This window comes from Canis lupus, chromosome 12, assembly GCF_048164855.1.
Source record: "Canis lupus baileyi chromosome 12, mCanLup2.hap1, whole genome shotgun sequence".
Taxonomy (NCBI): domain Eukaryota; kingdom Metazoa; phylum Chordata; class Mammalia; order Carnivora; family Canidae; genus Canis; species Canis lupus.
The window spans coordinates 17,150,088-17,438,445 of NC_132849.1; the positions used below are offsets into that span (position 1 = coordinate 17,150,088).

The 288,358-nt window shown below is 40.6% G+C and overlaps 3 protein-coding genes, 2 long non-coding RNA genes and 1 pseudogene across 17 annotated transcripts; 2 read left to right on the top strand and 4 right to left on the bottom strand.

The window, feature by feature from the left end:
* Positions 1–30,902: 30,902 nt before the first annotated feature.
* EVA1A (eva-1 homolog A, regulator of programmed cell death) lies at positions 30,903–79,537 on the bottom strand. Of its 3 annotated transcripts, none has more exons than XM_072769982.1 (4): positions 69,426–69,515; positions 65,823–65,883; positions 55,379–55,501; positions 30,903–32,156 (listed from the first exon to the last, which is right to left on the bottom strand). In XM_072769982.1, exons 1-4 carry the CDS (start codon positions 69,498–69,500, stop codon positions 31,783–31,785), a joined length of 633 nt encoding a protein of 210 aa, XP_072626083.1. In that variant the 5' UTR covers positions 69,501–69,515; the 3' UTR covers positions 30,903–31,782. The 3 variants fall into 3 exon arrangements, 2 of the variants coding, with proteins under 2 accessions (XP_072626083.1, XP_072626084.1); XR_012004286.1 differs by lacking the exons at positions 65,823–65,883; positions 69,426–69,515 and adding exons at positions 71,933–72,066; positions 72,191–78,227 and having other exon boundaries at positions 32,147–32,156; XM_072769983.1 differs by lacking the exons at positions 65,823–65,883; positions 69,426–69,515 and adding an exon at positions 79,416–79,537.
* On the top strand, positions 76,496–152,758 carry LOC140601264 (uncharacterized). Its single transcript, XR_012004287.1, has 10 exons — positions 76,496–76,981; positions 97,516–97,737; positions 108,853–108,956; positions 109,973–116,224; positions 120,976–121,176; positions 122,328–122,487; positions 133,072–133,152; positions 149,452–149,573; positions 151,014–151,062; positions 151,589–152,758. It is a non-coding gene; the product is annotated as an uncharacterized lncRNA (long non-coding RNA).
* On the bottom strand, positions 101,540–115,934 carry LOC140601265 (uncharacterized). Of its 2 annotated transcripts, XR_012004288.1 has the most exons (4): positions 115,864–115,934; positions 106,760–106,893; positions 104,574–104,732; positions 101,540–102,793 (listed from the first exon to the last, which is right to left on the bottom strand). It is a non-coding gene; the product is annotated as an uncharacterized lncRNA (long non-coding RNA). The 2 variants fall into 2 exon arrangements; XR_012004289.1 differs by lacking the exon at positions 104,574–104,732.
* On the bottom strand, positions 127,623–128,085 carry LOC140601259 (alpha-ketoglutarate dehydrogenase component 4 pseudogene; annotated as a pseudogene).
* A 99-nt stretch (positions 152,759–152,857) lies between the features above and the next one.
* On the top strand, positions 152,858–159,516 carry MRPL19 (mitochondrial ribosomal protein L19). The gene is made up of 6 exons (XM_072769981.1): positions 152,858–153,007; positions 153,180–153,297; positions 155,532–155,650; positions 155,855–155,989; positions 158,800–158,981; positions 159,132–159,516. Exons 1-6 carry the CDS (start codon positions 152,905–152,907, stop codon positions 159,351–159,353), a joined length of 879 nt encoding a protein of 292 aa, XP_072626082.1. The 5' UTR covers positions 152,858–152,904; the 3' UTR covers positions 159,354–159,516.
* Positions 159,517–169,538: 10,022 nt separating this feature from the next.
* GCFC2 (GC-rich sequence DNA-binding factor 2) lies at positions 169,539–220,208 on the bottom strand. 10 transcript variants are annotated; one of them, XM_072769973.1, is made up of 17 exons: positions 219,857–220,197; positions 216,135–216,233; positions 211,311–211,535; positions 210,297–210,394; positions 205,415–205,530; positions 200,386–200,572; positions 197,894–198,017; positions 196,862–196,943; positions 196,254–196,366; positions 195,099–195,298; positions 192,885–193,035; positions 189,052–189,173; positions 181,974–182,050; positions 179,744–179,810; positions 177,886–178,032; positions 174,306–174,430; positions 169,539–173,510 (listed from the first exon to the last, which is right to left on the bottom strand). In XM_072769973.1, the coding sequence occupies exons 1-17, from the start codon at positions 220,134–220,136 to the stop codon at positions 173,396–173,398; spliced, it is 2,328 nt and encodes a 775-aa protein (XP_072626074.1). In that variant the 5' UTR covers positions 220,137–220,197; the 3' UTR covers positions 169,539–173,395. The 10 variants fall into 10 exon arrangements, 7 of the variants coding, with proteins under 7 accessions (XP_072626074.1, XP_072626076.1, XP_072626077.1 ...); XM_072769975.1 differs by lacking the exon at positions 219,857–220,197 and adding an exon at positions 219,607–219,764; XM_072769976.1 differs by lacking the exon at positions 219,857–220,197 and adding an exon at positions 219,523–219,549.
* Between the last annotated feature and the right edge of the window lie 68,150 nt (positions 220,209–288,358).

Below are 288,358 nucleotides of genomic sequence, written 5' to 3' on the forward strand. Positions count from 1 at the left end.
ACCTGTAACCAAAGTCAGAATGAGCTTCTATTAAGTTTAGGGGGTAGGAAGAAACTCCCTCCTTTATGTAAGGACCTTCTTTATGAGTCATATAGACAATCAATCAGGAAGACTGCTTTGCTGTCAAATATCCTCTAAAAAGCTGCTGGAAATTTCACAATTAGCAATTTTTTTGCCCCTTTATATCTCTCCCCTTCCTCTGCTAAATTCGGAATTTGAGAGCTGCAGGCAGAAAGTTATAATCAATTCAGTTTGGTTATAAGATGTATTGAGTGGCTCCTGTAAACCAACACTATACTAAGCTTAGGATACAAAGCTGAGTAAAAATACATTCCTTTATTTAAGGACCTCATAGCCTAAGCAAAGATATCCTAAAGCCAGCACAAAGGGCCGCAAAAGATTGCAACTCAGGTCCTTGTTAAATGAAAATAAAAGTCTCCAGGCTTCATCCCAGAGATTCTGATTCAATAAAAGTTATCCAGGTAACTTTGTCATATAGTCTGAGTTAGGATTCACTAGTCTAGGAAAAAGATAAACATCCACAAAAGAAGTTATAATTCAGTGTTGTAAATTCTACAGCAGAAGCATCTATAAAGGGCAGTGGAGGCAAGCATTAATACTGACTGGGCGGATGAGTGGGAGATCCATAGGGTAGACACAGTATTTAGACTGGGCAGTGATGGATAAGTGGAGTTCATTGGAAGACAAAGCTGTGAGACTGAAGGGCATTCCAGACAGAGGGAAAAGCTTGAGTGCGAATGCTAAAGAGGGAAAGTATTTGTCATGTTCAGTGGGCAATTCATTGCTTGCTGTGATTTCAACACAGACAAAAAGGATGAGAGCAAGGGAGAATTAACTGAGAAGCCGCAGGCAAAAAGGAAAATGCTTCAAGCTATTAATTTAAATATAGAAATACTTGGGGCACCTGGGTGGTTCAGTTAGTTAAGTGTCTGACTCTTAATTTCGGCTCTGGTAAGGATCTCAGGATCTTGAGATCAACCTTTGCCTCAGGCTCCAAATTGGATGTGGAGTCTGCTTAATATTCTCTCTCTCCTTTTTCTCTCTCCCTCTGCCTCTACCATCACCCCCCCATGCATGCACATGTGCATTCTCTCTCTCTCTCTCTCTCAGAGACTCAAGACTGGAGATTTCTGAGGTGTGGCTAATTTGCACTTGAATTTAGGAATTGGAATTATGTAATGCATGTGAAAATCATTTGTAACTATACATATATATATATTGCTACACAAATGTTTAGATGGCTATATATTCATACAAAAATAGAGTGAGTTACGAAACGTGAGGGCAGATTAGTCCCAAGATAGGTTACTTGCTAAGGGTTAATCTTCCTTGTCGGGAATTTTAGATCCATGAGCTTACAGAAGCAGGAGTTGCCAGTATGTGTTGTCTAAAAAGGAAAAAGCTTCAGATATGATGTTTGGTTCATTAATTATTTATCATAGAAGTCTTCCACTGGGGGTGCCAAGTCATAGATCCCAACTCTGCTCAGAAAGTATCATTTGCCCCCAAGTAAGAGATTTCAGCCAGGAGATTTATGCTCCTAACCATTTACCATTCTTTCTTTTTCTTTTTTCTTTCATTGTGTTCAGTTTTCTGATTTGAATTTTTGAGGTACTTTGTTTTGTTTCTTTTTTGTTATTATTTTGTTGTCTTAGCTTGCTTCATTTAACTTTTTTTTCTTTATGAGGAGACTTGATTAATGTGACTGATGACCCATGACAAGGTAGGTCTCTATAAGCCCTTCCTCTTCTTCAGGAGACTTGGGACAGAAATGTGCCAAGGAGGAGAGATTCTCAGTGATAAAGGAATAGAGCTAGGCTAGTATCTTTGTCATCTTGGGCTACCAAAACAAAATACCATAGACTGAGTGGCTTAAACAACAGAAATTTATTTATTTATTTTTTATGATTCTGGAGGCTGGAAGCCTAAGATCTAGGTGCCCTCTTGATTGGTTTCTGGTGAGAGCTCTTTTCCAGCTTGTAAACAGCCACCTTCTCCTTTGTGTCTTTTCTTTTAGTACACTAATCCCATCATGGGAGCCCCACCCTCATGACCTCATCTGAACCTAATCACCTCCCAAAGGCCCCATCTCCAAATACTATCACATTGGGGTTATGGCTTCAGTGTATGAATTTGGGGGTGGAGGGAACATAATTCAGTCCTTAGCAGTCAGTAAAATCCTTCACCCAAAGGCCAACTTTTCTCATGCTGTTGATGGGGCTGATGGCCTGGGTGTTTATTATGTAGAGGCCACATGGGCTATGAAGTCTACCACAGAGATGCTATAGCCAAATTCATCATTATACTAGAAAATAGGCTTCTAAGGTGGTTGTGAGGGCAATAACAGACCCAACATCAGAGGTGGAAGAGTGCTTATCACTATAAAACTTCATTGTGGCATAGCCCAGGTGGCTCAGCGGTTTAGCGCCACCTTCAGCCCAGGGCGTGATCCTGGAGACCCGGGATTAAGTCCCACATCAGGCTCCCTGAATGAAGCCTGCTTCTCCCTCTACCTGTGTCTCTGCTTTTTCTCTCTGTGTGTATAAATTCTCTCATGAATAAATAAAATATTTTATAAATAAATAAATAAATAAATAAATAAATAAATAAATAAAACCACATTGTCACCTGGGACACCCTTCTGATGCTTGCTTTAGAGATCTTGTTAGTGTTTCCTTTTCAACTCAGAGAGGTCAACCTCTTCCCACGGCCTTGGCAGGACTAGTGGATGTAAGGATGGTGTTCTAGGCAGTATCCTAGCCATCATGCCAGTTTTCCAAAGGAGCTAACTAAAGCTTTCTATATGGCAGTAATAGCATGAACATGATTAAGAACCTCCCACTCTCAGGTACCAATGTCATCATGATCACCTGGGCCAGGAAGGCCAAGAGTTGGTGCAGGAGGCATTGCTGACAATCTTCTCAAGATTGTAATAAGTGGTCATACTTCTCATGGTTCACGGCCAGTAAAACCATGGCAGCATCAGCAGAAGGGGCAGAGATGATTGCCCTTTGGAGTCTACCCTTTAAGTGAGTCCAGGTTTCTATAAGGTAGTAAAGACACTAGTGGACTCCAAAACATATTTAACACCAATATCATCCTCATTTGGTGTTGTAAGGTGGAGGCATTTTTCCCATTGATCACAAGCTTCCCAGTCTCAGCTTATAAAGTGCCATTAAATTTGCATACACTAGAGCCACAGATCACGTGTTTGAGGTCAAAGATGATGACAATGTTGCTTTGCCAATGTTGAATGCAACTCTCTCTGGTGATCAAGCATCTAATATGGCCCAATCTGTTTATTCTGACCTTCAACACCATGTCTGAGAGATGCAGTTGGCACTTCATAAAAATGCACAGCTGACTGTTGAGTGAGAATGAGTTTTTCTTAAAGAGGCAAAGATGGCAACATGATTCCATGTACCTAATATAACTTTTCTCACATTTTCAATGAAATAACCAGAGAGGAAATCAACTGTATTAGCACTGAAGCCCAGTGATGTGTGCCAACACATGCTAGATATCTGAAGGAATTACTCAGACTTATTGTGCAGAAGGAGTCCTTGGGGACTGACAGGAGACCCTCAAAGCAAATGTAGGGGAGTTCACTGGGGAAAGAAGTTCCCTGAGCCAGAGCAAGCGGCCCCTTGTGGCTCACAAGAAGAGTGCTTCACCTGTCCGTTGAAGCCACTGAAAGGTTTTAACCAAAAAAAGTGATGAATTGGATTCCTATTTTTAAGAGACTTAGAGACTGGTTAAGGAACTGAACTAGAATGGTGGCAGTAGAAATGGAATAAAGGCATAGATTTTCCAAATACATTAAAGGTACAATGATAGGATTTGGTGTTGGAATGGATGGTAAAAGTAGCTGGGTGGTGGAACTGAAAGATAATTGTTAGTCACCTCTTTTTCTCTTTGTATACATCTTATAATTTTTTACAGTGAACACTGATTGCATTAACAACTTTTTAAAAACTGAAAAAAAAAAGAAAGAAAATCTTCCTGAATACACCAAAAAGGGATAACTAGATTATGTCCCAGATAGCTCCCAGAGAATCAACTTCCAAATAAGAAAAGTCGTCAAAAGAAAAGCAAAACAGATGAAACAGGAACAAGACTGCTAGCACACACATGTGGGAGGGCTCTCGGTATCCCTGTGTTTGCCGGGGAGTGATTGTTAGATTTTATTTTTCAGCACTGGAATCCTTTCTTCTAATAAAAAGAGCCTTGCATATAACAGAGATCACCGGAGCATTGCTCTGGTTAAAGGCATAGGAGGCCCTGAGCCCCACCTGCTGCATTGACGCCTGAGGTCATCCGCCCTTACACCCCTTCCTCCCGAACAAAGGCCCATGAAAGCAACTACTATTTGGCTTTTTCTTTTCATTTCCCTGGCTTTAGGGATTGAAGCAGAGGCAGCTCTGTTTGATCCACGTGATATGTGGGTGACAGACAAAGCTGAGTGGAAGCCGGGTTTCAACCTGCAGCCTGTCACAGCTGCATTACTGCATTACTGTGCACAGGCTAGAATAAATGTATTTTAAAGGCAGTGCAGCACTGATTAGAAAGATGCCCTAAATGGGAAAGCAAGAAAAAGAAACCTTTTGTCTTTCAGAGAAAGAAAAGACAAATGAGAGATGAGAACATGACTTGGAAGCAAAATGTCTGCCCTAGGTTGGGTTTAAACTATGTTTCTTTAATCTTCTGGGTTTTTTTGTTGTTTTGTTTTGTTTTGTTTTAAGATTTTATTTACTTATTCATGAGAGACAGAGACAGAGAGGCAGAGACACAGGCAGAGGGAGAAGCAGGCTCCAGTGCAGGGAGCCCGACTTGGGACTCTATCCAGGCATTCCAGGATCACACCCTGAGCTGAGGGCAGCGGCCCAACCGCTGAGCCACCCAGGGGTCCCCTTAATCTCCTGTTTGAATCCTTACCATGACAAAGGACATCCAACAAGTCACAGCACTGAAAGAGGAGGCCAGTGCAGAGAAGCTTTACCGGCCGGGCCACCCACCCCATTGGGAATCATTACGCTGCCCGTCTGTCACTACCCAGACAATGAAGGGACATAATTGTTCCCACCACATGGAGTTTGCAGCCCACTCTGAGGGCTTATGAAGAAGGCTGGGAAACCATATGTTTCAGATCGATGTATCAGGGAAGAGAGGAAGAAGAAATTCATGTGAGCACAAGTTAGGAATGGGCTATTTCATCATCACTCACTCCTCTCCTTCTCCAACCCCAGGTTTCTATGGCAGTTGTTCTGCTCTCCATGACTGCACTCCTGGCCAGAGACGATGCCCTAGCAGGGCCACGCGCAGACTCAAACGGCTGATCCTAACACCTTATCCTCACTCCCGGCTGATTTCTCCAGGGATGGCAGTCCAACCTTTGCCAGGCCTCCAAATGCCTCGCAGGGGTTTATGGACTTGAAACTAATAACTTCAGCTAATCTTTTTCAGGCAGCTAAAGAGGTAAGTGTTAAGACTTTATCTCACTCTTCAGTAGGTGGATGGATAAACAAACCCTGGTACATCCATGCAATGGAATGCTGCACAACTATAAAAAGGAAGAAACTAATGATGAACACATCCACTTGAGCTCTTCTCAAAGACATCATGCTGATGGAGGGAAGCCAGGCCCAGAAAGTTGCAATCTGTAGGATTCTATTTATACAACATTCTCAAAAAGATAAATTACAGTGATGAACACACTAGAGGCTGCCAGGGGTTATTATGGGTGGAGGGAGGAGATGGCTACAAAGCAAAGAGCCTGAGGCAGTTTTGAGGACCAAGAACATGTTTGTGTTCTGATCATGTGAGGGGTTACACAAATTTCTATGTGGGGGATCCCTGGGTGGCTCAGCGGTTTAGTGCTTGCCTTTGGTCCAGGGCATGATTCTGGAGACCCGGGATAGAGTCCCACATCTGGCTCCCTGCATGGAGCCTGCTTCTCCCTCTGCCTGTGTCTCTGCCTCTCTCTCTCTCTCAGTCTGTGCCTCTCATGAATAAATAAATAAAATATTTTTAAAAATTCTATGTGTTTCAAATTTTGCAAAATTCATAAATATTTTTCAAAAGAAAAAATCAGTTCGTGTGGTCCTTTTGAAAACAAAAGTTTTAACTGCTAAAAAAAAAAACTTTCTTATTTGCAAGGAGAGATGGCTGATCCACAAAAGGTAGAAAGTAGAAAATATTAAAATTACTCATAGGCAAAAAGGTATAAGAAAGAAATCAGAGTCCTTTTGGGTCCAGTTCTTCTAGCATCTGTGTTTTTATTCTTGGCTTCCATGAGACACACTTACATTCTTATCATAAATTGTTTTGTATTTCAGCTCGTTGAGTTAGGCTGTTCCATTAACAATCTGGAATCCTAACTAATTTAGTAAGAATCACTGGTTCAATGTCTCATTGGTTGTTCTGGAGCTAGTGGGTAGCCTCCCTCGCTACTAGCCTCACAGTAAACAGATACCTACTTTATGGACAACGTCACCTCAGCAATTATAAGCTTTACTACATTGATAATAAAACCCACATTCCAAATTGCTGACTCATTAAGCCCTAACCCTTGCCCAAAAGCCTCTCTCCCTAAGGTTGCCACATAATGCTGCGAGGGCCATTAAGTCTGAGACATTTTTAAGAGACATTTACTGTTATACACAGTTTAGCTGACCTTATGGGGATAATTTCCACAAAGCATGCCAGGAAAAGTCCCATGGTACTAGCCTGCTGGTGGAGTTTCCTTCCAGAGTGAAGGTGGAGTGAGGGAAGCCCAGTGTTCATACAGACCAACTGTTCTTTTCTAATACCCAGAAGTAACAGATACCTGGGGTATCCAACCAGCTTAATTTATGCCTCATGGAGATCTATTCTACCCTGCCTTGAATTCCACTAGAGAATATTATTCTCTAGATATGCAGTGAACGTATCCATTATTCAGGACTGCAGTTTTCCCCAGTAGTACAAAGGAGAAAAGGGAACTCTGCTAGGAGCATTCATTTGCATGTTTATTAGATAACTTATACACTAACTGTTAATACAGTAAGTGTATAAGGTAAGGTCAGGTAGAAATGAGAAATATTGAATTCAAAAGGAAAAAAAAATGTTTTTGTTTTCTTCAGTGTAGCCAGCACTTTGCTAGGAAACTAAGATGAATGAAACAATGGCCAAGGAGTTCATGGCCATATGGGGAAACAGACTTGCTGATAATATCTGCACATTGGAGGCAGACTAGTATTCCAAAGTGACACCTGGGAAGGAGGGAAGAACAGAGGTGGTACAGGGCAGCTGCTGGAGAAAGTGACACACGGATTTTAATGGATGAGTAGGAGTTTGCCCTGCTTGGAAGTAGGGAAGGGCTCTCTAGACTGAGGGAACACACAGAGTGCAAGTTGCATGAAACCGTGCGGTGGCGTTGGGAAACCCAAGGAGTCTGGAACATGCAGAGGTGCGAGAGAGGCAGGAGTCCCAGCAGGAACTGGGACTTTGTTCTCCAGGGAATGTGAGGCCGAGTGGGGTTTTACATACACAGGTGATATACACATTTTTGCATTTTTAGAGATATCACTCTGGCAGCAATGTGGATGACTGATGAAAGATGGGCTGAATCTAATGAGAAGAGAGTCAACTTTCTATAAGATATAATCCGAGTGAAAGAATGAGGGAGGGCAAAGTTAAGAGGATATATAGGCAGAGAGAATTGAATAGGTGGTGACAAATAGAGTCTAGAGTTTAAAGAAGAGAGACCAAGATGCCACTCATATTTATGATTAGGGATCACAGGCAGCTGGGGTATGATGGTGTCAAGGAGCAAGAGGAAAGATAGGAGGAGGAATGAAGCTGGGTAAGGTCAGGTGGATATGAGAAATAACTGAATTCAAAAGGAATGCTGTTTCTCTCCTCTACTGAGACAAAATAAATAAATCAGTAGGGAGGTCTGTCACTGGGATAGTTATTTTATTTTGTCTACATAGCAATGCACTGTGCATCTCTTTTATCCCTTGTAATTCATGTAGAAGAAACAAAGAAAGAGGAGCTCGAAGAGGCAGAATGAGGAACCCAGGGAATTTTTAGCAGACTGGGAAATAAAGCTTTCTTGTCTGAAACACTCCTGGCCAGCCATTAAGAGAGAGAGACAAAGCCACTTTGATATGAGCAACCCACCAGGTTGGACACAAGTTGCTAAAAGAGACCAATGATGAGAAGCTCAAAGGAGTGATTTTAAAATGCAGCAATCAAATCACTGTGCATAAGATGCGGTTTGGAAAAGTTCAAAACATTTCAGAAACAGTAGGCAAAGGCAAGTTCCTATTGACTATGAAATTTGTTCTTGGTCATCAAGATTTAGTGTAACCTTACAATCACTATTTTAACACGAAATTCTATTTTTCATTTGAAAATTTAAAAAAATATTGACTCGTATATGCCTTTTTGCTCCTGTAATAAGCAGAAAGATAAGAATAGCCACTCTGACAGATGGAGAGGCAAACATTTTATTTTAAAAGCTGATTTTGCAAAACAGAATTTAGGACTTAAAAACAAGTATTAGGGATGCCTCGGTGGCTCAGCAGTTGAGTGTCTGCCTTTGGCCCAGGGCGTGATCCTGGAGTCCCCGGATCGAGTCCCACATGGGCTCCCTGCAGGGAGCCTCATCTCCCTCTGCTTGTGTCTATGCCTCTCTCTCTCTGTGTCTTTCATGAATAAATAAATAAATAAAATCTTTTAAAAAAAAAACCAAATATCACTATATTTATATTCATAAGATTTATATTACAGTAGAAGCTCTCTTAAACAATCTCAGCAAATCAATAGCTAGACCAATATTCCCCATTCTCTTTGTAAAACACTCTAGCTCATACTCAGGCTGCCCCATTACTCTGTAAAATGCCCCACCCTTTGAGGTGTGAACTTACCACCCATCTTTGTTCCTCACCTAACTCCACTTGTTATTTTCTATCTACTATAATGAAATATTCCATAATCTGATAAAATATGATTTCAAAAAGAAAAAGTTGAATGCTTTAGAAAGATTCCATAAAGAAAAATGGCTTTAGAAAATTAATTCGGTTGACTGAGACCACCATGAATAAGCAAAAGGAGAAATGAACACCTAGAGAGAATATATACAAAGCTTTTTTGCAAGTGTTTCTTGGTTCTCATTCCACTTTATAGAAACTTAAAACTGGAAATCCCAGGTGGTTCATTCAAAGTATGACCTAAGCAAAAAAATCACATAGAATTCTAATTACTGGACCTAAATGTTTTAAAAGCCATAATTTATTTATTTTTTTTAAGTAAGCTTCACACCCAATGTGGGGCTTGAACTCATAACCCTGAGATCAAGAGTCACATGCTCCACAGACTGAGCCAACCAGGCACCCCTAAAAGCCATAATATTATATCAAAGATTGCCAGGTAAATACATTTGCATTTTAAGTTAATCTAAAATATTTGACTATTTACATACAAACGTGACCTTTTTGTCCTTTACTTTAACCGAAATTTTGACTACCTGTCCATGTGTTGGTCCCCATGACAACTGATGAGAGAGCATCCTTGTATACAGCTTCAGTTATCATCAAATGTTGATGACGTCTCCCAAATCTCCTACTTTAGGACCCATTTATGACAGTTCTTACTGGATATTTCCATTTGGGTGTACAAAAAATAAACTCAGTATCCCAAACCATATTCACCCCCAGCTCCCCACCTCGAGCCTGCTCGCCCTCCTGTGTCTCTTATCTCAGTGGGCCCAACCCAGCAGACTTCATTCCTTATTTCTTCTTAGCCCATCATCACTAATCAATCCCTGAAGGACATGTGCTTGTATGAGAGAGACGGAAGACTCTTAAGAACCCCTCACATCTACATCATTTTCTCTAGCCACACTGCCCTTCTTTTACTCCAGGCCACTGTCAATTTTCTCCTCGATTAGGGCATCAGGCTCCTAATTGATCCCTCTGCTTCAAGTCTGCTCCAGTTCATTCCTTCTCCTTCCCTCAAAGTGACCTTTCTAAAATGTAAGTGTGATCATGTGAATCCCTTGATGAGTTTCTTGATTAAAATTCTATGGCTTCTCTTTGTTCTTATGTTAAAGTGCAAACTCCTTAACATGGTTACAAGGCCCTGCGGGGTCTATCCTCTAATTATGGCTCCAAACTGAGATATTACCACTTCACTTTCACACTCTAAACTCCAAGTAGAATAAACTCCTTTCCCTTCTAGGGACATACTAAGTTTGCTTTCTCTCCTCCTGGGCTTCAAGTAAACTTTTCTTGGTACTCTTCCCTCCCCATCCTGCCCCATCCCCCAAAGAAGTATGTTCTCCTGGATTACTTCCAATCACCTAATAATTATCCATATAGGCATCACATCCACAAAACACCCTCAGGACTCCCATTTCATGTTCCTAAGAGTTTCCCAAACACCCTGTACCTTCCCATCGAAGCACTTGTTACTCTGTCTTGTGATTATCTGCTTATGAGGACCAGAGTGATGTCTTTTTCACTGCTCTAGTCCCAGCACCCAATAAAGAGAACTTTTTTCATAAAGGATATTGAATGAGTGATTGAAGAAAAGTGCCCCCACAAAGTGGCCGTGGTCTAACAATGGAACCTCCATTTTTGAAGAATAATGTCCCTCACTTTCCTTGGAAGCTTTACTTTCTTTATTGCTCCTAGTACTTATGACTCTAGTGCTTAGTGCTCTAGTAGTGAGAATCTATTCCCAAGGCCTACAAAGGCTACATATCCTGAAATTTTCCCTCATCATCTACTCTTTTCCTCACATAAAAATAATAGGCTTCAGCATCCTCTTTTGGCATATATTCAAGTCAGCCATGAGCTGGAAATGGCAAGTTTTTATTTTATAGCCCTATAATAAAGCTATCTGCTATCAATTATGGAGGGCATAGGATTTCATCTAATCCAGCGGATTGTATTTTCTGTGAGAGGAAATGAAACATTCTTGCATTCATTTATTTATTGCAAGTGAACTAAATACCTACTGTATGCATAGTCATTGGCCCACAATCAGATAATAAATGGGTCTGTCATAAACACTAAACTTACTTCTATGGGTTAGACAAGGCATATTGTGGAGGAGCTTAATAGCTTTTTGCCAGGTTAGGAACTCAACACTCATCATTCTGAGAATTTTCTGTAAAGGGAACTAACCAGGTAATGACGACTCCAGGGACAAACAAACAGAGATGGGTTTGCTCTCATTGACCAAATCTTGGTCCAGGCTCTCAGCAGTTGTCTATTCCATGATCTTACTAACTTGTTTCACAAGGTAGCCTAAATTAAGGGTTTTAAAAAATTAATGGCCCAAATTTTTAAATACAGATTAACTTGGGGGAAGAAATGATTGTGGTTAGCCTTCCTCTCTGAATGGGTTGGTTTCTTGCCTGTCGCCACTCAGGTATTTTGGTCACTTTCAGATCTATCTATTCCCTGAAGGCTTTTAAGATTGTGACCCGTTGTTTCAAGATAAAGTCTAAAGTTGGCATCACAGACCTATTCAACCTCTCCCCGGCTCACCACTCCAGCATCATCACATCTGTATCCCAGTGTTCTAATTTCTCTGAGTTAATGGAAAACAGCCACAACAGACCCTGCTTCCTCCTATCTCTCAACTCAGGAACATGCTGCCCCATCTGCCCAGCCAGCACCTGTTTACTAAGAATGAACAAAGAGGGCGCCTGGGTGGCTCAGTCAGTTGAGCGTGGGACTCTTGGTTTCGGCCCAGGTTATGATCCCTGAATCAGGTTCTGGCAATCTGCAAAGAGTCTGCTCGGGATTCATTCTCTCTTCTCCCTCTGTCCTTCCCCCCACTTGTGCACAAACACAGGTGTCCGTGCACGCAGTCACAATCTCCCTCTCAAAATAAATACATAAATAAAATCTTTAAAAAAGAATGAATGAATGAACAAAGGATTTGCGGGGTGGGGGTGGGGGGAGAGAAGCTATGAGAACCAGCTGTAGAAAGGCTACAGAATTTCTCCCCAGATAAGGCATTAGGAACCCTGCATTAGGAAGCCACAGAACATAATACCTATCTGTGTCAAACCCGTGTATAGCCTGAATCTACAGCAGAATTGGCTTTAGAATAAACTTCTCCAATACAGGACGAGGTTAAAGGTACTTTGGCTTTGCCTACTGGCTTTGCATCAGTTTTTCAAATTGCTGCATTGGAAAAGCTGGCGACAGCCTGGTGTTTCAGTCAGGTCACAGCAACACTCAGCTCCTCTGGGCAAAGGACAAAGGAAAGCAGAAGGGGCAGAGACTTGGTGACAATTCATTCTAGGTCAAACCGGCTCAAGATCAATTGCATTATTAAACTTTTTTTTTTTTAACCAAAGATAAAAATTATTTTCTTTCTCAGTATATAATGTGAAGATTAGTATTACTCATTGTAAGTCTGGGCAGCAGTTGTGTGTCTGCCCAGTAGAGGGAAGTCTCTCCCCAATTTAGAAAGACAGTATTCATTATGTAGTAATGCTCAGATTTGGTGGTGGGGGGGGGGGGGGGGATGAGAATAGAACTTATAAAATGGTTTGATATAAAATCATGCCAACCAAGGTTATGGGTGGTTTGAAGTCCGCCTAAATATAACAGACAGAAAAGGGAAACAGAACAACACAGCAACTGAGCTCCTTGAGATTCTTGCAAAGTTCTCTTCCATCCAGGCTATCTGGATTGCAAAAAAGATACACCTAGCCCAGTCCAAGAATAGAATGGTTAGCAAACGATACAGTGAATCTACCCTAAGAAGTTTAAGCTAGTTAGATGTGGAGGATTTCTACATTCAGGAATAGTGGTGGCCAATTGCATTATTTTACTATAGAATATATCTTTAAATAAACATTTTGAGTAATGATGCCTTGGCTAGTACCCAGGACTTTGAACCCATGCAACCTTCAGCACACCACATCCAATATGAAGAAGAGGCCTGACAAAGACAGGCCTCCTCTACTCTAAAATTATATGACCCCTTTAACACTGTCTCCTAATGAGTTAAGCTGACTTCATGAAGTCCCAAACTAAGGTTTGGCACCAAAACAGGCTTAGTGGTTTTCCTGGTCCTCTTTCCCAAAAGACTTAACTCTAAATTTAGTTTTCTAGGTCTTGTTTCTCTGACAGCAAATGAAGGTAGGCCAAACAAAAGGTAAGCTCAAGGACCAGAATAGCAGGGAGGTGGCTGCCCCCTAAAGATGGTGGGGCTTGTCTAAATCATTAAGAGCTATAGAGATAGTGCTTGAAGCCTAATGGATTTCCAAGTGTTTATTTTTTTTAAGTGCTTGAGAATCAACCTAAAATGGTATAGCCTATTTTATTTAATAGTAATATCAGCAAACACCCATATAGCACTTGCTATGCCCCAGGCTCTGTTCTGAGCACTTCTCTCATACTAACTCATGTGTTGCTCAGCATCCCTCTGGTACTACACCAATCTCCATGCTATGATTGAGGATACTGAGGCACATAGTAGTCACTCTGCTAGTAAGTAGTAGGGCCATGATTTGAACCCAAACATCTGGTTCCTAAGTCCTCTATTCTGGATCTCTAAGCCAGGACACCTCTCTAAATAGTACATCTTTAATTTAATATCTACAAAACATAACATCCTGTCAACTAGAAAATTGCTTTCCAACTTAACTTTTATGATTGTTCGTAAATTACATTTATTGAGGGATATACAGTTGACTCTTGAACAACACAGATGTGAATGGCACAGGTCCACTTATATGTAGATTTTTTACAGTACAGTACTGTAAATGTGTTTTCTCTATGATTTTCTTAATAGCATTTTCTTTCCTCTACCTTCCCTTATTGTAAGAATATAGCATATAATCTATATAATATACAAAATATGTGTTGACTATATATTATCAGTAAGGCTTTCAAAAGTAGGCTATTTGTAGTTATGTTTTGGGGGAGTCAAAAGGCATGTGTGGCTTTTCTACTGTGTGGGGGGGTCAGCACCCCTAAACCCTGCATTGTTCAGTGGATCAACATTTTAGTAAAGTTTGATGTAGCAGAGGAGGAGCTGGAACCTTCCAAGGTCTTAAAGTGGCTCTGGCCTCAGGCCCCAATAGCCTCAGTGAAGCCCTGGAGAATAAAGTGACAGAGAGTCACAGGAGAGAACTCTGCTCATGCTTAGGGCTTCTGCACAAGTGCCATTCTTGTCTCCTTGGCCCAGTAATATCCTTGCTGATCATCCTAGACTAAAGGCTGGCAAAATATTTCTGCAAAGGGCCAAAGAATAAAATATTCCAGGCTCTAATAAGAATGACAGAGACAATTTTGAAGAAGAAAAAAAAAACTGACAATATTTATCTACCAGATCTCAAAAGTGATTATAAAGCTATGTTAATTAAGACTGTGATAGTAGTGTGGGGTTAGATCAATGGGATAAAATAAGAAGAAAAACATTCCTGCTAAATAACATAGATGGCCTTGCAGAGCAGGGGGAGAAAGAATGGACTAGTTAATAAATGATACCAGGACAATTGGTTATCCCTGGGGGGAAAATAAAGTTAGGTCTCTAACTCATCTCAGCAATAAAAATCAATTTGACATGAGGAAAAAGCAGGAAGAACAAAATTTTTAAACTTTTAGAAGAAAATAAAAGAATATCTTTTTGCTCTCAGGGTAAAGGAAGGAATCTTAAATAAGACATGAATAAAGCACAAATCATAAGGGGAAAGACTGACAAAACTGACTCCAGCAAAATAAAAATTTATGTTCGACAGGAGACACCAACAACAAAATTAAAATTCAAGCCACAGACAGGAGATTTACAAAGCATATAGCCAACAAAGGGTGATATCCAGAATGTGTAAAGAACTCCCACAACTCAACGAGTGTAAAAACCAACCCAGTAGGGAAAAGGGGGAAGGAATATGAGTATTTCACAGGAGGGGAACCCTACAGGGCTAATAAATATGTGAAAAGATGATCACCATCACTAATAATCAGGGACATGCGATTTAATAAACCAAGTACTATTTCAGATACCAGAGTGACAAAAATACTACAGCTGATAGTACTATGTGTTGGCAAGGATGGGGAGAAAGGGGAGCTTTTCTGTGCAGATTCTGAGAGTATAAGCTGGCACAATCACTTTAGAGAAGAATTTAGCAAGATCTACTTAAGTTGAAGAGGCATAAAACTATGACCCCAAATTCAACTTCTAGGAATATACCTTTAAAAAACTCTAATCCATATTCCCGAAGAAAATATATAGAGGAATTTTTATTGCAGCATGGTTTGTAATAGCCAAAAATTGCATGTACATAAATGTACATGAATAGGAGAATGGATGCCTAAGTCGTGGTCTGCTGGAATGGACTTTGACACAGTGTTAAAAGTGAATGAAGTAGATTGAGATGTACCTAAAAACATAATGTCAGTGAGAACAGGCATACTGTGGAATAACACATACAGTTTTAAGATAGGGAGAACAGGACACCTGGGTGGCTCAGTCAGTTAAGCATCCGACTCTTGATTTCAGCTCGGGTTATGATCTCAGGACCCTGAGGTCAAGTCCCATGTCAGGCTTTGTACTGGGCATGGAGCTTGCTTAAGATTCTCTTTCTCCCTCTACTTTTACTCCTCTCCACCCCCTGCTTGTATGCATGCACTCTCACTCTCTCTAAAAAAAAAATAATAAATAAAATACAGAGAACATGCCAGATGTTATTTGTGGATTCATGCCTATGCAATAAAGTAAAAAACATGCAGATGAATAATACATTCAGGAATGCTACTTCAGGATGGTGGTTCTCTGGTGAAGGAAGGAGGGATGGCAAGGGGAAGGGAATATGAGGAGTCCTGCCTGTATCTGTTAGACATCTGATAAGGGTGGATGCTGTTTATCATATAATGTCCTTTTGTGTCTGGGGGAAATATATTGTAATAATAAAGAGGATTTAAAAGAAAACTAAGGTAAGATGTAAGGCCACAAACCTTCAATCGAGCACCAGAATGTCCAAAGATTTTGTAGTGGGTGGAGGAGGAAGAAGTTTCAGACAAATTTTGTCACTAATCAACAGATCCAAGGAACAAGGGTCTGTCAAGTGGTGGTAGGAGCTTAGTGAGAAATAATAGGATTGAAATACATCAATCAGGGTTTGCCTCAGACAGTCCCAATATATGCCTATTGTCCGGAGTGATTATTAATAGTGCCCCCCTTTCATTTTCAAAAGATCAATGATATGTTCGCCTAATAATACAGCACCTTCAGCTAGCTGCTATGCCTGCCAGATGATGGGTACCAGGTACGGGCCTTGCCTGGTAAGGTCACAAGGGCTCAATAGATGAATGATGAGCTGAACAGAAGCAAAACTCAAAAGAACAATAATAGTAGCCAGTCTTCAATGGATCTTTTATCTGAAAACTGAAGACCCCAAGGTTCTTTAGAATCATGTCAGATTAGAACATTGGTCTGTAGTCTTCTAATCTCAGAGACGTGGCTGATAGAGTAAAAAGGCCTATAGAGTTAGCTTACAGACTAGCAGAGCAAAAATTACCTGAATAGTTTTGAAAAATAGAGATCCCTAGGTTCCAATACCAGATTGATGATTTGAGATCTTTAGAGTTGTGGCCACAGAATCCATATTTTTTCCACTCTTCAGATAACTCTAGTACACAGATCCACAGAATTTTTGTCATGAAGATCAGGGCTCTAACAATTGTGCTACTTTAAATAGCTTCCTGATAACTAGTCTTATATACTCAATTTAAATCCACAGGTACCTGTCATAACGCATCCTCATCTCTTGTCTTAATGTAATGATTTTCCAGTCTTGTTATATACAACTTGCAACCAGTCCCTTCTTGTGGATGGATCTCCATATTCAGATTTAAAAGGGCTGAGACTCCGGGAAGAAGCATGCTGGCCATGTTTTCTCCTAGTCTTTATGAGAAGGCCTCCAGGAGTGCACTGGAGACAATGCCAGGTCAAGGAACACTTCCTTATTACCTTAGTCCAAACCCTCATGTCAAACTCCCACCTTGGTCATTGGGTAGAGGTATCCTGCTGTCTGGACGAGGCAGACCAAAGTGGACTCATTTCCCAAGACCTCATACTAGTTCCTATTGGGTTTCTAAGAGGGTAAGCTAGAAATTACAGACAGAAAATTTACCCAAGCTGCAGCAAAATTTATTGAGAAGTACTGTATAATTTTTTAAATATTTTTTTGCTTTTAATTTTTTTATTTGATTTGGTTTCATTTTTTTTTTATTTAGTTTGATATTTCTTTTTGAAAAGCATCCTCAGATTTTGCCAACGGTTTCCAGATTCCCTTTTGCATGTATTGAAGGCTATCTGAATATAGGAAGAATGTGGTTGTTAGCTGGATATGCTAGTCAGCAATGGAAGATGCACACCGCTGGGATATCAGCTGAGCCTGACTGGTTGCCTTTTCAGTTTGAATTTTTAATTCATTGGCATTGGATTCTTGAGGAACCAGGTGATATAGTATAAGATACATGGACTCTTAGAAATTGTTCTCATCTAATTGGGGAATTTAAGAGCAATGTCAGATGTATCTCTATGATGATTTTAGATACTTAATTTGTTGGATAGTCTCATTTCCCTGTTTGGCACTTTTTTATTGTTTGAGGATTGGGAGAATGGTAAACTATAAGTACCTTATTTCTCAAAGGCCTCTGAGAATTGGGTCAGGCTAGGAATCTATTAGAAGACACATCATGTCCTAAGAGAAACCTTTTTTCACTGGCCTGATCCGAACTGACTGATTATCTCTTAGAGGTGTGGTCTTCAACCTCCAGTGAACACTGAATCACCTTGTGGAATATCTGAACAACATTGATAACCTACCCCCCACCCCAAGCTAATTAAAAGATATTGTCTGGAGATGGGCCTTCAACATCAGTGTTTTTATAAAGTTCCCAGGTGTAGTAGGGTGACTAATTATCCCAGGACGCCTGAGATTGAGGGAATTTGGTACTAAATCCAAGATAGTCCTGGGAAAAACCCTGATGAAGGGTCACCCTTGATGAAACCAAACTGCCATTGTGACCATGGGTCCTCAGTATCTGCTCTGTGGTACCCAAGACAGACTTTTCAGATCTTTCTCACTAATGGGATTCAGAACTCCTGGAGATGAGATTAGGACCTGGATGCTGTTAACTGTAACCTAACAAAACAATATGAACAAGATGTTGGTAGATGCAATAAACCTGGCCTAAGGAGGAGAAAAGAGTGGGTCTACGCTACCTGTGACAAAAGGCAGATCAATGGGAAATTATTTGAGATTACATGAAAAGAAAAGTGGTAGGAAGGGATATTTTTCAAATAATGTTTTTTTTCTTAACCTTGTTTTTTCTGATTGCTTTTTATTAAGAGATTAATAAATCTCCCTTTGCAAATCTGATATTCTGGGCTATTCCTCATCTTGGGAGAGCTGGGTTTCTTTTGTTTCAGGTGTTCTGTTTGGGTATGTTCTGTGTGAGTCAGCCAGTAGGAACATCCTTGTGCATGTGATAGCCCTGGCACCATCCCCACACCTGGGCTCCACGATTTGTGCCTACCTGTGGTTCACTTTGGTCTTCCCTGAAGCCAAGTCGGAGCATTTGGGATTTATTGCACTTCAATGTAAAGGGCATCTCGGCATACAGAAGAGAAAGCCCGAGTCTTTTAATAGGAAAACAAACTGCAAATATTAGGTAGATTTATAGAAAATGCAGATGCATTTGGAGTGAAGGCGAGCTAGATTAGGTATCTGCAACGAGGGCTGAAGCTTCTGCACTTGATAGCTAGTGCCTGCCTAGGACTGCATATCCCCAACACTTAGAACAGAGTCTCTGTGATGGTTTGTTCGCCATGCACCATGTTCTCCTCTCGTGACTCTCCTTTCAGATAGATTTTTCTAATACTAGCATTTCCTAGGCACTGGGAAAGGAATCTCCTTGCTACAGAGACATTAGAATTCCTTGGACCCACCACATGGATTTCCCAGCACTCATGAGCAGGTTCTCTATGCCACAAAGTGCCCAAATTACACCCCTGAGGGCAAACAATTCTGAATCAGAGCAAAGATTACATTTATAGACACAACTCCCACTTTTCTCTAAAGTGCTTCTTCCAGTTATTAAGGGATATGAGTTGTTAACTAAACTGGAATTAAAATGTAAAACTTAATAAAAATAAACTTAAAAAAAAGAAGGGATATGAGTTGTTAGTAATAGGCAAAGATTAAACTGGGAGGAGATTAGGCAATGGGGAGGGAGGTTATGAGCTACACAAACTTCTGTGCAAATTTCTCTTGACCTGGACTTGAAACATCACATTGCCTACTTCTATGATAAGTACAGGCATTAATGAAGTGTCCTCGTATTCTATGAACATGACCCATCTCTGGAAACCTACACTCGTAGTGAGAGGAGGAGTCCTGGAAATAATTAAAGGAGACGATAAGCAATATTTCTTGAGTTTGTATCATATTCTAGACTTTATTCTTATTCTCCTATGCATTAACTCATTTGACTCTCATAATAGCCCTACAAAGTAAATGTTATCACCCTTATTTTACAGAAGGAAGGTGAAGCACAGAGAAGGAAATTAAAAAAAAATTTTGTCCGATGCTATATAACCAAGAAGCAGAGGGCCCAGGTTCAGAGCACGGCAGCTCCTACTCCTGATCTCCACTGGTTCCTGCTAGATTCCAGGGCCCTACCTCACAGCATAGCGTAAACTCAACTGCCGTACTGTTTATGTGAAGGGAGGGGGTGACCAGTCTGCTAAATGTTTGAAATTCTGAAATTGGAGAACTGAGAGAGAGAAAGAGAGGTTGACAACTAGTCAATTTTGGTGCAGCACTTGGGAACAATGCTTTGTACAAGCACCGTTCTACACATGTGGATGATTTTGGTTTTTCATCAGGGGCCTATATATTAGAACATAAAAGATAAACAATTGGGTTTCTCCAGACTGGTACACAGTCAGATGACATATAGCTCAAAGGTGACAGGACTTCTTGCCTGTCATACGCTTCATGGGACTTGGGGGAACAAGCACCCTCCAGTCCAGAGAGCTGCAGGGAGAAGTGATACATAGATAGAAGTCAGGTTTCTATTAAAACAAGATATTGAAGGAAACCCTCAGGAAAGAGGTGGATAACATAGGATAATCTTTTTTTCTTTTTTTCCCCTTATAATGCATCCACAAGGTGGAGTAGAAAGGTTTGGAAATAAGAGGAAAGAAAGCAAGGAGTGTGCAGGATCCAGATGCCAGGAGAGGGTAGCCCACCTGAGAGCTTTAGAGGCATTTGGTGTTCCACAGATGCCCTGGGGCCAGAGCACGGTTTGGTCCTGGCTAGTTTAGGTTGAGGTTGCAGGTGCTGGCATCAGGCCTGCAAAAGCTAAGGCAGGAGCTGGCCAGGTCAGCAGGGGATGCTTCCATCCTCATTTCCAACATACCTTCTTTCCAAGAACTGCAGGAAGGATTGAGGGTGAGACAGGGAAATTGTGTGAAGTAGAGAAAGCCCAGGGGGGAAATGGTGCCTTTAGGCTGCCTGCCCACATGCCTCAATTCCAAAAAATGTGACCAGCAAGAAAATAGATTTGCCCTCTACTCACTGTCATATACATGAGTAAAAACCAGACGATTTGAGCCAGAAGCTAGTGGGTACACCCCGGCCTCTCAGTAAAATATGGCACAGGTCTCTTTCCTTGTCCTCCCAGATCCTTCCCTGATACCTGGGGTCTTTATGCCAGCAAAGGGGTGCTGCAGGTCTTATTTTGGTTAATGCCTCAGGGCAGGATGTGCTGTGCTGATTTAGGGCAGAAGTCAGCTAACTAGGTTTTCACCTGTGATAAAAGACAGCCTCGCCTGCTTTTATTATTTTTTGTAAACTGTTCCACAATTTGATGCTCTGTTGAGAATGTCACTTTTGACTCAACTGTGGGACCTGACCCCTCACTGATCAATATTCTGCTCTGAGTTTCGGCCACCAGGAGGCCAGGCAAGATGAGAGAGCCCCTGCCCCCGCCAGCCTCGCGCCCCCTAGAGCCAGGGGGAATCTCTGTTTTCAGTGCGCTCTCAGGCACATTCCGGTTGGAGAACCACTGTCGGAATGTCCTGACCCCTTCTGTGGCTCTTTAATCGACGACTCCTTATCTTCTCCAAGGCCATTAGTAATTCACGTCTCAAAACCCATGCGAACGTAAGATCTGCAAGGAAAAGCCATTTGTCTGTCTGTTTACGAGTGTATCCCAGAACGTGCCACTTGTATAGTAGTCGCTTAATAAATATGTGTTAAGTAAATGAGATGTTTCTTGAATGCTCATGCTGTGTCAGACCCCGGCTAAGTGCTGGGCAGGCCACAGCACACCAGACCAGCACAGCCTGGCCCTCTCCCTCTCTGTTCACGGCTTCTGGGTAGGGGGAGGTCGGAGACTAAACAAGCAACTACAATAAAGTGTAAAGAGTATCATGATAAGGGGTGGTGAGAATAATAGCAGGGTTTGTAGATGTGACTCGGGGACAGCAAGGTCCAACAGTCCTCCTCTATCCTTCAGGTACAGGTGGCTCCCTTCCCCTCGCCCGACGCCTGAGAGCTCACACAGCCAGTCAGACCTGAAGGGACCCAGAGGCCAGGGACGGAGAAGGTGGGGGGCAGGTTGGGTGCCCCCTGTGGGAATGAAAAGAGATACAATAGGGTGTGGAAGAGCTCTGGGATGCGTTGGTGAGGACACAAGTCTGTTGCAATGTCAGCAGGAGGTGGGAAACTTTCCCAGTCCCTGCGACATCTGAAGCCTCACCCAAAGTAATAGTAAAAGCCAGAAAGTGAAAGAAGAGGGTGGGCTTGTTTAGAGCATAGCAAGAAGGGGCTGAGAAGCTTACATTCGCCCCCCTGGTGCCACAAGCAGGTAGGCAGGTGGAAAGAAGACGGACAGTGGGTGAGAATCTCACGGCCAGAAGTCAGCGTGGCTGTGGAGCCAGCAGGAGAGGGAGAAAGAGACCCAAGCCTTGTGGTCCTGTCCACCTCACCTTCAGTTTCTCCCTCTGCTTTTCACTCGGTACTCCATCTCTTCCTACAGGCAGGTTCTGTTCTCTTTGTTTTGAATAAAAAAGAAAACTGGAATTTGATCCTGCTTTCTTTCCTTTGGCTGCCTGTTATGAAAATTGTCCTCTTCTTTTTCTTGGCTACTAGGAAATTCAGAGCTAAAGTCAAAGTCCAATTAAAACAACCAGACTTCTCACTCAGTAAATTTGTTTCCTGTTACTTCTCCTTTTTAAAAAAGATTTCTCTATTCTATTTTAACAGCTGCACTGCAATTGTTTCTATTCTTGAAAGCTGCCTTAAATTTTTTGGAAATTTTATGCAGACACAAATTATAAATAAATCAAGCACATGTGTCCGTTTTCTCCCACACAGCAATCCCTTAACGTTCGCTCTATGTTGCCTCTTCTCTGGCCTTTCCGCAGTCCTCATAATAATCTCTAGTCACTCTTCACCGCAGGCACCAACATGTCCCTGGAACTTCTCATTCCCTTCATATTTGTCTTGATTTCCACTTGCTGGCCTTGCTTCTGGCTCCCACCTCTGCCCTGACTCCTAAGTTAGCGTTCATTACTCTTCCCTGGCTCTGAGGCCTCACTCTGCCTCCCAGATCCTGACCACCATGACACCCATTCCACTGGAGGGGATTCAGAGCCATATTCCTTTTCACAAAGGTTTCCCCCAGGGAAATCGAGTATTCACTGGGGGACCCAAGTGGGACTTGGTTCAAGGTTTCTAACGTTCTGGCCCCAAATCCCAAACAGTGAAATAACTTAAGCAAGGTCTCCCTTTGTTTATTTCCATCCTGCTGTTTGGTAAATGTGTGCTCATTCATTCACAACTAAGGCTTTCAAGCCCAGCCACACTCATCCCACTGTTTGACAGTTGTGCTTCCCAAACCCTTTGAATCTTAAATTAGTGTCACTACAATGTTATGATTCATTGCTTTCTCGCTCAAGATTGTGACTGTTTCTTTTAAGCAGCTCTTCCATTAAGGTGGAAGAGCCAGCATAGAACACACACATATGTCAGCCCAAAGCCCCAGCTCTGTGGGTGGTCCCAGCCTAGTGTTCCAAATACAGCCTCTAAGAAGCAGAGGAAAGGAAGGTTATGCTTGTTTATCTTTTCTGAAAATTTAGCTCTCAGTGGATGTCTGTGCTTGTACACATGGGTTATAAGGATTCTACTCTCCTTTCCTTTCACTAAAAGACAGTAAAAAAAAAAAAAAAACAATTGAAAGAGGTGCAATTGTCTGTATGTGATACTATCTCTGAGTACTCCAGTCCCAAAAATGAACTTTATCTCAGTCCAGTTTGACTAACATAGAGCGTGAAAACCATTCATTCATTCAATAAATGTTTGTTGAGGACACTGTCTTAGGAGCTGGAAATACAGCAGTGAAATCCTTGTGGATCTTACAATCCAGTGAAGAGAAGATAGACAGTACAACGTGAAAAATGATGTGATATTGGATTGTGCTAAGTGTTATAAAGAAAAATAAGACAATTTTAGATAGAATAAGCAAGAAAGGCCCTTCTGAGGTGTCATTTGAGCAGATATCTGAATGAAATGGAGATTTCCCCCCTTCTCTTGCCCATGGCAGACATCAATAATCAATCAGAGCCATCAACACTTTTCTGTGGAGCCATATGATCCTCTAAGCAGTCCAACCTATCACTGCCATTTGGTTGGTATTAACATGCATGCTTAGTCCTGTTTGCCATCCTGTTCTAAAAATACCTTCCTTTTCTAGAGAAAGGAGGAAAATGTAAGATAGAGAATGAATCTAGGGACCAGGTTTTGCCCGTCTTTAAGAACCTAATGATATAAGATCGATTATCTTCTTCCATTTTCTTGTCATAAATACAAGATGTTTCCATCCTTTTGCAATGTTTACTTTGTATGTTTCAGTTTCTAACTCAAGTCTCCAGTGTTTTATGACCCATTCACAGTCATAGGGCTCTGCAGCTACCTAGCCTGATTTATCCTATGTGCCACCTTAATTTGTGAATGCTGTTATGCTAAAGGAACATTCTCAGACTTCAACGTGAAGCAATTGTAAATAACATGTTTTCCCTGACAAAAATCTGTTTCCTAAATAAAAGTGCTCTATACATACATGGGCCAATTTTAGTTTTATTTATTGAGCACCCACTGGGTGTCAAGCACAGAATGGATAAGATACATAATGTCTTACTGAAATGTACAAATGCCATTGGAGGATAAAGCAAAGTACTGTATGGGGGAAATCCAAATCTTATCCTCTCATAACCTTTTTAAAGACCCATGACCTTACAGATCACTACCTAGTGATAGCCAGTGACTTCTAGTTGCCAGTCCAGTGACAGTCTTCATTCTGCTTAACTTCTACTTAAACCTGAGGACCATTCTTTTTTTCTCTACAATTCTGTCTCTCAGTTCCTATGACTAAGCATTGTTCTGCCCTCTGTTCCCTCCCATCTTTCTCCTGGGGACCTCAGTCACTACCAGAGATTTAACAGTGCTTCATACAGGTGAGTTTCAAATACGTATCTCTGGTTACAGCTTCTCTTCGGAGTTACAGTCCACCAAGATATCATTCTGGAACCTAGGATTCTATATGTTTGAAGTCAAACACATCATCGCTGCATTCACTAGGGTCTTGTCTTTTGTGAGCGACAGAAATCCAACTTAAAGTAGCTGAAACAGGGAAAAGAGGAACATATTTCTCTATGTAACCATACAAGTCCTGAGCTAGATCCAGGAACTCAGGGTTGTCGATAATTTAAGCTCATCCTCTTTTCTTCTGCTTCCCTTCGCTTTCCTCCCGTCTTCCCTCTCTCCCTCCTTTCCTCCCTTTCTCAGTCCATGTCTCTATCTCTTGTTTATGCATGTGTATGTGTTCACTTCCTCCTTTCTAAATCAGGCTCTCTCTATCAAAATATGTTCATATTATGGTTGCCATAAGCACCAGGCTTACTTTGATTACCTTAGCAAACCTAGAGAAAGAAGGAACTTCTCTTTCCCAATAATTCCATCAAAAATCCTACTATTCATTTTATTGAGCTAACTTGGGACACTGACCATCCTATAGCCAATCGCATGACTGAAATGTAGAGATATGCTAACTATTGATCTAAGTCCTTGGAAGCTATGGATTGGCTTCAATCACATGAATGGTAGTCTTTTATAGACAAGAAGAGAAAAAGGAGAAAGTATGCTGGATAGGCAAAAGCGACAGATGTCAACTACTCCCTCTAAAAATAAGTTTTCCCCACTGACTCGCTTTTTCTGTTAAAAGAGATTATATATGTAAAAACAGTATTTAAACTGTATTCCTTAAATGACATTAATCTTACTATTTTAATGCTATCACAAGTTTACATAATTCAGATTTCAACCCTCAGATCCCTCTTAGACTTCATATTTTTTCTCCCTTGTCCCCCATCAACACTTAATCAGTGGTCAGATATTCTTGATTCTGTAATGAAACTATTAGTCTTCTACCTAAACACCTTTCCACAAGACTCTACCTTCTCCAATTCAGATTAATTTTTTTGAAGTATGTGTTGATCATATAACCTTCTGGTTCATAAATCTTTCCTTGATTTCCATTGCGTAAACAAATGACCAGTCTTAGCCAGTTCTCAAAGTCCAACTTTCCAGAAATTAGATCTAACCTACCTTTTAGGACTGAATCCCCACCACTTCCCTAAGTATGTCTCATGCCTCCAACTAAATGCAGCTACTCACTGCCCCTCATTCTGCCTCTGAAGCTTTCTCTGGCAATAATCTACAACCAGGATGCTGTCCCTCCCCTTCTTTGCCCATGCCCTCACCACTTTTCAGGCCCAACATCAGGACCTCTGTGGATGTTCAGAAAGGAACATTCTCCCTAAGACTGAATGCTTCAGAGAAATAAAGGCAGCACCCTCTTACCCAGTTGTCTATAGGACTAGCACTTTGTGTCTTTTCAGTCTTACTTTCATCATATTGTTACCTCATCATTTCTTACCTCCCCTGCAGACTGAGTTAGAAGACACAATTCTCATGGTGTCTTGAACTTAAGTACTCAGTAAATGCTTGCTGAATTGATACCAGTGGAAAGTCTAGAATTCATGCCAAAGAATCTCAGTGGTAAAAGAAAAAAAGTGCTTTATAAACGTTCTATTCTTTCATAGATTTTCCTCATATTAATAAACTCTTCAGATATAATCAGAAGTTATTTTATTTATTTGTTCATTTTTACCAAAAGAACAAATTTTCCCCTATTGGCAGACCGAGTAATCTGGCAGAAAATAACAATCAACACAATTAGTATTGCCACCTGATATAGCAACAGCAATATGCCTAAATTGCCTCTGAATTTCAAAAGAGCTTCAGGATGCCAAAAAACTTAGCATTCAGTCATTCATTCAGTGTACGTTTACTGAGCACATACTAAGGCATGGCATTGTGCTAGAAATACTGAAAAGACAGATTTATTGACCTCATAAAACCCAGAATCTAGTTGGAGACAGACAATTAAATAAGAAATTACCTGCCAAATACCTTTTAAGCACTGAGTATGTAAAAGCAGTTAACTCAAGAACAAACAGCCTGCCTCTTTATTGCAATATGTCCAGATTGATCCTTGGGGCTCCAATTCAAATTCAACTAGGGAACATCAGCATTTTTATAATTTTCCACACTTTTAGGTTAGGCAAAAGGGCAGAGTTGGACATCCTGAATTTCAAGGGCAGCTTTAGCAGCCTGTGCTGCCTTCCTGGTCCCTAGAGAAATCTTGCAATGGTTCCCCTCACCTAGAAGGAACTGGGGAGTTGTGGGCTACAGGCATCTTGGGGAAGGACACATTGTGGGCCACTGCACTCACATGCAAGTTGGACCAGAAAAGCTTAAAAACTACTCAGATATTTGAGGAGACAATCCAAAAGTAGCTTTGGATTTTCATGCTTTTATAGTCATATGGTTAATAAAAAATTTTGAATAGTAGCATCTATTTCAGTATGGACCCAAGTGTCTGAGAAAGCCTCAGGAATTCTATGTACTGGTGGCTCTTCAAAGGCCTGGAATACAAGCAGGAACTCACTCCAAATTTCAGTTATTGTTGTTTTTGAAGATTTTATTTACTTATTAGAGAGAGAGAGTGCGCACAAGCAGGGGCAGAGGGAGAAGCCAACTCCTCACTGAACAGGGAGCCTGATGTGCGGCTCCATCCTAGGACCCCCAGATCATGACCTGAGCCAAAGGCAGACATTTAAATGACTGAGCCACCCAGACACCCCAAATTTCAGTTTTAACCTGTGTTTTGCATTCAGCTTTATCGATTTAAAGGAGGTGCTTCCGAAAGTGTGTTCTATGCACCCCTAGTCCCAAGGAGCGGTGATTGGTGAGCTTCAGGACATAATATGAGAACTCTTAACAGATAATTGGTGTGTTTAGTGAATAGTTTTTGAAACAAGGACCCAATTTTGAACTCTAAGGGCTGTATCTGCAACAAATGACTGGTTGCTAAGGATATCATTGTGTGCAAATTACAAAAAAAACATAATGAACAGATGGATTCTTGGAGGGAGAAGAATTGATCTGAACGTAAGAGGCAGGTGGAGATAAATATTCTGATTGGAAGAGAAGTCACAGAGTTTACACGGCTGACATAAAAATACATCCTCATCATTTTAAAGGGCTTCCATCCTTTATCTTCTTCTGCCAGTGGAGACACCATTAGATTTCAGACAGATACCTGGCTGGAGGCCATGTGAAACCTGAGGCTAGCTAATGTAACTATGTCTCATCTCCCAGGCCTGCCATTTACCTCCCCCTGACTTCCAGTCACATTGCCTTCAGCAGTTCTTCCTTCCCTGATTACAGTTGAGCTCTTCCTTGGGTGCCTTTTCCAAATGCTCTCTAAAATCTCAATCTGCAATCAGCTACATGTTCTGCACTCCAAACTTCCTTTTCAACTTCTCCTCTGCCTCTTACCCAGTTGCCTATAGGAATTTCCTAAATTTTCTGAGACTCTGTGGTGAAGTCTATGATTCTTCTACAACCCAAGGAACACAGGGTTGATAAACATATTGTTTCCTATTATTCCTATTGCTGCTATAACAAATCACCACAAATTCAGTGGCTTAAAACAACACACATTTATTATCTTATGAGTTCTGAAGCTCAGAAGTCCAAAATGAGTCATAGGGCTAAAATCAACGTGTTGGCAGGGCTGCTTCCATCTGAAGATTCCCGTGGAGAATCTGCTCTTTTTCCAGCATCTAGAGGTTGCTCATGTTTTTTGGTTCATGGTTGCATCACTGGGAACTCTGCTTCTGTCATCACATATTCTGACTCAAATCCTGCTGCCTCCCTCTTATAAGGACCTGTGACATTGGGTGTACCCAGATAATACAGAATAATCTTCTATCTCAGTAATATCCTTAATTTAATCACATTTAAGTCCCTTTTGTCATGTCAGGTAACATTCTTGCAGGCTCCAAGGATTTGGACATAGATATCTTTCAAGAGTCATTATTCAGCCTGCCACAGTTGAGGAGGGGATAGAATTCTGCATTTTTCCTATTCTTTATTGATCTTTCCAGACCATTTCTTTACAATAGTGTCAGCAAACTTTCCATAAAAAGCCAAATGGTAAATATTTTAGACTTCCTGGTCAAAGCAAAATCAAGGATATTATGTAGGTACTTATGTAACTTATCATTTAAAATGTAACTATTTTAAGAGGTAAAAACCATTCTTAACTTGTAGGTGGTACAAAAACAGGTGGTAGGCTGGATTTGGCCATGAGCTGAAGTTTGCAAAATTCTGCTTTTATGATTTTTTATAAAGTACTTCCTTAGAGGCTCATGCTATTCAGCTAAATCACTTCTACTTTATCCTGCCTCTGTCACTTACAGATATCTTGGTCACTCTTCAAATACCCACTGATGAATTGCCCATCTAGAGAAGTATTCAAAAAGGTAGGAATAGCTACTTGAGTCTTGGATATGTGAAAGTCTAATTCTGCAAAATAATAGTAATATCACAAAGAGAAAATACCTTTCTGTTTATATATCTCTCCTTCCCATCAAAAGTTCCTGGTTCAGAAATGCATTCTTTCCATTTGAGTAATTCGCTAGGGTATATCCACATATGATACTGAGTAAGAACATTTTTTTTTCATTCTAAAGACATATATAAGACTTGATGTCATAAACAGTATAAGGCATCAAATATTATCCATGAAAAGACCTGAGACTAGGGATAAAAACACAAATTGGGGGGAGTACAAAGGACAGATTTTAGTTCATCAACCTGTCTTTGACTATGTGGAGCTGGTTGCACAATTCTGATTCTGAACAGATTCCCAAAGAAGGGGTCTGGCCCCAGGCCCAGAGAAATCTTTCTTCTTAGAGCCTCAGAAGTTCCTTGTGTTCTTCAGATGGGAGCTGGAAGGAAAGGTCATTTTTAATTTCATTGATTCTGCTGGTAGGCCCTGATCTCTGCCTACTGCTGAAAGAAAGAAAACAAATAGGAACGGAGAGCTAGGAAAAGAGACTTTTACATGGCTCTTCCCTCTCTCAGGGACTGTCCAAATGATGTTTTTTCCTGTAGAAAGGAGATTTTAAAATGCATCTGAGGATCAAGTGGCTCACATCAAGTGAGGCCAAGATGATCTTGAAAATAGGAACAATGAAGGATAGATGATGTCATGCTTTTGGAGGCACAAGAGGCACACCCCCAGTAGTTAAGCCTAATTTACAAGTTTTTCTTTATTTGGTTCAAGTCTGAGGGACTGGATCATTGGTCATCAATGAGGTTAAGAATAGCCATTGCAATTTCAAGAAGGAATACTCATTCCTTATAAACCTGTAAAAAAAATTTAAGACTCGGGGCTGGATTAAACTTGGAAAATGCCCTGAAAGCCCAACCACTTGGTCACATCTGAGTTAATGTAAAAGAAGATGAGAGTCTAAAGTTGAAAGAGACAAGAAAATGATTAACAGTAAGAGGAAAGAATAAATGAAGGCAAATAAAACAGACCTCCATAAACTTAGGAAAAATCATCTTCGTTGCAAACATTTAAGGCTTTGAAGCTCTGTAGAACAGCATACTGCAATTAGCCCTATTTCCCATTCTCTGAGGCTTTCTGTTATTTCCTTAATTCAAACGTTATCTAATGAGAAGCTACAGTGACACATGTCCTGCATGCACACTGAGAATATCGAGGTAAGGTATACGATTGTTCCCTTCTTAAGACAGCCTTCCAAGCCCTTGTCACATACGGTGGGTTACTAAAGCAATAGAGACCCAGCAGAGGAAGTCTCCCAACCATCTTTTCAGGCATGGTGACGACTGGTGATGATGCCAATGGACACCAATGGTGCCAATGGACACCAATGGAGATACTCTCAGTAGGAAGTATCAGGAGCGTCTAGACAGACTAAGGAACCCACTGCATGTCAAGAGAAGGGATCCAACAGAAATAGAACTCACTATTCTTGTCTATAAGGCTGGAGGGGGCTGCTTCCTGTTTGTACTCCATTTCTAAATGTGGTTCAGACTTGCTCTCTTTCTTCCCTGCGGACTTCCTCTCTCCATATGGGGCCACCATTGTATTTCTTGCCTTGGCAACCACTGCTACATTTTAAGTCTATCATCTGCTTAGCAACTACTCAGCTGCATTGTAACTATAACATGCAACATACAGCAAATGAAAAGTCCTTAGTCACACAGGGGCCATTTCTTTATTCTCTAGTTTCTCCATTTCTCCCAATTCTCCAGTTGTTGATAGGGCCTGGCACAAGACCGTAGCTACCTATGTAAAAGGGCTGCCATTTAAGGTAAATATGACCACAGAGATAGACATGAAACAAAAAAGATTTTATGTAATATTTATTATTTTTTAAATCTCATCCTAATTTTGGCTTTATTCCTCCTCTCCCATTCCCATTCTTTTCTTGGAAATCCAAACTTTTTTTAAAAAAACAAAATGTTTAAAATCATAATTATCTAGAGTCATAACAAAATGTCTTCTTTCCGAAAGGGGTGAAAACAATTTTTATTCTTATGCAGCATCTTCAGATACGCGTGTTAATATATATTTTATAAACTATTTAAAATAAAACCCTTCATCCTTTGAGGTTATTGATATTTTCTAGCTCACTGACACATCTCCCATAATACATTAATTCTACCCATTTTCATGAATGAGGTGGGAACTCTACTAAAAAATAGGATTTTAATCCCTGAGGTGCCAGTTAAAATGGACAAGGTTGCCGTCGCAACACAAGATTGTCAAAAATCAGCCTTAAATAATAATCATAAATCACGCTAGCCGGATGAGAATCACCTCCGTAGCATGGGGTCGTTTAGAAAATTGCATTTACGGGGTTAAGTTCACCCTGCTATTCCTAGCCCTCATGCCATGATACTCTTCCTTTTGTAAAGGAATAACACACAGCAAGGAAGTCTGCAGAAACCTCTGAGATCCTCAGAAATCAAGAGAAACCACAGTCCCGTTTCTCTAATTCTCCATCCACGTAGTTGGAGAGGGGTCTTCAGCACCATTCCGCGACCTGGAAAGGTTGATGAACTGACTTGGGTTTTCTACTTCTGCATACATCTAGTCGGGAAGGGAAGCTCAGGCCCCCTCCCCCGGCTGCAAAAGTAGCTCTGCTCCAGGCCTTCAGCAGAAGCGCGTTCAGCCGACGGACGCCCGCGCGCTGCGGAGCCTGGCGGGGGCGGCCCGGGCGCCGCTAGTAGTAGCGGTTCAGGCTCCTGGTGCCGGGGCCGTCGGGCTGGCCGTTCATCCAGATCTCCCGGATGATGCGCTCCCGCTCCTCCAGCCGCTGCGCGCGCTCCAGCTCCTCGGCCGAGGTGAACACGTTCTTGTTCAAAGTCCTTTCGAAGCGGCGGTGTCTCCGGACCGAGATGTCGGACGCGGTGTCTGAGCTGCCATCCTCGCTGTCGCTGCTGTCGCTGCTGCTCCCCCGGTCCTGCAGGAACTTCTTGCGGGGACGCGGCCGGCAGTCGGTGCGGCAGGAGAGCCTCATCACCAGGGCCGCCAGCGTGAGCACCAGCCCGATGCACACGCCGGAGACGAAGTACAGAGCGGCTCGCTCGGGGTTTTCTGCAGGAGGAGGAAGAAGAGGCATTTGAGACAGGACGACTCCACGCGCGGGGAGCAAATAGGGCCCCCCTTGCACCCCCCTCACCCCCCTCAAAGCCCCGATGGTTACAAACATTGCCTTCCCAAGTGAAAGCTGCATCGTGTATTCAAAACCTCAATGTCAATAAATGGTGAATGTGGGTACAGGGCTAACTGGGATTCTTTTCCTATATTCTTGCAACTTTAAATTTGAAATGATTTCAAAATGGAAAAAAAAATGAAAGAAAAGTATTATTTAGGCTGTATTATAAGCAAGCAACTATACTTAGATGTCATTTGCTTAAGAGATTGTATGTGTTTAAGGCCTACTTTCACCTATAGGGGAAGATTCTTGGCTTCTGAATTTGCTCCTGCAATGCCTGAATAAACCTTTTAATCGCAGATGTAAGCAGCTTTTTTTTTTTTTCCAACAAATTTATAAATAAAACCAAGGACCAATGCCTCCTTTATTCTAACTATGCCATCATAGGCCTAAGTCAACAAATGTAGTCAGCTTCTAAGCTGTCCCCCACCTCTTAGTATGCAGACTCTTACACAAGCCCCTCCCTTTGAGGGCGGACCTAGTGGGCTGGACGCAGGAACCTATTTCTAAAAAACAATATGGATGAGTGATGGATGAGTCTAAGTTAAGTTACATAAGACTGACTTCCCACTTGCTTATGCCCTCTCTTTGGCTTTTCTCATTCACTTGCTCTGATGAAGCCAGATGCTACAGAGGGGCCCACATAGCAAGGAAGCAAGAGTAGCTTGTGGCGAGCTGCCTGCAAAGAACTGAATCATGCCAATGGCCATGGGAGTGAGTCCGGACGTGAATCGTGCCCTCCTGTTGCGGCCCTGGCCTTGCAGCTAAGCCAATCTCTGATTCCTGACCCTCAGAAATGACAAAATAAAGTGTTGTTTTGAGTCAATAAGTTTTGAGGTAATTTGCTCTGCAGCAATTGATAACATACAATCAAAGATGGAAAACCAGTGTAGGTATTTTGTGATGACCTTATCAGATGACTCTGGGGAGAAATGTGAGGTTTTCCTTGGTGAGAAAATAAAAGAATCATTCTGTTGATGTGCAATATGCTTAGTGGTCCCAGTGATGATCCCTGTATGATGTGCTCAACAGGATGAGAGCCTGTAGGTGAACAGCCTTCCCTTTGTGGGTAAGTACCAGATCATAGGGGCACGCCTGGACTTGGCTCCCAGGGCATGCTCAACCTGACAGGACTCAAGATGGCCATCAGCAAATTAGTCTTCCATAATCTATATTCACTGGTTAGTATGCATCAGAACACATATTGTTTTGTGGGTTTTTAAAGAATATAAGTGGGATCAAATATAATACATGTCCATTTTTTTAAATTTAAGAATATTTCTTAGAGAGATTTCCAGATATGCCAACAGCATTCTTTTTGACTGCTGTATAGACATATCAAAGTCTATTTAACCACTATCTTGTTACTATCACATAAATGGTTTACAATTTTTCACTATTATGAGCAATGCTAACATTGACATGCTTGTATCCTTGTACACATCTCTTTATATACATGTAGAATTATTTCTACAGGTTAGTTATCTAGCAACAGAACAATTGCATCAAAGGGCATGATAATTTTGAAGTTTTATGCATTCTAAAAAAAAAAAAATGTACCCAAGAAAGGTCTATCGGTCTAAACACAGCATATTGAATGCATGTGTTAACGATACCTCCTTCCCTCTGAAACTCCTTCCAAAATGACAGTGATGTGAATACAACAGATATAAATTTTAGGTACAAAGAGGAGAGGATAGAAGAAATAAAAGACACTAATAGCAGATACAAGAGTAGTCAACAAACAATGTAAATGTGGTGAAAGGGGAGTGATATCAATATCATAGCCGTGTAAAATATCCCTACTTTTTGTGTCCTTTTTTTTTAATAGTTAATTAAGCACCCATCCACAAACAAAAATGTCTCTGTGGGAGTCTTTGATCCAACAACATTGGCCAAGGAACCCAGGAGGAGTCTCGCCCACCCGCCCACTAGATCATCCAGTAATAGACCACAGACAGACTTTGGTTTGGACTGGGGAACTAGCAATCCCAACCACAACCCCTCCCAGCTGTGTTTGGGGAAAATTTTGAAAAGTGTTGACTTGGGCAAATAACCGTGGAAACAGAATTCCAGCACATAGCTGAAGGAAACAAACAAACAAAACAAGTTTCAAGGAACTTTTCCAGCAGTGCCCCTCCCCCCAGTAGACAGCACAGAACTGAACTATCCTGTGGCACCTCTCTGTGAGGGAAAAGGACAGCAGTGTGTGAGTGCCTGGCTACCCTAGCTTTGCCTGGATGCTGCATGGGAAACTTATTTCCCTCCAGCAACATCCAGAGTACTAAAGTGGGACCTCCATGACTGAGAGGGAAGATATTGGAAAAGAGGCAAGATAAGAATATTAAACGACATTATAAAGGGACATAGTTCATGCTGACTGTGCTCAGGATGTCTGGAGAAAGTCTACCTGCAAGTCTCTGGGAGAACCTCAGCCAAGGATCTTACTACCAGCTGGCAGACACTCCTAACACCTCAGGTGCTAAATTCATATCTTCCCTCACTCTAAGGTGGCTCCTTTCTCATGCTCCAATATTGGCAGCAAAAGTAACTTGGGTAAAGTGGAGTGCTATCTGAAAAACAGACCTGGATCTGTGGGCAAGAGAAAACACAAACTTGAGCTGTAGCACCATCTTCTGGAAAACAAAAGAGAGGTTCCTAGCAGCCAGCCAGGTGAGCTGTAAGATCCAGAGAAGACATAAAAGCTTAAGAATTCCGCCACAAGAGGGAGCAAGAAGTGTGGAGCAGGTGTATAAATACAAGGTCAGAGAGAACCCCAGATAAAACAGGATCAACAAACCATATACCACAACTAAAAATAACTAGTAAAGAGCTGAGGAGGTGTCTTTTACTTCAAAGGCAAAGCAGCAACACAAAACTACAAGGAACATGAAGAATCAAGAAGACGTGTCATCATCAAAAGATAATAATCCTTTAATAAAGATTTCAAAGACATGAAATCTTCTGCACTAGTAGATAAAAAATTCAAAATAACTGTATCGGGGCAGCCCTGGTGGCCAACAGTTTAGCGCCACCTTTCATCCCCGGGTGTGATCCTGGAGACCCGGGATCAAATCCCACGTCAGGTTCCCTGCATGGAGCCTGCTTCTCCCTCTGCCTGTGTCTCTGCCTCTCTCTCTCTGTGTGTCTCTCATGAATAAATAAATAAAATATTAAAAAAAAAACAAAATAACTGTTTCAAAGAAACAACGGGCTACAAAGAAACACAGGAGACACTTCAATGAAATCAGGAAAAAAAATACATGAACAAAATGGGAAATTTAGCAACGAGAAGAAACCATGAAAAGGAACCAGACAGAAATTCTGGAGCTGAAGAATTCAGTGATTAAAATGAAAAGTACAATAGAGAGAATCTGCAGCACAGTAGATCAAATGGAAGACAAAATAAGTGACCTAGAAGACAGTGCTTTTCAAATAACCCAGTCCAAGGCAAACAGAGAAAAAAGAATGACAAAGAGCAAAGAAAGCCTACATGATCTATGGGATTCAGTCAAATGTATAAATACTAGCATAATCAGTGTTCCAGATGGAGAAGAGAGGAGGAAGGGGCCATAAAGTCTGTTTAAAAATAATAGCTGAGGACGTCCCAAAACTGAGGAGAGACTTTGACATCCAAGTTCACAAAGCTAATGGATCACCCTATTATCTCATTGCAAAAAGACCTCCAAGCTACATTATAATGAAACTGTCAAAAATAAAAAAAAGAATCCTAAATGTATCTAGAAAAGAAAACTTATAGCAAAGGAACCCCTATTAGTGTATCAGTGGCTTTCTCAGAAACCCCACAGGCCAGGAGAGAGTGGAATGACAGTCAAAATATTGAAGAAAAAGTTGCCAACCAAGAATACTCTATATGGCAAAGTTATCCTTCAGATATGAAGAAGAAATAAAGACTTTCTCAGTGAAACCAAAGCTGAAGGAATCCTGCTTTACAAGAAATGCTGAAAGGAGTTTATCAAACTGAAGTGAAAAGATACTTATTAGTGACATGAAAACATCTGAAAGTATACAACACAGTGGTAAACCTAAGTATGCAGTCAGATTTAGAAGACTCTAATTCTGTAGTAGAATGGTATGTTAACCTCTAAACTATAGTATAAAGATTAAAGGAAAATATTGCTAAAAATAACTATTATAATCTGTTAATGAACACAATATATAAAAAGAGGTAAATGATGACATCAAAACTATAAAGGGGTATAAAAGGGTGGAGCTTTTATTTTTTTATTCTTTTAAGATTTTATTTATTTATTCAAGAGAGACACAGAGAGAGAGAGAGAGGCAGAGACACAGGCAGAGGGAGAAACAGGCTCCATGCTGGGACATGGGACTCGATCCTGGGTCTCCAGGATCACGCCATTGGCTGAGGGCAGCGCTAACCCGGGCTGCCCAGGGTGGAGCTTTTATATGCAGTTGAGCAGCTTTCAATATTTTACCAATGAGCATGATGTTAGTTGTGCATTTGTCATGTATGGCCCTTATTATATTGAGGTATGTTCCTTTTATACCAAATTTATTGAGAGTTTTATCATGAAAGGATGTTGTATTTTGTCAAATGCTTTTTTTGCATCTAAAAAATGCATGATTTTTTTTGCATGATTAAGGAAACATATGGAGATGACATCACTAATCTTAAGAGATATCTGCACTCCCTTGTTCATAGGAGCATTATTCACAATAACCAAGACATGGAAACAACCTAAGTGTCCATCCACAGATGACTGGATAAAGAAAATGTGTTGTGACCTTAAGTACATTATGCTAATTGAGATTAAATCAAAGTAAGACAAATATTGTATGATATCACTAATATGTGGAATCTAAAAAAGCCCTCCTTATAAAAAAACAGGGCATAGTTGAATAAGGGCTAGAGAGTGAGAGAATTGAGGATGTGTTATTTGAGGCTATAAATTTGCAACCAGTAGATAAATAAGTCCTGGAGATTTAGTGCACAGCATAGTGACTATAGAAAACAATATTGTATTAAAGACTTCAAAGTTGCTAAGAGACTAGATCATAATTGTTCTCACCATGAAAAACAAGATAATTAGATGATGTGAAAGACACTGTAGCTAATATTATGATGGTAATCATACTGCAATATATGAATGTATCAAGTCAACACCTTGTCACTTTAAATCTACACAATGTTATATGTCAGTTATATCTCAATAAATAATTAATTGATTACTTGATTTAAATGAATAAATAAATGTGCAGTTAAGGAGGATGAAACTGAACTCTGTCTAGCTGATATCCAGTAAGCACTGAGAGGATTGAGGGAGCTCTTGCTTTGAGGAGATTAACAGTTCAGCAAGGAAGCAGATCTACCCAGTCCAGTACTAAAGGGAAGAGCTTCTATAGAAGCATGAAGAGGGATCTCTGGAAACACAAAAGTGAGTGGAAAAGCTCAAGTTCAGATATGGGGATCTGAGAAGGCTTTCTAGAAAATATACCCAAATCCATGCTTTTACCAGGATGGAAAACCATGGGGCAGGCCTGCATCAATTTGAAACCTCATCTCCGTCATCTTTTAAACACTACTTACCTACCCTGCTGAATTGTGGTAAAGGTTAAAGGTATTACAGATGACCAGCATAAAGGGATTACCCAAGACCTTGGCAAAGATCGGCATTCAATAGATGATAATTCTATTTATTTATTTATTTTCTTCCTTCCTTCCTCCCTCTCTCCCTTTCTTCCTTCCTTCCACATTCTCTCTCTCCCTTCCACCCATCCCTCCCTCCATCTAATCTGTTTTCCTTCCTCTTCCCTTCCTCCCTCATTCCTTCCTTCCTTTCTCATCCCACTGTTTCTTCCCTGTGAGTGTGTCTCCATGTTTTTCACACCCTGCCATCACCACTCCCCCATTACATAGGTTGACTTTGAAGATAGTTACCCTGCTTTATCTTGGGAACCACTATTCTCCCTCTAGCTTAACTAGTGCATCCTATCCTGCTACTCCAACCAGAAAACATACTCTTTTACCTACAACTTTCTCAGACATGGATTCCCAGAAGAGCCCAGTAAAAGCAATGAGAGAGGGCAAGGGAGTTTAGTGGGCCTCAATGGTTCCTGAAGAGATGACTCAGGGCTGATTTTCACTGGCTGATATAATTTGTTTTGTTTTTCTTCATCAAGCTTTTGCAAAAATCGAAACTGTAGCTCTACCGTGGTTGTTTTTTCTAGTCTCTGCTCCAGGTCACTTCCTCTTGGCCAGTGATCCAACCCTGGTTTTAGCCAAATCCAGACAGCTGTTAATTGCCCAGGAAATAGAGTGGGGAGGGCTATTGTCGGTTGTTTTCCCTCAGTAAATAAAAATAAATGTATTGCTGTATCTTGCTTCCTGCAGGTCATTGTTTTCATGCGCAGGAAGAGGCTCTCTGTGGAGGTCCTGGGGCTAATTTCATTTGCACCCTCAGAGGTCAGATCATGCCCAGCAGACTCTATAGGAGAGGAGTAGCGCCAGCCCAGGCCAGATCAGCAGGTCTCTTTGCAAGTGTAACTGGTTTCCCTGCTTAGACTCTTGCCCTCAAAGCTTGCAATCCCTTGACTGGAAAGAAAAATGTTTGACAAATAGATTTTAAAGAGAGTAATGAGACTTTTGTAGAATCAGGAAGTATTCAGAGTATAATCTCTTCTCTGAACTCTTAAAGCACCGCAAGGATTCCTCTTTATAGGATTCTTCCCATCCTCATAGAAAAGCAAAGAGTCCCAGCAACACTTCTGTCCTCTCTGAAATGCTGGAGAAAGCTGCCCTCCTCTTCCATCTCGGACTTGTTCTTCCTAAGGAAGAGGGAGTGTGGGACAGTCGCTGCCCTCGGAGGCTGGCTCTGAAGTATACTCCTTGGCTTTTACCTCTTTCATCTTCCTTTACCCGTTCAGGCCATAGGCACTCCCAAAGGAGGCCTTCCTTTACCTTACCCATCAGCCACCCTGCTCACCCTCCTTCATCTACAGCAGGAAAGACCTATGGTCCTATGGCCCTAGAACTAAGGGGAGCTAGGGAGAAGGCCCTGAACATTCTTGGCTCTGGCTTAATGAATGCTGCAGTTGATACTCTATTCTGATGCTTTTCTGGCTCCTTGAGTCTGGAAGGGAGAAAGAATGTGACCAAGTAGCCCCTCAGATCTAAGCTGAACTTTATGTAGTTGTGTTATAATTAGTTATGTCATGACTATCTTTCCCATACAACAGTGAGAGATTTGAGGGCAGACTACCTAATTCACTATGGATTTCAAGAACATCCAGCACATTGTCTTGTTCAAGGTGTGTATCTCACGAATATTTATTGAATTACATCATGAACACACAATTTATAAAAGTCCAGTTAATAAACGTATTATACGTGGATTAAATATGTATAATTTGTGTGCACACATATAAATGTATACATGTATGTGTGTGTATAATGGTACAACTTCGAAAGAGTAAGGGATGAAAATATAAATCACCATAAGCTCACAACCTGAATATAGCTAGTGTGTCATGTAGTGAAGTGAATTTTCTTCTGTTCCTTCTTCCTATCATGTATGTATATATTTATTTATATTTACTTGGTTATGTTTATACAATTGGTATATTTTTATCTGCATACTTTTTAAACTTTTCTTGAAGACTTTTTAAGAGCAGTTTTAGATTCGCAGCAAAATTGAGAGGGAAGTACAGAGATTTCCCACATCCCCCCAGCCCCCACATACCCAGAGCCTTTTGCCTTATTAACATCCCCCACCAGAGCAGTACATTTGTTATAATTCATGGACCTACCCTGACACATCATAATCACATAAGGTCCATAATCACACAAGGTCTAGGTGCTGTACATTCCATAGGTTTGGACAAATGTATAGTCAGAGTACTTTTGTGTGTAATGCTACTTCCTTTCTTGCTTGTTTGTTTCATGTGTTGCCTTATAATGCATTCTCAGAAAAGGAATCTTTGTGTTGGGAGGGGATAGATATTTTTATATCTCTTGATAAATACTGCCAAATGGCTTTTCAAAAGTAGTACATTAAGTTTTCTTGCCATCAGCTACATATGAAAGTACTTCTTTTACTAAACCCTCCCCAGGAGGGTTTAGTCCAACTGTTAAAATGCGTTCTAATATTATAGGTCAATAAATGGTTACTTTATTCCACAAACATTTACTGTTAGTCTACAGTGCCTTTGGGGCTAAAAACACAAAGGTTCTCGACTCTCATAGGATTTCCAGTATAAAGGAAAACAGAAACTACTTTCTCCAAACTCCAAATTGAGTTATGGTGGGTTAGGCTCTCTTCAGAAGTGGTGCTAAGAGACTACCTCTCTCAAGGCAATCTCATAGGAAAAGTGATTCAAATTCTGGTTAACTACTACATAGTTCTCATACCACTGTACTTACACATTCAAAGAATATTGGTTAAATGAAAAAAAAAATGATTCCCCCAAAACAGCTGCATTGAAAAAATTACTGTAAACAAAGTTAAAAGACAAATGCCAAAATTATGAAAAATATTTGAACTATGCCACTGAGACGAGGAGCTAGTATATAAAGAACACCTAGAAAGGCCGTTAAGAAAAAAGACCAAAAACCAATAAAGAAAATGGACAAAAGATATGAACAGTTCACAGAAAAAGAAATACAAATGGCCCTTCAATATATGAAAAGATACTCACCCAAAACAAGACTTGGCAGACTGTGGCTCATAAGCCAAACCTGATCACCATCTGTTTTGTTGTTGGCACACAGCTGTGCCCATTCATCTATGCTTTGTCTATATCTACTTTCATGCTAACAACACAGGAGTTGAATAGTTCAAACAGAGACTGTATGACTCACATAGCCAAAAATATTTATTATCTGACCCTTTCCAGAAAAAGTTTGCTGACCTGTGACCTAAAGAAACAGAAATTATTTTTTTTAGAGATTTTATTTATTTATTCATGAGAGACACAGAGAGAGACAAAGGCAGAGACACAGGCAGAGGGAAAAGCAGGCTTCACACAGGGAGCCCGATGTGGGACTCGATCCTGGGACTCCAGGATCATGCCCTGGGCTGAAGGCAGGGGTTAAACCACTGAGCCACCCAGGGATCCCCAAGAAACAGAAATTAAATGACATTGAGGTATTACTTTTCACTTTTCAGATTGTCAAAAATCTAACAGTTTGAAAATAGTGTTGCAGGACCTTCTTACGCATCTTAAAAAGAGTAAATTGGTAAAACTCCTTCAGGGGCACTTTGGTAATACTGACCTTAACTAATAATTTATACACACTTTGATCCAACAATTCCACTTTTGGGAACTTATTCTATAAATGCACTTGAACATCTATGTATGCCCACAGTTATTTTTATTGCAACTCTGCTGCCCCATTTGAAAAGATCTGAACCAGTCCCACTAGCCAACAGAGGACTGGTTAAATTATGGTTCGTATGTACAAATGAATAGTATATAGTCATCCAAAAGAATGAGGAAGCTCTCTATACACTGATATAACACATCTTCATGATAACATTGGTGGAAAAAGCAAGTACAAAAGAGTATGTATGATATGCTACCTGTGTATATAAGGGAAGAGGATGAGACTGTATGTTCATATTTTCTTACCTGTGCACAAAGAATTCTGGGAGAATGTAGAAAGACTTGATGATGGCTCAAACATTGAGACTGGTTGGAGGATGGGGCAGTTCTGGGATAAGACTTCTCACTATACACCTTTTTCTATTATTTGATCACTGAGCCATGTTTATTCACTGATTAGTTGAATACCTAACAAATACCAGACACTATTCTAGAGGCTGAGGAAAGAAACAAAAATCTCAGTGTTCCTGGGAGCTGATATTCTACTAGGATAGACAGTAAATAAACAAGGTAAATGAATAAAACAGATTTATGTTAGATGGTAATAAGGTGATGTAGAGAAGAAAACAGTAAAAATAGGAAGGAGGTATGAAGTGTCAGACGTGTGCTAGAGGGGAGCAAGCAATTGGAGTAACCGATGGGAATCTGAGAAGGTGACTTTTAAGGAAGAAACTAAAGGAAATGGAAGAGTGATCAGGAGAATGGATTATTAATTCAAAACATTAAATTTAAAGAGCAATTATTCCACTTAATCTTGCTAACAACCCTATTGGAAGTTATTTATGAGGTTATTACTATTAATGAGATTATTATCCTCATCATAAATTATTATATTATGATATCAAGGGGTTGCTTGCACAGAGTTGAAACAAGAAGTGTTAGCTGCTCCAATCCAATGCTGAGACAGAGGGAAACAAAATGTGTGAGTACATGGAAGGGCACCTAAGCCAAGGTGGGGGAGTGTGGAGAGAGGATGCAGACCCTGCAGACTGTGAGGGAGTTAGCCAGTGCAGGATTGAACAGCAGAACTCTTAGAAAAGGAAATGGCTGCAAAAAGCAGAGGTAAGAAAAGGCATAGCAAATGGTTTAGGGTAATTGCAGTAAGGTCTTGGTCAAGGAGTTCTACAACTAAAAAGAACACTGAGAAGTCAAGTTCAGACACTAAAAGCCCTGATAAGCCAAATAAAAAAACTGTGGGTTGGAGAACTCACACTATCCCTATATCTCTTCTCCCTTGCTTGCCTCTACACCATGTTTTCCAACCTCAGCACTATTGACTTCTTGGACCAGTTAATTATTTGTCATGGGGATTGTCTTGTGCATTGTAGGATGTTTTTCCGTTGCTAGATGCTAATAGCAGCACCTCCCAACCCAGTTTTGACAACTAAAAGTGTTTCCAGATATTTCCTGAAGTCCCCTTTAGGGCAAAATCATCCCTGGTTATAAACCACTGGTCTAAAGGTTAAAGGTTAGTCTTTGTCATTTTTTTTTTCAGTTAGATGGTCGGGTAACACAGTTTTGGCCAAAGAAATGTGAAATCTACTGGAACGCCTTTCCTTTTGTCAACCATCTTGAATGACAGCAGGAGCAAGAGTAGCCATGTTGCAGCCATGAGATGACAAGCATAAAAGAAAAGACATGAGAATCACAGAGATGCTGGTCCCTACATCTTTGAGCCAATGGACTACCTACCTCCAGACTTCTTGTTATGAAGGTAAGATAACTCCTATGTGTTTAGGCCACCAAGTTGAGGTTTTCTGTTATTTGCAGCTGAAAACAATCCTAAGTATTATACAATAGTGTTTGGATTTCATCCTAGAGATAATGAGGATCCACTACAATATTCTTTTTTTTTTCCACTACAGTATTCTAAAAGATAAAGAAGAATTATATCATCAGACCTACAGTTTGGAAAGATCATTTTGCTACAAAACATAATCTTTGCTATGAAGCAAGATTGAAGGCAGATAGACCATGGAAAATGCTATTATGGCAAGATAAGCAAAAACAGAATAGAATTTGGATCAATTCAATGATGGTGAGAATAAAATGGAGGGGATCCATCGGAGAAACATTGAGAGACAAAATGGTCTGATCCTAAGCAATTGGATATGGGCAGTGAGTAAGATACACCAAAGGCTAGACATCATACTTCTGGTGTAGGTGATGTCCTACATGATACACAAAAGAAAGAGCAATTGACAAAGAAGGACAATATTTCACTGCAGGCCAGGTTGAATTTGAAATGCTTATGATACCCACTCAAGTTGTAATGTTCAGGGCATTTAGATACACAGATCTAGAAGTCAGAAAAGAATAAGGGAGTGGTAATTTTTAAAATACACGTATGATATAATTCTAAATTTTAAATTCCAATAAAATAATATTACTTTTTACAAAAGTGGTATCAATGAAGTATAGAATACTTAAACATACAGCTAAGCAAAATAAAATTTAAAATATACACACTCATAAAATTGCAGCATCCAGATATAATTTGCAATAAAATGTACTGTCATACACATATGTGAATGTACAAACATAAATGGCCTTATACTGTAGATGCACTATGGTAACAGGCTTTATTCACATAACAACACATCATAAACATCTTTCTACTTTAATTAATATTCACCCGTTTTTCTAATTTTTTACTATTATAAACAGTTCTGAGATTAACTGTCCCCATAGTAAGATTTTTGCCCATCTCCTTAGTTATTTCCTTAGGATAAATTACTAAATGTGGAATGCTGGCTAAATGGTATACATGTTTTTAAGGGCTTTTGACAGATGTTCCTAAATCGCTCTCTAAAGGGGTTGTAGCAATTTACAATCCCATAACACTGTGAGTACTCACTTCCCCACACTTTCTCCAAAACTAAAATTATATACATAACCACTCAAATCTTTGAGAGTTTTACAAAATAAAAATGTTAACCTCATTGCTGTTTTTATTTGGCATTCGTTTCATTGCTAGAACTTGGGCCGTGTATGTTTTATCAGCAATTTCTATTTTTTCTTTGGCAAACTGCTAATCCTTGTTCTTTGTCTACTATTCTTTGGGACGCTGATCTTTTATTGTTTGGTGAGAGCTCTTTATCTGTTATAAACTTTAACCCTTCTTCATTAGTGCTGCATTTTTCTCTTAGTTTGCATTTGCCATTTAATTTTAGGGTACATTTGGATAAACAGGTATTTGAAATTATTAGAATTATCAGGTTTGAAATGGCTACTCTGAAGAATGGGAACAAGATGTTTCCAAAAGCAAATACTTGAAAGGTTCAGCTGAGGTTTGATACCATGAATTTCTAATGGCTTCGATCTGCAAAGATATAGCAGCATTTGATTACTTCAGTGCAGAGGGTGAAAGAGAAAGCAGGATTTGCTTAGAGTTAGTGTTTTGCCTGTTGTTTTAATCAGAAGGGAGTTGTGTGCATTAGCAAATATGCTGCTGAAGTGATGGGCCACATGGACAAAATAAGAGGCAACTGATGCTCTGGAAGAAATCAGGAGGATCAGGGGCCCCTGTGTAGTTGAAGACCAGATACAGCTGAGTGAGAACATGAGAGAGCTACAAGATTTGGACATTTTCTACAATTTCCTTCTAACATACTTTTTATTATTGCTTCCAATCCATTTGTTCTATTTTCTTCTTTTAAAATAATTATTTTTGTATTTGTTGTAATCACCTTCATATTTTAAATTCTCTTAACTCATTTTTCTTTACAGCCAGGGATTGTTCCCCGTCACACTCCAAATTAATTTTTAAGCCAGCAAGTCTATTTACTGGATCTAACACATTTTATTTTAGCCATTTTACTTTCCATTTCTTTGCATTTTCTTTTTACTTCAGCCTGTATTTATTTAAAAGGAATGTTATCTTCCAGTGTCCCAAACAATATTTAATTCCAGAATATAGGGTGGGAAGAAGAAAGGTTGCAAGGGAAAGAAAAACAGGGCCATGCCCTCTTTCAACCCTAGCAAGATCACAAGACACATGGTAAACACTAGACCATTCAATGAGTTACCACGTTCAGTGGGCCCAACTCAGGGTCATGCTGGCCAAAATGGAAAACCTCCAGGTACCTCCTGTGCCAAGCAGAGCTCCAAAGTCCAGTAGCCTGTATCTCTCCCCTGAGATATGTTCTTGCAACAGCTGATTCGTAAGTGTCCATGGAGGCCTTGGAACCTCTGGGCCCTCCCTGCCACCACCCACTTCATTTGGGGGATGTCTCACTATAGACTTAAGAGGATCATCATTCAATTGCTTGTGAAACATGATTCTAAGGTTTCAAACATCTCTTTTCCAACCTAGTGCCCTTGCTCCCCAATACACCTTCAAGAAAGAGCAAAGCTGAGATTCCTCTGATGTGCGGTGCCCAGGGAAGGAGGTCCCAGGGACCAGACTTTCTTAGGGAGGTGAGAAGCTAACCACTGACCTGGTTCTTTGCTGACTCAGGAAGGGAGAACCCTAGCCTTGAGGCCTGTGCAGACTATATGCTGCATCTTGTCACCTCTGAGAAGTCCTCCTTTCTAAAATCAGGTTGCATGTCATCTAAGATCCTTCCTCAAAGAGAGGCCATGAGCTTCCATTACCCTCAACCATGGCCTAGATTTGCCATTGTAAGAAGAAAGGTCAGGTTTTACATCTGAACTCTGAGGCCACCACACATCAACCCTGACTAGAGAACCAGAAAGTAAAATCAGTCCTCTGATTAGAGGAATTCTAATCAGAACCTCAGCCCCTTCCTTTTTATACAACATCCTGAGACAACAGGCAAAACAAAACATTGTGAAAACAAACTATCAAAAAAAATTGTAAAACTCACTCAAGCAGCAGAAAATTGGTTTGGTCATTGAAACCATTGAGCATTTTCATGTATTTTTTTATTTTCAGCTTGGTTGAGGTATACTTTCAAGTATTTTTAAATGGCTCCTCTTACATGAATAGCATCTATTCTCAAGAAGGGATCTTGAGGAGACAGAAAGCCAACTTGCTAAGAGTATAACTTTGAATTAAGGACAGGACAAATATCAGGCTCTCTCAGACTCACACGCTTTGTGTCCTTGTGTCTCGTAGGAGGTTATCACACACGTCACACAGCCCCACAAGCACAGATCCCACACACACATACACGGGTGGGACTGAGAACCACTGCATAGAAACAGCAGGCAGGGGATACTCCATGAGCCTCTCTCACATGGAGTCAAATGCATAATGACAAGTAGACAATAGCCCTAGGCTACTTCATTCACTCACTTGAGCCCAAAGGAAACCAAACATTTTTAGCAAGATAAAGCTTTTAGTGTTCCACCCCACCAACACCGCCTGCCAAATTAGAGAATGCCAAGTTTGGCTTTCAAACCAGAAGATCTTTGATCTCACAATTCAGCACAACAGAGTCCCTCTGCTACGACTACGACTACGTAGCCTTTCTCTCCTAAGAATAAGGCCACTGATGGCCACCCAGGAGATAGCCTCAGCCCTCAGCCCTGGCCCAGCCAAGACTGGAAACTACCTGAGACAAAGGAATAGGCCGCTAGGATGTTGCTGAGCAAAGCCATGTCCACACACTCGGCAATCACCAGCTCCGTGCTACAGCAGAAGGGCAGCCGCGATGTGGCATCCGGAGGAAGCCTCCTGGAAATGCTTCAGCTGGATCAAGGTGGCACCTCCCTCTCTTCTCCTCTGTTTGGGAACACAAAGTGAGTGATGAGAACACATTCTACTTTCCTGAGGCCATGTTCCAGGTAGACTGAACTCAACAACAAAGATCCAGTCTCCTAAATGCCAGCCAGCCTTCCCAGACAGGGGTCTGGATCCTTGTCCCCTTTGTTCTAGTGAGTTTCTTGGCTTTCAAGGAAGCAGCAACTCCTTACATTTCTGTTTTTCCTAGACTTGCTCCTTTCTCTTCCCCATCTCCTCCCCAGTTCCCTTTTAACACTTTCCCCTCACCTTCCCTGGAACTTTTTATTGCATTCTGTCTGGCTCGCCTTGGAGGCACAGCCCATCATCACTTCAGTCACTCACTGTAACCCCAAGCGGCAGCCCACTCCTTACCTAGCTCTGCTTTTTCCTTCACTGACGGTCCTGGTGTACTTTGATCATTGTCTCATTGCACAGGTCATCAAATGTGTGTCTTTGGCAAGGGGTCAGAGCTGGCTGTCCCAAAACTGCCAAAGTGGTTCCAGTTCTAAAATGCCCACAAGAATTGGGAATTTGAGCCCACTCTCTGTCCCCAGTTCCAAGACTCCACCTGTGACCATGATGGGCCAACCACACATGCACACACACAACTGCCACAGCCTGCCCACCAGCATAACTGTCCCACAAAGGTTCAGAGTAGGGGCTTGGGATCTCAGTGTTAAGTGGCTTAGCCTCCGGCCGATGGAGCACATCCTCTCCCTATATGCTGCTGCTGCTGTGGCTCAGACCTGGCATTATCATTACCAAGTACAGTCAGTGAAGCTCTTGCTGAGATGAAAGGAGAAAAAAGTGGCAAAGACCCTGACAATTCTTATGCAATGCCGTTTAAGCTGAGGGCAGGAACTGAGTCACCATGGCTGAAAAGATGTCAGGTTGGGGAAAGCTAAAGAAGCAAAAGACTCCAGTCCTTGGAGAAGAAACAGGTTCCCAGGTGGGTCAGGGTCTCAGTAACATGTACCACACAAGAGGGTCTGGGGAGCTGCAATTCTGCAGGTGGAGGGAATGGGTCATAACAGAGAAGACAACTCACATTCTGGTGGATTCCAACAGGGTCAGGGAAAACCAAAGCAAGGGAAAAAAAGCCCAATCCACAGGTAAGAGAGAAATGACTGCAAGGTCCTTGGAGCAACCAGAGGCCCGAGAGTAGCAGGATGAGGAGCTGGAGCCTCAGGGGATCTGAGAAGGGGCCAGCTACTGCTGAGGGACTCTGCATCTCTGAGCCAGAGCCCTCGGCCTTCTTCAACAGCCATTTGAGTTCTTAAAAGGTCACAACCATATGACACAGGTGAAGAGTCGGAACCACCACTCTGAGCTCAGAGACTGTTCTACAGATGTGAGGACTTCAGGACCCAGGAAGAGAGTGAAGTCACTGGAAAATGTCTGAATGTGTAGTGGCACAAAGCTACTTCAGATCCATTCCCTCCTGTCTCCCCACTAATTCTACCATGGCACAAGTCTCACCATTTCATTTCTGAGAGTTTCTGAAGTAGTTTCTTCCTAATCCTTCTGCTAAACCCTTCTTTTGGCTCAGTCTAGCATACAATCTCACCAACAGGGTCATCTTTATAAAGTACAAATCTAATCACTTCACTCCACAGCCTAACCCTTTAACTAATCCCCATTCAACTTCTTAGCACAATACACAACCGTTTCCACAATATCTGACCCTTACCTTCGTAATTCACCTCCTACTTGAGTCTACACCCATACACATATACACAGAACTGTAGCCATGCCTAATGTCCAACATTACCAGCTTATTTTTAGTTCCCCAAACATACCACGTCCTTTTATCTTTTCATGTATTTGATCACACTTTTCCTTTTGCCTAAAATGCCTCCTCCTCCCCTTATCTGTCTAGCAAATGTTTCCTTTAAAGGAGAATTCGAAAGTCCTACAGCAAACTCAAAATCCCAGTGACTTTTTTTTCAGAAATAGAAAAATCCATACTAAAAGTTCATATGGAATCTCAAGGAATTTCAAATACCCAAAAGAATCTTGAAGAAAGAACTAAATTGGAAGTCTTAGACTTTCTGATTTCAAAATTTATTACAAAAATACAATAAGCAAAACAGTGTGGTACGGGCATAAAGACAGTATATGGACAGTAGAATAGAACAGAGAGCTGAGAAATAAACCCTTACCCCTTGTCAAATGATTTTCAACAAGGATGCCAAGACTATTCAATGAGGAAAGAACAGTCTTTTCAACAAATGGTGCTGAGAAAACTGAGTATCCACATGCAAAAGAATGAAGTTGAACCCTTACCTTCTATCATATTAAAATTTTAACTTGAAATAGGTCAGAGACCAAAATGTAACAGCTAAAATTATAAAACTCTTAGAAGAAAACACAGGAAAAAGGCTTTATGACATTGGATTTGAAAATGATTTCTTAGATATGACACCAAAAACACCAGCAACAAAAGTTAAAATAGATAAATTGGACGATATCAAAATTTAAAACGTCCATGCATCAAAGGACTCAGTCAAACAAAGTGAAAAGGCAACCCATAAAATGGAAGAAAATATTTGCAAATCATATATCTGATTGGGGGTTAATATCCAGATTATATAAAGAGCTCCTAGAAACTCAACAACAAAAAAACAACCTGATTAAAAAAACAGGCAACAGACCTGAACAGACATTACTCCAAAGAGGATACACAAATGATCAATAAGCTCATGAAAAGATGTTCAACATTATTAATCACTAAGGAATTGCAAATAAAAATCACAAATGAGATACCACCTCCTACCCATTGGGATAGCTAGCATTAAAAAAATAAATGAAGGAAGGAAAGTAGGCAGGGAGAGAGACAGAGACAAGGAAGGAAGGAAAGAAAAGAAAAAGAATGACAAGTGTTGGAGAGGATTTACAGAAATTGGAACCCTTGTATTGTGGGAGAGTAAAATGATGGAGACAGTATGGAAATAGGGTGGCAGTTCCTCAAAAAATGAAAACTAGAATCACCATAAGATCAAGCAATTTTTTGGGTATATACTCAAAAGAATTGAAAGCAAGGACTCAAACAGATATTTGTACACCACTTATTATAAGCATTATTCACAGTAGGCTGAAGGTAGAAGCAATTGAAATATTATCCACAGGTGAATGGATAAACAAAATTTTTTTAATAATAAATTAATTTTGTATTGGTGTTCAATTTGCCAACATACAGAATAACACCCAGTGCTCATCCCGTCAAGTGCCCCCCTCAGTGCCCGTCACCCACTCACCCCCACCCCCCACCCTCTTCCCCTTCCACCACCCCTAGTTCGTTTCCCAGAGTTAGGAGTCCATATGTTCTGTCTCCCTTTCTGATATTTCCTACCCATTTCTTCTCCCTTCCCTTCTATTCCCTTTCACTATTATTTATATTCCCCAAATGAATGAGACCATATAATGTTTGTCCCTCTCCGATTGACTTATTTCACTCAGCGTAACACCCTCCAGTTCCATCCACGTCGAAGCAAATGGTGAGTATTTGTCATTTCTAATGGCTGAGTAATATTCCATTGTATACATGGACCACATCTTCTTTATCCATTCATCTTTCGATGGACACCAAGGCTCCCAAAGATACAGATGCAATGAAACGCCGGGATACCCCGATGTTTCTAGCAGCAATGTCCACAATAGCCAAACTGTGGACGGAGCCTCGATAAACAAAATTTGGTGTTTATACACACACACACACACACACACACACACACACACAAATGGAGTATTACTCATAGCCTTAAAAGGAAGGAATTTGTGATACATGCTACAACATTGATGAACCTTGAGGACATTATAAGTGAAATAATCCAGTCACAAAAGAACTGTAATGAACTGGAATACTCTGGGATACCACATGTATGAAATACCTAGAGTAGTCTTTTTCATAGAGACAGAAAGTAGAGTGAGGGTTGTCAGGGGCTGGGGGAAGGGAGGAATTAGAAGTTATTGTTTAGTGTGTACAGGATACAAAGTTTCAATTTTGCAAGATTGCAAGATTGAAAAGTATTCTGGAAATGGATGGTTGCACAACAATGTAAATGCACTTAATGCCATTGAACTAGAAGTTTAAAATGGTTAAGCTGATAAATGTGTGTTATGTGTATTTTGGCATAATTTTAAAATAATAAAAAATGTTATTGAGGTTCAGGAGTGAATTCTGAAAGTTGCTCCAATCAGAGGATCTGGCAATCAAGTTTTGGTTTTAAGCTAACAGGAATGGTAGCAGAATTATTTTATACTGAAAATTGAAGTCAATAAAATTATAATTTATTTCACACTATTAATATAGCTTAATTTTTTTCTTTTTTTTTTAAAGATCTTATTTATTTGTTCATGAGAGACACAGAGAGAGAGGCAGAGACACAGGCAGAGGGAGAAGCAGGCTCCATCCCGGGAGTCCGATGTGGGACTCGATCCCGGGTCTCCAGCATCACGCCCTGGGCTGAAGGCGGCGCTAAACTGCTGAGCCACCCAGGCTGCCCAATATAGCTTAATTTTAAGTAAAAGATGTTATTTCACTTATTAAAAAAACAGATAGTAAATCATTGTAATTCATATTTAGAGATAAGAGGAAAAGCATATATCACATCAGTAGATGCAAAATTGTGTTTGTGTAATAGTCAATAAAAAATCATGATTGAGGGGGAAAAAAGAAAGGTCCACTTCAGTGAAGCTCCAATCAGACCCTTTTCTTTGGTTATCAAAGTATCCAGATATCTTTCTAATATTGCACCTATGATTTTGTAATTGGAATGATCGGTTCACAAGTTTTCTCCTAGATTGAAAAGGCATCTGCTGTATCTCTTGTCACCTAAAAATCTAGCATGGTACCTGATGAAAGGAGATTCTCAGTAAATGCTGGCTGGCTGAAAAACAAATAGAGTGTTCTGTGTAATATTCTAGGCATCAGTCTTTGAAGGGTGTTTCCAAACAGATCTGAAGGTGAGCTACCTAGAAAACCAGAGGATACCAGGGCTGACTGGCTCTGAGTGGGGTTCCAGGCAGGACACTTTGTCAGAACTATGAAAGGTTCACATACAAGAAGGAAGCTTTACTGTAGCAAAGAAATTCTTCCCACAGGTCTCCTTACACCCCAGGCACTAATGGGGAGGGTTGCAGGAGCTAGAAGCAAGAGGGATAAAAAAAGACAGGCCAAGGGTTAGGAAAGACAACCTCTGAATGGCCCATCCAAAAGAGCAACCGGGAAGATCCTCCACGGTCCACGTGGCACAAGTCAACCTAGAGCAGAGGTCAGTGCATCTTTATCTTTACCGTAAGGGGGCAGAGAGTAACTATTTCAAGCTTCAGGGACCATGTGGTCTGTTTCAACTACTCAACTTTGTCACTGTGGTACAAAAGCTACCAGAGACAATATGTAAATGAACAAGCGTGGCTGTGTTCCAACAGAACTCTATTGGCAAAAATAGGTGGTGGACCCAATTTGAGCCATGGGCCATAGTTTGCAGACCTCTGGTCTAAAGTCTTCCTACTTAATGGAGGTCCAAGGACCAGCAGCAGTGACATCACACGGGAGCTTGTTGGATCCATATAATCTCGGACAGCACCCAAGATCTTTGGAATCAAATTCCCATTTTATAAAATGCCCAGCAGAGTTTGCAAAGTGCTCTACCTAACCTCTGAGATCCCCTTCATCCTGAGCGCTAAGACTCTACAAAAGCACAAGCCCAGGAGGCACTTAGTGCCTTCTTCATAAATCTGACCCAGGGTACAAGGGCAAGTCCTCGCTGGCCCTGCACACAGGCAGTTCTCTGGGCAGTTACAGCACACCTTAGAGAGGACACCAAGACAGAGGGCACAACTCGGCCGAGGAGATTCTGCTCCGGACAGCTGCCAATGAGACATGGACTGCAGAAGCTAGAGAAGTGATGAACCCCAGAGCCGAACTGTAAATCCAAACCCTTCTCCCTGACTCTCCCTCAACAGGGATGGAACACCCCAGGTAGCTCCCAACACCTCCCACTGGTGATTTGCCCTATCATTAAAACTTTCCTGCATCTCCTATTGTGGTGGTGAATTTTATGAGTCAATATGACAAGCCATGGGGTGCCCAGATGAAACATCATTTGTAAGTGTCTCCAGACCAGGTTAGCACTCGAATCCATGGACTCACAAAAGTAGACCACTCTCCCCAATGTGGGTTGGCATCATCCAGTCTGTTCAGGGCCTAACAGAATGAAAGGTGGAGGGAGGAGGCATTTGCCCCCCTTTTTCCTGTCTTACTGCTTGAGGTGAGACATCTCATTTCATCTTATCCAGCCTCAGTTTGGACTTTCACTACTGGCTCCCCTGGTTCTCAGGCCTTCAGACTTGAACTGAATGATACTACAGGCTCTCCTGGGTCTCTAGCTTGCAGTTGAAAGATCCTGAGACTTCTCAGCCTCCATAATCACATATATATCTCCTACTGGTCGGATATATATATCCTCCTGGTTCTGTTTCTCTGGAGAACCCTGATCAATACACCTACCAATATAATATAAAAGTAAGCAGCATGAAGCATTCATCCACCCCCAAGTACAATTTTGTGCTCTGTTCCTCAAGGAAGTCCCTTACCACTGGTTAGCTCCTAGAATCGGTGACTCTCAACTTCGGGCAGTTTGCCCCCATAGGGGACATCTGGCTGTGTAGAAACATTTTTGGTTGTTGCAATTGCAGTGAGGGATGATACTGGCACCTAGTGGGTAGGAGGGAAGGCTATGCTAAACAGCCTATGGTGCACAGAACAGTCCCTCACAACAAAGAACTATCTGGCCCCAAAAGTGAATATATCAAGGCTGAGAGAGACCCTATTCTAAAACAAACATAACCAGAAGTGAATGGGTTCCAGGAGAACACCTCACTTTAATGAAGCCCTCAAGAGAACACATCAACCAATAGCAGTTTTATTAATTCATAACTGGAGAGTCAGCTGGCACAAGAGCTGAGTCAGGTCCCCTTCTAGACAAGTGGATCCTGAGGATTATCTTGGCAAGGACAAAATTACAACTACAGAGCTGCATATTTTCAAATCCAGGGCTTTCTCCTGATGATAACCCATTGCATTAACTGTATTCTAGGGGAAATTATGTTTAGAGGACACTCTAGGGCCAGTCAACCAGCATTACAGTACACTCTCTTTGAACATATCTCACCAATTCTTATAAATCTTACTGACAGCTTTCTCTCATCCCTGACTCAAAGCTCTTTTAATTAATTACCAACAAACTACAATACAATTGAAAAAACACAGCTGCTGGGATGCCTGTGTGGCTCAGTGGTTGAGCGTCTGCCTTTGGCTCAGGACATGATCCTGAAGTTCAGGGATCGGGTCCTGCATCGGGCTCCCCACAGGGAGCCTGCTTCTCCTCCCTCTTCCTATGTCTCTGCCTCTGTCTCTGTGTCTCTCATGAATGAATAAATAAAATCTTAAAAAAAAAAAAAGAACATAGCTGCTGTCCATCACTTACGTCTTATAATTTTGTCTCCCTAAACACATGCCGGTTTCTTGATGTAGAAGACAGCCTGTCTATGAGCACTGTCTCTTAGACTGAGTGGCTAATTATATGCATTGCATGCTATCTTCACTGGCTTTCATTTTATTTTTTTTTAAGATTTTATTTACTTATTCATGAGAGACATAGAGAGAGAGGCAGACACAGGCAGAGGGAGAAGCAGGCTCCCCACAGGGAGCTCAATGTGGGGCTCGATCCCAGAACCCCGGGATCATGACCTGAGACAAAGGCAGATGCTCAACCACTGAGCCAGCCAGGTGCCCCACTGGCTTCCATTTTAGAGGTAACCTCATTCCCAGGGCTGCGGAATCATATTCTCTGGAACCTTGATTCCACTCATTTATATTGAGTATAATCACTGAATGTATAAAATGAAATGTGCCAAGGGATGATAGATTTCATCTTATACTTCAGTAGCAGCGGTGACTAAGCCGTGGTGTGTAAGCCGCTGGGCAGATGACTCTCTCATTACATAGTGTGCAGGGTGGTAAAAACTCATTATCCCCTTAGCTACCTGGGGAGAGACGTGCTGTCAGGGACACAGGATTATCTGGCAAAAATAGTTCATCCCTGGTGATGTTGGTGCCAAGCAGTAGAGGTTCTGAAACTTGGTTGGCCTCAGTTGGATTCTCAGGCTCTGAAAGAAAAGAGAAATGGCACCAAAAAAACATCAGAAAACCATCATATGCTCAAGACATCACATCATGCCATCACATCATCACATCATGCCTTAGACATCACGTCATGAACCTAGCAGAAAAACCCTGGTGATGTTTTCCTGGACCTCTGAAAAGATGGAAGAGCGTCTCCTGAGAGGATAAAACTCACTGCCAGAGTTTAATATGGAATTGGAGCCAGACGGCCAGAGAAACCAAACTCCCAAGTTCATAGCAGAAAGGGAAGCAAGGGGTAAAAGATCAGAGATGCATGCTTCCTCTTCCCTCTTGCAGCCAAAGCCCACAGAACAGCTAGAGTGGGATGTGTCCACATGGCCCCGTCATCAGTGAAGTTCTCTGGAACAGGAAGGGAGGAAATTTGGTTCCCAGATAGCAGTGCCCAGATGGGCCATGAAATGAGTCTCATGCAGCACTGTGTAGGCACAAAAAACCTGGAAGTGCTGATATGTGGATTCCTACAGCCAGAAGTCTTAAGGCCTTGAGCTAGGTTCAACCCAGCTAGGGAGGCCAGCAGGGGCCTCTGAAAGACTAGATCCCACACAGCCTCTTTATGTTGTGAGCTTCACTGAAAAGCGTGTAGAAGGAATGAAATCTGTCCTAGAGCACTAAAGCAGTCCCCTGTTCTACACAGACATGTGTGTGCATGTGTCGGCATCACTTCCTGCCGACTTCTGCAGCATCTGACTTCTGCTCGTTTATTTACGTCTTATAGATACTTATCCTAGCCACCTCAGCCTCCCATAGAATTTGTGGTACCTTTCTATCTCCATTTTCCTGGTGAAGAAATTAAAGGAAGAAGGAAAAGGAAACTTGAAGCACAAGATTGACAGATCTTTAGAGACTCAGGCACCAAAGTGTGGAAATAGATCTTTGAGACCCACTCACCCCCACCCCAAACACTAGTAAAAAACACACATGAACTGACCCCAGTGTGGCCACATGGCATCTGAGATGCAAAGGCTTGAATGGAAAAAGAGCTCCCATACCTCAGGATAGGAAGAGGATACACATGGTCCCAGAGAAATCACCGAGTAGAAAGAAATCTGCTTTTCTCTACAGGACTGATAAACACCAGTGGGTGACATACCTAACATGCTAACACGCCAGCCACTTGGCATAGTTTGCTCCACCAAACTTCCCCTCCAACCTACTGTAGCAAACCATTTTCAGGGACACATCCTGGACCTTACTGTCACCTGGAAAGGCGCCACTTCTGAAATCTGGGCTGCGAGTTCCTTAGGGGCAAGGATTATGTCTTCCTTCTGCAACTTGTTCCCAGGGCCTCCCACAGTTAAGAGTACAGAGCCAATGTTGAGTGACCGTGGGTGACTCACTCACACTCAGAAATCTCACTCTCCAACCAGAACCTTCTATCTTCTACTTCTCTCACCCCTGGAATCAAAGTAACTTCTCTGAGACCTCAGACTTCTTATAAAGAAAATCTTTGGGATCTAGGACCAGGCAAACAAATCTTAGCCTTGAATCCAAAATCACATTACAAAACAGATAATTGATAATTTGGGCATCATGAAAATGAAAAAGATTTCTTCTGTGTTAAGAGGATGAAAAGAAAAACTATAGTGTGGGGAGAGAGGATATATTTGCAAATCATTTATCTGCCCAATGGAATAGTATCTAGAATATATAAAGAACCTTCAAAAATAGTGACAACACCAAATGTGGACAAGGATGTGGAAAAAATGGATCACTCATACATTGATCATGGGAATGTAAAATGAAACAGACACTACGGAAAACAATTTGGCAGTTTCTTAAAAAACTGGGTATGAAATTATCATGTAACCCAGCAACTGCGTTGCTCCTGGGCACTGATCTCAAGAGACATGAAGACTTAGTTTCACACAAAACCCACGTAGAGCTTTATATTTACAGCTTTATTTGTAATAGCCCCAAATTGGAAATAATCCAAGTTTCCTTCAGTGGGTGAATGTTTAAACAAACTGTGGTACATCCATGACCAGGAATACTACTCAAAACAACAACAAAAAAAAGACAAACTTTAACTCATGCAACAACCTGGATGAATCTTCAAAAAAAATATACTGAGTGAAAAAACTCAATCTTGAGAAACCTGGGTGGCTCAGTGATTGAGCATCTGCGTTTGACTCGGGTTGTGATCCTGGGGTCCTGGGATTGAGTCCTGCATCAGGCTCCTCGTGGGGAGCCTTCTTCTCCCTCGGCCTGTGTCTCTGCCTCTCTCTCTGTGTCTGTCATGAATAAATAAATAAAGTCTTAAAAAAAAAAAACCTCAATCAGAAGGTTGCGTATTATATGATTTCATTTGTGCAACATTCTTGAAATGTCAAATTATAGAAATGGGAACAAATTGGTGGTTTCAGGGGTTAAGGAGGGGGTGGGGTCAGAAGGGAAGTGAGTGCAGCTATAAAAGGACAACAGAGGGATCCTGGTGGTGATGGGAATGTTCTGCATCTTGACTGTATCAGTGTCAACATCCCGGTTGTGATATTGTGCTGCAGCCTTGCAGAATGTTATCATTAGGGAAACTGGTTAAATGGAACATAGGATCTCTTTATTATTTCTTAAAATTGCATATAAATTTGAAATTGTCTCCAGGGCCATTCTGAATCATAATCTTCACATTAAAGTTTAAGACGTACTGATCTCAAAGACTCAACCAGGGGGACCTGGGTGGTTCAGACAGCTAAGCGTCCGCCTTGGGCTCAGGTCATGATCTTGGGGTCCTGGGATCAAGGCCCGCATGCTCAGCAGGGAGTCTGCTTCTCCCTCTCCCTCTGTTCCTCTCCTCCTCACCCCAGGCTTGTGCTCTCTCGCTCTCTCTCTCTCTCAAATAAATAAACGTCTTTTTAAAAAAATAAAAATAAAAAATAAAAGACTCAACCAGGGCATTGGGGGAAATTCAAAATTCTTTCTTATGAGCAACAGTTGAAGGGAAGAAAATTTCATCCGGGGAAATCTTGGAGAGGGAGATGGTGAGAGGCTTCTTCTAGAATATGAAGGGATTATGCAGGAGAAGTTACATTTGGTGCATGTGGCACCAGTAAACAAAACACAGGCTAATCAGGGGAAAGTGCACAAGCTTCAGGACTGATCAGACCTGAATTTAAACCCAAGCTCCATCACCACCTATCTTGAAGACTGGGCAATTAGTTGACCTCCCTGACCCTCCTTTCCTTTTCATTAAAATGAAGCTGATTCCTACCTGAATCCGTCAATCAGCATCTAAGCAGAGAAAGAGAAACTGTTTCAAATATTGGCAACAAAAGGGTGAATGCAGGGAATGGATTGCAATGATAAAGACAGAAATTCAGGTGGAAGGTAACAAAGAAACTGAGGGATGAAGCCTCACATGATAGACAAGTCGGCGGGAGTTGAAAGAACTTCTCAAATTGACATCTTTTTAAAGATGAAATTAGTTGGAGTACGGTTGTATGGGATGGGGGGCCACGAGGCAATTGGGAGATCAGCAATGATGGGCAGCAGACAGTTGAAGGGACAAGGGGAGGAGGCAGTGTTACCCGGGGCCAGGGACACCAGGAAGAATCTGGAGCAGTGGAAATGTGGGCACCACTAGAGGAGATGCTTGAGGAAGAGAGAAAGGGAGAAAATACTCTGGCCTCCTCCTTTCCTCTGCCCTCTAGCCTCCCCCTGGTGCCTCCATTGGCCAAACCCAGCAGGAAGCCAGAGCACCCTGGGGTCTGAGGAAGGCAACCGCTAGGTCAGCCCCTGCTATCCAGGGCAAAACAGGGATCAGAAGACAAATAGGCCCAGATCTGGTGCATTTCTGGGGTGTCTGTGAAGATACAGAGCGTGTAAATGCCTGACATATAGTAGGTGCTAAATAAATGATAACTCTAACTTTTATGCGCCAATGTTATATGCTAAGCATTTAAAAGCACATTTTCTCATCACTTTATATCTAAATATACAGCAACACAAGCTGGGATATCTGGCTCATGCTACATGGACTCTGCCAAGAATGCTTTTTTTGTGTTTTTTTTTTTTTTCCAAATGAGCTACATATCTGAGAAATGTGAAAAGCAGCCCTGTCCTAAAGTTTCATTGTATAAAGCAAATGTTGAATTTCCACAGCTGCTAGCTTCAGCCTACCCAGAGGAATAGTTTTAGTGAAATATTAATCTCTGAGAAAGCCACATTGGGGTAAGATTGCACAGTAATTCAAGCAGCATGTGCAAAATTTATTTAGTTTTGGCCAGGAATGGTTTTAATTATGTGAAATCTTCAGAATGAGAAGAAAGTGACTGAAGATGTTTGACTAAATCAGTCACAGAGGCTTTGGATGCCCCCAGCTCCCTCCCCAGTTTCAGTTTATTTCTGCAGGCTCCAAACCATACACACAAAGGAAGCTCCCATGGAACTGGATGATGGCATTGCCAGAACCCAGATGCAACCAGCAGTAAAAACAACCAAGACAGGAAACATCATCAGTACCAGTAGCGCAGAGACCTCCGTGTAGCATGAAGGCCAGGTGTCCAGCTGTGGGAAGATAACTAGGGTGGAAGAGAGAGAGGGGTGAGAATCCAGAAAGAATTTTCAAACCCTGGGAGACAAGATGCAAGATGCTTTTTCATTGAAGGTCCCAGGAGGGTGTAAGGTGCAGAGTGTGCTCTGCACCTGCCGGACACCTCGCATATCCTGGAAGTCACCTGGTGACATGAGGTGTTGGACTTGAAGTAACACCTGGGAGTGGAGAGAGGGCCAGGACCCAGGTCTAAGGATGATACATGCCCTGAGGACTGGGCTTGGCAGGTAGCAGAGTTGAGCCAGTCCTATGGGCCTTAAAAATGGCCACTGATCAGAAGCCACAAAGTGTCCCTTAGGCTGTCAGGACAAAGAAAAAACCCAGGAAGTTATCTTTAAAGATGAGCATTCAGCCTCTGGGTTCTGTGCATAAATGCCAGGGCCCTGGCACCAGCCTAGAGGCAGGGGTCTCTGTCCCAGGAGGGCCCATGTGAGTAAGAATATAAGAAAGAAGACAGGAATTTGAGGAAGAGATGAGCAAAGGCTGGTTCTGTGAGAAGCTAGAGATGGACACCACAGTTCTCATCATCAGCCCTAGGTCAGCCCATCAGGGGGTCAGTACTTACTGCCTCAAGTCAGATAAGCCTGGGTGCCAAATTGGGGTTGGTCCTAGCCAGGGTGAGTGGCCTGACCTCAAAGGGGAGTCCAGAATGCTGAGATTGGACAAAGGGAAATGGGAGTCTCCACTTGGATTTCCAGAGATCTTTCCAGCCCAGCATGTCCTAAATTCATTCTCCCACCCACTCGTTTCCTCTTTTTTCCACAGTGTTCATAATACCCTGAGCCTCTCAGTGACTCAGGTTCAGATTTGGGGGTTATCTTGAGCCCTTCCTCTCCTGTGCCCTGAAAACTCTATCTCACATCCCTTCTGACTCTTCATGCTCTCAGCCACTTGCCTGACTCAGAAATGCCTCCCTTTTCTCCAACCTCCCCTCCCTGTAACATCATATCCTGGTGCCAGGCTGAGCCCTAGGAAACAGTGTTCTTTTTTTTTTTTTGGAAACAGTGTTCTAATAATGCCACTCCTGTATCCCAAAATCATCACCTACAGGGTAAAATTCTTTCCAACACAGCCCTGTGCCCAAGCAAATGGAATCACTCCCTTCTTTGTATGCTTCCCAACCGGTTCTACCTCTGGGCTTCACTCTGTTGAAGGTACTTCTCCATGTTATTGCATTTGAATCCTACCCATTCTTGAATATTGACGTCACATCACCTCTTGCAAGAACATTCTTTGATCCGCCCCTGCATACATAATCGCTCCCTCTTTCGGAATCCTGTAACCAATCTTTTGCATATAGTAAAAGTGTGTGTTTTTCATACTTTACAGTAAGCTATAAGCTCTTTGAAAAGAGGAGCCTTACATATTTTCCTTCATGGAGGAGGCACAGGAAGACCCAGGAACATTGAGTTTGACCAGACTGTAAGACATGTAAAGAAGTTTGGAGGAATACCAGTGGCAAGGAAGGCTGGAGGCACACTGTGATCCTGGAGTAGTAACTGCAGGTGTGCGGAGTCCTCAGCCCATGTGTGCCCTGACTGAGCGCACCAAATGTAGAGGGAAAGGCCCATGACTGACCTCTGGAGGAAACCAGCCTGCCAGTGTCCGCTGGAGAAAGAAGAGACGGACATGGGGACTGTCAGGTGCTGGTCAGACAGCTTCACAACATGTGAACCACACTGGGCATGAAAAGAATTCCAGCCCTGTTGGTCAGCCACACCAACAAACATGTGCGTGAGTAATTCTGACCAAATCCTGTGTGGCTTTGTCTTTAGAATTGCCAGTAGGGCCGGACAGGGTGGGAGACTTGTGGATCCTGGATGAAGGCCATTAAAAAAGGTGCCCCACTTGCCATCTTATTACTCAAGCAGAGACTTCGATCCACCACCAGAGGGGTTCCCCCAAGTCTAGTCTATCTGAGGCATCTACAAATGTGGGGACTCACAGAAATAATACCCCATGGAGGAGCACACAAATGGGAACAAGAAGCATTCCTAGACATCTGACTGTGGTCTCTTTGGGCCTCCTGGCCCCAAGCTAACTTCTCAGTCCACTACTATTATTAAAACCAGAGCACTCAGTCATAAGGGTGGAGCTAAAACCCTCACAGCAGGGATTCTGGAAGTCCCCTTTAGTCCCTCAGGGAGGGGCAGGAAAGAGAAATTCGAGGTAAGGGGTGTGCCAGCCTTCCTTGGCAGGAATCCGTGTCAATCCTGGGGAGGCAGGCAGCTTCCACCGGAGACCTTCCTGATGGCTCTTCGCCAGGGGGAGCTAGTCCCACAGCCACACGCAACCTGCTCCGTGCCAAGTCAAGTCAACACAGACAAATGGTGAGCATCTGGAAGGTGAAAACCCCTGAGCTGGGCAGACATCTACCCGATTCTAACGAGGGGCTTCCCAGGCCAGCTCTGCAGCTTCCCTGAAACCACTTTACTCCCATACACTAGAGCTCAACCTACCTGTTTCAGAGGTTCTACAAATGTTTGACTCAAATTACGTTTTTAAAAAAAATGTTTTTTTAAACCACAAGCAGAGAGAGTCAAGCATGTGACATGCCAAATGTGAATGACCTGTAGACCCCACGAGCTACAGGTTAATATGCCCACTTCAGAATAAAGGTTCTCCTGCCAAAACCGTGCATATGTTTGAACACATGAAATGAGTTAGGAAAGCCACAATTCCAAAAATGTCTTTTAACAATTCAGACCCAAGCAAGTCTTCGCGTGCTGTAAAATCATACGTGCAAGAATGCTACCACCACTCCGGTTCACGTGTGCCATACTCCATGAAATACCAGGCAAGCCTCAGGGATATCCATGGGGTGCATGCTCCCATAAAGATATAATAGTAAACTGTGCAGTAATGAGGGACCAAACACAACATGCTGCACCGGGTATCACTGGTAGCTTTAGTGCTTGTTTTATTCTTAGAGTGCTTGGCAGGTTTCTAAAATTCCAACTCAGCAATGTGGGGCCATGCTGTGACCATTCCTCCTATAGCTGATAAAGTGAAAGTGATAACTGAAGTTTGGGCTCAACATGCCAAATTAATCTTTTTCTCTTTCTTTGTTTCTTTCTCTCTCTTTCTCTCTCTCTCTCTCTCTCTCTCTCTCTCTCTCTCTCTCTCTGGCTGTGTTAAAGGTTTTAAGTGATACTAGAGAGAAACAGGCATTGAAGTTTCTGAAAATAATTTTAATAACATAATTTACAATTCATAATGACACAGTATGTTTGGGGGAAATATTTTCTGTCAAACAAAGATAGAAACTGGTTGAAGAACTTGTTTATCTATTCCTTTCGATTCATCCTTTATAATGAAGGAATGCAAACAGTTGTCAAGAGTGTTAGTGCGTCAACATTAAAACCAATTTTTCCTATATTCCTCTTTCAAGGTTTGGGTCATTTTAATCAGAATAACCTGAATCTGCAAGGTATCCTGTTGGCTTTTTAAAAAAATATTTTATTTATTTCTTCATGAGAGACACAGAGAAAGGCAGAGACACAGGCAGAGGGAGAAGAAGGCTCCCTGCAGGGAGCCTGATGCAGGACTCAATCCCAAGACCCCAGGATCACTACCTGAGCCAAAAGCAGGCCACTGAACTCAACCACTGAGCCACCCTGGCGCCCCTGCAAGGTACCCTGTTTAAAAGTGTTATCACTTCCAGTGGCTGGCAGTCCCAATTTTCTCAAGGCCGTACAGCTAGTACAGAATACAGGGATGCATCAATAGCAAGGATGCTCTGAGGCTGCAACCATCATCCCAAACCCTCCATTTCAAGTTTTCATGTTCATTCACCATAACAGTCTCATTGTTTCTGTAAATTAACTGCACTTATAAGCTAGAATTATCACATAAAATTACATATACCGCAAACTATTGGCTTTTTTCTGTTTCACTCATTGACATGCCATGTAAGATTTCATTTAAAGAGTTTTAATGCTAAAAAAATTTTTTAAACCACTGTGCCTTTCCATACATAGGAGAAACCCAATACATTCAGTAGGAAAGGGTTAAAGAAACATCTTCTTGATCAGAAGGGCAGAAACTAGATGAGAGTTGGTGTGCTTCCTCAGTGCCTCAGGTACAAAAGTGGAGCTCAAAAAAGATAGTTGAATTAATCAATGTAGCAGAAACGGTGCATCCCTGGCTCCTAATATTGGGAGAGGGAGACATTTTGGAAATAGAGACACAGAAAAGGCCATGGAGGCAGTTTTGCTTGTCTTAGCAGAACCATCTTCCTACAGGCAAGGAAACTGGCCTTTCTTTGTGGGAAGCCAAGCAGACCAGAGTGATGACAGTGAATGGGTAGCCACCTATGGACACTGACCATAGGGCCAGCAGAGCTGAGGTGTCCACACACACAAGGGAAAGAATGTCAGGAGCAGTGGAGGTCTCCGGACTTGAGGTAGAAGAGAAATGGTGGCCAGATATATGACTTGGGGGTGGTGGAGCAGGGAGTCCAAAGGAAAAGTGCACCTGGAAGTGAGCAGAAGCAAAGCACAGACTAGAAATCATTTATTCATCCACTCACTCATTCATTGATTAAGCAACAAGCATGGTACCAGAAGCTGGGGTAACAGAGATAAACATGCCTCATTCAGTGTCACTCTGGGGGAAGGGAGTATTGTTCCCAAAGGGGAGTACAGGGAGCAAAGAGAGGATGGGGGTCATGGAGAAGAGGCAGCCCCAGATGTGAGTCTCAAAGAAGAAACAGGAATTAATCAAGTGGATAATAGCTGATGATGGGGAAAGAGGAGTACATCCCAACAGAGACAACATTCATGTAGAAAAACGAGATTTGGAATGGAAATCTATATAGCTGGGGAACAGGAGGTGTGTCAAAAGAAATGGAGAACAAAGTGAAAGGAAAGAAACAGCAAGAGATGATGCTATTGAAGGTCCTGGTGTGCTCTGCTAGGGAGCTTGGACTCTTTCCTGTCAGCACCAGGGAGCCAAAGAAGATGCTATGCTGAGGACAGCAGAGTATTCAGAATCTGCATGCACACTTCCCTTTGCAATTGTTTCACTCCATTTGCTTGGGTGGCCTCTCACAAGAACTCCCTGAGAACAGAAACTGTCCTTGTTTCACCTTTTTTCATCTTTACATTCTCAGAGCCTAGTGTCATGCCTGGAATACAACACGAGCTCAACATTTACCTTATATGAACCAGTACATGAATGAGCAGAGGGCAAAGTAGGGAAAGGAGAGCCTAGGAGGACAAATGCAGTTGAGTATGGCCTGCAGAGCACTGCCAAGTGCAGAGGCTGAGAAGTCAGGACAAGAAACCATCTGAAATGTGATAAATGAGTAACTAGACACAGCAGCACATAGGGAAAGCAGACAGAAAAGATGACCACAGGTGAAAATACCCTGAAGCAGGATCGGTCACCTTGGCCTTAGGAAGTAGTGCTGAAATCCTGGGCCGTGGTATGGGTTGAATTGTGTATGTACCGTGCCATTTATTGGTGGGATATCATTTCTAAGGAAGGATTGCCTTTGGAGAAGGGTTAAGGGGCAATCGTAGGGGGCTTCATAAGGGAAGAAATATCAAAGAATAGGTAGAAGTTTTCTATATGGAAAGGGGATAAAGGTGTTGTGGGTGAAGGGAGCCTGGAGATGTTGCGGGGCAGGAGGTGGGGGGCAGTAGTGAAGGTGAGCCAGGAAAACAGGAAAAGGCCAACTCACACAACACAGACTTTCTCTTGGAGGCAGTTCACTGGAGGGAATGGTGAATTACCGAGGGGAGTGTTCCAAAACAAGTTACCGAGGGTCCATACCGAGGGTCCAGTAAGAATTTTCTGTAAAAGACCAGGGCATAAATATTTTAAGCTTTGCAGGTCATCTAAACTACAGGTGCTACAACTACTCAGCTCTGCCAGCATAGTGCAAAAGCAGCCATAGACAGGACATAAACAAGTGAGCATGGCTCCATTCCAACAAAACTTTATATATAAAAACAGCAGTGGGGCAGCCCTGGTGGTGCAGCCGTTTAGTGCTGCCTGCAGCCCAGGGTGTGATCCTGGGGATCCTGGATCGAGTCCCACGTCATGGGATGGAGCCTGCTTCTCCCTCTGCCTGTGTCTCTGCCTCTCTCTCTGTGTCTCTATGAATAAATAAATAAAAACTTTAAAAAAAAAAAAAACAGCAGTGGGCTGGATTTGCCTGTGAGCTGTAGTCTACCAATCCCTGCCCTGGAATGATAATTCCGGAATTATCACTCCAGGTGGCTCACTGGAGGTTGGACTGGAGGATGTGGAGAGAATGGAGGTAGGGAGGCCAGTAAGGAGCCATTGCTTTAATTCAAGGGAATTAAATGAAAGATCCTGGTGAATCTTGGTTCCAGGTGACATGCTCCAAGGTAAAAGTGACAGGACTGCATGACCAATTTGATGGGAACATGCCTCATTGTTTCTTTAATGCTCAGTGGACTAGGAAAAAAAAAACCCTAGACGTTCTGTGTGTGTGACTCAGAATCATGCGCATGTCCTATGAGGTCACCTGCTGGTCAGAAGGCACCATGCTAGGTGCATTACATAGATTACCTCATTGTGTTAAGCATAATTCTTAAGAATATTAAGTTGCATTTCCTATTTTGCAAACTGAAGTTTAGAAATACTAAGTTGTTTGCCCAGAGTTACATAGCTGGTACGTGGTGGAGCTGAGATTGAACCCGGGTCTAGTGTCAAAGCCTATGCCATTCCTAAATGTTGTCATCTCCCCTCCTTGCAGGGTGTGGCATGAAGCCCTACTGCCTAAGCCTCCCTTCTTTCTGTCCCTGTGAAGACCCATTCTGCCATTTAAACTTCTCAATTAGCCTCTGGCACGGCAAGGACCAGACGTGTGTTTCAGCTGCAGAAACTGGTAGGTGTGAGCTTATTCTTCTGTGTTTGACAGGGGACGGGCAGCAAAACTCAAACCCAGACTTACAACTTACAGCTCTAACCTGATGATTTGGGCACGTTACCATATGGAGAAGACAGTGTGGCATTAGCTTATGGATTAGGAAATCCGTGAATTTAAGTGCCTAGATTAGAATATTGTCTGATTCACCTCCTGACACAAATACCCAGGAGATGTTTGTCAGATTGAGGTGACAGTATCAGCTAACGGAAAACCTATAGGTTTAAACCCTAGAGGTCAAAAATAAATAAATAAATAAAAATAATAAAAATAAAAAAAATAAAAAATAAACCTTAGAGGTCAAGGTTAGCCTCTGAAAGGACAAACCTGACAAGGTGTAGCTAAAGAGATCAATTCAGTTACCATCTCCATCAGGTTGTCTAGAAACCCTACTGATCATTAATTCAATATCAGTACAGATTCAGCTAGAGACAGTGTCTGCGTTGAATATTTTAAATAGGGCTTTGGAGACAAAGAATGGAGATATCCAAGAACAACTGAATTATCTCGTGGGCACAGCAATTCTTTGTGAGACCTAGTGACCAGAATTGGGTCACATGTTAAGTGGAATGACAAAGAGACCACTGTGACTGACGTGCATCAATCGCATGACCCACACCAAGCTTGACTTCTCAGTGAATGCTTCAACCCAAAGTGGGGCTCCTGCAGCAAGGAGGAGGGGGATATGCCTTTTGGGGGAGATAAACACCGGAGTCTGCCACAAATGTTGATATGCTTTGACCACCAGCCTCTATTGCTTTGCTAGGGCTGCCATTACCAAGTACTGTACACACTGAATGGCTTAAAACAACAGGTATTTATTGTCTCACAGTTCTGGAGTTTAGAAAAGGTATCAGCAGGGCCATGTTCCTTCTGGAGCATCCAACCTTCTGGGCCATCGGAGTACCTGAAGGATCAGAGAGGCAGTATCCAGCACGTTCAGAAAGTAACAGCCTCGATGCCTTAGGTTCTTGCATTTGTATTTGACTTTTTAGTGAAATCATATTTTTTCACTTGTCCAATCATTTGCTTATTCAACAAACACCCTCATGCTAAACTGTCTTCTCTCTCTCCCTGCTGAAGCATCCTGTTCTTTCCCAGTACAGGATTTACCAAAGTTTGTAATCATGCATTTCTTTGTGTTTCTATCTCTTGAATGTCTGTCCCCTAACAACTATGAGCTCTGAGAGGGTAGCAACTAAGACTGTTGGATTCACCACCACATTACCATCATGTAGCCTGGAGCCAGGGACATGGTAGTTGTTCAGTTTGTTGAATGAGCAAATGATTGGACAAATAAAAAAACAATGATTTCACTAATAAGTCACAAACAAATGAAGGAACCTAAGGCATCGAGGTTGTTACTTTCTGAACATGCTGGATACTGCCTCTCAGATCCTTCAGGTACTCCCATGGCCGAGAAGGTTGGATGGGCTAAAGCACCACTGATAGCTCTGTGGATATTTGGAGCGTGTATGCAAACCCTCATTCTTGGAATCAGTGTGGAACATGTACATGGCCTCCTCTCATATCAGTAAATTCAGATTCTGTGGAATTGGAATAAAGCCATATGCAGGATTATATCATTGAGTCCACGTTTGCTGAACTATATAGTATCCTCACTGTACCCTCCTGAAGAAGGACCTCCTCTATTCCTTGTCTATTGAGGAAAGATGGGCAAGATTCCTGCAGCTTTTTCCCTCTTTCTTTAGGGAGAGTGTCCTGCCTGTCCAACACAGCCATCCAGGCAAAGGGTAAGGGACCTGGGTGGAACAGGGTGGGGTAGGAGTTAGGCTGGAATGACCCTTCCTTGGATCACTCACACCATGTCCTCTAGTACCAAGGGAAACTTCAACATTGAAATGTGACTCTTGAAAGATGTACTGTTTCACTTTTCTTGAAATCTGAAGCTCAAGAGCAAGCACATAACTCAACTGAGTTGGGGAAAAAATACCCCAAGGCCATTTCCAGTGTGGCCTTTCTGATTCTGCACAGTATCTCTGTGGAAGCCCGATCCATAAAGGCCCTCTGTGAAGGTATGTGCATTTCTCTGAGATGTATCCAAGAAGCGCAAAGATGCCATTTCAACCAAGGCAAATTTATGAAGTTGGCAGCCAAACCTTAATTGTAGCCTTGAGCCTCCGGGATGTCAGCACTGTGAACTAAGGCAGAGCTGAATTTTTTGTTTAAGTCAAGCTTTTAACCCTCTGTGGTGTCTACCTCTGGTCTGAACAATGAAAGAATCCTATGTATGAAAACACAGAGATTGTCTTTGGCTCTAGATCAATGTATCTTCTTAGGGCCTGTTGGACCTGTGTCCTTTAAGCCCGGTAACAAAGCATTTATAAGGAAATGTCAGCCTTTTCCATTATTAAGAACTTCGGTGGCAAGAGCCAAATCATCTAGGGTTGTTCTTAGAGTTCTCACCCCAGCAAATCACCTTATATTGCATCTTCCAAATCCAATAAGATCCAAGCAACTCTGTCTCCTTCTGTAGATTTACCTTCATCCCCATCTCCTTTCCCTCTGCTCAGAAGATCACGTGTCTCATGTCCATGTCAAAGTCGGTGCCCCTCCCCAGCCCCACACTGTGCTGAGCCCCTTCCTTCCTCTCTAGGCTTTGTGCCATCCACCGTCCTTACCACCCTGGTGTCTCCAGAGCAGACGCCAATTCCCTGTGCATGACACGGAGCCCCAGCACGCTCTGCTCTCTGAGAATATTTCAAAGACAAATCCAGTAGATGAAGTATAATATGTGAATCTGATATGATCTGGATTTAACACATGATGATTCACACAGGGCTTTGTGAAAAACATTTTCTCTACCCTCCCTAACCAAAATTAAAGATCTGAAACACCTATCAGGGGCTTCTTCAGTGATTTCCAACCACCCACATGGAAGCTGTCTAGAACATGGGAAAAAATATTAAAAACCTGTGTGAAAAAGAAAAATGAACATGGAGATACTTCTCCCAGTGTGTATAGTGCATTTATGGCCATTCAGTGGGGCTCACTCAGGCTCTGTCCCTCCCTTTGTATATGTTAACATGTTTTTCCATCTCTGAAACCCTCCCTCTACCCAAAACCTCTTTTTACTTCCAAAGCCAAGCTTCTGGAAAGAATTGCCTCTACTTGGTATCACTGCCTCCTTACCTCACATCTGTTCCTTAACTCACCTCATCTTTCAGAGTCCCCACACCAAGTCACCAATAGCTCCCTAATCCCAAAGCCATGGATATTTCACTTCTTTTCTTAGTGGATTTCCAAAACATTTGATGTTATGGATTCCTCCCTTCTAGACACTCTCCTCTCCCGTGTTCCATTCTCCCACCTCCTCCTACCTCTCTGCCCAGTCCCTCCCTGTCTCCCATCACTTAGAGGCCACCCACCTTGACAGCAGTCTGGTACAGATAGCACAGGTCCGGATCTGACTGTCTGGGCTAATATTCCAGGTCTATTACTTATTGCTACATGACCTCAGGCAAGTGACTTACTCCCTGTGCCTCCATTTAGTCATTTATAAAACAGGCACAATAACAGTCTTCGCTGGCAATGGTTGTTGAGAGGAGTAAGACACACAGGTATTTAGAACACACAGGATACACTCAGGAAGCATTAGCCATTGAATTCCTCTTCCTATCCACTCTCTCACCTTGGGCAACTGAGCCATGACTTCATTACCTCTTGTTAAGTTTGCCCTTGAACCTTCTTTAAGACTTCTTTCCTGAATGTCAAACCCATAAACCATTTGCCCACTAGACATGTCTCCCTGGCCATCCCTAAGATGCTTCAGGTTCAGTTTGCCTGAAACTGAGCCCATCATTTTTTCCTGAAAATGCTGCTCCCCTGCCCACCTCATCCTCTTCTCTCCCCACTCCTCCTCCACCTCCTTCACCTCCTCCTCCTCACCATTAAGTCTCCTAATGAATAGCCTCACTATCTTTCCTCTGGTTGCCCAGAACAAAATCCCAGAGTCATCCTAGACTCCCGCCCTTCCCTTACTCCCCCGCGCAATCAGTCACCAAACTCTGTCAAGTTTATTGCCAAAGTATTTCTTGAGCCTGTGCCCAATTCCCGCCCACCCCCCGAAGGCCAAGGTCTCTAGAGAGAATTTTCACCACTATAATCACATACTGACTATGGATCAATCACATTAGCAGACACTTCACATACTTCATCTACGTTGTGCTGAGCGCCATCCTTCCATGAGGGAGAAATCAGGAGTCCCTGTCTTCAGATGAGAAGACAGAGGCTCAGAGATGCTTAATAAAAAGCTGCTACTCAAAGATGTTGTGGGGCAGGGATGTGAGACGGAGGTCTGTCTGACCCCAAACCTGGGGCTTTTACCACTCTTTAAGCCACAGTGGTCTCCTAACTGGTCTTCCTGCCCTACCTTCTTCCTCTCCAACATCTACTCTCTAGCCAGACGGGTCTGTTTTTACAATGAAACACTGAGCCAGCCCGTCCTCTGTGTAGGAGAGGAAACTATGGTAGCTCCCCAGTGTATACAGAATAGAATCCGCATTTCTTCAGCAAGACGCTTCCTGGTGTGATCCCTCTGCCCATTTACAGGTCGTCTCCCTGCTCCCCATCCACACTCTCTCCTCTGCTTCCTTGGAGCACCCTCTACATGCTCACTGGGTTGCGGGTACTTCCTCCTGGTCTGCCTGCCTGTGATGTCCTTCCCTTCTCATTGGTCTGGACCCCCCATCTCAGCCTCCCAGACACATGTACTCTCAGAGTCACCTGCTACCCACACCGTGCATGGGGACACCTGCATGGGCTCACCTGCTCGGGCTGCCCCCCACACTCAATGATTGCCTCTCACACAGAGCTGCAGTGCGACACAGCAGTCACTGAGGGGGCACCTGCTACATGCCAGGGCTCGTAGTAGCCTCCAGTGATCGGGAATCAACGGAACAAATGGCTTGCATTCACAGAACTTACTTCACTGAGGGAGACGGATAACAAAATGCTGTATTCCTATCTCTGAGCGTCCTATGTCCATGCTGGCTTGCTGAGCTTCTCGAGCAAAAAGAACGTCTTGTCCTTCTCCATGTCCCCAGGGCCTGGGACTGCACCTGGCACAAAGGGTGTCAGTACACACTAACAGCTCGAGCTGAGCGGACACTGCAAAGCCACAAAGCTGTCTCTGTGAGCACACAAGCCTATGTCCCCAGGGACACCCTTCCCTTTCATATGCACCTTTTCCAGACTCTAGATGTCCAAGTCATTTTTCTCCATATTTCTGCAAGATCCTCCTGGTGCACCCGGCTTTGACACGCAACAGGGTCTGATGCTGGAGAATTTCCAGGCCAGCCATCCCTGTTCCACATAACTGACCTGCTGAGAGACGAAAGGACCAGGCCCACACAGCAGAAAAGTGGCAGTGCTAACTCTGCTTCCAGTGCTCATTCTGCCCCCCCACAGGCTTGCCAGCACATCTCACCATAGCAGGGAAGGGAGCTGCCACCAGAGGGTACTCAGCCAAGTGGCACAAGGGATAGGAGCTTCGAGAAAATAATGAATGTGCCTCCCAGTAAGATACCCTTCCTACCCCCTCCCATGGGCCACTGTGGCCTGTCTTGTCCTGACAAGGTGAGCGAGTAAAAGGACAAGTCAGCTGTGTTTGTGGAGGTGCCCACAGGAAGACAGCTTTAGGCAGCCCTTTTGATCAGGGATCCCTGTGCAGAAACAAGATCCCCTGACATCTGCTCCCTGCAGCTACTGACCAATCGAATGACACGGGCAGGAGGGCACAGGGCAAAGGGGAGAGGCTTACTTACAGCAGGTGTTTTGTAAAAAGCCTTCTTTCCCACATAAGTTTATGGTTATTTCTCTGCTAAGCAGCATTTCCACCTCCTCTCTCCTTAGAGGACAAAGTGCAAGCTGCCCGGATGATCAAAGAGGAGGCCAGAGGAGGAAAACAGAGGTGCTGATCCCCAGAGCAGAGAGCTTCCAACTGCTTCAAGCTCCCAACAAGGTAAGGCCTGGGACATCAGGTAGGGGAGAGGAAAGAGGGAGAAATGAGGAGGATGCAGCCATCCCCACCCCCAACTCAACCCCCTACATACCTGGACTTTGCTTCTTGCAAACTAGATTTCCTAAAAGCATCTTCAATGATAATATGACTGTCCCAAAACTGTCTGGGGCAGTGGTGAAAGGCTCAGAGTCCAGGGGCCTGATCAGACCCCAGGTCTGCCTGACAGCTGTGGTTGGGATCCTGATTCCTCCTCCAATACCCACCCCAGAAGGTGGTTGTAAGGAGCAATGAAAGCAAGTAAAGTCCTTAACACCCGATCTGGCATCTACCCCAGGGGCTACTATTATAATCGCCGACTAGGCACTTCCCCTGGAGGATGATGCTCCTCAGAAGGGACCATCCTGCCCTCTGGCTCTGTTCCTCGACCCCATGATGGAGGCTGCCTCTGTACCCACGTCTTCTCTGGCATGGCACTAACACACTGCTGGGTTGGTTGGTTTTCTTGTCTATCTTTCCATTCAGGCACGAGCATCTTGAGGGTCGGGATGTGACTTTCATGCTAGGGCTTTCTTCATTCATCACTTAACTAAGTCTCTCCCATGCCAGGGACCCACTGAATGGTGAGTAGATGAGGGAAGTCTTGGGATGATCTTCAGAAACACCTATATCCACGGTCCAATCAGCAAGCATATGTACCCATCACCTGTGGTGAGCCTTCTGCGGAAGGCTTTGGGGTCAAACAGCACTGCAAATGTGAAGACACTTGGCACCCAGGCAGTGTGGTAGCCCTGGCAGTTGACCTACTAGGCCACATGCTGGATTTTATGTAAAACAGAGCTGATCAACACTCCACCACCACTCCTCCCTCTCCTTCCTATCCCCCACACCCCACTCTAAGTCCAGAGAAACCTAGCAATTGTTTCAGACTTGGATGCTCTAAAGGTAACGTTTCGAAAGCCCAGCCTCAGGAGGGGCCGTCCACACAATTCATCAGCCAGGGCTTTGGAAAGGAAACAAAGCAATCCACTACCATCACTGCAGGTTTGTTTGTGACTGTGGTTTCTTTACTTACTGGAGGCAGTGTCCCTCCCACGGCCCCTGGGCTCTGGTCCCAATGCCCTGGAGGAGACAGGCCAGTAGAGACAGGAGCGAGAGTCATCATTCAAAGAGCTCAGTACACCTGAGCGGAAAGTGCCCACTGCATTGTCTCCCAACAAACAGGAACAGACTGCTGTCCTGCTGAAACATTAGTCACACGCCCCACCCAAGGCCCATCACCAGTCCCCATCTTCACATATCTCCCCATAAGTCAGGCCCTTCCTTGGCTCTGTACCATGTACACGCAGTTTCCCATCTGTCACACCCAGGCTCCTCAGTCGTCCCAAACCCAGCAAGCTCCTAGTTCTCCATTAAGACGTAACTCCAACATCCTCTTCTCTCTGAAACCTCTCCTGACTCCTTGGTGGCTGGTGCCTTCCAGCCCCAGTTCTCTGCTCACATCTCTTACTGCACTTGACACATGTGTCCCTCACACATCACAGACTAGAACCGTGCTGATAAGGACTGCGTCCTCTTCGTGTTCGTGTCTCTGGCACCCAGCACCAGTCACTTAGCCCACACGTATTCCAAACCCACCCTGACACTTCAAGATCCCAACCAGGTTAGTCTAAACCAAATGCTCCTTACTGCACCAGATTTTCACCTAGAGGCAAACAGTGAAAGTAGATTTTCCCGGGAACACAACCCGGAGAACCTAACCAGGGTAAGGTATCTTTCTTTAGAACCAGACACCAAGCAGGAACCAGCTTCCTTAAGAATCTGCCTGCTGGTCAGTTAAGAGGTGCTACTCAAGATCGCAGCCAAGGTGTGACGTCAGAGACCTGAAGACCTGGCTCTGGGCTAGTTTATCTACTGTACCAGACCTTAAAAGCCTCAGTGAAAATGCAAGCGATGCCCCAAAGATCTTGGGTCTGACTTTTACTGCAGTCATTAGTCACCCAGGGGAATCTGTTTCTCAGATCAGCCAGCCAGTCACCCAAGAGAGGGAATAACTCCAGGAGTCAGTAAGAGTGTGGTATCTGAAGGGGGAAGGCAGTGCTACAGGGAACCTGAGGGGTCTCTCATATATTGCTGGGCAGGGAGGTTCTCACTCTGCTCCATCCTCAAAAGCAACCTCATTGGGATCCCTGGGTGGTGCAGCGGTTTGGCGCCTGCCTTTGGCCCAGGGCGCGATCCCGGAGACCCGGGATCAAGTCCCACATCGGGCTCCCAGTGCATGGAGCCTGCTTCTCCCTCTGCCTGTGTCTCTGCCTCTCTCTCTCTCTCTGTGTGTGTGACTATCATAAATAAATAAAAATTTTTAAAAAAAGCAACCTCATTAGAGTATTTCTGTGACCCCTAACAAAACACCAGGCCTTGTGCATATACCTAACCTCATCCCACTTAAGTCTGGGGGACAACCCGCCAAAACAAGCAACTCAGGGACCATAGTTGTGTGGGTTAGGTGTGGATGAAGCCAGAATACACAAATGTGCAGGTATTTGTGCAAGGCCATCTGGCCTACAGAGCAAGTGGCCAAGGGAATAGGAAGGAAGGGGCTCAGCTTTCCAAGGCAGTGCTGCATTCAGGGAAGTAAAAGATTCCAAGTTGGGTGAAGTGATCACCTGTAAACCTAGTCTCCAGTAGCACACATAACTCAAATAGGAGGTCAGTGACCAGTTCCAAACCTGGTTCTCCGAAATCCCACATGGGTCATTACATTCTCTTAGCAAGTTTTACCTGTAATATATAAACAGCCTTTGTAACGCTTGGAGAGAACGCTTGGACTCTGCATCTGATCAAGGTGAGGTGGGAGACCCAGCTGGTGGCATTCACTCACCCACCACACATTCACTGACTGGTTTCACTGATTTTCACTGATGGATTTCACCAAGCTAGGCGCACACTGCAAGGGCCACGAGCTTGGAAAGGACCAAGCTGGAATCAGTCAGCTGATTGATCCCCAAGTCGGCACCTCTCTCCCCCAGGCAGGGGTACTGACTCCACTTAAGGCTCCATTTAGCATCAGGTTCACTGGTGCTGACCCAGCCCTGTGACAGAGGACTGACCCCAATGCACCGTCCCTCTGAGGCTGGGCTCTGGGCAAGGAGGAGAAGAAAAGAACAGGAGCCGTGAAAATCATGCACAGTCTCAGATCACAGGTGTGGTAGAAGTGAGAAATGCGATGGACTTCGGCTTTTAATGATGCACACAACAAACTTTGGCTCATGTTCACTGAGACGTACTACATGTGGGGGATCAAGCTAAGCCCTCTACCTGCGTGCGTACGTGCGTGTGTGCGCGCACACCACAGTCCAGATGTTTGTGTGAATCCTGGCCCTACCCCCCACTAGCTGCGTGACTTCGGGCAAACTGCTTAGCCTCTCTCTGCCTCGTTTCTTTGTCGGGAAAACAGGGCAATATCAGTTCAAACTTTAAAGGGTCATTATGAGGATTAAATGAGGTTAAAACATAAAATGCTAAACTTGAACCATGTCCTGCACGGAGTGGCAGTCGGGATTATCCCATTAGTTAGTCACACCAGCCTGCCGAGGGGACGGACTATTTCTTCCTATCTTACCAATGAGGCTTTGAGAGACCGAGTCCACTTGCTCAAGGTCCCAGAGTTAATAAGTGGCAGAGCTGGGATCTGAACGCAGGCGGCCTGGCTCCAAAGCCTGCGAGCTTCACCACCACCGTGAGTACGGCAGTGTGCGAGGTTCTGCGTACACAGAGACCAGCGTGGGGATGAGCAAGGGATCCCTATCCAGTAACCACTAGAGGGAAGATAGATGGAAGACAAGAGGCAGAGGAGGGCCAGAGCTGGGGCAGCAGAGAGCAACAGAATTGCTGCGGGAACTGAAGAATGCTACACTCCACTTAAGCTCTGGGCTCAAAGAACCAAAGAACGATGAGGAATTTGCCAAGGAGGAGGAAGTACACTGCAAAAAGTCGGGACCTAGAATGCCGAAACAGTAAGTTGGGTGGTGTGGCGGCCACCTCAAGAGGTGAAATAAGGGGGAGGCCAGGAAGGTAAGTCGAGGCCTAACCATGAACAGCCACGTGAGCCACGGCTGGAGGTGAGATGTTCCTCCGCATGACAGGGATTCTCACACCTTAACGTGTACAGGATCCGCCTCTGGTGCTTGTAAGACATGTGCAGGTTCCCTTCCCTTCGGTAAGCACTGGGGGGCCAACTGAGGGTATTAAGACAATGTCGTAGGTAGCCTGACCTGCTGTGGTTTTAACAACAGAATTCTGGCACTGGAATGAGAGGAGATCTAGGGACAGAGGCTGGTATAATCGTCCACACTGGAGCAGATAAGAGGATGAGAGCTGGGAATAACAGCACTCTTCATGAACTGATACATTACACCAGGGTTTCTCCACCTCGGCCCTACTGACATTTTGTGCTGGGTAATTGGTCGCCGTGGGGGGCTGCCCTGTGCATTATAGGCTCTTCAGCAGCAGCCCTGGCCTCTGCCCCCTGATGAATAGCATCCTCCCCCACTTACATGTTGACAGCCAAAAATGTTTCCAGACATTGCCAGATATTACTTGGGAAGCAAAAATGGAAACCCCAGTTGAGAACCGCTTTGCATCCTCCCATCCCTACTTTACAGAGGAGGAACTCCAGTGGAAGAAAGGTCAGGAAGGCCTCAGCCAGATTCAGACTCTGGTGGCCGGGCTCCAGGGCCTGGGCTCTTAGGCACCGAGCTTAACTGCCTTTCCCCGAAAGAGACTCAAGCCAGCTTTCTGGGGAGATGAGAAGCCCGGATGATGAGAAGAGGATGAAAGAGTGAGGTTCAAAGGTGAAACCTCAGTGCTGAACTGAACTGAAAAGATAGTGGGTAGTAAATAAATTTGAAAAGAATTAAGATGCATTTGCTCGAAACAGAAAAAGCCTGATTCTCCATGGTATGAACTGGCGAGAGATGATGGGTTTTGCTCACTCTGGGTTACGGAACCCCCTACAGGGCTGGACATGGGATGTGTCCAGCTGGTACCTGGATCCTGCGGGGGGAGGGGGGGGCCTTCCCAGCTATGTGGCCCTGGACACATTACTTAACGTCTCTGTATCTCATTTTGCCCGTTTGTAAAATGGGGGTGGGAGTCCCTACTCAGAGGCTTGACTTGAGAAGTTAGGCAGTTAATAAGCACAAAATGGCAAGCCAGACCGCCGAGAGCCATCCTCATTACCTCGCCGCCGCGCTCGCTCCCGCGGGTCCGGCCCCCCCCCCCCCGCCCCCATCCGAGCGGCCAGGAGACTCGGCTCCCTCCGCACCAGCAGAGCGTCCCCCTGAGGCTTTAGGGGGCGCCAGCGGCCTTTCCACTCCCCAGTGCGCTCCGAGGTCGGGGTCCTGTGCCTCCAAAAGGAGCGAGCTCCCGAGTTTAAGGCGCGCCACCGCGCGTTCGGGCAGGTGGGCGCGGGGCAGGCCCAGGGTCCGAGCGGAGCCGGACAGAAGCGCCGAGATTCGGGGACGACCCGCTCTCCCGAGCCGGGCTGCCGAGGCAGAGGGCTCAGAGTTCGGGGGTCGAGAAAAAAGAAGCTGGGAGCGGGGGAAGCCACAGGAAAATAGGAGGAAGGGGAGGCAAAAAAGAAAGCGCCGGGAAGCAGAGCTCCCTGGGGGCCCAGCCCGCAACACCTGGGCGGGGGGTCGGGAACAAAGCAGCGGCTTCAGGTCAGACGCGCTCCGGGTGCTTCCGAAGAGGGGGCGCTCGGGGGAGGCCCGGGACGGCGGGGGATGCCCCGCGCCCCTGCGCCCCGGGGCGCGCTCTCGGGCGCCTCTTACCTTCGCCGGGGCCGCCGGGGCCGCGGCGCGCACTTCCGGGGGCTGCGCTCGGGGCGCGCGGGGCCGAGCTGGGGGACCCGAGCGACCTCCGAGGGGAGGAGGCGGCGAGGAGGCGGCGAGGAGGCGCCCGGGGCTCGGGCCGGCTCGGACGCCTCGGAGGGGATCCCGGCGGGGGGCCGCCAGGGCGGGCGCGGGGCGCGGGGCGCGGGGCGCTGGGCGCTGGGTGCTGGGTGCTGGGTGCTGGGTGCTGGCCTCAGCGCTCGCGGGCGGCCGCTCGGAGCCCCGCAGACGCCGGAGGAGCCCGAGTCAGCGGGAGGAAAAGGTTGTCTCATTTCCTTCGGTCTCCCCGCGCCTCCCCCCGCTCGGCTCCGGACCTGCCCTCCCTCTCCCCCGCCCCCTTCCCCAAGCCCGCTGCCCCCGTAGGCGCTGGAGAGACGCGGATCCTGAAGGGCTGCGGCTTGCGGCGCCTCCGCCTCCTCCACGCCGAGTCGGCTCGCGCTCCCCAAGTCCCCTGCCGGCCGGCCGGCCCTCTGCAGCGCCCCGGAAGGCTCCCACCAGCCGTCTCCACCCTGTCCCGGAGCTCTAGCTGGGGACGAGTCCGGATTTGAAAGCAGACCTCCAAGCTCCCGCCGCATCCATCCTCTCATTCCCGTCCCATCGCCGGCTTTGAGCCCCTGTTAAGGCACCCAACCCGGACAGGACAGAAGCACTATGTTAAATGTGATTGGCGCTTTTTTTCCCCCCAGTGGGGGTGTTTAAACCCTGATGCATAACCTCGAAGGAATGTCCATTTTGATCAGAAGGAGAGCAGCTGAGGTCTTTGTTTGGCCTTGCTCTTTCAGAGTTGAGGTTTTGTTTGTTAAATTCAGCAACTATTTATTGAGAGCCCGATAGGCGTTGAGCAGGGCCCTGGAAATGCAGAAATGAACCCGAAGGGCATGTTGTTCCTAGACAGTCGTGGTGGTGAGGAGTGCAAGCAGAGAGGTGGTCCAGGGATGCTACAGTCTCTTACTTTAAGAGAGGTCAGGGATTGGAAGAGCATTCTGTGGAGTGAAGACAGCATGGGCAGAGGCAAGAAGGAATGAGAAAGCCCCCCCATCAGGAGGCCGGCTAGCCGAGATCATGGCCAGAGCTGGGAATGGTGGTGGGAAACAGGAAAAGAGCCAATCCATCAAGAAAGGATGGGAGCCCCAGGGAACAGTGGGGTGGAATTGATAGGCCCTGGTAACCAAGAGCTGCTGTAGATGAGGAGAGAGGGTGAAAGAAAGAAGTAACTTCCAGACCTCAGGCTGGAGTAACTGGGGACCCACCAGTGGAGGAACAGAATCCAGGGTGCCTTCTGGCGCCAATACCCAAATGTGTTCCCGAGATTGGTTGTATTAACATCAACTGGGAGCTTATTAGAACTAGGGACTTTCCAGTCCCACTTGACCTCCTGAATCAGAATGTGCATTTCAACAAGATCGCCAGAGATTCAAATATGCAATAGAATTGTGGAAGCACTGCTCTCTAGACCAGACTGTATACTGGAATGATCGTATATATTAGACTGCGAGGCCCCTAATGTATACTAGAAACACCTGAGGAGCATTAAAAATCAATATGAGGCCCCTGCTGCACCCCCACTAATGCTTATTTAATTGGTTTGCGGGTGGGGCTCCAACATTAGTATTTTTGATACGCTTTCCAGATGATCTAACACAGTCAGAGTGGAGAACCACTGTTCTAGACTTATTTGAGAGCTACTGCACTTAACCTTGAAATGCACTTCTTCAGAAAGGAAAAGAACACCCACGTGTAAATGAAAATATAAAGACTAGTTATCTCGCTCTCACAAGGAGGCGGTTGGTCCGCTGGAAAGGGCCCTTGTTTCCTAAACATATCAGGAGAGTAGATTCTAGCCTTAGATGGCCCTGAAATTACTCTCTGAACTTAGGCATGTGCTCCCCTCTCAGGCACCTCTCAGGTGTCACTCTCCTTATCTGTGAAAGACACACCCGACTAACTCCAGATCCCACCCCCCAGCTTGCAAGGAGCCATGATCAGAGCTTCTCCTAACTCTCCAGCTTTATCAGCAGGCAGATGGAAGGCAGTGTTGACAAGTGGATTTTCCTGGTGGAATAGTATGTGTGTCGGTCCCATGCGCAGCCATCCATGCATGATCACGGGGGACCAGAGGATTGTGTGCTGAGCACAGGGCCACTCACATAACTGGTGCTCAATAAATGTGTGCCAAATATACAAATAAATAATTAAATACACTGATGCCAATAAATGGCATTGGCTTACTATAGTCTGGCCCTAATCCTGGGCCTATTCATTTCTCCTCCTAAACTGGAGGAAGGACATTTGGCAATGCTCTGACCCATGAACCTAGCTTTGGGTTTAAAACTGCTGTTAAGATCCACTAACATTTGTTGAATACTTAGTGCCCACAGGCATTGGGCTAAATACCCTGCTTAGGATCAGCTCATTTCATTATAATGAAGAAGATACTGTTGAGCCCCTGCATCCCGCTGGTTTTAGGAATCACAGATACAGAGGGATATAGGGGGATGAAAGCTGCGTCTAAGGCAGCCCTTGCCTCTGTTGTGCAGCTCAACATAGGAGGCTCAGGAGCTCTTGGGAGTCTTCTAGGGGTCATTCTTCAGAACGTACATCCTTGCATAGAGACCACCTTTGAAAGGAATGGCTTTCGAGTGACTGCTCCAGGGTCCTACGGAAACAGATGCTCCCAGAAGCCACCTCAGGTAGCCTGTGGGCTATGGCCGAGCCCTGGGAAAGGCCTTCTCAAGACTGCTGGCTTCAGGGTGGTGCACAGACATCTGTATGTGTGTGCATTTGACATACACTAGCCTCTCAGCTGCCAGACCCTGTACCCAGCCTTTTCACCTGTATTTCTTTTCATCTTCACGCATCTTGACAGATGAAATGCTCTCCTTATTGTCTTGTTTTATAACTGAGAACACCGAGGCATCATGAAGTGAACACCTCTTTGTCCCAGCAGCTCCAGCTTCGTAGGGAGGACACCTTATTACCACTGCCCCTGCTGTGCACGTCCCCCACCAACACTGCCCCTTCCAGGGAAAAAGGAGTCCTTGTTTCAAGCCCCATTCATTCGTACGGCTACACATCATCAAAACTGCCTCATTTTCCCCACCGTAAAATAGTTGTCTGTCACTGCCTTTTTACTAAGGTGCTGTATGTGGCTGGACACCCCAGAGCCTGAGAGGAGATGAGGGGATATAACCTGTAAACTAAGAGAAATCGAAAGTAATTGGGGCTCTTTATCCCAGGATGAAAGGATCCAGTACTTCACTGATAGCACAACTATCATAAAAGAGGAGATCTGTTTTCCATCTCTAAGAGGGCATAATGCAAGAATAGCACTACATGGGGGCACCTGGGAGGCTCAGCTGGTTGAGTGTCTGATTTGCCTTAGGTCATGATCTCCAGGTTCTAGGATCGAGCCCTGCATTGGGCTCCCTGCTCAGCGGGGTATCTGCTTCACTCTCTCTCTCTCTCTCTCTCTCTCTCTCTCCCTGTGCCCCTCCCCACTGCTCATTTTCTCTCTTTCTCTCTCAAATAAATAAATAAAATCTTTTAAAAAAAAAAAGAGTAGCATTATACAGCGTTTCAGACTCTAGGTCAGAAGTCAAGAAGGGGCATCAAGCTCCCATGCCAGATGAGGGCAGGTGTTCGTGGCTGCCTTGCAGAGCTTGCTGCTCCTGGTCCCATAGGGTCCATAGGATTGGCCTGAAGAGTGGAGGTAAATGAGAACACAAGCCTGGATTGAGATCCATAGGCCTAGCTGGGCAGGGGCAGAGGGAGTCCGTGTGCATAGGTACAGTGTGCAGCTCTAGTTACAGCCAGGGGTGAGGAATTAGAAAAAGATAAAGGAAAAAAGAAAAGAAAAGAAAAAGATAAAGGTTCATCCCAGGAAACCAGGATCTGTGGTAACCACGGCATGGTCCAGGCCCAGGGCTGTGAGCTGGGCTCCAATGTGAACAGCCTTGCTGAGGGGGCTGCCAGCAGGCCTGGTCCTCCCTGCAGAGTACGCAGGGCTCCACCTCCCCACACGCTGATGTCGTGGGCTACAGCACATCCAACTCAGGAGAAGGTCTCTTCAGTTAGCACAAAGGAGATGTGGTCATGTTAACCATCAGTGAGGGGAGGCTGTGGCATTCTTTCAGGAACATCACGATGCCAGGACTGGATAGGAGGATGCCTATGTCTACGTCATCGCTGAGCCTCATCAATTAGCTTGAGTTTGACCAGGCCCCCCAGACACATTCCTGCTACTTGCACTTCCAAAGCTCGCATCCGTGTTTCTATGACAACAATATGACCATTTTACACAAAGTTCATTGTGGCCAATTTTTACTACTGGTTTTGCCTCAAACAAAAATATGACCTCAGATTTTGATTGTCCCCATTTTATTGATAAGGAAACTAAGGTACAACACCCAAAGGCAGACACCAAAATAAAGCCAAGCTACCAGCTGAACTAAGGTGATACTCTCAAGCCCCTATGTTTCTACCCCAAAATGAGCTGCAATGAGGTATGTCCAGATATGCCCTCACCCTAAACCATCTGGCCCCTGTGTAGCCCATTTATCTATCAATGTAGTTCGGTTAACTGTCATTTCCTGGAGACCACCTACCCTTCATGGGAAATTGTCCAGACACCATAGACAACCTACACTTGACACTCAATCCTCACTTGAGGAGTGTTTTAAAATAATAAGCTGCGCTTTAGACCAGACCAATTGAATCAGAATCTTTGGGGGTGGGTGGGACTTTTTTTTCCCTTTTAACTTCTACAGGTAATTAAAGCATGCAATCAGTTTTAAGAACCACTTCTGTAGGAAATGAGACAAAATCTAGGTCCTAACAGGAGGAGTTTACAAAACAGTAAGAACCTCAGTCTAGTAGTGGATAGTTTCCAAAAGTCATCAGGAAAAGGAAAATATTGAAATCACTCCCTTGTCCGAAGCACATTAAGACAATGCCAAATTGACAAAAACCCCTAGATTTATCTCAGCCTTGAGTGAGTGAGGTCATCCCCACATGGTCAAGGGTAGGAAATCTGGTTCTGTCCCAAGAAAGTACAAATGATTGAAACCAGAATCCTTGCCCCTTCTCCTATGGCACTGCTATTTACAAGAAGCCTTCAAAAATCTAGCGCTTAAGAATTCCAGAAGTAGTAAATGATCTCCAGGAGTGTCAGAGCAAGGCAGTCGTGTAAAAGGAATAATGCAAGACAAAGGAAATTGCCTCATGGCCCAATGAGAGGCTAATAGATGTGCAGACAGAGACACCAATGTGTCACCATTAATGATGTCACTTCGGGAAAATCAGGAGGCCGAATTTTTTTTTTTTTTTTTTTTTTTTTTTTTGATGCTTTGCCCTATGGTCATTTCGTATTTACTCATCTTACAAAAGTAAGCTTGAAAAGAAAATGTGTACTTGTTTAAAACGTTAGTTTGGAGAAGCAGGGCAATTTCTTTTCTGTCTTTCTTTGTTGTTGGTTAACTCACCGTCTCACTTTTGTCATTACATTCCCTGACAAAGTAATGGGATTTCTGTGAAAGCCCATGGATAGCCATTAACCAGATGGCATTTAAATTCATTCATTCCGCAACAGCCTACTGAGATGAAACCACTCGTCTTCATAGCATTGGCTACTAACACCTCCCAGGCACCAAAGGTCAGAGAATGCAGCACCGCACACGTACAGGCCAACCTTTCACCAACTTTTTACAAGGTCTAATGGATGCCTTTAGTCACCAAATAAATCAACGTTGACAGTTATGTCCTCTCTGAAGTTCTGATTTCCAGATGCAGACACGAAATTATAATATCCATGTTCCCAGGCTTTCTCTTTCTTTTCCCCAAGTGAAGTTTTACCTGTACAGAGGAATATGAGGGGTGCTTGGCACACCAGTCAGTGGTTTCAAAGACATTTTTTTTAAAGATTTTATTCATTTATTCATGAGAGACACAGAGTGGTAGAGACATAGGCAGAGGGAGAAGGAGACTCCATGCAGGGAGCCTGATGTGGGACTAGATCCTCAGACCCCGGGATCATGCCCTGAGCCAAAGGCAGGTGCTCAACCACTGAGCCACCCAGGCGTCCCTCAAAGAAATTTTAATAGAAGGAAAAAAACCTAGGGAATAGAAGCTATACAGATGAGTCCCCCCACGATGTGCTAATCACCTCCCCCACCTTTCTTAAAATGTTATGTGCTCAAAAGGGATGAGAAAATGAGAGGCAAGCATCAATTAAGCATGGTCTCTATTCAGTTTCAAAGTGGAAGCTTCTCTCTCATGGAATTATTTCCTCACAGGCCCCAGTCAGAGGAGTTGAAGTCTAAATACACTTGGCTCAACCAGTGTATCTTACTTGGAGTGCTGGAGTAGAAATCAAAATATTTCTCTAGCCAGTTGCTGCTGCCCAATACAACCTTACCTCTGATTAACGATGGGTCTTGAATCAAAACATATCCACCAATTAAAGCATAAACATAGCTTAGTATAAATTTTGCATTTTTTCTTTCCCTCCATTTTCCAGAGGGAGATTTTCATGTGCGGGCTGACGCCTCCTTTACTTTCTTCATCTCTGCCAACAGGGTTAAATAAACATGAACGGAACTTTAATAAATCATTCGTACGAACACTCTCCAACCAACAGGAATCCACTATAAAAGTGACAGGTTTCTATGATAAAAACATGAAAAGATGTAACTATGAAGCACGTCTAATGAAATTGCTAATAGCTATTCTCTAAGAAAATGGAAATTTGATCTTTGGCCACAGTATACGTGACCCTAAAAAGTTACCTATATGATAAATATCTTTCTACTTTTCTATTGAAAATACTGTGGATTCATTATTATAAAATAGAGACATCTTACTATAATTTTAGTCTCGTGACCTATTAAAAAATTACACTTCATACGTGGCCAATAAAGTCATATTTTTAGAGGAGTAAGAAACATTCTGTTCAAAACAGTATAAAATTTAAATTAAAGGGGTACCTGGGTCGCTTAGTCAGTTAAGAGTCCAACTCTTGGTTTTGACTGAGCTCTGTGTCAGGCGTTGTCCTCAGCTTGAGAGTCTGCTCTAGTTTCTGTCTCCCTCTGCCTCTGCCTCTTCTGCTCATGTGCTCAATCTCTCTCTCTCTCTCTCTCTCTAATAAGTAAATTTTAAAAATATTTAAATTAAAGTAGCCCAACCTACCAGCATAACTGAACTAGACCCTGAGTCCTTTCTCAGTACTTCCATATAAGACTGCCTGCAGTGATTCCAAATTCCTCCAAGACTTGTTTCCTATAATTGTGGAAGGTGTGAGCTTGAGAAATACATAGCCAAATTAGAATGAGTTGGTCTGAAAGATAAATGGGCAAACACAGGTCAGACAACAAAATGTGCCAAACTATTCATTTCTCTGAAGAGAGTCTGCTAACCATGTGGATGGTTGAGGGGACCCCAAACTACTGTGCATCCAACAGTGCATCCATTTAATCCGATCTCTGGTTCAGAAATTTCATGATAGCAAGTTCTGGAACATGGTGTCCTTATGCACAGGTGTGCTAGATCTAATCAAACCAAATGGATGGCAGCTGTTCATTAACCCTGTGCTTAAATTAGAGTGATTTCCATTACTAAACTGATATTTACAACTAGCAACCAGTCAGCCATCTGTGTCTGGGCACAGCTGATGGAGTTTGGGATCTACTTTGAGTGTGAACAAGGAGTCGAAGATTATGGTCCTAACAGAAGAAGAGACAAATAAATGAAAGGCTTGATTCATTTGCTTCACCTAAAATCCCCCACCTGGAATTCTTTAAATTGGCGATAATGTATTTACAATATGATCCATTTGCTTTATTTTTAATGGTTTACTGCACTTCTCAGAAGCATAAGGGTTTACTTGTAATGAGATGTACAGGGTGACAGAGCTTCCACACAGATGTGTGACCTGAACTCCCTCAGCACATGGGAAGTTTGGTCAGGTCAGGGGTCTTCCCTGTACTTCAAGCCCCTACTTGCCAGAACTTATTTTCTTTCTTTTCTTTTTCTTTTTCTTTTTCTTTCTTCTTAAAGATTTTACTTATTTATTCATGAGAGACACACAGAGAGAGGCAGAGACACAGGCAGAGTGAGAAGCAGGCTTCCTGAGGGAAGCCTGATACAGGACTTGATGTCAAGACCCCAGGATCACAACCTGAGCCAAAGGCAGATGCTCAACCACTGACCCACCCACACATCCCTTTTACCAGAACTTTCCTTCTCATTCTACTTCCTCTTCCCTTGTCTTTGATCTTCCCACTGCCTCCATCCCTTCAACTTTGAACATGCCTGAACCTGCTCCAGCATTTAAAGCACATTAATAAATTATTATTAAATGAAACTTTTCCTAACCAAATGTCTTGAACAAATGAGTATGTTTACTTCCATTACTTTCTTAACCTCCATTCAGTCCTCAGCTCACTGTGGTCTGGTCTGGCCCTGGCACTCCACTGAAGCTGCCCTCATCAAAGTCACCAACAGCCCCCAGATTTCAAACTCCAGTGGCTGCCCCTGAGCTTGTGTTGGTGACCTTCCTGCAGTACTGTTCACCTCTGGCCCCTTCTATCTACACATGCTTGACCTTTCATTTCTTCCCTGGCACATCTCATAGGTCTCCTCCTTCCTTTGTGATCATTCATCCTTTGTGAGTTTCCTTAGCTGGCTTTGCTTCATAACAAACACATCTGTCCTTGTCACTGAAATCCTTCTGGGCTCTCTCACCTCTTCCAGGATAAAGTCTAGATTCCTTAGCCTGGGATGCAAAGCCCTGTGGGTTGGCCCTTGCCTGCCTCTCCCACTCATCCAGAAACAACCTGTCATGCTTTCACCATATCAGCCTCTTCACAGACTCCCAAACCTGTCATTGCTGTTTCACGCTTCTGGACCTTTGTACAAAATGTTCTTGACTCCACCCCCATCTTCCCCTGAGGAATTTCAGCTCATCTTTTAAGACTCAGAACAAAGGTGAGCAATTCTGAGAAGGCTTCCCTGCCCTCAAAATAGAGGCAGCACCTCCCCTGGAGAATCTGCAGCACCGGTGACATGTCTACATCGTGAGCTCTGAGCTCATGCTTTGCCGGGATCCCAGTTCTGCCAGGGCAGTAGGTGATTGTTCATCTGGCTCCAGAGTTTGGCACCGTGCCTAGCACCTAGTAGGTGCTATTACGTGATTAGGGTGCAAGAGACATCCCATACTTCTATTTTTTTTTAATTTAATTTGATTTGCTCTGAGCTTCCTACTCTCTCCATACGGAAATGTCATCTCAGGCATTAATGGGGCATGCCACCTCCCCAGGGTCAAGAGAAGGTCCCTGGTGACTTATACCATTAAAAATATGCAAAAAAGTTCCCTCCAGACTCTGTGTATACTTGTCACCACACCTAGGTTTATTGTCCAAGCCGGCATGGAACCAGGAGGCAGGTTCTGCTGGGGCCTGGGACTTGGAATTCCTTTCCACAGACATTCTCAGGGCTGCTGCCCTTAATATCTAGTTATTTCTATACCCCCTTCACTCCTCCCCTCCCCCAGGCAGCACCCATCATGGGTGCTGTGGGAAAGCAGACTCCAGGTATTCACACTTTATGAACATCCCAGTGATCCCGTCCTTTCTTTCCTGTTCAGGGACTCCCTTAGCTTCCAGTCAGGATGCACACCCTCAGAAACTCGAAGCCACCCCTCCCCCCACTGCACCTCCATCCTCCCGCCCCCCAATTCTCACCCCCATGCCCAACACAGAACACCACTGCCATTCCCTTCAATGATTACAGGCAGCTAAAACAGAAACACAATGAGGATGCTTTCTGTTAGAAAGTCTGTCTTCATAATAATAATAATAATAATAATAAATAATAAATAAATAAATAAATAAATAAATAAATAAATAAATAGAAAGTCCGTCTTCAAAGACAAGGACACACCAGGATCTTCCCTACCTTCTTGAGGCAGAGAAGAGTACAGCCAAGAGAATAAGATAGAAAAATACATCTCAATAAATTATTCTGCTACACAACCTTCAATGACTTTGCTTCATCACTTAATTAAAGGCAGAAATGTCCATGAAAAGCAGTAAGAATGAACTTGCTCTCCCAAAGAAAGACAGCTCCACCTGGCAACCCTCCTCATTCAGACGAAGCTTCCTTATTCCTTCCCCAGGGAAAGAGACCTAAAGTCTCTGGGATCCTCTCGTCTGTGGCCCAGAACACCACTCACATGGCCAAGTTTATTTAAACTGCTGACTTGGATTGCTGACATGGGCATTTACAGCAGCTGCACTAACTCACTTTCTCTCATGGATGATTTTAATCTCTTTAATTTTTGCCCAGCCTGTGAGAAAACTGAAAGCATGGTTGGGAGGGGACAGGAGATAGGAGTTGCAGGTCAGGAGCTGAGTGGTGGTTAAATCCTATGGGAGGAAGCAAACGTGTGTGTAATCCTTTCAGGAAAACAAGCATTACTGGCGAGGAGAAAGCTGCCAATGTAACTTTGTTCCAAGAATAAATAGCACATTTTCCCTCAGTGTTTGCTTTTCTCTCTTTGATCCCCTGAAACCCTCTGGAAATGCTTGGCCAGCATTTTTTTCTCCCCTCTGAGCTGCGAAGAAGGAGCCACAAGCACTCTCTTGAGATTCCTCAAAGGGAGGCATAAGCAGGAGGCATAAGCTGGGGCTCCCATGCAATCCTGGAGCCAGGAGACAGGTAGAAGCTGAGGATCCAGGCATTTTGGTGAGGTTAAATCACCACAGACATGCCATGGTGTTTCCAAACATGTCATCATGATGCCCAGAAACTGTAAAAAGGGGAGTAATAACAGAGGGTCTCTGACCCAAGCCGCTGGGAGCCTTGAGAGTTTGCAAACGGAGAGCAAACGCAGAGCTGGCTGGGGTTAATATTTAGCTTTGATCCCAGGCAGTGGTAAATGCCTGCACACAGAGAGGCTGACAAGAACATGCCCTTGCCATGGGGAGTTTATGGTTCAAATGCTCTAAAAACCACAGTCCATAGCTGCTCGGTTTCCCCCTCTTTTCCCAGATAGTTTCACTTCGAGGGAGTTGTAGGCAGGCCAACACCGATGAAGGAAAAAGAAAGGCCTGGGTGCCAAACAGACCTGCATTCAGTTCTGGTTCTCCCACTTCCCCGGGGTGAAGGAAGGCTAGTACTCGGTTTCCTTGTCTGTCAGCTGGGGATGATAATGTTGACCTTCTAGAATAGTCACGGAAAATGTATAAAGTGATGCATGTAAACTCAGCGTCGTGCTTGACTCTCTAAGTGGTCAATACATGTCAGCTCCCTTCTACCTCTGTCTCCCCACAGTATATCATTCAAATAAGACAATACTTCCTGAGTACTGGTTAATGGTAAGACCTGTACCAGGCTTTTGCAGAAAGCCAAGAAAATTAAAAAAACAAAACACTCACTGGGAAGTTACATACAACATTAGTATTCAAGTCTGGAATTAACAGGTACCTGTGTTGTCATAAAACTGTGCAGGAGGCACTAATCAGTGGCCGATCTTAACAGTCAGCTCTTACGGGGCTCCATAGGGTAAAGGTATCTAAGGGAAAGCTTTATGGAGAGGAATGGGCTTACTCTGAACACAGAGGCAAAGAATAATCAGATGTATTTTGGAAACACTAGCAGATTTATGCTCCTTAGGATCCCCTTAGGGGAATTTTGGAAGCTACTTAGAAAGGAAATTGGGGAATATGATTGATTAAAAATGATGGCAAATTCTTTGTGGCTATTCCTATGGAAAGGTAGACTTTACTTTTCCTATTTTTGAATCTGAGCTGGTTCCAGATTCAAGACTGATTAACAAATAGAATGTAACAGAAACATGGGGTGCCAGTTTGAGACTTAGACTTGGGTGCCTCTTTGGGACTTAGACTTTAAGAGAATCAGTAGCTTTTGCTTCCTGCTTCTTGGAACTTTTGCTCTTGGGACACTGTCTCTTAGAATCCAGACACCATGCTGTGAGAAGCTCAAGCCATCTGTAGAAGCCATGTGTAGGCTCTTTGATCAAAGCCCTCACTGAGCTCCCAGCCCACAGACAGTATTAAAGCTAGCCATGTGAGCAAGCGATCTTACATATTCCAATCCAGTCAAGGCCCCAGATGACTGTGGTTGATACCACATGGAGCAGAAGATCCACTCAAGTGATCCCAGTCAACCCACAAAATAGTGAGAGACAATAAAATGGCCCTTGCTGTTAAATACAATTTGGGGCTGGTATGTTATATAACAATAGATAATTGAAACAGGAAAGTACTCATGGGAGGCCTTGGCCAAACAGCAAAGTGTATACTACTTCATCATCATATCATCATCCTTAAAACTGTTAATAAATGATTACTATGTGCCAGACACTATGTTATAAATTCTTTTTTTTTTAATTTTATTTATTTATTCATGAGAGACACAGAGAGAGAGAGAGAGAGAGAGAGAGAGCAGAGACACAGGCAGAGGGAGAAGCAGGCTCCATGCAGGGAGCCCGACATGGGACTCGATCCTGGGTCTCCAGGATCAGGCCCTGGGCTGAAGTTGGCACTAAACCACTGAGCCACCCGGGCTGCCCATAAATTCTTAATATAGTCTTAAAACATAACCTGCTTTCAAATTTGTGTGGTAGGTACTATTATTCATATTAAAGAGTCAAGAAAGGGAAAATTTAGAAAGCTTTAGAAAGTTGCTCAAAGATGCAATGGAACACCGGGACACCTGCACCCCGATGTTTCTAGCAGCAATGTCCACAATAGCCAAACTGTGAAAGGAGCCTCGGTGTCCATCGAAAGATGAATGGATAAAGAAGATGTGGTTTATGTATACAATGGAATATTCCTCAGCCATTAGAAATTACAAATACCCACCATTTGCTTCAATGTGGATGGAACTGGAGGGTATTATGCTGAGTGAAGTAAGTCAGTCAGAGAAGGACAAACATTATATGTTCTCATTCATTTGGGGAATATAAATAATAGTGAAAGGGAATAGAAGGGAAGGGAGAAGAAATGGGTAGGAAATATCAGAAAGGGAGACAGAACATGAAGACTCCTAACTCTGGGAAATGAACTAGGGGTGGTGGAAGGGGAGGAGGGCAGGGGGTGGGGGTGAATAGGTGACGGGCACTGAGGGGGGCACTTGACGGGATGAGCACTGGGTGTTATTCTGTATGTTGGCAAATTGAACACCAATAAAAATAAATTTATTATTATTAGAAAAAAGAAAGTTGCTCAAGATTATACAGCCATAAAATAGTAAAGATGAGGCTCAACCAGTCACATCTGACCACTCTCAAATCTGCCATCTTCTTTCTGCAGGAAGAATAAGCATTGGGCATGGTGATAATCTTGGGAGATACAAACAACACTTCCAGCCGGAAATCGGCAACCAGTTTGAAAAACAGAAGCTGAGGCCCCTGACTGACTCAGTCAGTAGAGCATGCAGCTCTTGATCTCAGGGTCATGAGTTAAAGCCACACATTGGGCATGGGGCCTACTTTAAAAACACACACACGTATACACACAAGCTGCCTGGGCTTGTCAAAATCCAGCAAAAAAAAAAATGACAATGAGTCTAACTCCATTATTCAGTGACTGCATAGGCACAGAAGACAGTATAGGAAGCAAAAGAATGAAAAATTTTTAAATAAGGGGTTGGTCAGGAAAATAGAAGCTACTTGTATTGGTTTCCTCTTCCTGCACCATCATACCCCTTTCAAAAATCTGAGTGGCTTAAAGTAACAATAACCATTGATTATTTGTCAGTTTCTAGGGGCCAGGAATTTGGAAGTGGCTCAACTGGGGAATACTAGCTTGGATCTCTCAGGAGATTGACTGGGGTTTAGATCATCTGAAGACTCACCTGGAACTGGAGGATCCACCTAAGGCCCCCTCACTCACATGGCTCTCAGATTGCTACTGGTTGTTGGTGGAGTGCCTCGGTTCCTCATCAGGCCTCTCCAGAGGCTGTTAGTATCCTTATGACTTGAAACCTGGCTTTTCCCAGAGTAAGCCTTCCAAAAGGCCAAGACAGAAGCCACAACGCCTTTGTGACCTAGTCTCGGAAGTCACACACCAACCCTCCCACCTGACTCTATGGCTCATGCAGAGCCATCCCTGATTCAGTCTAGCAAGGACTCCACCAAGCCATGAATACCAGCAAAAAGCAACCACTGGGGCTATCTTCCGGGCTGACTAGCACATTCCTTGATCTAATCTAAAGACTTAAAAACAGGACATTTGAGGATTTCACGTCTGTTTGCAGGACAAGAGAACAAAGGTCAAGGAGGTTATTTGTGATTATCTCAGCCTGTATCACCATCATAAGAGGATCTGAAGAGCTTACTTGGAAGCTGCTTCAAGTATCAGAAAATTTTGAGAAATTTCTACCATCCGTCTTGGCCAGCAACTCTGGAGCAAGAGATTCTCTAGAGGCCACTGTTGGCTATTTCTGCTGCCTATCGTCCCCAAGGGGTTCATTCATGGGAGAATACCCTGCAGCTTCTGAGACCCTCACATCTCAGCACACATGGCCTCCCCTACTCCTCTGCCTGCCAACCTCAGGCAAACGCCTTTCATTGACACTCCTCTGAGATCATCAAGAGAAAGCAACTCTGGGAAATGTCATTTCTGACCTTTCCTTAGTGATGCAGGGAATCTGTGGGTGGAAGCAGGTGGTGCTGATGCTGAGCTGGCCACAGGTGGTCCTGCCGAAACTTTAGGGGGTTTTCAGTCCATGAAACATGCATTATACTACACATGTTGGCTTGAAGTTCTACCTTCTGCTCCAAAGACAGTAAAAACAGTTTAAAATGTGTTTAAAGTAAGGTAAGGCACGCTCACAAACAAGGTAAACATTTCCATGAATGAACAGGGGGGTGAAGCCCCAAACCTTTGGATCCAGAAATGGCCAGAGAGGGTTAGAATTCTACCCCTTTAGGGATGTTATGGATTGAATGTTTGTATCCCCTCAAAATTCATACGTTAAAACCCTAATCCTCATGTGATAGGATTAGGCATGGAATCTTTGAGAGGTGATTAGGTTTAGCTGAGGCCATGAAGGCGGAGTCCCCATAATGGGATTAGCACCCTTAGAAGAAGAAAAACCAACTCTCAGTCTCTCCAGGAGCACACAAAGACGTCACGTGAGCACACGCTTAGAGGGCCACCATCTGAAGCTGGAAAGCCAGCCCTCCCTCACCAGGAACCCATCGGCTGGCACCTGGATCTTGGCCTCCAGAACTCCGAGAAATAAATGTCTGTTGTTTAAGCCATGTAGCCTATGGTGTTTTAACATAGCAGTCGGAGCTAAGACAAGGAATTTCAACTCTTGAAGGGTGACGGGACTTAAAAAACACCCCGTGCCCTGACAAGAGACCAGAGCTAGGCTTGCTGCATGAACGAAGGCTACTGGAAATTGAGGCTGTGGCTTGTTCAAGTGAAGTATCTTTGGCCTTGTTCCAAGTGATTGTCACCCAGCCACATCTTGAAGATGACATAGGCCTTACGAATATCATCTCCTCACTGAAATCCACAGCTTTCTTATATTAGTTTCATCTTCTTTTATTTTTTTAAAAGATTTTATTTTTTTGACACAGAGAAAGAGAGCTTGAGAGAGAGAGCACAAGCAGGGGGCATGGCAGGCAGAGGCAGAGGGAGAAGCAGGCTCCCCACTGAGCAGGGAGCCTAACATGGGGCTCTATCCCAGGACCTTAGGATCTTGACCTGAGTCAAAGGCAGATGTTTAATGACTGAGCCACCTAGGCACGCCTAGTTTCATTTTCTTAACTCTTTCAAATTATTTCATTGGATTTAGCAATAGATTTTACAAGCTTTGCCTCATTTCTTACATCCCATCTCTTTAGTACAAATTTGCATATCTTCTTGCTGAAGTATTTCCTTTAGTAACTTTCTCCAAGGGTCTATAAAAATTAAGTGCTCATGCTTTTTAGGTTTCTGAAAGTATCTTTATTTTCTCTCCTCTTGTACAATAACTTGATTGGGTACAGAATTCTAGGTTGGCAGAAATATTCCTTCATAACTTTAAAGGTAGTATTGTCTTCTGGCATCTAGTGCTACTAATGAAATGTCTTTTGTCAGTCTAACTAGGGTTTTTTTTTTTCTTTTCTATTAACTGGTAACAATTTCTCTTTATCCTTCAAGTTCTAGAATTTCCACTAATATGTCTAGTTGTGAGTTTATTTCATCCTACTCAGAACCCTGTCTGCTCTTACAGTCTTAAAACTCATATTTTTTTTATAGTTCTGACGTTCTGTTACTATTGCTTCTGATTTTCTGCCATATGCCATTTCCTTTATTTTGTACTTATTTATATCCTATTTCATTTGTGTTGGAAACTTTTTGCCTGCCTTCCACATCACATTCCTATTTTTAATCTCTTTAGCTCTATAGCTTTCCATGTGATTCCTACTATACTATATCCCAATTCATCAATTGTCTCTAAAGAGTTCCCAATCTAGAGCTTATCTTATGTATTGATTTGTATTTTTTTAAAGATTTTATTTATTTATTCATAAGCGACACACCGAGAGAGGTAAAGACATAAGCAGAGGGAGAAGCAGGCTCCATGCACTGTGCCTGATGTGGGAGTCAATCCCTGGACTCTGGGATCATGCCCTGAGCCAAAGGCAGATGCTCAACTGCTGAGCCATCCAGGCATCCCTGATTTGTATTTTAAATTTCAGAGAATATACTGACACTTCCAGGATTTCTGATTCTTCTTTCTTTTCTATGCCAAGATTTTCCTATGTTTCCTATGTTCAGGATTCATATCCAAATTGTTTTTGTTTCACAATTCCTATTCTCCTTTAAGAATATTATTCTGTTCCTTAACTCTTTGGATATTATATTCATTTATTTAATAATCTATATAGAGTGCTAGCATATATTATTATAATATTATACATTAATATATACCTAGAAAGGTACATAAATTAATATTATACATTAATTCAATATGCATTAAAACTACCTAGAAAGGTAGTTGAGTAAAAGTCAGATGTCCAGAGTAAGACAGTAAGAAAGAGAAAGACTCAAATTTATTATAATATTTTACTTATTTTTTATTTTTATTTTTTTTTTTTTTTTTTTTTTTTTTTTTTTTTTTTTTACTTATTTTTTAAAAAGGGTAAATTTGAAGGAAGAAGTAGAAGATATCTGTTACAATATTCTTATGAACTCAACTTATAAATTCTGTGCAATTCTAATCAGAATCTCAATAGGCATTTTCAATGAAATTTGTTCTTTTCTAAACTACATAGGAAAAAACAAAAAGCCAAGATGTGGCTAAAATAATTCTGGAAAAGAAAATTTGTTATAAGCTATCTAGGCTTACTGTAAAGTTAAGACAGCAAGAATAATAGCCCAGAGATGGACAAACAGATCAGTGGAATAAAATAGACCAGAAATAGACCTAGTATAAAGTAGATGTATAAAGATGTATAAAGTCCTTGGGTATGAAGTAGATGAGGCATTATAAATCAATGGGGAAAAGGCTATTTAGCATATGGAACTGAGACAACTTAATTTCTATCTAGAAATTTTCATAGCTAAAAAATACCATTGAATATCCATTTAAAACCATTCAAACATAAATTCCAGATTGATTTTAAAAAGGACAGTATCTGTATCACCTTGGAAAGGGAAGGAACCCCTAAACAAAGTACTAAAAGTGAAAATCATAAAAGCCCAATTAATTTGATTAAATCAAAACTGAAGCTTCAGGACAATAAAGTCCACTTTTTTTGAGAGGGACCAGTGTTTCTTCCTCATAGCTGCTGAGTCACATGAATGGGATGATTAGCATATGAAAACCAGTACAGGGAAAATGAAACAAAATAACACTGAGCTTCCATTTAACATTTCTCAATAGGACAAAAGCTAAGAAAGCCTGACATATTCCTCTTGGCTACAATAAAGAAAAACAGGAATTGTCAAAACTGCAAATGCAAGTACTATTTGATTCAAGCACTTTGGAGAATTGCTCCATAAAAATTGGAACCTGGAAGTTGACAACACAGGTTAATTCCTCAGGTGTAATCCTGCCCCTACACTCTAGAAGAGACCTCTGTTTGCAAGCATAAGATCTCAGAAACATCCCAAAGGTCCATCCGAAGGAAAATAGCTAAGTACTGATATACATAATAAGATATCATAACACAGTTAGTGACTGAATTACATATCTTATATATCAGCAAAAGTACATTTCAACAATATAATATCAAGTGGTAAAGTAGCATAACACTGTGTGCTGTATGAGACCATTTCTGTACATTTTATGAAAAACAATAATATATTGTTTGTGAATATATATGTATGTACATTTTACATGACAGATTTGTGGTAGTCCTTGCTTCTGGGGAGGAAAGGAGGTGAATGGAACTGGGGATGTGAGCAAAAAATAGTTCAACTTTATTGTAATATTTTATTTCTTTCAAAAGAAAAAGACTAAAGCAAATAGGACAATGAGTTTCCATTATTTGTTTTTGGAGTTTGGCACATGCTCATTCTCTGTAGCTCTTTTGTATTTTTTCCCCAATTAAGAAATAGAAGACCTACTGCCCTTGCTATCAGAACACGTGAATCCATCAACATGTTTCAATGTTTTCCTATGTTCCTATGTTTAAGATGCACTGAGTCAAACAGAAGAGCACTGAAGCTGGGCTAACCTAGAAGCCTCAGAGTTTCTAAGAGAAGAAGGCCATAATGGAGCGGTGACCCAGAGCTGGTCAGAAGGCTCATATCCTGCGAGAGCCATGCTAAATGCCACCAATCTGTCAACTTCAGCTGCCTTAAAAGGAGTCTTCTCTTCCCCAGAACCTATCTACCTCACACGTTGATCATGGCCAGGTAAATCCCTGGGCAAAACTTAGGAAAACCTGACCGGGGCTTCATATAGGATAGAGCCAAGTGATTCATAAAATTTGCAGCTGTACTAACTCTGAAACTAGAACATGGTTTCATTCGGCAGAGTTCCCTCAGAGCCAGGATTACTGAGGAGGGCTTTTTTTTCTTTAGCAAAAGCTCAGCCCCAAGGGATTTCATGACCTAATCTGGATGGTTCTCAAACTCTTTCTATACTAAATTCTAACCCTAATTATGCTAGAATGGTAAACTGGTTCCAATTAAGTAAAGTTAATTCTCCGGGCCGAAATCTATACCATGCCAAAGTACCAAAGGAACGTGCAGAATATGATCAAGGAAGTAGTTAGTAGTTCCCAAAAAATTAAAGTGGAGATTATTAAAATAGTATCCAAAATTTCAAACGGAGTGAAAAGCAGATCCCAGGAATTATACCAATTAGATGGAGTCTAGAACCTTTTAATGACTATGAAAATAAAAATATGACAATATGAATGAAAGACAATGTTCACATGAGTTTTGAAACCAGGCAGGCCTTAAAAGCCGGCTTCACCCTTTAAGAGAAATATAAAGTTGAAAATCTGTTTATCTTCCCTGAGCCTCAGTTTTCTCTTCTGTAACATGAGGTTATTAATATTTATTCCACAGGATTTTTTGTGAAGATTATAAGTGGTAATGAATGTAAGACATTAAGCATTGAAACTACAAGTGCTTGTTGCTCAATAAAAATTAGTGGTGATGATGATCATGGTGGTGGTGGTGATGATTTATAAGCATTGAGAGAGAATGCAAAGATCATTAAGGACTGGGAAAGATATATTAATAGTTGTTACAGATGGATTTCATTTACTATTTAACTTATGTCATTGATTGATAAACCAAGGAAATGCCATTAGCCCTAGTATGTCTTCATTTTAGCAGAGTCTTTCATTATATTATATGTCTGTATTCAAAATGATATCATGTTATCTATGAAGAAGAATCTTCGGTCTGTGCCAAGCCACTAATTTTATGACCAAGGTGCTGCCTCGTTTAATAGTTTATTGATAATTGATGGTTTGGGTCAATTTATAGTAAAGATATTTATACATTTAGGCCTCCCTATATTTGGGAGGCCAATCTGATTGGGACAATCTGTATTTTGTTGGAGATAACAATTGTATAAATTTCATTATCACCTCTCCTAAGGAAAACACTTTAATTAACATCTCCTAAAAGAAATTAAATATTAAAGAATAAGATTTTGTTGGGTAAGGCTGAGCTTTGGAGAGCCATAAACCATTGTAATGTAGAGATTTTTCCACTAATCCCTCCCATTGAGAATGCATGGGTTAAGATAGATCAATAACCCATGCATTTTATTTTATTTGAACAGGAAATATTCATATCATATGATATCATCATTTCCTCATGTTATTACCAACTTTTTATTTGATATTAACATTTTATTTGAATAGACATTCAGTATGAGGCAACAAAGTGATCTAGCTGCCAAAGGAGGTATCGTGATCATGCGCGTGTCAAAAAGCCAAGTGTTGAAGATGGAAGTAGTGGCAATTCTACTGTATTTTTTGTTGATGAAACTTCTTGAGTTTTGATCCAGTGCTAGACAGCAAACCACCAATGAGATTCTGACAAGCTGCAAGCAATCAGAGTTGTGAAGCTTTGCCAAGTATCACACAAGGAGCAAGATCATATGAGGAGAGAGATCATAGGAAAAAAACTCAAAGTGATCAGACTGAAGAAAAAGAAATGTAAAAGAAATGTGATAAATCCGAATATTTCAAAGAGGAAAACAGTTAAGCATCCTGCCCTTGGTTTCAGCTCCGGTCATGATCTTAGGGTGGTAAGATCGAGCCCTGCATCGGGCTCTGCACTAAGCACTGAGTCTGCTTCTCCCTCTCCCTCTGCTCCTTTCTCTCTCTCTCTCTCTCTCTCTCTCCAAATAAATGAATAAATAAAATCTGTAAAAAAATAATAATAAAGGAGGAAAATGCGAGGGGGGATTATGACTCAAGAATCCTACCCACAAGGCTGCCATTTATGAGTCAGAGTCAAAAAGACATTATTAGCTATGCAACGACCCAGAAAACACACAACTCAGCTCTTTTTCCGAGTAAACTACTATTACCATGTTTTAAAAGTTAAATCCTAAAAGTTTTATGGTATCCTGGATTGCATCCTAGAACAGAAAAAAAGACCTTGGTAAAAAAACTAGGGACATCTGGAAAAAGTCTATATTTGAGTCAATGTATGGCACCTATGTCAGTTCTTTTGTTAAATGTACCATGAGTCTAAGGGGTTTATTCAGATTTCTTTTTTAAATATTTGAATTTCATGTTGGAGAGACTTTCCTAGAGTTTGGAGTTTAGTTCTAGGCAGCAAACTACCAGCCTAGGAAAATAACTTTTGAAAGCCATATGCACAAAGATGTTCATTACATCATTATGTACACTCATGAAAATTTGGAAACAATGATATAGGAGCTATTGAATTATGGTACATCTCTATGATTACGTGTCTTGAAGCCATTACACATGTTTGTGAAGTTAGTATTACCATAAGGAAATATTTATGATGTAATATGAGATGGAAAAGCTGGATACAAATCTGAGTTGTAGCCCCAATTGCCGTGCAATCTAAGTGAATAGAGAAAAAAAAAGACACTAAAAATGAATACACATTTTCTCTGGATACTGGGTTCTTTTTCTTTTTCTCTAATAGGTATTATATGACTTTCATAATAAAAAAAATCCATAAAAAGATTCGAGCTAGTTTCATTTAAACGGTTTAGAGGCCAACCTCTCCCCTCTCTCCCCCAGGCTTTGCATGACTATATAATGTTGAAGGGCTGCAAATTAATGTCTGAGGACTGTACAGCATAAAAACACTCATAAGGATTTTTTTTTTAGAACATGACCTATGGCTTAATCCATTAGAGCTGAAAAAAAAAAGTCTGTATTGCTTCTAAACAGTCACAAATGGCTTAAAGGCAAGAGGGCCAGCAAGATAGAAAAGTATGCCAAAGATATCTCAACTGGAGAGGAGTGTCCCATTTATAAAGATGGAAAACAAGGCCAGGGGTGAGGGGGATTAGAATCTGTCACAGATCTTGGACAAAAAACTAAAATCACATTTTAGTGCAGACAAATGTTTGTAAAATAAGTGTGGCAATAATCCAAGTTGAAAAGCGTATATTTTAGGATGGCGTTTATCCAGAGTAAAGATTTAAGTTTCATTACCAACAATGCGTCATGCAGCCATCCCAAAAAGACCAAGGAAAATCCGAGTCAGGGAGCTGAAATGGCCACAGGCAAAACACAGAGCACAAAGTACACAGGGATTGCATTGGATCCTGTGCAGCCTTTGCTTGGATGAGCTGGTCATTCCCTCCATGGGGGCTCCTTACAGAATGCTGATGAAAACAGAACCTCAGGCACAAAGATGAAAGAGAGCATCATCCCATTTATATGGGGGGAAAGTCTGGCCAAATAATACCAGCACCTGCACCCATCCTGCACAATCATCCTTGGGCATTTAGTCGTCCTCCAACTGTTGTGGAAACCAGCCATGAGTCAGAATCCCTCCAAAGGCACCCGCATCCAGCTGGGTACTTTATTTTCCCGGTGATGGGCCACAGATGTATGTGAACTGCATGTAAGTGTTACTGATAATGCATTTGTTAGCCAGAAATATGGGCTTTTTAGCTCTAATACCATAACGCATCGTTTTTTGTTTTTTTTTTTTAGTTTCAGTTTTTAAAGATTTATTTATTTGAAAGAGGGAGAGAACATGAGCAGGGGTAGGGACAGAGGGAGAGGGACAAGCAGGCTCCCTGCTGAGCACGACCGCCCTCCCCACCCCCCCATGATAGTGACAAAGAGCAGAGCCCAGGACCCTTAGATCACCACCTGAGCTGAAACTCAACAGTTGGCCACTCAACCAACTGAGCCACCCAGGTGTCCCCTTAAAACACACTTTAATAAATTTTGTTTCCATAAAACAGTTAGAGGCCTGTTACTAATGTGAGTTCAATTTCACCCCTGTTAATTATGGAACTGGTATCAACAGGCTAGTTGTTATCAAACATAAGGAATATATTCGTAGTTTAGTCTACTAGGTTTATCACTGTCTCCAAAACCTCAGGATTATGACTTCTTCCTGGTGGATACACTTTTAACCCAAACAGTCAGATTGCTGGAAGCTAATGTTCAGCAGTTCTGAATATCTTGAAGTGTCCATTCCATGAGCAGCTACAGAAACATAAAGAATGATTCACATGCATTTTAAAAATCTAAGACTTTCTTTTAATACTGTGAATTCATTTCCATCAAATATCTGCGATTTCCACCAATCTGTATTCTCTCTGAATCCAGGGCAGTCTGATAAAGGAAGATATGTCCAATTTGATTTCAAAATATCTTTACTTCCTTCAATAAATGAGAGGTCCTCATGACTCTCTCTCCTTGCAGTTTCAAGGTTAGTGTATTCACATCTTGTCATTTCAACGAGGATGTAAAATTCTCCCAGCCATCAAGAGCCTGATAAATAGGGTCTCTCAGGATATGTTCAATTTCCTCAAATTGGTGATCTGAGAACAAAGTCAGTTAACGTCTTCTGACTACATTCAATAAAATAAACTTTTATTCTCTGCTTCAAGTTATTCAAATATCTCTCAAAATACCATCTGAAGAAAATTCAGCCTCGTTCCCTTTTTCTTTCTCGTCGTGTAAGAAAATAGATACCAACATTCACAGGAGAAAATTTCCAAATAGGTTAATGGAAACGATTCAAATTATCTCACCTATCTTCTCTGTTAACCTAAATGTCGATGCCAGTTCTACTTCTCATTGTGGAGGCTGGCCTGTGACTCGTGAACCAAATTTTTTCAAGGGATTGTGTATGTTGGTCGGTAGGGGCAAGACCCAGGATCACTTCAGGCCCAAATAACACATTGCCTGAAGCTCACTGAGATGCAGAGTTGGTCCTTGTTCATCGTGTCCCAAGCTTGTAGGTAGAAGGAGCTAACACAGAGTCCGGGCACCTGAAAGGGAGGCAGAGGGGAAGGAGAAATGAAGGACTGTTTGCTGAGGCCCACCACTCATGAGCAGGATTTTCCCTATTCACCGGAGGCATGGCCTCATCAAGGAGAAGTTGCAAGGGCACATATTTGTCATGGGCATGAGCAATTTACACAAATATTGCCCCCAGCCACAAGCCACAAAGCCAAGGCTGTTCTGTGAGATTTACGGTCTGTTTGTTTCCACTTCGCTTAGCCAGGTTTTTTGGAGGACAGTTTTGTTCCCAGAGGACTTACTAGTGAGGGCTGAAGACTGTTGCAACTTAAAAACTGACTAGGATACGAATATGTAAATGATATTCAAAAACAATGGACACATGCAGCTCCTAAGTCAGGATAGGGCCTTTGGGGAAATTCCATACACAATACTGTCAGAGATAAATCCAAAGATAGATTTTTTTTTTTTTTTGCACTGTCTGGGTTCCTTCCGTCTATCTACACTGTTTTATGTAAATAGTCTAGCATGACTGTGGCTAGATGAGAATATTTACATTAATGAGACAAACCCTCTAACCTCCCCGTACTCTGCAGCTCAAGAGAGGCATTTAATATTTCAGAAGTATCTGATGGAATAGTGCAATATAAATCACATCGGATGACTTCTGATCTTCTGATTCAAGATAGCTGACAGATTTTGCATGGCAACCTCTGCTCCAAATTCTTAGAAAGGCTTGTCCACTCTAAAAAAACAAGATGTGCCATCTGTGAACCAGAAATCAGGAAAAAAGTCACTAAAACTTGGAATTCAGATAGGGTTGGATTGAAGAAGAAAACCACAACCCCAATGCACACAGGAGAGGGCACCTACAAAACGCAAAGCAAAAATAGGGCACAGCCTACCAGGAGGGTAGGAAAGGAGGGTCCTGCAATCACTAACAGAGTTCTTATTTAGGCTTTCACAGTAAGAGACACCAAGTGTGTCTTGTTCCAAGTGTGTGGAATCCTTCCTCCTTCCATCTTCCCTTCTTCCCATCCAAGCCTCCCACTTGGATTGATCCACTTGGATCAGACAGCAAACAACAGAGCTATCTGTGCTTAGGGACGAGCATGTGTGTGTCAACAGAGAAACAGACTTTTGCCTTGGGCAGCTCACAACCCCCAGCAAGTATGCGGAGCTCTCTCGTGCCTAAGAGGCTATCAGGGTAACACACCTGACAGCAATTTGCTCCTCACTAGGTGCTCCGTAGGCATGTTGGAGTATGAGCCCAGCAGCGTGCAATGCCTCTCTCTCCTACCTCTCACCATGTGCTATGCAGGCTAGTGAGCAGGTAATGCATGCATCGCAGTTAACAGACAAGAACATGTACAAAGAATTGCTCACCATCACAAAACATCAAACATTGGAGGAAAGCTACACCTTCACAAAGAGCCACCAGACCCAAGGAATACAAGAACTTGACTAATGGATAACAGAGGCAATGAGGCAGCCAGAAAAAACAACCACAAACGAAGTTGAAAGAAATACTCAAAAAATCATTGCAATGAATGTGACAGATAAAGGAAGAGTATGCAGAAAAATGTAAGAAATGCCAATAAATCAATAAGAAAAAGATAAGCAGTCCAATAGGATAACGAGAAAAGATTCTAAGGAATTTCTAGAAATAAAATATAAAAACAGTTTAATTTCACTGTTAACTGGAGAAATGCAAATAAAGTATTTTCACCTTTGAGATAAAAGTTTCTTAAAATAAAAGGATGACAAAAATAGTGAGAAATGGCTGCTCTCATGTAATGATCTACTCACTTGGAAGGAAATTGAAGATATCTATTAAAATGAAAGTTCCAAGATGGTTTGTTTCCCATGGTTTGTGGATTCCAGCCAATACAGTGTGACGAAAGTATTGGGGGCTGCTTCTAACTTCCAGAAAATGTCCTTAAAAGAAGAGTCTTCTTTTTCTTCTCCCTAATCCATAGATTCAAAATATGTGTGAGAAAAGTCAAAAGAAGCTGAGATTGGGCAGAAGATGCAAACTAAGAGCTCTGGGAATTATGAAGGCCAGTGGTAGCTGATCACAGTGTGTACCACATGCTTCCTGGGTTCATTTTGACTTGCAGGAACTAAGTTTCTTGCCTGCAGTGGCCTAAGTAGGACAGGAAGTACAGGAAAGGTGAAAGACCACAATATAAAAGTGCAAGTGTGCCAGGGCATGGAGGAAATAAACCTATGAGCCCTATCTGTGAAAGGCAGCGAGAAGACAAACTTCAAGTAACCGTTGCCGGTAATAATGGAAGAGGCATTGACAAAAGGACAGGTAGCAACCACTGACTATACAGCTTTTAACTGCATGGGTCCTCTTATGTGTGAGGTTTTGTTTTTTTGTTTGTTTGTTTGTTTGGTTTGGTTTTTTCAAAAAATACAGCACAGCATTGTAAATGTAAAAAAAAAAGTTCCAAAATGTTGGCAAGTATGCGGAGGAAGGGCAGCCACTGTTGGTGGGAATGCCAGCTGGTACAGCCACTCTAGAAGAAGTATGGAGGTTCCTCAAAAAGTGAAAAATACAGCTACCCCATGACCCAGCAATTGCACTTCTAGGTATTTATCCAAGGATGCAAACATAGTGATCCAAAGCGGCACCTGCACCCCAATGTTTATAGCAGTAATGTCCATAGTAGCCAAAATATGGAACGAGCCTAAATGTCCATCAACAGATGAATGGATAAAGAAGATGTGGTATATAGAGACCTTGGAATATTACTCAGCCATCAAAAAGAATGAAATCTTGCCATTTGCAATGATATGGATGAAGCTAAAGGGTATTATGTTAAACAAAATAAGTCAGTCAGAGAAAGACAAATACAAATATGATTTCATTCATATGTAGAATTTAAGAAATAAAACAGATGAACATAGGAGAAGGGAAGGAAAAATAAAATAAAATGAAAATTGAAAGGGAGGTAAACTATGAGAGACTCTTAACTAAGAAACAAACTGAGGGGAGTGTTGGAGGATGGGGTAACTGAGGGATGGGCATTAAGGAAGGCACTTAATGTAATGAGCACTGAGTGTTATATGTAACTGATGAATCACTGAATTCTGAAACCAAATAAATAAATAGGCAAAAAAAAAAGTTCCAGAGTTTTGACAAAACCATTCCATTTTTCTGTATGAAATCTACAGAAACATTCACATATGTGCACAAATCACATGTAAAGATGTTTGTGGCCATTCTATTTGGAATACAAAATCTTGGAAATGACCTTAATGTCTTTAAATAGATAAATTATTACATATACTATTGCACATCCATGTTATAGAAAATAATGAGGGACGCCTGGGTGGCTCAGCAGTAGCATCTGCCTTCGGTTCAGTGCGTGATCCTGGGGTGTCAAGATCGAGTCCCACATCGGGCCCCTGCATGGAGCCTGCTTCTCCCTCTGCCTGTGCCTCTGTATCTCTCTCTCTTTGTGTCTCTCATGAATAAATAAATAAAATCTTAAAAAAAAAAATGAGATTTCTCTATACTGACATAGAAAGCTCTCTAAGATATGTTGTTAAGTGAAAAAAGAAATTTTCAGACAGTAGGTACACTAGATTCCATGTATGTAAAAAAAATTAAAATGCAAAAATACTACATAATTTTACAGGTACATTCATGTATACAAACATATGTATAAAAAAATCAAAGGAATACATATATAATTTTGATCACAGCAATCCACCCTGGAAAAGAGAATGGGAAATGGGAGTTAGCAAAGGAGGGACTTCAGCATTATTCGCAATAATCAAATTATCTATTAACAAAATATATATGCATATTACTTGAATAAAGTATTAAAGATATTAAATTCAGAAACCAAATTCAGAAACCAAATTCAAACATAGATCAAATAAGGAAATACTTAATTATTTGTTAAATAGTGAAATAAACCCACCACCTTGAATACCCAGAAGCATTGGGGACTCTTTGCAAAAAAGAAAGAAACACCTACTCAGTTCCCATTCTTCTCTTAAGGAAAGGAATGCGACCAGTGACAGGTCGAAGCATAGGTGCAGCATCTCATGCTGGCTCCTGAGACAACGCAGCACTTCCTCTCTTTGAATACCAGGGTTCTCAGCTTTTCTGCTACAAAATGAGAGAAAAATGAGCTCTGAAAATAAAATCTTAATATAGAGCACAACTTTGCTGAGTGTAGGAAACCCACGTTCATTTCACTGACAAAAGAGGATCTCACACCAGTGGCTTTTCAGAAAAGTCAAGAAACATGCCTTGTTAGAAAGCCTTTTATATTATTTATTTATTTATTTACTTACTTACTTATTTTAGAGAGGGAGGCAGGGGGAGGGGCAGAGGGAGAAGGAGAGAGAACCCCAACAGGCTCCATGCCCAGCCTGGAGCCCTACACGGGGTTCTATCTCACCATCCTGAGACCATGACCTGAGCTAAAATCAAGAGTTGGTGGCCTGGCCCACTGAGCAACCCAGGCGCCCTGCCCTTTATTTTTTCTTATTTTTTATTTTTGTAAGAAAGTCCTTTGAAAAGATAGTATTACACAATGTATTTTAGACATTTAAGTCCACTTTTTAAAAAATTAGTTTATGCCCCAGGATTCATCATTATCAGATCCCATGTGATAGGGCAAACAAAAGCCATTACTTTTCAACTGATAACATCATGTTCTCAACACTTACTGGCTGTTCTGAGACTACTGACACGTCCCTGACAAGTTTACTGGGGGAAAAAGTGTTCATTCATGCAAGACTGGCAATAGAACTTTGTGATTAAGAAGTCTTTAAAGAAGAAAAATATTTTATTTTATTTTTTTAAACATAAGTAAATTATTTTATTTATTTATTTTTTATTTATTTATGATAGTCACACAGAGAGAGAGAGAGAGAGGCAGAGACACAGGCAGAGGAAGAAGCAGGCTCCATGCACCGGGAGCCCGACGTGGGATTCGATCCCGGGTCTCCAGGATCGCACCCTGGGCCAAAGGCAGGCGCCAAACCGCTGCGCCACCCAGGGATCCCGAAAAATAATTTAAATTAGCTATGGGGCATGATCCTTCCCAGTAGACAGAGAGAAGAGGCTTCAGAATGATAAGCCTACCATCTCTGGCTTTATCAGTTGGTTAGCTAGAGTATGTTATAATACAGTCTTCCCTAAATTTCGGTGGCTTCAAACAATAAAAATTCATTTCTTGCTAATACCATATGTCCGCTGTAGGTCAGCTAGGAGGCCCTATACATCATTCTCACTCAGGGAACTGTGCTGTTAAAACAACCCAGAACATTGTCACTCACAATGTAGTTTGTGAGAGAGAATTCTGGTGGGTTTTGCACTTGTAATAAAATGCTCTGGCCCAGAAGTGACACATATCACTTCTGCTCATTAACCAGAGTTATTTATATGGTCCCATTCAATCATGGGGATCCAGGAAATGCAATCTTACTATATTACAAGAGGAGAAAGCCATAAATATTTAACAAACAACATTAATGATTAATGAATTCCTTTTATTTGCACACATTTGCCCATTCCAGGGACATCAGAGACATCCAGGCCAACACCAAGTTAAATGAAGTGTAAGTATTTTAAGAACACAGGATCCCCAGGTTGGCTTAACTGCAGAATAGAAATAACCCATCACACCCAGGGATTTTAATCTAAATAGAAACATTCCACTAATATCTAGTTTAGGATAATCTGTGCACACAGGTAATACTGGGACATTTTTCCCAATTGCAAACAACTCAGGATCAGTGACTCTCAAAGCTGGCTGATCTTCAGAATCACCTGGGAAATAAACAAACAAACACAAAGGAAATGTCTGGGTCTCACCCCTAAAGATTCTAATTCAATATATGCTGAAATGTGCCCCACGAATCTATATACCCAACCTCCAGATCCAGGGATTTTCACAATCATTAGATTTGGTAACTTTTGCTGAAAACATTTAAGTCCAGCAGACTTTGTGCCCCAAACATAGTGGCTTAAAATAGCAACAAGTGTTTCATTTGCTCAAAATCTGTGTTTTCGGCAGGGCTCTGCAGAGATGGCTATTTTTGTTCCATGTGCTTCTAGGAAGGAGTACTTGACTGGAGCTGAAGGACCCACTTCCACGTTGGCCACAAAATACTGAACGTCAGCAAGGGCTGTTGACCCAATACCTCTCCACGCGTGTCTGTGTAAGATGCTACTTGAGTTTCCTCATGGTATGGTGTCTGGGCTCCAAGAGTCCATGTTCACAAAGCAGGAAGTAGAACCTTCTGGTCTCCTAATGCCTGAGTCCAGAAACCGGTACAGTATCACTTGGGCAGCCTTCTATAAGCTAAGTAGTCACAGAGCCTGCCCAGATTCGAGGGGAGGGATACAGTTCTCCTCCTGTGGGTGAAGTGTCAAAGAATATGCAGCCATCTTTAATCTGTCATAGGCCCTGCTCTGCCCTTTGGGCCTCACACTTCTCACCTGTGAAATCAAAGACTCAAACTGGATTATCTTTGAGGGCCTTACTAATCTCCAAAGGCTATGAGTCACTGAATCCGATGCATAATTTGCTGACTGACAAAGAAGCCCAGACTGCGAGTCCATGCCCTTTGTAAACTGGCATGCGGTGACAGCTGAACAGAACCTGACAAACATGCAGAGCTCACGGGCAGCAATGAGCCTGGGCACTCAGGCCCTTCTGCATTTCCTGCTAAGCTCACCACTGTTTGTTTTCCTAAAACCAAAATTGTGTCCTAATTCCTAGAACCTGACAGCAGCTGCCCTGAGGGCTTCCTGACTGTCCACACCATTCTCACCCCATCTCTTAGGCAATAATTCCTAAATTAAACATACAGGAACTTCACAAGAAATCTCACCAGGAGATTGGCAAATCTCACAAGCGCAGCAAAGGGCTTCAGCGGGTGGGTGGGCTCTAGTCCCAGACATGGTCTGGGTGCAAACACCCCCAAGACCACATTCTAGAGCAAGAACTTGAGTAAAGTGACTTCATCATTTTAAGATTTATATTCGTCTTAAAATGACGATATAGATAGCACCTATCTTGCAGAGTTTTTGCAAGTTACTTGTAATAATGCATATTAATCATTTAGCACAGAGCCTGATCCATAGCAGGCACTTGATAAATATCAGCCATTGTTTTTTATTAAGTCATAATGCAAATAATCACTCTGGCTGTTGTTTGTTATGCATTTTCCAGAGCCAGAGAAGATGGGTCTTGCTGGAATGAGCAGGGTTAGCTCAGCACTGCCAATCTGCAGTAGGCCTGGCCACTGATTGTCGGGATCCCACAGGGGAAAAGAAAAGGTGAGGTGCGAGCGTCTCACTCCTGCTCACACTGTATCGGTGGATGGAGAGTGCCACATCGGCTGGGCATTGCTGGTCAGTCATTTACTGATCCCAGTGTGGACACACATCTCACATCCTAGCTCACCCAAGCTTGGAGATATTTGTTGAGTGTCCACCATAAGCCTATCAGATGCATTGGTTGCAACAAGGAAGAAACCAGCCAGGGACCCTGCACAATCTGTTATTTACCATATTTGAAAGGCACACCTTCCAGAAGCCCTTGGCTGAGTCATTCTGATCTGCCCTGACTTTCTGTCTCACATTCGAGACTCTGTAGCTTTCTCTGATACCCAAGAGCTGGCTTTGCAGCTCTCTTATGGCTGAGTGGGTATGTGTGATGGGAGGGGAAAGACTGTATATGCTCTGGACAACACTTTTATGGCCATATGGGAATATTTTGGTGATGTAGTAAAGTGTAATTCCTCTGTGTTATTACAAAACTGCCAGCTCATTTCTGAAGAAACGCAAAACACAAACAAGCCAGCCTTGTTTGCTTTATCAATGCTGTACTGTAGTGCTGAGTTTAGGGAGGCGGCTGCCCCAACAACATCTCTTAAAGTCCCTGCTGACTCCTACAAGAGATGGCTGCAGGGCTCCAGTGCTTCCTGAATAAGGGGAAAAAAAGCTGTGTCAAACGTGGGAGAGAGATTCAGACGTGAAAGGACCAGGCAACAAAAAATACACGCTGGTACTTCAGTGGGTGATGGTCAGCCCCCGGCAAAGGAAGGACACAGGCCAGCTCAGTGTCAGCCATGCCCAGAGTCCCTCTAACACGCATCACACTTTAGCCCTTTTTCTCAGCCACCACCATCCTACGAGGGATCCTCTGCCCTTTACAGCCCCTTGACCATGACTTCCCCTGGGAGTCTCTTCTCAGGCCCCTTGCCTGCTTGCTGTGATCACCTCATGCTTGTCTCTTTGATGGCAGATTCTAAATAAAGATACAGCCCGAGATCTCCCCTGAGCCTTCACTCCCATCTAACCAGAGGGCTCCTGGATACCTCCACCCAAGGTCCCATGGACCTTCAAACTCAGTGTTATGGGTTGAATTGTGCCCCCCCCCACCCCGCCCCATACCACCACCACCACCAAAGGCTGTATTGATGTCCTAACCCCAGTGCCTGTGAATGTGACCTTATAGGGAAATAGGGTCTTTGCAGATATAATCAGGTTCAGAGGAGGTCATGGCAGTGGGCCCTAATCCGATATGACTAGTGTCCTCAGGAGAAGAGGAAAGTGCCATTGGAAGACACATGCAGGGATCCCTGGGTGGCGCAGCAGTTTGGCGCCTGCCTTTGGCCCAGGGCGCGATCCTGGAGACCCAGGATCGAATCCCACTTCGGGCTCCCGGTGCATGGAGCCTGCTTCTCCCTCTGCCTGTGTCTCTGCCTCTCTCTCTCTCTCTCTCTCTGTGTGTGTGTGTGACTATCATAAATAAATAAAAATTTAAAAAAATTTAAAAAAAAAAAAAGGAAGACACATGCAGGGAGAACACCACGTGAGGACAGACACTGACCAGAGCCCTGCAGCTGAAGCCAAGGACGTCAAGGACACCGAGGACTGCCGGCCACCACCAGAATCTGGGGAGAGGGAAGGGAGGATGCCACCCAGAGTCTCAGAGGGAGCTGGCCCTGCCCACACCTTGATTTGGAACTTCTACCCTCCAGGACTGTGAGAAAATTCCATTTCTGTGGTTTGAAGGCATGAAGTTTGCAGCACTTAGCAGCCCTAGGAAAGGCATAATCTCAACATGGCCCGAACAGAGCAGTTCTCCTCTTTCTGCTTTTCTCAGACTTGCTTCTCTTCTGGTCATCCGTGTTGTAATAAAGAAAACCAGCTGCAGAATTGGAAATCTGAGAGTCCACTTGGACTCCCTCCCCGTCCTCATGCCAGCCCATCAAGTGCCCAGTCATGTCAACTTGACCTCTTTTTACTGCCCCAGTCCCTGCCCTGGCCTAGCCTGGTGCCTTCGCCAGGGAGGACTGTAGAGACTTCCTTCCTGTTGTGCACACTTGGCCAGTCTCCCTTCATCTGACATCATCTGACGCCCCCACCCTCACCTCCCCTTCGAGTTCTGCTGGTATGATCTAAGCCCTCTCATGTCATACCCCTGCTCGAACCTTCCATAGTACTGCCCCCTCTAAACTCTAAACTCACAGGCTTGGCTTTCAGCGACCTTTGTGAATGATTTGGTTCCGGAATAACTGCCTCCATTTATCTTCTCACATACTCCTTTCCCCAACCTTGAATTTTATGCTGGTGCAATATTAAATCACTTGAGGTTTTCAGACTATGTCATGCTCTTTGATGCCTCCATGCCCTTGCAGGGGCTGGTCCGTGTGCCAGAAACATCACTCCATCCTCTTATTTCCTGGTAAATTTCTGTTCATACTTCAAATCTCTGATTAAATGTTTTCTCACTTGTGAAACGTTCCAAACTTCCCCCACCTCCCCAGGCGATTTTGGGCAGCTTATGTTCCCTCAGACCTGTAATGATAATTATCTTCTTACATTATAACCGGGCTGTTTATATGCCTTTCTCTGCACCATGCAATTTTGAGGGCACAGGCTATGTTTTTTCCTTTTATTTCTAACGCCAGGTATCCATTTATTCATTTCATCCTTCTTTCTTGTATTCGTTCAACAAACATGTACTGTGTTTAGTACCTACAGTGAGCTAGACAAGGCACTAGGGATACCGTGACACTTGCTACTCCTGCCTCTTGGTAATTACCATCCACTAAGTTAACAGGGGACTAAGGGGGAAGCCCACAATGCCACAATACCAGAGACATCGGTACAGGAGCTATAAGAATGGGCAGGTGGGTACTTTGCCCAGCCTACGGAAGGAGGTTCAAGGTGTGCGGCATGAGCAGAGTGCAGTCAGGAATGCTCCTAGGCCTGCACAGCTGGAAAACAGAAGGGAGAAAGGCAGAACAAAAGGAATTAGAAGCTGGTACTGCCTGTGGACACCAGATCCCAGGGGCCTTGTAAGTCCATTAAAGAAAATGGACTGTATCCTGAGGGCCCAGTGAGTCACTGAAGTGTTCTAAACACTTTGTCCCTTTTTTCCCCCCTTTAAAATTGCCTTTACCCAATTGCTTTTAATTAAAAAAGCAAAAACATGATTCTTTTAATAAGCATAAAGGCCAAAGATACAGAAACAAGAAGTTAAAATTCATGCCATCCCATGCCCTTGCCTGGAGGTAGCACACGCTGTGAGGGCGCCCTTCTCCCACTGGAGTAAGTACCTGCAAACACAGAACGGGCGTGTGTGTTAAGTCTTATTTGCTTTTATTCAAATTTTTTATGAAAAGGGGTCATAGTATACACACTTTCTACAACTTGCTTTTGCACTTAATAGATTAACATCTCTCCGGATGAATATGTTGGTAAATCTAACTCTTTGTGGTAACTACATGACCTCCCACGGCATGGAGGCACCATGTTTATTCCATTATTTTGTTGGTGGTGGATGGCTATACATTGCCCTATATTTTGCCACAGCAAAGAGTGCTTCTGTCAACATCCATGTCCATCTATTCTTGGGTACTGGTATTTTAAATCTACTGGAATAACTGCCCAAAACAGGGTTGCTGAGTCAATGGTGGCATTTTGAACTTTAATAAGCATTGCCAGGTTCTTTTTCCTGGAGGTTTCAGCATTTCATATTCATATCAGCAAAGTGTAAAAGTGCTCATCTTCCTACATTCTCTCAAGCACAAGATGTCATTGGTGTTTTAAATTTTTGCCAATCTGACAAATAAATCATCAGATTTGACTTTCTCCGACCAATCCTTTTCGACTCCACTTAAATCTTTATTTTCTTTCTGTGAATTGCCTGTTCTTGTTTTTCCCTATGCTCCTCCTGCCTTTTGTCATTTTATTACCAGTTTACATGAGCTTTGAGTAAATTAAGGATAACATCTTTTCGTACATGCTACCCATGTTTAGCTGAATCTATCCTTTGTCATTTGACTTTCCTTATCGTGTTTTTTTTTCTTAAAATCTGAAAAAAAAAAGCAAGCATGTGTCCTTTCTCCCCCCTTCAGTTCTGTGGATTTCCACAATTATTAAAAATATTCCTTCTCCTCCAAAGTTACACAAATTTGGAAATTTGGAAAGTGAATTTTCCACTAAATTTTCCTCAAATATGTTTTGCGTTTATTTGTTTATTTACAGTTACATCTTTAAACCAAACCCATCTGAGATTTACTGCTGCCTATGAGAGCAATACGTAGGAGGTGGTGTCTACTTTGCTTTTTCTTCCCAGATGGAGAGCTGATTAGGTCAACACCATTTCTTGAATCAATCCTAATTTTCCCACTGAATTGAAATGTCAACATACTATGTCCATTCCTGAAATCTAGCCTCTTTCATTATTCCATGGGCCTATTCCATTATTCCATTTATTCATGTGCCAAAATATATTATTTCAATGACAATTACTTTATCTTAAATTTTAATATTTGGTGAGGTAAATGTTCTCAGTTTTCCTTTTCAGAATTATCTGTCAAAGTCCACAAGTGAACTATTACAATGATACAGTATAATTATGCTTTTTAATTAAATTCCTCTGTGTTTCAAAGAGGATGTGGTTAAGAGAGTCTCAGCAGATTCTGGATGGTGGCACGAAGGAGCACCAAGTCACTCATGAAGCCTCGGTCATCACAGGCACCCTTGAGAGCAGCCCCACACGCCACCAGTTCTCGCCCGCCAGACTATCTGAAAGTACCTCAGAACTCTGGACCTTGGTTGCTTTTTTTTTTCCCCACAAGTTCCAGGGATCACTTCACTCAGATCCTAGGGGCAGCCTGCCCCTGCCCTCCTCTGGCAACTCTGTCCCAGGCAAAGGGCTGCCTGCTTGGGGCTTTCCTTCCATTCAGGTTCCTACCAGCTCTCGGCCCAAAGGCATAGAGGATCAAATCCCTGCACCGCTAGCTGCCACTCCTCAGCCACTCAGGAGGCTTCCCTGGGCCATACTCCTTTTCAGCACAAACGCCCTCCTGCCTGCAGATGTCTCCCTGCTTCCAGGCCACCCGCTGATCTCTCCCTGGGGCACCCACCACCCCTGAGCTTTTCTGAGGTACAGTACTCTGGCGCCCTCCTCATAGGCATTGCGGATGGTAGCAGGAGGGCAATAAAGTCAGAAACATGGTGTTAGGGATTGAACTATGTCCCCTGAAAACTCCTGCCTTTAAAATCTAACCCCCAAGACCTCAGAATGTCGGTGCTTATTTGGAAATAGGGTGATTGCAGATATAATTAGTTAAGTCATTAGAGTGGGCCCTCATCCAATATGACTGGAAGCCTCATAAGAGGGGAAATTTCAGACTCAGAGGCACATGCACAGGGAGAAAACCTTGTGAAGATGAAAGCAGAAGTTGGGGTGGGCCTGCTAAAAGCCAGGGAACGCCAGAGATTGCCAGCAAACCACCGAAAGCTAGGAGAGAGGCTTGGGCCAGATTCTCCCTTACAGCCCTCAGAAGAAATCAACGCTGGTGACACCTTGATCTTGGATTTCTAGCTTCCAGAACTGTGAGACAATAAACTGCGTTCCTCAGGCCCCCTATTCTGTGGGACTTTGTTACAGCAGCCCTAGCAAACTAATACCCACAGCTGACACAGCTAAAGGCAGGCTGCCTCCCCTTTCTCTGATCTTTGCTAGGGTCAGATGACAAAAAGCTTCAAAAACTTATCTTGGGCCTCAAGGACACTTGGCCCCAAGAGCCTTGCTCTCACCTGGGATGGAAGCACCTCAGGCCACCCATTACCACCCCCAGCTCAGACCCTTCACAGAGGCTGGCTGAGGGCTGTGACTTCACAGTGGGGAGTGGAGCTCAGGAGGGGAGTGTGGAACCTAAGCTTCAGGAGTTCAGCAGGAAATGAGGAGTTAACAACAGTCCTGCAAACTACTGAAGCATGGCATGCTGAGGTTTCTGTGACTTATCCTCTGGTGCCTTCCCACTCTCTATCTGACTCTCTTGCACAGGATCCTCACTTCCTGAACTGTATGGAGATGACCTGTGGACATTTATTAGGACTGTGTCCAATCATTCCTCCTGCCACCCCAGGGCCTAGGCCAGTGCCTGCTTCACAGCAAGTACTCAATCTTTGCTTATTGGATGGATGGATGGATGGATGGATGGATGGATGGATGGATAAGTGAATGAACAAACAGGCAAGAGGATTCCTTGGGCTAAACTTTCTGTGGTACATGATTCACCAAAGCAGCTGTGAAGTCATTACCTCAAGGAGCTTCTGGGAACTGAGTAAGCCATTGAGTCCCTATGGATCCCTGTTCTTGCCACATGGACCCTGCATTCTTTCTCATTCTCTCTGGGCTGAAAGTTTCCCAAGTGCCAACCACCACAGCAAGGCTTCCAAGTTCCCTTCTATTAGTGCTCCCTCCTGGCAGCTCTTTACAACACTTTACACAAAGGAGGTTTAAATAGCCTCTGGCAAGTCTCCCTGGAATTCACAGCCAACCCCCCACCCCCACCCCAAAAGCTACCAAAAGCTTCAGATAAAACCTAAAGGGGAAATTCTGCATTTAAAAATGGGTCCCTTTTCCTGGGCTTTTGACAGCTTCTTCTCTTTAGAAAGCACAAGATCATCTTGAAACAACTGTCCCAGGGAAGACATGTGAAGAAACAAAACAAAATAAAGCCCCGAGGCCGATGTGTCATTGTATTCCAGAAACTTCCACAGAGGGGAATTGAGGAGGATGGCTGCCAGAGCCTGGGAGAGACTGCAAGAGACACTGGGGACTTGGGAACTGGAAATGGCAAGAAAAGTGCCCTGAGCTTGGCCTAACTTGGCTCTTAAAGAGAACCCCACCACTCATTAACCAGCCCTAAAACCTGCTAAGTGAAAAAGAAAAATAAATGAGCTCATTAAAGCCAGAAGGAAGGAAGACCTGGAGGCTTAACCAAGGAAATTCCCAACACCCAGTCAGAAAAACAAGGGGGTGTGGGGCACAATTGGGTTCATAGCCAGGGGTAGGGGCCGGCCCCCACACAGGGGGGTTGAGTCCTCTGGTAGCACCACCGTGGAGGCCTGGAGACAGGAGCCTGTAGGGGAGAGCTGTGCTCAGAGTGCGGCTGGCCGGGAGGCTCGGGGTGGTTTACCATCCAGGCGGTCCAGGTCTTTGGTCACACTGGCGGGGACGCCAGTTGGGAAACACCAAGGGAAGTTCCAGGAGCATGACAAATTCAGCCCGGACTGTGGTAACTGCCCATGACCAACACAGCCTCTGGTTTGGCTTATGAAGGCTGCTCATCACTTCATCTTCTCCCCCTTGCATCAACCACTGACTGAGGACTGGCCATCTGTGTGCGGGCACCGCGCCTCACACACTTTTGGACCTGACTTGGGCTCGCCCCCACTGCCCTCTCTAGGTGCCTGGCTCCTGGCCCAGCTTCTCCCCCTGGCCGTGACCCCCCGCCCTTGGAGGGAGATCCCTTCACATCTCCTTGTTCTCCAACGGATGGGGCTCTGATCATTCCTGGCATCTGCTTCTGTCTTGTAAAAGAGAATTCCCCTCCCACCATGGCAGCCCTAGGTCTGCACAAACAATGAATAATGCCTTGAATAATGTCTGCTGCATGGGGCCTGGACAAGAACAATGGGAACACAGATGAGGGAGTACCTAACTCCACCTGGTGTTAGGGGAGTCATGAGAAAAGTAAGCCCTCTTCTGCAGAGGAGATGGACTTTCCCCACATGGAGTAGGGTAGAGAGCCAAAGCAGAAGAGCAGTGGGGGCAAAGACACGGAGATGTGAAAGTGGATGCAGATTAACAAGAAGCCCACGTGCTACCAAGAAAAAGAAGCGGTTGTGCTCATTCTGTGCCCTTGTCCCCACCTACTCTATCTGCCAAGGACCATAAGTCAGAATGATTTTCATGGCTGACTCACAGGCAAAGCTATCACTTATCTAAACTTGGGATTTCGCAAGGACCCCCTGAAATAGGCAAGATCCATTCCTAGCTATCTTCTTGCCATCCTCTTCCAAGACAGATATCATTCTTGAGAGGCAACATAGCACGATTGGATGAGAATGAGTCGTAGAGTCATAGAGTTCTAAGAGTCCTAAGATCTGGATTGGAATCCCAACTCTGCTAATAACTAGCTATATGACACTGGATTGGTTCCTTAAGTTCTCTGAGCCATACTTTCCCCATCTATAAAAGGGGGGGGGGTAATAAATACCTACTGAATAGACATGAGGATTAGAAATAACATATGCAGTACCCCCCCACGCCCCGCCGCCGGATGCTTTGAGTTATGCCCACGTTCAAAGATAGCAGCCAGTGTTATCCTGGATTGTGGGATGTATCCTCCTGCCCTGCTCCCCTCAGTGCCTGGCTCCTATTCAGTAAAGTGAAGAGGTGGCTTAGTCACTGGAATGACATCCGGCACTCTGTGACTTCCATCTCTGCAGCAAGAACTCTAGGTTCCCCACTCTGCATCTCCACGGAGTCAGTCCACCCTTTGCCCTTGGAAGCTTTAAAAACGAATTGCCATGCATGAAGGAGCCCTTGGAATCTAAAGTCACTTCCTTAAGTAGGAGGGGTTGGACACTGCGCCAATTTCAAAGGCGCTCCCAGAGGTCTGCTCTGGAGGTCAGGGCTGCAGACTGTTCCAGATCTTAAAGCGTGTTAGACACAGTTTTCCTTTGAGGCAGAGTGACTTACAAGAGGGGGGGCTTGCGAAAGATTAAAAGATCACACCTGTAGTTCCCTGCTTTCGTGAGACAAGTGCCAGCCTCTTTCTTCTTGGCCTGGAGACTCAGAAAACCAACTTGGCCTTCATGGGCTGTTAAGCAGAGGTGGAAGGGAGGGGCAGGGAAGAGATGGGGCGGCCCGGACTCCCCTAACCGGTCACCCAGGGTACTTTTCTTAGAGGTCTAGGTGGATGCCAGGAGCTCGCTGCCCAGACCGGGAGACAGAACAGCTCACCCTGCGTTTTGAGTCGAGAACAAAGGCGCGCTCGATTCCGGGGAGCCTGCTGCCCCGGGGCTCCTGGGACCAGCTGGCGGCCCTGGAGGCGGGACTCAGCCTATGCGACCTCGTGAGCTCAAGCAGGGTCACCCCCGGCTGAGGGCGGGGGTGGGGGGGGGGGTCCTCGCCAGGCCCTGGGAAAAACGAGAGAGAGGCCCACGTTTGCACAGCAAGCTGATGGCGCAGTCTTACCCATTCCCATACTCTGCTGGGTTTAGTCCCAGCAATAGCCCCACCTAAAAATGATGGCTTAAAGGAGATCCCAGGTGAATGGAATAAAGACGGCTTCGACGTTAGGGCTGTCCAGTCCCCTCCTCCCCGCGGTTGTGGGATCCCCACTCTCAGAACAGTGAACTCCCCCTGCCTGAACTTGACCGTCCACTTGCAAAGGGGGGTTTTCAGAGACCTGGCAGACGGGACTTTGTCTGTCCTTGTCTCACTGGGCCCCACAGAGTTAGGTGTGAGCCAGGCCCCATATCAGAATTCACAGAGGAAATCTCCAGCAGGTTCTGTGATCCCTGAGCCCTGTCCCCTAATTGAGAATACAGAGAGGTCTGTGCAGTGTCAAGAGAGGAGGGGAGGCGCTGTGAAAAGATTTCTTTGCAGGGCGCTGTGGCCAAGTACCCACTTCCTTTTCAAGGAGTGTTGAGGGGTGGCCTCCTCCCCTTGAGCCTGACCAGGGGCCTTCCATAGATGCACCAGAAGATCCCACCCTGTGTTCACACAGACCGGGGGTGCAGAAAGTGCTCTGAGAGTTGAGGCAGCCTGGGCAGCGGGACAGGACAGGGGAGGCCGCACAGGACAGGGCTGCTTTCCTAGGACTCATCAGTGAGGACTCTGTGAGTGACCGGAATAGTGAGATTCCATGCACAGTGGGCCACCAGCGAACCAGGGGCTCAGGGGAATGACATCCAAAGAGACAGAACACAATGCCCACGTCACAGGGGCTATGGTCACAGGGAGCTGCAGGGGGTCTCTGAAGAGTCCATGAAGGCAGTACAGGTGAGAGCCTTTGCTTCAGATATCTGCCTCTTGAGGAGGCTCCCTCAGCCACACTCCCACCACAGGACACCCTGTCGTGACCCCTAGTTATTTCACCTTCAACCGATTACCAGCCTTCATCAGCACGATGTGGGGACAGGAGCTGAGAAAGTGAGAAGTTGACCACCGGCCTCTCAGCAGGTTTTCATCCATCTGCTACAGCAAGGAGGAAGGGACAAGATTGAATACTAATTTCCATTCTGATTTATTATTATTACTATTACACAAACTAGCCTTTCTAATTATTTGAGTGAGACCATTCACAACTGAAGTGACTACAAGATAGTTATTGCCTGAGTGAGAACAGAAAAGGCAAGAGTCCTGGGCAAATTTTAAAAGGATGGTAGGACAAAAATAAAAATGTATTTTGGGGAGGAGGGCGGGGGGTGGGGGTGAATGGGTGACGGGCACTGAGGGGGGCACTCGACGGGATGAGCACTGGGTGTTATTCTGTATGTTGGCAAATTGAACACCAATAAAAAATTAATTTATTATTTAAAAAATAAATAAATAAAAATGTATTTTGATCATGTCCCACCCAGGTTTGTTCAACATAGATGTTGCAATGTATGCAACAAATCTTTCCCAGGCCCTCTCTCTGTTCCATGCTCTGCTGGGGAACTAGAGCCTCTCCCCTCGATGGCCCCCCAGTCGTGTTAGAGAAAGTCTAGTGCCTCTGCTGTGACACTTAGTGGGAACAGGAAGTAGACCAAGGCCTGGGCATCACTGCAGCCTGGGTGCCCCTGAGTTCAGAGATCCCTGAGGCTCTCTCTTCCTCTCTCTCTCTTTCTCTTCCTCTCCTCACCGAGGACTCCGTGGTGATGGCCTGCCCTGTGAGGCTCTCCACGCTCCGGGAGGACGCCACCCTCCAAGGGCTGCCCCAAGCCTGGTACTGCTCTTCAGGGGCAAAGACTGAAGTGGAAGCTCTGGGTCTGAACTGGCCTGATTCTCCCTATCACAGCAGTCCTCGGCCCTCTCTGCCCCACCACCATCCCCAAGCCATCTGCCAGGTACCATCTCCGCCCCCCACTACTCACATCCCTCCTCTGCCAATGAGTGCCCCTCACACTCCCATCCAGTGTGCAGTCTTCTCAGGACCCTGACCTGGTTCCAATCACCTCCCTGCTGCTGTCACACAGATCAATCAGCAGTGACCATCGTCGGAATCCCCTCTCCCTTCCCTCACATCCTGCCCCCGCCTAGAAGAGAGACCGTGTTGTGATCCTCACTTTACAGGTGTCAGAGGCTCATGACAGGTCGTGACGTGAATACTGAGTAGCGGTGTCAGAACCAAAAGGGATGTCTCTGGTAAAGACTCTTGGAGGGAGGGACATTTGAGCTGAAACATGTAGGAGCAATCAGAGTGAGCCAGATGAAAAGGGAGATGGGATGGGAAGGTCATTTCGGAGTAGAGTTCGCTTGAAGGCAAGGAACCAAGAAGGGTCATGACCCATGACACACTGTAATTTCTTCACTAGGAGTCCTTAGGTGCCTCCTCATCATGTGGAGCAGAAAACCTGTCTGTCTCCAAGCCCTACAAAGCCCTGCTCTCTCTCCAGCCTCGGCCGTACCCCCAGCAGGCTCCCAGCACCCCAGATGCCTTGTACTTCTCTCTGTGCAAGTAGGACTGCTGATTTCACCCTGGGTCCCTCTACACGAGCATGTCCCCCCTGCCTTCCTGGCAAGATGCATCTCAAACTTCAGCGGCTCCACAGACCTCTGTGACCTCTGTAGACACAATTACACTTGCTTCCCTCGGACCTACACACGCTGCCCTGACACATGCATTTTTAGATTTGTCGACTGCCCCAGGGACTGTGAACAAGGTCCTCACAGGTCAGGTCAGCACATTTCCACTATGTGTCCCCGGCCCCCAATCCCCCCCACTCCTCCACCCCGGGAGCTGGGAAACACCTGGCACAAAGTAAGTATTCAAAAAAAAAACTAGGAGAGGGGTGAGAAAAGGGGAAGAGAGGGAAGAAAGTGGCCAAGGTATGTTGATTTCAAGGACCCACCACTGAGACCTAAAGTACTCATGCCTGTGTTGGAACTCAGAGACTCTTGTAAGGTTTCATTAGGATATAAGCACACCTCACTTTTGTGGACATAAATTTCATTTTCAAAACAAGATAAGGTGACAAGGGAATGTCTATATTTGCAGGGTTACATGGCATTTCAGAATCTCTGCCCGTAACGAACACATCCTTGGGAAGATGAAAAGTCTGGTGCTGTCCCACATCTACCGGCTCCCAGAGGCCACTTCAGCCAGCCTCTGAGACTTCACTGCACACAAACCACGTCTACTTTTAATGCTCCAAAGGGTACTTCTGCTTATTTGTTTTTCTTGCAAAATACCCAGATTAGCTTTCAAAATTGCAGCTACATCTAAAGCAAATAACTTAGAAGAAAGGCAAGGGTGGGTCACTGAATAATTATTACCTGGCTTGTCCCCAGCTGCGTGTATCTCGGCCCCATTCTCCAGCTCAGCCTGACATAGCTGCAGAGTTGTTCAGTAAATGGCCCTAATGTCCACCAGCAGGGTATTGGCCAAATATACTGTGGTGCAACCACAGGATTTACCACTCTGCAAGCATTGGAAATGTGTTGAACGTCCATGTTTGTTGACATAGGAGAATGCTCCTGACGTCTTGCTAGGTTGATACATACACAGTTCTTTGTGCAGAAAAAAAAGAATCTGAGATATGTAAACCAAAATAGTTATTATTTTTGTTTCCGTAATTTTAAGAATTTTTTAATAATGATCTCTTGCTTGTTTAATTTTAAAATTTTAAACTTAATGATCAAAGCAAAAAGATTAAATATATATTAGAATTCATTTATGCTCGGTCATATATATATTACAAGGTATTATATCACAAGGGAGATTTTACAAGGTCAGGAGGCCTACAGCCCCCAGTTTTTGTCACCTGGCAAGATGCCACTCCTATTTTAAGACTGAGCTTGGGGATCCCTGGGTGGCTCAGCGGTTTGGTGCCGGCCTTTGGCCCGGGGCGCGATCCTGGAGACCCGGGATCGAGTCCCACGTCGGGCTCCCTGCGTGGAGCCTGCTTCTCCCTCTGCCTGTGTCTCTGCCTCTCTCTCTCTGTGTGTGTGTGTGTCTATCATGAATAAATAAATAAAATCTTAAAAAAAAATAAGACTGAGCTCAATTGCTCCACTTCTGGGAATTCTTCTGACCAACTTTGTATAAATCCCTTTGGTCCACTGGGCCACCCCCTACACCCCAGCAACCACTATACCTAATGGTTTTCTCATAGCATGCTCTGAGCCCTTGGGAGGGGATTATTCAACCTCTGGTCCCTGGCTCTACTTGGCACATTGAATAACCAATGACCAAATACATTGATGTGTGATGTTGGGCAAGTCACTGCTTTTCCATAAATCTCAGCATCATCATTGAAGTGGGGGTCAATGTGCCCATCCCAAGAGTTGCTGTAAGGATTGATCTGATGCTCTGTGCATTGAAGAGCATGGTAGAGATCAGTAGACCCCATAGAGCATACTCAACAACCAGAACCCAGAGTCGACGCCACAATGTGTCTGCTCCCACCCTATGCTGCAGGCTGTTGCCTAATGAGACAGAGAGTTCCATTAAAAAATCACTTTGTCCAAGCTGTGAAAGGGAATTATATGCATGTGTTTTTGTTTGGTTGTGTTGTTCAGTGAGAATATAGCGGTCCTTTCGCCTCCAGCTCTCCCGCAAGATCTCCACCAGAGGGCAGTGCAAGCACAGCCAAACTTGGGCCTTCCAGAGCTGGGAAGGACCCCGGCTGGTAGAACTGGGTTCTTACCATAGCTAGCATCTGGCTTGAGCAACACAACTATTTTATTTTTGTTATTTTGAATGGAAAGTCTTCTAACCTATGTCATAAGTCAACAAAACACTGTAACAGACTTTTGAAAAAAGATTTTATTTATTTATTCATTTGAGAGAGAGAGAGAGAGAGAGAGAGAGAGAGAAAGCATGGTGGTGGGGGGTGGGAGGAAGAGGGACAAGCCGACTCCCTGCTAAGCACGGAGCCCCGACACAGAGTTTGATGATCCCACAACCTAAAGATCATGACCTGAGACAAAATCAAAAGTCAGACAAACTCAACCGACTGAGCCACTTAGGCACCCCTGTAAACAGACTTTTATAACCATTTTGGGTTGTTAGGCTCGCTGTTTTTCTTTTTAGGTATTAACGTCATACACAAATAGAAATGATAGCTAATATTGACTTGAACCTTACTATGTTGGAGACATCATTCAGAATATTGTACACATATTTGCTCATTAGACCTTCATAACAATTATAGGAGACGGGTGCTATCGTTATTCCCATTTTCCATATGAGGAAACTGAGGCCCGCAGAGGTTAAGTGAAGTGCCCAAACTCACAAAGCACAATATATAGACCCTAGCACTGTGGCTCTGGAGCCCACATGCTAAACATTGCATCACAGCTCTCCAGCCACATAACACAAAGAAAAGCACACGATGGAGAGAAGAGCTGTGTATGGACTGTTCATTTGTTTCTTAGTCCATTACGAAATGAGCACATACATATTATAGAACATGTTGAAAATAAAGTAGAGAGAAGAAGGCATCCTAGATCCATCAACCAGTGTAAATACTCTCATTTATTCATAATATCCAGTAAAATAATAGATAAATTTCATACACCAGTAAAGTCATCAGTCGATGTGTGGTAGTGAAGGAAATATGACAAAAAAAGGTTATTATTGTGGACAATGTCCACAATGTGTAGGACAAATCTAGCCAGATGACATAGTCTAAATCAGGATTGTGTGTCTCCTCCCTGCAACCCTGCAGGAGCATCACTGAGGGCTCCTGGCCATCCCTACATGTGCACTTACGATCGTCCTTTAAACACCCTAAAGTTCCCTCTGACTCCCTCTCTCCCTGGGCATGCTGAGAATTCCCTGGCAGAGTCTCTGCAGGAGGCACTTTTCTAGCTGAGCTGCTGCCACTCCCAAATGCTATCAAACATGAATGAAGATTTACAAAGCCACTAGGAATATTCGGGGCCCATTCACAGGACACAGTGGTCACTCCTAAACCTGCCCTCAAAACTCTTCCCTCTTTCTCAAGCTGGCATGCATTTGCTTTTGCTCATTCACTCATGCATCCACCCAGTGAATGTTTATGGAGTAACTCCTGGGCATCAGGCCCTCCACCCTCAAGAAACTGAGGCCTAATAGACAAGACCAATGGCAAAAGGTGATAGGACTGATCATTGTACAGACCAGGTGTGAACAGCCGCATGAGGGAAGGGAACAGGTGGCTGTGATTTCTCACAATCTCAGGCTTGTCAACTTGCAGGACATCTGAGGGAGATGAGAAGGGTCAGACGTCCAGAATGGGGAATGGGCCAGGGAAAAGGCAAGAGTGACTGTAGACAGCAGGAGGGGCACATGAAAGGCCTGAAACCTTTGGGATCTAGGGACCCCATCTCCCGGGCTACAGACGAGGGGGCACTTGCCAGAGATTGCACCTGCCCCTGGAGACTGGGGCAGGCACCAGGTCCAGGGAGGTGTGGGCTCCAGGCTGGTCTCATGTCCAATAAGAGGACATGAGCAAGATAGTCATGGGGAGGAACACAGCATCCTTGCCCTCAAGGAATTCACAATGGTATAATGAGATTATGAACTCCAAAAACTGATTTAGCCTGGGGGAAATGATGAGATGACAGAGATCTCACTAATATTTTCCTAGCAGGCTTGTGCAGATATAAACATGTTGACAACTACTTTGAGAATTTCAAGTTCCGTTTTCTGACTGTTGCCCTTCTCAGTAAAGATAGAAAGAGCAGGCCAGGGAATATTCAGTTCTGGGGACTACAGGAGCAGAATGAACAGAATACATAGGCCAAATAGGATAAGGTCTTCTTTAAGTTTGAATGGATGCTGGGGTTTTTGATCATAAATTATAATTTCTTTCTTTATTGGTTGCTAGCAAGGATCAAGAAGCTTCATGATTTACTACATCTATTAATTTACCATGTATTTATTTTTCACAACCACTGCATGTTTGACTTTCAACATAAGCTTTGGGCTCTTACCCCAGGGGATGACAAGCTACATCTCATGGGCCAAATCTGACCTGCCCCCAATTTATTTATTTATTTATTTATTTATTTATTTATTTATTTATTATTTTGTTTTTGTTTTTGAGATAGAGAGTTAGAAAGACAACATTAGTGGAGGGGAGGGGCAGAGGGAGAAGGAGAACTAGACTCCCCACTGAGCAGGGAGGGAGCCCAACGATGTGGGGCTCAATCCCAGGACCCTGGGATCATGACCTGAGCCAAAGGTGGACACTTTACTGCCTAACCGACTGAGCCACCGAAGCATCCCCTGCCCCTTGTTTTTATATCGCCCATGTGTATTAACCATGTATTTTATTTGCTCTATTCTGATGCTCTGACACCTGGGGCCTGGTGTTCCCTGGGTTAGCCCTTCCCTAAGAATTACAATTCTTAAAGACAGTAAACAAATAAGCACACTTTTCAAATATAAACCAGTCCAGAGCTCACAACCCCAACCACCTGCTTTACTGGACTCTCACACTCCAGGTCACCATCCACCCGCCCTCATCACCCCAGAACCTGGTACTAGATAACCAAAGACAGATCCTACACCCTAGAGCCAGTTTGAAATTATTCAAACTAGGCAATCCTAAACCTGCTTACCCTGACGCACTCATTCCCTCCCACAGAAACCACAGGGAAAGCTTTTGCCTGCATTTCCGTCATTCCTCTGGAGTGACCTTGGTCCTTCCCTGTGTGTGCTCCCCATACCATGACATAGTGGGCCCTCTCCTCTTGGGGACTGTAACAAACTATTTTTTAATGGCAATCATCTGATGTGCAGGCCCTGCCAAATTTTATTAAGTTCAAATAGATGCAGGGGCTTCTGCATCCATTCAAATTTTCTATTGATACGGTATATTTTAAAAACATCATTAGCTAAGAGTGGCTCTTACGTTCTTAAACAGTTGAAAAAATCAAAAGTAGAATACTTCATGACATTTGAATATATATGAAATTCAAATGTTATTGGAATCCAGTCCTACTCATTCATTTACATATTATCTCTGGCTGCTTCTTGCACAGTTGAGTAGTTACGACAGACACCTTAAAGCCCATAAAACCTAAAATATTTACTGTCTTCACAGACATAGCTTGTTGACCTCCATAACATAATCCATAGTTGTTTTATTTGCTCATTGAAGCTATGAGCTTGTATCAATTGACCCAGTGTTCTCTGTACGGTGCAGATCCCTCTCATAGTTTGAAAGATTCAGAATCTCTGGATATAGCTTTCTTTTTTTTTTTTTTTTTTTTTTAAATGTATACTTTAATAAGTATATAAGCAATTAGGTAAGCTTGTGAAGAAACTGACCAAGATAACATATATTAGAAGATACAAGTGTCCATCTAAATTTTCTATATTTTTTTTCTTTTTTTTTAACAGAGTATTTATTCAAGTTGTTTACTGTATAATTTCTCATGTGCCATTTTGGAAGTTCTTTATTGTAAAGACTATTCTTTTGTCTGATGACAAACAGCAGCCACACTGTCAGTGATTATTCCGGACCTCCACGTTGGATAAATTCAATTTCTTCTTGAGACACAAGTTTCCTTCTGTATTTCTGAGGTAATGTTTTTATGATTTCTGCAGTATCTGGTGGACCATGATGCATCAGCAAATCGGGTGATTTACTTCCCTTAGAATGCTGTGAAATTGAAGAAGAATGAGACGGTAGTCCTGCTGATCTCAAAACTTCTGATACATTAGGTTTAGGATTGTCTCTTCTGTCAGGGAACCTTATTAATGGTGTATGTGGCTTGACTACCTGAACGACCCTGCTGGCGGACGCCATCTTGCTGCCCATGGATATAGCTTTCTTTAGAGTCTATCCCAAATATCTGAGCCTCTAATGTCTGATTTTTTAAAAATTGTCCTCAATAAGAAGAACATTTTTCTTGTGACTCAGAACATCCAAATAGATAATAGAAACAAATTTCATGAGACGTTATTCATCCTTAAAATGTCTGGATCATTTTGATGGTTTCTACTCTCTTCTCCATTTTTAAAATACACTGCTCACAATCTACTGTTTTCAAAACCCACTCATGAGTCGATGTGCACATTTTAATTAACATCATAAATCTAGCTGAGTCAAATCCAAATAACACAAAGTGTTTCTCTTATAGATGCTCCACAGAGGAAGACAAATATAGAAACAAATAATAGCAATAAAGTACAAAAAACATAACACAAGTTTAAAAGAATGCTCTAGAAGCAAAGAGGAAAAAAGAGCTAATTTTTTTTTCTTAGAGCTGTTGGACAAGGTTTCATGGAGCAAGTAAGATTTGAATTTAATCTAAAAGGATGGTCAGAAAATCCTTGGTAGAGAAGGAAGAGAAAGGCAGGATTCATGCCATATCAGAAAAACATGCTCTCTAACAAAACCTCCCAGAAGGCCAAGGACAAGTCTTATTCCATTGTTCATTTCCAGCGCCTAGAATGTTTGGCACTCAGTAGGTAATCACTAAGTGTTTGTCGCAGGTTGACCTACTATGCCCCAGATTCCATAGTATCTGCTTCTAAATTTGAGTTTTTTTCTTTCTTCCTTTCTTTATTTCTTTGTTTCTTTCTTTCTTCTTCCTTTCTTTTTACCACTTTTCACTTCTATCATGTTCATTTTTTAAAAAATTCATGCAACTAACTTCTGTCCAGGGCATACTGGGAGTAACATTTGAAATAAAGGTCCCAAGTTGGTTCTATTGCTCTGATTGCCAGGTTTAATTCTTAAGAAATTCATCAAATCCATACTGGATGGCTGCCTTTCCACCTTGAATCCCTTTGTCTGGTCTACCATTTCCAGACTCAAGGACCACAATATGAGTTCTAAGACCTAGTGAGGCCAGAGAGGACTGCCTGCTCCACACTTCCTTTCCCAGAGCTCACCCTAGGCCCACTTGCCTCCTCTTATTACCCTGAAGCCAAGAGGAAGTGTGTGGATTCCTGCCTCTTGTGGGAACACTGGTTCCCACAAGGCTCTGCTCCTTATGTGATGCTATGTGCAGTCCGATGCCCTCTTCAGGATTCCTGCAGATTCTTCATGATCTCCTTGGCTGCTACCACTCCCTCCTGCCTTTTCCCCATTGCCTCTATTTATATGTCCTTCATCTTCCAAAACCCTCCCTCCTTTGTGATAAATTCCCTCCCCGAACCAGGCAGGAAGCAGGCATGGTTAGTTGATTCTAAGGAGCTAGTTATGTGAGCCAGTCTTACCCAAGTTTTGCCATGCCAATGGAGCTGGAGGAAAAATTGAAAAGCATCATGTTCCAGAGAGTTTCCAGGCCCAAGAAGAGAAATGTGTCCTAAGCAGGGACTTGAGGTGACCAAAAGAAGACAAAAAATATGGGCAAGGGCAGGATGGTCATTTGAGATGTGAGTGAAGTTGGCTCTCCTGAAATACGTTGTAGAAACACCCCATGAGATTCTTGTGTAGGATTTCAAGAATGAGACAAAGACAGAACCAAACATTCTATAGCAGAATTAGATTATTCCATAGCACAATGGAAGGCTTGATTCCTTTAAATGATAAAGATGGTGGGTTTCCAGGTCGTAAAGGATCAAGGAGAGGCACCAGGAGTAGATGCTCCATCACAGCAGCCTACACTTGGCTTGATATGGGTATCTCATGCATCTTCCATACAGGAACTGCTTGCCAGTGGTCAGTTAGGGTCAAATAGAAAGTCTGGACTGCTCAACCACAGTTTGATTCAAAGTAAAATCGTCAAACAAAACAAAACAAAACAAAACTTTCCACTTATACTGGCCTAGAAAATGACAACATTGAATATATTTCATCCCAATTAGTAGATAAAGGACCATGAACTTGAGTGACCCTGTGAAGATAGAGCCTAACAAAACTATTGGAATACTTTCCTGACCAGTGAACAATGGAACAGACATACAGACTCACTTAACCCTTAATTAGCATCACTACTTAAAAAATCACTAGCTGTTCCCCAACTGTAGAGTTTTCACTGAATTTTTCCCTTGGTATATGCTCTTTGCCTGGCAATTTAATAAACTTGTGTGCTTTTAAGTGCTCGATTGTTTTTATCCTATTTTTTTTTTGAGACTAAACGAAACATGAATTATGCTTTAATTGTACTGAGTTCTAGTACCTGTAGGATGAGTCTTGGGCAGAGGCTGCCAGGTGTGTATCTGAAGCTCGGTAGAGGTGTCTGGAAGGGAGAAGTAGACCAAGAAGCCATCAGCAAAGAGGTGTTAATTGAAGTCATAGATAAGAGAGTTCAAGCTCCAAGTTGGATGTAGAGATTACTTAAAAAATGAAATGAAAATCTAAAAAAAAAAGAATAGAATCTTGGCTATGTGGGAACATTTTGTCTGAGAAGATAAGGCTTCTGTGGTGCCCTGGGAGATTCTCTAGATGATGCAAAAGTAGAATGTGTGTGTGGATGTGTGACCCTTTCATTGAAAGCTTCTACTATTCTCTACTGGCAGTCAGTCCCCATATGCCCGGTTGCTTATAGTTTTAAACTGAGTGTGTTGTTTCTTTCCACATCTATAATTCTTTTTCCAGACCTCCTTCAGAAACAGTGGAGTCATGTGGCCATGTCATGATAAAATAAGTATAAAAGTTTCCAGGAATCTCCTCATAGGTTAGCATGGCGGTGCAGCATTGATAAGAAAACAAGATGTGTCAGGGAGGAACCTCAGTCTTTAGATTCCTATAAAAGAGGTGTAGCCTCATCTAGCTTTAACTTGGTTTCTATTTGGAGCCCCAGCACCACCAGCATTACTGCTGTTCCATAGGAAGAGCAGAAATTCAATCCCAGTAAATTCCAGTCCATCCCTGCCCCTCCTCACAGGTCTCTGACTCTGTAGTTGTAGAGAATTAACTACTGATTCCCTTGCAGGGGTGTCACTGCTTGCTCACTGGCCGCAGGTGCCCTAAGATCTCTCTGGAGTCCTATCACACTGTACTCTCCCCACTCACCCAAGAACTCTGCCCAGATAACATCATGCATGAGCCTTCTCTTGTGTAGGATTTCAAGAATTTGACAAAAAGATAGAGCCAAACAATCCTCTGGGCCTCTGGGACTCAGGAACTAGTGGGAGGCTGTGGCCATTTCTTTCCCCAAACTTCCTAACTCTTTACACTCTAACACCAGACCTCTCCTAGCTCCCTTACCCTACCCCCCACACACCCTCCCTCTCAGCCAAGGGAACTCTTCATTCTGATTTTAGCTCTACTGTGATATTTACCTTCAGAGGGATCTCACTTAATCTCCTTAGGGAGTTTGGGCTTTAGCCAGAGACTGGCATGCTATTTCCTGCTAATGCTCTTGCTTCTGAGACAATCAACTTAAACTAAGCCCAACTTCTTGGACAGAGGTGGTTTGGGGCACAATTCAGAAAATTTAAAAAGGAGGGACACCTGGGTGGCTCAGCAGTTGAGCATCTGCCTTCAGTACAGGGTGTGATCCCAGGGTTCAGGGATCTAGTCCCATATTGGGCTCCCAGCAGGGAGCCTCCTTCTCCCTCTGCCTATATCTCTCCCTCTCTCTCTGTGTCTCTCATAAATAAATTAATAAAATCTTTTTTAAAAAAATTAAAAAGGAAATATGCAAGAGGAAAAAATATCTCAAAATATTATTCTAATACTTATTTATTTGTATTCCCTCAGAAGTGGAACTTATGTCTAGTTCAGATCATTTCACTGTAGCTGAGACTCACATCAACTGCCAACTCACTACCTCTGCTCTTGAATGTCCAAGAAACACAATGATACAATGTACTTTGTGCTGTTTTGAGCATTAAGAATCTCCACTGCCATTGAACCCCTGCTCCAAAGGAGGATTAGAAATAACCTCAAATCTACACTTAAACCATACCAAGTTTACTCCAGTGTGGTAACATTGACTTTCTTTTTCTTTTTTAAGATTTTATTTCTTTATTCATGAGAGACACAGAGAGAGAGAGAGGCAGAGACACAGGCAGAGGGAGAAGCAGGCTCCCCACTGGGAGCCCTATGCAGGACTTGATCTCAGGATCCCGGGATCACGACCTGAGCCAAAGGCAGACACTCAACCACCGAGCCACCCAGGTGTCCCAACATGACTTTCTAGTATCTCTTCACCACAGAAAGGAAGAGCCCTGCAGTAGCTGGGAAGCTGGTTGCGGTGTGGCGAAGAGCTACAGAGTTAGGGTCCTGGTAGCAGTTGGATGATAATGGCTTCAAATTGGTTCTTGGGTGGTACTATGCTAATTAGGTACTTTAAGACTTAAAGTTTCTTTAAGAAATAATAGAGTTCAAAGTGCTTTGTTAATTTGCAGAATGCAATTGTAATAAATATATTTTTCTAAAGGTCGTTGGGGGTGGGGAGTGGGAGAAAGCTCCCCATCAACAACATGGGAATAGACTCTCCAGTCCCCAAAGAGGCAAAGACAGATGCTAGGACTACACCTTCAGGCACCGTTCATATAGTGCGTTATCAGAGAATTGTGTGAACAGCGTGAGCCAGGGGTGCCACCTGGTGGAGCTAGGTGCTTGCTGTTGGTGGTGGTTCTTTTCTTCCTTTAGGGAAGAATGAGAGGGAGAACAGAGCTGATGGATGCCTTTCTGACGTAATTGCTTGCGTTTTGCCCTTCATTCTCTTGGTTTGTTCCCTTCCCTTTTTAGTAAAGGGAAGAAGTAATATCTGGTATGTTCCTTTATTCCAGTTTTCTTATGCAATAGTAAGGGTGTATTTTGTAGCAAAATTCTCAAAAAGGTAAATTAAAGGTTTAATTCCTTCATGACTACTCATGCTTTACCAAAAATTTGCTTTCTCAGGCAAGGCACTTCTTTTCTGCCGTATAACAAGATATTGATACCACTTGTTTCTGAACCTGTATCTTCTCATTGAATGTCTACGTGAGTACATATGGATGTCATTATTTTTTAGTCTATGTATAGTATCTTAAGATAGGAGGAACCATGGTATATTTAGCTATTGATGTGCCATATATTTTTAGCCATCAGATTTCTTTCAATTCTTAATTGACAAACAGCACTGCAGTGAGCATTCTTGTGTGTTGTGTATATTTGTGATTTTTTGGGGGGAGTTAGATTAGAAGTGGAATTACTAAGTCAAAGAATATGTCTACTTTAAGTTCTGAGATACTGTCAAATTTCCTTTCAATTCAGACTAAAACCATATACCGTTAGCAGCGTGTGGGTAATATCTTGTCCTCACTCGTGTTTACTCTCTCTCTTTCAATCTAGAGAGGAAATAATCTTTCTTCTTTTTCTTTTTTTTTTTTTTAAGTAGGTTCTCCGCCAAACATGGACTTGCAATCACTTCCCTCAGATCAAGAATCGCATGCTGTACCTACTGAGCCAGCTAGGCAACCCAAGGGAGGAGATAATGTTACTGTTGCTCTAATTTTAATTTCCCTGATTACTAACTAGACGAAAATTGTTTTCTTTCTTTCTTTCAATATTTTATCTATTTATTCATGAAAGACACAGAGAGAGAAAGGCAGCAACATAGGCAGAGGGAGAAGCAGGCTCCAGGCAGGGAGCTCGATGTGGGACTCGATCCTGAGACCGTGAATCACGCCCTGAGCCAGGGGCAGGCACCCAACCGCTGAGCCACCCAGGCATCTCTGTTTTCATGTTTCACAGTCATTTATGTTATTTTTTGCCATGAATGTCTATTAATGTGTTTCATATATTTTAATATTCAATTGTATGTTTTTGTTTTTCATACTTAGGAGTTTTTTTATATATTCTTTCATTTTGTTTATGGCATCTTGTGTTCTTCAGAAATTATCAATATTGGTATGATCAGGTTTATCGATCTTTTTCATGCTTTTTTTCATTTTTGTTATAAGAAGATTTTAAATATCTTTTATACATATGTAACTGGAAGTCTATACCTTTTGACCCCCCCCCCTTCTCCCATTGCTACCATACTCACTCAGCTAGAGCAAGGCAGAGGGAGAGTGTGCAGATGGCACCCACCTGTCTCTGGCCTGGGAGGGTGTTCCAGCAGGCTCTTCGCCGTGTGTGTTAGATTAGATGCCTGTTCTCAGACTCACACTTTAATATATGCAAACAAGGGGCACCTGAGTAGCTTAGCCAGTTAAGCATCTGCCTTCAGCTCAAGTCATGATCCCAGAGTTGGGGGATCGAGCCCTACATCCGGCTCCTTCTTGCTCAGCGGGGAGCCGACTTGCTTCTCCCTCTCCATCTGCTTACCGCTCCCCCTGCTTGTTTTCTCACTCTCTTTCTGTCAAATAAATAAAATATTTTTAAAAATAAAAAAATAATATAAGCAAATGAGCCTCTTTCACCTAAAAGTCTGAGCCCTATCACTGTTTCTGCCCTGGGCCATGGGGCCGTAAGTCTCAGCCTATGGGTGCTTTAAGAGTCGAGTCTAGTCTTGTGCATCTCAGGCACACAAGCTCTTTGGTTTTCAAAGCTAGATGTTTGGGGGTTCATCTTTTAGATGTAGGTCTTAAAACTAAGGGTGCTGATGTAGGGTTGGAACCCTTCACTCCTCAAGGAGATGCTCCAGATTTTGAGTTTCGTGTCCACTGCTGGTCATTGCACTGAGGGTAAGGTTCACAGCAAGATTGTGTCCTCCCCGCTCTCCTCCCCACTTTGAGGTGATTTTCTTCTCTTTGCCCAAGGTGTAGTCGTTGTTCAACTAGCCTTTGGACTATTTTCAGAGGAAATTTTTTTCATGTGTAGCTATGGGCTCAGTATGTCCATAGGAGGAAGTGAATTTAGGATCTGCCTATGTCGCCATCTTAAACTGGAACCAATCAAAAGGTATGTGTGTTTTATATTTTCTTCTATGACTTCATAATTTTTTATTAATTTATTTAACCTTCAGGAGCCTACTTCCATAATTGGGTAAGGACCTATTTCAATCTTTTCCCATAGGTATGGACACAATTTGTTGTTGAGTAGTTTATACTTCTTTGAATTGATTTGAATAGCCAATCTTTTTCATGTGCTAAATTCCAAGGTCAGAAGAGATACCTTAGCTAGAGATAGAGCTGTCCTTTCCTAAATGCCAGTAGCCTTTTCTCCTTTGAAAACCCTTGGAAGAGAGATCAGTAAGGAAGTGAATGCAAGTCTACTGAAGAAATGATGAAGACCTAAGCCAGAGCAGTGGCAAAGGATCCAGAGGAGGGGGTGGGTCTGAGGCATATTTATAAAATAAAACCAGCAAGACAAGGTCTTGGATGGTTGATCCAGGGTAGGCAAGAGGGAGGAGTCAGTGAGCATTCCAAACATTGTAGTTTGGGCAGCCGAGTGGCTGAGTATTTCACCCATCAAGATAGAGATAAAGAAGTGGATCTGGGTAGGTAGGACGTGATTAATTTAATTTGGAACATGGTGAATTTGAGTTATCTGTGGGAAATTGTGTGGAGATGCCCAGCAAGCCAGGAGTCTCTGGACATGTAAGAAACATGTGGAGAAAAATCCCACACAAGAGACTGAGAGGGAACAGCCAGGTTTGGGAAGCACTCATGGCCTACATGGCCACAAGGACAAGTAGCACCTGTGGGAAATAACCCACTAACACACACAGACCTCTGGCCGCACAGTCTGTGGCTGATAGTCCTGGCTGCCGCAGAAACAGCATGCCCTTCCTAATGTGAGCTGGACCAAATCTAGGCAAGTGTAAATTTAATAACACCGGAACCTTCATAGCTTCTTTCTCTCCTAGGGGAAACAGTAAGGGGAGGAAAGATACTAAAACCAACTAATCATCAAGTTCTATCCCCATGTGGGTAGATGGCTAGGGATAGGCATTTAAGCCACAAGCCCTTCTCACTGATCTCTATCTGGGATAAATATGATGCAGATTATAATTTTTGTCAATGTCACTTAAAGTCCTCAGCAAACACAGCTTCAAGCTCCCCCTACCTACAGATTGCTGCGTGTAACTCCTGCAACAGAACCCAGGGGCTGCCACTAATCCTATCACTGCTGCTTCCTAGACCTCACATTCTTGTCCATAATGCTTCCTGGGATGTGTCAGCAATACTGAGTCCAGTAGGAAGGATTCTCAGAACATTGCTCCCAGCAGAGAAGGACTGGCCTGCAGCCAGCTATCAGGCCTTGATTTGTAGATTAGAAACGTGCCTGCCTCTAAATTCTTAACAAATAAATACCACTTGATATTATTCAGGAGGATAATTTCTTTGTTCACCTTTTTTGTTTCTTTCACTTGTTCTGATTGGAAGTCTCCTTTCTGCTGGCTTTGGAACACCCTAACTTTTCCTTCCACATGTCCCCTGTTCATTAGCCTCCCAGCTTTATGTCAAGGAGTTTATACTGGATTCTAAGACTCATCTTCTCTCTCATTGCCATTAACCATTCTCTCCCCAGACTCAAATCAGGGTAGACATCCAAGCTGTAAGACAAGTCTTTGCTGGGACATTCAAGGAGGGCTTTCCGAAGGGGGTGGCATCTGCATCGAATGGGGAAGATTGGACAATTTCTTGAATTCACAGCTTGTATTTATTTCAAAATATCTTTGCTTATTTTTCAAACTGCAATTCTCTCAACACCACATCAAATTCTCCTGGGGTACCCGTTAAAACCACAAATTCCTGTGCTTCTCCCCAGATCATTCAATCAGATATCTCAGAGTGGGACTTAGAAATCTCCAGAAATACCTGAACAATTTATGTACACAAGACCTGAGAAACACTATTATAGGCTGAGAGCTTTGATAATAATCCTCCAGTCTTATTTTTTAAAGATTTTATTTTTTTATTCATGACAGACACAGAGAGAAGGCAGAGACACAGGCAGAGGGAGAAGCAAGCTCCTTGCAGGGAGCCCAATGTGAGACTCGACCCTGAAACCCCGGGATCATGCCCTGAGCAGAAGGCAGACACTTAACCGCTGAGCCACCCAGGTGTCCCTCCTCCAGTCTTATTTAACTCAGCCTCAAAGTATCTGAGTAATGCATGTAATGCATGGTGTTTTTCTCTTCTCTTCTCTTCTCTTCTCTTCTCTTCTCTTCTCTTCTCTTCTCTTCTCTTTTCTTTTTTCTTTTCTTTTTTTCTTTTCTTTTCTTTTCTTTTCTTTTCTTTTCTTTTCTTTTCTTTTCTTTTCCTTTTCTTTTCTTTCTTTTCAACCAACAAGTGCAATTCTTTGGATATAATCTCAGCCAGATGCTCAAGACATGCAGTAGACCAGATCAGTGGTTCTGGTTGGGAAGGAGTAAGGATTGACCTTCCACCCTTAGACTCTCACATTCAGCAAATTTTCTCTCTTCCCTGCCGTGGAAAGCACTGATTTGGGGGAGCTGATAGACCTGACTTCAGCTAAATACTCATTTAGTTTAGTGAAAGTGACTTTGGACAAGTCAGTAAACTCTGCATTCTTTGCATATCCTGGGAGCAGTAACACCTAACACAAAGCTTTCCCCAGCATGGTCTTGACCTGAAGGCACTCGCTTGCTTGGCTGATGGTAAGGCCCATCAGAGGAAAGAGCTGGAAGTGGCATTAATTAATGCCTTTTTAGTTAGATTTCTGCAAAGATGTATTCACCACAAGTTCAAAGATGTATTCACTACAAAATTCTGTCTCCACAATCAGCAGCCCTTCACATTTTTTGATAAATTGATCAAAGGAATATTGGTGCTGTAGGCTAAATCTAGTAGCTTGTAATTGACTAGGAAGTGGTGTTTTGCTAATGTGGAACTAGGAGACTAAAGTTTTCTTTAAGAAATACTAATCAAAAGGTGTGCCTGAGTGGCTCAGTGGTTGAGTGTCTGCCTTTGGCTCAGGTTCTGATCCCAGAGTCCCCGGATAGAGCCCCACATCAGGCTCCCTGCTCATCGAGGAGTCTGCTTCTCCCTCTGCCCCTCACCCCACTCGTGCTCTAGCTCTCTCTCTCAAATAATAAAAATCTTTTAAAAAATACTAATCAATAGAGTCCAAGAAGTTTTTTTTTTTTTTTTTTTAAGTTTTATTTATTTATTCATGAGAAAGAGAGAGAGAGGCAGAGACACAGGAAGAGGGAGAAGCAGGCTCCATTCGGGGAGCCCAATGTGGGACTTGATCTTGGGTCTCCAGGATCAGGCCTTGGGCCAAAGGCAAATGCTCAACCACCGAGCCACCCAGGTGTCCCCAAGAAGTTTTTTATTGAAAACAAAAACAAACACACACAAAAAACCAACTTGTGGGGATCTCTGGGTGGCTCAGCGATTTAATGCCTGCCTTCGGCCCAGGGCATGATCCTGGAGCAGGAGACAACACAAACTAAGCCAGATCTCCTCTTGGTTTATCTATTTAGTTGTTCAACCCGAACACTTTCTTCCTTTGTAAGATTATCAAGAAAGATGTTGACGTCTTCTCGTATACTTTCTGCTCAATTCATTTTCCGTTACATTTTTAGCCTCACAAGTACATCTTTGCTAATGATATCAAGATATATAAATACAGTAGTTTCCTTCCAAGGATTGCACACAGATCAAGCAATCATTTTTCCCACATCTTTATTTATTATTTATTTATTTATCTATTTATTTATTTATTTTTAATAATAAATTTATTTTTTATTGGTGTTCAATTTGCCAACATTCCACATCTTTAATTTTGAAAGGTAAAATAGCATCTTATTTAGCTATTACAAAAAAAAAAATCACATGACTTCGTTGACTTCTATAATAGTGAACACTTGGTTTAAAAATACTTGCTTGAAAAAAAAAAAAACTTGCTTGAGGTTTCCTCAGGATTGGTTTCCTGAGGGCAGAAGCCTGAGCTCTCAGTGCCTAGCAGGGTAGCATATCAATATATATTTAACAAACTGAATGAAGGGTAAATGATGAGTAGATGATGGAGCAACATAAAGAGCTTTGAAATATGACACAGCTGGAGAAGCAGGGGCCTTCTGAGCTCAGAACTGAATGTGGTGTCTGCTATAGAGATCAGTCCTTATTCAAAACCATTTTGGGGAGACTTGCCGAGGTTTGACAGCATGCTGGTGAAAGGCAAGGGCTTAGAAGTGGATAATTGCAGGCTCTGTGAGGAAACTCCCAGCACATTCTGAGACGGAGGGCGTTAGCACCATCTCAGGGGCACCTGAAGTATCATCCTTAAGATTTGGGGAAATAGAGAACCCTAAGGGACCTTCCTAAGTGAGTAATCCCAGTCCCGAGTAGTAGGGCCAAGAATGTGTGAGGATTTTGAGCCACCCCTAACAGGAGCATCTGTGTCACAGTTTTAAAAATATTATTGCCTGAATGTGAGGTGTGGCTCCAAAGGTTGCCCATAAACCTTGCTCTCAACTTTGGATCCATTTTGTAGAACTAAATTAACCATGAAGTTGATGGGAAATATAAGTAGGAGGTAGATTTTACTCATGATTTATTTTTTCACCTTTCCTGTCCAACTCTTCTGAATAGTCTGGGGCCGATTCCTGCAGTCAGCTCCTTCCATGGTTGGCATCTTGCAGTGATTTCCCCATCCATCTTTCTGTACCCCCAACAGTGGGCAGACTCCCCTGCCCACACGTTGTGCATCCCTCCACACCCCAGCTCTCCTTCTTCACTAGCAGCTAGATCTGCTAATCTCTCTGGATCAGGGGGCTTCAACCGCTCCTCCAAACAGCTGTCTCTACTCCTATCTTCCCAGGGAGAAGCATATCTCCTTGGAGTCCTGAAACCCATGAGCTCTGGGTTTCCCTGGGGGTGGAAGGAAGAGAGGCCAACTCGCATCTTTAGACACACAAAGGAGGCTTGCCTTCCAGTGGGGGTGGGGGAAAAACACTAAGACTTACTAGCTTTGTCTCAGCAAGTTACTCTGTAACATCTCTGCATAGTATTTTCAATCCCTGGACTCTGGGGGTGCCTGGCTGGCTTGTCAGTTCAGCATGTGATTCTTGATCTCAGAGTCATGAGTTCAAGCCTCTTGGGCATAGAGCCTGCTTAAAAAAAAACAAAAATCAATCCCTCCACTTTCGTATGCTCTCTAAAAAGTACTAATTAATTTAACACCAGCAATGCGGCTTCCTACTAAGTGGTGCTCACTAAGGTTCACTCTCTGGAACTGTATCTACTGCCAGTTGTCAGCTTCCTCTCATCAGACATGCCAGGACTTTGGTGCTGGCTGACCATCCATCTGCTGTCTCCCCTCTTCCATCAGCTTGTCCACACACCCAGTTTCTTTCTCTCTGGCAGCTCCAGATGGCAGCTGCTTCTCTGGATACTATAGGGCTCATTTTACCTATAATTACATGTGCCCTAGAAGGTGCTGTTCACCAGGCCTCTGTCCTAGGTCCCCTTCCTGTCTCACATCCCCACCCCTCTGCCTCTCTCTCTCTCTCCTGTGTGTGTGTGTGTGTCTCACAGGATCACGCCCTGGGCTGAAGGGATCCCTCTTTCTTTCTTTTCTTTCTTTCTTTCTTTCTTTCTTTCTTTCTTTCTTTCTTTCTTTCTTTCTTTCTTTTTTTTTTTTCTTAAGATTTTATTTATTTATGAGAGACACACAGAGAGAGGCAGAAACACAGGCAGAGATAGAGGCAGGGTCCATGCAGGGAGCCTGACACGGGACTCGATTCCAGGTCTCCAGGATCACACCCCGGGCTAAAGGCGGTGCTAAACTGCTAAGACACCAGGGTTGCCCCCTTTCTTTCCTTTAAAAAAAGATTTTTATTTATTTATTTAGAGAGAGAGCATGCACACTCGTAAGCAAGGGGAGGGGCAGAGGGAGAGAGAATCCTATGCAGACTCCCCATTTTGTGTGGAGTCAGATACAGAACTTGGAGCTCCATCCCACGACCCTGAGCTGAAATCAAGAGTTGGATGCTGAGCCACCTAGGCACCCCTCCAGTTGACTTTCCTGCTTGGAGGTGACATATGCACCTCAAAGTCAATGGTTCCAAAGCAGCTTGGCCTGTTCCCCCAAATCTGCTCCCCACTCAAGCCCCCATTTCAGCACATGATGCCACCACTCACTGAATTGCCCAGAAAGAAATCAGAAGCTTCTCCACACCCTGTCAATTAGCAAGGCTTGTAGATTCTTTGTCCTCACTTCTACTGTCACTTCCCATTGGCCCTCAGATGCTTGCCATCTGATCCAGGGCACTGTCATGTCTTGCTGGGGTCACTGCGTCTACCTCTTAAATCATCTCCCGAAAGGGGGCTGCTATCCATTCTCCACTCTGCAGCTACAAAGACCTTACCAAAGTGCAAACCTGATCTTGTCATCTTGTTTTTTTTGTTGTGGGGGTGGGGGGCAGTGCTCGTCTGGGATATAAAACCCTTGTAGTTTTTTTTTTTTTCTTTAAATCTCTGAATACCCGTCAGTGGCCTCCTAAAGAAGAAATCATTATAACTTCCAAATCCCTTCATGCCCTGGTCGCATCTCCCATCCTCATCCTCTCAGGAGCTAGAACTTTCCGCCTTGCTGTGTGGCGCTGTATCCACCAGAGGACGCTAACCATCAGCTCTGTGGAGCTCTGCCTTTCAGGGCGCTGAGAATGCAGTGTTTTCCAGAGAGCTCGGGCCTGATCCCTGATGTCATCCATCTCGGGTTGCTGAAGGAGGCAAGGGAAAAAGAACTGAACCACTGAAAGAATATCATTTGCTCCAAATGTTATTAAAATAGGAAACAGGAATAATTAGGGACTCCATTGGGAGGGTGGTCAAGTTTGGTTTGCTATGTCCCAAGATCAAGGATGAGGAGGAGGAACAATCTAGAGAATATTATAACGATCTGATTTTTGTAGTAAGGATCTCAGTCATCATACATTTTTAAAAATATTGGCCACTGGTTTGAAAATATATTTATATTGTCCAAAACAGGAACTCAACTTTCCAGAAAACTTGTCCAATATAGTGGAGATTCCAGAACCACCTGTAAAATAGAGCATTCTACATTCATTCATCCATCTTCCAGCTGGAGTCACCTCTTTGTGTATCAGGGAGGGAGGGGAATAACATTCTCTAGTCTCCTGACTTCCTCAGTTATGTACATTGTATCTTCAGGACTCATCAATTCTCCTTCCTGCTGAGAGAATCCTCCCAGCTGGCCTAGTCTGAACAAAATGCTCTCCCACCTGCCTCAGCTCGCCTCCATCCCAGCAACCAACACTCTGTATCTTTCTTCAGAGTAAATTATTTCTCTACATCCATCTCCATGACTGGCTCACAGCAGGTGCTCCATATTTGGGGCTATGTACAATATCCAACACATGGACTGTGTGACCTTTGACCAGTCATTACTTTCCTGCAAGCCTCAATTTCCTTGTTGCTTCGGAATAACACAGTCTGCAATATTGTGAGAGGCTTACTCAGAGTTTATGCATATTCGTAATAATAGGATTAGTTAAGCAAAGGGCCGTCTGGAATATCAGAACCTGGTATATTTGCTCCAGGGTTTTTTCTCCAACATATCTCCTGGGGTATTTGCAGAGGGTACCATTCAGTCGAAAAAACACAAGCCTTCTGAAGGGACTCTCCAGAAAAACTGTGGTGTGGACCTCCAACTTCCCGCCTTGCTGTGTGGCGCTGTGTCCACCAGAGGACGGCCTAACATCAGCGTGTGGAGCTCGGCCTCTCAGTCCAGAGAATGCTCCTTTTCCCGAGAGCACAGAAGCAACCTGCCCCTCCCCAGCCATTTGGACTGAAAATCCTTATAAAGTGCATCACATGATGTAGTTATTAGAAGTACGTTGTTATCATGGCTTCCTGTGAGTTAGCTTCACCATTTCCTGTCACTGTAGCTATTAGCTTAATTCAGGACCAATGCTGCTTTTCAGTCATGTTGTAGAAAAATTTATGTAAAGGAAGAACCAGCCACAGTCTGTGCATTCATGTTTTAGAAATAAAGCAGATTGCTTTCCCATTTTATTATTTATTTATTTATTTATTTATTTATTTATTTATTTATTTATTTATTTTAGGATTTTATTTATTTATTCATGACAGAGACAGAGGCAGAGACAGAGGCAGAGGGAGAAGCAGGCTCCATGCAGGGAACCCAATGCGGGACCTGAACCCGGGTCTCCAGGATCACACCCCAGGCCGAAGGTGGCACCAAACCACTGGGCCACCGGGGCTGCCCTGCTTTCCCATTTTAAAACCAAAATACCTTATTTCAGAAGACTTAGATGGAAAAATCAAAAAAAGTGCAGAGCCTCCTGACCCCTTAGCCTCACCACTTTTGTCCTCTCTGCCTGTACTTAACAAGAGCAAAGATACTCCAGGTTTTGCGCTGGGCCTCAAAAGTGCAAAAGTTTAAGAACTATTAGAGGCACTAGAGCGATGAGTACAGCGATGAGCTTGCCTTTAGGGGGTGAGCAATCAGATGGGGAAGACAGACAACCAAGAGATGATTATGATCAGGTGTAACGAGCGATTTAATACAAAAATGCACAGGTTCTTTGAGAGCACGCAGTGGAGGCCAATTTGGCTTGAGTGATGAGAAATGCTTTTTGGAAGAAGGACCAATTAAGTTGGATTTTGAAAAATCATGTATAATGAGGAGGTGTGAGTAGAGGGAGCAAGAAACCAACAGACAGAAATATACCTTCCTCTTTCCATATCCTAATGGACAACAAAATTCTGCCCCCCCCCAAGGGTTTATAAGCACCCAGAACAGCGCCACGTACACAGTAGGGGCACAGGAAAAGTTTGTTAAATATACCAATATGAATCTCTAGATTTGCAGGCTACTGATGCTCCTATGATTTTTTGTCTCTATGCTACTAGCTTCCCGCAGGTGTTCATATGGCCTGCTCCTTCACTTGGTTCACATTACCCACTTCATTCTCTTACCTTTCAGAGCATTTACTACCCCCTGATATTATTCACTCTACCTATTGCCTGTGTCCCTCACAAGACTGTAAGTTTAATGAGGGCAGGGGACTTATTTTTCTCACTATGGCATCTCTTGTGCCTCTAACAGTTCTTAAAAGACAGCAGATGCTTGATAAATATTATGTTGAAAAAGAAAAAAGAATGAGCATGAGTCATCAACCCTCGCTTTACTTTGTGACTGAAAAGTACATTTTTTAAAAAAGCAAACAATGGAGTGAGGTTGCTATAACATGTTGGGACATTTATTGGGACATACGATATTTTATTGGAGAACTCACAAATAAAATAAGAGAAGAAAGAAACCCAATTGTACCCATTCAGCTCACATTCTCTTCCTCTTATTTATTCCAAGGAAAAGAAAACCACCCATGACAAGTAGTGGCTGTCAAAAAGGAAATTTCATGCTCAGGGGAAAGTGAAATCTCCCACCATCAAACCAGCATACTACAGCTTCAAGTACACTTTTCTTCCATAGGAAAATTGGAAAGACTGAAATGAGTTCACCCATCAGCATCACCTCAACCCTTTCTTGTTTCTGTGGTATTTTACAACTCTGCAAGTTATAGAAAACTGGTAGTAATTCAGTAATTCTTGTCCATAGAAAACAAATAGCGTTTGGTTAGACCTCAAATGTGAGGTCACCCAGTGGCATCTATTTGTGAATTCCCTCCAGCACTTCTTCTCTGAATGTAAGTGTGGGCAACTTTGAGTCCCCTTCAGACTAGTTATATAACACCCTATTGCTTTCCTCAATAATTAATGAGCTAAATAGGACATTTCACAAGTGTTTACTTTTTTTAAAAAAGATTTTATTTTTTTATTCATGAGAGGCGCAGAGAGAGGCAGAGTCATAGGCAGAGGGAGAAGCAAGCTCCCTGTGGGGAGCCTGATGTGAGATTTGATCCCAGGACCCAAAGGCAGATGCTCAACCACTGAGTCACCCAGGTGATCCTTCACAGGTGTTTATTTTATATTTGTATGAGAGCCATGATTTTACATTTTTAAAAAGATTTTATTTATTTGAAAGAGAGAGGGTGTGTGTGTGCAAGAGTAGGGGTGGGGGGATGCAGAGGGAGGGGGAGAAACTGAGAGGGGAGCCCGACTACAGGCTTTATCCCAGGACCCTGAGATCATGACCTGAGCTGAAGGCAGATGCTTAACCAACTGAGCTACCGGGTGCCCCATGATTTTATATTTTTAAAAGAATAATCATTTAACACTTGTCACATATTAGGAAAATATCACCAAAAGTATTATCATATTATGCAATGCACTTTTTCAGTGGAAGGAAAGTCATTTGCATTTTCCTGGTAAAGGGACTTTTTTTCATCCCTATGAATTAAGGGGATATAATGGGGGGCTTTACAAAACACCCCCTTCAGATAGCAAAACATCAACAAGGTATTCTGAATGCTGTTGAGAACTACTTTTTGGTCCTTAAAGATCGGACATTTCTCATGAACATGTTGCTGCTTGATAGCCAATCACAAGCTTGTCTCTTTATGCTGTTAATGCTATTCTGCAGAACATCCCAAGATAGTTTGTTTGTAGTGGATATCTACATGCAAAAGAATGAAATTGGGCCCTTACCTTACACTCTATAGAAAATTTATCTCGGGATCCCTGGGTGGCTCAGTGGTTTAGCGCCTGCCTTCAGCCCAGGGCGTGATCCTGGAGTCCTGGGATCGAGTCCTGCATCAGGCTCCCTGCATGGAGCCTGCTTCTCCCTCTGCTTATGTCTCTGCCTCTCTCTGTGTGTCTCTCATGAATAAATAAATAAAATCTTTTAAAAAAAGAAAATTTATCTCAAAATGGAGTAAAGACCTAAGACATAATAAGAGGTAAAACTATAAGACTCTTAGATGAACACATAGGAAAAACACATAATGATATTGGATTTGGCTATTTCTTGGATGTGACACCAACAGCACAGTCAACAAAATTAATAAATTGGACTACAGCAAAATTACAAACTTTGGTGCATCAAAGGAAACTATCAAGACAGTGAAAAGTCAACCGATAGAATGGGAGAAACTATTTAGCAAGACATATGTATCTGATAGAAGATTAATATCCATAATATAAAGAACTCCTACAACTCAACAACAACAAAAAACAATCCAATTTTTAAATGAGCAAAAACTTGAGTAGACATTTCCCTAAAGAAAATGTGAATGGACAACAACCACATGAAAAGATCCCAAACATCACTCATCATCAAGAAAATGCAAATCAAAATCTCAATGAACTATCACTTCACACCTATGAGGATGGCTATTTTCAAAAAAAAAAAAAAAAAAAAGGGAAAAAAACAAAAGAAAGAGAAAATAACTAGTGTTGGTGAAGATGTGAAGAAACTGGAGCCCTCCTACCTTGCCACTGGGAATGCAAACTGTGCAGCTGCGGTGAAAAAATTTGAAAGTCCCTCAAAAAGTGAAACATAGTATATGATGTAGCAATTCTACCCCAAGGTGTATCCGGGAAAGAATATACAGCAGGCACTGGGATACGCTTACATCAATGTTTCTAGCAGCACTATTCACGATAACCAAAAGGAAGAAATAAACCAAATGTCTGCCCATCAACAGATGAATGGATACACAAAATGTAGCATATACAAAGGGAATATTATTTAGCCCTTAATAAGAATGAAATTCTGATCATGCCACAACATGGATGAACCTTGAAAACATCATGCTAGGTAGAAGAAACTAGACACAAAAGGCCACACATTGTATGATTCCATTCATATGAAGTGCCTAGAATAGACAAATTCCTAGAGTGAAAAAAGTAGAATAGAGGTTACCAGGGGCTTGGGAGAGCGTCGTGGGGATTTAATGTTTAATAGGTGCAAAGTTTCTATTGGGGATGATGTTCTGGAGATGGCGAGAGTAATGGTTGTGCAATGCTGCAATTGAATTGTCACTGAGTTGTACCCTAAAAATAATTAGCAGAGGGGGCACTTGGCTGGCTCAGTTGATAGAGTAAGTGACTCTTGATCTTGGGGTAATGAGTTCAAGCCCCACATTGGAAATCGAGCTTACTGAAAATAAATACATTTTAAAAATAATTAAAATGGTAAAATTTATGTTATGTACATTTTACGACAAAAAAGAAAGAAAAGAAACAAATTGGCATATTATTGGGAATGGCACTGTTGAAAAAAAAATTAAAACAAGAGTCCAGGCATGACTCAAATAGTTATGGGAGCATGTGCCCAGGCACCATACTCTCCTGTTGTTTCCTCTTTGCATGGCTCTTTCCAGAGCTCCCCTCCCTTTACCTGCTTGCCTGGGAACCAAGACATTAGACCTGCTGAGCAGCTTTCATCTGCTGGAGAAGCAACCCCTTCTTCTCAGAACATACTTCCCTCACCATGTTCAACTAGATGAAGTTTTTATCCAGTTATTCCAGAAGCTTCTGAACTGGTCCCCTTGCTTCCATCCTGCACCCAACCCTCATCCATCCCTGCACCCGTCCTGCATCCATTCTCTGTGCTGCAGCCAGAGTGATCCAGCTAGTGTGAGACCATGGCACCCCTCTGCTCAGATGCTTCTACAGCTGTCCTTTCCACTCAGAGTGAAAGCAAAGTCCTCACAGAAGCTTACGAGGCTCAGCAGAATTTGGTTTCCCATTCTCTCTCTGACCTCATCTGCTGGTCTCTATCTTTTCGGGCACTCTGGCCTCTTTGCTATTCCTCTCTGTGCTGTGCAGGGCAAGGACCCTCTCAACTTAGGGCCCTGGTGCTTGCTGTTTCCTAAGGCTGGAAAACTCTCCTACATACCCATGTAGCCACATGACTCATTCCCTCGACTCCTTGAGGTCTTTGTTCAAAGATTACCTTCTTGGGCACCTGGGTGGCTCAGTTGGTTAAGCATCTGCCTTTGGCTCAGGTCATGATCCTGGACTTCTGGGATGGAGCCCTGCTCAGTGCGAAGTCTGCTTCTCCCTCTGCCTTGCCCCTTGCTCATGCTCTCCTCTCTCAAAAATAAATAAATAAATAAATAAATAAATAAATAAATAAATAAACAAACAAATAAATTCTTTTAAAAAGTCCTACAAAAAAAAGATTACCTTCTTAGTGAATTGTAAACCATCTCACTTAAAATTGAACACACCACTGCAGATCCCATCCTGCCTATTCCTTTTTGCCTTGTTTCCTCTCATAGGACTAACTAATCAGTATCTAGCACATAATTTAGTTATATTTCTTTATATATGTGTTTGGTACATTGTCTTTGTTCCCAATAGAGTGTAAGTTCCCTGAGGTAGGGAGTTTCTCACCTGTTTGGTTTACTGATATGTGACAAGTGCCTAGCGGCATAGTGCCTGGCACATAGTAGGGCTAACTAAATATTTGTTGAATGAATGGATGGCCAACTGTTGACTCCGCACAACGACCCACCATTAAAAACCTGTTGACCAAGCAAAGCTGATTATTGCTTATTGCAGCAGTAGAAACACCGCCTGATAGACTCAAAGGGAAAGGTAAGGCGAGACATTTGGAGTCATGGAGTCTATGCTTTCATGACTTAAAAGTATTTTTTCAAGGCAGGGAATGCATTGGAGTTGAGCAAAATTCCTGACATAATAGTTTAGGATTGGTGGACATGGCGAGGTGAGGATCTTCAGGTATGTTTTTATGAAGGAAATGTTGTTCTGATAAGTGACTTAGTGGTTCCAGTGAACTGTTTTCTTGATAAGAAGGCTCTTGCCCAGGTAGCAAACCACCCAGCTAACTTGGTTTACAACAATTATTTGAAGCACACAGGAAAGTTAATAGTTTACAATCTTGTCTTCTGTTAAGTTTCTGTTGATGCAGGAGGTCTCAGCTCTCAACATCAATTAGTGTGTACACCCCAGTGGATTCAAGCATATTTAGCCTTGGTACCTTTTGTGGAAACAGAATCTTGCCATGAAAGTCTAGTTCACAAGGGATCCCTGGGTGGCTCAGCGGTTTAGTGCCTGCCTTTGGGCCGGGGTGTGGTCCTGGAGTCCTGGGATCGAGTCCCGCATCAGGCTCCTGGCATGGAACTTGGTTTTCCCTCTGCTGTGTCTTCTCTGCCTCTCTCTCTCTCTCTCTCTCTCTCTCTCTCTCACAGAACGGATATATAATGGAACTGCTTTGGTAGAACTGGAAAAGCCTAGAATCTGGGGCCCTTGCTACTCCTGACCTCAGCAAAATTTGAAAAGCCTCTAATAACTTCTGCTTCCTGGTATTTATGATCCTATGGTCCTCTCCCTGTGAGCGTGAGCTGGACCTAGTGACTCGATCCTAATGAGTAGAACATGGCAATAATGATGGGATGTCACTTCTGAGATTAGAAAACAAAAAGACTGACTTCTGCCTTGCTCCCTTTCTGTCTCTTGCTAGCCAGCTCTGAGGGAAGCTGCCATCATATTATGCCCTGCGGAAAGGCCCATGTGGTAAGCAATTGATGTCTCCAGCCAACAGCCAGTGACAGCCTGCCACCAGACACGTGGGTGAGCTTGGAGGTAGGTCTCCTCCTACCTGGGCTCTGAGATGACTGCTTGATCATATCTTGATTACAGACTGGAGAGAGACCTGAGTCAGAATCACTCACTTAGGCCATCCTTGGATTCCTGACCCACAGAACTGTGAGATAATAAATGTTGGTTTAAGCTGCTAAATTCTGGAATACTTTCTCACACAGCAATAGATAGCTAATAGAGGGTGTGTGTGTGCACGCATGCGTATGTGTCTCTGTGTGTGTGTGTGTGTGTGTGTGTGTGGAGGGGGGGCTTCCGAGGTGATATCAGGATATTTTATCTAGCAGCATATATACCACAAGACTTCACATATAATGTGTTTCCTTTAGAGAATTTGTCATGACCCTGGGTCTGCCCTCTGGTTTGGAAACTCAGAAACAGTTTTGTCAGCTCAGCAAAACAGATTCATCTTTAGTCAGATTTACATGAACTGGGTTTATAGGACTTATATGACAACACCAAATGCTAGTTATTAATTTATAATGAGACAAAAAGTAATCATTCTGGCCAGCATAACAGAACACTTATGTTTCTCTGCCAAGCACTTTCCCTGAAGGCAAAATTCAATGTCAAATAAGAATGAGTGAGTTGCTTGATAAACACAGAACAATGGAAGTTAAGCATAGGTTTCAAATGTTTGGTGGCAGTAGTCTAAAGGGATCACCTCATGTTTAGGGATAATTTCATCAGTGGAACCAGACAAAACTCCAAAACTGTTGGTTAAAATCCCAAGAGGAACTCATCAATCGGCCTGGAATTTTCCCAAATCACTTGGTGAAAGCTCCTTCCCTTTGTGGGCAATGACTGACCAATATCTTGGCCGGGCAATGATTGGCCAATAGACCGGTTTTCTAGACTACCATGATGACCAACCCTGTCCAAAAGGAAAGATTTTTTTTTTCTTTGGATGAGTTAATACATGGATTAGCTTATAGTCTCTTCTTGTTGGTCTAGAAGTTGTTTTTCATCTTTAAAGTAAGTTTAATGCTAATTATATTAATATATTGTAATCCAGACATCTACTTAAGAACTTTATTTATGGATTGTCTGAATTTAATCTATACAGCAACCAAGTGAGGTAGGTGTACCAATATCCTAGTACCAAGAAGGGAACTAGGGCAGAGAGAAGATACTGAAAATCTCACAGCTAATGCATGTGATAACATTGTTTTGCCTGAATTTGCTTCAGATTGATTTCCTAAAAATGTTTTCCTATCTCCTTTGCGCTACACCGATGATTCTCAAACTTGAACAATCATCAGACTCACATGGAAGATTCCTTAAAGAATAGAATGCTGACCTCCACCCCCAGAGTTTATGACTCACTAGATTTGGGGGGACCTGATAATCTGCATTTTTAACATGTTCCTGATGCTGTTGATCCAGGGATCACATTCTGAAACCTTTTTTTTTTTTTTTCTTTAGGTTAGCAATATCACTCTTTTGGAACAGTTTCTTGCTTCCTATTCATTTTGTAAGTGCAACTAGAGTTATCTTCCTAAATTTACTTGGAAATATTTATCAAGTGTCAGGCACTGTACAAGGCATAGAGGATGAAATAATAAGCAATAACCTGAAGTGGGGTATTTGCCTAGAACAGTTTCTTTTCTTGGCTGAATACCATATAATGTTGTTCATGCTCTTCTCTCTGAGTATAAAATATAAAAGTAATATAACTGAAGTTCCCACAAAATGGTTTTGGCAGCTCTGTGCTCTTTGATTTTGCTCTGTGTAGTTCTTTGGTGGAATAATTAAAACTACAGCTTGTTCTTCACGCTAAGATAATGTCAGAGTGAACTGATGGATTTTTGGGTAAGTGGGAATATGGGAGGAGACAATAAGTTTCTTCAGACTCATTCTCCTAGTTTTGTGAAACTCTACAAAATCATTTTTTCATCCTTAAAAGGGCGGTACATCAGGAATGACTTGGAAATGTTCACAAAGTCCTGCCCTCCTCCTTTGAAGGTCTTACCTTTTCTTTCTCTGCTCTCACCTCATAGGTCCAGCCCCAGCAAGAGTGATGATCAAGCTGTTCTGGGCTTAGTTAGCCCAGGAAAATCATCACCACTACCAGTCACAATTATCTAAGTCTCTGCTCCCTTTCCCCTCTTCTCTTAAAGGTTTGAAGTCTCCTTTTTGGATGGGCAGGAAAAGTCTAAATTTAGCTAATCTGAAACTTTGGTAGTGCAATTCCTTGTTATTACGGGACAAATTCTGTTCTAATCAAGAAAGCTGGAATTTAAATAGCACTGTCTCTCCTCATGGCACCTTAAATTCTGTCCTTGAAACATGGCCCTCTTTCTCAGGCTGATGATACATCAGCTCATGTATCTTCAGGATGGCCCAATAGAGTACATGGGGTGGGGGTGTGGGGGGGCAAGCTACAGAGGCTATTTCTTTTGTTTTGTTTTTGTGGAGTTGTTTTTGTTTTGGCCATTTGATTTTTATTCCAGGGTCAACAGGAAACTAGGGAAGGCTTTATTTAAACTGGGCAATGATAAGGATGAGGTATGTATGTCTGAGCCATCTTTTGGGTCGATGCTTGGAGAACTGGACGGATTTGGAGGCAGGAAAACCACTTGCATGAGAATACAGGTGTGGTGGTTTGTAGTGACCCAGATTAGAGATACGGATGATGGGATGAGAAAGTATAAGGATTCCTGAAATATTTTATGGTGCCAGGGGTAGTTTTAGGAACTTTACCTAGGGAGAGACAGGGAGACATCAAGGAGATTTTCTGGGTGAAGCAACAGGTTGAATGTTGAAGCCATTACTTGGACAGCGGATAGTGGGGAGGCGGTTTGGAGGCGAACACAGGGGGCAAGAGGTGACCTAGTCCATGCACTCGGGCCCGAGTAGGATGCTGGAACTAGACAACAATCTAATAATCACACAAGTAATCAAAAATTAAATTAAAATAAAAACTGAACTGCAGATGAGATCCTAGGTGCCAATGGGAGGTACCTAGTAAGAGTAAGAGCCTATAATGGGGTTTTGAAGTAGCGAAGCCTGAGAAAGTGAAGACAGAATTGATTCAAAGAGAGAGAGAAGCTCTCCAGGCTAGAGAACACCCCCAAGGAGGGTTAAAACTTGTTACATCCTGGGGAACTAGAGAAATACGTCCTTTCCCTACAATACTTAGGCCGAGGTTGGGGTTAATGGGAAGAGTGGTGAGGAAAAAGTAAGGGTGGGATGGGGCGGAGGGAAAAAGGTCTTAGATATTTTGTCCCATAACAGCTGCCATCAACGTCAGGTAGCCGCGACCTCGCCGCACTGAGTATTGGGAGTTGTAGTCCGGCCCCCCTAGCGAGCAGGCATGGCGGCCTCCATTGCGGGAGCCTGTGGGGCCGCAGCGGGCCTGTGCCGAGGCTTCCGAGCCGCCGGGGCGCTGCTCCCTGCGCCAGCCTCCATCGCCTGGCGTGAGTGGAGTGGGGCTCGCAAGCTGGGGCGAAGGAGCCGAGGGCCAGGCTGGAGGGAGGCGAGCCTAGAAGTCGGGGGCGGCCCTCGCGGGACCGCGGGTTGGGGCCGGGGGCAGGGCGCCGCGGGAGCTCGGGGCGAGCTCTGTTGATGTCTGTCGCCCGCTTCCCGCAGGGGCCCGCGTGGGGCCGGGCCGGCCGCAGAGCACGGGGCCTTCTGAGCCCGGCGCGTTCAAGCCGCCGCCGAAACCGGTCATCGTGGACCGGCGCCGGGCTCCGCGTGAGGAGAGGAGGTGAGGCCCGCGTGCGGGCGCGGGTCCCCGTGGGGGACGCCCGTGGGGTCTGCGCGCTCGCGAGCCTGCCTGGGCGGGGGCTCGGCCTGCTCGAGCCTGTGGGCAGGACTCCCTCCTGGTTTCTCCCAAGCCCGCAGAAAGTCCCAGGTGTCGGAGAGGTATTGGGATGACTGGAGCACAAAGACCCTGCTCTTGGGAGCCTTCCGAAGTGTTGAGGCGTGAAACACCTAGCTCTTTGACATTCTTCAGATAGTCCAGGAAAAAAAAAAAAAAATCACATGTACGTGTGAGGCAGATCTGTCCAAATGTCGGCAGTTGGCGAAACAAAGTGAAAAGTGTCTGTGGGTGTTCCTGTTGTTGCTATTTTAATTCTTTTGGCGGCTTTTAACAAAATCTCAGGGGAGGAAATTGCGTGTTGGAGATCGTCGTCCTCAAAAAGACGCGACCGCTGGGGCCTGCGGGACGCGGCGGGTCAGCTTCGGGCTTCGCCCAGGCCTCGAGCTCAGCGCTGCGGGATCCAGGGATTCAGCCCGGGCGTCTGCGTCTCCCGCTCCCGCTGCCCCTCCCGCAGCTCATGCTCCGTCTGGCTCTCCTCTCAAATAAGTAAAATCTTAAAAACAAAAACAAAACAAAAAAAACATGAGCACTGATTGAGCTGTGGCTGGATCCACCTCCTCACCCCCTCGCCTGCCCCGTGGAAGGTGGGTTCTGCTTGCCTTTCCTGCTCCCAGAGGCCGCTCTAGAGGCAGAGCTTTGAGATGACCGTGTCGTACCGAGAACACATACGAGGTACATGTGACTGAGCCCACTTAGTCTTTATAAGTTTTTAGGATTTGGCAGTGGGTTTGGGGATCCCTTCGTCTTGCTGCCGCCCAAGACGAGCCTGTATGTAAGTTCACTCCGCTGTGGTTGAAACTGCCACCCGCCCACCTTACACTGACCTGCTGCTTTCCTCGATATCTACTTGCCCTTAAGAATATGGGGTCCAGGGGGGATCCCTGGGTGGCTCAGCGGTTTGGCGCCTGCCTTTGGCCCAGGGCGCGGTCCTGGAGTCCTGGGATCGAGTCCTGCGTCCAGCTCCCGGTGCATGGAGCCTGCTACTGCCTCTTCCTGTGTCTCTGCCTCTCTCTCTCTCTATGTCTATCATAAATAATAAATAAATAAATCTTTAAAAAAAAAAAAGAATATGGGGGCCAGTTTCAGAGTACACCTGGGAAGCTCCTGAGAGACTGGTGAATCAACATGAAGGAGAAGGAGGAAACTCAAAGGGATAATCATCACCAAATTTAATGAATTGCGCCATAGTAATTAACTGTTGGTGGGGGTACACTGGAGCTCCAAGTATATTGAAAATTTTATTTCTTGGGATGGGTAATAAGGACGTGAATTTTCACTGTAGTGTCATTTATGCTTTTAAAGAAGTGAGCTTAGAGAAGTTAAAGAAGGGAATGGGGAGATTACTTTTAAAGTTAGTTTGCAGTTACTAATTTCTAGATTTAAATTTTTCCAGTGTCATTTTATTTTAACACAGACAACTCAGTGCGAGGCTTGTGGTTTATGGCCATATGCATTGTAGTCTCCCATCCAAGTACTAACCAGGCCCGACCCTGCTTAGCTTCCGAGATCAGACGAGATCGGGCGCGTTCAGGGTGGTATGGCCGTAGACTGCATTGTAGTCTGACAGACATGACCACGTTTAAATCTTGCCTTGAGGGCACCTGGGTGGCTCAGTGTTTGAGCATCTGCCTCTGACTCAGGGCATGATCCCGGGGTCCTGGGATCGAGTCCCGCATTGAGATCCCCACAGGGAGCCTCCTTCTCCGTCTGCCTGTGTCTCTGCCTTTCTGTGTCTCTCGTGAATAAATAAATAAAATCTTAAAAAAAAAAATCTTGACTTGGTAAGTTTATAGCTAATATAATAATAGGTCAGTTACTTACCTTCTTTAAGCTTCATTTTTATGTGTGAAAAGATGATGATGACCCCATACCCACCTGCTTGTTGTAAGGATTAATTTATGCTCTCGGTTTTCATAAACCCTTAACACAGTGCCAGGTGAGTACTCGGGAACTTAACTGTTTTCATGAGCATTGACAACAATTTTGGAAGTAAATAATTGACTTTTCTTTAGAGAAGAAAGAATAAAACATGTCAACATAGTCTTTCATTGTTTTGGTAAAAATAACAGTTTTTCCTTTAAGGTTGCCTTAAATTTTTTTGTTTATATTTTTCACAGGTTCTTGAGTCCTGAATTTATTCCTCCAAGGGGAAGAACAAATCCTCTGAAGTTTCAAATAGAAAGAAAAGATATGTTAGAAAGGAGAAAAATACTCCATATTCCAGAGTTCTACGTGGGTCAGTAAGAGCTGGATGCTTTTATTATTAGTGGTGAGAGGGGTTCATTTTCTTTTCTTGGAGAAGACTGTTTTCCACATATCTATGTTTTGCCCAGATGAGGTATTTCTTCCTAACATATTAAAATATTTAGGAAGTTATGAGGTTACCTAGAAATGTTGTTTGTGTGTCATGTAAAAGTTCACTTCTCTTCTGAATTTCTAGGAAGCATACTTCGTGTTACTACAGCTGACCTGTACGCCAATGGGAAAGCCAGCCAGTTTCTGGGGATCTGTATCCAGAGATCAGGAGCAGGCCTTGGAGCTACTTTTATCCTTAGGAATACTATTGAAGGACAAGGTAGGTTTCACTTCATTAGTTTGATTTTCTGGAACATGTTCTCTCAGGATTCCATCTTGTGTTCTGCATCCTCGGATAAGACATCGGGAGCTGCCGTGGGGCCTGTGGCCTAAGAATGGTGGGAGAATTGAAGCTACTGGATAAACGGTCGATGCAGCGTTCCCATGAGGGTGGCTGTAGTACGGCCTGCGACCATTAGACTTTCCAGCCTCTGGCAGCATCACAGGAGGAGACAAGACACTGTAAGCAGTGTGGGGACATTCATTTTTGGAGTAAACGACCCATGAGAACATTAAGATAAACATAATGATGTCTGTGTGAGTCACCTTTTCCTAATATGAATGCCCCCATTTCGCTTTATATTATGACAGTCATCATAATAATCACTGTTTGATAAGAATCAGAGGAATCTTTAAAAAGGCAAAATTTGTTTGTTATGCCTAGTAAGAAAGAGGCCCAAGTGGCAAAATTCTAAAAATGGCAGGACAGTAAAGTTTTCATACTTAGAAAGTTGTGTGCTTCACAATCCCCGACAGTGAAGTATTATATTCAAAGACATTGAACAGTGAGAACAGTGACTGTCTTCCTTATTGGGTCGTGACCTGCGTCACCCTGCGTGGAGGGCTCAGCAGGACTTGACTGGTTGCAGAAATGTGTGCCTTTGATCAGGCCATGTGCTTGGAGAAGTCTTGTGACAGAAAGACGTGACCACAGGTGTGAGTTAGATGGACTTTGGTTTGATTTTCTTTCTTAAAATTGAGATAATAATAGTTTCTACCTTCCAGAGTTGTGGTCAGCTGTGTTTGATACTGTATAGGAAGTACTAGACACTGAATACTCTGAAGGTGTTCATTTCCTGTTGCCCTTCTCTAAAGTACTTTCAGGGACAGGTGGGGGCAGGGAGAAAGCAAAAACAACAAAATAAAGTATTTTTGACTTTTGCAACCTGCCTTGACCTTCCGCATGGGTACACCTTTGATGGTTCTTTTTAGCCTATTGGCTTTAAATAGCATCCATCTGATGATAACTTCCACATCTGTGCCTCGAGAATTGACCTTTTCCAAGTTGCAGATATGCACTTATAACTACCTCTTCAACATTTCCAATTGGATGTCTTTTAGGCATAGGACAAGCTCAGGGGGCACCTGGGTGGCTCAGGTTAAAATAAACATCTGCCTTTGGCTCAGGTCATGATCCTGGGGTCCTTGGACTGAGCCCCCTATCGGGCTCCATGCTCCACGAGGGGCCTGCTTCTCCCTCTCCCTCTGCTGCTGCTCCCCTCTGCTTGTGCTCAATTTCTCTCTCTCTCTCTCTCTGTCAAATAAATACATTTTTTTTTTAAAGTTCAGAATAGAATTCTGTTTCCCCTCACAATGTGCTGCTCTCAGATTTTTCTACATCCATAAATGGCACCACTGTCCACCCACTTAATAATTTAGGAGCAATTTTTAATTACTGTCTTTCCCACATCTAGTCAATCAGGTTTTCTTGGCTTATTCTTCAAAAAAATATATCCCAGTTTGGCTTGTTTCTCCATCTCTAGGGCTACCACTCTTGTCCATGCCACCACTGCCCCCTGTCGGCAACCGTGTTATCTCTGGTTTACTTTCCTGGCCCACTAACAAAATTGTTCCAGCCAAAAGAATCTATTTATGTTTTTTTCCAAATGGCAAATTTGTTAAGACTGCAGGGCCTTTGCATTTACTGTTCTTTTTGCCTTGAGCATTCTTGGCTATTTATAGTATCCATTTATTTACTTATTTTTTAAGATTTTTATTTTTAAGTAATCTCTCCACCTAGCATAGGGCTCAAACCTACAACCCAGAGATCAAGAGTCACATGCTCTACTGACTGAGCCAGCCCGGTGCCCCTCTAGTGTCAGTTTAAATCATTTTCTCAGAGAGGCTTTCCCTGACTATATACTACTTATTCCCCAGCCACAGTGTTATCACTCTGTTTGTCTTGACTGTATGAAATTACTTTAAATTAAGAATTGTAAATGAAATTATAGTGTGTTTATTTATTGTTTGTCATCTACTAGAATATAAGCTCTATGAGAGGAAAAGGATCTTAGCCTATTTTGAGTTTGCTATAGGTACAGTTCCTAAATCAGTACCTGGAACAGAAGAGGTATACAGTAAGTAATGGATTAAATAAATCCTGGCATTAAATAGTAGATGTTAATGTTGATCATATATATTTGTATTTCTCATGGGATTATTTCAGGAAACCTGAGAGTGTACTCTTTCCCTTAAGTGTTTGATACTACAGACGATGTATCTTCAACTATTACTTGTAGCATCTTGAGGCATTCAGAGCTGTTCCTAGCTTGCTCCATATAGAGAGCCCCAGCATGTTTTAAAACCCAGGCCATCCTTAAGAGGGGCTTCTAAACCGAAGTTAGAACAAAATTTTATTTATTCTTTTTTTACATCATTAATCATGTCGCCCTTAATGTAGAAGGCCAAGTTTTATTTAAATAATTGGGATATAAATAAGAACACCACAGAGAAGAATTTTCTCAAACTCTCTCCAAGTTAATACTATCAGAAGTGAAGAGCTGTATGACTATAGAAGACATTTTTCTTTAGACTGTCATTCTAACTCATTATTTCGCTTTTTAATCTACACGGACTCTAGTTTCTTTTTCTTTTAATAATCTTCATCTTAAAAATTACAGATTTACGTCACATTTCCTGTGTGTAGAAGCCTTTGCTAAGTTCCATTATGAAATAGTTTTTACTGTTGTATGAGGCATATGCATGCAGACATCTGGGTTTAGATTATAAGAATATATTTTCTCTTTTTAGGTGTTGAGATTTGCTTTGAACTTTATAATCCTCGAATCCAGGAGATCCAAGTGATCAAGTTAGAGAAACGACTGGATGATAGTTTGCTATACTTACGAGATGCCCTTCCCGAATATAGCACTTTTGATATGAATATGAAGCCAGTAGCACATGAACCTAGCCACGAAGTTCCTGTTAATCAGGTATAAGTTGTAGTTTTGGAACTGAAAGTTGTCTGTAGGATAAGAAAGAGTCATGGTAACAAAAACTTGTAGAATTTTTGCTTGTGACTGTCAGCCTAAAATTAATTAATTAATTATTTATTTATTTACTTATTTATTTATCTTCCATAGCTGAAAGTAAAAATGAAGCCTAAGCCCTGGTCCAAACGCTGGGAACGTCCAAAATTTAATATTAAAGGCATCAGATTTGATCTCTGTTTAACTGAAGAAAAAATGAAAGAAGCTCAGAAATGGAGTCAGCCATGGCTTGAGTTTGATATGATGAGGACATATGATACTTCAAAAATTGAAGCTGCAATATGGGATGAAATTGAAGCATCGAAAAAGTCCTGATTCTGAGAATCAGTTTGGTTATTTGCAGAGGATATACTGACTCCCGGAGAATTTATTTAAAGACCAATTTAATTTCATATATGAGGACATAGTCATTAAATAACTAAACATTGATTTGTTTATGAGTACTGTTGTAAAAAAATAAAATTAGCATACCAGCTTATTACTTTAGAGTCAAATCATTACTGAAATATTCTTAAGTGAGCCTGGATTCTGAACATGGAAGAGGCACGATTTTTTTAAGTTTGTGAAATAAATTATAAAGACAAAAAAAGTATGAAGAGTAATGATAAAGTGAACATTGATGTACCCACCTCAGGGTAAGAGGTAAAACATTTAGTAATCTCTAAGAAGGTCAAGAAATAGAACATTTTCTAGGATTTGAGAAGACCCTTGTGTGTCTGCAATTACATCCCTCACCCCTCCCAGATACAAGCACTGTCCTGACTTTATGTCAATCATTCCCTTGCTTTTCTTTTAGTTTATTACATACCTATCCATTCCAGAACTGCATATCTAGTTTTGGGAAACCTGTTGGCAGATATAAAAGGACAACATCATTATTACATGAAGCCTTCAGGGAGAGCGTTAAGTTTTTTGGTCACAGTCTGGCTGCATTTCCCCTGAGAGCTTACAAAAGTCACTGTGAGATGGCTGAAGTCATGAGAGTCCTGCTTCAATAGGGGGCCCACCACAGGACAGCTGGTGGGACTATAGCATAGGTAATTGATGACTGGTGGAAATGTGGTTGGAGGGAGTAGCAAGCTCTCTATTTTCTGGTTTTTAGCTCATGATGAATCAAACTCCCTCTCAGGACAGGTCAAAGCAATACTTCTCTAGGATAATGTGAGTATCCTTGCTGATCCGTGTAGCTGAAAGTGGAATGAAATTCCACTGGTAAAAACCAGCCTCCAGGTAATGTGGGCTAGGCTTACGTGAGCATGCTGTTCCTTGGGTTATCAAGAGTCCGAGCTCAGGGCTTAATGAGGGCACCCCTCAACTAGATCTACCCTCTGGTGCTTGGCTGCGTTGGGATTTGCATTCACATCTCTCCTGTGCTGATCTGTTTCCTGGATTCTTTTATCCCCCCTTTTATTGGTTACTAACTCTTTTTCTGGAGCATGCATTTTGGTAGCTTCTAGAGGAAGTATGTGTGGAGGTAAATCTTTCGAGACCTATATGTCTATCATATTTGATATTTTGTAGAATTCTAGGTGGGAAGTCATTTTCCTTCAGAATTTTGAAGATACTGCCACACTGTCTTGTTTCCAGTTGTGTTGAGAAATCCAAAACAATTTTGATTTCTGTTCTTTGCATGTAACTTGAAAGCTTGTAGACAGTCTTGCTCCTCAAGGTAATGAAATTTCACAGTGACGTGCCTTGGAGTGGGTCTATATAGATTTATCCTGTATGTTGGGCATTTGATGAATCTTTTCAGTATGCTAACTTGTACCTTTCAGTTCCAGGGAAAGTTACTGTTCACTGATGCCTCTCTTCTGCTTCTCTCCTTTGGGAGCATTTACCTGGTTGTTGGATCTCTGGGACTCGATCTCTGTCCCTCCCTGCCCCAGCCCTATCTCTGTCTTTTAGCTCTTTAATTCAATCTTCCAACCTTTCTTTGCCCTCATATTTCTGAACTTGAAGGTCCCTTTTTGATTTCTGAATGTTCCTTTTCTTATATAGTACTTTGTTCTTATTCTCTATTCTTGCCTATGGATTTGCTCTGTGACCACAGAGTATATTCATGATAGTGTTTGTGTGTTGTTGTTTTGTTTTTGTTTTTTAGAAATTATTTTTCTGCAGAATCTGTTTTCTTCAAATTTCTTTTTCTGTGTGTATTTTTTTCTTCCTGTTTCAGGCGTTACCAGGACACCTGGCAATTCTTGACTGTCTACTTCCGGTTGAAGAGTGGACTAAAAAGCTGAGTAGGAGCCTTGGACTTGCAAGAAGGGATTGTTTTCAGGGTTATTTGGGTGGACTTTTGTGGACTGTCCCACCCTCCGCGTGAATGTCTTGGTTTGGTCAGATTCTCCAGAGTAGAGGCTTCCAGTCACCTTCCTGGATGGTAAAGATCTGTCTGCCAGTGTTGTGGGAACTTTAGCGGAAGATTCTGGCACTGTACGCGTATATGACCATCTTGTCCATCTTGTCCATCTTCCCCCCTCCCCACAACACATTTTTGGCTTGCTACCCACATAGTGCCTGAAGTGCAGAAAACCCTTTTCACTCTCTAGAGGATAAACTTCTGGACTTTTGCTGTTGTAGGGAGGGCCAGACAAGCAATGTGAGGAATAGGGGAAGGGATATTAGAGATATAACTGCCAAATAGTTTTCATTAGGTTATTTTAACCACTGCCCTTAACTCCCCATTGCTGAGGCACTGGAACTGCTGACTGGATGGTTCTGAGGGGTGAATTAGGTTGATTCTCACCTTTCTCCGCGGGTCGCTTGCTTTGCCTTTCTTGAGCCTGACAGTCAATACAGATGCTTTGTCAACTATGAAAATGGTGTTCTGATTGTTTCTTGTCCTGTTCTCTCCTGTGGTTTTATGTCTCTTTCATATGAGAAGTGTTACGTGCTGCTTGCATCTTGTTCTGTTTTCTCCTTCCCTGTGGCTTTGTCTTTTTCCCTGTGGTATATTTTAGTGGTCATTTGAATCATTCATTTGACCTATATAGATTTCTTCTCCAAAAATTTTTAGATATTAATCTTTGGGGTTCTCAACATTCAGCGCATCCTTGATCTTTTTCGCTACTAGTTGTCCCATGGCCATCTGACTACTTTCAGAAAGCAGTGGATGTAACCACTTCTGTGGATAACTTGCTGAGATAGCTTCTCATATAAAGTTTTAGCAAAGGTCTGTATTTTATATTTTTCTTCTAACTTGTCAAAAGATAACCATTAAGACTTGTTCAGTTATTACCTCGATAAACACACTTCAACCTTGATAGAAGAGGAGATGAATGACACATTCCAAGATCCAAAGCGTAAATATGATCCGCTCATAAGTATATGTGCTCATAACAGCACAGCGAGTCATGTATTCCACTCTGTAAAATTATCTTTAAAATTTTTGGGAATTTTCCTCCAGCAACAAATCCTAAGCTATTAAATGTGTACAGGATAAAAATTTTATTGTAAGATATATAGTATAACATTTGCCATTTTAACTATTTTTAAATGTGTGATTTCTGTGGCATTAATTACATTCACAGTGTCCTGCAGCCATCACCACTATCTCTTTCGCCTCACCCCAGACAGAAACTCTGTGACCATCAAGTAAAACTCTGTTCCCATCCCCTTCCTCCAAGCTCCTGGTAAATCCCACTCTTTATTATTTTGTTCTAGATACTTCTTTTAAGTGGAATCACAATATTTGTACTTTGTTTTTGGTTTATTTTGCCTAATATGTTTTCAAGATTCACCCATTTTCTAACATACCAGAATTTCATTTCTTTTTTGGCTATATGATATTTTATCATGTAATAGACTTTTTTTTTTTTTTTTTTTTTTTTTTTAGTCCATTCATCTGTTGATGAACACTTGGGTTATTTTCACCTTTTGGTTTTGGTGAATAATGCTGTAGAATGCTGACAGACGTGTATCTCTTTGAGCTGCTACTTTCATGTTCTCTTTATATACCAGGTGTATATCCTGGAATATAATTTCTGGTTCATATGTAAATGTTCTTTCCAGTTTCTTCTTTAATCCATTGGTGCTGTTTAATTCCCACGTATTTGTGATTTTTCCACTTTTCCTTTTGTTACTGATTCCTAGTGTCTTTCTATTATGGTTAGAGAAGATACTTTGTATGATTTCTTTTAAAACTTAGAGTCTTGTAACCTAACATAGTCTGTCCTGCAGAGTCTTCCATGTGCACTTGAGAAAAATGTGTGTTGTGTTGTTGGATGGAGTGTTTTATGTATGCCTTTTAGGCCTGGTTGATATATAACGTTAAGTCTTCTTTTTCCATATTAGTCTTCTCAGTGTCTTACCAATTTTTAACAGTGGAATATTGATATTTCCAACAATTACTGTAGAACTGTCTAGTTTTCCCTTTAATTCTGTCAATGTCTGTTGGATTTGGGGGGCCCTGTTTGGGGCACAAATTATTAAATTTTTGGTGAATTGACTTTTATCAATGTGTAATATCTTTTGTTTCTTTTAATAATTTTTTGCTTTCAGTCTATTTTGTCTGGTATTACTAAAGCCCCCTGTGCTCTTGTTCACTTGCTGTTTACAGCTGTGCTCTTTTTCAGGGGCCTTCTGGCTTAGTAGAGCAGTAGAGCATGTGACTCTTGACATCAGACAAAAGAGGCTGCTGGTGTCCTACCAGTTTCCAGGCTTTGTTCACTTTTCTTCTGTTTTTTAATTCTAGCCCTCAGACTTGGTCATTGTAATTGCTCTGTCTTCAAGTTTGCTGGTTCTACTTTCTGTCTGCTCCAGTTAGCTATTGAACTCCACTAGTGAACTTTTATTTATTTTTTAAAAGATTTTATTTATTTATTCATGAGAGACAGAGAGAGAGAAGCAGAGACACAGGCAGAGGGAGAAGCAAGCTCTATGCAGGGAGCCCGATGAGGGACTCGATCCCGGGACTCCAGTATCATGCACTGGGCCAAAGGCAGGCACATAACCTCTGAGCCACTCAGGGATCCTCACTAGTGAACTTTTTATTTCAATTTTGTATTTATGGCTTCAGAATTTGGTTTCTTTTTATAAATTTCTCTATTTATGGATATCCTCATTTTGTTCATACATATCTTTTCTGATTTCTTCAATTGCTTGTCTGTGGTTCCATTTAGGTCTTTGAGCATATTTAAGAGAGTTGTTTTAAAATTTTTGTCTAATTCTGATGCCTGTGGTTCTCTGGGGGATGTTTTCTGTTGTTTCTTTGAATGGCCATACTTTCCAGTGTCTTTTGAATGTCTTGTGACTTTTTTTGTTGTTGTTGAAAACTGGACGTTTAAATATTATAACATGATTCTGGATATCAGATTTCCCTTCTCCAGAGTTTCCTTTATTATGATTATTGGACTGTAGTCCATTTGTTTACTGATATTTCCAAACTTTTTGGCAAAGAATCGATCCTTTATTGTGTTGATCACTGAAGTCTGTTTGTTAACTTGTATTTGGATAGTATTTCCTTGAAAGCCAGGAACTAGAACAAATGCCTCTCCTAGTCTTTGCCAGTTGTCTCTTTTTCTGAGTTACTCCCTCAACACGTATCCAGGCTTGCACTAAGTCCAGCAGCCTGACTTGAAAAGCTTAAGATCTTCTCAGGTCTTTTCTGAGCATGCTTCTTGCCCTCAACATCTGTGTGGCTTTCTGTATTTCCCTGTATATTTTGAATATTCTAATTTCCCAAAGTAACTCTCTTTTCCCCAGCTTTTTCTCCCAGACCTGAGGTGGTAAAACTGTAATTGTTATCTTTGCACCTAGGCCTTTGTGGATTGTTGGTTTGCCTTACGCCCATTTTGAGCAATGCCTGCTGCTTTTCTGGACTGAGTTTCAAGTTAGGGAAGACAGATGACTGCTTTGGTTCAGTCCTCAGATACCAAAAGAGAGGCTAAAATAGAGATAAACCATAGTTTGTGAGTGAGGTCTGTTCTCTTCCCTCCAGAAATAGGGACCAAGGTCTAGCACTGAGTATAGGTGCCGTTTTCAAGACTGCTGCCACATCAAAAGGGCAAGTAAAGATGCCACAAAGTTTTCCTATCATTGTGTTTTTTTTCCAGTTTTGTTGAAGTGTAGTTGACATCCAGCACTATGTAAGTTTAAGGTATACAGCATAGTAGGACTTTCATATATTGTGAAATAATTACCACAATAAATTTAATCCTTTCATACATATACCAAAAAAATAGGGAAAAATGGGTTTTTCCTTGTGATAAGTTTTAGCAGCATTTTCTCTCTTACCTGCAAATATGCCCTACTTCAGTGTTTATAGCCGTCGTGTTGTACGTTATTACATCCCCAGTACTCATTAATCTTGTAACTGGAAGCTTGTACATTTGACCACGTTCCTCAAATTTGCCCATCCCTCCCTCCCCCCTGCCTTTGGTAACTATGAATCTGATCTCCTTATGAGTATTTGTTTTACTTCCACTTTTAAGTGAATATAGTATTTGTCTTTCTCTGATTTTTTTCACTTAGCATAATACTCTCAAAGTCCATCTATATTGTCACAAAAGGCAGGAATTCCTTTTCTGTGGTGAGTAATATTCTGTGTATGAGGTGTGTGTGTGCGTGCGTGTGTACATACATAACACAATTTCTTTATCCATTCATCTGCCATTGGACACTTAGGTTGTTTTCCATGTCTTGGCAATTGTAAATAATGCTTCTGTGAATGTGGGGGGTGCAAGTAATTCTTTGGCAGTGGTTTTTGTTTCCTTCAGATATATGCCCAGAAGTGTAAATGCTGGATTTTATGGTAGTTCTATTTTTAATTTTTTGAGGAAACTCCATAATGTTTTTCACAGGGGCTATACTAACTTAAAAGCCTACCAACAGTGCACCAGGGTTCCCTTTTCTCCACATCCTCAAGGACATTTGTTTTTCCATGTTCTTTTGATGATGCCATCATCACTACCTAAGAGCTAGTGTCTCATTGTTTTGATTTGCATTTCCCTAATGATTAGTGATTTTGACTAATAATGGTTTTCGTGTACCTACTGGCCATTGTTATTTTTGCTTTGTGAAAAAATGTTTAGGGATTTTGCTTTTTTTTTTTTTTTTTTTTTTAGGTTTTATTTATTCATGAGAGACACACAGAGAGAGAGAGAGAGAGAGAGAGAGGCAGAGACACAGGCAGAGGGAGAAGCAGGCTCCATACAGGGAGCCCAACGTGGAACTTGATCCCGGGTCTCCAGGATCACGCCCTGGGCTGAAGGTGGCGCTAAACTGCTGAGCCCCCCGGGCTGCCCTGTGTGTCTGTTTTTATGCCAGGACCATGCTGTTTTGATTGCCCTGGTTTTAAAATATAGCTTGGGAAGTCTGATGCCTCCCATTTTGTTCTCCTTTCTCAAGATTGCATTTTTTTTTTTTTTTGGTGTCTTTTGTTGTCCATGTAAATTTAGGATTTTTTTTCCTATAAAAAATGCCATTGGAATTTTGATGGCAATTGCATGTCATCTCTTGATGGTTTTGGGGAGTATGGGCATTTTAGCAATATTAATTTCTCCAATCCATGAATGTGAGATCCAGTTCCATTTATTTGTGTCTTCTTTGATTTCTTTCATCAATGTCTTATAGTTGTCAACGTAGAGAGTTTTCATGTTCTGGTTAAATTTATTAAATGTTTTTATTGTTTTCTTATGCTACTGTAAATGGGATTGTTTTCTTCATTTATTTTCAGATAATCATTTTTACTCTGTAAAAACACTACTGATTTTTATATGTTAATTTTGTTTCCTGCAACTTCACTGAATTCATTGGTTAGATTTAACAGGTTTTGGGGGGAGACTTTAGGATTTTATACATATAAAGTCATGTCATTTGCAAATAAAGTCAATTTTGCTGCTTCTTTCCCAATCCTGATGCCTTTATTTCTTTTTCTTACCTGATTGCTCTGGCTAGGACTTCCAGTACCATGTTAAATAGGAGTTGTGAGAGTGGGCACACTTGTCTTGTTCCTAATCTTAGAGGGAAAGCTTTCAACCTTTTACCATTGAATATGTTAGATGTTGACTTGCCATATATGGCTTTTGACTTTTGACAGTTTATAATGTGTCTCAATGTAGCTTTATTCAGATTGAACCTATTTGGTTGGGGTCTTTTGGTCTTCATGGATCTGGATGTCCAGACCTGGTGGGGCGGGATTCAGGAGCTACACTCAGCAGTGGGAAGGGCTATTAACTGCTTCCCTGCGGGGTGGAGTAGGAGATCTAGCTCCAAGCAGCCTCCCAGGTGTTCCTGGTTAGTTCATCTACTAAGATGCAGCCAGAAGCTACTCAGCAGTGATAGGGCCTATGATCTAGCTCCCTGCCCAAAGCAGGAACACCTGCTCTAAGCGTCCTCTCAAGTGTTTCTAGTCAGGCTTCCTGGTCAGGAGGGGCCAGGAGCCACACTCAGTGGTGTTTTAAATTAGCTTCTCTGCCTGGGTGGAGCAGGGGAATTAGTTTTCAGTTTGGACAAGTAGGCTGTGGTCTTGATTCAAGCCAACCTGCACCCCAAGTTCTCTGGTTGAATGGTGCCACTGGCTTTGCTCTGAGAATGATCAGTTCTGTCTGCTGTACTCTCTGCTCAAACACAGCTGGAATATGCAACTTCCATGTGTTCTGACCTGGCTTTTCCCGTAAGCTAAGAGTGGGTAGGACTCCCAGTAGGTAAATACAGTTTGTGAACTGGGAGCACTTAAGCCAAGACATGGAATGAAGCTCAGGTGTGTGCTGTTATTTTTAAAGTTTGTTTCAGTAATGTGGTAATGTGTACAGCCAATGTGGGACTCGAACTCACGATCCCAAGATCAAGAATCACACACTCTTCAACTGAGCAGCCAGGCACCCATCAGTTACATGTTGTTATAAAAAGTTTCTATATATAAAGCAGTGACTTTATTCTTCACAGTCATTGGTTACATTAGAATCTTCTTAAATGATAGTGAATTGGTCAGTGGTGATCTCATATCAACCTTGGGAAACAGTTTAAGTTTGGCTTATGACTTCCAGAGGTGTAAACAAAAAATGGCTCAGGTCATGGCACTTTTGCAAAACAAGCGAAATTAATTTTCGCTTGTAAGATGAAACCAGTTTTGCCGGCTCAGAGAATTTTCAAGGCTGGTTTCCATTTGCTTTTAACAAGAACAACCTCTGATAAGTCAGCTACACAAACACATACTGTCTTCTAAAGTAATGTAACATGATCTAATGTTGACCCCGAACAACCTTGAGCTGGAAGCTCCAGTGGTTTGTGACTGGTGTCGAGTACTGCCCCCTTGAAGATTAAAAATCTCCCGCAGTGTCCTCGGAGTTACACCAGGGCCCAGGGCATCTCAGCTCAATTTGGGAACTGTGGGTCTGTAGTTACTTAATTCTGTCTCAATACCATCTATAGGAAAATACTGAATTGAATAGTCAACCTTAATCCTCTTTGGACATTTAATAAAAAGCCTGTAAAATCGGGGATCCCTGGGTGGCGCAGCAGTTTGGCGCCAGCCTTTGGCCCAGGGCGCGATACTGGAGACCCGGGATCGAATCCCACGTCGGGCTCCCGGTGCATGGAGCCTGCTTCTGCCTCTGCCTGTGTCTCTGCCTCTCTATCATAAATAAAAAAAAAGCCTTTAAAATCTTCATTGACATTAATTCACACTGCTCTAGACTAACTCCATGAGACTTGTCTATTTAAGAGAATATTGTCAACATAAATAGTCTTTGATTCTCTTATGGAATCTTTCTGGGGCGTTTCTGGTTAGATCACGCTGAATCCCTAACATGAAATCCTTCAGGACAGTGGTTCTAGGGTACTAATTCTTGATGGAATTTGTTAGGTTAGGTTTGTTTGGGTAGAAAACGGCTTAAAACCCACTTGTCTAATGGAGTACGATTGTTAAAAACAAAACTTCTGATATCCCTGTTTTCCTCAGTTAACATCCACTAATGACCTTTGAAAGTATCATGAAGAGCAATTAGTAAGGTCTTCAGTGGTACTCATTGATAACTGAGATCATTCACTATTTCAGACACTTACTTGTCTGACCTATATTTTAAAAAATTGGTATCACTGTAACTATCAGTAAAATACATAGATCTTAGGTTTTCCATTCAGTGAGTTAAAAACTGAATGTACTCTGGTACCCATCATGCAATCAAGTTAGAGCATTTCCATCACTACCAGAAAATTCTATTTTCATTCCTCCATCATTTTAATTACGTCTCTTCTTATATTTGTTATACATTGAATCATAAGGTATGTATTCATACCTTCTCAAGATTTTACTTATTTGAGAGAAAGCACAAGCAGGGGGAGGAGCAGAGGGAGAGGGAAAAGCAGACTCCTTGATGTGGGGCTCAATCCCAGGACCCCAGGACCATGACGTGAACCGAAGGCAAACACTTGACTGAACTACCCAAGCACCCCTAAATTTTGAATTTTGATGAAGTTCAGATTGTCCTTTTTTTTTCTTGTGCTGTGTCCAACCCAAGAAATCTTTGCCTACTCAAAGATCAAAGATATTTTCATACATGGTTTTTTAAAAATATTTATTCATGAGAGACAGAGACAGAGAGAGGCAGAGACACAAGCAGAGGGAGAAGCAGGCACCATGCAGGGAGCCTGACGTGGGACTCGAACCCAGGTCTCCAGGATCACACCCTGGGCCAAAGGTGGCACTAAATCGCTGAGCCATCCAGGCTACCCTCATACATGCTTTTTGTGTGTGGGTTTTACATTTATTATTATCTTTTAAAGATTTTATTTACTTATTCATGAGAGACACAGAAAGAGAGGGGCAGAGAGACAGGCAGAGGGAGAAGCAGGCCTCCTACAGGAAGCCTGACGTGGGACTCGATCCCAGGTCTTCAGGATCACACCCGAGGCTGCAGGCGGCGCTAATCCGCCGCGCCACCAGGGTTGCCCTAGGTCTCTCAAGTTTTAAAAACATCGTCTCAGCAATGTGTTGCCCTTTAGTGCCAAGAAGACATCTTGCGTATCTTTCTATAAATTTATTCCTAAGTATTTGATGTTTTTTGCTGCTACTGGAATGCTATGGTTTCTAAAATTTGTTAATTTGTTTCCAATCCATGCCCTGGGCTTTGATTTTTCTAAGATCTTGCTAATAAATTCATTTATTAGTTCCGGTTGATTTTTTGCAGATTGCATAAGGTTTTCTATGGAAACGGTCATATCACTTGTGAATGACTGTTCTAAACTCTTGTGTATCAATGTTTATGCTTTCTTCTTGACTGTATAGCTGTGACCTATGGGGCAATGTTGTACAGAAATGGTGAGAGCAGACATCCATGGTTTAGTATTTCACCATGAAGTATGATGTTAGGCACAGATGTTCTTTTGCAGATGCCCTTTATCAGACTGAGGAGTTTTTTACTTCCAGGGTTTGTATTATGAGAGGATGTTGAATTTTGTCCAATGCATTTCCTATAATCATTGAGATGATCATATGGCTTTCCTCTTTTACTCTGTTCATAAGTGAATGAAAGCTGATAAACCTTGCCCTCTTGGAACAAAACCTATTTGGTCAGTCAAGATGAATTATCATCCTTTTTATATACTACTAGGTTCAGTTTGCCAATATTTGAAGGACTTTTATTCCTATGTTCATGAGGGATATTGGTCTGTTATTTTCTTAAAATGTCTTTTTCAGGTTTTGTATAGTATTTTGGGGAGCCATCTACATAAATATTTTGTTACAGGCCTAAAAAATGCAGAATTCAATTGTTTTGAGGTGTTTTTTTTTTTCATGGCCCTTTTTGGGTTCCTAACAGCCATAATGAGTAAGTCTTAAAAAAGTCATCTGATTCTGTAAAAACTTCACATTATGTGAACAAAAAGCTGAAAAATCCCAGGAGAGAACTGAGCTGGGAGAAGAACTGCTATCTCAGTTTTGTTCTTGCTAGTGTTGCCTGCCTTCACATCCATCCCATGGTCACAGGAAAAAAGAAAAAATCTGCACTGGGGATTAAATTAAAAGCAGGTTTCACAAATGTTTTTTGAGTATTCTCAGAGTATATGATGGATAAAAATCTTGAGGTTCAAACTCCAAGAATAATGAAACCAAGTATTAGTGCAATTTAAACTACTGGGAGTTTGGGCAGCCTCAATGGCCCGGCGATGGCCCTGTGTCTCTGCCTCTCTCTCTGTGTTGGTCATGAATAAGGGTATTATGCTGAGTGAAGTAAGCCAGTCGGAGAAGGACAAACATTATATGTTCTCATTCATTTGGGGAATATAAATAATAGTGAAAGGGAATATAAGGGAAGGGGGAAGAAATGTGTGGGAAATATCAGAAAGGGAGACAGAACGTAAAGACTCCTAACTCTGGGAAACGAACTAGGGGTGGTAGAAGGGGAGGAGGGCGGGGGGTGGGAGTGAATGGGTGACGGGCACTGGGGGTTATTCTGTATGTTAGTAAATTGAACACCAATAAAAAATAAATTAAAAAAAATAAATAAATAAAAAATAAATAAAATCTTAAAAAAAATAAACTACTGGGAGTTTAAATTAATTTATAGTTTTTTTTACAGATTTATTTATTTATGAGAGAGAGAGAGAGAGAGAGAGAGAAAGGCAGAGACACAGGAGGAGGGAGAAGCAGGCTCTATGCAGGGAGCCCGATGTGGGACTTGATCCCAGGACTCCAGGATCGCGCCCTGGGCCAAAGGCAGGCACTAACCTGCTGAGCCACCCAGGGATCCCCTAATTTATAGTTTTGAAAGCAGTTCTAATACTTTCCATTCTATCAAAAGATCAATCTCTCTGCCCAAGTTAAAAATGCAAGGGAACCCCCTCAACACATCTTTAATTAAAAATGCAAAAGTTTTAGGGAAATTTCCAAATATAATTTTATTAATAAAAATTAAAATTTCATATACGCAATAAAGATCTGTCATTTATGTTAACATACACGTGTAAGTAGAGAAAAGATCTGAAAGGATAAAATTAAAATGAAATCAGCAGTTCCTTTGGGACAGTTAATTGTGCAGGAATGCTAATTGTCTTTCAGTAATGGTTTGAATTTTCTAGAAGACATTCTATTCCTATTCCTAATTTGCGTACTAAAAGAAAACTGTTCATACAGTGAATCACAAAAATCTTCATTGCAGTAGAAATAACATAACAATATGTTAAAATACGCACAGCTTCAAAACTAGAGGTGATAATGGCAGAAGCCACACGCTGCAGAAGCCACATACTCAAATCCTATATAATCAAATTTTTCCTGGTTATCTTTGGGGCAATAATTTATAAAATACATATTCAGGGTTGCCCTTGAGTTATTTAACAAATATATTTAAGAAAAGATTTCTAAATGAGAGTTTTAGTAATTTTTTTTTTTTTTTAAGATTTTACTTATTTATTCATGAATGACAGAGAGAGAGAGAGAGAAAGAGGCAGTGACACAGGCAGAGGGAGAAGCAGGCTCCATGCAGGGAGCCCAACGTGGGACTTGATCCCGGGTCTCCAGGATCACACCCGGGCTGTAGGCAGCGCTAAACCGCTGCACCACCGGGGCTACCCAGTAATTTTTTCAATTTCTTTTCATTATCAGAAAGTTTGTTTCTTGTCTAAGCCTACCACCAATGACAAAACCCTAACAAAAGAGTTACTACCTACAAGTACTTCCTTAGCACACTTCATACATAAAATTAAAATAAAAATATCAGTGAAAAAATATATCAGTGAAGAAACTATAATATAGGACAGGCAAAAACATCAGTATCTTTAAAATATAAAGTTCTGACAAATCCATAAGATGGATGATTTTTAAAAAAAATTATAAATGGACAAAAAACAAGTATTCACTCTCTAATAGCCAAAATGAAAAATTAAATGTTTTATATCTACTAAATTTGCGAGGAGTTAAAAAAAAGATAATGCCTATGCTGGGGGCGTGGGGTTCACTGCCCTCTGTTACACTTGTGTTGGCACAATACATTGGTACAGATTTCTGAAGGACAATTTGACAATCGATAGTTATCAAAAACCTTAAAATGTCTCAGTTAATACTTAGCAAATAATTCCAATTAAAATTTCCATTTTAACCTATTTGTAAAAAGAAATAGTTAAAATGAAGAGAACATACATATGTTTTTATGGTTCAGTACAGAACACTCACCAAAGTCCAAATAGCAAGGTTTCCCAACTTCATAAATTAGAAGTCAAAAGAATCCAAGGGAATAGGTTAAACAAACTTAAGTGCTCCTGTGTGCTTAATTCCTGCAAGCACCACAGGGGGGCAGCCTTTCATGATACCAGAAAGTAAAAGGAATGGAGGGATGGGGTCTGGCTCCACCTCATCCCCAAACAAAGGAGGCAAGTTTGATTATATTAAAATCTCATGTTAGTACTTTCCTACAGCTTGTTCAAACTTCAATTATTGATTTCAGATGGTCTAGGTGATATTCTTCTATGAAGGATTCTGCTTGATTCAAAGCTTTTATTTTCACCAGAATAGAAATTATTTCTTTGACTTCATCTCTGAAAAATAAAGGAAAATGTTTAGGAGAGCATAGTGAATCATTAGTCATTAATCTGAAACAAAAATTTTAAGCCAATATCTACAGTAGCATAAAATATTCAAATGTTACCTTTTCCATACAGGGTTTAAATGTAGATTAGTGGATGTATGGTAGCAAATTTTAACACAAATGACTATAAAAAGCAGTTAAATCTATCAGAAAACTGAGTTATGGTGTGGGGCTATCAGCTCGTATGGGCTACTCTGGTGGGAGCCTCAGTGGGAATATTTACCTACAGAAATGCTATGTATCTGGGCTATTTATTTATTTATTATCTGGGCTTTTTAAAATTTTTTTTTAAAATTTCATTTTGGAGAAAGTGGTTTATCAAAACACCACTTTACTAAACATTTAATGCTATTAGTGAAATATCCAAAACAGATCTAGCTATTGCTGGGTAAATAGCCTGCAGACCCGTTCTTAACTGCTGAGATTTTAAAATGGTCAGGAAAATGAACAATACACTTATTAAGAGGTTTTTTATTTATAGTTTCCTAAATTCCCCTGTGTGATAGTTTTCTGGAAATGCTTATTTTGGAAGACATTTACATTTAAAATTTGAACTATTAGGCATGAGGTATAAGTATAAAATAGTGATTCCAAAGGTTGCACATGAAAATATCTATAAATTCTATAGTGGTAGTCTCCACAGACTTTTAAAATTAGAATAAAAGTACAAATCTTTCTAAAAATTGCGGAGTGTAAAACAGAATCCTTGAATTATTCTTATGGAGATATAAATATGCAAAATTACCTGAATTCACTTCTAGATAATTTATGTGCAGACTGTAACAAAAACTGGATGAAGTTTCCTAGCTGAGGAATAGATGTTCTCATGGCAGAGTTTTGGAACCATTTTTCTGGTAATGATGCTGCTATCTGTTAATTAAAACACATGGTCAGTTTTTATTAATGACAGTTATCTAATGTCTTTTGCTAATAACATCAATCATTTCATTTAATCTTTATAGTTTACGGTTGAATACATTTTGAGAATTTTTCTTTGTCAGAGTTTATACTTCTTAGAGAATTGTATTTTAATGCCAACAGCTTAAAATAGACTATTCTTTATGACTACTCTCTAGGGGTATTTGTAATACTTTCTATACTCTCTATTCCCAAGCTATTAAATCTGTACAAACATAATGTAAAACTAAACACCAGAAATGCTTAAACACAAAACATTTGTAGTCAACATAAATATAAAATACATGCATTTGTATTATTTCATACTAAGAAATTGGGTGACCTAGCATATGATCTACATAAGGAATCAAGTAGGTGATTGTAAGATACATAGAATAAAAAAGTCATGGATTTTTTTTTGTTAATATATTGCTTTAAATGTTCATGGAAGCATACAGAGTTAGTTGCATTCAATTTTTCTTTTATGGGGAAAACACCAACACTTACCATTATGCTAAAGGAAATACATGATTTTGGGGAAAGTTTTGGTAAAAATAAAAAAATGTTTTAAGTAAAAAAACCTAAGAACACAAAACCTTCTTCATAGCAGAAGGAAGAATAAAAGAGAGAGAATGGGAGGAAATAAAAACCTGAGATCATAGTCAATGAAAGTTTTGGACAGATTATGCTATAATTGGTAAGGTCAAGATCATTATCTATAAAAGTAAAAAGCTGGGCAAAATACACCACATATACATTATAAAAATATTAAATGAAAGTTCTGGAAAGTACTATTTTGAAAACACAGTTGAGGAAAAAGACTTATCCTATTTAATCACCTTTTTCAATTATCCAGAAAAAATGTAGACACACTGCCTAGGGGAGAAATACTTATCTCTTCTTTAGGGTTTAAAAACCAGCCCTGACTGGACTGAAATTTAAAGTTATTTGCACATGCTTTTCTCTTGGTTTGCATCACAATCTCAATAAAATTTTCACAGAACTACCTAGTTTCCCCATAAATGATCAGAGGACTTAAAGCCACACTGTCCTGGCACGGTTTTATCTACCTTTTTTTTTTAAAAATAAGATTCATTTGAGAATGAGTGAGCATGTGTGTGAGTGAGGGTGGGGAGGGAGTGGGATGCAGAGGGAAAGAACCCCAACTTAGGGCTCCATCTCAAGACCCTGAGATCATGACCGGAGTCAAATCAAGAGTGGGCCACTCAACCACCTGTCACCCAACTGCCCCCTTGGCAAGGTTTTCTAGCCATAAGCTGTGGAGAGAATGTCCTGCATCTTCCCTACTTCTGATAGTAGACCCATGGTCAAAGGGGACTAAACTGAACCTGAAATACATAGCATGGACAATGAATTCAGTTTTGGGGAGATAATGTATTTTAAAACTATATGATGAAAAAAATCATAGCCCAAAATATCTGGTGGGTTAGGAATTGCTATCTAATGTTTCATGTTGTTTTTATATTTATAAACTTTTTTTCCATATTCTTAACTATGACTTTTATCTGATGAATAGGCAATGTTTTTGGATATTCAGGTTGTTTCCATTTCTATTATAAATAATGCTATAAGAATATTCTTTGTACTTAAATTCTGATAAAGAAACATGCCCCAAATGGAGTCATTTACTTCTTACAACAGCAAACCTAAGACTTAACTGCAGTTTCAACTCATCCCAGAAATGTTACTTTTTAACAGTCAATCCCCAGATTTCTGGATAGGCACTAGTGAGGTCATCTGCATGATAAAACCCATATCCCTGTCCTCTCCCCAAAAAGACCACGTCCTGGCCTGAAATAATCATGTTCTTTTGCTAATAGCTTTCTTTCCCCACCTGCTTTCTTATGAAAACCTTACATTTTGTACAGCTCCTGAGAGCCTCTCTCTACTTGATATGGAATACTGCCTGATTCACAGATCCTTAATAAAGCCAGTTAGATCTCAATTTTTTTCTTTAACAAATCTACATGTGCATCTCTGATTTATCTTAGCAATCTTACTTCAAAGCGTTTACCCTAAGTCAGAGGGGTATGAACCTTAAAAGTTTTGAAGCCATCATGCCAGAAGTCTCCAGAATTCTATCCCTCATTCCACCAGCACAGACTGTTTCTCAGAACCCCTGTACCACCCATTCTAAGTGGCCCTGAAATGTGCTGTCGTTTTCTCATGCTTAGGACAATACAAGGAATAAGAAAATAACAGCAAAACAACAACAACAAAAACAAACAAAAACCCCAAAAACCCCAATACCTGGTCAGCATAATAGGTAAAATAATATCCTTAATTATTTTGCATTTCTCTGATTATTAGTACTTGTTAATCATTTCCACATGTTTAGAAATTATTTTTACTTTTTTTTTGTGAATTTCCTGTCTTTTGTCCATTTTTAATTGGAATATCTGAATTGTTTTCTAATTTTAAAGAGCTTTTTAAAAGTGTGGACATTAGTCTTTGTTATGGCTTATAACTTTTTTCAACTCCCTTCCTTTTAAACGTTTCATTATAGAAAATTTCACACCAACAGAAGGAATACGTATGGTAACCCCAAAGGACCTATCTTCCAGTTTTAACAATGATCAAATAATCTTGATACTTTTTAATATTTATTTAAAAGATTTTATTTATTTATTCATGAGAGAGAGAGAGAGAGAGAGAGAGAGAGAAAGGCAGAGACACAGGCAGAGGGAGAAGCAGGCTCCATTCAGGGAGCCTGATGCAGGACTCAATCCCAGGTCTCCAAGATCATACCCTGGGCTGAAGGCAGCACTAAACCACTGAGCCACCTGGGCTCCCCCTCTTGATACCTTTTAAATGTTTTTTTTCATTTACTGAAGTTTTATACTTTCATCAAATCGCTTACAGTTTTTCATTTTTTCTTTTGCTTTTAAGTTCAAAAGGACTCCCTTACAAACAGATTAAGTTTGTCTTCTTAGTACAATATTTTACAGTTTCATTTTTATACTTTATTTCATCTGAAATTTATGCTGGTATTTAGTCAAAGTTGAGGATTTAAAATTCATTTTGTAAAGAATTAACCAGTTGGCCTGGCACCATTTATTAAATAATTTTTCTTTTCCCTGCTGGTGACAATTCAAACCAGTATACTAATTCTTAAATAGTGAGAGGTTGGTTGATTTTGAGTTTCTAGTCTATTAGATTGATTTGTTATTATGTGAGTACCACAATTTTATTTTTTTTATTTTTTATTTATTTTTTTTCACAATTTTAATTATTCTGTTATAAAATAGATTTTAAACTTTTTTTAAGGCGATCTCTACACCCAAAGGTGAGCTCAAACTCATGACCCTGAGATCAAAAGTCACATACTCTTCTAAGCCAGCCAGGCACCCCACAAAAGATTTTAATTGAATTTTTAAAAATGATAAAATTAGAATCTTCACAGTTACCTGGTTGCACTTTTTAACAACATCTGGCCCAGGTATGGCATTAAGTAGAGCTATAATAAGGTAACGGTTTAGTAGCTTCCCTAGACCTAGTTCTTGCAAGGTGGCATCAGGGAGGAGTCCATTCCAAAGAAGAATATTGCGGAAGAGCTAAAATAAAATAAAGTATCAAGTGAGTATGTACTGTTTCTCTAAAGGAAAACTGCAGTAGTCTCCAACAAGCATAAAATGTTTGTCAAACTATTTTAAACTCCAGTAGCACTGGTAAAAATATCAATTTTACAATCAATAGAAAACATTTCTGAATAAATACCTAATTCTTTTCAAACTTCATGTATTTGTTCATCCTATTTTTTTTAGGACTATTACCTAAAACCCATCTCAAATAACTTCACTGGAGCCTTTCCAGATCAATAATCTTCCTCCTCAACTCACACTCCCAGAGTCTGGGGCCATTGGGTACAAGACCACCAGGACACAGGGATTCATGAAGGAATACTGTTAAAAGCCAATGCCACCGTTACTAATGTGTGATCCTGAGAAACCATCAAACCTGACCACCTCACTGCTCTGATATGTAAAATTTAAAACCCTCATAAGAAATTCCAATAAAATTAATATTGGTTGCCTTCCTTCCTCTCAATCCATATCTTTCTGTGAATTTTATGGTGTTTTCCATTTTCTTCCCAGTACTATATTTATTACTCTAACATGAAATGCTTTTCCACACTTTGTGTCATTGTTGAGCTCTCTCTTCCTGGAAAGTCTTTTCCCTGACTCATCCACATAATAAATATGGATTCACACTATTAAATAATATGCCTACGGAGGTCACTCATAACCTATTAATTGTCAAATCCAGTAAACATTTTCAGTCTTTCTCCTAATTCTCTTGGGTGGCATTTAATACCTTGTCTTCACTCTTAAAAATCCTTTGCTTAGTTTCCATGATGCCACCCTCTTATGACTGCTCTAAGTTTCATAATTCTAAAGCTTCTCTGAAGACTTCACTTTCTCTGCCTGCCTCTTAGGTCAATGTTTCCCAAGGTTGTGTCCTTAGCCACCTTCTCATGCTTCACTCCATCTACTGAGAGGTTGTCATTCATGACCATGGCTCCAAATACTGCCTACATGTGGTTGACTCCCAAATCTCCAACTCCTATCTGTCCCCTGCAATTCAGACTCCTAAATCTACGCCTGTATTTTTCCCACAGATAACTTCAATTCACCATCTGAAACAGAACTTTATTTTTCCTTCAAACCTGTTCTTGTATCTCCTCCAATGCCCTCAAAGAATGTCACTGTAAGTTACCAAGTTGCCAAAGTCAGAAACTTGGCTAGCACCCTACATAATCTTCATATGCAATTATAATTAGTCATCAAGTCCTTTCAGCGCTTCATCCTAAGTGTCTTCTGAACCCAATTTCTTACCATCCCTCCTTATTACCACTGACTTAGCAATGACTTGATGCTTCATCTTTTAGACTAGGAGTTGGCCAACTATGGCTTGTGGGTTAAATCTAGTTTGGTGCCTGGTTTTGCAGAGTTGGCAAACTAAGAATGGTTTTTATATTTTGAAACGACTGGGGGAAAAAAGAAAGAGGGTATTTTGTAACATGTGAAAATTAGGACACTGAAATTTCAGTGTCCATAAGTAAATCTTACTGAAATATAGCCATGCTCATTTGCTTACATAATGTTTTATAACTGTTTTTGCACCACAAAGGCAGGGTTGAATAGTTCAACAGAGACATCAAAGCTTAAAATATTTACTCTTTGGTCCTTTACAGAAGTTTGATAATCTCAGCTCTACAGTATACTGGATTTAAAATAAAGTTTATTTTTGTATTTTTCTGCTTACCTTTACACTTGACCAGAACTGCCTTTCTTGGAACTTTGAATGTGGTGATGTTTTGTCTTCTACAGTGCTAATTTGAAACAGAGAAAGGACAAAATGCAAACAATAATCTTTCAGAACCAGAATCTAAAAAAATCAGTTTTTTAACCAACCAGATTACATCTTAACACATTAACAGAATGTAAATGGAGTGCTCTGATATCAAAATTATAATTACACTTTGATTCAACAACCCTATTTCTGAGAATACCTTCTGTGGGTATACTTGCACATGAACAGAGTGGTGGGTCTATACTTATCCAGAGCATTGCTGGTAATGCTTTACCACTCACATGCTTACCAGTTCCAGTACATTATATGCAGGCATATTCTGTAGCTTAAAGAATGAAGAAACAACTCTTGTGATGACATGAAAAGATCTCAAAGATGTACTAAGTCAAAAAAAGTAAGGCACAAGACAATGGTTAAAACTGTATTTCCTTTGCTGTAGAAAGCGGGGGGATGGGGATAAGATTAGAGTATATGTAAGTATTCTAACTGCATGAGGAAATTCTGGAATGGTAAAAAAAAGTTACTAACAGTGATTATCATTGCACGCATATATGTGTATGGAGGAGGAAAGGCAAAAACTGGATGGATGGCACGAGAGGGAGGGAGGTAGGACCCCATTTTAAATATAAATTTAAAAACTACATACTTATACTTTTGAAATAAATGAATAGATCTCTTACTTAAAACATTACAAAACAAACCTTAACAGTGCATGATTTTTACATGCAGATATCTCTAAACAATTCAAATTAGCCAGAAAGCTTAGAAGTTCCTTCTTTTCTCTCCACAAAAGCCTTCTATCCTGTAAATAGTCACTGGATAGCTTCAGTTCATGATCTAGTATTATAAACTAATGACTTCTTAGCAAATGTATCAATATGCATCAAATACTATATGCTTTGTGATACTGTATACAGAAAACCCTCAAGATTCCACTGAAACTACTACACGGATAAGTGAATTCAGTAGTTATAAGATACAAAATTAACTTACAGAAATTTCTACATAATAATGTAGAAGAAAGAGAAATTAAGAAAACAGTCCCACTTATAACTGTACCAAAAAGAATAAAATCTCTAGAAATAACCAAAGAGGTGAAAGACCTATACTCTGCTAACTATAAAACATGAATGAAAGAAACTGAATACAGTACAAACACATGGAAAGTTAATTCCATTTTTGTGGATTGGAAGATCCAATACTGTTAAAATGTCCATACTACCCAAAGCAATCTACAGATTTAATGCTATCCCTATCAAAATACCAACAACATTTTCACAAAACTAGAATAATATTAAAATTTGTATGGAACAAGAGAAAACTCCAAATAGTCAAACCAGTCGAGAAAGAACAACACTAGAGGTATCACAATTCCAGATTTCAAGACATAGTATAGAGCTGTAGTAGTCAAAACATTATGGTACTGGCACAGAAATAGACACATAGTCAATGGAACAGGATAAAGAATCAGAAATAAATCCACGCTTTATGGGCAACTGATCTACAACAAAAAAGGCAAGAATATACAAAAGGGAAAAGACAGTCTCTTCAATAAAAGTTGCTGGAAAACCGGACCACTTTCTTACACCATACACAAAAATAAAATAGATTAAAGACCTAAATGTGAGACCTGAAACCATAAGAATCCTATAAGAGAGCACAGGCAGTAATTTTTTTTTTTGACATCAATGTATCAACTTTTTTCTAGAATGTCTCAAGCAAGGAAAACAAAAACAAAAACACCCTACTTGTTTCCTAAAGCAAATCCACCATTCACAGCTAGTTTCTGGCTTTCTGTGCCAAGCACTATTCTGAGCACTCTGTTCATCTTCACAAAGTCCTGTGAAGTAGGCAGTAATACCTCATTTTGCATACAAAGACACTGATGCACACAGAGGTCCAAAGTCAGATATCTAGTAATGGTAAATTTGGGCTCCAGAATCTAGATTTAATCTATGATGCCATCTGTCATGTTCTTAACATAAAAAACCTATGTCCAACTGTGCCAGGTATCATACATGGCATAGAAAAAGTGTGCCATATTTTGTTGAAATCTCAATTTGCATCTTAAAAGGCATATGTATGTTTGAGAGAACATGTAATAGTTTCTTTTGCATTACATTCTTAAATCTGTGTTACGTGATTAGCTATTTCATATAATCTAGAAATTAACAGCTCTTACCTCTTTGGATACAGAGGAATAAAAACATCATCTTCTGTTGCTTTCTTCATTCTCACAACAATGGATTTAAGTAAATCCTATTATATAAGAAATTTAAAAGCATCAGTGATAGTCATAGTTAGAAGTCTATTTACCAAAAGAAGTAATGTTAACAGTAAAGTACAAATTTATACACATAGAATCAGGTGTTAAAATAAATATCAATCAGGTACAAAGAACTTTACACCCACGTTGGTGCATACAGCTGTAGCTAGTGCATTTTCATTGATATATAGTATATGCTGTCACATGAATACTAATGATGGGACATTCATATGGTTTCCAGTTTGGGGTCTATATTACATACAACATTGTATAAAAGTTCTTATACATGTCTTTTAATATATACAGGCATACATTTCTAACAGATACACAAACAAGGATGGAATTGCTGGAATTTAGTTTATTCTTATACATTCAACTTCGTACATCATGTCAAATTGTTTTCTGAAGGAGTGATATCCCATTTACATTTCCACCAGCCATGTATGAGAAATCCAGTCTCCCTACACCTTTACTAATATGTGGTATCCTTTTGTTTTTTAATGTCTGCAATTCCTGGGGTATGCAGTCATACTTTATTATGTTTTAATTTTTATTTTCTTGTTGAATAATGTGACGATGAGCATCCACTCATATTCTTTTAAAGATTCTTTTTAGATGGTGAGCATGCATGCAGGCAGGGGGAGGGGCACAGGGTTAGGGAGAGAAGCAGATTCCCTGCTGAGCTTGGAGCCCAAGGCAGGACCTAAGATCATGACCTGAGCCGAAATCAAGGGCTGGATGCTTAACCGACTGAGCCACCCAGGCACTCTGAGCATCCACTCACATGTTTTGCCATTTGGACATGACGTTTTGCTAAGTATCTAATTAAAAGGTGCTTGTTTATGTATTTGTTGTTGTTAAAGATTTATTTATTTGTGAGACACAGAGATAAAGAGGCAGAGACATAGGAAAAGGGAGAAGCAGGCTCCCTATGGCTATCCTGATGTGGAACTTGATCCCAGGACCCCGGGATCACTCCCTGAGCCAAAGGCAGATGCTCAACTGCTGAGCCACCCAGATGTCTCTAAAATTAGATTCTCTTATTAGTAGAAGCATTTTATATACTCTAGCTATGGGTCCCTTCTTGGTTTATCAATGTCCTTCGATATAATAAATTCACTTTGGCACATTCATTTTATTGTTTGTATATCAAAGAATGGGAGCAACCACAATATTCAATCACAGAGACTTTAGGATAACATGTTATATCCATCCATTGCAAGAAAATATTACTTAGCTGGTTTGTAAAGACTGTAGTAACATGCAAAATTAAATATTTAATGAGATAATGTTAAGGGAAAGAAGTAGGATACAAATGTACACATCCACCAGGATTATAACTCTGAAGTAAAAGGCTGGATGAAAATATCCTAAAATGGTATCAAGTCCTTGTATGAGGATGAAAAGGGGAATTAAAAATCTTTTTCATGTATTACTAAAATTTCTATAATAAAATCCTATTCTTACTCTTAAAAAGGAATCCACATTTGAAAAATAAAAATGCCAAACACACTAGAGTATTTTTCAAGTCGGTGACAATGTATATAGCACAAATTAAGCTGTCAAAAACCTTATACTGACCAAATTACTCATAAATGTAGAATTCAACCAAATATATTTTTTCCCCAAGTATATCTAACTGAAGTCCTATTTCTTTTTCCACTTAAAAATCTCTGACATATTCCTCCAGTGGCCACTTATCACTATTTAATGTTAAAAACAAAATTCACCTTTTAAAATCCCATTTCTAAAATATTTTGAATTATTTTAAAGGAATAAAGATAATTTTCTAGGTATTATCTCCCAAAGTAGTATCTGAACTTATTCAGATTACTAAATTAGTGTTTGTACTAGAAAAGACAGTTATGTTTTGTTTTTTCATTTAATTTACATCATGCTGAATATTAGCCTTGACCGATATTTCAATATTGTTTAAATTTTTGTTTCTTAAAAAGTAGTCTAAAAAAATGCTATAAAAGACCTTATTGAGTCAAATGATGGGAAATGGAATATGGATGGTAGATTAAGTATCAGGAAGTTTACTAAAAATGGTAAGTGTCCCATGGTTATTGTTGGGCTGGCAAGACCGCAGACCTCAAAATGGCCAACTCGAGGCCAGCAACCTCCCGATAACGCCACCTTGCCACCCTACCTAACTTAGCTTACAAAGACCTGCCCTAATCGGAATGCCGCCCTGCCCCCATCTTCCCGCCGAAAACTCTAGATAAACCCTCCTGCGGTTTGCCTTGGTGCGACTTCCCTGACTTCCCTGACTCAGGCCTCCTCTCCCAGTCACTGAACCTCCTGGGAGCGCTCCCCATTAAAGCACTATTGAACCTACCACCTGGCTCTGCTGTCTTTAATTTTGTCCGTCGATCATTAAAAAGAAAACCTAACAGTTATGTAATAGACTACCTTTATTCTTAGCAAATATGCAATTTACTCTCAAAGTGTTCAGGGAAACATATCATGTATACATACAATGGGACAGCAAATAATAAAGTAAATGGGACAAAATATTAATGATAGGTGAATCTGGGTGAAAGGCCTATGAGTATGCTATTTTTACTCATGAAGTTTTTGGTAAGTTTGACATTATTTCTAAAAAAATTATTTAAAACAAATTCATGTATTTTAAAACTCTAAGCTCATTACCTTTTCCAAAAATTCAAATACATTATTTGGTGGTGGGGGGAAAGTTCTCTGAACAGTAAAGTTTTAACAACCACACACACATACTCTGTACACTCTTTAAAACTGCTTTGAAAAGACTCTTATAAGCTTTATCTAGTAGTTTTTACACTGTTCTTTATATCCAGAGAGATAATTCTAGGTGGCTTGGGCAGATATTGAGGCCTTCAAGGGAGAGTGACGGCAGGTGCTCATCACAACAAAAGCAGCTTTGTTTTTGTGTGTTTGTGTATAGGGGTGTGTAAGATTTTATGTGAAAAAAGTTCTGTTGATAAAAAATCTGAAAACTAGCAATCTAAATACTTGATTTCATTTTCACATTTCCACTAACTGGTCAACCAACCTACGCCTAAAAACACGTAGTGACAGGGAATCATGATCTCCTGAGGCTGCCCATAACTTTGGGCAGCTATTAACTGTTAGATTAGAGCAACAAACTTCTATACCTTCCACTCCTTGGTCCTCCCTAATTTACTTCTTAGTATCATATATAAAACAAATCTAATCTCCCTTCCACATGACAATTCTTCAGATTTGAAGACTGATATCTCACTTTTCTAGATTCTCTTTCCATACCATCTTAGACACTTCCCATTTATTTAATATTAATACCCTTACATCCAGAATTATATGCAACATAACCAGGGAAGTCTTATCTATGAGCAAAGCATTTATCAACATTTTTACTCAAAACAGCACACACTCAGTAGAAAGAAGAACTCCCCTTAGGTTTTCTGCTACTCAAGTGACACAACTAGCTCATATTGGGTTTACTGTTGGTTATGTCCCTCTTTCGTTTACCTGTGCTGCTTCAAGGCTGTTTCTTTCCTATCTTTTATTTATGCAGTTGAATGTTTTAATACAGGGGTAGAACATAATATACATTTCTTTTACATCATGTATTTTGAAAGTCAGTGTCTGAAATCTTTTTGGATACTATTCTACTATCCATAAGTCTATGCAGAATTCCTAACTTTGTGCCACTGGCAAATTTTATTAGCATGCATTTTACATATCTTCATCCAGTTCAATATTGAACAGGGCCAATATTTAGAAGATATCTAATACTAAAAGACTCCCCCTAAAGATAGCCACATCCCTCTTGGTCCAGTATTCTGTATACTCTTCCAGTTTATTGTACCCAACTGTACCACTGCTAAGCTTATCTTTCCCCATTAGATCCACAGGAACAATCATAACACACTTAAATACACTTTCTACTCTAACTGCATAGTATCTTATTCATCCATGAAAGTAACTGAGATAATATGTGAAAATTTGCTTCGATAAACAATCACCTGCATTAAGGAACCCTATCAGTGATAGATTATAGTAATCACCACTTCAAGTGTTTATAATCTCCCTCTGTAATAATCTATTTTAGAATCTTAACAAGAATCAAAACCATTCTTAACTAGGCATTAGCTTACAGAAAAATTTACTTCTCATTTTGAAAATGGGAACTATTGCTGTCTGATTCCATTCTTTTAGAACCATTTTCATTCTCTTCAATTTCTTACACATCACTGAAAAAAATACAGTGATCTCTCTGGCAAGGCAAACTGTCTTAGTAGCCACGGATGCTATGTAGTTCAGTGACTCTTAAGTAGGAGTGACTCTTAAGTAGGAGTGACTGTGCTATGCCCAAGGAATATTATAATGTCTGGAGAGATTTTTGGTTGTCAAGACTAGGGAGCACTACTGGAATCTAGTGGTCAGAGGCCAAGGAAGCTGCTAAGCATATTACAATGCACAGGACAACTTTCCACAGCAAATAATTATCTGCTCCAAATGCCAACACTGTTGAAGCTGAAAAATGATGCAGTCCAGTCTTCTACTATCTACACAAAAACCCATTTTCAACATTCATAGTGGGAAGGTTTCCAGAACAAAAATTCCCAATCTAAAAACTTCATGAGTGAATCGTAACACTTTTGAAAGATTTTAGTTATTACAAACTACGAAGTGCCAGATCTACCACTTAGTACCCAAGCGACCTTTTTACAAGTGAGCGCCCTATGGGCCCCAGCATCTTCATCTGTAAAATGAAATTAAAGTCAACAGATTTTACAAGGCTCTGAAGATCAAAGGAAACAGTGTGAAAGTGTTTAATAAACAGTAAAGCACTATTTAGCTTATATTTAGGTTATAATTACATAATCCCATATAGAGAGCAAATATAAGATTCCATAACTACTTTCTTGTGGCTCTTATCTACTAATCCTGGTTCTATGCTCTGTAACAAAATAGATTAAATCCATTCCTCCTTCAAATACAGCATCTTCATGTATATCTTCTTCTAAGTTAAATATCTCTAATTTCTGCAATGATTTTCATGTTATATGTCTTTATCCTGTTGGAGGGAGGTGAAGAATGCCTTCCTCTCCATCATAATTGCTTAATTATACTTAAAAAAAAAAAAAAGTTCAATAAGATAGATTTTCATCTCACCATGATTTAGAATTGAGTTTTACTCAACATAAGACATAAGGAGAGACCTTTCAGAGGCTTTGGTGGGAGTTTGTTAAATCTTTTATTGTGGCATTCTTTATCATTCTGTTTGTTGATGAGAATGTTGTATATTTATACAGTTAAACCAGTAAACTAAGTATATTTTGACCTTTAAGGAAATTGAGGGAGACTGTCAGTCTGGAGAGCATCTAGAGTAGAATGACCAAGGTAGTTGAGAAGCAGGGAAGCATGTCGCATTCTTATTCTGAACACCATTAAATTTTAGCACTGGGGATTATTATGAAGGAGGAAAGCTGTAAGAAGAGGGAGAAGGGGGAAATCTGTATGATTCTGCTCTCAAGAAGCATGTAATTTTAAAGGAGATAAGATGTATATAAATTGTTATTTAAGGGGTGCCTGGGTGGCTGAGTCGGTTAAGCTCCCTCTTGATCTCAGCTCAGATCTTGATCCTCCAGGTCATGAGTTCAAGCCCCACGTTGGACTCCACTCTGAGCATGAAGCCGCATTAAAAAAGAAAAAAAAAACTTATTTAAAATAAGAAGGGAGAGGTGGGGGAAAGGCAAGGAACACTTATTTAACTCCTGCTCTGTACTTGGCACTCTGTTAAGTCTTATAACCTGTGTCATCTTACTTAGTTCTGAAAGCTCTGTTAAAAAAAAATGGGTGATAGCTTCTTTTTACAGATGAAGAAACTGAGTCTCAGAAATTTGTTCATAGTAATACCTTGAATTAGAACTATGATTTGTTGGGCAGCCCAGGTGGCTCAGCGGTTTAGCACTGCCTTCAGTCCAGGGGGTGATCCTAGAGACCTGGGATCGAGTCCTAAGGCGGGCTCCTTGCATGGAGCCTGCTCCTCCCTCTGCCTGTATCTCTGCCCCTCTGTCTCTTGTGAATAAATAAAATCTTAAAAAAAAACAACAACAACAACAAAAAAACACTAGGATTTGTTTTTGGTTTTATTTTATTTTTATTTTTTTTTTTTTTTAAGATTTTATTTATTCATGAGAGACACAGAAAGAGGCAGAGGCACAGGCAGAGGGAGGAGCAGGCTCCCCATAGGGAGCCCAATACGGGACTTGATCCCAGGACTCCGGGATCACGTCCTGAGCCAAAGGCAGACGCTCAATCGCTGAGCCACCCAGGCATCCCTAGAACTAGGATTTGAACTTTAATTTTACTTTAAAGCCTACACTCATGTCACTAACCACATTGCCTCCCCTGAGCAGCCCAGATAAAATACTATGAAATGTTCAAGTGGCATTTGATGAACTGGGACCTAGTGGAAAGTAAAGGATTTGAACAGAAAGGAATAATCTAATAAGAATAAAAATAATAATATGGGTCTTATTATATGTACATATATCCTATAATTAATAATAACTGCCATTCCTGTTAGTGTTCATAAATATGAAGGTATATTCTTTTATTATTATAAAGAAGGAATGATCAATCCTAGGTTTTTGTTTTTTTATTTTAAACATTACATTTATTTATTTGAAGATTTATTTATTTGAAGGAGAGAGAGCAGAGTTAGAGAGCATGAATGGGGGGAGCACAGAAGCAGAGGCAGAAGCAGACTCTCTGATGAGCAGGGAGCCCAATGTGGGGCTCGATCCCAGGACCCTGGAATCACGACCTAAGCTGAAGGCAGGTGCTGAACTGACTGAGCCACCCAGGTGTCCCCTCAATCCTAGTTTCTATAAATTGAAAGTAAATCTATTTTTCCCCAAATTGTTTTTTGGTAATTATTTCTTTTGCATCTTCTGTAAACAAAGATAACAAAATTAACCTATAAATAAATCATGAAGTTTACAACTCTAGAAATTATTACCTGTTTGCCTTTACTAACTTCATTTGCACAAGTGGAAAGTTCTTCATGAATCACTCTGCAGTTTGTTATTAAACTTGTTGTTTGTGAGGTCGACAAGGGATCCCAAATGAATTCTACAAAGTCTGAAACAAAGTTTCAGTAGTGTACAATTTATTTACTAGATTGCTTTACTTGTCACAAATAAACAGCTGAGGCCTTTAGCAAAGACTTCCATCCTACACAATTTAAAATCCATGCCAATCATTACTATTATGTATTTGCATACATCAATTTCCTTGTCCTTTTTGGGCTCTGTTGAATTTTTCTAACTCAGTCACAGCCATAGTTAAATCCACCTGTCACTGAGTCAATGGCTCTAACCATGTGGCTAAACCATGGCTAGGAAAAAAAATACACTTTAAACTTATCAAGGTAAAACTCCAGTAAGCCCTTCACTCTGCCTAGCAATCATATTGTTTCCCTGGCCCATTCCACCTCCCTCTCACCCAGATGATCATTTCATGTCTTTTTCTTCTCAGTATATGAACTTAGCTCTTCTAGACGACTATTTACTTTTTTTCTCTTTGCTTTCACCCTCATGCTGATGACTTCCTCAACTGATGGAAAACAGACAAGCAACTACTGCAGAATCTACACACTTACCTACATGTATGCCCACATACTCTGAACTTGTCTTCCATTCTTATGGATGAAGCACCTATGGTCTTCGCTAAGGCCAACCTTTTATTTGTGCAAAATGTCTCAACCCTTTTGGCTTACTGGAAGATCCTGTTTCTGGAATTCACCCTTTTAATTTCAGTATTGCTATCACTTCCACTGGATCTTTCCCATTAGCCTTAGAAGAATTATTCCCTTATATTGAAAATAATCACTCCCTTGACCCTTCTTTTCCCTCTAGTACTGCCTGATTTTCCTTCACTTTACAACAAAATTCTTCAAAAACCATCTCTAATTTCTCCCCTCCTTTTAACTCTTGAATTCATTTCAATTATTCAATTAGGCCTTATCTCCAACCATTCTACCTATTCTTACCATTGCAATGACTTTCACATTGCAAAACCTGATGGTTGATTCTAGTCCCCATCTGATTTATCAGCAACAATTGGGAAAGTTGATCACTACCCTTACAAACATTTCTTTCTTGGCATCCAGGATAGCATTCCTGGTTTCCCACCTACCTCTGTGGTCTCCTTTGCTGGGTGCCTGTCATCTCTTTGATTCATAAATGCTGGAGTACCTCAGGACTCAGGTCACTTAGCTCTTCTTTCCTATTTACATTTATACCTTAGTATTTAAGGTCAGTTTTATGGCTCTAAATGGTATCTATGTGCTGATAATTCCGAATTTATGTCTGCTACTTGGATCTCTCCTTTAGATTCACATATTCAACAACCTAATTGGCATCTCTATTTGGATAACAGGCATCGCAAATTCAACATTTGTCAAACTGAGCTCCTGATAACACCTCCTTACCCTAAATGTGGTCCTCTCAGTCTCTTCCACTTCAGGAAATGGCAACTTTGTCCTTCCACATGCCCAAACCCATGCAGTCACTTTTGATTCCTCTCTCTTTTACTCCACACAACCAATCCATTAACAAATTGTTAGTGCTCTCTTTAAATGTATGCAGAATTTGACCACTTTTCAGCACCTCCACTTTTAATACCCTACCCTAAGCTAGTATCATCTGTTGGATTACTGCAAAAGCTTTCTAAGTTTATTCAGTTTATTCTCAACACAGTAAACACAGTGATTCTATTAAAATGTTAGGCAGATAATCATTTCTCTGTTCCAAACTCTCCAATTACTTCTCACTCTTTCACTTACAGTAAGAAATTAAGGTCTTACAAATGATTATAAGGACCTATAGAACACAGATCCTGTCATCTTTTAAAAAGGTTTTTAGGGGGGTGCAGGGAGAGAGAGAGAGAGAGAGAATCTAAAGCAGACTCTGCGGGGAATGGGGTGGGGGAGCCCAACGCAGTACTTGATCCCATGACCGAGATCATATCCTGAACTGAAACCAAGAACTGGACGCTTGACTGAGCCACACAGGCACCCCAGCTTTTGCCTTGTTAATCTTGTTAATCTCTTTCTGCTCTCCACCCATCCTCACTCTACTATAGCTAAACTGGCCTATGTGCTGTTTTTCAAGCAAATCAGGCTGGCTCCTGCCTCGGGGCCTTTGCATTTGCTGTTTCCACTGCCTTGGGTCTTATTTCCCCAGATATTCCTAAGGCCCACTTCTTCCTTTCAGAGTCTCAATTGTGACCTTCTCAAGAAGGCCTTCTCTGGCCAGTCTATTTTAAATTGCAATTCTCTTTGATAATTTGTATCCTTTCTCTTACTTTTTCATCTTAGCCCTCATAACTAACATGTTCTAGGTTTTCTTTATCTTGTTTATTATCTGTCTTTTTCACAGAATGTAAGCTGCAGGAGAGAAGGAATTATTTTATTCACTACTGCATATGCTGAGGCAACAACAGTGCCTAACTCAGGGTAGACCCTTGTAAAATACAAGTTAACTAACAGAAAAAATGAAATAGGTTTTAAAAGAAAAACCCCAAGCCAGATGTGGCAATTGCTTGTATAGGGAAGAAAGATGGAGGAGTGAATGACTGAAAATCCTGGTTTGAATACATGGGTAGATGGAGATGTACCTTTCTAGGTAAAAAACATAAGAGAAGTAGAACTGCTGCAAAGATGGTAAGTATGATTTCACATGTGGACTTGGAGATGCCTATTGGGCATCCAAGTAGATGTACTCAGAAAGTACTTTGGTAAGAGAGATCTGGACTTGCTCTAGTTCTTTTGGATTTAAAATTATGTAGAGCAGCACTATCCAAAGTAACTTTCAGAATGATGGAAAAAACACATCATAACTGCTGATAGCCATGAGCTACATATATATGACTATTAAGTATTTAAAATGTCATTAGGGTGACTGAGGAACTGGATTTTAATTTTACTTAGCTGAAAATTTTAATAATCACATTTAGTCACTGGTTACCACACTGAACAACACAGATATAGATGGCACTAAAGGAGAGCATGACATTTTCCAAGGGGCTCATGAAGAGTAAAAGAGGGTCCAGGACAAAACTTGAGATTAAATATACAATACTAATTTCTCATAATTCTACTTATTTGAGGGACTTTAATTTTAAGTGATGTATTTGGAGATTTTAGAAGAGTACTTAAATGAGGCATACATATTCTGTGTTATCATTAAGAAAGCTAGGTAAAAGTATTAACTTTTTAATACAACTATGACTGTACTGCAAGATACACTGAGAAAAATCCTTAAAGCTTAGCCAAATTGGCTAAGAAGCAATACAAAAGTGGTTGCTTCATCTTTTAAGAGTTCTGGAGACTTTGGTATAAGAATCAATTCTCAGGGACGTGGTGAAACAGATCAAGTAAAATTTCGGATGAAACAAATCTTCAGGAAGCACAAACACCATTGTAAGTGCAGATGTGGGGAAGATGTAATAATGTTTTTTAAAGAAAGAAGAAATGAACAGAAATGGGGTGAAGTCAAGGGAAAGAAAGAAAGGAATAGGAATGAAAGTATGCCACTAATAAACGACTTAGATATTATAAAAGCAACACTACTGTCACAAATGCTAACGGCAGAGAAATACTAGCAGTTTGGTAGCCAATCACTTGTGCAAAGAAGCACTTTTTTAACCACCTTCAGTTACATTTATTGGTTTTTACTGCATATTTCTGCATTCAAAAACTTCTGAAAAAAATTGTGAATATAGCAGAAATTATTGATCCTAGACTCCGCCAGAGAATAATTTAATTTTATCAAGATTACAAAGCAGTACCTGTAAGTCGTGGAATAACTGTTTTGTTGATGACAGTAGGCAAGATTTTCTTATCAGAATTATCTTCCTTCTTTGAATCTTCCACACTGTTAGCCATAAATTTTTCTATAGATGTGAACCACGGCATCTGTTTTAAACCTATGGCATCAAACTTACAAATAAAATTATCAAAAATTTTAATACATCAAAAAAATTAGTTTATTTTAAAAATAATCATATTTTCAGTAATTGCCTGTTCTGAGAATCAAACATAATAATTCCATATTTTAATCCCCTGTATTTAGCCCTAGACCACCAACACTAGGCAGAATGACATGACAAATACATGATGTCTAAACAGTATGACAAGAAACTACATTCTATGCACCATTCATATGACAAATACTCCAAAAATGTCCACTGTGTTCAGAACCTGCCACACATTACTTTTGGGAACAAAATATATATTTGTAAGAATAGCACTTAAAATAACCATGGAATTTGTTTATAAAAAATCATTTACCTCATGCAAAAGTCATTTCTGGTTCCCTCAATTCTCATAGGCACAAATTTGTATTTATAGGTGGTTTAGCTTACTAAACAAGTAGCAGATGGCCAATTATTATTTGTGGAATCAATGAATGAACAGATCTCTGCTAAGTGTAACAGAGTACTCGACTCAGCTTGAGTGGTTAACAACTAGGCTGCTTTTCAACCAACTACTTAACATTTTCTTACAGATAAACTTAGTTCCTGTACTATGAATACTGCCTGGCCCTGAACCTAACACAGCAACAGGCAGGCATGCATGACTAGGGCAGAGAAAGAGAAAAGGATATGGCTGTCTCCTTCACGTTGTTAAATCTTTATCTTCGTTTCTCCTCTATTCCTACAATTTCACTTTCTCATTTGTTTCCTCACTAGACATATCCACATGGATGTTCCACACTATCAGTAAACCTTCCTTCAAAATCTTTTTCCCTCTGGAAATGCCTCATTTCTATTAATGGAACTACTACTGTTCTAATAACCCAGAATCAAAACACTGGGGCCACCTTTCAATGTGGTGTGTCAGGGTGATTCTCAGTATTTTACTAATTCTTTATTTTAATTCTAATACAGTTAATATACAGTTGTATTAGTTTCAGGTGTACAATATAGCAATTCAATGCCTCCATACATCACCCAGTGCTCATCACAGCAAGTGCACTCTTTAATCTCTATCACCTATTTCACCCACCCTACCCCCCTACCCTCCTCCTCCTTTCTGGTAACCATCAGTTTGTTCTCCATGGTTATGAGTCTGTTTCTTGTTTTTTTTCTCTTTCTCTGTAATCCACCCTTTCTCTTTCCTTTGTCACTACCACTCTGTACGAAGAATTCACTACCTTGGACTTGGGGTACAGCAGTAGCCTTTCAGTATTATATCCATCTCTCATCTTCCTTCCCTCCAAGTTAGCCTGCTGCTAGGACTTTGTAAAACATTTTATTACTTTCATAATGCGACTCCTCCCATTATTTACCAAAATAAGTTCCTATCTCTTTAGGATCTGAAACTCTATACAATCTCTACTTCCCGAACTATGATTTCTCCTTAAGGGCCTTTACAAAAAATTCCTTTTTGTCTCCTGTTTAAATCTCCTATACTTTTCAGTCCTCATTTAAATCCTCCCTCCTCAATGCAGCTTTCCAAACCAAATTATTGCCAATACCTTATCTCCAAACTTCAGTACTATTGGTACCTAAGTTGAATTTCCTCACACTAAAATTCTTAAAAGCTAATACTGGGCAGCCCTGGTGGCCCAGCGGTTTAGCGCCGCTTTTAGCCTGGAGTGTGATCGTGGAGACCTGGGATCAAGTCCCACGTTGGGCTCCCCGCATGAAGTCTGCTTCTCTCTCTGCCTGTCTCTCTCTGTCATGAATAAATAAATAAAATCTTAAAAAAAAAAAAAAAAAGCTAATACTATTTTTACATTTTTAAATCATTTAAAAATGGTTTTAAATTTATCATAGAAGTAGATAAAAAAATAAGTGTTTCCTTGACAGATGTTTAGTGCTATTCAGCCTTAAAAATAAAGGGAGAAACAAAAAGAAAAGAAACAAGAAAAGATGAATGCAAACTATTATCCCAAAGCACTATCAATTCCAACTGTATTTTAAAGCTAAACTGATAACAAGGGCATTTTAATAATGACCGTGGCAGAATTATTTCTTTCCTATGTTAAGCTTAAATACCTTAAGAGGATTCCAATCAATCAACTGAACTCGGATTAGGGGATTTAAAAGCTTCGGTATGCACAAACTAATGAAAGCTTCATAATAAGAATCAGGATACTTTTCTCGCCATTGTTGAAATTTCAACAAAATATGCTGGATATTACAAAAATCATCATGTACATCTTCAAAAATCTTCTTGTGGTCCTGTAAAATATCACCTGTAAACAAAATGAGTCTCTGTGTTTCGGGCATTTTAAGTTTGTGAACTTTATTTGCTTTCTATAAACACAGTCATGTACAACTATGTATGTAATCAACTGAGCTGAAAACTTTCCTTTGATGTTAACGTATAAATTAAAAAAATAAATCACTTTAATAGCAATAGGGACACTAACAAACTCCACCATTTATTGAGTCCCTGCTATTTCAGTGTATAACTATCTTCTCTACAAAGCAGGTGTTACTACCTATTCACAGACAAAAAACAAGCAAACAAACAACATGAGATTCAGGGAAGTCAATGGACCTGCCTAAGATCACACAGAATACAGCCCTTCTTCAAACCCATCTATTTGACTGTAAGGCCCACATTCTTTCAAATATACCATATTTTACTTTCTCATACCATTAAAATTTTTAAGTAACCTCTACCCCCACCATGGGACTCAAACTCATAATCCTGAGATCAAGAGTTACATGCTTTACCACCTGAGCCAACCAGGTACCTCTAAATGTAATTGTTTTCAATTGAAAACTATAATATAGAGTTTGTAGCAGAGAAATGAAATTAAAAATGTTCATCATTCCTTTACAAAAGATGAGAAAGGCTGAGGGAAAAAAACCGTAAGGATGTAGAATACTCACAACGTTCCTCCATTTTATCTCATTTTTCTCAGAAGTAGAAAAAGTGTTTTTTGTTTTTTTGAGTAAACTCTACCCCCCAACATGGGGCTCTAGCTCACGACCCCAAGCTCATGATCAAGAGTCAGTTCTACAGATTGAGCCAGCCAAGTGCCCCAGGAAAAGTCTAAAAAGGGGGTAAAAAATGTGTTCCTTTTTTCCCTGAATTTCAACTATTTTATATATTTTATGTATTTAAGGGGAATTACAGTAAAGTATTTCTTACCATTTCAATATTTCAAATTAAGACATATTAGAAACTTGATAACTAACCTTGGGTTTCTTGGAAGTCAATCATGTCTTCTGAAGACAGTTCATCATCACTAGATGTCCCTTCCTGGTGATCACAATTCCCACAAAGTGCCCTTGCTTGTCTTCTTCGTGACCTATGTTTTGCAATAAACCGAAAACAAAAACAGTTCCTGTTGAAAAGAAATGCTTTAAAACAAAAAGCAGGAGTCACCATTTATTTAAAATGCTCAGAATATAAACCACCTTATTAGCACACAATTTTATGTTAATATTTTTGGCATTTTAGCTTGATTAATCTTAACTGGTAGTTCTCCCTCTTTTTCTTATAGGACATTCTCATGGGCTACACAGACTTTAAAGAGGGGGTAACAATATAATAACGGGTAGCTGCTAGTTACAAAAAATTCCCAGACCAAGAAATACCATTTACCTGTTCCTTCTGACTGACCTAATACACCAGTGTGTCTTTAAACGCTGGGGTTTAGGACTGTTTAACTAAATCTTGGTTTTACGTCATCCTCACAAACTAATGTTCAGTTATGGTTAATTATATCATATGGGTTAACTATATTTAAGTAGCAAAAAATACTTGCTCAATGATGCTTTAAGTCTTCACTTTATATAGCTACCTTCGAGATTCAATCTCTTCTAAAATCCATTGAGTTTTTTCATCTATAGCCACGCTTTCATTTGTTGATGTCTCAGCTTTGCCTGTTAATGAATAAAATTGATTTCATACTGCAAATTCTTAAAAGAAATAAAGACACTTTGAAACCAAAGTTATATCTTGGGTATATATACATACAAGTGTATATAAACACACTTAATACGACTGAATTGCATATTTCATCATGCAATGAAATTTCAATGTTAGCTCCCAACCATAATATTAAAAGGCATTGAGTTTGCTAGCCTGACACCTTGGCTAGTGAATATAGTTCAGCACTTGAGAACACTAACAAAATTCTACCAAGTTTCTTTTTCGCATTTTTTTTTAGTACTTTTTACCAGTTTTTTTTCTGTGCCTGAATTGTTAAATTTGCATTACCAATCTTATTCATACTACGTTTTACTTCAGTATATACCATAATTTATAATTACAGGTCATGTGTTTGAAAGTCACTTTGCTTTAATCAGCTATTTGGTTACGATCCCATCTTTCACTATTCCCTGGACAGCACTTTAATCAAAGGAAGGCATCTCTGAAAATACAAAACCAGTGTGAGAACTAAAATCCAAATCTATTTTTTTTTAAATCCGAATCTTGAGATTTTACAGATGATTCTCTACTGAAACCTACCAAAATGTCTTTAACTTCCATAACTAATCTGTGGGAGGGCCATGAAATCTTTATTAAGTTACATTTCTGACACGGCCTATAGATTTATGTCAACTCATCTCAAAATAGTCATTATCTGACCATATATTCTGTCTCAAATACTAAAATGATTAGAAGTTATTTTTATTTTTTTTGTCTTAGACTTAATTCAAGACATTCTAAAGCCCTGGCTCTACATATTTTGAGGTTTTTAAAAATGGTAGGTGAAAGGTTAGTGAGAAGATATGCAAAAAACATTTTTTATACAGAATACAAATATTTATATTCCCCAGCTGATAATTCAGCTTAACGATAAATCATACTGAACACGAAATACACTAACGTGATAACTGTTGTAAATGCGTTGATTCACATTTTAGTTCATCTTGCCTGCGTTTCATAAAGGTCATGGCTTGTTTTAAAAGAAGTGCATGCATGGATGATTCTATTTCTTGGATGCTGATAATCTGAAAAACACATAAGTAACATTTTGTAGGTTATCAATAATGAATTATAAAAAATACATAAGCGTATGTATATGCTCAATTCCTTTGTATAAAGGAGCATTTTCAATACTACAACATTTTAATTAAAAAGAATTGTGAGATACAGATGTGGCTGCCAACACTTTTAATATTCATAAAAACCAGGAAATCAACTATACTAAAACAGTAATAAATATAATAATGAAAGCAAATGGGCTGAAGTCAGGAACATGGATAAGAATGGACAGATAATAGGGTTCTTTATTTGAGATACAAAGAGCAAGAGAAAATGAGGAGTTCAGCCATTTTTCATAAGCTGGGGGGGGGAGACTGTAAGAGGGCACTTGACGAAACTGATAAATTAAAAAAAACAGAGAACGGAAGAGACCTAACCAGACAAGTAAAAAAGAAACCTGTGAAGCAGAAATAACTGATTATTTAAAATCAACATTCTTGGGCAGGCCCCGTGGCGCAGCGGTTTAGCACCGCCTGCAGCCTGGGGTGTGATCCTGGAGACCAGGGATTGAGTCCCACGTCAGGCTCCCTGCATGGAGCCTGCTTCTCCCTCTGCCTGGGTCTCTGCCTCTCTCTCTCTCTCTCTCTCTCTGTGTCTCTATGAATAAATAAATAAAATCTTTAAAAATAAATAAATAAAATAAAAATAAAATCAACATTCTTGGGGCGCCTAGGTGGTATAGTGGTTGAGCATCTGCCTTGGGCTCAGATCATGATCCCAGGGGTCCTGGGATTGAGTTCCATATCAGGCTCCCTAAAGGGAGCTGCTTCTCTCTCTGCCTAGGTTTCTGCCTCTCTCTGTCTCTCATGAATACATAAAATCTTAAAAAAATAAAATAAAATCAGCATTCTTATATTTCTTGGGCAACAATCCCCTCACTTCAAAGATGTTCCATAGTAGCTACCATGGATATATCAATGTGTAGGGTGAGAGACTTTTTTTTTTTTTAAATTTATTTATGATAGTCATAGAGAGAGAGAGAGAGAGAGAGAGAGAGAGGCAGAGACATAGGCAGAGGGAGAAGCAGGCTCCATGCACCAGGAGCCTGATGTGTGTGGGATTCGATCCCAGGTCTCCAGGATCACGCCCTGGACCAAAGGCAGGTGCCAAATCGCTGCGCCACCCAGGGATCCTGGGTGAGAGACTTTAACAGAGTAATTCTTCATGGATCAATAAAGAAAGCTGTATTGTAATAAATACTTCAGAAAGTAACTACCAAGGGACAGTAAAAGGTAGACAACTTAAAAAAAGAGGAGAGAAAAAAAAATCCAATTGTTTGATAGTATTTTAAATGTAAATGAAAGCAGTGAAGAAAGTTGAATGTATTTTTTTAAATGACTCATTAAAAAAAAAAAAGATCAACTCAAGACCCCAATGTAAGGACTTAGTACGTACAAAACAAAACCTGAAATTATAAAAAGGAATGATTCACTGATTAATACAAAGATTTCAAAACATCAGGATATCAATAAAAAAAGTGAAATCAAAAGACAAACTCTAAGTTTATCTACATGAAGTAGGATAAAACAGTAAAAATTTTAAGTAGTAAGCAATTTTTACCATAGAAGGAAAAAAGAGGAAAAACACTGAACTAAAAGGATAACAGAGAGACAAATAATTTGCAAGAAATAAGACTACATGTGTTAATGAAACAAAGGACTGTTTTGAGATATATAAAATGAAACCATAAGAGTCTCTCTTTTTTTTTTTTTTTTTTTTTAAGAGTCTCTTAATCATAGAAAACTGAGTGTTGCTGTGGGCAGGGAAATGGGTGGAGGGATGGGGTAACTGGGTGATGGGCATTAAAGGAGGGCACATGCTATAATAAGCATTGGGTGTTATATAAGACTGATAAATCACTGACCTCTATCTCTGAAACTAATAACATACTATAGGTTAATTCATTGAATTTCAGTAAAAAAAAAAAAAAAAAAAGAAAAAATAAAATGAAAAAAACCCACCAAATAAGTATGTAAAAACAACCCATTTTTTAAACGAAATAAGCTAAAAATAAAACTAATATAATCTTTCTGGTGAATAATTAAGCAATGTTTCACAAGCCTCAAAGACATTTAAACACTTTGATTTCCTATCTCCTTTTAGGAATTTTTCTTAGATGGAATTTTAACATAATTTAATATACAAAACTTTGTAATACCAAAATAATTGCAAAAACCCCTAACTGCCCAACATTAAGGGGATCCTTAATGTCACAGTATGTCAAAAATGTGTAAGAAAACAGTAGAGGAAAGTATTTAGTTGTGAGATTTACTTATATATCTTACGGTAAGGGGATTTCTTTATAAAAAGGAAATATATTTATAACCATGTTACCTTTTCATTAAGACAGTCAATTAAATTTTCCACATAAACTTTCATGCTTTTATAGAATTTAAAATTTAGAGCTTGAGTTGATGAATTCTCTAGGTTCTGGATGGTACTCTTTGAGCTCTTGACATCTTGTATGTATTTTTCATATTCCCTCAGGTGTGAGCGGTGAGTATCCTGTAGCAATGTTAATCTAAGTAAACAAAACAAAGAAAAATGAAAACTGCTTTGTTTTTCCAACTTTTATTTCTACTACAGTAAGTAACAGTCTGATGAAATTTTTTTCAAAACTACCTTACAGACACCACCAAGGAAATGGACAATCACATAAACCTGGGTTTATGAGACTTGCTGCACACAAGAGAGTATCATAATGAGAAAGGTCTCAGGGGAAAAGGTAGGAAAGGACATTTAGAAGTTTTTAGGTGCTTGAGTTAATCAGAGGGTAATTTTATTTATTTTTAAATATTTTATTTATTTAGTTTTGAGAGACAGAGAGGGGACGGGGCAGGCTCCAGGCACAGAGCCTGATGCGGGACTCGATCCCGGGACTCCACGATCACGCCAGATCACGCCCTGGGCCGAAGGCAGGCACTAAACCGCTGAGCCACCCAGGGATCCCCCTATAGTGTTTGATTTTTAACTTTAGTCTTTAGACCATGAAAACGTAATTTCTTTTTAGAATAAAAACCTCAGTTAATTAAAAAAATTAAATAGGGGCAGCTCGGTTGGGCATCTGACTTGATTTTGGCTCAGGTCTTCATCTCAGGGTCATGGGATCGACGCTTGTGTTGGGTTCCATGCTCAGTAGAGTCTGCTTGGGATTTTCTCTCTCCTCCCTCTGCCCTGTTCCCTGCTCTTGTGCATTCTCTCTCAAGTAAATATTTTTTTAAAAATACACTAAAGTTAAAAATAAAATCTATCCAGATAAAGTGAAATGCTAATCTCTAACAGTGGCCTGCTACCTTTTTCCTATTCTATAATTCATGTAAGACAACGGTCTCAAATAAAATTTCAAAAAAAGCCAAAAAACAAAAAAACCCAAGTCCCACGTTATATGCAATTTTAGATGCAATCTGTGAATTCTAGCTCTTTTCTTCCAATTAAGGACTTTCAGAAAGATAGTAAATAATAGTGAGGTTACTACAAAAATAGTCTTGAATCAAGGCAATCTTCATCATTTAACATCAGTACTGAAAAACAATGATCTGGAACACAGCGTGGCAAGTTTTTCCTGTAAAGATCCAGATAGTATTTTAGGGTTTGGAGTTAATAGTTCCTATTGCTATGAACTCAATTGTGTGGTGTAGCACTAAAGCACGCACAGACAATACATAAATGCTCAAGTATGGCTGTGTGACAATAAAACTTTATTTACAAAAACAGGCAGTAGGCTGGTAGTTTTCTAACTCCCTAAGTATAGATAGCCTAATATCTAAAACTGGTACATCTAAAAATTTTTATATTTACTTCACTATATGATATAAAATGCTATAAAGTACTTCACAATGCAATATAATGTCCTTTTCTATGTCAAACCATTTAAATGAACCACTATGACCAATATATTTTAGCTGCAATATGATTATGGAATGAAGCTACTTTAAAGCTGATTTACACAAAAGATACAGAGAAAGAAAATTTGGAACCTATTACCATATATTAGAAAATAAATTCCCAAGTATTAAAAAAAAAAAACAACAGAAATGTTCTCTATGAACATCATCATTCCACTGTGTTTGGAAAAGATACTTGGTATTACTTCAGTCTGAAATTTGTTAAGGCTTTTCTGTTATTTCACATTTGATCTATCCTGAAGAGTATTCCACATGTGCTTGAAAAGAATGTACCTTCTGCTCCTGTTGGGTGGAATATTCTGGTTAGGTCTGTTTTGTTCAAGATCACTGTTTCCTCATTGATTTTCCATCTGATGTTCCATCCATTATAGATAGTAGGATACTGAAGACTCATACTATTCATTATAATATTGCTATTTCTCTCTTCAGCTGTCAATACTTGCTTTATATAGATGCTGTAATATCAGATGCATATATATTTATAATAGTTTACTGTTAGTATTTCTGATAAATTGATCTCTTTATATAAGCCATAATGTCATTCTGTCACTTATAATAGTTTTTTTAAAAAATATTTATTTATTTATTCACGAGAGAGACAGAGAGAGAGAGAGAGGGGCAGAGACAGAGGCAGAGGGAGAAGCAGGCTCCTCGCAGGGAGCCCAATGTGGGACTCAATCCCAGATTCAGGGATCCTGCCCTGAGCTGAAGACAGCTCAAACACTGAGCCACCCAGGCGTCCCCCTTATAACAGTTCTTAATTAAGCCACTACTGCTCTTTAGTTTACTATTTTCAATCCTTTCACTTTCAGTCTATATGTATTCTTAAATCTAAATGAGTCTCTTGCGACAGCATATATCCTGTCTCTTGCGACAGGATCTTATTTTTTTACCCACTCTACGTCATTTAATAACAGTTTAATCTTTTTGTATTTAAGGTAATACTAATACAAGAAGATCTTGTTATTGCCATTTTGTAAATTTTCTGTCTTGCATTTTCTGCCTTTTCTTCTCTTGCTACCGTATTTTGTTGATTTTTTTTTGTAGACACATGCCCTTAGTCTTTTCTCATTTTCTTCTGTGCATCTTCTATAAGTTTTGTGTGTTTATCATAGGAATCACAAAAAACATAGTTCTAATAATCTATTTTATGCTGATAACTTCAACTACATACAAAAAAATTCTACTTATTCCTTCATATTTCCTCCACTTGTTATTGATGTCACAAATCACATCTTAAAATTTTGTATTCAATAACAGTGTCACAGTTTTTATCTTTTAAATTCTATACCTAAACTAAAAGTGATTTTCACATCAATCTTACAATAGTACATGAATAGCTATTTGTTTATATATTTATGTTTACCATAGCTTTATACACACACACACACACACACACACACACCAAGGCTGTGTCAGAAATTTAGTTTATTACTTTTAAGTAAAGTCTACACCCAATGTGGGGCTTGAAATCACAACCCACAGATCAAGAATTGAATGCTCTATTGATGTGCCAGCCAGCCTTGTATTTTCATATGCTTCATGTTACTGGCTGGCTTTCTTTCATTTCAACCATTTTCAGTCCTTTTTCAAGGACTTTTAATAGCAATTTTTGTAAGGCAGGTCTAATGATAATGAACACCCTCAGCTTTGTCTGAGGTCTTTATTTCGCCTTGATTTTTAAAGGACAATTATATTGATTATAATAGTCTTGGCTGGGAGTTTCTTTCAGCACTTTTTATACATCATCCTACTCCTTCTGGCCTATAATATTTCTATAGAGAAATCTACTAATAATCTTATGGGGTTCCCTAGTATCTGATAAGGTGCTTTTGTCTTTTTGCTTTCAACATTCTCTTTCTGTCTTTTGGAAGTTTGATTATGTGTCTCAGTGTGAGCTTCCCTGGGTGCATCCTTCTTATAATCTTTTTGAGCTTAAAACTGCATGTCTATTTTCTTCCTCAAATTGGTAAGTTTTTGAACTTATCTTCAGATAATTCCCTGCCCCACTCTCTCTTCTCCTACTTGGAATTCCATAATGTATATGTTATTCTGCTTGACATATACAGTATGTCAGGCCCCTTAGCCTTCGCTTTTCTTCATCTTCTTTGATAATTTCAAATGACCGTCTTTGAAGTCATTGCTTCTTTCTTCTGTTTGATCAAACAGGTTGCTAATCCTCTCTACTAAAGTTTTCAGCCGCTTATTGTGTTATTACAATATAGTATATGTTTATTACAATTTAGTGTATATTGTTTAGCTCCAGAATCTCTGGTTCTTTTCCAGTTTTTCTTTGCTGATATTTCCACTTTGTTCATGTATTGTTTCCCTGATTTTGTTTAGTTGTGTGTATGCTCTTATAGCACTTTCAGCTTCTATAAGTAGATTATTCTGAATTGTTTGTCAAGTAATTCACAGATCTGTTTCTTTAGAGATGGTGCTGGAGATTTATCTTGCTCCTTTGGTTGGACCAGGTTTTCCTGTTTCTTTATGTCTCTTGGTATTTTCTGTTGTTGTCTTATGCAATTGAAAATGTACTTAAGGGAAATAGTTTCATAGAGGGGAGGGACATCACCCATCAGCCTGGCTAGAGATCTGAGGAACAGGGGGAGTCTCTTCAAATCTTTTATGGGCTTCTATATTAAATTTCCCTATTAGAGACGTCATGGGATTCTTCTTTAGGCATTCATAGTCTCTTGCTCCCTCTGGTGTTTGTCTGCAGTATGGTAGGCTTTCTGGCTCTGCCACAACTGAGTGGTCTTTAGCTCTCTGGGGCCCCAAGTCATCTAAGGTATAACAGTTCCTTATTATAGCTCTGAGACAGATGAAGCAGAAACAGTCCCTCAAGCAGTCCCTCCAAAAGCCAAAACACTGGAGGTATGTTCTACTTTTCTTTTTTTCCCTCTCAATGGAGAAGATGTGAGTTGAGCTCTTTCAGTCTCACAAGTAGTGTGGGCTTGTAAGAATGGTTGATGCAGTTAAAATGAAATGGCTTTTCTTACCCATTACAAGTGGATATCCTTGGCTTTGAGTTTGCCTTGCACAGTGTAACTTTCTAACTGGTTTCTGGAAGGTTTTTTGGACTGTATATTAAATTAGTGTCTCTAAAGGGAAATGAGGTCTGAGGCTTCCGACTATGGCATCTTACTGCCATCACTCCCAACTTACTACTTTTAAAAATTAAGGCTAACAATGCAGATAAAGGCTTATAAAAATATTAAGAAAAAAAGCAAAATTGGATTATTTACAGATTTCAACCATGGAGCATGTATCTATTAGAAAGACTAAAAAGACATACAGAAAAGAAAATCAGTTGTGTTAGTGTGGTAACACAGGTGATGATATTTTTTTCCCTACAAATCTATTTAATATTAATATTTGTACTGAATTAAGAACACAGTGCTTTTTTCACTATTAAATGTTTAGGACAAATGTATTTTAAAATCAGTATTACTTACCTGGTATTTAATTGTTTCTTTATAATTTCTAAATTTACTGGTGGAAATGAAATTGAAGTATCAAACTTCTTTAGTGTTTGAGGTTTACTGCTGTAGGAAAGATCTAGGTCTCGTCCCTAAAAATATGAAAATTTGTATTGTTTTAAAAGACTCATTAATCTTATAAATATTAATAGCACAAAAGCAAACTGGGTATTTCAATTTCTCACCAGATCTAAATTCCATGCCTTTGATGTTTTTAATAGTTACAATAAAATGTTTTTATAATTTTCTGTTTTAAGATACAGAACTTTAGGGGTGCTTGGTTGGCTCAGTTGGTTCAGCATCTGACTCTCGATTTTTGGCACAGGTCATGACATTGAGCCTTGCTTCAGGCTCAGGGTGGTATCTGCTTAAGATTCTCTCCCTTTCCATGCCCCCCCTTACTCTCTCTCAAAAATAAAAACAAAACAAAAAACGAAATATATAATTTTAAAATTACATGCAAGAAGCAAATTACAAAATCTTTTCACAAAAGCTTGCTTCTCAGTGTTTTAATTTTTTATTTATTTATTTTTTTATTTATTTATGATAGTCACAGAGAAAGAGAGAGAGGCAGAGACATAGGCAGAGGGAGAAGCAGGCTCCATGCACCGGGAGCCCGACGTGGGATTCGACCCCGGGTCTCCAGGATCGCGCCCTGGGCCAAAGGCAGGCGTCAAACCGCTGTGCCACCCAGGGATCCCTTTCTCAGTGTTTTTAAAGCTACTTTTGTTTATGACCTAATGTACTCTCAGAAAATTATGTTCTCCATCATAGAAGTATCCACCTAACTCTAGTCCAGTCAAAGAAAAGTAAATGAAAGTCTTCTGAAGGGTATATAGGTAAAGCTTTTAGTTCTGTTTAAGCTACTGTTATATCGGTTTTCTATTACTAGTCAAGGACCATATTCTATTCCCAGATGTACTAACTAGTACATCTTATAACATTTCATATTATTGTCCTCTGGCTAATCGTAGTTTATCACTACCACCTTAGAATGCTGAAAGAGTTCTGAAGAGTATGTTTTAGACACAGACATGCAAAGAAGTGGACCAGATAATTAGCCAAATCAGTGGCTTAACTATCCTTCTTATATTTTCCATAAGGCATCATCATTTCTCATATTAATTCCTTATTTTTAAAAATTGTTTATTTATTTAGTCATTCATTCATTCATGAGAGGCACAGAAAGAGAGACAGAGACATAGGCAGAGGGAGTAGCTGGCTCCTCTTGGGGAGCCTGATGTGGGTCGATCCCAGGACCACCTGAGCCAAAGGCAGATGCTCAACCACTGAGCCACCCAGGTGCCCCTTTCATATTAATTCTTAACCAATTCTCCCATTCATCTCTAATCACACCTGCAAATCTTCAAACCAGCCAGGCTGTTTCAAATCTTATGTCTTTACATCCAGATATCTGCTCTCAAATCCCTTACATTATACACATCTTTCTAAGACCCATCCAAATAGGACTGACTTCTGCAGAGGCTTTACCAAATCTCCCTATTCACCTATAAAACCTACCACTTACTTCTATGTGCCATCTCAGGACGCTGTACATAGTTCTGTCAAAGAACCTCTAAGATTTCACTACAATTATTTTGTTTGGCTGTCTCTCCCCTATAAAGATTGTACATAGTAGGGTCTATTATTGTTAAGTGGGATAGTGGCAGAATGGTGATCCCAAAATGATAAGTTTATGTCCTTACCTCCCAAACCTGTGAATTTTACCTTACATGGCAAAAGATGTGATTAAGGATTTGGAGAAGGGGCTTACCCTGGATTATCCAGATGAGTCCCAAATACAATACACATATCCTCGTAAGAGAAGGAGAGGGCATTCTGGGGCGCAAAAAAAGAGATATGAAGATGGAGCAGAGAGAGGAGTAGCTATGTGCCAACAGCTACCACAAGCTAGAACAGTCAAGGAATAGATTATCCTCTAGAGCTTTTGGAAGGAGTATAGCCCTATTAACACCTGGATTTTGGGTTTCTGACCTTTTGAAGTGTGAGAAAATAAAGTTCTGTGTTTTAAATCACAATGTTTGTGGTTGTTACAATAGTCATAAGAAACGAATACAGTGGCATGTGGTAGATTTTCAATAAAGAAACCAGTAAATGCACCCACAGTTAATAATAAAAAATGCAAATCAAATAGTCTGAGATTCCATTTTTTAGGTGCAACTAATCCTGCACCTAAGCTGCCAAGACTGCAATGAAACATTCTCATAATATCAGTGGTATTACAGATTGATCTAAATTTTCTTTAGAAAGCAATATGGAAAAATGCAGTAATGCCATAGAAATGTTCATGTCCTTTATTTGTAATACCACTCTTCGCCATTATCCTAAGTATCCTTCAACATACATCTGAACAAGAGAGAAAAAAAGGAAGGAAAAAAGGGCAAGCAAATATTTACCAATTCTTATTATTTCTTTTAAAGTTTTATTTAAGTAATCTCTACACCCAACAAGGGGCTCAAACTCACAATCTTGAGATCAGGAGTCAGATGCTCCGACTGAGCCAGCCAGGCACCCCATCTATTCTTATTAATAATGGAAAAAAAATTCAGATTGTTAATAACCTAAAATGTTTGCCAACAGGAGGAATGGCTAAGAAATTATGATTCACTGACTCTAATAAATATTTACAGTTTAAAAAATTAGTCACTATTAAAACTATGTAATAGAAATAGGGGAAAATATTTATAACATGTCAAGAAAAAAACCAGAATTTGAAATTGTAATGCATACTGTGGTTCTGAAATTACAGGCTAAGGCATCCCAATGAACTCAAAAGGATGCTATGAAATATTTTAAATATAAATATTTTAGGGAAATACATATTCATCATTTGTTGGACTACTAGTTTTAATTTGTTCACAGTTGCAACATTAGATCGTCCTAGAGTCCTTTGGTGGAGTCTTATTAGTGAAGGTGGGTTCTTGGTGGATATGATAAAAAGGAAGTAGTGACTGAAAATCAATTTGGAAAGGAGGTGAGAATGACAGTGAACAATTTGATTCCAAGGTCTGAGACATCATGCAGTGCCCAAGAGGTGCATCCCCATTACTAAATAATTGTGGTTATTAAAAAAATGAAATTAAAAGACTTTTTTCTTCAACTTATCTATGTTTTTTCCAAAAGATACTAAGTTATCAGGACATAAATATTATTAAATTCTTTGACTTGAACTACTTAATAAATGAAATTGTTTGGTACTTCTTTTGGCCTGGGGAAGCACCAGGATAAAGTTACTCATACTGAGGGCTCCACGAATGGGAAGTCTGGGAACTTCTGATATATATATATATATATATATATATATATATACACACACACACACACACACACACACACACTATGACTACAATTAAATATTTAAAAAAGGAATTATGCAAACTTGAGCAGTCAGAGTAAAGACTGTGGCAGTTTTTTCTAAGTATTTTGTTTCATGTTGTTTTGCTATACTGATTTTACTGAAGAGGGGAGGGGGTACCAAGTCTATTATTTTTACATGATAAAAATAGCCCTCTATATCATTGCTCTGGTCAGAAATTTCTAAATGTTGTTACAACCAAAGGCTTACCTTCACTTAACTTTTTACTTTTAATAACATGGAAATCTTAACAATACCTTCTTACTTAAAAGAGCAAATAATCTTTCAAAGCATTCTTGTTAAACAGATTAAAATATGAAACATTTATATTTGTATACTATCATATAATTTATAAGTGCTTTGATTTAAATTATGATTTTGAACTTTATAGCCACCTACTCATGTAGGTAACATTGTCTTCCCATTTTATTGATGAGAAAAGTTTAGAAAATTAAATAATTTGTTGTGCCTGGGTAGCACAGTTGTTTCAACATCCGACTCTTGGTTTTATCTCAGGTAGTGATCTGAGTTGTGAGATCAAGTCCCATGTTGGGTTCCATGCTAAATGTGGAATCTGCTTGAGATTCTCTCCCTCTCCCTTTCCAACTCCGCACCCTCCCCCCACTTGGGCATGTGTGCTTGCGAAAATAAATAAATAAATCTTTAAAAAAAAGGGCTAAATAATTTGCACAAAGTTGCACAAGTATTTACTGAGCACTCATAGTATTAGGCACAGAGGGATAAAACACTGAACAGTTAATAATAATTCTTGACCTCATGGAGCATGTATTTTAGTGGTAGAGCCAGAATCCAAATCTAGGACTCCTGACCTCAACAACAGTATTATTTTTATTAGTTTCGTTTTAAATCTATTTATTTGTTTAAACACTTCACATTTACATACCTACCGTATGTTACAATTACTATAAAATTAAAAAAATATAGTCCCCTCAAGTGGCCTATAATATGTAGAAGATATTTAACATTTAGTAGGAAGAGAACATAATATATAAGGTATAATAAGTTGAATGGTGGCCTCACAAAAAACAAGTCTATGTTCTAACCCCCAGAATCTGTGAATATCACCTTATTTGGAAAAAGGGTCCTTCTGGTCGTAATTAAGTGGAATATCTCAAGATGAGAATATCCTGGATTATCCAAGTGGGCCATAAATCCAATGAAAAATATTCTTATAAAATAGAATACAGAGGTACAGGAAAGGTGGCCATATAAAGAGGGAGATAGAGACAGGGGTTATATAGTCACAAAGTAAGGAACACCTGGAGTGACAGTTGGAAGGCAAGAAAGGATTCTCCTCTAGGGCCTTCAGAGGGAGCACAGCCCTGCTAACACCTTGTTTTCAAACTTCTAGCCTCTACAACTGTAAGAGAATAAATGTCTCTTGTTTTAAGCCACCAAGTTTGTGATAATTTGTTACAGCAGCCACAGAAAATTAATATATATGGTATAAAAAATTACTACCTCTGTAATTTTAACTGCTTTCCTCATTTGCTGCTGTTCCCAAATATCTTGATTTTCATCTTCCTGACTTTCTTCACTTGTTTCTTCATTTCTGGGTGCTAGGAAAAAAAAAAATTCATGAGTAGTCCATATTTTTCCATTCTATTAGCATCAGCTAACATTTTTGAAGGGCTTATAATGCACTGGCTTAGCAGCTTTATATGTGTTAACTTATTCTTCACAGTAATTCTGGGAAGAAAGCACTACTAACAGCCTTTTCTTTCTTTTAATAAGGAAACTCCTATCAAGAGATTAAATAACTTGTCTGGAAAATGTGCTGAAGCTGGGATTTGAATTTGGGCACCTGTACTCATCAACAAACCGTCCCAATGAAAACACTGCAGTTTCATATATGGGGGGGAAAAACTTAGAAAAAAAATGAAACATTTGATAATCCTCATTAGGAATTATAAATTCTATCCTAGAATCTAAATATTGAAAATTAATTTCTGGGTTATGAGGAAACCAAAAGTCTCATTCTGAAAAAATATTATTCAAAATGATAAAAATTTTGATAAAACATGTAATTGTTTATAAATAACGAATGTGAAAATAGTCCTATTAGATCTAAGGATTATTGGTAGAGGAAATTTTTCATCAGAGCAGGGGAGAGCTTAATAAATAACATCTAAAATCCCTATAGATGCTTCCATGTTAAAAAAAAATCTTTATAAAGGTGACAATGAAAGTTTTCAATATCAAAAATAAGACACTGTACAATTTTTTTTTAACTTACCAAAAAAGATCAAGGTCAGATAATAATGTTATTACACATTATTTGATAATAACATCTTAATAGATCTTTTAGAGACTATGATGTCATTTACCAAATTTGTATTAAATAAAAACCAACTTCTAACATCTTTTAAAGTATGAGATACTACATTCTGTTTTTATGGAAAATTTTAACATAATATTATATTTGGGTGAAAAATCCCTCAATGTTTATATATTGTAAATAAATTAAGTATGTACTTGTTTCTTCAGCCATTCTTTGTCTAAGGGTTTGAGGCTTTAGGGTAAATGGTATTCTCCTTTCATGGTCATCAGGCTCACTCTCAGGATCTTCATTACTATTTTTCTTCATCTCAGCAATGGTAGAGGTATGTTTTACATCCAAAGAGATAAAGTCATTTTGGGCCCTGGCCAATTCACGTTTTCTGCGAGCTTCCTGAATAAAAGCTGAATCAGGGATATTTACTAAAAGAAACAAAGAGGAAGACAATGAAAAACAAACACCAACAGAAATACATATTCCTTGTATTTAAAGAAAATAAAAAGGCAGTGTCTTTTCAATTTTTTCCAATTCTGGTATTAATGTAACTGTAGAACTCAAAACCTACATCAATAAGATTACTTTTATAGAGATTTAATGTAAATTAGAAAACGAACCTAATCTAGAAGTATCAGAAAATATAACGATACCACTTCAATGTATCTTCTAGCTCTCTTACTCATCAGATGTTGTTGCTGACTTTTTGCTGAAGACTATTTCTCATTTCTAGAAGCTCTCAGATTATGAGGGTTGGGAAGCGGGATAGAGCTGAGCATAGAGTTGGTTAGTCTGTGAGACCTGCAGAGGTTCGAATGATGGGGTACAGGCCAATCTGATGCACAAAGAATGCTGTATTATGCCCTTCTCCTCTCCTTGTGGTATCCAGGCATACAGGAAGTGAGAAAGAGACTAAAACCAGCACACAGCTAAATCAAGATCCTGTGGTGATTTCCACATGAATAAATGAGAAGTTACAAAAATTATAAAGAAAATAATCAGATTCATTTATCAGGTGAAAAATATTTAAATGCTGTCTTTTAATAGACCCATGTTTTAGTTTTTTTTTTTTGTTTTTTTTTTTAAGATTTTATTTATTTGACAGAGCACGCACTCACACAAATGCAGGGGGAGCAGCAGGGAGAAGCAGGTTCTCTGCTGAGAAGGGAGTTTGATGCTGGCCTCGATCCCAGAACTCTGGGATCATGACCTAAGCCAAAGGCAGCTTAACCAACTGAGTCACCCAGGTGCTTCTAGGTTTTATTTTATAGCATATAAACCACATTAACGTGTATTATTCCAATTCAAAACAAGTTTCTTCATGTATGATCTAAGCTGAAATTTCTCTTTACTTTCTGGAAAAACTTTCTAGTATTTAAGCAAAATACTAAGGTAAACAAAATGGTAAAGGAAATTTTCACTATTTCAAGCACTTCACAATGTTAATTAGGGATGTCAAACGACCAAGGCTCAAGTAAAATGTTCTAAACTTTACCACAAACTGTTCCAAATTCTTTGAAAAATAAACAAAACAAAAAAAGATGTCCTATGCTTGGAGATGTGGAAATGTTCCAACTTTTGGAAAAAGAGAATATAGAAATTACTGACCAATATGCTTGACATTGGTGCTAAGGAAAACAAGTTCTTAAATTATGAAACAGTAACAGGTGAGGACTAAAAATCAAAATATATTCACTAAGAACAAGGAATATCAGGGACGCCTTGGTGGCTCAAATGGCTAAATGTCCAACTCTTGTTTTTGGCTCAGGTCATGATCTCAGGGTTCTGGGATTGAGCCTGCGTGGGGCTCTGTGCTCAGTGCAGAGTCTACTTGAGATTCTCTTCTTTTCCCTCTCCCTGTCGCCATACCAGTATGTGTGCTCTCTCTCAAATAAACAAATGAAATCTTAAAAAAAAAAAAAAAAAAAAAAAAAGGAACAAGGAATATTGAATCAAGTGATTTACTTTTTATGGACTAGTACTAATTTATAGATTAGTATCAGGGAAATGATGCAGATCAGATGTTTCTTCATTTTCCCAAAGCATTTAACAGATGCATGTTTTCATTGTGAATTACATTAAAATGTGTGGGGAAAATCACATAGTGCACTTGATTTTTAACTAGTTGAATAATTACCCCCCACCCCCCCAAATATGTTGATTATGAAGCACTGCAGGGATCTACTAGAGGGCTCCATAGTTTGTGTTCCTGGTTTAATGATCTTAATGTGATGTGGACTAAGATAAAAAGACATGTCTTTAAAGCTGGGAGGAACAGCTAAATATAACCTAGACTCAAGACTCAAACCTTCACAACAGGTTACATGAGCATTTCTTGACTCCTCATTACACATTAGAGTCACCTAGGAAGCTTGATAATCTACTGGTACCCAAGCTCCTCATCCCAGAGATTCAGATTCAGTTGATCTGAGGTGGGGCTGAGCAGCACTATGTTTTAATAGCCGTCTAGGAAATTTTAATGTAAAACCAGGGTTAAGATGATACACTTAGGTTCAAATACTCAAGTGTATGAATACAAAAGCAGAAATACTGGAAGTGATTCATCTGCAAATGACTTGGTGGGGCTTAATAAATCATAGGCAATAGACTCACTAGTAAAATACTAATACTAAATAAAACTAATCCTCTCTCAAGCTACAATAAAGAAGGAAAAGTTCAAGAGAAGAGTTATTATCCTGTCCTGTCTATACCCAACACCTAGCTCAAAGCAGATGCCCGCCACATGTGGAATGAATAAAGTTAGCATATTGCTTTACAATAAAAACATGCAGATTTATAAGTTAAATAATTTTCACATACATCATCTTATTTAAGGAATACAGGTTAATATCATGCCCCATGTGTAACATGCAGTATCTGCAACAACTCAAGAGAGATATTTTCCACTATTGGATCATTCTAATAGTTCCACTGTTGGAACAAAAAATAACTGCATTCCTGGGTCCACAAACCAATCCACAGACTTCTCGCATTCCTTCATCTTTTCTTCTCCAGAAGAAAAAAAGTTTTTCACAGGACAAATCTTCAACTTTCAGGGTTTCTAAAATGAGCTTTTGAGGAGGGACAATTCTTCACTGTGAACTGTCCTGTACTCTGTGAGACATTTATCATTTCTTGCCTCCAGAGCACTACATGCCAGTAACACCTCTGTCACATGATAATTAAAAACTATCCCATAGATGAGCACTGGGTGTTATGCTTTATGTGGGCAAATTGAACTTCAATTAAAAAAAAAAAAACAAACTATCCCATACATCTGTAAACACTGTCCTCTCTCCTTGCACGTGCAATCCTGCTAACACTTTACAACTACTGGCTTATACTTTCTAATCCATTAGTTTCTATAGCAGCATTGTATAATACAGTACACACTGGCCATATGAGACCATTTAAAAATTCAAAATCCAGTTTCTTAGTTGTATCAGCCACATTTCAAGAGCTTTATAGCCACATGTGGCTAGTGGCTAATATACCAGACAATGAAAATATAAAAATTTTATTATCATCACAGAAAATTCATTTTTTTTTAAAGGTTTATTCATTTACTTATTTATGATAGACACACAGAGAGAGAGAGAGAGAGAGAGAGAGAGAGAGAGAGACACAGAGACACAGGAGGAGGAAGAAGCAGGCTCCATGCCGGGAGCCCAACGTGGGACTCGATCCCGGGACTCCAGGATCGCGCCCTGGGCCAAAGGCAGGCGTTAAACCGCTGAGCCACGCAGGGATCCCCTCATCACAGAAAATTCTAATGGACATCATATGTAGAGTCTACACAAGGCATCATTTATCTATGAAGCTTCAATTCTTATTTTTTTTTTTTTTTTAAGATTTTATTTATTCATGAGGGACAGAGAGAGAGAGAGGCAGAGACACAGGCAGAGGGAGAAGCAGGCTCCACACAGGGAGCCCGATGTGGGACTTGATCCCGGGTCTCCAGGATCAGGCCCTGGGCTGAAGGTGGCGCTAAACCGCTGAGCCACCAGGCTGCCCCGAGGCTTCAATTCTTAATACTGGTTTCATCACTAAGTACTTCTACTTCTGTAACTTGTGAAGTTGTGTAAGAAAAAAAAATTATAAGAGTTACTAGTTCTTGTTTTTAATAAGTTAATAAAACACATAAGTCTTTAAAAATGTATTTAAACAATTATATCTCAAGTTAATTTGTTTCTTTTATAAAGCTACATATTTTTATTTTCTCAGAAGGGGGCTCAGACTTAGTAAGACTGTCAAGGGTCCACAGCACAAGTTCTAGATCCCTGAGACTGAATAATAGGCCAGAGAAATATTTTCAGCTTTGTGAGCCATAATGTATGTTACAATTTCTAAACTGTCACTGTAGTGCAAAAGCAGCCACAGACAACATGTAACTAATGAGAGTGGCTGTCTTTTAATAAGGATTTACTTGCAAAAGCAAGTGATGGGTCATATTTGGCTCACAAGTGGCAATTTGCCTGAACTGGACGGATCTTTCTAAAATACAAAAATGGTCATGCCATTTATTTGCATAAAACTTTCAGTAGTTCTCCCAAACTCTGTATTATCTGACTCCAATTTGTCTTTTTTATTGTTGTTATTCCTGTTTCTTAAACTCCAACCAAATCTTTTCGTTTTAACATCTGTTTTTAGTTCTCTGCACATGCTATGTTATCTTCCCTAGAGTTTTTTACATTTGCTATATCCTGTACCCAAAACATCTTCACTAACAAATTCTTATCATCCTTCAGATATTGGCATCAATCACCCAGTGTAGCACAGTGGTTAAGAACACAGGTTCTAGAGCAGATTGCCTGGGTTTGAATTCTAGCTCTGCCTCTTACAAGCTGTCTGACTTTGGGCATGTCATGTAATGGAAAAGAGCAATTGATTTTGGCACTCTGACAATTTTGGTAATGATTTACTTGCCCCATACTTCACTACAGCTGTGTTACCAAAAATAATAATCACTGGTATAGAAGATACTGATACTAGAAATAAAGTTTATCAAAATTACAAAATTTACTAACCTATTGATGAAAATTCTTCTTCCAGAGAGCTAGAGCTGTTGGATGATGAATTCTGATCATCTTTACTTTCTGAGGAATGATGTGTTTCACCCTCTTCATCTGTTGAAAGATCAACCATTCTGGATTATAACAGGACATTTTTTGAATATAACAAGAAAGAGTCAAAAGATAGTGGAAATCAGTAATTGAAATTCTACACAACACATAGCATTATACACATACAGTGTTTTAATTTTTCTCCATGTATGTGAGGTGTATATACAGATCTTTCTCCATTTCCCTTCTTTCTGAAATCAATGGATGACCTAATAAATGCATATATTTACCCTATTTATATGATCTACTTATCTAATAATATTCTCTTAGAAGATGCAATGAAAAAGGAAGGAAACAGAGAAAAAAGATGATGACAAAAAGTGAAGGAAGATTTAAAACAAAAAAGAAAAATAATGGTAGTGAACAAGTTCAAAAAGAAAAAATCCTGATGTACACTTCCTATATGCTAGGCACACTTAAATCTGTTTTACAAGGTCTATGTCATACAATTACAGAATTTCACAATTATATAAAGTAAGTACTATTATTGACGAGGACATTAGGAATTGGAGAGGCTAAATAACATGTCCAGTGTCACAAAGTTATTCAGTGGAGAAGCAGGGCTTTCAATCTAATTTTATTTAATTCTGGAATTTAGATTCTCTTCATGTCCTATTTCAATGACTGGTGGCAAGTAGTACCTGTAATGTGCACTGTGGTCAAATCACAGATCTCTGTTTCCACTAAGTGATTCTGGGAAGGACAGTCTGTCCAGTAATCTATTAAGCAAAGAGAACACCCATAAGGGTATTGTGAGGGCTGAATAAAATGTGAAAGAATCATAGTATTATTGACAAAAAGGACTGGTTAATTTATAATTATTTTGTATTTTTTATGAACAACTTTAAAGCTTAAGATTACATAAATAGTACTCTTTATCTTCAAAATATCCCTTAATTAACAGACCTATATAGAATTTTAAAAATCTAAAGATCAAAACTTAGAAGACAAAGGAATGTAACTACTGATTACATTGTTCTTTGCTACTATTTAACAACTCTTCTACCTGTTCTCAAAATGGATTAACACTAGAGGGGTGGTTCTCGAGAGCATGGTCCATCAACCCCTGGAAGTCTGTAGGACCCTTTCAGAAGGTGAGTTCAAGACTACTATGAAAGTATTGAAAGTATGAAACACAGTATTATCGTGTTATTTGCCCTTTTTAGTCTGTTGCTATTTATACAATGAAGCAAAAACAGTGGTGGGTAAAACTCCTGCCTTCTTTTTTTTTTTTTTTTTAATTTATTTATGATAGTCACAGAGAGAGAGAGAGAGAGAGAGAGAGAGGCAGAGACACATGCAGAGGGAGAAGCAGGCTCCATGCACCGGAAGCCCAACGTGGGATTCGATCCCGGGTCTCCAGGATCGCGCCCTGGGCCAAAGGCAGGCGCCAAACCGCTGCGCCACCCAGGGATCCCAACTCCTGCCTTCTTAATATGAATCAAGACAGTGACAGCAATCTGTAGTGGGGGCCATTGTATTCTTCACTGCCATGCATTGCCAGGAAAACAAACAGGTAAACTTACCATCCTTAATAGAGCAACAAAAAGTTATTAAATTTATTCAATCTTGACCTTTGAGGACACATCTTTTAAATAGTCTATGGAACAAAACGGAAGTGTGTATTAAGCACTCTGGGGGGCATACTGAAACATAATGGTTGCCTCACTGAAAAGCATCTGTATGAGTTGTACGTTGAACTAGCCACTGTCTTCAAGAAGCAACAGTTTTATTTGAAAGAATGACTGACAAACTCTAGTTATTTCTACATGTCTACCTGACACATTTTCTCAAAAATGGCAAAGATGTGCCTATCACTTCAAGAATTAGAGATTTCAAGTGAAAACTCGAATTTTGGAAAACTTATATGCTACACAGTGAACTTAATATCTTTCCATCACTTAACGACTGATGATTATGAGAAGTAACACAGTAACATTAACAGATTCTTTTGGATATTATATAAAATGTACCAGCATTTGCAAACCCAGTGAACCAAGAGTTTCCAACAGTCAATGCAAGATTTTACCAATTGTGCATGGGTAAAAGATTCATTGAAAATGCAAAACAGACCAATGGATTTTCACGTAATGGAGTATAAAAAAACTGACAAGTATGATTTCAGCTGCCATGTTGCAAAATGACCTTCAAGAAACTATTTTTTGTTGATTTTTTTTTAATATCAAAACAGAACACCCTCAGTCATCTAAAAAGGCTATTAAGTATTCCTATTACACCACAAACCTGTGGTTTTCTTTTCATATTTCAAATGAAACATCACAACAGATTGAATACAGAAGCACCTTTGAGAAGTCGGCTGTATTATTCGTTGAAGCCAGACATTAAAGACTTGTAAATTGAAACAATGTCATTCTATTTTCTGGAAGAGTGTCCCCCCTCAAAAATGTTACCTATCCGTACAGGTAATGGTTTAATTTAGAAAAAGTGAATAAAAAATTATCTTAATCTCTACCATGGTAAATATCAATAGATACAATCTACAGAAACAAAAGCTCTTTGGGATAGTCTCATAAAGGAGATATTAAGACCAAAAAGTTTTGAGAACCACTGTTTTAAATGCAAGCAAAAAGGCAACTCCTGGCCTCAATTCTCCCAATTAAAGTTTGACCAGGTGACTTCCATAGAGTAGAAAAATACAAAAAGTCTTCAAAGCTTTAGACAAACAGAAGGTCCTAATGAAAGAAATCACCAAAATCACTTGTACTAAAAATAGTGGTGGAGAAAAATTCTACCTCAATACTAACAGAAAACTGCATTTTTATTAAGCTCCAATTCAAAACGGAACAACTGTCAACAACTTTACGTTGCTTAAATTCTGTATTTAAAAACGAAAGGGTACTTCAAACTACATTGTACTTAACGCCATATACAGTCTACAGCGTCATCAATCCATTATGCTACTTAGTGACGTAGCATGTTATTTTTTTTAAAGATGTTATTTATTTATTCAAGAGAGACACACAGAGGCAGAGACACAGGCAGAGAGAGGCGCAGGCTCCACGCAGGGAGCCCGACGTGGGGGACTCGATCCCAGGACCCCGGGATCAGGCCCTGAGCCGAAGGCAGACGCTCAACCGCCGAGCCACCCAGGTGCCCCTGGAGCGTTATTCTTATTTCCCTTCTTGCAAATAACTGATGAAAAACAAAACAAGCACAAGAAAACGTTCCAAGTGTCTGCTACCTATATTCTTCTAATGTACTATTCTGGTCAAAGTGTTTTCTGGAAAAATAATTGAGGATGTTTCCAAAAGTACGTAACACTTTCCCCTACCTCAAAGTACTAGGAAAAAAAAAATTTTTTTTTTGACTTCTGTGACGATTTAGGTTCTTCACAAACAGCAAATACTGCACTTACAACTGCAACCGGTGGGAGTTCACCCGATGGTGCAAACGCAGAGGAGCCACAAACCACGCAGGGTTCCTTCCAGCCCCCCGCCCCACCCCCACGCCGCCCAACGCGGACATGCGGGCAGCGGGCGAGTGGGTACCGGAAGCCGTACCAGGACCGCTCCAGGACCTTCCCCAGAACCCCGCGGGCCTCGTCCCCGCCCCCACCCCCACCCCCGTCACTTCCGGCGCCCCTCCGCCCCGCTCCCCTGCCTCACCTGGGATGCCCGAGCCGCCTTCCGCGCGCGGAGCCGCCCCCGCGGCGCGCCGGGAACTCGCCCACACCCGGCCCCGGCCCCGGCTCCGAGGGCCGCGGCCCCGAACATGCCGGTCCGCCGCTTCCACACGGCCACCTCCCGGGGGTGGCCCTTCCTCCCCAAGGCCCGGCGCCGCCTGCTCCCCCGGCGCCCCGGGTTCAGCAGACGGCTCCTCGGTGCTGTCGCTGTCACTAGAGTGGGTTCGGCGCTGCCGGAAAGTCCTCTTCGGCCTGTGAGCCATGGCCGAGGCCCGAGCCCGACGCGCGCCTCCGCCCCCGCGTGCGGCGTCCACGGCGGCGCGCGCTCCCGCCTGCGCCGTCCCGCCGCCGTGCGCGCGCCCCCTGCGCCCTGCGCATGCGCGCTCTGTCCCTTTCGCTCGGGTCTGTGGACTGGTTTGCGGGGCGGCGGCCTGGAGGTGCAAGGCCTTTCTCAGGCCTGGTTGTGTTGCTCCGCCGAGTCCGGCAGCCTCCCGGAGCTGGGCGCCGCGGAGAGCATCGCTCACCGGTTCTCCTTGGGCAAACTCTAAGATTCAGGCGCTGCACCTGCCTCCTAGACTGGAACCCCGTTCGCTGCCTTCCGCTTTATTGAAGAGAGTAAAGTTCTCTCCAACCAAGAATTAAAAGAAACAAACCAGAATACTGTGTGTGTGTGTGTGTTTGGGGAGATTGCTTCTGAAAGCTAAACAGGAAAATCTGCACGTAAATGATAGAGAAGTACGCAAAAACCAAAAGATTGCTCTCAGGGGGCAAGGTTTCAACAGAGCCTGGTTAAATGCTTTGGCTCATGGGGGGGTGGGGGGGGATGCATCAGAGAAAAGGGGGTGTTGTTCAGAAAGATGTGCGGCAGTAAGAAGGATGGCAGACCCCGCGGGAAGCTTGGACTGGATCCAGTCGCGCTGTTGAGAGAGAGGAAGCCTTGATGGGGGACTGGGGGTAAAGCCCATACTTACTTGGACGCCTCTGACCACATCCATCTGAAGCAGATAACCGTGGAGTTCCTTCGCATTCTCTCGCCGGGTTTGGCCCCATGCTCCACAAAAGTTTTAGTTCGTGCTTTAAAGTTCAGGAAGGCTTTCCAAGAGGTTTGTAGGAAGGATTGTTTTAAGAGGGAAATTTCCCCAGGCTCCCCTCCTTCTATATGTAGCTGCCCCAGAACCCTCCCTTTGGTTCTCTCTCCATGCCTGTCTTCTCCGGTAAGGGCCATAAATTCATAATGTCTTTTTTTTTTTTTTTTTTTAACAGCTATCAGTGTGAAAATTTGTCTAAGTTTTTCTTGTTTTTACTTAATAAGTTCATTAGTCTGCCCTGGTGCACAGGTGTTCATGCATCCACACAGGGCCCATGTCGTCTTCTCTCTCTGCTTCTTACAAAGAGACATGATTCTCTATCCATTCTGAATGTGCAATAGTATATACACCCACGTGTAAAAACTCCCGCAGCATCTAAAGTTTTGTTGTCAGGATGAGAGAATAAATACCTCCGAACTCAACAATTCTCCTGGAAATCAGACTGTTTCCAACGTCTTGATTTTAACGAAAATAGAGGAGCAACTCCAGCTTTCAGTCGACCACTCAAAATAATTTTTAAAATTTTTTTATTTATTTATGATAGTCATATCACAGAGAGAGAGAGAGAGAGAGAGAGAGAGGCAGAGGGAGAAGCAGGCTCCATGCACCGGGCGCCCGACGTGGGATTCGATCCCGGGTCTCCAGGATCGCGCCCCGGGCCAAAGGCAGGCGCTAAACGGCTGCGCCACCCAGGGATCCCCCTCAAAATAATTTTTGATTATGAATCACTGATTTTTGCACAGAGTTCAGACAGAGTGGAGCTTGTTACCCAGGATTTGGGTTTGTGCTAGATTTTTTCTCTTTTCAAGTTTTTTTTTTTTAATTTTTATTTATTTATGATAGTCACAGAGAGAGAGAGAGAGAGAGAGAGAGAGAGAGAGACAGAAGCAGGCTCCATGCACCGGGAGCCCGACGTGGGACTCGATCCCGGGTCTCCAGGATCGTGCCCGGGCCAAAGGCAGGCGCTAAACCGCAGCGCCACCCAGGGATCCCCTCGTTTCAAGTTTTTATTTAAATTTCAGTTAGTTGACATACAGTCTAATATTAGCTTCAGGTGTAGAATTTAGTGATTGAATACTTCCATAAAACAGTGCTCATCACCTATTTCGCCCATTCCCCACCCACCTCCCCTCTGGTAACCATTAATTTGCTCTTCGTAGTTAAGAGTCTGTTTCTTGGTTTGTCTCCTTTAATACCCCCTATGTTCTTTTTTCTTAAATTCCACTTGTGAGTGAAGTCATATGGTATTTGTCTTTCTCAGACTATTTTGCTTTGTGCTAGGAGGTTTTTAAGGAGAGCTAAGGGAAGCAGGGCCAGATTTAGATTGCGTCATGTCGGGAAGTTGGGTTCCTTAGTAATTTTGTTCAAGAAGTGGGAGAAACAGATTTCCCCCTGCCCTCAGTGCGCACTCTCTCTCTCAAATAAATAAATAGATCTTTTAAAAAGTGACAATATGTGCAATACGCCAGAAATTACATCCTTGGCAACTGTCAAAATTTATGATACACTCATAAATATATACCTAAAAATGTTCTGAGATAATGGATTTTTGAAACTTCTGAGGGAATATGCCAGCAAAAAAGTATGAAGTTCACCATCACAGATGACTATACCACTTCTAGCTTCTTTCTACTGACTGTTGAAACCCCAGTTGCTCAAAAAACAACAACAAAAAACCCCACTTCTTGCCTGGGAAGTCTCATAAGGATTGTATTTTAAAAATTGATTGGAGGGTAGAGTCATAGCTAAAATGGACATTACCATGCATTTTAAGTGATATACTCTACCATTAAGCCAATTCTCCTCTAGAAATCTATCCCCCACTCCAAATCAGATTTATGGAGCTATGTCCACCTGCTGGGACAAGGCTAGCAGGATCAGAATAGACACGTAACCATGGTAGACCAAGTAGAATCTTTCTCTAGGGTATTAGCTTTGGGAATGAGCCACATTTTCTTCTCTGTGTGTGGCATGAACCAAGTCTATGCATGTCTGAGCTGTGAGACAGCTCTTTCACTGGTGAGCTGAGGTCAGCTCCTGTGTATGCTGGACAGGTGATTGCAAAATGTTCAGGCAGTGTGTGAACCAGTTGTTAAACATAGTCATCATTAAAAATGGAATTACAGAAATACAATCAAATAAAATATACAAAAAATATAGGCAATAGGTACTCAAAACTCACCACTTCCTATTTCCTACAACCCTTTTCTGTTACCTGTGCTGTTGAGGTTATTTACGTCCACCGTATCTGTATGGTAGAAATACTGTGTATTGTTGTGCTCCTCCTACACATCTACTACCAACTCTTTGTTTGGTGATGTCATGCTGGTAGTTTGGAATCAGCCATGGTGGGAATATACATACCACAGAAACTTACAGACCTCAAAAATCAGGCCTTTTCTTCCTGAGAGCCAATTTTTAAACACCTACCATTGTACTGCTGACTATATTCCACCAAAGGGTTATGCAATGGGCAGAATTTCCCTGATTGACTTAGTTCCTTTCCATGGCTCATCTTGATGAATTTATACTTTCTAAAACACACTTGGGGAATGCTATAATAAAGTATTATCAGTTATTCATACTTTATTAATGACTTCTAAAGAGAACTTTAAAACATCTAGGTAAAATTAGGGGACTGACTGAAAGACTTTTTATTAGGGTTGTGGCAAGTGATTGGAAATGGAGATATTTATGTTATTTAAAGGAAGATCTTCCCAACACATGGGCCAAGCATTCTTTATAGCTAGAAAGAACTACAAAGATTGAAGGCAGGGTCCGGGATGTCAGTGAATATTTCATTTGGTCTAGTGCTTTTTTGGCATACCGCCTATCCATGTGAAATTCCCAAGTCCAGCAGTGAGTGCTGCTCTATTTTCCCTAAGCAGAGGAAGGTGTCTTTCTAAATCACACTACAAAGCAGTTAAGGTAAAACCAGTAAGTAGACTATTACTTTTTTTTTATTTTTAAAGATTTTATTTATTTGAGAAAAAGAAAGCGAGTATGAACAATGGGAGGGGCTGAGGGAAGAGGGAGAAGCAGACTTCCCACGGGGCAGAGAACTGACATGTGGGGCTTGATCCCAGGACCCTGAGATCATGGCCTGAGCTGAAGGCAGACCCTTAACTGACTGAGCCATCCAGGCGCCCCTTTATGATTATGACTTTAAAATGAGATGATCATAATTGTGACTAGAGGGAAAGCCAGTGTTCTTTTATGCACTGTATAAAGAAACAGAGTCATACTTTATACAATTCAACGAGCATTTATTATGCACATACTAGTCCAAACACCATGCTAGGCTCTAGGACAGTGCTCCTCAAGCCTAGTCTTTTTCAAATAATCTAGGGATGGTGTGGAAATATGGATGCTTATTAATCAGGTCTGTAGTGAAACCAGAGTCCTCATTTTTAGTAAGCTCCTGGGAGAAGCCAAAGCTGCTTGTCTGAGGACCACACTTTGAGTAGCAAGGTAATAGGGTAGATACTCCTAAGAGATTAAAAAAACATGTTTTGGGTAAGAATCATTGTTGAATTTCATATCAAACTGTAATAGCATGCAAATGCCATTATGTACCTCAAAATTTAGAAACTACATCACCCTCAAAGAGGAAAACTAATAAGAATCTATTCACATTGATTGAGTTTATCTAACTACAGGCGTCAGTCACCATAAGGGACATGTGTCTACATTTTCTCAAAAAGGATTCTCCACCAGTCTCCAAAATTGCTTTAGGCATTTGTCTTAGTTTGAAAGGTGATCAGCAGGACAGAATTCACTCCCAGTGTTGCTCACAAAGGAAGCAGTTTATTTAAGAATAATCTAAGTATGATGCTGGTGTTTCAGAAGGCTGCCCTTTCCCTTCAAAAGTCACCAACTCACAAACCATGTCTAACTGAGATGTTAAAACAGTAGGCAGACTTCACTTTTTCACTATTTACTTCCTTTTTAAATTACACTGCCTTGCCAGATAGGACCCCCCTCTTTCTCCTGATATCCTTGTACCTCGCTAGTATAGTGTCTAATGCATAGTACACATTGAATTAACATGAATTCAATGAACTAAATGTGTGGATGAGGCAATTCTGAAACACTTCTCTTCAATCATGATAACGAAATCTGAAAAACAAATCACTTTAACTTGTTGAATGCAAATATGTTATCAGATTGAAAAACTTGGCTATTTAAAACATAAACTAAATATATATTCCAAGGGAGAGAAGTGAGATAAGTTATCTTTTCTGGATATTGTCTGAATGGGAAAAGATAAAATAGGACTCTTAACAAAGGGGGAGGAATCCTGAGTTTCCTCCTCTGACCCCTGGGGAAGCAGAGTAAAGGCTCTAGGGTGGTGTTGCTAGATTTAGAAAAGTTATAGGATGCCTTGTAAAATTTGAATTTCAGATAAACAAGGAAGTGGTTTTTGTTTACTTTTTAAAGATTAAAAAGTATTTATTTATTTGAGAGAGTGTGCACACAAGCAGGGGGAGGGGCAAAGGGAGGGGGAGAAGTGGACTCCTCCCTGAACAGGGAGCTGGATATGGGGCTCCATCCCAGGACCCTGAGATCATAGCCTGAGCTGAAAGCAGATGCTTCACAGACTAAGCCACCCAGGCACGCCACAAGGAATTGTTTTCTAGTATAAGTATGTCCCACACAATATTTAGGACATGCTTGAATAGGACATATCGGAACCCTAGACTAGGGTAAAGAAAGATGTGAAAAGACATCAAAAGACAGAGTAAGGTTTTGAAACCTGTGGGTGGTAGTGGTTTTGGAACCTGAGGAGAAATGATGCTTAATGAGAAGTTCCCAGTTGCCGGGGTGAGAGGAGAGTGGGACAAGGGACTTTTAAGATGCTGTCTCTCCTCAAGCCTTTAGTAAAACTTTGCTCCAAGTCTTGAATTAACACTGCTGTTGGGAATGAAGGACTTGACAGCTGAGGCCACGGTGGGGCAGCACTTCTGAGATGGTGGCTCTTTAGTTTTTCAAGTAGAAGTGTTCAGAGGAAACGCAGGAGGTGACAGAGGAGAAGCAGGCTTTTGAGCATACTGGCTTTGGTGTGGCTGTGAGAAAGACCCCTTCCCAAAGGTACCCCAAGAAGGTGCAACTTGAAAGGGGACAATGCCCTACATGTTTACCCACAGAGCTAGGAAGAGAGGCCAGGAGCAAGAATTCTGTTTCTCTAAACAGCCTTTCTGGGTACCTATACTCATTACTGACTTATATTACTTGCTGTTTTTCATGAACACTAGGAACTTTTCCCCTAAGAAGGCGAAGATAATGCCGAGTCTCTTTTTTTTGCCCCACACCCTACTTACAATAATAGGTTATTAAATTGACTGACTATTAGGAGGCTTTGCATTATTTGCCTATTATAATTAAAAATTGAAGTTAATAGTTGGAATATGAAAAATTGCCAACCTCTGAAAAATCAATGTCATATTTACTCAGACTCTTTTTTCTCTAAAGTGAAATGACATTTTATTCAGCTTCTCTTGCCCCTGATTAGTGGGTTCTGAGCTCCCTCTAGTGAGACATGGGCTACTTACAGAAGAATTGTGTCAAATAATCTTTTGGAAATTGCCTCCTTCTTATTATAGAGCTATTTTTTCATTCACTCTTGTTAAAAGTAAGGGTTATATATTCACTTTTAAGTCAACCTATTTCAAAACTTCTCAGATGACAAAACTTTGCAAAGTCACATTTATAAGTAAAGTATTGCTCTTTCCTTCCTTTGAGTGAGTTCCTTTTCCTTTTTTAAGTTATTGTAGAAATGCATCCATAAAATATGGACCTAGTTGTGCTTTAATTTTTCAGTATCTATTCTTTGAGTACTTACTATGATGGGAACCTTGTGCTGGGACCAGAAGGTCACAACTTACATGGGGTCCTGCTCCCAGTGGTCAGGTTGCTATTAGCCAAATTAGCTCTACAGGTTGGCTTCCGGGAAGTGCCTTTTTTTTTTTTTTTTAAGGGCAAAGGAGGCAAGAATATGCAATGGAAAAAAGGCTTTTCAATAAATCATGTAGGGAAAACTGGACAGCTACTTGCAAAAAAAAAAAAAAAACCCAAAAAGAAAGAAACTGGACCACTTTCTTACACTACACATAGAAATAAACTCAAAATGGATTAAAGACCTAAAACATGAGACCTGAATCCATAAAACTCCTAAAAGAAAACATAGGCTGTAATCTCTTGGACATTGGCTTTAGCAACATATTTATGGATGTGTCTCCTCAGGCAAGGGAAACAAAAGCAAAAATAAACTATTGGGATTACATTGAAATAAAAAGCTTTTACACAGTGATGGAAACCATCAACAAGACAAAAAGGCAACCTAGTAAATGGAAGAAGATTTTTACCAATGATATGTTTGATAAGGTGTTAATATCCAAAATATTTAAAGAACTTAACATAACACTAAAAATCCCCAAAGAACTATATTAAAAAATGAGCAGACGACTTGAATAGACATTTTTCCGAAGAAGACATACGAATAGTCAACAGACACAAGGAAAGATACTCCACATCACTCATTATCCGGGAAATGCAAATCAAAGTCACAATGAGATATTACCTCACACCAGTCAGAATGGCTAGTATCAAAAAGACAGGAAATAAGGTTCAGGCAAAGATGTGGAGAGAAAAGAACCTTCATGCACTGTTGGTGGGAATGTAAATTGGTGCAACCACTGTGGAAAAATGGTTTGGAGTTTCTTCAAAAAATTAAAAATAGTTATGCCATATTATCCAGTAAGTTCATTGGTGGATATTTACCCACAGACAACAAAACAATAATCAAAAAGATATGTGCACCCCCATATTGACTGCAGCATTATTTACAATAGCCAAGGTATGGGAACAGCCAAAGTGCCCATTGATGGGCAAATGGATAAAGAAGATGTGACGTAAATATACAATGGAGTATTAGTCAGCCATAGAAATGAATGAAATCTTGCCATTTGTGACAACATGGCTGGAGCTAAATGGTATTATACTAAGTGAAATAAGTCATACAGAGAAAGACAAATACCATGATTTCACTTATGTTTGTAATCTAAAAAACAAAGATGAACAAAAAACAAACAGACTCAAATACAGAACAAATTAGTGTTGCCAGAGAGGAGGTGGGTGAGGGGATGGGTGTTATAGATGAAGGGGATTAAAAAAGAGTTTGGGTATAAACGTCCAATTATAAAATACATAAGTCACAGGGATGAAAAGTACAGCATAGAGAATATAGTCAATAATATTTTAATAACATTTTAAATATTTTTTTTTCAATTTTTATTTATTTATGATAGTCACAGAGAGAGAGAGAGAGGCAGAGACATAGGCCAAGGGAGAAGCAGGCTCCATGCACCGGGAGCCTGATGTGGGATTCGATCCCGGGTCTCCAGGATCGCGCCCTGGGCCAAAGGCAGGCGCCAAACCGCTGCACCACCCAGGGATCCCTTAATAACATTTTAATATGGTGATAGATGGTATCTATACTTATTGTAGTGAGTGTTGAGTAATGTATAGAATTATTGAATCAATATATTCTATACTTGAAACTAATATATTATTGTATGCCAATTATATTTCAATAATAAATTGTGGTAAGAACACTTAAGATGAGTTCTGCCCTTTTAACAAAAAAATTTTTTTAAGATTTTTTATTTTTAATAATCTCTACACCAACATGAGGCTCAAACTCATAACCCCAAGATCAAATGTCACATGATCTACTAACTGAACCAGGCAGGCACCTCCATTTTAGCAAAATTTTAAGTGTACTGTACAGTATTGCTACTTATAAGCACAGTGCTGTAGAGCAGATCCTTAGAATTTTTCATTTTGTTTAGCTGAAACCTTATACCTGTGGAACATCAAGTACCCATTCTTCCTCCTCTAAGATCCTAGCAACCACCCTTCTCCTTTCTGCTTCTATAAGTTTAACTATTTTAGATACCTTATATAAGTTGAATTATATAGAATTTGTCCTTCTGTGACTTAACATAATATCTTCAAAGTTCATCCATATTGTTGCACATAGCAGATTTTTCTTCTTTGTTAATGCCAAACAATATTTCATTGTATGTATACACCACATTTTTATCCATTCATTGGAGGATGGACATTTAGGTGATTTCCAAATCTTAGATGTTGTGAACAGTGCTACAATGAACATGGGAGTGCATGTATTTTTTTGAGATCCTAATTTCAATTCTTCCAGATAAATACTCAGAAGTGGGATTGCTGATTAAAATGGTAATTTTATTTTTAATTTTTTAATTAATTTTTTAATACAACTAGTATTTAGTTGTCCTAACAGGTGTGCAGTGATATCTCATTGGAGTTTTTATTTGGATTTCCCTAATGATTAGTGACATTGAGCATCTTTCACATACCTGGTGACATCTTTGGAGAAACTATTCAAAACCTTTGCCCATTAAATCAATTATTTAATCAATCAATCAATCAATCAATCAATCAATTTTTAAAAAGATTTATTTACGAGAGAGAGAGAGAGAGAGAGAGAGAGAGAGAGACACCGACCCAGGGGAGAGGGGCAGAGGGAGAGAGAGAAAGAGAGAGAATCTCAAGCAGTCTCCTCGCTAAGCCCATGGCCCCACATGGCAATCCATCTCATGACCCTGAGATCATGACCTGAGCTGAAATTAAGAGTTGGATGCTTAACTGTCTGAGCCACCCAGGTGCCCCAAAACCTTTGCCCATTTTAAAATTAGATTGTTTGTGATCAAGTTGTAGGAGAACCTTGTATATTTTGGGTATTAATTTTTTATCACATCTGTGGTTTGCAAATATTTTTCTCCCTTTCCATAGGTGCTCTTTTCTTTCTGTTGAGTATTTCATTGGCTGTGCAGAAATTTTTGGTTTGATGTAGTTCCACTTATCTATTTTTTATTTTGTTGTCTGTGCTTTTGGTTTTATATATATAAAAAAATCATTGCTGAGACCAATGTCATGAAGATCCCTAATACTTTCTTTTATGAGTTTTACAGTTTAAGGATAGAACTCATTGCATTAATATATTTTAAGTTGACTTATGTGTGTGGTGTAGGACAAAGTTCCAATTTCATTCCTTTTCATGGGGATTTCTAGTTTTCCCAGTGCTATCTATTGCAGAGGCTATCCTAGTCCCATTGTGTATTCTTGGCACCTTTGTCAAAGATCATTTGACTGACTCTATGTGTGGCTTCATTTGTGGATTTTCTATTTCATATCTTTCCTCTACATGTCTGTCCTTATGGCAGTACTATACTGTTTTTAATTATGGTAACTCTGTGGTAGGTCTTAAAATCAGAAAACATGAAGCCTCCAACTTTGTTCTTATTTCTTAAGGCTGTTGGGCCATTTGGCATGCTTCGTGGTTCCATATGAATTTTAGGATTATTTTTTCTACTTCTGTAAAAAATGCCATTGGAATTTTAATCAGGATTGTATTGAATTTGTAGATCATTTTGGGTAATATGAATATTATGACACTATACCAAGTTTTCCAGTCCATGAATACCAGATGTCTTTCCATTTTGTCTTCTTTAATTTCATTAGTGTTTTGCAGTTTTCAGTGTATTAGTCTTTTACTTCCTTGATTAAATTTATTTCTAATTTTTTTCCTTTTTGATGCTATTGTAAATGGAATTATTCTCTTAGTTACCTTTTTTTTTAAGGTTTAACATCTTTTAGGGATCCCTGGGTGGCGCAGCGGTTTGGCGCCTGCCTTTGGCCCAGGGCGCGATCCTGGAGACCCGGGATCGAGTCCCATATCGGGCTCCCGGTGCATGGAGCCTGCTTCTCCCTCTGCCTGTGTCTCTGCCTCTCTCTCTCTCTCTGTGACTATCATAAGTAAATAAATTAAAAAAAAAAAAAAAAAAAAAAAGGTTTAACATCTTTTAAATTTGAGATAGACAGTGAGAGAGTGAGCAAGAGAGCGAGAAAGCACAAGTGGGGGAGTGGCAGAGGGAGAGGGAGAGTCAGGTTCCCCACTGAGCAGGGAGCCCGACAGGCACAGGTGGCTCTATCCCAGGATCTGAGATCATGACCTAAGCTGAAGGCAGATTCTTAACCAACTGAACCACTCAGGCACCCCTTAATTTCCTCTTTGGATTATTCATGGTTAGGACATAGAAACACAATTAATTTTTGTGTCTTGATTTTGTATTCTGCAATTTTGTTGAATTCCTTTATTAAAGGAAAAGTTTGTGTATGTGTTTATAGTCTTTAGGGCTTCCTACATATAAGATCATATCATGTGCAGATAACAACAATTTACTTCTTCCTTTCCAATTTCTTTATTTTCTTTTTATTTCCTTATCTTGCCTGATTGCTCTAGCTAGCACTTTCAGTAAGATGTCTAATAGGAATGGTGAGATTAGGCATCCTTTTCTTGTTCCCGATCTTAGAGGAAAAGCTTTCAACTTTTCACTGTTGAGTACAATGTTAGCTGTAAGTTTGTCATATATAGCCTTTTTTATGTTGAGGTATGTTCCTTCTGTGCCTGATTTGTTGAGGGTTTTTATCATGAGAAGATTTTATATTTTGTCAAATGTCAATTGAGAAGATCATATGATTTTTCTCTTTTATTCTGTGGTGTATCACATTAATTGTTTTCTGTATGTTCAATCATCTTTGTATCATAGGGATAGGCCCCATTTGATCATGATCATTTGATCATAGGCCCCATTTGATCATGTCTTTGTAATGTGTTGTTGAATTTGGATTGGTAATATTTTGTTGAGAATTTTTGCATTGATAGCATTTATATCCATCAGAAATACTAGTCTGTAGTCTTCTTTTCTTGTAGTGTACTTATCGGACCTTAATAGCAGATAAGGACACTATAAGAAAACTCTTCAAATGAATTTGAAGTATTCCTTCCTCTTCCAGTTTTTAGAAGAGTTTGAGAAGTAGCAGTGTTAATTCCTCTTTAAAAGTTTAAATGTTTTAAAAAATGTTTTCATATGGTTGCTGCCTGGATGGCTCTGTCAGTTAAGTATCCAACTTTTGATTTTGGCTCAGGTGATGATCTTGGGGTCCTGGGATTGAGCTCTGTGTTGGGCTCCACACTCAGAGCAGAGTATGCTTGAGATTCTCTCTCTCTCCCTTTTCCTCTGCTCCTCCCTCCACTCTCTCTCTAAAATAAATAAATCTTAAAAAATGTTTTCATATGAATATCCAAATAATTCAATTTCATTAAAATTGTGGAAAACTTCCAAATATATATAGTAAATATGCAGAACAGTTTAATGTACTCAGGTTTGATAATTCTCAACCCATGGGCAACTTGTTTCATCTCTACTAGTCACTTTTCTCTTCATATATTATTTTTTAAATAAATTACAGTCACGGTGTTTTATCCATAAGTAGTTTAGGCATCTCTCAAATGTAAGGACTACACTATTAAAAATACATAATCACAATAGTTTTCAAGTTTTCTATGTGCTCATAATTTAAACATACAGAATGTGTTTTGAATTACTGAAGTTGTTATTCTAATTGATAAAGTTATCTCATCTTTAGTCAGGGGGAGCAAATAACAAATATCAATGCTACTTAGGCAAAGAAGGAGAAGGAAAAGGAGGAGGAAGAATTATTATGAAAATACAGAGTGTTTTGTGCGTAGTAATATAGATGGGTCTTAGGCAGACCTGAAAGTAGGAATTAGACTCCTTTTCCATATCTTTTGTCAGCATGTCTGCTTCCTTATCTCTCTTAGTCAACTCACTTTCTTAGCTTCTTAGTTTTCATACTGGGGAAAAATCCTCCTGAGTTTCACTCCAATCTAGCTTTATCTTTTCTCACAGTCTCCACTATCCGTATCATTGACAAACCTTAGGAAAAATGAAGAAAACATAGGGAATTCAAAAACTATAACTATCTAAGTTTGAAGAAACCTCACATTTTCAAGGCTTAATTCTTGCCATTAGCTGTGATAACAATAATGATTCTCCTTCTTGGAACCGTAAGTTATCACCTTGTGAGTTAAAAACAGATTGCTTCAAGCATTTGGGCATTGTTTCCAATCCTAAATTCTAGCCCATTGTAAGCTGATACAACTGAACACTACCGGAGGCTCATATGGTGCTTCCAGCTTAATTATCAACGAACTACATTTCTAAACATTCACCTAGGTAGACTCAACATGATCTGAAACCTGATTTTAGTCTTGTAAAGGAGACATTAGAGAAAAATCTGCCCTCAAGCCTCAGTGGAATAAACCTTACCTGGTTTTGTTAACAACTGACATCTGGTAAAACTTCAAGGTTTTAATCTCAATTTACAAGACGTATATTACTTTCCTCTGACTACTTTTTGTCCATTCCACTCAGAGACCTTAAATTTATATTTTTAAGGAATTTTTCAGAAGACTCTTACTACAGAAACCTTTTACTCAAGATGACAGAATACATTGCTAATTATAGAAAAAGCTGCCTCCACCTAAGAAGAGATTTATTTTATATCTTTTATCACCCATTTGCTTTTCCTTTACTTTACCATTAATCTTATATATTATTGTATTTTGATACCCTCTATGAGCTAAAAGCCTTCTCAATACAATCTCCCTTATCTTTATTCTATCATTTTAGACTCTGTATGGTGTTCGCCACTGAAGAAGAAACCAAAACTTCCTGATATATTTTTCTCAGATCATAGCTAGGCTATAAATTTAACTGCCAACAAATTTAATAAGCATTCCTTCAAACGCTTCAAAAGGTAGATTTTCTTTTATAGGATCTTCCAGAACTTAAATTTTCCTCACATCATTAATCCTAACCTTTAGTTAGTCTTGTAAAAAATTAAATTTCGACCTCATGGTAGTAAAATGCTTTTGCTAAAATCATTACAACTGCATCAGCAAAACCTAGCCTTTCAAAAATAAGATTTCATATTAGGGCCATTTTTCCTGTAACAGTCAATTTGTTTTCTTCAGAGATACACCTGCTTTGCAGGAATTGCTTAACTCCACTCAAGGAATCTGCCCAATGTGAGGAACAAAATTTTTGCCTATTCCTGCTGTATTAATTTATCCTTACACTCTCAGTATAATGTCTCTGTTAGAGTACTACTTAGGTGAAATACACCTGCTTGCCACACACTAATATAACCTGTGTATTCAGGATAAGTGTTAGAGATTTTCAGAAAATTAATTGATCTTGGCAAATCAAATCAAATTAATTGATCTTGGCAAATCAAATCATGCTTCCCCGAAAATAATGCCCAGAGATCTGTAAAAAGAAGCAAGCACAAGCTATTTGAAAAATCTCCTATAAGGAAAACTATCTCCGTCTTTATACATAAAACATAGGCTACAATTCCCATGGTTACAAAAAAAAAGCACTACAGAAAAAAAGTCAAAAATTAGTAAAACTTGTAAATTTTACATCTTTGTCTCTGCAAGCCCAATAAACCAGTTTGAATTTAAGTTCGCTAACTGGAGCTATAGTGAATAGTCACATAGCCTTAGAATTATTCTTAACTAGTGAAGGAAAAATACATGCTATAGCAATTCTTGTGTTTACAGACCAGAAAGTGAGTAAAACAGCCCGTGACTAAGCTAAGGAAAAAGCTACTTGGCTCTCTAAAATAGATCTAGGTAGATTGTGGGCCATATTTTCATTGTTGAAGATTTATATTCTAGGCTCCAGGCTCTGAGACTTATTACAAAAGTGAATGAAAATCATTTTGTTCCAGGTAATTGCCTTTTTGCAGTTGGCCAATGTATGTCATCCAGAATCTTAAGTGGTACTGCATAATCATTGTCATGTCAGATGACGGAACAACTCATCCTGTGACAGCAGGGGATCGTGGGTTAATGGAACATATATTAGGTATAAGTTGCACCACAGCTCAGCTGGTCAAGCACAAGTAGATTTCCAAGTAGCATTGAGGAGACTGTGAGGCTGTCTTTTTAAATATACCACATATTTAAATGGTACCAACACTCAGAGCTATGCCATTTTCTCCAACAATTCTTGGATGCCATTGGATGCCATGAAGTAGAAAAAAAAGGCATAGATTCCATGGGTTCATGGTTGGGGAATTGTAGACGGGGTGGGACTATGTAGTTAAGAGTGTAAGCAACAGAGAAGTCTGATGGGACAGAGTCCAGACAGACTAGGGAAGGAAGTGAGGTCCAGGGAAGGTGCCTGGACAAGGGAAATAGGACAGGTGGAAGGAATATAAGCATTTAGCTGATGAAGAGTAAAGGTAGCAGGAATCAAAGTGTAAGAGAGTTAAAAGATTGGAAGACTAAGTAATAGGAACAGTGGTATTTTGGTAAACAACCAGCTCTCCAGGAGAAAAGCCCTAATTTTAGGATCTGCTGCTTTCTATAGTGGTACTGGTATTGATACTATCACACTTACTTAGCTGGCGGGACACTATGCCACTCCTGCAGATTGACACAAGACTTCAGTCCCCTGGAGGTTCAGACCCTCCTCTCTCTTCTTCTCAACTTTGCCTCTCCTTTCAGAGAGCACCTCCACCCCCTCACAGGTGCTCTGCACTCAGGGAACTGAACGAAGATCTGGCTCTGTGCCCAATGCTCTCAAACGCCACTGTTCTGCCTTTCCCAGAAAAAAAATCACGAGTGAGCTTGGGAAACCCTGCTGCTCTTCCCTTGCCGGGGGCTGTGCCTTACAGCCCAAGTGTTTCCACAGGGAAGATTAATAATTGGATACCCATTCAAACTATCTTAAAAAAAAAAAAACTTCACCTTTATTTAGTGTGGCAGGAAAAATGGATTTCCTATTAACTAGATGTTATATTTACTTCTTTACAGTAAAAATAAGTTGTCTGATTTTGTTGAACCCCATACAGCTTCTTGGGCTTAAATTTTATATGATAAAGTTAATTATTTGTTCTTTTCACATAGTATTTTGTCATGTAGTATTTGGCTTCAGAATTTTAGCCATCTTGATCTGTGGAGGACTGTTAGCGGGCTGCTCTTGGTTGGTGAAGTGTAAAGAAAGCCTCCTGTATACTTCTGAAAAATATTCAATAGCAGCAGGTCACCCATGGAAGTGTGTTTTCTTCAATTTTTTTTCCCCACATGAGGGCACTATCTACTTTGGCTTTGGCAGTCCTTAATGGACACATTTCCCATTTTGTCCATTGATATCATAGCACCCTTTCTAGATCTGTTTAACCCTACCGCATCTACGAATTGCATCTGCAGTTTATGTGGGAGTTGAGCATGGCAGGTCCTTGCCTTGTAGAAAAGGAGAAATGGGTAGGACCTCTCTATCAGCTCTTGTTTGTTGCTTGAAAACAACTTGACTTCCAGCCTGAGCCAAGCAATTTGTTTGGTGGCCTCGCTCGACATAGATGTTTAACAATGCCATCCATAGACCTTGGCAGGGCTTGGGTGACTGGCACTATCTATGGGCCAACCTTTAGGCTCACTGGGTGAGGTATTAGATAAGGTTTCTGAGACCCTGAGGATATCTGAAGAGATATATTCACTGCAAATAGTGAAGCATATTTGGTACTATGCCTTCAGCTCCCTGGATACTATCCTGGGACACCTGGCCCATTCATTCTCCTAATTACTACAAATCTCAGTGGCAAATGTATACTCTGGTGGGCAGACTAATTTCTCCAAGGATTCTAGGTCTATGGGTGGATGTTTATTCTGATGCAGGACTTAACACTCAAACTTTGTACCATATCCTTGGTGCTGGTTATAGGAACCTAATGCTTCATGGAATTCTGGGTAATTCGTTCTTGCCTTTGCATTTAAATAATGCTGAAATTCTGGGTAATTAGTTCTTGCCTTTTATTTAAGTTCTTGCCTTTTTGACCCAAGACCCAGGAAGCTGGGCACATTTGAGACCAGTTATCTCATGAGGGACAGTTTCTACTGAGATCTGGGCTATGCGAAGCCTGCCTCAAGAGGGCACAGAATGACAGAATAAGACCTACAAACCACCTAAGCTTGGAGCAGCTGAGAAAGACTGGGACATTCACGGTGCTCCAGAGATGTATTATCTTAATGTATTTTCATCCTTTCCCTGTCAGCCTAAACTCCTGGCCAGACATGTTCTGTCCTGGAATCTAGAGTGCTACAGGTTCAAGCAGACACTTGTACCCTCAGTAACCCTGTCGCCTGAGATTTTGCAGCTTGGCAAGAGCAGCGGCCAGATAACTACACACAATAGTGCTGCTCTGAGAACCAATGTCTCACACTGCCAGGCTGGCCAGGGCCAAATAGGTAGGTGAACTAGCCTCAAATGTGGGAGTCTGTGTGTCCCTTCTGGATAATTTACTCAGGCACTCTGACTAAGCCATGATACCATCTGGCTAGCTGAATCACAAAAGATGATCCAAATGGGGTTTTGTTGGTTTTACACTTTATGGATGAAGGCACAAAAACACCATTACTAATATTTTTGACAGGACCACGAAAAGACCCCGGTAACTAAAAGAGCTGCTATATCCCCTTGAGATGATCTCGCTTTATAGGATATTCCTTTTCATATTTCTATTCATGTCATGCTTTGGGAGTGATGAAAATTTTCTCTAAGAGGGTATACCTCATTGATCCTACATGTATCTTGTTCCCACTGGCATCTTGATATCAACCTGCTATATGCCTTCCCAGGTTGCTAATCCCTCTGGGCTTGGGCATAGCTCCCAGTTTGAGGCCTCATTTTGAAGAGCATTATATCAGGCTCAATTCCTAAATATAAATAGTCAAACACGACAAATCATTTGAGTGTTTAGCCAGTCTATGTCAGATCAAAAATATTTATCGTTTTGCCAATATTTATTGTTTTGCCAAGAAGTGCTACCTGTAAACTGACTATTAGCAAGACAAAGGAGGTAGAGAAGGCAGTTCCTTCAAGAAGAAGGAACAAGATCCTTTTGATGGGAAAGGCATGTTGAATTTAAGGAGTGAGGTGATGCTTATTACGTTGACACAGGGAAGAACTGAGTAGTGGGGCCGTATGATGCTAGAAAGGCAGGCCAGTGAGAAAGTGTACACAACCTATTGGCTGGCTCTGCTAAGGATTTTGGGCTTTATTCTAATGCAACTGGACTCCAAGAGAACTTGCATTTTATTTCTACTTCTGGTAATGCTTTCTTACTATAGTGGAAAATGTGATGGTAAGGAAAACTAGCATTTTAAACAAAATTGGTCATATCAACTTTTGTATTATTGGGAGTGGTATAATCTCAGGGAAGCTGATTTTTTTTGTATTTGTTGTAAGAAAACACCATAATAAACACACCTCAGCATAATAAAGGCCATATATGAAAAGCCCACAGTTACCATCATACTCAATGGTGGAAAACTGAGAGCTTTTCCTTTAAGATCAGGAACATGACAAAGATGTCCATCTTTACACTTTTATTCAAAATACTACTGGAAGTCTTAGCCTCAACAATCAGACAAGAAAAATAAATCAGAGGCATCCATATCAGTAAAGAAGAAGTTAAAGCGTCACTATTTGCAGATAACATGACACTATATAGAAAGCGCTGAAGACTCTATCAAAGAACTACCAGAAGTAATAAATGAATTCAGTAAAGTTGCAGGATACAAAATTAACACCCAGAAATTGGTAGTATTTCTATGCACTAATAACAAGGTAGAAGAAAGAGAAACTAAGAAAGTATTCTATTTATAATTGTACCAAAAAGAATAAAATACCTAGGAATAACCTTAATCAAGGAGGTGAAAGACCTATATTCGGCAAACATAAAATTCTGATAAAAGAAATTAAAGACAACACAAGCAAATGGAAAGATATTCCATGCTCATGGATTGGAAGAATTAATTTTGTTGCAATGTCTGTATTCCCCAAAGCGATCTATAGATTAAATGAAATCCGTATCAAAATACCAACAGCAGTTTTTCACAGAACTAGAACAAATAATACTAAAATTTGTATAGAACCACAAAAGACCCTGACTAGCCAAAGCAAACTTAAGAAAGAGAGACAAAGCTGGAGGTATCACAATCCCAGATTTCAAGATATACTATAAAGCTGTAATAATCAAAATAGTGTGGAACTGGCAGAAAAATAAACACATAGATCAATAGAACAGAACAGAGAATCCAGAAATAAACCCACACTTACATGGTTAATTAAGCTATGACAAAGGAGGTAAGAATATACATAGAGAAACAACAGTCTCTTTAATAAATAGTGCTGGGAAAACTGGGCAGCCACATGCAAAAGAATGGAACTGTACCACTTTCTTACACCATCCACAAAAACAAACTCAAAATAGATTCAAGACCTAAATGTGAGACCTGAAACCATAAAAATCCTAGAAGAGAGCACAGGTAGTAATTTCTCTGACATTGGCCAGAGAAACATTTTTTCTAGATATGTGTCCTAAGGCAAGAAAAACAAAAGCAAAAATAATCTGTTGGGACAACATCAAAATAAAAAGCTTTTGCACAGTGAAGGAGACCATCAACGAAACAAAAAGACAACCTAGTGAGTGGGAGAAGATATTTGCAAATGATACATCTGATCAAAGATTGATATCCAAAATATATAAGGAACTTATACAACAAAATTTGATTAAAAACTGGGCAAAGGCCTGAACAGACATTTTTTTCTGAAGATATGTAGATAGTGAACAGACACCTGAAAAGATGCTCAACATCACTAATCATTTGGGAAATGCAAATAAGAGCCACAATGAGATATCACCTTACACCTGTCAGAATGGCTAAAATCAAAAAGACAAGAAATAACAATTGTTGGTGAGGATGTAGAAAAAAAGGAGCCCTCTTGCCGTGTTAGTGGGAATATAAATTGGTACAACCACTGTAGAAATAGTATGGAGATTCCTCAAAAAATTAAAAATAGAAATACTACATGATCCAATAATTCCACAACTGTGTATATACCCAATGAAAATAAAAACACTAATTTGAAAAGATATATGCACCTCCATGTTTATTGCAGCATTATTTAAAATAGCCAAGATATGAAAGCAACTCAAGTATCCATCAACAGATGAATGGATAAAGAAGTTGTGATACACACAAACACACACACTAGAATATAATGGAGACATAAGAGGATGAGATTGTGCCATTTGGGACAACGTGGGTGGATCTGCTGAGTATGATGCTAGGTGAAATAAGTCAGACTAAGAATATGATTTCACTCATATGTGGAATAAAAAACACCCAAACAAATGAATAAACAAACAAAAAGCAGAATCAGACATATAGACATATAGTAACCCAGTACACCAGCACTGATTGGACTGCCCTTCACCAATCAGAAGCTCAGTGCCCAATGGGCCACTGTTTTGACTTGGAATCATGTTGTGTACTATAGTCAAATGTACTGTAAAGTGAAAAGGGATGTGCAAAAAACAAAACAAAACAAAACAAAACAAAAAAACCCAAAACCAAACCAAACCAAACCAAAACAAAACAAAAAGCAAAACCTGCTACTAGAAAAGGGGGAAGGGGAATGAGTACACTTCTTTTATTGCGGACAAATGTGCACATAGCCGCTAGTGCGGCTGTTTGTACTTCATCAAATTAAATACACTTTCGTTCTTCAAAGTCAAAAGTGAAAAACAATGGATAGAAAGGTGACTTGCAAATGTTTTCTCTCAATCTCATAACTTGCATCTATATAAGTAAAGAACAGGTACAAGTCAAAAGATAACTTTTAAAAAATGGGTAAAGGATCTGAATCAACATTTCTCTGAAGCATATATAAAAATGATCCATAATCACATAAAAGATACTCAATGTTATTAGCCATGAGGGAAATGCAGAGTAAAACCACAGTGAAATAGCACTTCATATCCACGAGGATGGCTAAAATTAAAAAGGCAGATACTAAATGTTGGCAAGGATGTGAAAAATCGGAACCAACCCTCAAACGTTGCTGGTATAAACGTGAAATGGTATGATCTCCTTGGAAAACAGTATGGCACTTCCTCAACATGCTAAATATAGTGTGGCCATATGATCCAGTAATTCTATTCCTGGTTATGTACCCAAGAAATATGAAAACTTATGGCCATTCATGTACCAATTTTGTAGACCTGACATCATTATTCATAATAGCTTAAGAGTGTAAACAACTTGAATGTTCATCCACTGAAACAGATAAATAAAAACATAGCATATCTATAATGGGATATATTATTTAGCAATAAGTAGGAATTAAGTACAAGTATATGCTATAGCAGGAATGAATCTTGAAAGACATTATGCTGAGTGGGAGAAGGCAGTCAGGAAGGGTCACATATTGTATGACTCAATTCCTGTGAAACAGGACAGGTAGGCAAACGTATAGGATGGACTTTAAACTAGCAGAAAAAAAATCCCAGCAAACAGGATGCTCATAGCTTCATAATAAAAGCTGTGCAAAGGCCAAAAAAAAAAAAAAAAAAAAAAAGAGCCACAATGAGATACCACCTTACAAGTTAGAGGGATGGGCAAAATGGGTGAAGGGGAGTAGAAGATATAGCCTTCCAGTTAAGGAATGAATAAGTCACAGGAGTAAAAGACACAGCATAAAGAATATAGTCAATGATACTGTAATAGTGTTACATGGTGATAGATGGTAGTCATATTTGCGGTGAGCATAGGGTAACATATAGAGAAGTTGAATCACTATGTCTTACACCTGAAACTAATGTAACATTGTATGTCAACTATACTTAAAAAAATTAGAAAAAGAGAACATACTAAAATAGCTTGATGTGTGGGATTGAGGAACCAGAGTCTCCTCTGGACCTTGTCTGGAATGGGTAAAGGTAGTACAAAAAGAGAAAATTAAATTGTTTTATACAATAAATAAGAAGGGTTTCTCAAGGGTATTTACTTAGAAGTGTAATTGCTGATGGAGCCTGCAGGTTCTCTGCTTTACAAGATATTATTAAGTTAAATTGCCTTCCATATTGCTTGTTCAAATTAATACATCTGCAGTGCATAAGAGTTCCTGTGCTCTGTATTCTTACTGATCCCTGGAATCATTAAACTAAAATTTTACCAATGTCATGAATGTGCATGTTTTTTCATTACTTTTTAATTAGCATTGACATGATCACTTCTGAGGTTGAACATTTCTTCATATGTTTTGTTTTAGAGGGAAAGAGAGAGAGAGAGAGAACAGGCAAGTGGTGGAGGTAGGGTGGGGGTGAGGGTCAGAGGGAGAGAGAGAATATTAAACATGCCCAGCATGGAACCCAATGCAGGTCTTGGTCTCATGAATCTGAGATCATGACCTGAGCTGAAATTAAGAATCAGACACTTAACCAACTAAGCCACCCAGGTGCCCCTCTTCATATGTTTAATGGCTATTTGTGTTTCTTTTTTTGGTGTGAACATTTTTCTTTTCATACTTCTTTGTCTGTTTTCTCAGTTGGATTTTTCATCTTTTGCTTATGGATTTTTAAGTATGCCTACACATTCCAGATCCATTCCTTTGTTAGTGTGATCATTATAAATATCTTCTTCTAGCCAGACATGATTTTTAAACTTTATTTCTGTGATGTTTTCTGTTTTACAGAAGTTTTAAAACTTAGGGTAGTAAAAGTTATCAATATTTACCCAAATAAGTTTTGCTTTTGGGGATCTTGTTTAAGAAATCTTGTTTAAGAAACCCCACTACAAATCATATTTTCTGTTGAAGTTTTAAAGATTTGTTTCTTATGTTTAGGTCTTTAAATCACGTAGCACATATTTTTGTGTAGGACGGAAAGGAGGGATCTAATTTAATTTTCTTTTCTTTTCTTTCTTTCTTTATTATTATTATTTTGTATATATATATTTAAAGATTTTATTTATTTATTCTTGAGAAAGAGAGAGAGAGAGAGAGAGAGAGGCAGAGACACAGGCAGAGGGAGAAGCAGGCTCCAGGCAGGAAGCCCCGCGCGGGACTTGATCCCGGGTGTCCAGGATCAAGCCCTGGGCCAAAGGCGGCGCCAAACCACTGAGCCACTCCGGCTGCCTGTATGTGTTTTTATTGGAGTTCGATTTGCCAATATATAGCATAACACCCAGTGCTCATCCCGTCAAGTGCCCCCCTCAGTGCCCACCTCCCTTTCCACTACCCCTTGTTCCTTTTCCAGAGTTAGGAGTCTCATGTTCTGTCACCCTCACTGATATTTCCCACTCATTTTCTCTCCTTTCCGCTTTATTCCCTTTCACTATTATTTATATTCCCCAAATGAATGAGGCCATATAATGTTTGTCCTTCTCCAATTGACTTACTTCACTCAGCATAATACCCTCCAGTTCTATCTTGAAGCAAATGGTGGGTATTTGTCGTTTCTAATGGCTGAGGAATATTCCATTGTATACATAGACCACATCTTCTTTATCCATTCATCTTTCGATGGACACTGAGGCTCCTTCCACTGTTTGGCTATTGTGGGCATTGCTGCTAGAAACATCGGGGTGCAGGTGTCCTGCCGTTTCACTGCATCTGTATCTTTGGGGTAAATCCCCAGCAGTGCAATTGCTGGGTCGTAGGGCAGATCTACTTTTAACTCTTTGAGGAACCTCCACGCAGTTTTCCAGAGTGGCTGCACCAGTTCACATTCCCACCAACAGTGCAAGAGGGTTCCCTTTTCTCCGCATCCTCTCCAACATTTGTGGTTTCCTGCCTTGTTAATTTTCCCCATTCTCACTGGTGTGAGGTGGTATCTCATTGTGGTTTTGATTTGTATTTCCCCGATGGCAAGTGATGCAGAGCATTTTCTCATGTGCTTTGGCCATGTAGTTCCTTGGTGAAATTTCTGTTCATGTGTTTTGCCCATTTCATGATTGGATTGTTTGTTTCTTGGGAGTTGAGTTTAATAAGTTCTTTGTTTTTTTTTTAATTTTTATTTATTTATGATAGTCACACACACAGAGAGAGGCAGAGACATAGGCAGAGGGAGAAGCAGGCTCCACGCACCGGGAGCCCGACGTGGGATTCGATTCCGGGTCTCCAGGATCGTGCCCTGGGCCAAAGGCAGGCGCTAAACTGCTGTGCCACCCAGGGATCCCTAATAAGCTCTTTGTAGATCTTGGATACTAGCCCTTTATCTGACATGTCATTTGCAAATGTCTTCTCCCATTCTGTAGGTTGTCTTTCAGTTTTGTTGACTGTTTCTTTTGCTGTGCAGAAGGTTTTTATCTCGATTAAGTCCCAATAATTCATTTTTGCTTTTATTTCCCTTGCCTTCGTAGGTGTATCTTGCAAGAAGTTGCTGTGGCCAAGTTCAAAAAGGGAGTTGCCTGTTCTCCTCTAGGATTTTGATGGATTCTTGTCTCACATTTAGATCTTTCATCCATTTTGAGTTTATCTTTTTTTTTTTTTAAAGATTTTATTTATTTAATCATGAAAGACACACACACACACAGAGACAGAGAGAGAGAGCGAGAGAGAGAGAGAGGCAGAGGCACAGGCAGAGGGAGAAGCAGGCTCCATGCAGGGAGCCCAGTGTGGGACTTGATCCTGGGTCTACAGATCAGGCCCTGGGCTGAAGGTGGCGCTAAACCGCTGAGCCACCGGGGCTGCCCTTGAGTTTATCTTTGTGTCTGGTGTAAGAGAATGGTCTAGTTTCATTCTTCTGCACATGGCTGTCCAATTTTCCAAGTACCATTTATTGAAGAGACTGTTCTTTTTCCAGGGGATAGTCTTTCCTGCTTTGTCAAATATTAATTGACCATAGAGTTGAGGGACCATTTCTGGGTTCTCTACTCTATTCCATTGATCTATATGTCTGTTTTTGTACCAGTACCATACTGTCTTGATGATCAGGGCTTTGTAGCACAACTTGAAATCCGGCATTGTGATGCCCCCGGCTCTTGTTTTCTTTTTCAATATTTCCCTGGCTATCTGGGATCTTTTCTGATTTCATTTCACACAAATCTTAAGATGATTTGTTCCAACTCTCTGAAGAAAGTCCATCGTATTTTGACAGGGATTACATTAAATGTGTAAATTGCCCTGGGTGGCATTGACATTTTCACAATATTAATTCTTCTAATCCATGAGCATGGAATATTTTTCTATCTCTTTGTGTCTTCCTCAATTTCTTTCAGAAGTGTTCTGTAGTTTTTAGGGTATAGGTTCTTTACCGCTTTGGTTAGGTTTATCCCTAGGTATCTTATGCTTTTGGGTGCAATTGTAAGTGGGATTGACTCCTTAATTTCTCTTTCTTCAGTCTCATTGTTAGTGTATAGAAATGCCACTGATTTCTGGGCATTGATTTTGTATCCTGCCACACTGCTGAATTGCTGTATGAGTTTTAGCAATCTTGTGATGGAGTCTTTTGGGTTTTCTATGTACACTATCATGTCATCTGCAAAGAGAGTTTGACTTCTTCTTTGCCAATTCGAATGCCTTTTATTTCTTTTTGTTGTCTGATTGCTGAGGGTAAGACTTCTAGTACTATGTGGAATAGCACTGGTGGGAGTGGACATCCCTGTCATGTTCCTGATCTTAGGGGAAAGGCTCCCAGTGTTTCCCCATTGAGAATGATATTTGCTGTGGACTTTTCGTAGATGACTTTTAAGATGCTGAGGAATGTTCTCTCTATCCCTACACTCTGAAGAGTTTTGATCAGGAATGGATGCTGTATTTTGTCAAGTGTTTTCTCTGCTTCTATTGAGAAGATCACATGGTTCTTGTTTTATTTCTTGTTGATATGATCTATCATGTTGATTGCTTTATGAGTGTTGAACCAGCCTTGCATCCTGGGGATAAATCCCACTTGGTCATGGTGAATAATCTTAATGTACTGTTGGATCCTATTGGCTAGTATCTTGTTGAGAATTTTTGAATCTGTGTTCATCAGGAATATTGGTCTCTAATTCTCTTTTTTTTGGTGGGGTCTTTGTCTGGTTTTGGAATTAAGGTGATGCTGGCCTCATAGAATGAGTTTGGAAGTTTTCCATCCCTTTCTATCTTTTGGAACAGCTCTAGTAGAATAGGTATTGTTTCTTCTTTATTTTTTTTTTTAATTTATTTATTTATGATAGTCACAGAGAGAGAGAGAGAGAGGCAGAGACACAGGCAGAGGGAGAAGCAGGCTCCATGCACCGGGAGCCCGATGTGGGATTCAATCCTGGGTCTCCAGGATCGCGCCCTGGGCCAAAGGCAGGCGCCAAACCGCTGCGCCACACAGGGATCCCTGTTTCTTCTTTAAACGTTTGATAGAATTTCCCTGGGAAGTCAGCTGGCCCTGGACTTCTGTGTCTTGGGAGGTTTTTGATGACTGCTTCAATTTCCTCCCTAGTTATTGGCCTGTTCAGGTTTTCTATTTCTTCCTGTTCCAGTTTTGGTAGTTTGTGGTTTTCCAGATATGCGTCCATGTCTTCTAGATTGCCTATTTTATTGGCATATAGCTGCTCATAATATGTTTTTAAAGTCGTTTGTATTTCCTTGGTATTGGTTGTGATCTCTCCTTTTTAATTCATGATTTTATTAATTTGAGTCTTTTCTCTTTTGTTTTTAATAAAGCTGGCTAATGGTTTATCTATCTTATTAATTCTTTCAAAGATCCAACTCCTAGTTTTGTTAATCTGTTCCACAGTTCTTCTGGTCTCTATTTCATTGATTCTGCTCGAATCTTTACTATTTCTCTTCTTCTGCTTGGTGTAGGTTTTATTTGCTGTTCTTCTCCAGTTCCTTTAGGTGCAAGATTAGCTTTTGTATTTGAGTTTTTTCCAATTTTTTGAGGGAGGCTTGCATTGTGATGTATTTCCCTTTTAGGACTGCTTTTGCTGTATCCCAAGGATTTTGAATGGTTGTATCTTCATTTTCATTAGTTTTCATGAATCTTTTTTTTTTTTTTTTTTTTTTTTTTTTTTTTATTTATGATAGTCACAGAGAGAGAGAGAGAGGCGCAGAGACAGGCAGAGGGAGAAGCAGGCTCCATGCACCGGGAGCCCGATGTGGGATTCGATCCCGGGTCTCCAGGATCGCGCCCTGGGCCAAAGGCAGGCGCCAAACCGCTGCGCCACCCAGGGATCCCTTCATGAATCTTTTTAATTCTTCTCTAATTTCCTGTTCACCCTTTCATCTTTTAACAGGATGTTCTTTAACCTCCACTTGTTTGAGTTTCTTCCAAATTTCTTCTTGTGATTTTGGAGTTTCAAAGCATTATGGCCTGAAAATATGCAGGGGACAATCCCAATCCTTTGGTATCAGTTGAGACCTGATTTGTGACCCAGTATGTGGTCTATTCTGGAGAAAGTTTCATGTGCACTTGAGAAGAATTTTTTTCTTTCTTTAAATTGTGGGTAAATTGTCCTAAAGCCATAAACTGAGCAGAACATTCTGCTGTGCAGTGTTACTTTTGTCACATACCATGTTCTCTACATTGTTCCTTTGGCTTATTTGTCTGACCTGCACCAGTATCACACAATCTTATTACCATGGCTTTAAAATAAGTTTTAATATTTGCTGGGGCAAGCTGTACTTGGTCGCTTGTTTCCAAGTCATCTTGAATATTCTTGGCCTTAATTTTTCATATGAATTTTTATATAATTAAAAAAATTATTTATTATGCTTTAAGTGAGATTGGTCCACAAATTTTTTCTTATACTATTCTTGTCTGGCTTTGGTATTAGGGTTTTCTATGCCTTATTAAATAAATTGGACAACTCTTCCTTTTCTATCATTTAGTGTTTCTAAAATAGAGATTATAGCTATGTTTTATAATATGGCAACCAGTGGCTACATGTGGCTAGTGAGCTCTTGAAAAATGGCTACTATTAATTGAATATAAAATGCTTATTGGATTTCAAAGACTTAGTATGGAAAAAGGCATGTAAGTTATTTCACTGATACTTTAAATATAAACTTTCTATTATTTATCAAAATGAAATATTTCATTATTGTAAATAAGAAATGTTATTAAAATGAATGTTACCTTTTTAGTATGGCCAAAATACAAAATTACACAGGGGTTTACATAATATTTCTATGGAAAAACACTAGATTAGATGCTCTTTAAGGTTTAGTAAGACTCACCTATGATACTATCTAGGATTGTTGTCACTTATTGGAAGATTGAGAAGAACTTTTGATTATTTATTTATTTAGTTTTGGGTTTTTATTTAAATTCCACTTAGTTAACATATAGCATAATTTTAGTTTCAGGAGTAGAATTAAGTAATTCCCCACTTACATGTAACATCCAGTGCTCATCACAAGTGCCCTCCTTAATACCCATCATCCATTTAACCCTTCCCATTTATTTAATGATTATTGGCTCACATTGGTTTGTATTTAATCTTGAGTCAATTTTGGTAATTTATATTTCTCCTGGAAATTGTCCATTTTATTCAAGTTTATGCTTTTTGGGGTGATAAGGTGTTTTTAAAATACTGCTCTATTATATAAAAATTTCAGTTCTATGTCCAATTTATTTAATGAAGCATAGGAAACCCTTTGCTTAATATACTATTTTTTTTGTTCTTAATACTTTGAATCTTTTTTCTTGATCATTTTTGCCAGAGACTTGTAAATTTTGTTCATATTTTCAAAGAAACTACCTTTTCTGTTATTGTCTCTACTGTTTTTTTCTAATTTATGAATAAATTTTGAGTCTATTTTCTTTAGTTTTTATTTTCTTTCAGTTTTTTGACTCGAGCTGAACAGTTATCTCATTTTTTATCTTTTTTTTTATATGCCTTTAAAGATCTAACTGTAACACTAAGCATTTGCTTTAGCTGTATCCACTAGTTTTTTTCTTTTTAAAGATTTTGTCTTTTTAAGTGATCTCTATACACAACATGGGGCTTGAACTCACAACACTGCGATCAAGAGTTGCACAGTCTACCAACTGAGCCAGCAAAGCATCTCAGTATCCACTAGTTTTGCTTCCAGAACTTTTATTATTATCCTTCTCTTTATTTAGTAATTTCTATTATTATTTTGTTTTAACCTATGAGTTAAGACACCATTTTTTCCCTAAGTTTTCAAACATATGGGTATCTTTTAAAAAATGTTATTTTTACTACTGATATATAATTCAATTTCATTGTGGACATAGAATGAGGTCTGCATGATCTGGATTTTTAAATTTTATTTTATTTGTTGAGACTTTCTAGTTTATAAATTTAATTGCTCAAATAATCCATATCCTGTTTTTTCCCCTTTGCCTAAAATACTAACTTCTGACTGTGGTAATACGATTGTTTATGTTTTTAAAAACACTCCTTATAATCAATTTTTGCTTTATCTAGTGTAAAGCTTTGCTGCTAGTACATACAAGCTCAAAAGTATTATACTTTTGTGATTGTGTAATGTCCCTCTTTATCCCTCTGAAATAATTGAATTCTATTTTATCTGGTATGAATATTGTTATACCATCTTTCTTCTGGTTAGTATTTCTCAGTGTGCCTGACAGCTTCCCTGCTTTTTTATTTCTCATTTTCTTTTACTGATTTTGTTTTCGTAAATACAATTATAGAGTCAAATATTCCATGAGGTTTGTTGTAAAAAACCTAGTACACCTTATTTCCGTCCCCTAAGATGAGATATGTTTAAGTTTAAACATTTAAAAAAATTTTTTTTAATAAAGATTTTATTTATTTTAGAGAGAGCGTGCACACGTGCATGAGTGGGTGGCAGGGCAGGTGAAGAGGAACAGAGGAGGAGGAAGAGGGAGGGGGAAAACAAAAATCTCAAGCAGATTCCCGGCTGAGCACCAAGCTGGATGCAGGGGCTCCACTCAGGGCTCCATCTGAGTATCCTGAGATCAGGACCCTGAGGTCAGGACCTGAGCTGAAACCAATAGTCAGTCACTTAACTGAGCCATCCAGGTGCTCCACCTTTAAATTCTTTTAGAGGAGTCTTTTAGTACTTCTTACTACCTCTGTAGCATGCTAATACTGCTCCTTCTCCATGTTTTGTAAATTTATCTATCCGCTTCTCACTTTGGAGTAGTAACAGCAAATGTGTATAGACCACTTGCTCTGTGCCAGGCACTACTCTATGTGCTTTACATGTATGACTCCTAGAACCCTCAACTCAACTCCTCAACTCCTAGATCCCCTGTGAGGGGATCTGGGGAACTGCTGCTTAAACACTTTCAGCCAGTCTTTCTATTTTCAGTCTAATTTTCCTTATTTCTCTCCATTCCAGGGATCTCCAGTGCCATTAGATCCTAAGCATTTGAGTCTGCAGTGTAAATCAGGTTGCTTTCTTGATTTTTACTACCGCTAAGTCAACTACTAAGAATCCACTTGCTTTACAGCTTCCAAAGTTATATGGCTGATGTCTCTTTCACCATTGTCTTTGTTTTTGTTGGTGTATGCCTTGAAAATGTTTACTACCGTTTTTAGTGGTATTTCAGACTAGATCATATATATGATCATGTGTTTAATCTGTCATTTTTCAGTTGCAAGTCTGGTACAGCTTTCTATCCATTCATTTTCAATATTTCTGTATTGTTTTCATTTAGGTACATGTCTTAGATATAAAATTAGAATAAAAAATACTTGTTGGTTAATAAAGGCATTTAACCTGTTTGTATGTATTGTGAATTATTTCTACCATTTTGTGTTTTCTCTTTATTAACCTTTTCCCTTGCTTTATTTCCCCCCATATCATGCAAGGTGAGGCCTTCCATATTTTCTATTTTTTTTTCCCAAGGAGGTTTGGAAACTATACACTGTAATTTTTAGACTTTAATTTCCTTACATATTTAGTATAAAGTTGTTCAGTATCTCTAACCAACTCCTTTTTAAAAAAATGATTTATTTATTTATGAGAGACATAGAGAGAGAAGCAGAGACATATGCAGAGGGAGAAGCAGCTCCTTGCAGGGAGCCTGATATGGAACTCGATCCCAGGACCCGGGGATCACGACCTGAGCCAAAGGCAGACGCTCAACCACTGAGGCACCCAGGTGTCCCCCTAAAATTAGTTCTTATATTAAAAAAATGTTTACAGTTGATAGTTAATTACATTGATCAATACATTTTATCAATTGCTGCACTACCGCTAATTTTTGTGTTCCCTGTAGTCTGTCTGGTTTTGTCCTTCTCTGAATAAAGTATTTTTTAGTAGTTTCTTCAATGAGGGTTCGTTCATGGTAAGCTCTTCATAATCTTTATCTGAAAAAGTCTTTATTTCCTTCCATTTTGGATTGTGGTACAGATATATATTTCTTCCTTCCTTCCTTTTTTTTTTTTTTTTTGTTTTCCATCCCTTTAACAAATAATAGTGGTGTGCTGGAGCCAACTTGAATTGGCTCATGAGAACCATTTGACCCTGTTGCTTCTCAATTCTATGCTTAGTGACACAGAGCTTGAAATTGGATCATTGGAGAATATACACCATGGAAATTGGCAAATGCCACAATTAGAGGGTTTTTTGTTGTTGTTACTGTTCTTTACCAGCACAGTGCTATATATTGAGCACTTACAGTTGCCAGGCCCCATTTTAATTGTGTGATCCATCAGGAAACAAAACAGATAAAAGTCCTGTCCTTGGGGAACTTACACTCTAGTCAACAGAGATAGCAATAGTTGATTAAATAAATAGATAAATAAATAGTATTCCTAATTATCATAATTGCTGTGGTGAAAACCTAAAGTGGAAGAGGGCATAAGGAGTGTTGCATAGTAGGTGGATTTGCAATGAAGACTCACTGAGCTATGAGGTCAGATGATACAGCTCGGCAAAGCTCCGAGGAGGTAAGGGAACAAATTCTACAGATATCTGGTGGAAGAGTGGTCTGGTAGAGAAAATAAGTGCAAAGCCCTGAGGCAGGAAGGCACATGACATCTGCTGTGTTCGAAGAACATCAAGTTGTCTATTGTGCCTGGAGTGAGATGAAGCTGGGAGGTGGTGGAAGAATACTTTGAGATGAAGTCTAAGAAGAACAAAAAAATCAGAGTGGATAAGGCAATATCATTTAGTATGAAGACTTTGCTTTTTATTTTGAATGATGTGGGAAGCCACTGGGGGGTTTTGGTCAAAGAAATAACATGATCTCACATTGATTGAAAATAACCAAATAACCACTCTAGCAGCTGTGTTGAAAATAGACTCTAAGTCTTAGTGACTTGCTTAACCAACAGGATGTGGCAGCAGTGATGTTCTAGAACGTTCAAGGCTGAGTGATAGGAACCCTTGCAGCTTCTGCCTGGGTCTCTTAAATATTTACATCAAACACCATGTAAGAAGATCTATTACTCTGAGACTACCATGCTGTGAGGGAGTTAGAACCTTTCATAAAGACAGAGATGCCTAACTGGCCCTTAAAGGTAGAATCATCCTAGCCTATGCACCACACTTGTAAATGAATATGCTACATATGCCTCCTGCCTCAGACTGCCCAGCTGATCCTGTCAACTTCAGAACAGTGTGAGATAATGTTAAATTGCTATTTTAAGCCATTAAGTTTTAGGGAAGTTTCTTATGCAACAATAGATAACTGAAACAGAACTCTTTGACATATAGATGACATAGAGCTATGAGGCCAAATAAGCTCATGAGGGAGTGAGAAGAAATAAAGGAGGAGATCCAAAGATTGAACTCTGGAATGTTCTAACATTTAGTTGTTGGACAGATTGTGAAGAACATACATACATACTTACATACATAATACAAGACAGACGGTTATTATTCCTCAATGTTTTTAAGATTTTACTCCATTATCTTCCAAAATCTCTTGCTATCTCTTAGTGTCTTTTAAATAATGTATCCTGGGATCCCTGGGTGGCGCAGCAGTTTGGCGCCTGCCTTTGGCCCAGGGCGTGATCCTGGAGGCCCGGGATCAAATCCCACGTTGGGCTTCCGGTGCATGGAGCCTGCTTCTCCCTCTGCCTGTGTCTCTGCCTCTCTCTCTCTATCATAAATAAATAAAAAATAAAACAAGTAAATAAATAATGTATCTTTTCTCTCTGGTAGCTTCTAAGATATCTAAGATATTTCTTTCTTTTTTTATCCTCTCTCTAGTTACATTTGGGTTTTATTTTTATTTATCTTACTCAGTAGTTTGAGTCTGTGTTTAGCTTGAGGACATATGCTTTTGATTCTGGAAAAATTTCAGCCACTAATTTGTCAAAAATTGTCCTTATATTCTTCCCTATAATCTGGGATTCCTATGAGACATATGTTGACATCTCTCAATTTTTTTTCCTCCAAGTCTCTTATTGCTTTCTCTATAAACATGCATGTGTTTGAACATGTACATGTGTATATGCATGCATACATGTGCATGCATGTATGCATGTATATATGTAATTATGTACTTGTATATATGCCCATCTATGTATGTGTGTGTATATGCACATATATGTATGTGTGTATGTGTAATTTTTTCCTGTCTTCACTGTTGTGCTTTTGGGAATCTTTAGACTATTTTCTGATTAGCCAATTCTCTCTTCAGCTACATCTTTTCTACAGTTTGTCTCATTCATTCATTTAAAAAATTTGGTATTTTCATATTTTAATGTTTCTAGCAATATCTTTTTTTACATCCATCTGTATTTTTAAAAATTTCTGCTTGCTTTTTATTCTATAGTTTCCTTTCCTTTTTTTTTTTAAAGACTTTATTTATTTATTCATGAGAGACACAGAGAGAGGCAGAGACATAGATAGAGGGAGAAGCAGGCTCTCCACAGAGAGCCCAATGTGGGACTCAATCCCAGTACTCCAGGATCACGACCTGAGCTAAAGGTAGATGCTCAACTGCTGAGCTACCAAGGCATCCCACCTTTTCTTTTTTATGGCTATATATCCTTTATTAATGTAATTGAAAGGCCTAAAATGTTTATTTAAAAGTCATTCAGACTGTCTATAAAATTAATTTCAAGCTGGAATAAATTCAAGCTTATCATATTAAGTTTGTTAAATGTCTTTCTTGGCATTAGATCCATCATCATGTTATTTGGAATTTTATCTATGTATTTGGCTTCCCATGGCTCTTATAACCTACAGTCCTAGGCAGAATTGAGAGTAGTTTTCTTTAGCCTGCTTTCATGAAGTGCAGATCCTCTACTAAACCCTGTCTTAGGCAGTGGGTTAGCTCTGATTCACTGCCTGGTTTAGCAGATCCCTTATATTCCCCATTACTTCCTAGGAACTGAATTTCTAATAGCTCCTGTTTGCTTCTTGATCCAGAGCTCAGCTCCCATTTTTCATTTCTTTTCCATGTATGGTCTACAAAGGTATATATCTTTTGTTTTAGAACAGCTTTACTTGTTCTTTGTTTTCTTTTTTTTTTTTCTATGACTGCTATGTATTTGGAGAAGGAGTGTTTCAAAGTGTGAATTTACTGCTGTGTCTTCCATGAGCCCTTGCTTTTTATCTTATAGTTAGAAGTTTAGTGAAGAGTTTGTTGCTTGAAACCTGCTAGTTGCTCTTATCTCCTTCGTAGGTTTTTGTAGATGAAGTACAGTCTCAAACCGAGTCGAGGAGCACAAAGAGTTCTAAAGTACAGATCTGTTGAGTAAGGTGGATTGGAGAACTGGTGGCCCCTCTTCCAATCCTAGACCTTGGGATCTGCTAATTCTAACTTCCTACTGTACACTCCTATCCACCTTACTTATAGTGACTTAAAAAGCAGTCACTCCTTGCTGGGGTGGTGGTGGTGGGGTCCCTATCTGGTGATCTTACTTCAAGAGCTAAGTGAGCCAAGATGTCAAGAGATAGGTGTACGCCAGGAACCAAACCTATACCAGAGGCTCACTCTTTCCAATTGCCCAACAATATTAGTCACTCTTCCTTCCTATGGGAAGGCCAAGTTCAGCATCTATAAGGGGTCAGAAAATGTTTGTACCTGGCCTGTCCATGCCCTGTAAAGACACAAGAAGCTGGGGGCACCTGGGTGGCTCAGTTGGTTAAGTGCCTGCCTTCAACTCAGGTCATGATCTCAGGGTCCTGTGATGGAGCCCCACATCGGGCTCCCTGCTCAGTGGAGAGTCTGTTTCTCCCTCTTCCCCTGCCTCTCCCCAGGCTCATGCTCTCTCTCCCAAATAAATAAATAAATAAAATATTAAAAAAAAGACACAAGAAGCTGAAAAGACAGTATTTTCTTAATATTTCTAATCCAATAATTCTATTTCTGGAAATCAATCCTAAGGAAACAATCAGAGATGTGGTCAAGATTATGCATAAATACATTTGCCTTAACTTTTATCTGTAAAGGTAAAAACTTTAGGAAAAAAACCCAATGTCCAAAAGTTTTAATTCATTTCTATGATAGAACATTATATTATTTTTAGGATAGTTAGTGGCATGGTACATGTTCACAGTATGATACTAAATGGAAAAATGCATAATTAAATGTGACAATATATGCTATATATGTAATTTAAAAATTTTAAAAAAGATTCATTTATTTATCTTAGAGAGAAAGAAGGCATTGTGAGCAGGAGGAGGGACTGAGGAAGAGGGAGAGAAACAGATTCCCTGCTGAGTGTGGAACCTGACTTGGTGCTTGATCTCATGACCCTGAGATCATGATCTGAGTCTAAACCAAGAGTTGGACACTTAACCAACTGAGCCACCCAGAAGCCCCTATAATATAAAAATTTTTAAATATTTTATTTATCTATTTAAGAGAGAGAAAGTGAGCAAGGGAACACACAAGCATGTGGGAGGGACAGAAGGAGAGGGAGAAGCAGGCTCCCCGCTGAGCAGAGAACCCAACATGGGGCTCAATCTCAGGTTCCAGGATCATGACCTGAGCCTAAGGCAGAGGCTTAATGACTGAACCACCCAGGTGCCCATATAATTTAAATTTATATTTATTTATTTATTTGCTTATTTATTTATTTTAAAGATTTTCTTTATTTATTCATGAGAGACACAGAGAGATAGGCAGAGACACAGGCAGAGGGAGAAGCAGGCTCCCTGTGGGGAGCCCAATGCGGGACTCTATCCCAGGACTCTGGGATCATGACCTGAGCCAAAGATGGATGCTCAACCACTGGGCCATACAGGTGTCCCTAATTTAAATTTTTTAAAACAAAGTAAGAAACATAGAAAACATTCTTAGAAAAAAAGAACTGGAGGAAAATACTCAATGTATTAATAAATTTCTCTTCTCAGTCAAACTGATAGTTTTTTATATAATATATATTACTTTTACAATCATAAAATTACATTGTTAAATTAAAAGACATCTGCCCCTTAACAGATGATACATTTTGATATATAAACTGGCATAGTCAAAAATTGGGGTCTAAGCTAATATTCAAACACCTGCTGTTATGAAATTTCATTGTATGTAACTGCATATAACTTTCTGTTCTAGATAGTTAATGTAGAGATAAAGAAAAGAATAGGAGTTGTGTATAATTTTAAAACTATGCTTGCAAGGCATTTAAAAAATCTCTAACAGAAAATAAGATCACATACAATCTTTTTATAGCAGGGTGACAAATGTCTCATTAGGTAAAGTGCATGTTGGCATAAAAATGAAAGTAATTTATATTTGAATTTTTGGCTAATCAAATGACATATGTTTTATTGTCTTGCAGTTATATTAATGAGCAATATTTAATTAAAAGCTAATTGAATATTCCAGGCAGCAATTATCTTGCAATAGAGATGCCAAATCTGACATGAGGAGGCAGGTGAGCAGAAAGCAGAACTTGTGTAATTATTCCTCTGGGAGATGGAAAAGAAGGAACCACACCAAGCATTGCTACAGAGAAAGATTTGTGAAGATCTGCCTTAAACCACACTCTTTCATTCGTTGAGCTTTGTTTACGTTCTCTTCATAGGGTAAACCTTGCTCAAACTGAAACTACAGTAGCCAGGGTTCATTGGTTCACAAATACAATTCTTTGGATTCCTTTGAACCCAAGCCAGGGAGAGGAGAATGAGTCTCACTCACCATCATGAATTCAGACATAGATTTTATGTAATAGAGTTTGGGTAGCTATCCCTTTGCATATAGGGCAGGAGACAAAAAACAAAAATGAAAACAGGAAAACTCTTCTAAAATCAGCGGAAGAGTGGGTAGGATTCACCAGTTGAATTTAAATGGAATCTTTTTTATTTTTGGAGACATTTCACTTTATGTACACGTATATATTTCCCCTGATTTACTGATTCATAATTTACAGGTGGTAAATTCACTCATTTTTAAGTTTACAGTTTAGTGAGTTTTGACAATTGTGTACATCTAAGAAATCACCAGCACAGTCAATATTTAGAACATTTCCATCATTCCAGAAAGTTCCTTTGTGCCCCTTTATCATCAATCTTCTCCTCAGGTCCCCTGTTGGAGGAGGCAACCATTAATCTGTTTTCTGTCACTGGACTTTTGTTATTTCTAACATTTCACACCAAGTGAATCATGCAGCATGTAATCTTTGGTGTTCAGTCTCTTTCTCTTAGCATAATGTTTTTGAGGTTATCCATGGTATTGCATATTTTATATAAATTATGGTATAAGCTTTATTAGTGGGACTATTTAGTTTCCTCCTATTAATCTGCCCACCAAGAAAAATTTAGTCTTTGTCATCTCACAGGAGTTAAATATCTTTCAGGCTTGTGTTTTGGTGGCAGAGAATTGGGAGAATGGAACATGGAAGACAGAATTATAAAGATGGGGTAGGGGGAAGAGGACATGGCTAGAGAAACTAAAATGATCTACAACAGTGGTTCTCAAGAGGGATCTCTGGACCATCAGTATATCTGGGAACTCACTAGAAATGCAGATTCTTGGGTCACATCCCAGACCTTTTGAATCAAACTCTGAGATGGAGCCCAGCAATCTGTTTTAACTAGCCCTCCAAGAGATTCTGATGCATAGTGAACACATTAAATAATAAAGTACAGAGAAAGGAAAAGAGGAAGAAGACAGATAAATCAGATGGGCTGAGGGTGGAAAAGAATGTCAGAAGGAGGCCCAGAAGCAGCTGTGGCATTTGAAGGAGGTAAAGATTTATTTAGCATTGCTGTGGATTAGGTACTAAGATACCTTAGTATCTGGTCTTCAAGACACACTAGTAAAGGTTTGAGTCTTTCTGAAATAGTAATTGCTGCTGTTGTTGTGTGTGTATGTGTATTTAATAGCTTTTTCTGAGTACATGCAACTTAGAATGTATAAGGTCCATAGACATATAACTGTTCATTCTCTAATCCACAAGTATAATCGTCCAAATGGGGAAATGGTGGTATTAAGTAACAAACTCTGTACAGCAATTAGAATGTAGGCTAGAACTTGTCTTTTAAACTTCCATCCAATATCTTTTCATAGTACTGATACAATTTTTTTTTTTTAGGCTCAGGAGACAATATGAGGAAGAAAAGAAAAACTTTGGAAAGCTCTGACATTAAGGAGGGTGATAGAACTTTTGAATGGATGTCTTGAGCATGTTGCATATGATCCATGGTTTCATAGCAGTAGTCAAATGCTTCAGGAGACACAGCATGAAGGGTGAGCGAGATATGCTGTGTCAACATTCAATTGCTTACTAAGACAATAGTTGGAGTATTTAGTAGGTGAGGAGAGCAGTTTGCCTGATGGAAAGCTAATGTTGCATTGACTTTATTTAAATCCTCAATTAAAAAAAAAAACCATGGTATGATCTTGGCACCCCTGTGGAAAATCAGTTGATTATATATGTGTAAGTTTATTTCAAGAGGATCTTGACTGGGAAATAATAGTCTCTTCAACAAATGATGTTAGAAAACTGGATACTTACACAGAAAAGAATAAAATTGGACCATTATACCATACACTAAAATCAACTTAAAATAGATGAAACTCTTAAACATAAGATTTGAAACTGTAAAATTTCTAGAAGAAAACATAGGGGAAAAGCTTCACAATATTGGTTGTAGCAATGATTTCTTGGCTATGACAGCAAAAGCACAGCAACAAAAGGAAAATAGATAAGTGGGACTACATCAAATTAAAAAGTTTCACATAGCAAAGGAAATAATTGAGAGTGAAAAAGCAACCTATGAAACTCGAGAAAATGTTTGTAAATTCATTATCTGATAAGGGCTTAATATGCAAAAAAATATAAGGAATTCTTATAACTCATAGGAAAAAAAGGATCCTGATTAAAAAGTGAGCAAAGGACTTAGACATTTCTCTGAAGACACACAAATGGTCACCAGCTGTACGAAAAGATGCTCGATGTCACTAATCATCAGAGAAACGCAAATCAAAACCACAGTGAGAAATCATCTCATTCCTATCAGAATGACTAGTATTTAAAAAAAAAAAGGGGGAGCTACTGGGTGGCTCAGTTGGTTAAGTGTCTCTCCCCACACAGGTCATGATCCCAGGGTTCTGGGATCTAGCCCCATGTGGGGCTCCCTGATCAGTGGGGAGTCGGCTTCCCTCTCTCCCTCCCCTTGCTTATTCTGTTTCTCAAATAAATAAATAAATAAATAAATAAATAAATAAATAAAATAAAAGACAAGCCTTGGCAAGAATGTGGAGAAATTTGAACCCTTGCACACTGTTGATGGGAATGTAAAGAGGTGTAGCAATAATGGAAAATAGTATGAAGGTTCCTTACAATATTAAAAAGTTGAACTACCATATATGCTCCAGTAATTCTACTTCTGGATATTTATCCAAAAGTATTAAAATCAGGATCTCAAGGACATATATACACTCCTATGTTCATTGCAGCACTATTCACAATAGCCAAGATGCAGAAACGATCCAAATGTTTATCAACCAATGAATGGATAAAGAATATGTAGGACATACATACAATAAACACATATATTTTTATTTTTTATTTTTAAAATTTTATTTATTCATTCATTCATTCATTTATTCGAGACACACACAGAGAAAGAGAGAGAGAGAGAGGCAGAGACACAGGCAGAGGGAGAAGCAGGCCCCATGCAGGGAGCCTGACATGGGACTCGATCCCGGGTCTCCAGGATCACACCCTGGGCTGAAGGCGGCGCTAAACCGCTGAGCTACCCGGGCTGCCCAATACATATATTTTTAAAGATTTTATTTTTTTAAATGAGAGAGAGAGAGAATGAGCAGGGTGAGAGGCAGAGGGACCAGCAGACTCCCCACTGAGTGAGGAGCCCAAAGCCCAAAGTACTGAAGACTGACGCTCAACATGGGCCTGAACACAGGCCAATTCCAGGACTCGGAGATCATGACCTGAGCTGAAGTCAGATGCTTCACCCACTGAGTCACCCAGGTGCCCCAACATAAAAGTATTATTCAGCCTTAAGAAAAAAGGAAATCCTGGGATCCCTGGGTGGCGCAGCGGTTTGGCGCCTGCCTTTGGCCCAGGGAGCGATCCTGGAGACCCGGGCTCCCGGTGCATGGAGCCTGCTTCTCCCTCTGCCTATGTCTCTGCCTCTCTCTCTCTCTGTGACTATAATAAATAAATAAATAAATAAATAAATAAATAAATAAATAAATAAAAAAGGAAATCCTGTTGCAGTATGTGCTAATACCGATGAACCTTGAAGACATTATGCTAAATGAAATAAGCCAGTCACAGAAGACCAAATACTAAATGTTTCCATTTATAGTAAGTATCTAAAGTAGTCAAACTGATAGAAATGGAGAATAGAATGGTGGAGGTGGGGCTGGAGATAGGAGGAAATTGGGGAGCTATTGATCAGTTGGTAGAGGGTTCAGTTTTGCAAGCTGAAAAAGTTCTAGAGATCTGCACAGCATTGTGCCTAGGGTTAACAATACGATATTAAGCATGTAAAATTTGTTAAGAAAGTAGATCTCATGTTGTGTTCTTACCATAATAAAAAAGATAAATAAAAACCCCAACAAGCAAATAGAGGAAGATAAACAAAACAAAACAAAAACCAAAGCTCAGCTAACACATATTATAGACCTCTCAAAGATCATTGGGGAAACACATGTCAACTGTGCAAGCAGTTTATTCATGTTCTTCCAGACAAGGGGGAGAACTGCTAAGAACAAAGGCTCAACACTGTTTTGAAGGAGAATTTACAGCGTTGTTTTTATCATCCTAAGAATGGAATTAAGTTTTGAGTTTGTGTGATTTGAAGATGGAATTTTACAATTTGGGATTAGGTGAAACAGGCAGGTTGCAGTCTCTTTCAATTGTTTCAAGGGCATAGGGTTTTCAAGCAGTTGTTCATGAGAACTTTTACAATTTTAGCTTTTTTTTCTCCCAGAGTTGTGTGTGGCAATGAGTGCTAGGTCTTGCTTTTTTGTCATTTTAGTAAATTTCCATGTTTAGTTTTCTAAGTACAGATCTCATTTCTCACTATTTAATTCTTTTTTTCACTATTTAATTCTCATAAGAAACCATAATAACAGACTATTTGAATCTTTTGTATTTAAAAAAACCCACATTTGTATATCAACTATAGAATAAGTGTATGTTAAATATATCTCGTATTGAGTTTTGACAAATTTTAATCTGGGATTACCAATGACCTCTATTTCTCTTCATTCACCATTTATTTGGTACGGATGTTACTGAATGTTAGAATTTCTAGGACAATTTCCTGGCTTCTGTATTCATGGAGTTTCTGATTTTAGAGATTTTAAGTATATGATCTTGTCTGACTGTGTTAAGTTAAAAACAAACTAAGAGAATTCCCAATCTTCTTACAAGGCAGTTATCAACACCTTTATATTCACCTTTAGTTGTCTCTGGACCTTTAAGAGATCTATGAACAGTGGGATATTAATTGATATATTTCCCTAGCTGCTTTATGGCAAATTATATTGGTTATCTCTGTGATTTGAGAAATGACTGCAAATGTTGCCTCTGTTTTGTAGTACTGATGGCCTGTCCAAGGAAATTAGCAGCTAAAACAGTATTCAATATCTAATCTGGGGATAAAGCCAAGAATTAGGTAGAAAAGCTTGCAAAACAGATTAGATTGCAATCTGAAAGCCCACACAGCCAGCTGGGCAAAGAAATATTAATGGTGTACTGAAATGTGATTTCTGACATTTCTTTTAGTCTCTGAGCTGAGCAAATGAAAACATGATTCTCTCTGAGCTACAGAGGAGCTTATAGTAAATTCCAAAATATGAAAAGAGATGTGAACTTTTTATTACCACTATATCATTATCTTGCATTAATAGCTGTAATTAGTTGGAGCCAGACTATCAGCTGCTATTGAAATATATGGAACTAATTAGACATGAAATATGCTACTGGAACAAGATTGGGAGAATGAAAATTTACACAAATGAGGCCTTCTGAAATGATGAACACAAGTCATAATAATATTTCTGGGGTAAAACAAAAATAAGACCAAAGAGAGAATGAAATCAATCAGGTAGAGAGAAATCCTACTTTATCTTCATGCAGAATAGGGAATAGATGCCACAGGCAAGGGGAGGGGCATAGGAAGGGATACAAAGATAGGTTATAAAACCTGGGGGTTGTGGTGAGCCTTCAAAGGAGCAGTCATTCTTTGCTAACACTGGGATCAAGTGGGTACTCAGTTGTCCTTCTTATTGGTGTCTGCTACCTATATAATGATAGTCTTCACATTATTATTTATAAAAGTGAAAAATCGAAAATAATTTTAAGGCTCCAAAATAATGAATTAGAAAAATTACATTTGGTATCTGCACATGGCAAAATACTAAGCAGGAAGTTAAAAAGGTATTTATCTAAGAAAATATTTATGATGTTTTATGTAATTGAAAAATGGGCTTCAAAATCTTACAGAAAGTATCATTTCATTGAATCACCTAGATATATGTCTCTGGATAGGAAAATATTGGTATATATAATTCATGGTATATATAATTCAATATTTAGCACTGATTATCTTTGGTAATATGAGATTTTTGTCTTTATTTCATTTGTTGATTGTTACATTTAAAAAAAATTTTTTTTGCTTCAAGTATGTATTTATCCCATAATTAGAAAAATAAATGGTAAATACTATTTACAAAAAAATTAAATATGAAAACCAAAACCATAAAAGAACTAGAAGGAAACAATATTTTGTCACAAGTGAAGAGCTTTCAATGAGTAAAAACAAAGGAAGAACCTACAATCATTGGGATGACTTATTTATTACTTGACGTCCAAATCTATAAATGGTTTGGAGGGGCAAGGTTGAATGCAATATTCACAAGAAGGCTCTTTGAAAATTATATGATCACTAGTAACACCATTGTAATCTATGTGTAATCAAATACAGGGTCTTAGGCAGTTGACTGGCTGCACAGAACGCTGGTTTTAGTGAGAACAGTTCTTTTCTATCTTCCTCTGGAATGGCTCGCTGACATTCCTGATGAATAAGTTAACTCAGCCAAGAGTTGGGAGATAAAATGGTACATTGGGCTCTGAGGTTAAGGTGCCTGGGGTTGAAATCTGGGTACGAAATTTACCAGCTGTTCGACTGAACATTCAGTGGCATTTTTCAAGACTGAGCTTATTCATTTGTAAATTAGAGATAATCACATCCCTTTCCTCATGTATGAGAAATAAAAGTATATGGAGGCTAGCACCGTGCCAGGGCCAAATAAGGTACAGTTATTAATTATTTTAATAAATTCAGTATTTCCTAAAAGCATAGGTAATTACTTTCAGGCTCTCACTGAGATAGGGTCTTCATAAAGCCTTCTATATTCCTGCATACCTTTTGGCACATAGTTTTTCTCATGACTAGTTGAAAGCCTGTAGGTTCGAGTATAAGTAAACAAAACAAAGCAAATACCCCCATGGAGCTTTGAAGAGTAAAGCAAATAGAAAGGAATTCATTTGTATTGATTGGATTTTGGATTCCAAGAATGTGTGTGACTCCAGAGGGTTGAGACCCACACTGGGATAGCCGTTATGAATTTTGAATATTTTCTGATTTTAACCTGTGTAGTTATCATTTCATCATCTTTTCCTGTTTTCAGAAAGCTTTGTAATATCAAGCAACACATTGAGCTCCCAACGAGCCATTCGAAAGCATCGCTAGGCAGGTACCCGTTGCCACCAATGAAAACTGCTCTATTTCCCTCTCAGCTCCATGACTTTAAGACATGCTTGTCAGAGCTGATGGAATTCCTTGGCCCTGCATCCTGTCTGCTAGGCCAAGAGTGACATTTTCTATTTCTTCAAATCCTTCGGTAGTAATAGAAATAAGAACTCCTTGTGATTTCCACCTAAAGAGTTTTCTTTCTACCTTGTGGAGATGTTCTTCTTTGACTAGTTAACAGAATAAGGCAAACCTCATTTTCATGCAGGCCCAGGACAGAGAAGTGTGATTGGGTCCAGCTTTGCTTGACACATGCAGAATAACCCCTTGTTCCCACTGGAGTCCCGTGCTCGACTGCAGCCCAAGTGCTTATTCTGTGTGGATGTCACGGAACTCTGAGCGTTCACCAGTAATGACTCTGAAGTCACATTTCTTTTCAATGGATTCATCTCCTGAAATTCATCTTTCTAATTTCTGCTGTTCTGAATCCCGGCAGAGTTATGATGAGTTTAAGTGTTCATCAATTAATGTCAAAACTCAATGTAACACCTTCCGAACTGCCTTTGACAACCACTAGAATACAAAATGAATTCGCTAATGATCAGTTCTTGAGCAGAAGGAGTCCTAGGAATTTGTGATGATGGGACATTTAGGCTCAGTTCATAAAATATGTATGGGTTTTTAAAATGAGATTAAAAAAATTGTGAGCACAGAGTAAAATGAGGGTGTAAAGAAGAGTTGCATGACACAAGGACTCTAGAACTGTATTTTTTCAAATTTAGAAATTTTCTGTTCTTTTGGTTAACTGCAGTTTACCTTGCTACTTGTTAGAAAAATTCACAGGCCCCTCTGAAATCTCAATTTTTCCCAAGCCATATTCTATTAGTATTTATTTTATTGTGATGATAGAAAACATGGGCATTTTATTACTTGTAAGTGCTTTAAATCAATTCTATATTGATGATTTTCAACAGAATGGGCTTATTTCTTCTGGGGATAAAGCCATAACACATGTGTGCTCCTGTGCAAATTCTCATGTGCTCCATTCCTGCTTTATTACACTCATATCATGAACTGATAGGGCCTTGAAAGTACCAGTTTGGGCTCCACTTACTCAAGGGAGGTTTCCAGGCTCTGATATTGTTTGGAGCTCAGTTCCAAACCAGACTGCATGGCTCTTTGTCTCTTCTACATGAGCAAGGGTACAATCTTTGTTTTGTTTTGTTTTGTTTTGTTTTGTTTTGTTTTGTTTTGTTTGTTTTTATATGAGAAACCTTTACTTTTATTTTGATACACAGGTGAATGCATTGTTATTGTGTTATAGACCATGCATATACACAAATTTAAGAAATATCAGCAACAGAGGCACCTGGATGGCTCAGTCGGTTAAGCACCCAACTTTTGCTCTCAGTTCAGGTCTTGATCTCAAGGTGATGAGTTCAAGCCTTGCACTGGGCTCTGTGCTAGGTGTGGAGCCCACTTAAAAAAAATACTGACAAAGGTTTTTTACATTTTTTCCCAACAAATTCCCCATGCGGGAGTATATGCACATCCTCATTGACATCATCTTCAGATTCCTCATTGATTGTTTCACTCTGTCCTGCTAGGTACCCCAGGGTCACACACAGTCCTTAATGTGCTGGGGAATGCACACTGGGGTCTGATCTCTGCCTTTCTTTACAGTATCCTCCCACCCTGGACTCTAATTCTAGACACTAAGATTAGAGTCTGCTTTCTGCGCAAGGCATGCTTTTTCTTTCACACGGTGTTCTCTCCACCTGGAATGCCCTTTACTGCTTGTCACCCTGAAAGACTTCTCAGTGTTAGGCAAAGTCAAGTTCTTTCTCTTCTATGTTCTTGCAGAATTTAACACTCCCTTACAGTCTTTATCACATTTGGTGAAGTTGTTTCCACATCTGACTGTTGTGTCACTTCATCCTTGGCACCTAGGAATGGAGCCAGTGCGTACTGACAACTCAATACTTCTTTGTTAAATGAGTGAGGGCATTGTTGAATGACAGTTCTGAGGGCTGGTGTTATACAGTCCTTGCTCCCCCTGCCCTCTCCAGGGGAAATTGGGTTCTCACAGAGCTAAATTCAGATTCACAGTGTCCTATGGCAGGAAGGAAATTTAGAGTTTCACAGATTATTTCCTGTCTGCAAATACCAGCAGAGTTTATTTACTATGCCAACTAGAGCCAGTAATATGTGCTAAGTTGAGTAGTTTGTTGGTATACAATTTGATTTCAGATTAACATGAGGATCCTTCTGCCCTTGTATCCCCTCTCTCCCCTCCCGTTAACAGATGGCTAAAATGTCTTTACCTACGGACAAACTTGACAGGTGGATATATTCACTAGTTTCCCAAATGCATTGCATGGAATGTGTCTCAAAGTAGCTTCCTGAGTAAGGGACTCCATGGGCAAACTAATTTTGTGGGCTCTGCCCTGCTGTAGCATCGCATGTCAGTTCTGGTCTTCCAGAAAATCGAAGCCAAAATGGGATTAGACATACAAGAGACTTACTAGGAAAGCACCTGCAGAATAAAAAGAAAGGCAATAAAAGGAAAAGGCAGGAAAGCAGAGGGAGAAGGACAGAGGATTAGGTAGGAAGAATCTCCGGTTACAGTGCAGCACTAGGACAAAGTTTTAGTGAGCATGGGAGCTCTAGAGCTGAAGTCACCTGCTGGAGAAGTCCTATGTCCCACAGGAATGGGCTTGTACTGGGACACACTGAGTGCACTGCTAGAGGAAAAGTGTGGTGCCTACACAAGTGCTGTGGTAGATTCAGATGCTGGCAGCTGGGGCTGTCAGTCAACTCCACTCCCCACGGCAGGAGGCCTGTTTTAGTATATGTGCTGCTGGAAGTGAGCACCGCAGCAGGAGGCCTGAGAGGCTGTGACACAGATTTAATCTAAAGGTACTTGGTATGTATCATTTCACTTAGCTTTTATAACAAAACCAAGAAAGCGGTAAATTCTATTATCTCAATTTTATAAAGCATAGGAAGCCTTGTAATTTGTCCAAGACCCCACTGACAGACTTAGGATTAGAATCTAATCAACCTGGCCCCAGACGTTGTGAGCATATTCCCTTTTGGATAATCACAATGCACCTTCTCAGTAGCCCATTCCATCCTACCACCGTATCTGCTTCTTATTCCACAGTATACATGGTCACAACCAAGGCTCTGAGAAAGTCCCGCAGTAAACCTATGTTTACATTTGTTTAGTCCTCTGCTTTCCACACTTATTTGCCTATGGAACCCATAATACATAGTACCAAGGTTCTCTAGTACACACATGGGAAAATAGACTGAGTTTTAAATGACTGGCAATGAATTCTTTCTAAAAAGCAAGATTCAATGGGAATTGAAGGAGAGAGACACCGCGAAGCTAATCTCCTGGGTGGGCAGAGATAAGTTGTCATAGAGGCAAAGAGAGAAGACTGTGCAGCATAGCAGAGCTCAGGTCTCAGTTTCTCTGTTTTCTGGAGTGGCTTGGCTTGCCAACCCCTCAGCCTCAGTATTTTACTGATACACAGGTGAATGCACCATGGATCATAGTGTGAGCTTCCCAGTGTTGTTATTCAGATTGAGTATGAGTTTATATAAAAGTGCCATCAAATATTAATTTCCTTTCTTAGTTTTCTCTCATAGAAGGGCTAATTGCACTCAATTTCCCCTTTAGCTGAGGGCTGGTTCTCTCTGGGACAGTTGTACCTGCCTGACCCATGTGCAATGGCTCTTTGCTTCAGCTACTCAGGGAAAATTAATTGGAAACAATTTTTTGGTTGAGAGAGGAATTAGGGGCAAATGTTGTTGTGGATTTGAAGGAATGCTCGTGTTTGGACATTGATGAAAACCTAGGAGGATGTGCCTTAACAAATTTCTTGGAGGACAAGAGAGCTTAGAAGATTACCTGCTTGCTTTCCTCATATAAAGATAAGAGTTGAGCACCAGGAGTGAGAGGGGGAAAGGCAGAGGAACTATGGGCTCTGGAAGGGAGATGGACAGAGACATGTTGTATCCTCCTTGTTCCCTGGGAAGGAAGCAAGCCCTAGGCACCTCCCTGCACCGATTGCCCTGTGCTCCTCCCCTTTCTCCCCTGCTCTGGGACTCACTGGGCAGCTCCAACCATTGGGCTCCCCACTCTGGGCTATGTGGGTGGCGATGGGCAGTTAACAGACTTTGGGCATTAGGACTTCCCACACATGAGGGAACATAACCCTGGACACGTGATCACTTTGCCCTTCCACTTTTCTGTAATCCCACTGGTATGAAGTAGTTCATTGCCTCTTCTTTTTCCTCATGGAGACTTTGGCCCCTTCTTCCTCCTGGGCTCACAATGGGTTCTCCAGAAATGCTTGTCCCCTCTGGCCCTTCCTTCCTCATTTTGCGTCTTCCTTTTGTTCCAGGGTTGGCTCAATTCTCCATTCTGACCCCTCCTTCTTGTTCCCTCTCCACTATGCACAAGTTATTTGCATGACCACCCACCTTCTTTGTCCTTCCAGGCTTCCTCCTGCTACACAGGTGCTGCTATTTGAGTGTCTTTAGTCTTTAAGGGCTGACCAGGGGCAGAGATACTCCTGGCCAGAAGGTTGGGCCATTTGCTTCTGGACACACATCAATCTGTAACAGCCCTGGTGTTTATCTCTTTTCTGGTACAAAGAGACAGATACAGCAAAAAATAATATGTAGGATGCTAGGAGAATTGTAGGAACAATCTCTTCCCTACAATCTAAAGAGACCAGATTTTAGTTTTGAGCCCTGTATACTCTCATTCTTGGCTAAAAATATTTTATTTTTTTCAGAAGTAGCAGTTTCATCTTATGTTTGCTTTTTTTTTTGTTTTGAAATCTCACTGATTCTTCAAGGTTCACCACACATGCTACACCATCTGGGGGCCTTCCCTCAGCTCCCTTCTCCCCATTCTCAGGGCACCTTGTTTTGGCCATCCTAATGGCCCTCTGCTGCAGTGTGGTTTTTATGGCAGGTAGTTTTCATGTTCTCTGTTAAACTGTCAGCTACAGTTTACCTACAGAAGGGCACCTTCTTCAAATCCTTAGCACTTGTCTCAGTCAGATATTTTGGAAAGGGCAATGTTTCTCAAGCTTGAGTGACTGAGAGATGGAATATACAAACAGACAATTGCCAGACTACATATGACAATAGAACCTGACCCACAACCCATGCGGCAATCAGACTGGGAAGCCAAACCACAACGTTTATAGCCATTTGCCCAGAGCAGTTAGGTCTTGGTTCATAACTGCCAGCTTTGCTAATTTTTGTTCCCATTCTCAACTTAGGGCGAACCAGAGAAAGTGAAATATGTTCCCAAACCAATCTCATAGAATGTCTCACTTCTAGTTAGCCTCCTTCAGCTTCCTTTCATCAAGAACCTCCAATCAGGGTACACTGGAAGCCTTCCCTTTCTCCTCCCTGCCTTTAAGTCTTTGCCAGTGTGTGGCAGATTCCTTTGCTACGGCCAGCTCTGACTAGTAAGCCTCTGCTTGTGCTCATTTGGATGGTCTTTCTTTATTTCTACGTGGCATAAGAATCACCCAGAAAGCTTGTTAAAATACAACCAAGACTCTAATTTAGTATGGGGTGGGACCTGAGATTCTGCATTTTTAATGAGCAACCAAATGACTTTGAGTAGCACTGAGATGGAGTGTTCAGGTAAAGGGATACTATTATGAAATATTAATCTGTGTTCTCCCTTCACCAAATTTACTTTCGTTTTGCCTTGCCCCATCACCCAGGGAACCTGTCCTGAGTTCAAGATCTCAGGGGAGAGATGAGGCAAGCAGGAAGGAAACAATCAGGGACTTTCCTCCTGGTGTCTTCACAAAAATTCAAGCCTTTTAGTGATTTTTGACATGGGGCCATTTTTCTCCCGCAAGAAACATTTTGCCTTTCTGGTTGTCACCACTAGGGGGTATCTATTGAGAGTGTGTAGGAGGCTACTAAACATCATCCAATCCACAGGGCAAGCAAGTGCCCGCTACAAAGAATTATCACATTAGTGGGTAGGGGGAGGGAGGTGGTAAGGTTGAGAAACCCTATTATACAGAGGAGAGACATATATGGAATGTGTAAGAGCTGCAAGGGCTTTCCCCAACTCTTAAGATTTCCTGGGTTGCAGGAGCTAGACAGAGGGAGATGAGAGCAGAGATGTACATGGCTATCTGTGTATGTGCTATCTCCTCATACACAGGGGTCTTGTACCATGTACCCTGGGAAGGTAGAAAACATAGAGGGGGAGTTGAGATCCAAAGGGACAATTGGACAGTCTCAGAGTTGACCATCTGAAGCTGTGGTACTCCCTTAGTCCAAAGCATCTAGGTGAGAGAGAGAGAGAGAGAGTTGCTGCCAGGGGAAGGTACCAGATGAAAGGGAGAAGGGATAACTCAGGGGTAAACAATGGACTGATAACCAAGAGCCAGATGAGAGGGCTCCTTGGAGAATAGATGACACAGAAAACCAGAAAGGGCTCCTTCCCCTTGCCTTGTTCTTTGAGAGACCCTGAAACATAGATACAGCCCTGAGAAAAGAGGCATGATGGATCCAATGGGCTGAGATGAATTTTCCAGTATAATCAGGGCCTGTGGGAAAACAAATCTTGCTGTATTTTTCGTTGTCCATGGATAATCTGCTCGGCTCCAGAAACCTTTCATGTCTATTCAGGATAATATTAATAAATATGAACATTACAAAACTTAACAGGATCTGAAATAGAATATAAGCTATGTTAGAGAAAAATAAGAATAATATTTCTTGCACATTTGAGTTTTGGCCTGAGTTCCTAATAATCAAAAGCATCTACCTCCACATTCAGCCTTTAATGTCTACATTAAAGCCAGCCTTACTGTCTACATTGTTACTTTATGCTATCCCTCTGTCTTCATTAGCAGAACTTTAACTATTTGGGCAAGTGGTGTGATTGTTCATTATAGGAACTTCCCCAAAGACCTATCAACTCTTCAATAGAAAACATCAACAGACAATTTAAGCCTTAAGAGTTTTTAAACTCCTCTCCTCAAAATCCTCACCTTACTGTTTCCACCAATCCTGGACTATTGTATTGTAATCCTTACACAAACCTAATAAAACCCCCCAATTTTTCCCTCAAACCCCCGCCCCCAGACTTGGTTTAAATCAAAGTTCCAATTTTTAATACATTCTGACCTTACTTTCCCACTTCTTAGATGTTGCCAAAGCACTGCTGGGTAGTTTTCTCCCTTAATTGTAATAAGCAATAAATTCAGCTTTATCTATCAACAGGTTGTGTTGGTGATATTCCGGGAGCCAGCTTTCCATGCTTGGAGATGACAGTAACAACAATCAAGGGATGACGTCTTTGTTCCCAACATTTCCCCTTTTCCTGGGCCTCCCTGTGTCCTCAGCCCTCCTGATTGTATACCTCAACCCATACCATTACTGATGGCCTATTGGATGTTTGGCATGGGTGCAATTTGTTCAGTGCTCTTTTGTTGATTGCAAAAGGTTCACATTGTGTTTAGAGGCAAGGAAGTAATGACCAGCAGAAGCAAGTGGTTTGGTTCATAGGATTCTTATCTGGCTGAATGCTTCTAGGATTCATGGTATACCTGGACAGGTCGATTACTGCTGGGGAAATATAATTAAAAAGAAAATCTTTTTCCAATCTAGGAAACCTCTTCACAAAAGTAGTAGAGATAGAAAATGGATTTATTATTGAGTAAGTATTAAGCCAGAATGTGATGTGCGTCATACAGTTGCTAAGAGATTACAAAGACAGAAAGGAACTTCATTCCCTAGTAGAGCCAAGCAGACAATCTATTCTGTACATGGTTTCAAGGTAAACAATAGCTAGTCCTCAAAGAAGAGGGCTTGCTAGTACCTTTGGTCACACAGTTCATCTTAACTTTATTTTGTAATTGGGGTGATCACCTGTGTTTGCTAAATGGGCTTTATCTAGAGGAAAAACGAATATCTTTATTACAAAAGGTAGTTTTGCAATTTGGAGCAAGGCACCCACCAAAGTTGGGTTCCTAGCCTCTCACAGAAATAGGAGTGCTTTCTCCGTTGATGTTTGCATTTCAGAAAAATGGCTCCTAGGTCCTTAAGAAAGACATTCCTGGGTCATAAAGCTGACAAAAGTCCTATCGAGTTTTCAAAAAGATTTACAGAGATCTCAAAGAGAGGAGAAAATACCTACCATTTTAAGTTTAAATAAACTCTCTAAAGTCAATGCTCTAAGAAAAAGGAGAGGGGACTCTTTTTTATTTTCCACAGGAAGAATTAAGTCTTTTATTTTAAAGTTTCCTTGATTCTTATGTTATGCAGGGATCCATCTGCAAGGACTGGTTCTGCCAGGATGGTTATTTTATCTGTGCGTGGAAGATTTGGTGCCTCAGTGGAAAGCCATGCACTTTCTAGAGCACAACCCCAGGCTTACCCAATTCTAGACTTCCATTGTCTTTGTGCTATTTTGCCATTTTGCGTAGAAAATGGAAGGCAATGCAAAATAATTCCTGCATATATGTCCGAGTAGGCAGAGGTAGGTTTTAACAGGAGGCCTGGAGGCCAGCAATGCTGGGAGGGGTGGTGTCAGGGTCAGCTATTGGGAAAATCAGAGATTCCGTCTTGGTAGCACTAAAAAAAAAAAAAAGCCATTAGAAAGGTGGATCAAACCAGACAGGCCTAAGACAAAGGACAGAGACCCTGAGCAAGTGATGGAGAAAAGGCATAAAACCCTGCTCCCCAAAACATCCCCTCCTCGAATAATGAATATTCTCCTTCATTAACAGCTGCCAATAAAAGAGGCCCAAACCCTAGGGCATGCAGTTCTCCTTCAGCTCGCCCACTCTCACATCGAGAGAGTGAGCTCTCTCTCATTTAATCAATTCTTCACTTGCACCTCTCAGACACTGTCTGGTCTGGCCTTGGATTCTTTTCTTGTGACAAGCTTAAGACCATCTGGTGACATCCAAGGGACAGGCTGGAAGGAGGTCTCTGGGCCTGGAGGTCTCCCTTGTCCACCTGGCAATGTATAGACATGTGAATTCTGTCCTTTCCAGTGGAAGTTCAACGGCCTGTTCTCTACTGTGGAAGGGAACCGTTTTGTTGCCATTTGCCTATTAATTTTAATATTTCTGAGCCCATTAATTTTAATATTTCTGATTATGTGTCTTCTTTGGCTTCTCATTTGAATCAGTTTTTCCATCTTGCTAGTTCCTTCAGTGAGTAATGAGTTAAATGAAATCTTTAATATATGTTTGTTTTATATCTGTATGAGAGTTAGGAGTTTATCTTTCTTGAAAATGACCCTGAAGGGTACCTGGCACAGATCCAGCCTTATCAGCATCTCCAAGTTCCGTTTCTTTGCTCTAAACTTGGCTGTATGATTTTGAAGAGACTCTTGAGGTAATGACTTATTTACTTTTGAGATGCTACTTGGGAAGAAATAGAAACAGAGGCTGATTAGGAGTGGATCCTGGTCAGATGGCTCTGACAGCTCCACAGATAACTACTGGGTAACCTGGTATATCCAGTCAAGAGAGTGGGATTGATTTTGTTCACTTGTTTCCCATCAGCAGTTCTTTGCACCCTTTGTATCAGATGGTGGGCCTTCTATTTATCTAATGCACTTTATTCTGATATTCGGGGGGAAGGTAATATTTGTTCATCTTGCTCTATAATGTTATGGGTTGTTTGCTTTTTACTGTTCTGAAAATGGCATCAGGATTTATGGTACGATTCTTCTGGTTCAGTGAACCTCGTATCTCCTGTCATTGGCAGTGCTCCAACGCCTGGAGCTTTTGAGGGAGCCAAATAATAGTAATAACAATAATGATTTGCCCAGGCATTGTAGGATACTGTACACGAAAGAAGAAGTTTAGTTTCCAATACCTTCAGAGAAGAGGCATTTGATCTGAGGCATGAGATGTGATGAATTCACCTATGTAATAATAGAGAATGAATTATTGTTAATTTCCATGGGCAGCTTTGTTATTGGAGTTCTGGTATTCCCCGTGCCTTTGACTCCTTGCTTGCGGCTTACTAGCTGCATTGCTTTCAGCAAAGTTAATTTCTCTAAGCTTTAGTTGACCTCAAGATCTCCATCTCTGCAGTACTTATCCTCCCACTAGCTGCCAGATGGATATTTTCAGGTGTGGACTCAAATGACATTTTCTCAGTGAGGATTTCCCTTCTCTCTCTGTTACATTCTCCTTGAGCATCTTAGTTTTTTTTTTTTTTTTTTAAATCACACTGTTCACAGTCTGTAATCATGTATGGATGAGTGTGTTTATTCAGTTTCTGCCACCCCTCTATTTTTTGTTTTTTGACAGGCCAAAATCATTTTATTTTTTTATTTTTTTATTTTTTTTATAAAGTTATTTTTTATTGGTGTTCAATTTGTCAACATATAGAACAACATCCAGTGCTCATCCCATCAAGTGCCCCCCTCAGTGCCCATCACCCAGTCACCCCCACCCCGGCCCACCTCCCCTACCACCACCCCTAGTTCGTTTCCCAGAGTTAGGAGTCTCTCATGTTGTCTCCCTTTCTGATATTTCCCACTTATTTTTTCTCTTTTCCCCTTTATTTCTTTTCACTATTTTTTATATTCCCCAAATGAATGAGACCATAAAATGTTTGTCCTTCTCCGATTGACTTATTTCACTCAGCATAATACCCTCCAGTTCCATCCATGTTGAAGCAAATGGTGGGTATTTGTCGTTTCTAATGGCTGAGTAATATTCCATTGTATACATAAACCACATCTTCTTTATCCATTCATCTTTTGATGGACACCGAGGCTCCTTCCACAGTTTTCTGTCACCCCTCTAGGGCGTATGGTGGGTGCTGAGGGCGTGGGTGGCATAGGATTCCATGGCTCTACGCCTAGCACCTCATAGGTACAGGGTGAGGAGTCAGTGCTCAGTAACCCTTTGCTGAATGACTAAATGGAATATTTAAAACAATATCACCGAACAGAAGCACTTAATAAACTAATGTTATTTGCCATTGCTGCTGTATTCAAAGGAAGAAATTCAGGGTATTTAGAAAGCAATAGGTTGAAAATGGCCTATTTAAATATTCAGGTAAACTAGGAACATCTTTTAGCACAGCTTTATTCTGTATGATAGGTATTCTCTCTTCCCCACTATCCATTTAAAAATTACATTCCACTCCAGAATGCTCTGAAATACTATTAATTTTCTGCCTCAGTTTCTCCTATCATATTCTATATACTGAGCATCTTGTGTGCTGATGATATCCAGCTGATAATCAAATTAAATTTTATTAAAAACTGTAAATGCAATTGAAATGATTTCTTGACCGATTTGCCAAGCTCTGTGCCAGGGTGCTACTAATTTTGTAAGTGCAACTTACTGACAACAAACAAAAATGATTTAAAATGGTTCTGCATTCTCTTCTGTTGCGTTGCATCCCAGACTATTATCATGTGATGTGACAAGCCACACCGTGAAAACAGAAACACTGGGAGACCATGGGATACTCTTTTGTTCTGTGACACCATCGTTTTGAAAGAATTAATTCACTAAAAACAGTGTTTCTAATCCTACTTTCCCCCCATAAGGTAAAGTGTAGGTGTTCTCAGGGAGCCCATAAAAATCAAGACATTTTATTCCTCTGAAAATCAAATTCAGCCTGCTCAAAAGGCAAGCTTTAATTTACAGCCATAGTTTTCCTTTTGGCTCCGTTCTAGGGGTTTCTGTAGCACAGCCGCTGCTCCCAGCATTGATGTGTGCACCAGGTCCCATTAAGGTTGGTTGGAGCTCTGAGTGTGGTGCAAGCTTAGATCTGTGGGGGGAAGCTCAGCACTGAAACTGACGCTTGGCATGTTGCTTCCCCATCCAGAGGAACACAGGCAAAGCCGCCCAATCTGTCAGTGTCTTCACTGGCCTTCCTAATGGGTGCTTTCTGTGGTCTTTGCTACTCAACGTGAAGCTTCCAATCTGTTACTGTGTCTGAGAGGCTCCACATTAGAACAGAAAAGAGTCAGTTTAGAGGCCATTGATTCTAACATCTTTGTTTTGTAGAAATGAAAGGTGTGGCTTGGAGGGGTTAAACACCCTGCCAGAGTCCTCCAGCTGGGACGTGGCAGTGCTGGCCGGTCAATCTGATCATCTGGTTCCTGGGAAAAGTACTAGAGTCCACAAGGCTGCCTTTGCAAATGAAAGCGAAGAGGTAGTCCTTTCCTTTTATTTTAAAAAATATCATTTCTTTATGCTTGGAGTTTGGAACCTGCAGAGAGGAATGCCTAAGTTTTACAACCCTTCGCGGTTGTTAATCGTACTTGGCAAGTCAGTCTGTTCCCAAAACAGCTCAACAAAGGTTCTTGCAAAATGACTGAGGTCCATGTAGCCAAGAAGCTGGATAAAAACTGATTAAACATTCTTTTTAATCAGAATCTGCCTGTGTCCACCCACTGGTGGCTTTGATCCTCTTCAAAAGCTTTAATGAAAATTGCCAAAGTATTCCTTTAAGTATTCATATCATTAATACTATTTAAGTGAGGAAGTCTAGTAGAATCATCCAGGATTTCCAAAAAAGGGCTTATCAAGCCTCACTTTGCAGTGAGCTGGTTTTTCAGAAATTAATGATGATATTTTCTTTCCTTATTAGTATAATTCCATGTTGGGCTCCCTTTTCTGTCATTACACCTAATTCTATGAATGGAATCACTTCTATGCCAGACAATGGGCTGCCTGCCTTGGGTAAAGCCTTCCAATCTCCTTATTTTCATTCATACCAGTTATACTAACCCTGTGTCAAGTAAGCAGCTCTTTAGACGAATCATTTGTATCTTAGCCCTTTTAGGCAGAAATGAAATCTTCTGTGTTCTTGCAAAGCACCATGTAGACAGCATGTAGAATCCAGGGTCATTTAAAACACACCAGAAATATATTGGAGCACTAACAAACCCCTTATCTGTGGGTTTCTGAAACAGGCTAGTGGTTGGTTTCTTTTCTCAGAAAATCTATCAGAGGCAGCTAAGCTTGTAGATAATCCTCCAGGTAAGTTGGGAGAACAACACATTGAATTCTGTGAAGTGAACATCTTCCACTGATCTCTCAAATTTGGAATTATGTCCACCTTCTGTTCTCAGATCCTTTGATACTCAGATTTGTCTAACATGGTATTTTGATGTGCAAAAGGAACCCTAACATTTTCACTTTTCAAAACCAAAGTCTTAGATCAAATAAAGGCTACACATCCCTTAACATTTTAAATTCTCACCCACAGCGGTATACTAAAAGTCTAGATAAAGGGGAAGCATTCTACTGCCTAAGCCTGATAAATACCGGATAAACATGGCTGATCTGGATACACAGATTATTATTATTTGCTTGTATTCATGTCCATGGTTACAAGAGAGGTCCAACCCATTTTGTCTTTGTAGTTTGTCAATATTTGTGTGCTAAACTCACTTTCTTTTTTTTTTAAATATTCTAATCTTTCTTTTTAAAAATATTTTATTCATTTATTCATGAGAGACACACACAGAGAGAGGCAGAGACACAGGAAGAGGGAGAAGCAGGCTCCATGCAGGGAGCCCGATGTGGGACTCGATCCCGAGGCTCCAGGATCATGCCCTGGGCTGAAGGTGGCGCTAACCCGCTGGGCCACCGGGGCTGCCCTAAACTCACTTTCATCTAGAGTTTCTTCCTAAATGTGAGCACTAGGATGCTGGTGTGTCTCCCATCATTTATGTGTCTCTTCCTGGGGCCTTTCTTTCTAGCCACCTGAGTCCCAGGGCCACTAGGCATTGCCAAAATGCAAGGCCTGGCAGCTAACCATATGCCATTCATCTCAGATGAATGAGACATGCACATCTGGTCAAGCAAAAGAATTACTGCTTCTTGGTGTTGCTAGATTCTGTTCTTTCCATTTTCATGATCATTACATTTGCTCAATCCACAACAACCTTTGGCTTAGACAATAAGAGTCATGATTAGTCTCTCAATCTCACCTCTCACCTCTTGCCAATCTTTTCATGACTTGTAGATAAATAATTTTGAAAATTAACTTGGATAATATTATCCAAATATTATAAAAATATTTTGATATCTTGATGATAAAAAAAACCCCAAACTCCTTAGTGTGGCCCCTAGAAACCCACAGATCTGTCTCCTTTTCTGCCTTAACATCAGTAAATTCCTCTGTTTTCCTTGTCCACTTCACTTTAGTCTTTTTTGTCTGACCTTTGAACACAAAAGGCTCTTTCTGTCGGGAGGCTGGCTTTCCCATATTAGTTCCTTCTGGCTCAACCCACCCTTCCATAGCTTTCCACAAGTCTGACTCATGCTATGCTTTAGATCTCTTCTTTCTTTGTATTTAGAGATTTTTTTTATTAATTTGACAGAGAGAGAGAGAGAGAGAAAGAGAGAGAGAGAACAAGCAGGGGGAAAAGCAGAGCAGTCTCCCCTCAGAGAAGGGAGCCCTACATGAGACTCAATACCAGGACCCTGGGATCATGACCTGAGCTGAAGGCAGACACTTAACCTACTGAACCACCCAGGCACCTCAGATCTTTTCTTTAGTATCTTTTCCTCAGAGGAATTTGAGGGCAGAGATGCCAATATCTGTGTTCCTTTCCATAGCATGTAGTTGTCTCAGGGACATGGCTGATAAGCTACCGACTACATTTCCCATTTCCCCTTGCATCTGTATGGGGTCATGTGACCACTTTTCATGATGGAGTGTGTGCACAAGTGATGTGGCCACTTCTGTGCTAAAGGACTTAAAAAGTGGCCTTGGCTTTTCTATCCTCTCTGTTTCTATCCATTGGATTAAAAAAAAGATTCTGAAGTCCTAGGAGGTGACAGAGGATTAAAGGAGCCTGGATCTCTGAATCACTACCCGGAAGGCTGCCTAGTTAACAACTGATGGGATTATATGTGAACGAAAAATAAAAATATATTGTGTTAGACCATAGATATTCTGTAGTTTATCTGTTATAGTAGTTGCTAGTATTATCTTAAACTAGGCCAGAGGCTTTCCTTAAACTCTAAGTAGGCATGTCCACTCTCCCCACAACCACTCATTATTTTCTATCACTTCATCTTAAGCAATTTCTTTACTGGACATATGGTAAATTTTACCCCTGTATTTGTTTATGTTAATTCTCTTCTTTTGTCTCCTCCAATAGGTTATATATTCCATGTGGGCAGGAGAAGTATATATATCCTACGTCTAACATAGTGCCTAGAACATTAATAGGCACTCAATAAATGTCAGTATAATGAATTAATAAATGACAGAATAGAAGGAAAGGTGAAAGTAGTGGTAAAGGTAAAAAAAAATGTACAAAATGGTGCTCATCTAGGGAAGATGGTGGAGTAAGAGGATCCTGAACTCACTTTGTCCTGTGGACACACATTTATATGACTAACTCTGAAAGCAATCTGAAGGCTAGCAGAACAGTCCTTCCACAGCTGGCCATAGAGAGGAGGCCACATTGAAAATGGTAGAAGTTGCAGAGGTGGCTGGGAACCAGCCCTCCATAATAAAGGAGTTCATCATTACTAAACCAGCCATGTAAGAAATGTTAAAGAGAATTCCTCATGTGGAATGAGGTAGCCATAATTAGAGGTAAGAAAATTATGAAAGGAAAAAATTGCACAGGTAAAAGCAAACATATTAAAGGTAGTAGACTAATCACTTATAAAGTCAGTATGGAGGTTAAAACATAAAAGTAGTAAAATCAATTTTATCTACAAAAATAGTCAAGGGATACACAAAAGAAAAAAGATGTAAAATATAACATCATATACATAAAACGTGGAGGAGGGAGTACAAATTTTGTGTTTTTAGGATGTATTCAAATTTAAGCAACCATCAACTTAATACAGACTGCTATACACATAGGATGTTATATATAAATCCAGTAGTAATCAGAGATGAAAAACCTATAGATGATGCATGAAAAATAAAGAGAAAGGAATTAAAGCATATCACTAAAGAAGTCTTCAAACCACAAGACGAGAGAGCAGGAAAAGAAGAAAGGAACAAAGAACTACAAAAACAATCAGAAAACAATTAAGAAAATGGTAATAAGTACATACATATCTAATTATTTATTTTAAAATTTAATTTCAATTTGCCAACATACAGTATAACACCCAGTTACCCCATCTCTTCACCCACCTCCCCTTCAGCAACCCTCAGTTTGTTTCCCAGAATTAAGAGTCTCTCATGGTTGTCTTTCTCTCTGATTTTTCCTCACTCAGTTTCTCCTCCTTCCCTTATAGTCTCTTGCACTATTTCTTATATTCCACATATGAGTGAAACCATATGATATTTGTCTTTCTTCGATTGACTTATTTCACTTAACATTATACCCTCCAGTTCTATCCACATTGGTGTAAATGGTAGATATCCATCCTCTTTGATGGCTGAGTAATATTCCATTATATATATATATATATACATATATATATATATCATATCATATCTTCTTTACCCATTCATCTGTTGAAGGACATCTTGGCTTCTTCCACAGTTTGGCTACTGTGGACATTGCTGCTATGAACATTGGGGTGCAGGTATCCCTTTTTTTCACTACATCTGTATCTTTGGGGTAAACACCCAGTAGTGCAATTACTGCATTGTAAGGTAGCTCTATTTTTAACTTCTTGAGGAACCTCCATACTGTTCTCCAGAATGGCTGTACCAACTTGCATTCCCACCAATAGTGTAAGAGGGTTCTCTTTTCTCCATATCCTCTCCAACATTTGTTGTTTTCTGTCTTACTAATTTTAGCCATTCTCACCAGTGTAAAGTGATATCTCACTGTGGTTTTGCTTTGTATTTCCCTGATGACAAGTGATGAGGAACATTTTTTCATGTGCCTATTGGCCATATTTTGGTCTTCTTTGGAGAAATGTCTTTCATGTTTTCTGCCTATTTCTTGACTGGATTGTTTTTTTTGGGTGTTGAGTTGGTAAGTCCTTTATAGATCTTAGATACTAGCCCTTTATCTGATAGGTCATTTTCAAGTATCTTCTCCCATTCTATAGGTTGCCTTTTAGTTTTGTTGACCGTTTCCTTTGCTGTGAAGAGCCTTTTATCTTGATAAAGTTCCAATAGTTCATTTTTGCTTTTGTTTCCCTTGTCTTTAGAGATATGTCTTGTAAGAAGTTGTTGTGGCCAAGGTCAAAAAGATTGCTGTCTGTGTTCTCCTCTAGGCTTTTGATAGATTCTCACATTTAGGTCTTTCATCCTTTTGAGTTTATCTTTGTGTAGGGCATAAGAGAATGGTCTAGTTTCATTCTTCTGTATGTGGTTGTTCAATTTTCCCAACACCTTTTATTGAAGAGACTATCCTTTTTCCAGTGGATGTTATTTCCTGCTTTAAGATTAGTTGACCACAGAGTTGGGGGTCCATTTCTGGGTTCTCTATAATGTTCCATTGATCTATGTGTTTTTGTGCTAGTACCATGCTGTCTTGATGATCACAGCTTTGTTATAGAGCTTGAAGTCAGGCATTGTGATACTCCCAGCTTTGGTTTTCTTATTCAATATTCCTCTGGCTATTCAGGGTCTTTTTTGGTTCCAGACAAATCTTAGGATTATTTGTTCCAACTTTGGAAAAATGTCCATCATATTTTGATAGGGATTGCATTGAATGTGTAAATGGTAACATAGACGTGTAACATAGACATGTTAAAATGTCTATGCTCTGGGTAGTGTAGACATTTTAACAATATTTATTCTCCCAATCCATGAGCATGGAATGTTTTTCCATTTCTTTGTGTCTTCCTCAACTTCTTTCATAAGTGCCCTGTAGTTTTTAGAGTACAGATCCTATACCCCTTTGGTTAGGTTTATTTCTAGGTATCTTAGGATTTTTGGTGCAGTAATTACTTTAAATGCAAATAGACTAAATAATCAAAAGACACAGAAAATCAACAAGAAAATAGTGGCTTTGAATGACACATTGTATCAGATGGATCTAACATCTATATTCAGAACTTCCCATCCTAAAACAGCAGAATACATATTCAAGAGCACATGGATCATTCTCCAGAAATAGATCACATATTAAGCCATAAAACAAGTCTCAATAAATTCAAAAAGGTTGAACTCATATCATTCATCTTTTCTGACCATAACACCATGAAACTAGAAATCAACCACAAGAAAAAAAATCTGGAAAGAACACAAATACATGGAGACTAAATAACATGCTACTAAATAATGAATGGACTAATCAGAAATCAACATCAATATAAAAAAAAATACATGGAGACAAATGAAAATGAAAACACAACAGTCCAAAATATTTATAATGTAGCAAAAGTTGTTCTAAGAGGGAAGTTTATAGCAATATAGACGTATCTCAAGAAATGAGGGAAATCTCAAACAACCTAAACTTACACCTAAAAGAGCTAGTAAAAGAAGAACAAACAAAGCCCAAAGCTATTAAAAGGAAGGAAATAACAAAGATTGGGGCAGAAATAAATTAAAGACAAAACAAAACAAAACAAAAAAAAAAAAAGGAAAAAAGATCAGTGAAACCAAGAGCTGGTTCTTTTAAAGCTAAACAAAATTGATAACCCTTTAGCCAGATTTATCAAGAAAAAAGAGGGCTCAAATAAATATAATCAGAAATGAAAAAGGAGAAATAACAACAAATATCACAGAAATACAAAGAATTATAAGTGAATATTGTAAAAAATTTTATATTAACAAATCAGACAACCTAGATAAATGGATAAATTCCTAGAATCATACAAACTTCCAAAACTGAATCAGGAAGAAATAGAAAACTGAAACAGACCAAATATAGTAACAAAATTAAATTGGCAATCAAAAAACTTCCAACAAACAAAAGTCCAGGACCAACGGGCTTTATAGGTAAATTCGACCAAAAACAATTGAAGAAGAGTTACTATCTACTCTTCTCAAATTATTCCAAAAAAATAGAAGAGGAAGGAAAACTTTCCAAATTCATTCTATAAGCACAGTATTACCCTAATACCAAAACTGGACAATGACATAACAAAAAAAAAACAAAACAAAACAAAAAAACAAACAAAAAACTATAGGCCGATATGTCTGATGAACATAGGTTCAAAAATCCTCATCAAAATGTTAGCAAGTGGAATTCAACAATAATGTTAAAAGGATTATTCATGACAATCAAGTGGGATTTATTCCAGGGATGTGGAGTGACTCAATATGTGCAAATCAATCGATGTGATACATCATCACTTTAACAAGAGAAAGGACAAAAAAAAAATCTGAATATATACAGAAAAAAACATTTGATAAAATACAATATCCATTCATGATTAAAAACTCTCAACAAAATCGGTTTAAAGGGAGCATACCTCAGCATAATGAAGGTCATATATGAAAAACCCATAGCTAGCATCATACTCAATGAAAAAAAAAAAAAAAAAGGAAAGAGTTTCCTCTAAGATTTGGAAAAAACCAAAGATGTCCACTTTTATCATTGTTAGTCAGCATAGTACTAGAAGTCCTAGCTGTAGCAGTCAGATAAGAAAAAACTAAAAGCCATCCAGATTGGTAAAGAAGTAAAACTCTCATTATTCTCAGATGACATGATACTATATACAGAAAACTCTAAAGGTTCCACCAAGACACTATTAGAACTGATAAATGAATTCATTGCAGTTCCAAAATACAAAATCAATATACAGAAATCTGTTGTGTTTCTATATACTAATAACGAATAGCAGAAAGAGAAATTAAGAAAACAGTCTCATTTACAATTGGACCAAAAAGAATAAAATATCTTGGAATAAACTTAACCAAGGAGGTGAAAGATCTATACTCTGAAACCTGTAAGATATTGATGAAAAAAATTGAAGAAGACACAAAGAAATGGAAAGATACACTATGCTCATGGATAGGAAGAATTAATATTGTTAAAATGTTCATACTACTCAAAGCAATCTACAGATTTAATACAATCCCTATCAAAATACCAATAGCATTTGTCACAAACTAGAACAAATAATACTAAAATATATGTGGAAACACAAAAGATCTTGAACAGCCAAAGCAATCTTCAGGAAAAAGAACAAAGCTGGAGGTACCACAGTCTGAGATTTAAGAATAAACTACAAAGGTATAGTAGTCAAAACAGTATGGTATTGGCACAAAAAGAGACCTATAGATCAATGAAACAGGATAGAGACCCCAGAATTAAACCCATACTTACCTGGTTAATTACACTATGGCAAAGGAGACAAGAATATACAAAAAGACAGTTTTTTCAATAAATGGTGTTGGAAAAACTGGACAGCTACATGCAAAAGAATGAAACTGTACAACTTCCTTTACCGTACATAAAAATAAATTCAAATGGATTAAGACCTAAATATGTGACCTGAAACCATAAAACTCCTAAAAGAAAACAGGCAGTAATCTTTTGGACACTGGCCTTAGCAACAGATTTATGAATATGTCCCCTGAGGTAAGGGAAACAAAACAAAAAATAAACTATTGGGTCTACGCCAAAATAAAAAGCTTTTGCACAGCAGAGGAAATCATCAACAAAACAAAAAATGCAACCTGCAGAAGATTTCTGCAAATGATATGTCTGATAAAAGGTTAATGCCCAATATTCATAAAAGAACTTAGACAACTCAACACCAGGAAAACCAAACGATCTGATTAAAAAATGGGCAGATGACCTGAATAGGTCTTCTTTCCAAAGAAGATGCACAAATGGCCTACAGATACATGAAAATCATCAGGGAAATTTGAATCAAAGCCACAATGAGATATCACCTCATACCAGTCAGAATGGCCAGTATCAAAAAATCCCAAAATAACAAGTATAGGCAAGGATGTGGAGAAAAGGGGAACCTTTGTGCACTGTTGGTGGGAATGAAAATTGGTGCAACTGTGGAGTTTCTTCAAAAAATTAAAAGTAGAAATACCATATGATCCCATAATTCCACTACTGGATATTTAAAAATGAAAGCATTATGTTGAAAATGTGTATATATCCTCATGTTCACTGAAGTATTATGCACAATAGCCAAGATACGGAAACAACCCAGGTATCTATCAACAGATGAATGAAGAAGTAATATATATATATATATATATATATATATATATATATATATATATATATATCACATACACACACGCACACACAATGGAATAATACTTAGCTACAAAAAAGAATGAAATCTTGCCATTTATGACAACACGGATGGATGTGAGATAGGTCAGACCGAGAAAGACAAATAACATATGATTTCACTTATATGTGGACTCTAAAGAACAAGACAAACACATAAGCAAAAAAACAGATTCTTAAATATAGTGAACAATCTGGTGATTGCCAGAGAGGAGGTGGGTGGGGGATGGGTGAAATAGATAAAAGGTATTAAGAGGTACAAACTTCCAATTATAAAATAAATCAGTCATGGAGATGAAAAGTACAGCATAGGGAATATAGTCAATAATATTTAATATTTAATAACACTGTTTTATGGACAGATGGTGACTACACTTATTGTGGTGAGAACTGAATAATGTATAGAATTGTCAAATCAATATGTTGTACACCCAAAACTAATATAACATTCTATGCCAATTATACTTTGTAAACAAATAAAAACTGTACAAAGATGATAGCTATCACCCATCTACCCTTGAGTAGAAGCTTGAGGAGTTAGGTGTCAGATCTAGAGGTGAAGATGATCCATTCCTGAGTTTGCATACCACTAAAAATTATGTTAATAGCCAGAGTGACTAAATCTTTTATCAGTATAAGCGGTTATGTAGGATGTGGAAACATCTAAGTAATCATGGTACTCTTTACTTGTATAGTTTGTTACTGTTTTAAAAAAATATATAAGAATGCTAGTCCCTTGAAAATGGACTGATAATGTACAGAAATGCCAAATCACTATGTTGTATACCTGATACTAATATAACATTGTATGTCAACCATACTTACTTCAATAATAAGTGAAAAAAAAAAGATGTCACAATGCTAAATAAAAACATTGCTGGGGCACCTGGGTGGCTCAGTGGTTGAGCATCTGCCTTTGGCCCTGGGGTCCTGGGATTGAGTCCCACATCAGGCTCCCTATGGGAGCCTGCTTCTTCCTCTGCTTACGTCTTTGCCTTTTTCTGTGTTTCTTGTGAATAAATAAATAAAATCTTAAAAAAAATACTGTCATATTTTTAAGATTATCTCGAGTAGAAATACATGAAAATGAAAATGAAATGAAAATGAAAATAAAGATATTATATCTTTATAGTAATCCTGGATATTTCAGAAATATCACAGACTGGGTGGCTTAAGCAACAAATTTATTTTCTCAGAGTTCTGAAGAATGGAAATTCAAGATCAAGGTGTGGGTAGATTTGGTTTCTCCTAAGTCCTCTCTCCTTGGCTTGCTGTGGCTTCCTTCTCACTGTGTTCTCACATGGCCTTTTGTCTGTGTGCGTGCATCCCTGGCATCACTTCCTCTTCTGATAAGGACAGCAGTCATATTGAATTGGGGCCTTACCTTTGTGATCTGACCTAACCTTAATTACCTTTTTAAAAGCCTTGTCTCCAAATGCAGTCACACCAGAGGTTAGGGTTTTAATATACAAATTTTGGGGGACATAATTCAATGCATAACAGCAGAGAAACTCTTCACATGAGAAAAGTTAACTCCAAAGATTTTGGAGTTAGAGCCATCTCCAGAGAATGTAGGCTAAGATTTACCTTGAACTTCAGAGGCTTATCTTTAAAAACGAATGTCAACATATTTTGGCGAGGCCACTGAATTTTTTACTAAGGCCGTAGGTACTGTATAAAAGTGCCTGTAGATGTTGCACAGTGCCTGGAGATTTACTTAGGCTCCTCCTTCAACAACCCCTGGGTACTTTCTTATTCTTGCTTGCTGTCCCTGTTGCCATGTTACTGGATTCTAGTGTTCTGCTCAGTGTTTTTTGTATTGATCTCTCAAATAGACTCCCCGCTTGGCTTTCAAATTTGCCTTGAATATAGCCCTGTTTCTTGCCCTGCAACTTGAGGTCATTGAAGTACATTCGTGTTAGTCTATCTTACAACCTGGGCTCTGGCTTATCTGGAAAATATATTGGACCTTGCTTTGTTTGTCATGGAGAGTATAATGCAGCTATTTTGTACTTTCTATAGGATAAACCAATTTGAATTAGATTAGGGAAAGACTATAGTTATAGATCATTTATAGAAAAACACCATCTTATTAATATGAAGCTTGCATAATGAATGGCAAAATCTGTGCACAGTCTATGCCATTTTTCGGCAGAATGCTGTCAAGAACTCAAAATGTTGGGTGTGTACTGTTCGGGAACAGCACTGGAGAGCTGGTCATACCCGGAGGGTAGTTACAGAAATGTTTTCTGCTCCTTAAAAGTGAAGTAGTTTTAGCAAATTATGAAATACAATGATAACCTTGAGGAAGTGAAGAAAAGAATTATAAATTTCATGCCATAAACAGTATAGTTTGTCAATTCCATGCCTATTTCACCTATCCATTACTCACATGATGGTGAATAAATAGAAGCCTTACCTGTTTCCTATTGAAAGGACATGCAGACATTGCTTGGAGCTACAAGAGAAAGAAAAGTCGCTAATGTTTGAAATATCCATTGAAGTTTTTTAGAAGCAGATGGTTATAAATGTACTATATTTAAAAGTGCTTTGAAGAAACATACTCGTCTCAAGTGTCTGAAGAACAGAGATTTGTCTTAAGAAAATTGAGAGAAATATGACAATTTGAAGTTCAGGAAGTTCTGGGCAGATGAGGAATTAACCATAATCTAGTTGCTATATAAGTTAAACCACTGTGGCCCTCTCTTTAGACAAGCTTCGTAAATTTCCAGAGATATTAAACACTAAGATCCTAAATGCCCAAGGCAAAGAAAGTAAAATAACTAATATACTTACAAGGCCTCACAGGAAACTAAGTAGATTATTATCATTCATAAGAAAATTTCCAAACTAATGACCTAGAGAGAATAATATTTGGGTTTAATGATTCTAACAAAAGACATGTCTCTAATAATGAGTAAATAATGTCCATTTGATTTTTGCCTTGTGGTGGACTGGGCTATGGTGAAAAGTAAAATAGTTAACACCTTTTATAACCTTGGAAAAGTACTGTGTGAAGTAGCCTCATTATATTTGGCTTCAATTTCTTAAACCTTATGGAATCAAATTCTAATAGGCAGTTCTGTTAGAAAAAAAATGTATCCCTATGATCTGTGAATTGTAAATTGGAATTTTTGAGACAACTGAAAAGTGAAAAATTCATTTAACATATTTTTTGAATACAAGAACCAACTAGCCTTATTCTTCTCTTTATATTCCACCAATTAAATAAACCAAGTTCACTTTTCTTTTTTTTTTTTTTCATGTGCCATTGATACTACTACTGGATTGGATTATTTCTGCTTCCTAGGCATTGTGTGTGGCAGGAATGAGTTGACATAAAACTACAAATTATATTTAGCTTAATTTGATGGAGTTTCTTTCTAAATGAAAGTTCATCTTGATCTCCTTTATCA

What these genes read in the sequence shown, in the direction of transcription:
- EVA1A (XM_072769982.1), bottom strand. Translation starts at nt 69,500, where the DNA reads ATGGGGATGAAGGTAAATCTACAGAAGGAGACAGAGTTGCTTGGATCT. An exon ending in TTTGGAAGATGCAATATAAG is followed by an intron (nt 65,884 to 69,425) that starts GTGATTTGCTGG and finishes GGTCTTTTACAG; the next exon opens with AAAATTCTTACTGGACCCTC. An exon ending in GACAGCACGTCTCTCCCCAG is followed by an intron (nt 32,157 to 55,378) that starts GTAGCTAAGGGG and finishes CTCCTCCTGCAG; the next exon opens with AAAACCCCGAGCGAGCCGCT.
- MRPL19 (XM_072769981.1), top strand. Translation starts at nt 152,905, where the DNA reads ATGGCGGCCTCCATTGCGGGAGCCTGTGGGGCCGCAGCGGGCCTGTGC. An exon ending in TATTCCAGAGTTCTACGTGG is followed by an intron (nt 155,651 to 155,854) that starts GTCAGTAAGAGC and finishes CTGAATTTCTAG; the next exon opens with GAAGCATACTTCGTGTTACT. An exon ending in GAATACTATTGAAGGACAAG is followed by an intron (nt 155,990 to 158,799) that starts GTAGGTTTCACT and finishes TTCTCTTTTTAG; the next exon opens with GTGTTGAGATTTGCTTTGAA.
- GCFC2 (XM_072769973.1), bottom strand. Translation starts at nt 220,136, where the DNA reads ATGGCTCACAGGCCGAAGAGGACTTTCCGGCAGCGCCGAACCCACTCT. An exon ending in AAGAAACAATTAAATACCAG is followed by an intron (nt 200,573 to 205,414) that starts GTAAGTAATACT and finishes TTGTTTACTTAG; the next exon opens with ATTAACATTGCTACAGGATA. An exon ending in TTATCTAGAAGTGAATTCAG is followed by an intron (nt 173,511 to 174,305) that starts GTAATTTTGCAT and finishes TTTATTTTTCAG; the next exon opens with AGATGAAGTCAAAGAAATAA.